General features: G+C 41.9%; 2 protein-coding genes and 2 long non-coding RNA genes across 12 annotated transcripts; 2 read left to right on the forward strand and 2 right to left on the reverse strand.

Moving 5' to 3' along the window:
- The first annotated feature begins 2763 nt into the window (after positions 1–2763).
- On the forward strand, positions 2764–8199 carry ZAR1L (zygote arrest 1 like). The gene is made up of 4 exons (XM_081198010.1): positions 2764–3584; positions 5335–5427; positions 6392–6466; positions 7314–8199. Exons 1-4 carry the CDS (start codon positions 2871–2873, stop codon positions 7455–7457), a joined length of 1026 nt encoding a protein of 341 aa, XP_081054136.1. The 5' UTR covers positions 2764–2870; the 3' UTR covers positions 7458–8199.
- A 1563-nt stretch (positions 8200–9762) lies between these two features.
- On the reverse strand, positions 9763–199665 carry FRY (FRY microtubule binding protein). 8 transcript variants are annotated; one of them, XM_081197845.1, is made up of 63 exons: positions 199252–199574; positions 181896–182084; positions 124921–125120; positions 112849–112902; positions 108226–108365; positions 106463–106553; positions 104466–104545; positions 103652–103732; positions 102217–102385; positions 101713–101805; positions 101523–101621; positions 99392–99493; positions 98040–98143; positions 95826–95934; positions 95154–95240; positions 93579–93750; positions 92760–92892; positions 91988–92095; positions 90252–90507; positions 89444–89626; positions 86468–86554; positions 84939–85198; positions 84019–84208; positions 81335–81459; positions 78991–79048; positions 77399–77490; positions 76960–77132; positions 74773–74933; positions 73547–73657; positions 71808–71962; positions 69238–69337; positions 67961–68132; positions 66128–66384; positions 65317–65463; positions 64003–64171; positions 63175–63265; positions 61874–61956; positions 60934–61084; positions 59371–59474; positions 56041–56226; positions 52328–52526; positions 50330–50451; positions 49079–49266; positions 47089–47183; positions 44278–44885; positions 43878–43975; positions 43609–43779; positions 39447–39587; positions 38044–38226; positions 36953–37114; positions 36311–36385; positions 34701–34871; positions 27368–27568; positions 26456–26617; positions 23920–24086; positions 23245–23434; positions 21714–21863; positions 20830–20928; positions 19093–19176; positions 14741–14758; positions 12774–12884; positions 11998–12200; positions 9763–11172 (listed from the first exon to the last, which is right to left on the reverse strand). In XM_081197845.1, exons 3-63 carry the CDS (start codon positions 125038–125040, stop codon positions 10914–10916), a joined length of 8910 nt encoding a protein of 2969 aa, XP_081053971.1. In that variant the 5' UTR covers positions 125041–125120; positions 181896–182084; positions 199252–199574; the 3' UTR covers positions 9763–10913. The 8 variants fall into 8 exon arrangements, with proteins under 8 accessions (XP_081053971.1, XP_081053972.1, XP_081053966.1 ...); XM_081197846.1 differs by lacking the exon at positions 181896–182084 and having other exon boundaries at positions 199252–199665; XM_081197840.1 differs by lacking the exons at positions 181896–182084; positions 199252–199574 and adding an exon at positions 172305–172644 and having other exon boundaries at positions 84019–84205.
- Positions 164919–185513, forward strand: LOC308589166. Its single transcript, XR_014009120.1, has 3 exons — positions 164919–165130; positions 185007–185173; positions 185275–185513. It is a non-coding gene; the product is annotated as an uncharacterized lncRNA (long non-coding RNA).
- A 21720-nt stretch (positions 199666–221385) lies between the features above and the next one.
- LOC308589149 lies at positions 221386–233442 on the reverse strand. Of its 2 annotated transcripts, XR_014009097.1 has the most exons (3): positions 233335–233434; positions 222026–222214; positions 221386–221673 (listed from the first exon to the last, which is right to left on the reverse strand). It is a non-coding gene; the product is annotated as an uncharacterized lncRNA (long non-coding RNA). The 2 variants fall into 2 exon arrangements; XR_014009096.1 differs by lacking the exon at positions 222026–222214 and having other exon boundaries at positions 233335–233442.
- Between the last annotated feature and the right edge of the window lie 2179 nt (positions 233443–235621).

A 235621-nucleotide genomic window follows, 5' to 3' on the forward strand; every position in this document is an offset into this window, starting at 1 on the left:
CTTTCGAGGAGTTGGACGGGGCGTTTATAAGTGGTTCATGTTTCACAAACATACAGTAAGACTGATAGTTGTAAACAAGCATTTTGGTTTCCCTTCGAATGTCCCGATCCTCAAACAATTTGTGCTTCAAACGGGAGAAAGCTGCACTGGCGGAGCTCAGGCGATGCTGGATACGATTGATCACCGAAGAATTATTTCTGGGGTTTTTTTACTTGTGAGCAGGCGGCAATGCACACCCACAGCCACAAGGTCCGCCAGCGTTTAAGTTCTAATCATTCAAGCAATGCATTCTTCATCTTCAGAGGCAAGGAGATAGGACCACTTACTTTTTCTCTAGAGTTATTAACACACTCCCTCCCACCCTAAATAAAGCTTGAAGTCTAACTACAGCTTTCCCATTTATAGTTCTATCACATGGGGAGAAGAGGCGTTCATAAGAACAGGTTACCACGTGTTGCACTTTAAAAAACAGGAAGCTATAATAAGTGGTCATTCCTGCAATGTATCCATTTTTTAAAACAATGGGATCCAAAAGTTATTATTGAAGTTTTTTTTTGGGGGGGGGACTCTGTTTATTGTAAATATCAAACGCTCATCAAGTATCAGCATTTACCAGTAATTTTTAACATGTTAGAACAGATGGCCATAGTAAATGGAAGAAAATGTTTTTCCAGGAATTTCATCTGTGATACACAACTTGAATTTTAATCCATAATCCATTTATTTGGAAATAACTCCCTTTGATTTCAGTGTAGCTACCGTAATCTCATGAACTCATGGAAGCTTCACATCTCCTTAGTTGTGCGGCCCAGTCCTTTCTGTGTTTACTTGAAAGTAACTTCCACTAAGTGCAATAGGCTTTACTCCTAAATTAGCTAAGGAGTTAACTAAACCTGAACCCCCAAAACAGTTTAGAAAGTACAGGTAAACCAGAACTGATCTCTTTGTTGCCTCAATGTTACTTTTAAACACAAAAACATGAAATTTTGAAGGAAAAGCAACACAATAATCAGATTTTTTTTAACAAAGATAAATGATTAATGATTAGCAAGCCTCCTCAACAAATGTGTCCACATACACCCACATTCCAAGAATTTTGCAAAACATCAGTGCATAAAAATAGCATCTTTAGATGGTGGCAATAGCACATATTGGCAGATTTATTTATTAATTTACAGGTATTGTAATGGGAATGTTTATCCAATACAATGAATCAAAATATTCAGCACTGTAACTGCCCAGTAAAGTGTGAGTGAGCTACAGGACAGATAGGTGTAAGGTTTGACGAAAGATATGCTCAATGCCCCTCTGAGGCAGTAACTGTAGGTATGAGTTTGTGGGTGCTAGATATCCCTAATTCCTGAGTCCAGTAGAGGTTAGAAGTTAAGCAAGACAAATATACAAGCCAAGTCAGTTCCCTGACTAGGAAATCGCCTATGGACCATTTGGAAGACAAAAGGAAGGCAATGAGCCATTAGGAAAACCAAAAGAGAAAGGCTTTGTGCAAGAAGTACAAACCATATATCATAAAAACACCAGTCTCTGTGTGCCTCCTTTCAAAAAGGAAACACACCCTGAATAAAAACCTGGATTCTCATACAACATGGATATTGGGGTGACCAGCTGCTACATTCAGCTGTGAGACATCAGGAGCTGAGAAATGTGAGATGACCCAGATTGGCTCAGCCTCAATGTTGGTATGCATTGTATGAACTGATTCAAAATCTGCAAAGAAGACTGTCAGAGCACACTTACTTTAATGTAAATTCCATTGTAAATTGGACTTACTTAAAAGTAACCCTGTTGTGGAACACTGTTTCTGTTTTCTTCCAGTGGTTGGGAAAGGTTATATATTTACATGCAAACTAATGGTGGGTTAAAAACATCCTCTTTGGCAGCTCAGCCCTGACTGGTACATCCCTACAAGGATGGAAACATCGTCTCTCCTAAGTCTGCTAAGTGAATATGTTTGCTTTCATTTTGCCAGTTGTCCCCAAACATCTACCCTCTATATGGAAGTGGGGTTTTGTCTCCCTGCCCACAGGCTTCTGTTCTGTTGGGCATCTATCTGTGACAATGTTTGAACAGAGCAAATGTGCATTTTATCTCAGACGACATTGTCATACCTATTTACATGGGAATAAGCCCAACTGAACTCAATGAGACTTACTATTGAGTTGTACTATAACTTATATATATCTGAACAGTGTTTATATCACACTTATTATCTGGGAATCAACAAGACAATTGGGATTTTGTATGCACTGGATTTTATACAAACTGTATTTGGATGTTAACCTATTATCTATGTGAGGCAGATGGGGGCGGGGAGTTGTGACCTTGCCTTCCATATGCAAGAGCCTATTTTAAACTAGCTAACTTCTTCCTACTCAAGGTAGCACAGTTCTGCAGAGCAGGCATAAGTTTGTATCAAGCAGCTGAAGCCAAATGGATTGCTTTAGCGTAAAACCGATATTTAGGCAAGTGCCTTTAATTCTCCACAAGGGAGCACCCATTGGTTTCAATGGATATACCACAGTCTGAGACCCAGTTAATCAGTCTGGCCGACTTTTTAATGGGCTTGATCCAGCAGGAATGGGGTTTAGTTTGCACAGGGACGCTGGTGTGTTTGTGTTTAACCTTTGCAAGCTTAGGAGTTTGCTTTGGATATTCACTACTTTGGCCTAAGTCCTGCCAACATCCTCCCCTAGCCATGGGAAGGAGGTCAAGAGTTTGCAGTTGGTAATAATCAATGGAGGGGCGATTATTACCGCAGGCCAGCAGTAACGAGCACCAATTAAGACGCCCTTCCCCTCGAGGGATAAAAGCCACGGGGAGAAGGCGAGCAAAGTTACCTGTCCCTCTAGGCTATGGAGCGCTTTGTTTACCCGTCCTATAGCATCTACCAAAGTTATGGGAACGCCTTCAGCCACAGCCACAACGTGGCCCCCAGGCCGCCATCTAAGCAAAAGCAGCCTGGCTGGAAGCAGAGCAAGAGCAGCAGGAGCAGCATCCCGAGCCCTTACCGGGGCCCCCTGTCTGCCCCTTCCTCGGCCCCGCTGCCCCCCTTGCCGCCGCCGCCGGCCTCGCCGGATTATTTAGACAGCTACAAGCGGGCCCAGCTGAAGGCGCTGCTCTCTCAAGTCAGCCCCGGCCTCGCCCCGAGGCTCCGCAAAGCCAGCACCAAGGAGGTGGGCACCCAGGTCAACCCGCGGGTGGACGCCGCCGTGCAGTGCTCGCTCGGGTCCCGCCAGCTCCAGAGCCTCCCCGGGCGGGAGCCTCCGCCGCAGCAGGGCCGCCAACTCTCCCCTTGCGCCGGGGAGGCGGCGGCGGAGAAGAAGCCGCCCACGGGGCGAGAAGGAGGGCCGCCATCCCAGCAGCAAGCCGAAGAGCCCGAGGGGAAGGAACCCCTGGAGCCGGAGAAGGGCGCCCAGGCTGAGGCGAAGGGGAAGCTTCCAGGCAGCGGGGAAGGAGAAGAACCCGCCCAGCAGCTGCGGGACGGGGAAGGTGACGCGGCCCAGAAAGGCGCCACTGACGCCGCCGCGGCCTCCACTGCCACTGAGGGCAAGAGAGCTGCTTTCCAGGTAAGTGGGCCTTTCGGTCTCCTCAGTTCATTCGCTAGGGGCGCTGTGGAGGCGCGAAAAAAGGCGCGAAGGCCGCCTCATCGGACTCCTGAAATTCTCACTGAGGGAATGAGGCGCCTCCTTCTACTCGAGACGTTTCAAGTCAGGCCCCTCTCCAGCTACTGTTCCTCCCAGTCCACTGTGGGATCCACCTCGGGGTTATATTTCGTGTTTAGCAGATGGACGACGGGCAGTTCTAACGGGTTTCAGTAAACAAGTGGGTTTAATAACCAAAATAGGGAGCTCCCCCATTTCCTTTTCAGCATCCTTAGCTGAAAGCAGGACCAAGACTCACTGAATGTTGAGTTATGGGAAACCTTTCCTGGCTTATGAAGTTGCTAAGTATACACTAGTGTTTCCAAACCTTGGGTCTCTAGCTGTTTTAAAACTACAACTCCCATCTTCCCTAGCTAGCAAAACCAGTGGTCAGGGATGATGGGAATTGTAGTTTTAAAACAGTTGGAGACCCAAGGCTAGGAAACACTGTGCCTATTCAGGACTGTTCTCCTTCTTAACTGCAGATATTGAGGGCTGAGTCTGCACCCTTTGGATTGCTAATCTGCCATGAACTTAATTTCTTAGAAGCTTAAGCGTTTTTGGTGAGGGATGCCAACACTTCAATACAAGCCTGGGCAAGTTTAAATCGAGTTGAGAAAGCCAGACTTGTTTATAGTAGTTCTTCCCAACTTCTAAGCATGCCTATAGGGAAGCAAGCTCCACTTAACTTGGAGAAACTAAGTACATTTAGGTATGGTCTGTGAAAAGTCACTGTCTTGTTAAGTGTGACTCCTTTGTGTGTGAGGGACCTGTGGCCCTTGGGATGCTGGGCTTGAAGCTCCCATCATGGCAATGATTAATGGGAGTTGCAGTCAACATCTGGAGGGCCACATAATGGTTTTATAACTGTTGTAGTAAGCAAAAGAGGAATGAGGGTGGTTGAGAACCTAGTGACAACTCTTATTTACTGTAACCTTTGAGGTTAATTTGGCATGTAACCCAATATGGAAAAGGAATGATTTTGCATTCATGTGAGGAACATTTAAGGCTGTGAGAAAGGAGGTTTTTCACAGCCACATCCTGCATGATTTTTTTATTTTTGCAGTGGAAGACCACTACACTCAAAGAGACCTGGCTTCTGAGTAAATGTACATAAGAGTGCAACCTGTGTGCAGTGGACTTAAGACTATAATTTTTGGGCTATGCCATAAGATTTCTGCTAGACTAATCTGTCAGCATTGTGGGGGTGGTATAAGGTGACAAAGTGAAGTGGGTATCTTTAGTCTTGTTCTTGCATGAGGATTAAGTTTTTTGGTGTTTGAATAAAAATTACTCTGCAGAAATCTTTGTAATACCCTTCTTGCATATGTCCATGAAGTATGAGCTAAATGACACAAAAAGGTATGTTTACAGTATCACTTCATATCTCATGCGCTCCCACTGCTAGTTTTCAAAGCCACATTCATGTTGGCCACAATCCATATAATTCCTGTAGTTTATTGACAAAGACTGCTGTTGGATACATTTTGTCTTAAAACTGCTTCAATTTGACTAGATGTAGAGTAAGCATTAACAATAACATATCTTGCATTTTCCATTGCCTGCCTTAAACAATAAGCCTGCAAATAGTAGGAGTTGGCATAATACTATAAAGATTTCTAAATGTGGTACACATTAATTTATTATGCTGCTAATCAGCTATTTTCTATTACAGTTCCTAGAACAGAAGTATGGCTATTTCCATTGCAACGACTGCAAGACCAGATGGGAAAGTGCTTACGTATGGTGCATTTCTGGAACCAATAAGGTATTTGGATAAAAAGACAAAATTTGCTTCTAGAGGGTTTGCTTTGGGGTACAAACAAAAGGGTTGCTGTACCTTACCAGAAAGTGGAGAATCGTTTATGAATTGAAGTGCTTCACAAACCTGCAAAGGGTTTTTTAACATTTTCCAGAAATAGCTGTGTTTGTCTTTAAGGTGTCAAAAGCTTGTTCCTGCTGCAGCTGACTGATTTATTGTAGCATAAGCTTTTGTAGACTAGCAGAATGCTCATGCTAGATTTTATTTATGATACCACAACTTTCATCTTCTTGATCAGAAGATAGGAAGGAAATACTGATGCTATTGTCATACTACCCACAACTCTCTTGAACTATTACCAGTCTCTGTTAATCAGGTTTCTTGTTCATTAATGCCTGACAAAATGCTAGTACTGGAACCTTTTCAGTGGAATATTTGGAGACACTGAATGGAAGCTGTTCCTGCTAGCTAAAAGATAGCTCACTTATGATGCCTGAGTGAGAGATGTTTTTGTTAACATAGAACCTGTGGGTTAACATGCAGCTGCAAAGGTCTTCCTAATGACCTGAGACTTCTGTCTGTCCTGTTGAAATTAGGCCTGAAAGAAGCCTTCCATTGGAGCCCATACTTTTTTCAAGCCTAATTGCAATGGCCGGAGGAGAATTTGGGGGGCTGCAATCAGGGAGGGGGTTAACCCTGTCCTCCCTACCTGTGAATCTCCCTGAAGCAACTATGTTTGGAAGAAAATTTTATATTGGCTTAAATATAATGCCACCCCCGTGTCCTGACAAAGCCCGTCAAGGATGCAAGATAATCCTGAAATTTTAATATAGTGTTGTGAATCAGTGAAACCTAACTGCCTGTAAACCTAATTTTGCTCTGGATGTGTTAACTTTTTAAAGAATTGACAAATCTAGACGTTTGATCTGAGAAGGCTCTCTTCTAATGGCAATCACCTTCCTTTGCATAGGTTTACTTTAAACAGCTTTGTCGCAAATGTCAGAAGAGCTTTAATCCTTACAAAGTGGAAGCAATTCAGTGCCATGTAAGTAACACGTTTCCTAAGATGTGTTAAACAGTGAGAAATACTTGCCTCCTTTAAACGGCAGTGTTCAAGGAATAGAAAAAAGTATATGGAGAAGTCACGTTTAGCTTCCTTTACTGTTAGCACCAAGACTAGCTGTGGGGGTAATTTCTAGGAGGCTTGGTATCAGTCATATGAGTTGGAAAGGACCACGAGGATCATCTAGCCCAACCCCCTGCAATGCAGGAATATTTTGCCCAGCATAAAACCTATGGCCCTTTATTAGGCCAATAGAAAACTGTATAGCAGGAGAAGGCAAACTTTTCTGTCAACAGGCAAAGTTCTCTTGGGAAGTAATCCTCTGGGAGCTACATGTTTGCATTGGTCACAGCTACTCTCTACACTAAAGACAATGGCTTTCCACACATTTTTTAATGTGGGGTGGTGAACTTATCTCGCCCCACCCTCCTTGAAATTAGGCCCTGGAGCTGCAGGTTTCTCATTCATAGGAACAGGCCACTTTTGAGCTGCTTTCAAAACAAGTAGAACAACCTTTCTCAACCTGCGGGTCCCCAAATGTTGTTGTACTACAACTCCCATCACCCCTGGCTAGCAAGGCCAGAGCTCAGGGATGATGGGAGTTGTAGTCCAACAACATCTGGGGACCCACAGGTTGAGAACCGCTGAAGTAGAACATGCAACTATGGCAGGAGCCCTGAGCCAAGGTGGCACAGTGGACACAGTGTTGAATTAGAGAAATAACAATAGAATTATGGAACTAGTATACTGTAAAATACATTGGTAGCAGGAAGCCAACTTTGGGAGGAGAAGTTTGATCTGTTCACTAATTTAAATATGTTATCCAAAGATCTGTGCAAAGACTCGTTGCTCCTGCCCCCAGAAGAAAAGGCACATTGACCTCAAGAGGCCTCACCGTCAAGAGCTTTGTGGCCGCTGCAAAGGCAAAAGACTCTCTTGTGACAATACTTACAGCTTCAAATACATTATCTAATTTGTGCTGTTCTTGCACATGGCACCATGCACTTTGTTACTTGTTTCATAACATGGCTTTGACCTTAGGTTTCTGACCCGGCATTGGATACTGGAGTAAAGATTTTTGTAAGGCTAGTAAATATTTGTAGTTTATTGGGGTAACTTGTAATGAATTTGAATTCCACTTCAATTGTAATAGTCGCTGATATGGAAGACTAGCTATAGTACATGAGAGCTATATTGAAGGATGGGAAATTGAGGAATTTCTATGTAGCAAACCTAAAATTTCTACAAGGGGCCAGGTTATCCCATTTGATGCTGTTTCATTTACACTTATGAATATTGTAATGACAAATTACTAATAACAAGGTGAGCTGTCTCTTTGCATACCTTTCTAAAACTAATAAAAATATTCTTAACCACTGAAGACTATAAACTATTTCATATATTGTCCTCTGGTACAATCTCTGCAGTGGAAAATATTTATTAAATGGAATAAACAGAGTAATTCTGATCTGGGCAGATGGCCTGCTTTTTCTTTTCTTTTTTCTCTAACTGAACAGATACCTCAGCATAAGTGTTAGATTTAAAAGTCATACATTGATCATGACTTGGAGTGTCTCTGTTCTTGTATGTTATATGAAAACAGTTGAGTTTCTTTCCTGAAGTAACTTATGAAGATGAATTTCCCCTGCCTTGTTTCATTTTACAAAGAAACCAACCTTGTAAACTAATATGATAATAAATGCAGTTGTCTTGCATCCAGTGTGCTCAGAGTGCCAAGAATAAGTAAATAGCACTGGTAGCAACTGTTAAAAAGGAAATATGGGTTGGTCTGTAGTGGCACTATTAGAAGCAGCATAGCTTGACATTAGTATAGATACCTGTACACACAAACATTCTCTGTATAAATTTGGTCGAGGACAGTGAGCAAGGTGTAAGACAAGATACCTATCAGTAGGGGAGATTAGGCCAGTTTGAGAAGGTAATCAGCTTTAGTTCTAGTGTCTCAAATAGCTTGGTTTTCTGACATTCACAAGCATTTTCTTATTTACAGAGCATTCTTCCAAACAGAATGGTGGCAAGGGTGTCTTTGTAGAGACAGCATTCAAGTCATGCCATGTAAGAAAGCACGTCTTCCTTGCTATTTAAGAGGACTGCAACAGGCAGGCACAAAGTTGAGAACAGGCTTGTCACAGATGCCAGGACAGGATACCACTAAGAACCAGTGAAATCCAGCAAAAGGCAGAAATATTCTCCATACTTAAGGATTATGGAGGTATGCTATTGGCTGCTAAGCATAAAACTACCCTTTGTTTCAACAGTATTGGAGCAGCAACATAGTGCATATAAAATCTACCGTATTTCTCGCCCTATAGGATGCACTTTTTCCCCTCCAAAAATGAAGGGGAAATGTGTGTGCGTCCTATGGGGCGAATGCAGGCTTTCGCTGAAGCTTGGAGAGCGAGAGGGGTCGGTGCGCACCGACCCCCCTCTCTCTCCAGGCTTCAGGAAGCTATCCGCAGCCTAGGAAGCCCTGCGGAAGTTCCCGCAGGGCTCCCTAGGCTGCGGATAGCAGCCTGCTTGCCCGGAGCGCGGGGCGCACTGAAGCAGAGCGCCCCGTGCTTCAGGAAGCTATCCGTAAGCCTGGGGAGCCTGCAGGAGTTCCCGCGGCTGGGGGGTTTCTTTATTTCCCCCAAAAAAAACGGTGCGCCCTTTGGGTCGGTGTGTCCTATAGGGCGAAAAATACGGTAAGTTGCAAGCACTTAATGGGGAAATGTGTAAAACCCTGCTTTACTTTCTTATGCACTCAGAACTATAGCTGGATCACTTTCCAGGTAGAGTTAAAACTAGGACTTATTTTCCAGAGCTGCTTGAGGAGCAAGAATTACATTTTCACTTCAAAGGGTACACTTCCAGCATCTTTGCTTAGTCATAATGATTAAGTGTACTTCTTCTGTAAGTTTGCATAAAATAGTGTATGAACTCATTCTTGCAATCTCCACTTTCCCTTTACAATTTAAATGTGAGTACCTTACTCCAATTTTGTTTGAAGGGCTAACCCCCTTAAGAGCGGAGAAATATACACCATTTTTCATTCAGCTAGGGCTATGCATTTGAAGCAAACTTCAGAATAAACAGCCTATTTTTCAAAGCTGCTTCTGGTCAAATGAGAGATTACATTTGTCTCCCTTATGGTTATTTAGAAAGCAGCTATTTGAGTGTTGTGAAGGCTGCATGTTAGTTCAAAACCAATTGAAAGCAATAGCCTTTGTACCGTATCATACTCTCATTCCATATTAATCAGTACACACAGAGGCATGTTTGTATATATGCATATGTATATATATTATAATGACCTTGATATTTTAGTTAGGTGATCCTATTCTGATCAAAATATCAACCAAAAGGTACTTCACAAAAACCTTTAAGTGTATTTACAGAGTGAATAAGTGAGACTATGCTGCAATAAAAGTGTCTTAAATGTGCAAAAAGATTTGCATGCACCCATTTAACACATTACAGCAGTTAAGTGCAAGAAAAACTTACATATTACCAAAAAAAATATTCTTAAGTACAACTCAAAATTCACTTTCCATTTCTTAACTGTTAAAACAATGTATGTTAAATTAAAATATCCATGCGGGACAGGTCAAAAGAATTAAAATCAGCAATGTGATGTTTTCCTACAAAATAGCAAGGTATACCAGACCAACCATCCTTATGTAATATAAATATATTCATAAAAGCAACCCTCTAGTAAAAAGCAGCCAAAATCTTTTTTTAAAAAAATCTTCCTTGTCCATTCATAGGTACTTTGGCCTTAATAACAGACCTTTTACAACAGGATCTAGTACCTTCCAAGACAGTAGCCTAGCAACATCAGGAAATGTACTTCATAGCAGCTTGGTTTTCCCCCAAAAGATACAGTAATCATATCTAAGTTACAGTGTACATTTAAAACTGTAGTCCTTTACAACCTCTTTCATACACACAGGCTCTCAGCTTTCAAAAAGACAGTCTCGCAGTGTCCTGTCGCTAGCTTCATTCTGCCCATTTTTTAAACTTGGTCAAAAGGAAAAAAATGTACAAGATTAAAAAACAAAACCATCCTCAAGTGAAGGAAAGATTGCACTTTTGCCAACCTAAAAATAAATTTCTAGAAAGGAAGTCTTGTTCAGTGTAGTAGTCTTTGGTATGTATGGAAGTCACTTCTTCAGTAGTGAACTGCGGTTGTCCAGTGAAATGCATTTTGTTTGTGCAGCTCAAAACAAAGGCTTCTATGCTACCTTTGTCCTTGCAGTATTGCTACACGTTGAAAACACTGCCCAGCTCCTCTTGGAAAATGTTGTAAAGGTAACAAGACTGACTACAACTTGACCAAGTCTTTCTAAGGCTGAGAAGGCATTGAACCACCTCAGCCCAGCATGGAAGCAATCCCAGCTTGAATGAAAAGGGGGGCACAAGACTTTTGTCAGAGACTTGTGCCGGAAACACTGGAGTCTGGAAGAAAAGTATTGATGACTCGGTAGCTTTGAGCCCTGCGGATCATGTCCCGGATCTCTATGTTCAGCTCCATCAGTTTAGTACAGATTTCTGTCAGGCTTTGATTGGAGCCCACTAGAGCGTAAGTGCCAGACTGCCCCAGTGTTTGGTGCCGGAAGTAAATATTCAGTAGGGTCTGGACCTCATCATCAGAACTGCTTCCAAAAATGTCATTGGGCCATAAACTCCTGCAGGAAATGAGTATAAAAAAGCCAGAGTTAATTTAAGGATCTCTCTGAACTAGATTCCCTCTTTTGTACAAGTTAAATCCCTTCCCAATTCCTCTGCAGCTACATATGCATATTTTGGGCAACTCATATACAAATTCCATGCCACTGAAAAATAAACCTTGCGGGGAACTGCATGAGATAACAATATAGACACATGGGATTCAATATTAGTAGGGGGAAAAATTCGGTATAAGTATTTCCTTCAGGAATGAAGGTGGATGCCCATGCTTCTCTACCATGCCAAACTACAGAGAGGCACCTCTAGATGGGAAACAGAGGAGGTAGCAAGGTGTTTCTGTAACACATTACTATGGGGATTTGATGAACTAAAACAACATTTTACAATTAAAAAAAAAAAGTTCTGGCCTGGGTAAAGATTTGACTAAATGATCAACTATAAGGATTGGTACATCTCTGGCCCAAACTATGCATGTGGAAGAAACCATTCATGGGAGCTGCATGCACTTCCCATCACAGCTTGACAATCACTGCTTTGTGCAATGGTTTAAAAGAGGGAACCAAGTATAAGGAACTTCTCCCATAAAAGACACACAGAAATTAATGTATGATGCACTGCTTCACAACGTTTTCATTTAAATGAGGCTTGCACAATAAAAGTGTTTAGTAAATTGTGCCTTAAAATGATTACAAATACCTTCTGACTGAATCTGAATACACTTGTTAGCGTAAATGAAGATGTGTGTGTAAAGTTACACAGCTGTAGTCTTCTGAGAGGAAGAAAGGAAAAATAAGATGTCATGATCAGCCACTTGATCAAGTTACCTGCATTCCCTTATTTGGTGTAGAGCTTTTCCAAGCTCATTGTTTTTCAGACACTCCAGCATGGACTGAATGGCTACTTCTGTAGAGGTGAACATGGGTTCAGAGGTACCACATTCTATAATCAGAGGTTCCATTGCAATGGCAGCACTAGCTTCCTTAAGGTTCTTCTTTAACTCACTCAGCTCTCGTGACATATTCAGTAGCTGTTAAGGAAAAGAGAATTACATTCATCAATGTACAAGTTTTCTCTATTGGGCATCAAAAATATAAAATCTGCACCATTCAAGGACAAAGTGATAGCTTCATTTCTTGCAACTGGGTGTTTGAATAAAATTTAAATACACATGTGCAAGATGCATATGGAACTCCATTTGTGAATGTATACTGAAATACTGCTAGAAGAGTGAATGTATAAAAACATTACTGAACTTTATATCTGAGTTGTGAAGCTCAGTGGTGATCTTCGGATATCCACTATCTCTCATGCCAACCCACCTACCCAGAATTTTGAGGATAAAAGGGAGTTGGGGAGAACCATGTATTTGAACTCCACACAGGAAGAGCAGCTTATAAATGTAAGAAAATAAGTACCCAGTTTGAAATCCATCCACATTTTCTCTAAACTAATAGAATGCGCTACACCTCTCTATAGTTATCATTCATGATCTTGAACAAGCAGTCCTCATTTAAGATACATTAGATTGCTGTACGAAATAAACACCACACAGGAACGCATAGCAATTATTTCAGCAAAAGGCTTGATTGTAGCAACATACCTCTGGCATTGTACTAACTTCGTGCACTTGTCCAATGAGTTTACAGTACGACTGAAAAAGCAACAACAACTGGAAGTGCAGCTTATATAATCTCTGGCACAGTTCCAATTGCTAAAGAAATAAAATTGTAAAAGGGATAAGTTATTAAGAAGCAACAGGTTGGACATTATTTTTCCATAAGCAATAAACTGCGAATCAGGGATTACAAAACAAGGCTGAAATAAGACCAAATACTGCTGTAAATAGGGAATATATGGAGAATATGGGAATCATGTGCCATCTCTACATCACCAAAGTGAACTTCAGTGGCATTTTTTACCTCATTATAATGTGCATCACCGTTTTAATCTGATGGTGGCACCAAGTGCTTGTTCCAAATGATCACAATAACTGTATTCAATTGTACAATAAACCATGGTTTCTTGTTATGGGAGCAAACAGTGAAGTTTCAGTTCATGTCCTTGGTCTCCCTCTGGCATGGCTTTTGGTTCTGGGTTGTTTTTTAAATTAAATATAACTTACTGTTACACTTGAAGACGATAGACTGCAGTTATCTTAAGTATGATTCATTTGAAACAAGCCAATTTTAAGCCAACTTTAAAACATGCATTATAAAGCTGGCTTCTATGGTTATAAAGTTTACAATGCAGATGTAATGCTAAACAGGTTAATCAAAACTGAAAGTAAGAGGTTTTTATCTCCTCATAGCCATACTGGAGGGGAGTGTAGAAGCCTGAAGCTCACTGTGGCCTGCTGCCATCGCAATCAATAATCGTCTACTGTAACATCCAAACACAACTTTTGTTTAAATACCATTATATAAACACTGCACTTTTGAGGTCTTAGCTGGTAGTTGCTTAATTAGAATGCCTGCCTGCATTTATACAATCTACTGTACATTTTTTCATAAAAGAAATGTTATGGACTTGGCTCATTAAAGTTTGTTGTATTAGTCAAGGAAATAAAAATAAATGTGCTTTATTGGGTTGATGCAGGAGTTTCCCACTTCTTCAAAAGTGAAATTGCAATTTCTTTCAAACTGCATTTGTAGCTTAGTTTAGACACACAATGGTTGGCTAAATTGAAAACCTTAAAAATATACGACTTCCGTGAATGGGTGCTTATGACCATAGTATTGAACCACAATAGTTCTGTGCCATGACAGTGCCTTGTTATGCAGAGAGAAAGGGGAGGTGGACACAGACACAATCCATTCTGTGTGGTCACTTGAAAGCAGTAGAAATCCTCATATTTAGATCTCATATCCATGTATCGAATTTGTAACTGGTGCATGTGCATCTGGCCTTAGGAAGGAAAAGGCAAGTTGGAGCTTCATATAGGAGTCATGTATAGTCCTTTAACACCAGGTAATTGCTGGTTCACTGCAGTGTATGAGCTCGCAGCTAAAGGCTGATGAGGGACAAGGAAGGAGGAGAGAAATTGGCTCCACTAAACTGAGGAATCCCTGAGATGAGAAAAGGGATTCCCTCAGTTGTACATGTGGGGAGAATGGATTTATCATATTCCAGGGGTATCATACTCTAAAATTGATTAGATTCCTTTATTCTGTATTACATAATGAAATTTTCAGTTTAGCCTCGAATGAAAAACTCTCTCATTTTGGAGAAAGGCAGTACAGAAATTACTTGTTTTAGTAGAGCCATTACTTCTGTTCTCTTCCTTCACACGTTAAACAAGTGAGGGCTTTGATTATTGTCCAAATATAATTTATATAACAATTTCAAATTGCATGTGACAAAGCGAGAATTTATAAATACGGTAAACTATATTCGAACTGCCCAGGAAACTGAAATAAAACATAGTACAAACATTTCTTGTAATAATAAACGGAATTAATAAGAACAAAAAGAAAAAGGGGGAAACGTGCTAAGAGTTAAAACAGGGAAATAGGAGAGTGCATTAGTCCATATTTTAATGGACAAAGAATATGAAAACTTTTAACTTACTGCAAGAGATTCCATTTGCTACACAGCAAGCATGGCACAGGAAAAAGGAAAGGAAAGAAAGTATAGTGTCAGTGTAATGCATGCAACTGGAAAAGCACAGGCTTCCTAGTCTGCCAGCAGTATTAGCACTTCTCTTTACTTGCTAAGTGATTCAGAATGTATCAACTGCACAACATGCACGGCAACAGCTGTTTAAACAAAATTTTGAATAATCACAGTTCTAATGCAGTCACTGTAATTATCTAAGTTTGAGCATAACTTTTTCTGAAAGCCAGTCTGGATTACTCTAAAAATAAGTTATTACACCTTAGAAATGAAACAGTTCAGTGCTCTTAAAATTCACCTATAGAATTCTTTGCACCTGAGGCATCCATTATAGTTCAGTGATAGACTGGCTCTGTATCCAATCTCGTTGCTGACCAGGATTTAGAGTTACAAGCTGCCCCCATGGAGTAAGAATGCACACTTTTAATATGCAGAGTTCCATTGAAACGGGCATGAACACAAAATAACTGCAGTCTTAATTATTTTGTGGCGGCTGATTATAAAAGCGTGTAAGGTTATTTGCACAGGAAGTTGGTTGCGCTAGCAGTTGCACATGGAGGTTCATAGTGTCAAATGCCATGCAGCTGATACAGTCCAGCACCATGCTAGTAAATATGAAGTCAAACAAAGAGATGAGACAAGCTATTAACAACTGTAGAATTGCACTGGCAGCTGTTTGCCAAAGCATGTTTGCATTTTGGGCATACATCTCAACATTTTTCATACCCTGGGATACTATCTGAATATAGTATATTATCTGAATAATACAATTATTAACTACTGAATTTATTTTCCCTTCAGATTACCATAAGAATGTAAACCTATTGCCATTTGGCATAGGAAAAAGTAGGGAAATGTTCAGTTTTAAGCCAGGAATATGGGGTGGGTTGAATGTCTCCACAGGAATACTGATTTGTTTCAACCAGCCATGTTCAATGGCAAAGAATGTAAAAGGCTTAAGCCATTCCAGGACAAAGTAATAGATCGCTAACAGTGCAATTCTATACATGCCTACTCAGGAGTATGTTCCATTGAGCTCAATGGGGCTTACTCTCACAAAACTGGATACAAGATTGTAGTTTATATAATTTTGTTTTAAAGAACATATACTGGAAAAATCTGGCATGAAAATAATGTAGCACCTTCTGTATTCATTGAACTGCAATGAGCTGTTATTGTGCTGGTATTTATATATTGTAAGCCACCCTGGAATTTTTAATGAAGGATGGTATAAAATGTTTTTAGACAGATAGGTTTGTATAAATGCTGATAGGCAGCCATGTACTCTCGTCTAGCAAGAGTGACCTGTGTAAGGAAGCTTCCACACATGAATATCCTTCTTCAATTTGTTTCCATTACTGCCAAAGATTGCTCCATGTGGGTGAAAATGTGTTGGTGCACTATCAAACAAATGCTTGCAAGATCACCTTAAACAGAACCAATATCTTGTATGGAGGTGTATGAATCCAGGTCCCACAAACACAGTATCTGATGATCAAGGCAGCTAAACCAACCATCTGTTTGGCAGGTAAATACCCACAGGTTCATGAAATGGGAGGAACTTTGGATTGGGGCTGCTGCTATTTATAAAAAAAAGTCCTCAAAGCATTTAAAGAAGACTTAGCATTTAGCTAAATCAAGATAATGCTGTAATCAGCTGATTTCCCCCTAAGCATTGTTGTAACACAGAAATATCAGTTTTAATTCATTATTATCCTCCTTTGTAGACTCAACATAGTCACCTCAATAATTTTCACTTATTCAAAAGTGAACCTAGCTATCAATATTGCTGAATAAGCATTTGGAAGCACAGTACAGAATCAAAATGCAGAATGAAAATCCTAAGGTTTGGGACAATGACCTTTAAAACTTCTCATACTAACTTTCCCTTGTTCCTGCATATCACCAAACCCAAAGGGGAGCAGAACCAGCGTACAAAGAAAGAACAACAGGTGACACAAGCAAGCAAGATAAATGAGTAAAATGAAAAAGATTTTTTAGAAGTGCAAAGAAACCAAGAACAGTAAAATTAATAAGTTATGAGGTACAACATTGCCAAAACCAACAAACAACTCAAATCATTATGGAGTAGGAAGCGGGGAGACAATGGTCATCTTTCAGATAGACATTTCCTCAGGCACTTTTTAATAAAATAAAATAAAATAAAATAATTATTTACAGCTGCCTTCCCCGGCCAGGGTCGGGTTCAGGGCGGCTAACACCAAATTACAATAAAATGTAATAGAAAAACACAGCAGCAACAACAAACAGTTAATTTAAATACGGCTTCAAATACAGCTTAAAATGCAGCTTCATTTTAGTAGTAGCCCGTAAATCAAGACTATAAAGGGAGGAAACATCAGATATTCACCCGAGCCAGCTATCCATGCTGGTCCTACATGGGCCAGCAAAAAAGCCAAGAGAAAATTTATATACCCAATCGCATATAAGGGGTCAGAGTGAATCTAAGCCGAAGGCCAGGCAGAACAGCTTCGTCTTGCAGGCCCTGCGGAAAGATGTCAAATCCCGCAGGGCCCTAGTCTCTTGTGACAGAGCGTTCCACCAAGCCGGGGCCAGTGCTGAAAAGGCCCTGGCCCTAGTTGAAACCAATCTAACCTCCTTGAGACTTGGGACCTCCAAATTGTTGTTATTTATGGACCTTAAGGTCCTCCGCAGGGCATACAAGGAGGTATCCAGACCCTGTCACTTTTCTTAATTATTGTTGGCCACACATGGTGCTATAGTTGTTTATATTTCTGCCTGCTTCTATCCTTTCAAAGGCACTACTGTGGGATGCAGCCCCAGGCTATTCTGGGGGGGGGGGGGGGGAGCTGTTTGGCTTTGCCCCCACGCACAGTAAATGCCATTAAAAAAGAAAGAAAGGCAACATGGTGTCTTCAGGTGCTCCAGTTTCCTTCCTGTCTTAAAATAAGCCATGGTGGTCTGGAAAACGTTTGACCAAGCATGGATGGCAAATCACTGTACAAAGATGTACAGAAATGAATTGCTTTCCTTGGGCTGAACAGAAAAATTTGAATGATACAAAGTGTTCTCTAGTAGCCTAAAATAATAGCTTCACTTTACAAAGGTCAATTAAAAATAAATCACTTGACTGGAAATATCTTGCCAGCCACTACACTAGTCTGTACTAGATTCACACAAACTGTCCAGAACTGCTACATGAACACCAGGGTTTACTTTGTGCCAGGGTTGTTTTCAGTATCAGTTTAATCATAGAATATGTGATACAGTAAAACAAACTTTAGCTGGGCAAGTGAAAAGCGTTTCTTCACATACCGAGAGCTTAAGAAGAAGAGGCTCCCAGACTGACAGGACCCCATCACCTGCCTTGCCCCCAGAAATGAAAACCTGGCCTGGTTTGAATAGTACAGTACACTAGACTAAGGATTACTGGTACCATGTGAATGTGTTGGTTCCCACAGAGCAGTTTACATCCTTTTTAGCTCAGCATAAGGCATGGCAGCCAAGCTAAGGTTTAAGCTAAGCATGTCATCTGAACATGGAGTTGTGCTTTGTTCTTGGATGCGGATCATAGTTAAGGATACTTCACCATGATATTGGGTTCAGATGACATGCGGATAAGTTTGCTGTGGAAGAGAGCTGATGTTAAGGACCCTAGAAGCATTAGGATTAGAAATTCTCCATGGGGTGGGGTGGGTGGGTGATGGGTCCCAGAGGTGAGGCCTAACTTCTGCCACCACTCCTTCATATTTGGATATTTCCTTAAAGTTGCAGGCTAGCACAACAGCTATTAAGATGGAAGGAGTATTAGAGGAAAAGCACATGGCTAGCTGGTTAGTACATATGTGCCAATTTGCTTCCATATTAATTCCTGGCCATCCAGAATTGGTAAAAGAAAAATTTAGAGAGTTCTTAGGCAATCCTTCCCATGCTCTCTCTTTTTTTTGTGCTTCCCTGGAAACTTGGCGGTGAAACTGGAAATGAACTAGGGATGATGGTGTTGAGTTTCCCCATGAAAGATAAGAACCTTTGGATTCTGGTTGGGGGGTATGAGCATGAAGGAGTAAGGGAGTAGTACCTTTATCCAGAGCCTCACAAGACCTATGCAGCACAAACATCTCAAGAATGCTCTGTTGGATATGCTGGAGTAGGACAGGAATATATATAGTACCTACTTATATTATGTTCTATGGCTGCAATATATTAGATTGCGCCTATGGTCTGAAACAAACATAGAAGGTACAAAAGCTTTTACCGTGGTCAAGATGTAATATGGAATTGTAACTTACTGCAGAAACAACATAACAGATCAAATCCTTGATTACCTTCTCCTCCGAGTCTCCTGGCTGACAGGTGATAACACCATCTCTTGAGCCCCCAGCGAATGTTGCCTTGCAGTTTGCCAGCCACTGTAATTTGGAAAGAAAAACAGACGTATAAAGTTATTTGAAGCCAGTGTGGTGTAATGGTTTGAGTGCTGGACTAGGACCTGGGAGATCAGGGTTCAAATCCCCACTCAGCCACGAAGCTCACTTGGGTGACCTTGGGCCAGTTACCATCCCTTAGCCGAACCTACCTCACCGGGTTGTTGTGAGGATGAAACAGGGAGGAGGAGAACCTTGAGGTCCTTGGAAGATAAAGGTGGGATAAGGTAAAGGGACCCCTGACCGTTAAGTCCAGTCACAATGACTCTGGGGTTGCGGCACTCATCTCACTTTACAGGCCGAGGGAGCCGGCGTTTGTCCACAGATTCCAGGTCACGTGGTCAGCATGACTAAGCCGCTTCTGGCGAACCAGAGCAGCGCACGGAAACGCCATTTACCTTCCCACCGGAGCGGTACCTATTTATCTACTTGCACTTTGACGTACTTTCAAACTGCTAGGTTGGCAGGAGCTGGGACTAAGCAACAGGAGCTCACCCTGTTGCGGGGATTCGAACCACCCACCTTCTGATCAGCAAGCCCTAGGCTCTGTGGTTTAGACCAGAGCGCCACCCACGTCCCTTAAAGGTGGGATATAAATGTAATAAATAATAACCCGATGGCCAGTGAATATGTTTGTGTATTAGGGTACATTTAGATACAGTGCTACACCTTTTATAATGAATACAATAAACATTTCCTGCATTTCCTACTTGTCCCATATTGAGAAATATCTTGGGTGCATGTAATCTGCCATCATTGTGGATTGGCGCTCCACCTGGTGGTTGAAGGGAAAAATCGCTGCTCAGACAACAAGTTCAGGCTTGGGGTTCTCCCATGAGCCCTCAGTTTTTATTTTACCTTTGCAGATGTGGTTGATTCTCAGAAGCTTTCTCCTTCTTACAGACTTGTTTCCCCTTGTCTGCATCTGACTTTTTGTGTGCTTGTTAGCCCTATTCACAGTCCTCTGTCTTCTTTCTTTATTAAAGTTAAAAAGAGTTCCTCCTTTCATTGTTGTCTGTCTGTGTTAAGGAGATGTCATGGCGCTCACTGGATGTGGGTAGGGTGTTAAAACAGTATGTTTCTAGAACTAAGTCACTCTGCTTCTCTATGTGTGTCCTTCCACCCCTCTTCCCTTGGGAAGAAGGTGCCTATGCTTATATTAGCTTGTTGGCTTGAAGCCTGCATTTTTCTGGTGTGAACTCATCTCCATCGTCCAGCCCTACCACCAGGTGCTGTTCCAGTCCCACAATGGCGGCAGATTTACATAGACACAGATACTGTATCCCCTTCACAGATAAGGCCAATACTGAAGTCTTGAATGAAAACAGATTAAAATGTATCTAATGACCATTTCAGATTCAAGCACATTTACTCAGATGCAAGTTCAACGACGCCTGTTCCCTAGTAAATGTGTTTAGAATTGCAGGCCAGATTTATTTTGAGTTTTGTCCAATCAGATATATAGTCTAAAAAGAGAAATAGAAGATATAGAGATGTAGTACTGTAAATAATCCAGTATTTTTCTCTAAAGGTAAAGTCACTGAATGAGCCTCTTGCAGATTTGAAATGAATTAGTAACTTTTTGCATTAAGGAATACAGAAATAGATAAAGCCATTACACCCAAAAATGATGCTTACCGAAAGTGTTGCCTCTTTCCTGTTGTTATATGTGTCCAAATATTCTTGTAGTTCTAAGACACTGAACTTTAATTTCTCAAGAAGTCCACAAGAGAGAAGCTAGAAACATTAAAATAACGATCCTATAGTCAACATTACTTCATTCAGTGAGATCAGTATAACTGTTTTGCTATATACCAAAATCAATGGGGAAGATCCCACATGGCAGTCCCTGGATAGTTGCTAGACATTTGCAAGGCCTGGGTTGTACACCTTCATGACTGAACTTGTGGGAGATGATTGCTGAAGCTACTGTATTATTATACATTAGAGATCATATTATGCTATCATAAAAAGGCATAATTGCTTGGATAAACCAACAATGGAGGCAAGGAAAGCATAATTTAGTGTACAAATTATTCAAATTACCGTAAATATATTTTAATGTATTTGCTTATTTTGAAGAATTGTGCTTCTGCTGATCATGGAGAGGCATAAATAGCTATTTACAGCAATGGCAACCCTTTCATAAACAGTTACCAAACACCAGCTTTCGACATTTTACTAAATGTTGCCCAAATGCTTTCAAGCCTGTCTTCAAAATTATGAGGTATAGAAACCTGCTTTGGTTTAATTTTGGTTAATGAAAGAATTCTGCACTCATAACTCAGTTATTAGCACTGTCTATTTACAGACTCTCCTAATCTATAACCGCCCAGCGTGATGAAGAAGAGCTGCAGCAGTTGGTTAGAATGTAACAAATACCTAATGTCTCCTATTATGTCTCAATACTTGTTTCCAGACAGGTCTATCAAGAAAAGATACAATCAGCTTCCGAGTCTTCACTACTCTGGTAGTTTTATGAATGGCACTTCAACGTGGTTAGTCATGCAAAAAATACTCACTGTTTCAGCATCTACAAAAAGGGTAGGACATTCTGAACATGATGTCAGCATCTGTGATGAGCTCACAAACTTCGAGCCTATTCCTCGCAAATTGTCACCAAGGTAGCTGGCAGCATCGCAAGTTAGAAAGCAGAATCTTTTCTGAATATTCTATAAGGCAAAAGTATGCATAACACATTTTCTACTGAACTTAATGATAGAACTTAATGTACATTTTAATTTGGTATACACAACTACTGCATTCATTCTTCATGTATACTGCAGAGGGGGAAACACACACACACACACACACACACACACACACACACACACAATCTGTAGCTCTCTGACCTGCTTTCTTGCTTTCTTGTTTTGTAATCCCCCTTCACTCCCTTCTTGTTAGACCGAACCTGTGTACAGCATTGGCTCATTCTGTTTTGTCACTAGTAACAACCAAAATGAGACTTCTCTGCCCATTCTGGGCATTGTTTTGTTAATACTCAATGTCAAGTGGTCTATCAAACAATGTAATGAGTGTTCTGATGCCAGGTTTACAGGAGGGGAAATCATGAGAGAGGCTTCTTTGTGTTTGTTTTCCCCTCTGGCCAGAACTGCTTGGCAAGGGTGCCTGGGCCGCTTGAGAGTGTTCCAACATACTGAACTGCATCTGGAAACTATTGCACACCAAGACTCTCTTCCTGCTTCCCTAGCTGATAGAGAGATTTCTGTAAATAGCTTTCTAAATGGTTTCTAAACAGTTTTCTGCTGTAAACTACAGAGTTACTTTTAAGGACTGCTCAAGCCATGTAGGAACCAAAACATTCTATGGTTTTATTTAGAGCGTCTGAGAAACTGGAAACATTTGATAACATCCTCACTCTTATCTTGAAAACTGTTGTGGGAACATGGGTATTAAAGCAGTAGCATCATGGCGTGCCAGTACCACCCAGAAAGCAGCTTACATCACACAGCAGAAGAGCTAAAAGGAAAAAGTGATTGCCTTATCACTAAACCTTTCTAATGCCTCTCCTACTTAACAAAGCAATTAAAAAAACCCTACACTGGAATCTGTGAGTGCAATGGCAAAGTTGCACTTATATCTACAACCCTACACCAGAAACATCCAGGCATAGATTCCTTGGGACAAGTACCTTGGTGGCTCAGTAAAGAAAGAAGGGCACATATTGAGGGTTAAGAGGGGAAGAGATAACTCAGGGAGGGCGATTTTAATCTTCCTTAATCCAAAACAAAGTACCAGCAACCCAGCATAATGGGCCACCTTCCCTCTTTGACCTTACCAAGTGTGCCTCTTTGGACCAATGTCTACCTACCATCAAACCCACTGCAATAATAAATAACACTCATTATACTTTTGCTTGATGGCACACAGCAAGATCTGGAAAATTAAAACCTCCTGCCCCCCAATAAATGTTGATGGGCTGTGGAAAATAATCAGGGTCTGGATTGATCAACACCTGCAAAGTCTAAGAAACATATTGTGGGTTTCAGCAAAATGTCAGTCATGTGGGATTCTAGAACACTTTTTCTTTACCTTAAACAGGGAGGAGAACACATGAAATGTATATACTGCACAGGAGCCATCCGAGTCACACATGAGCTGGTTCATATGGCTACGCCAAGCTTCTTCTGCATCATCACATGCAGCTGGTTGAAATGCAGCCAGGATAGCAGAAAAGAAGGGAGACGGAGGAGGCGAGACATTCCTGTCGCCTTCTCCAAAACTGAAACAAAACCACAAATTCTAGGTTAAGAGCCGATAGCGAGGCTACGCTACTGTTGTTGTAGTTCCAAATAAGAAACTCAAAAGTAAATAAGTAAAAAGAACAGTTAAGTGAGGCTACATGCCATTTTGTGCCCATGCCTACGCCCTATTAATGAGGACAGAGTGTAAAGGATCTGATGACCTGATTTGACCCTATCCTCAAATTCAGGACTGCCATGTAACTACATGTATTCTGTGCTGAGAATTTCCTGTTCAATGTCACATAGTAGGCATACCTTTATAGGTTAAAGCACTGACTCCATATATTTAACAATAATTGTTTTATCTTGCAGCTCTTGGTTCTATTGTTAAGAAACTGATTTTAGTCAACTGAACTGCCTCACTGTGTTTTATGGAATTTATTATTATTTTTATTTAACCACTTCATTTTATTTTTTAAAAAAGCAGGATATAAAAAGTTAAAATAAAAAAATACATACATACCTGGTAAGTGCATATTGATCCATCAACCGGTCACCTTTTTCTTCAGTCTCTGTCATATCTAGGCTAAAGCTGTCGCTGTATTCAAAAGCTGCAGGGAGTTCATTTGTAGAGCCGGAAAGATCATCTTCCTGTACAGAGGTATCTTCCTCTTCTTGGGCACCTTCAGTCTGGGGGGGATTGAATTGGTTACTATTTATTGTTATCCTGCCCTTCATCACTTTCATGATCCAATAATGGGTAACAATAATTTAAAAACTATAATAAAATTTTAAACAAGCTATCTGCAGTAAAACACACCATAAACAACAAAGAACTACCATTATCAGAACCTACCAAAACAAAAAGTACAGGAAATACCAAATGTATTACAACAGGTACATGCAGTAAAATATATCTCATCACTTTCTGCTGAAAGCTTAAGAGAAGTTCCATTTGCTTGTTTTATACACCTTGTGCACAAGATGAGGGTTTTGTTACTTAGTTCTTTGCTACTCCAGAGACCCTGTTCAGATTATATTTCCTCCTCATATAGTATTCAGAAAGAGTTTGAGAACAGATCGCAGGTAAAAATATCCTACCCACCCAGAGAAGTGAATAAATGGATCAGAAGATTAAGCTAAGAATACTCTAATTTAGAGACCAATGTAGGTTTATTATGGGTGGTTCTTTTTGTGGTCTCTAAGACTACAGAATTATTGATCCCTGTTGGTGTGGTTTAGGGTCAATCTGCATAGCAGTTGGCTGGACCTTCAGGAGGACACACACTTTGTTTGCATTCTCAAGAACACTAGCCTTTATTTGCATCTGGTATCATGGTAACTCCCGAGGAATGAACTGAAAATCTAAGGTAGATATCTGAATTTTTGATGTTCATTAATATCTACAGGAAGTTTTGGGTCAGCAGGACCATTTATCAATTCCTCTTTATGGCCACTTCCTGATTGTTATCAGCAACATTACTGGGCCCAGGAATCGGCTCTCTAAGGAGAATCCTAAGCCTGGCCCTAGCAAGGGTTGCATAGTGGCAGCTAGATAGTTATCAATTGGGTCCCAAACCAGGGCACATGTTTCCCCAAGTCTTGAGTAAAACTACAGGAAGGGAGACTAAGGTAAGTCAGGTGCTTTGCCACCAGATCTGGACTTCTAGCCTGGTCCATTGCTGCCTTTGCTCATGGGGATGTGTGTGCGTGTGAGAGAGGGAGAGACAACAGGATAGGGACCTGGGCCAGGGTGGAAGTCATGTGGTTTCCTGGTTCCTTGGGTGAGTATGTTGATGGAGTGTGAGGACTGTGGGTTCCCTGCACTCCCCCTCTGTACTAGAGACCACTACAGAGTCCAGCACTTCCTAGATGCAGGTCCCATTTAAAGCACATGGCTTCCCGCAAAGACTCATGGGAACTGTAGTTTGTTAACAGTGCTCTGAACTGCAGCTCTGTGTAGGGGGTGGGTATAGTTCCCAGGATTCTCAGGGGACGATGACCATGTGCTTCAAACGTATGGCATGGATGTGGCCAGTTTCCACAGAGGTTCATTGGGTTCTGCTCCCCAACCACACCCCAAGTTTCCTTTGAGTTTCAGATTCCAGAAACTCCACTATACATATACATATGGAACTCACCACATGGCCGTTGGATCCTGTCTGAACAACCCCGATGCAACACAAAACTTAAAGAGTGAAATGCTTTTTGCATACAGTGAAAATGAAACTTAGCGGAAAGTGGCAAAACCTAACTACCTACTTCTCTGAGATGATTTCTACTGCCATTACTGATAGGTTACACTTCATGTGCAGCGACAAGTGCTTTCTCCCATAGAGCGACCCATTTTTTGTTCCTGCTTTTTCCCCCTAACCCTGCGGCATCATAACATGCCTGCAGCATAAAGCAATAGTGTTGACACTTCACTGGCGCAGCGGTCAAAATGTCCCATACAAAGCACTTATTTAACGCGGCAGGGGTCTGCCTGCCTCTAGTTTGACTTACCAGCTCTGTCAATATTTCTCAAATAGAAGCATTTCCCAAAAAAGTAAGCTACAGAAACAAATACATGGTATTTCTATTAAACTTTTACCAACCTTTGATAACTGTGTCCCCGGCATGCTTCGTTTCAGGCAGCTACACAGAGCAGCATTTACATTCTTTTATTTACCAAACTCAGTGCATTACTGTAATCAGCATTCTGAAAGTAGACCAAACAGGCAAGAATGGAGCCCAAGGCAGGCAGCTGCACAATACAGCGCCCACATTTTTTGCAGGGAGGGGGGAGAATGGAATTCATGCTTCCACCCACAGGACTATTTTTTATTTTTATTTTTTTGGTACTGCTGTATAAAGTTGGTGGAAGGGTGATGCTGGCAATTCTGAAGGCTGAGAAACTCGTACATTTTAACTGACACTAATTATAGCTGGACATGCCGAATCAAAGTGTACAATCTAATGTAAAGCAATAGAATTGGATATTTGAACCGACAAACACCATATCCCGAACCACCGCTCCCCCTCTATTTAATAAAATTGCTTAGATAAAATTCATTCACCTTTGAGCCTTCAGACACCTGGAGATTATTCATTTCAGGCAAAGAAGCATTAAAACTGGACGTTCTTGAACTGAAAGGAGGCGGAGCTGTTGAAGATGCTTCACATGGTGTGGAAAGAGAGTCAATGTGGTTTGTGTCCTCAGAAGGGGAAAGTGTCATGATCTGTTAAAAGAAGGAACAAGGCTAAGGCTAAAGGCAGGATGGAATTCCTCCTGAGGAAGCGACACTGAAATGAAATGGGAGCTTCACAAACCCTTGCATTGCTCATTTTCAGTGGAGTGTGCGCAAAGCAAATTGGTGTGGATTGTTGCCCAGCAAATGACACCATTTTTCTATGAAGAGCCTCTAAATAATAATACTGAAAATAATGTAATATTCTCCACTAGTAATCACTATACAGTTTAAGCTTGTGATTATATTAATTCCATTAAGCTTTCTGTGTATATTAAAATCTGTTTTAAAAAGCCTATTCCAGGAAGGTTGCTTTCCTTCCTTTTTGATGTTTTACGGAAAACAGAAGTTACATTATCAAATGGGGGGGGGGAGAGTTCAAGGGGGCCATTTAATTGAATGTGACATATAGTAACAAATGGAATAAAGACCCACTTATCCTATTTGATATTTTCTGTACGCAGAACTTGCCTCTAACAGTGCAATCCTATATATGTCTACTGAGAAGTAGGCTCAACTGGATCCAGCGGAGCTTACTCCTGAATTGCTGCCCGAATCTTTTTATGTTTGCCAACTATGAGAAGAAAATTAAGAAGAACGTACTTACCTATGTAGGGTCTAACCCTTTCTGTGTTGCTAGCAATCAGTTTAAGTGTAAGAATCATGGATTTCTTTTCATACATTATATATATATATATATATATATATAATCTTCGAGCAACCTATAATTTAACTACTTACTAGTTGCGACTGTTCTAGAATTTGACTTGTTGTTAGGTCTTCCTCCTCCGATGACTCATCCGAATCTTCATGGTTTATTTTGTTTAGGCTGGGTGTACTTCCTGAAAGCTGGCTTTCTTCCAGAAGCTGCATATCACACTTGTCCAGACTATCAAGAGAACGCCTGCGTACTCCCCAGTTGAAATTGTCCATGCTTTCACCCTGCAATCACAGCATTGGTTTGTTTTCTCTGCCACAACAATTCTCCACCCCCCCCAAGCTTTATTTAGCAACATTTCATAAGGTCAGTAAGGATTTAAAGAAAGTTAGACTTTTAGCTGCAAAATTATTTTTCATATAAATTAGCAATATATGAATAATAATAATAATAATAATAATAATAATAATAATCCATAAATATGAATGATCCAGAAAGATGAAGCTACAGCAATTCCTAAAGGGAGCTGACAACATTGTGGTCAACAGATTCCTTCTTCAACACCCAAAAAGTCGCCTGCATGTCAACTTGTGATCTTCAATGGGGAGGTGCACTTTGAGGACCATGGGGTAGCTACACCCCCATTTAAAAGTAAACGGCACCATCCGCTGGACAGCATTTCTATCCACTGAAATTATCGCAAACGGTTGGAACAGCAGCAAAATTGTTTTCATCGATTGCTATTTTATGCATTATGTGTTTATGAAAAGAGCACAATAGCAAACCTCAGGCAAAATATTCCAGGTTTTCTGTACGACACACATGAACACAATACTCAAGTGCAGAGTGAAGGCAGAGCTAACACTTTCAGTTTAGCATGCACAATGCAAGGTGTCAAATCAGCAGAGCCTTCGGTTTTAATCCCACTTTTGCTTTACAGATTAAACATTAATTTCATAGGTACAATTTTTTTTAAAAAAATTAAAACCATTTTATTTTTGACATTTTTTTAAAAAAAAGGAAAACAAAGACATGCTCTGTTTTATTCCTAGTTTAGGTTTTACAGCACAATCCTATACTTGTTTACTCAGAAGTCAGTTCCCCTATGTTCAGTTGAACTTACTCTTTAATAAGCATGCTTAGGATTGCAGCCTCAGCCACTGAGACATGTCTGATTCTGGAAATGAAGCCTGAGTATTTGTGGGACATTTTTGCCAGTCATATGCTTACTAATAAAGCAACATTTAAGATATTGGCAGGTAGCACTGAAACAAATGTAGAAACCCAAATTTTAATGTTTCAGTAAAGATAGGGGCTGGTAAGAGGATCTAACTATGACTTTCGCCACAAACTCCAATTCCTCAGGCATGTTTGGAAAGGAAAAATCTGGATTTTACCATAAAAAACTGACAGTTGTCATTATTGCATTTGCTTAAATGTAAACCTTTTACTTATTTGAGCATTTTAACATTGGAGTAATGGAATGCAGGAAGCCCACAACTTATCTGGGGGGTTGCGTTCCAGAGATTGCACCTAACACCAAAATCACATATGGTCAAAACCCGTTAGGTGGGATTGCCAAAGTTATTTGCCCTGGACGCTCACCCCCTTTCTACTTATTATTTTTTACATTTGCCATGTGTGTAAAGCTGAACGTGCACATGTTAAACGTGTGTAAGTGAGGGGGACGCTCTCATCACTACCTGGAAATTTTGGGGACTGGACCTGGGAACCTTCTGTGTGCAAAGTGGAATTGCAGCCTTTCCCTATTCCTGTTAAATGTCTGGAATTGGCACAGAAATTTAAACTGGCAGGATCTCTTGAGCATTACCATTAAAGACTTCAGTTTTATTCAGCAAGAATCAAGCTATGCAATTTTATGATTCTATATATAATTTGAACTCTTTTTTTTTTTGCACAAATAGCTGGAATAAATACTTGTACATATATCCATATATACAGTATGTTTTTTAAAAAATTTAAAAACCTAGCCACAATGATATGTCACTTAGAACCTAGTCAAGGTTCAAAGATTGCAAAGAATGGGAAAAGCAGATGAACAGGTGACTCCCATTCACCCTAGGCTTCTATGGGAGGCAAGGCAGAATATAAATTGAATAAAATAATAAATTTTCTTATAATGCAATATTATGGGCTTTCACCAATGATTTTTTTATTTCATGGCTCTCACTGTGAGCGAGATCTGTGAACCCCACCTTGAGATTTTATAGTAAACTTAACACTTGAATCAGTTCCTCGTTCTTTAGAACTATAAAACATTTCTAAAGCATAGCAAGAAGTGGAACCTTCGTTAAACACATAACACACACACACACACACACACACACACACACACGCTGAAAAAGCAGAATATATCACAAGATACAAACAAGGCATTACATCTACTAGCACATGTGAGTTCAAATAGCATTATCTTACCTGAAGTTCCTGAATAGCAGATATAACAAATAGGAAACAAATAAAGAAAAGTATTTGTAAACATACTTAATTTAAACACACTCTTTATAGACATTAGCCCTACAATCTAAATGAATGCTACTAAACTGATAAACTTATCCCTTCTTGTAACTTTACAGAAGCTTAAAAATACCATGATACTGATTTCACAACCTAATTAAAAAATACTGAATCGTGGCATCTGGCGACTCTATGAACAATCTAATCAGCATTTATCTGTGCATGATATGAGCAACTGGAAAACAAGGTACGAAAAAACGGTATAGCAGTTCCGAACACTGTTTAATTCCCATATATGTACAGGAAGTTCAGATCTACCACGTCTAAATTATTGGTCTATGAAGTCGCTGAAGCATGGAGGATTGCACGGTGAAACAAATAGTCACCACTTCTGTCAAGCCGAAAGTTGCTTCTATGTTTTTAATTGTTTTAAAAGCTATTTGTTAAGGCATTTCAGGGCAAAGACGTTAAGATTCAATAACAGGAAACACGTTACAGCACTGCCTAATAATACTGCTATTGTTAAGAATGAATGTGTTTTTCCATTATATACTCCACTTTTGAAGGCTTTGTATCTTCAAAGCAATCATTCCAGCCTGGAGCTAGCCTGTTCCCTACATGTAAACTCTGAATATGGGTCACAAGAGTCAAACTTCCCATGTGAAACCTGGAGCGGTTGAGAGATCTTGCGGTATTTCAGACACCGTACAGTTAACTTAAGTCCCCAGTTTGAACTATCTAAGTAAAGGGGAAAGACCCTCTGCTATTTCCGTTCAGATTCCTGACAGACTAATTGCTATTCCTCCTGAAACTAGTGGGTAAACAGCATTATATTTTTGAGAGAAAATGGGTGCTTTTTTTAAAAAAAACACCCACCTTTATCTGTTTGCATAGCTTTATGGCAAAATAAAATAAAATAATAATAATAATAAAAAAATGCATGAAATGCATTCACAGAAATGGGATGGCCTGTTTATAACCCAGAGAACTGCACCAAAATGGGCAGACATGGTAGGTATAATGGCTCCTTTTGTCCACGTCACTCCTTTGTCTACAGCAGCAAGCAAGGCTGTGTGTCTGAATACTGCAGATAATAGCCGAAGTGCATGTGCAAACACTGGCTGAAAAGCAACTGCAGCTCACTCAATTTCTTAACTATGGTTAAGAAATCAGTAGTATTCCAAACCCATATTAGGAGGCACAGTGGCTATGCCTGCAAGTAACAATGTTTATTATTTATTAAATTTCTACACCATCCTTCATCTGAGGATCACAGGACCGTTTACAATATATATTAAAAAAACACACACAAAAATGTACAACATAGTAACAAACAGAAGCAATACCCCCCCTTTAAAAGGCCATAGATTATCTAATTAGTCAAAGGCCTCAGAGGAGAGGAATGTTATCGCCTGGCAAGCCTTCCTGGAAAAAGCATTGCATAAAGGGCATGTAAAACAATAAACCATGGTTTGGTGCTACATGGATGAGTCTCAGCAAACCCAAGCAAATTGCCAGACTCACACATTTCCTCCCCCCTTTCCTTTGGCCTAGTAGCTGGGCCGGGGGCCCGGGGTGAGATTTCTGCCAAATTTAGTTTCACTTTTAAGGATTCTCAGATTAGCATTACTTGCAAATCTGCCAAAGCAACCTCTCCTGCGTTTCGTAATATACCCAAACGAGGGGTTACAAAGCTGGCGTACTAAACTACCGAAAAGGTAAAGGTAAAGGACCCCTGACAGTTAAGTCCAGTCGCTAACGACTCTGGGGTTGCGGCACTCATCTCGCTTTACAGGCCAAGGGAGCCAGTGTTTGTCCACAGTTTTTCTGGGTCATGTAGCCAGCACGACTAAGCCGCTTCTGGCAAAACAGAGTAGCACACAGAAACGCCCTTTACCTTCCTGCCGGAGCGGTACCTATTTAGCTACTTGCACTTTTGGGTGTGCTTTCGAACTGCTAGGTTGGCAGGAGCTGGGACAGAGCAATGGGAGCTCACCCCATCGCGGGGATTCGAACCACCAACCTTCTGATTGGCAAGCCCAAGAGGCTCAGTGGTTTAGACCACAGTGCCACCCGCGTCCCAAACTACCGAAGGTTTGCTTTAAACCAAGATGCCTGGTTCAAATGCAACACTAAGTGGAAATTCTTTAAAAGCAGAGAACAAACTCAGATGCTCTCTTACCATATGCGCAGAGAAGGAAGAGAAAAGAGGGGCAAATGCGTGGAGATGTTACATGGCTGAATGATGTAACATACATGGAAAACTCAAGCACTGTGCAATGTGGTACAATGGATTCTATCAATACATTACCGTAGTAAGTTAATGCATTGCATTGAGTACCACTTAGCAGCTTGTTTTTGACCCCTTAGAAATTAATAAATAATTTAGGATTCCTATAGCATGAGGTTCTACTTGCGCAATGGGCTCCCCAGAACCCCGGAGCAGATTTTGAGGGTGTGTGGGAAGCTGAAGGGAAGAGGAGGGGGAAGCCCTGTTGCATGAGCCAAACAGCAGCTCCATAATTTCTCCATTTGTACAACTCATTTGTGGCAACCAGTGTTTGCCTGTAGTACGACAAACCAATCCATAATTCCTCTTTAAAAGCTGTTTCATAAAGTTTATTAAAAACTGGCTTCTGAAAAAAAGACAAAGCAGGACTTTGGATTCTCTTCAGGTGAAAGCAAGGGAAGTCTTACTCATAGCAAACCCCTTTGTCCACAGTGGAACATACTGCTGAGTCAACATGCACAGGATTTCACTACAAATGGATTGAATACCAGTCTGAGCACAGATTTTAAATCATGCAAACCAAAGAGCTATTCTCACGCACTAAACTGAGTTAGTCACACAGGTTTTAAAGAGAATATATTAAAGAAAGCTAGGATAGCATTAGCTAGGTGGCAATTCTTTCTGACCCCCCCCCCCCGGAAAGAAACAATACTTACTTTATTTCTCAATTATATTTATATATTTTATTGCTGTCCTACTTGCAACCTCTTCAATCAAGTACCATGAAAACCAGTGCTCCTCGACTGGAGCTATTAAAGGGCTAATATAGAACAGCCTTATGGAGTTATCACGACACCTTCCCCAGCAGCTTGCTATTCTTCAGTCCCCAAAGGAATTTGCTTCTGGAGTGACTGGCTACTTACTTGAATTCTTTCCCCTACACTAGTTTAATTGCTGCTTATCCAGCTGTTGCCCCATTGTATCAATTTTGTATCGCAGCTGAGGCACCTAATTGACTTTACTCATTAAGGTGCACTAAGGAGTTTCATCCTTCAGTCAGCCCCAGCCCCACACCTCCAACTCATCTGAATGCAGCCCACAAGGCAGGCTGGCCCTCCAGCTGTTGCCCAACTACAGCACCTATCATCCCTGGCCGTTGGCTATTTCCTGGAGTTGATGGGTGTTCTTGTTCAGTAGTATCTGGAAGGTCAAAGGGGATCTATACACACTTGCTGTTCTACTCCAAGCTGCAGGTGAGGATTGCATTTTGAAAAGTTAAAATAAACAAATGCCTGTGTATAGAAAGCTAGCCGTGTGAATTATTGTTGACCTGCCCCTGACACCACAGTGACCTCCATGTCAAGAAGCCAGATAAGCAACTCTGCCAGCTGCAACTGCCCAGCAGATCACAGATTGGCCTGGGACACACTCTAGGGCAGGGGTCAGCAAGGTTTATCTTGCCTGGGCCAGATTGCGCCCGTGATTTCTGGCATCTGCACAGATGTGATTTCCGCCTCTGCAGACGCAATTTCTGGTGCTGCAGAAGGGAGTCCCTGTGCTGTGCTAGTTTAGAGCAGTTGCGAGTGGGCGGCTTGGTTCAGGGGTGGTTTGTGGGCTGGTCAAACGACCTCCGCAGGCTGCTTCTGGCCCATGCGCCTTAGGTTGGTGACCCCTGCTCTAGGGGAATTTATCTTTTGGGTGTAAGGAAAAGAGGGAGGATGGCATGCGAATGCCCTCGTGGATGAGAACGCCTGTCCAAAATTGCCCCTCTTTGCTTTCTGGCCCTGTTTCCCCTCCTCCTCACTTAACCGCCCTTTTCCCCACAGCGCAACGGATGTGGCAGTGCCTTGCCTCCTCCAGCCCCTAACGCTGACGTTTTCTCCAGTCAAACAGATATAATTATTCCCAGAGGGAGCAGATCTGCATTACCAGTAAAACGCCTTACCAAAAAAAAGAAACAAAATGAAGCAAAAGCAAGGCGTTCCAATACCCTTCAAGTATATGATGTAAGCTGGATAATATGCCCTCGCAGCAACTCCGGTCAAAGACAAACTGACAGGCTTTTACCTGCCAAGACCTGATTGCAGGCCCTCGGGCTTCTGTTTTTTTCCTACGAGAGCTGATGAGAATTGCTAACACCATAGAGTGGAGCAAAAAAGGCACAGGGGCTTTTAAGTGCTGGGGATTTCATCGCGTTTGTGCTGCATAAACATCACATATGCACATACACACATGCACGGGCCTATGCTTAGGTTTTGGGAGAGCACTGATGAAAGCATCTGATTATAAGGCTTGTGCAGTGTGTTCATTAAATTCAAAGCATGCATCCTGTTAATGATTGGGCATGTCAGACATTTGGCTGTACTGAATCTTTAAAATTTTAATGCACGGAAACCTTAGTATCACTACAAATCACTAAAATGTTCAGCCCTAGTCTTCTGTAGCATGCATTAAAGTGTGTATTGAGGGTTTGTTTTTGTTTTTTAAAAAATGAAGCATATAAAGAGAGAAAAAGGTGTATGTTTAAGGAAGGGGATAGTAACCTGTCGAAAGTTAGGCTACCGCACTAACACTCTATAAACACTTATCGTTGCTCAGCTAAGTCTTTGCTAGAATATAAAGAGGACATTATTTACTGTTGGGGAAGTGCTAAAATGTGGCTTAATCTGCAGTAAGAGCAAAGTTTGTTGAGAGAGAATGTACCATACCTCCCCATCCTCCAGCTCCACATCGAGGAAATCGAAATCCCTAAAGACTCTGAACTGCTGCTCGCTGTTTGAATCGTCCATGTTCTCTTGCTCGCGGGCTCCGTCCTCGGAAGCCACCAGGCTCGTCTGGTGCTCAATCAGATCCAAATCTCCACATGAAGAAAAAATCACCTAAAAGTCAAGAGGGATTTTTCTATTAAAAACAAAACAAACTCTTCCTCTACGACGCTCTTTTGTTAGTCTAATGGGCTTTTCAGAAAGCTGTACACACCTAATTCCTTCAGTGGGTATTTTTAGAAGGCTCCTTTTTATTATTTATGTTGGACAGGTGCCTTCAGATTAAACTCATACTAAGACGCAACTATGAGCTGCAGGAACACGTCCAAGCTACCTCCTAATGGGTGCAGATTGATGCTTCCTTAGTATTTATATGCATTTATGGGAACAGAATGCAACTGCGGGAAGGGCACGGAAAAGGGGTAAGCCAGCCCTTTTGCTTCTCAGTTGTTACAAGGGAAAGCATGCAGATGAATTAGAATGTGTTACATTTCAGCTGTTATTATTTACAAATATGTTTGAACTTCATCATTCCACAACCATGGCGCTAACTGTGCTTTTCCATCAACGGGGGAAGCTTATTTGTGGACTGTGTCTACACACTCTTAGATGCAAGAGAGGGTAGGGGGGTTGGGGGAGAAAGTGGGAGAGAGAGAAGTCTGTCTGCAGCAGCTGTTTTTCCAACTGCCTCTTACAGCTGATTTTCTACAGTTACTGATTGGCATCAGTTTTAGCAGAGGAAATGGCAAAAACAAAAACTGGAGGGTAAGGGCATTCCCCCCCCCCAAACGAACAAATAAATGCAGCATGTACATTTTTGAACTTGGGGTGGGGGAGTGGGCAGACTGAGAAATGTTAGGCAGATTATACAGATGTACTACTAGCCATTTCTTGTCACCTATGGAAGACCTGACTCATATCAGAGACCCGTATGTTTAGCCGAAAAGGAATTCCAACAACCACAGTTTCATTTCTACCCTATCCTTTTATCTCCTATTTTGTTTCCGTATGTATAAGCCAGAATGGACTTTGAATTCTTAAATTTCTAAAATGTTCAGGAAGTATAACGGTCAGAGGCAGATAGTCACAATGCCTAAATGAACAGTTAAGTAATTCTGAAATGAGTTAGCCAGCAAGCCGTATCTTAACAAAGCCATCGAGAGATAATTGCTTGATAAGGGGAGTGGGTAGACACATTATTTTATTTTAGTTACTTAACAAAATTTATATACCACTTGATTCTGGTAAAACCTCTACGGGCTAGCAAGAAGTATCATGGTCAGTAAAGAGCAGTTAAAAACAATTAAAACATGTAAAAATAATTAAAGCTTAAGAGTAAAAGAGATTAAAACACAGCAGCATCTACATGTATGGATAGGCTTGCCTAAACTAACAACAATGTTTTAACAGGCACATCTATTGCTTGCGTTTGGCTGAGAAACAGCATTCATTATGGAAGGGTCACATCATGCCAGCAAACTGAAGATAAAATTTAGAGCTGTACCTTTGAACTGTTTATGAATAAGCCCTAGAAGGAGAAATATGAGACTTACCGAAGGGTTTTTGCTGAGGCCGACTTCTTGACCACAAAGCGTAAGAACGTGCACTAACTTTTCTTTTGTCCTTTTCTTTTTTAAAAAAGGGGGAAGACAGAGAAAGAGAGAGAGAAATGAGTTTAAGCAATGCCACACATTTCAGAGCTCAAATCATAGAAGAAAAAATAGGGAGCATTTAACAAACATCGAAAGCTCCACTCCTGATGTCTCCTAATTTTAGCCAAACCTTGTCTCTTATAATTTCATATGGATAAAGTTTTTGTAGGTGTTTTAGGATTTTTTTCAAAAGCTCAATTCCTGAAACTGGGTAGGCATTTTGTTTACTTATAAAAGTATTTATATATCACCCTCCCATAAAATATCAGGGCGGTGGTTCAGCAACATTTTAAAAAATTTAAAGCAATACAAAACAATTTTTAAAATGATGGGCTACTCAAGAAAAAGTTAAACCACTACCTAGGCCTGTTAGCACAAAAAAGGTCTTCAAGAGACGCCTGAAAGTCAAAAGTGAGGATTGTCTGCCGAATGTCTGCTGAAAGTGTTCCACAGCATAGGGCTGAGTTCCGCTTGAAGTAAGACATGTCTCTGTAACACGGGGGACAACTGAAAGCACTTCTCCAGATGATCCCTAGATTTTACCTGAGAATACTGAGGCCTCTTCCAGCTAACAGGAACAAGGACATTGGAGTTAGATCCAGAAGATGTTGAAGAAGTGCTACGGGTGACAGGCATTATTCTAGGCTTTCCATCCCTGCCTGAAGAACTCTGTAGCTCATCATATCGCCTCCCAATAATTGGAGTCTTAAAAGAAAACAATGAACAGTATTTAGCATTTTGAAGGGCTTTACAGTAAGAGTTTTTTGACGCTGGACCCACGAGAGGCGGTGGACTTTCCTTCCTTGGAGGTTTTTAAGCAGATGTCGGATGTCTATCTGTCATATATGGTTTAGTTGAGATCCCTGCATTTCAGAGGGTTAGACTAGATGACCCTTGGAGTTCTTTCCAACTGTACAATTCTATGATTCTACAATTCCATAAGGCAGGGCTGAAGAGCACTCCCTAAGCATCGCCCTCTGGAACCACCATCCAAGTAGGACCAGAACCACCACAAAATGGTGCCACCCACCCCTAACTCAGTCATTCCAGAAGGATACCATGGTCGATGGTATTGAAAGCCACTGAGAGGTTGAGGACAATTAAGAGGACACATTTCCCCCCCTCTCAACAGAGGTCATCATACAGGGATCTGTTTCTGTGTCAAAGCTGGGCCTAAACCCCGATTGAAGTTGATCTAGAAATTAAGTCTCCTCCAAGAGAACCTGGATCTGATCTGTGGCAACCCTGGATCTGGTTTGTCCAAGAAAGGGAGATTAGCAACTGGCTGGAAGTTACTTAGATTTTCCAAATCCAGGGAGGGTTTCTTGAGGAATGGTTTTTACCATTGTTTCCTTTAATCAGGCAGGGACCACCCCTCTCTCACAAGGTGGCGTTAATCCCCGCCCCCCGGCCCAGCCAGCTGTCCCCTCCCTGCTAGTTTTTATCAGGCAGGAGGGGCAACAGTCCAAAGTGCAAGTAGTCAACCACACAATTCCAAGCACCTTGTCCACATGCCTCAATGAAACCCATGTTTAAGATTATGTGCTTTAAAATGATACAGTATTTCTATTTGCTTCAGCTTTCAAAGGGATATGCACTGTACACGCAGATTTATCGCAACAAGAATATAGTACCTCCGAAATATCAAAATGGAAGTCTAACGTTTTCCCAGGTAGTTCTTTGGAAGCGTTGTTCCATACACGATGTATTTCCATTTTTGAAAGATCGCTGTGCTGCTGGTAGGAGGGCAAAACCAGGCTTGCTGAGCGCGAAACTACCAACTTCAATATATTTAGGGCTTCTCGCCAGTGAATGCTCTGGAAACAATTTTTCACAAATATATAGCATATTATATATTAAGTGGGAACAAAATCTACAAGAAGAGGAAGAACATCACACACAATAAAATTACTTACTATTAATTAATTACAACATAACAATTTGGGTGCTCAGTAATAATACTAGTTTCAAATGCAATACAGGTTTGACAATATATACACAGAATGTATATATACCGCACAGAGTTAAATGAGAATATTATTATAGTATATTATCATCCTTTTCAGACCATGAATTAATTCTCCAACTGAGAATAAAGAGGACTGAATCAGCTTTGAATATTTTTTCCTGTAACGCTGGAATTAGGCACAGAATTTTACATTCTTACATTCTTGCCTCTTGTTGAAATCATTTATAACTTTTGTGTTTCCAGCAAAAATCAAAGAATACTTGGGTAGTGTTTGGACAGGAGTCTGATTTTATTTCAAGTATAATTTAATTGCACAAACATTTCCCTGAACCAGGACCCTTCCTCTGAGTGACAGGTTAAGGATGGAGGGGGGGAAAGGGGATATGGAGTGCAGTGATAACTGCAGTACTTTTGCCTTTTGTTTGTGCTCTCCTTTTCCTTTGCCTTACTCCTTGCAGAAAAATGCCAAATTGTCTGGAAATATGTATCTCAGAAGCAGAATGAATCAGAGTAAATGCATGCTATTCTGGGTGTGAATTCTGCAACTGATTCTGAATGCAGAATTTGGATTTAATGTCTACAGAAGTTGGGGCTGACTGAAGCAGCAGTGGTGGACTTGGGAGTTTCAAATTTCAGCAGCACCCTGTGCAATGCTAAGATTCGGTGCCCCCCGCCTCTGACGCTCCTTTCTACAGCATTGTTGTGGCTCCCCCTGCAGCACGGCACCCAATGAGGTCAATCTGGTCATGCTACCCCAAAACCACCTCTGGCCACAGCATATGTGCAGCAAATCAGACACAATGCCAAAGCATAGCTTGCCACTATGTGAACAAGCCTGGTCTGTGTTTTCTCTTCCACTTCCCCAAAATTCCCCCTTCTCATTTCTCATGTGATAGTCTGCCATATTTCAGAGGAAAGGTTTGACTTGCTACTAACTTAGGAGTGAAAGGGAAAGCTAGGTTACATGAGGCCTTTATATTTTATATGAGTCCATATAAATCCTTTTCTAAATGAGTGAATAAGCACTGGTTTTTTATACAAGCTCTATGAGGTGCATGCAATACCTACCTGCACATATTTTTCAATGGTCTTTAACACCTCCATGTTAAACTGTTTTACGGGAATGCCTGATAGGTCCATATAACTAAGAAGACTATAGATTATCTGCAGAAGGGACTGTTGCATGCTGGGAAGCCCCTTTTCCAGAAGCTGTGAGAAAACATAAACAAAATCATAATCCTTACATTAAAAACACACCAATTTTGCTGTTAAAGAGGTAAAATGGTGAGAGTTGTGGGAGGAACGCAACGTTTCACTTTTCTAATCATTCCATCAGTGCTAGCATTTCAGTTTATCTGGTGGAATAACCTCCCATCTCCTCCCGCCTTGCACTGTTATGGGGGTTCTCCAACCCCCAGAGAAGATTTGGGGGGTGTAGCAGGCACATGGTGTATGTGTGGAAGAGTCCCATTGCACTAGTGGGACTTATTGAACTGGCTCCCGCTAGTACACCTATTTAGTTGAATCCAGCTCCTAGATAATAACACTGAAGATCATAGGTTAGAATCTTACATATTAGTGCACTCGGCTACATACAGATATTCTATTTTGTTATGGAACTCAGATGCAACGTTCTGAAGGAAGTCACTTTGCGCCAACTTTTACAATAAAAAATTAATCTATGGAACCTAAACATCCCCATAGTTCATTATCTAAGCCAGCCTATCCACAACGTCCTTGTTTAGCCTTCTTCCACCATTGCTAACCTCTGGCCATGTTGGTGCTTCAAAAGCAAATGTGCTAACTTTCAAAAGCTGGTGCCATTACTGCTTTTTAAATTTCCAAGGAGATTTTCAGGTGTTTTCTTGCATCTATTTTATATGTCCTTCAAACAAACTTGAGTGCACAGAACCAAGTTGTGGAAAGGAATACCAAGAGCTCAATATTTATATAAATCAAAATAATGTAACACTTGGTAATGCTATTCTGGTTCTCAGTGAACAGTCACAGGAACTATCATAACAATTCTAATACATGGAAAAAGAACTCACTTGTGTATACATTCCTTGTACAGTCCAGGATGATAAATCAGCATAGTCAAAACAATGCTGTAGGAGAGGCAAGATAACAGTTTTTCTTGCACTCCAATGATAGAAGCAAGGAAACTCCGGTTTGTTCAAAAGAGGCTGACATTTTATCAAAAACTGCACATCACAAGGCTATGCCAGGCGTAGGCAAACTCGGCCCTCCAGATGTTTTGAGATTACAATTCCCATCATCCCTGACCACTGGTCCTGTTAGCTAGAGATGATGGGAGTTGTAGTCCCAAAACATCTGGAGAGCCGAGTTTGCCTACGCCTGGGCTAGGCTTACACTGAAGTACATTCCAAAAAGAATGCAAGTTTATGCAGAAGTCAGTTCCATTTATTTCAATGGAACTTATCTCTAAGTACGTTTCACAAACCCATAGACTTGATTAGTCACAATGCTTTGTTTCGTAAACTTTCATTGCACACTGTGACAACATCCCTGGCAACCTTTAGAGCAGGGATGGTGAACCTACAGTCCGAAGGCGGCCTGCCAAGTCATTTCAACTGGTCCTTCAAGCCGCAGTCAAATCAATGCATTCCAAAGGCACCTGTTCCCCTCCTCGCAAAAACTTCGCTTTGTCCTCTTGTGTGTGTCTACCGCCAGGTTGGAGGTTCTCAGGAAATAGGAGGGAGAACTCCTTTCTTTTCCCTGAACACCTCTGACCTGACAGTACGCAAGTTGAAGAGGCATCTTTGTGACGTCAGAAGCAGGCACCCTATCACATCACTGTAATGGGGAGGGCTAGAAACAGTCATTTATGCTGCAGAGAACGATCTGTGAACAGCAAAATAGAGTGTTTCCTATCCTCCCTGTCACAGTGCTGTAATGAGGGAGCTGTCTCTCTCAAACAGTTCAGAGAAAGAGAGCGTTTCTGCTGTTTATGTGTGTGTACGAGAGAAGGTGCCTCTGGAAAAGAGGTTTATTGAGCATTCATCCTGATTTGCTTGCACAGAGGTTATACAATGTCTGCTGTTTATTATGCATTTGTTCTAATTTATTCATTTTTAATGGTTAATATCTGTTCTCAGAGTCTCCTGGGGGAGGCATTCCTTTTTTTTTTATAAAATTTTTATTGGGTTTTCACATTTTTTATAGACAAAAACAAAACACATAACACCAAAACAAACATAACAAACAACAAACATGAATAGTTCCCGAAAATCTTATTTTCTAACCCTGGTCCTTGACTTCCCCCCACCCCCTCCCTTGCATCCCTATTCCCAAGTTTGTGTCAGCAAGTTAGTATTTCTTCCGTCTTAATATTAGTCCTTTTATAAAAACAAAAATAAGTTTTCCCTAAGTTGGACCCCAATTCTCTTCCCTCGATTTCTCATTTTTTCCTGAATAGTTTCCTTATTACTAAACCCCCTGGTCTTGAGTGTTGTTTAAATTTAGATACTTCCCTCCCTCCCATCCCCGCTTGGCGTCCTTTCCCAAGACATGTCCAAAATAACAGTTTTTAGCCTGGATTCCGCACATCCGAGGCTCTCAAATCTTTGCCAGTCCCTCTCCGCCGGTTTTGTTGGTAGTCCTTTTTGTCTGTCATCGAGTCTCGAAAGATTTCCTTAACAATCAATCCAGTCAGTCCATAGTCTCTTCCCATATTTAAAGGCAGCTGCTGAGGAGTTTCCACTAGGCCCGAGTCTTGATGATAGTCAAAATCAAAATCAAAGTCTATGTGGAGGCCCCAATTATACTTCTTTATTTCCAGTTCCTGAATTCCATAAACTCCCAGGGCCTCCACTTTCATCTTCTGTGTCTTTCGTAGGTTTACACTGGATTTAATCCAATAGTCTCCTTGCTTGTATTCTCCAGATGCCGGATTCTGGTTAGTATTTTCCCACATAACTTGTTCTCTTTCTTGTTTTGTCTTCTCCTCTTCTTTGTTTATTATTTCAAATTCAGCTGTGGGTTCTTTCTCACTCAGATCGTCATTACATTCAGCAGAGCTACTTGTTTCCAAATCCAAGGTCGTCAATTGTTTACTCATAGCTGTAGTCTGCTCCTGTAAAGCTCCCACCAGTGAAAACATCCTTTCAATTTCTCTCAGTATCTTTCCACCCACAGCCATTGTAATTCCACAGAATTCCCCCTAGAGGGAATCTGGTTGCTGAATGATCTTTTCTCCAACAATCCTCTGTCCTGTTATTGTTTCTTTGTTTCCCACAATTTTAGTTCAATTGTAACTCCTTTTAATCCGGAGAGATCTTAAGTAGCAATTTTTTCACTGTTAACAGTCCATTTGACAGCTTTGACAGCTGTCAAATTCTGCTCCTCTACACAGGCTCCAAGGCAGATCGCTCCCGGGCCCGGGAGGGAGGGTTGTTTACCACAAAACAAAGTCTCTTTCAACACTCCACTCTCCTGTTCAAATTTGCCTTTCTAAATCTTGGAAGTTGCTGTCTTTTTAAAACTCACCCTTTACAGGGTAGGCGCTCCAGCTTAGCTCTTGTATCGTTGCTCTGGATCGTCTGCAAGGGGGGGGGGTGGGGACTTCCTTTTGGCTCACCCCCCGGTCGTCTCAAATTCAAAGGATAAAAATTTTTAGAGTTCAGTTCCAGATTACTCACGGGTTCTTTTTTCAGTCCGAATTTCAAGGAAGGAAGTCAGCGCTCTCCAGTTATGGCTCGCGGCTTTGCTCAGCGGCGGTAGCGATCGACTCTCAGTGTCGCGCCGTCCCCCGTATCCCCTCCGTAGCCTTTAAAAAGGCTCATTGCGAATCAGGGGAGGCACTTGAGACACCCGCCGAGTCCTCAGTCCGCAGGCTTCCGCGCCTGCGGTTTTTAAGGGTCCCCGTGTCGCCGGCACGGCAAAGACCCATCCACCGCTGAGCCGATTCCCTCCGGAGCTCGGAGGGAATCCGCCATTCCTGGATCGCGCCAACCCGGAAGTCCCTGGGGGAGGCATTCCTAGCCTTTGGGCCAATTATATTATTATTATATACACACCTACACAAGTACACACACAAATACACAGGAATTCCTTCGCTGAATCTTTGGGAACATAATGTGCAACCCCTAACCAGAACTAAACCCAGTTCACTTCAATGGGGCTTACTCCCAGATAAATGGGTTAAGATTACAGCCTTAGTAAAGCTGCCAGTAGAAGACAGAAACAAGACCGAGTAGTAGAAACATACCTCAGCTAAATACGTAACCATGTTCAGAGTAGTATCAGCAAACGTTTCATGAAGGTAACGGCAAACGACGTTGACCCAGGTTGCGCAGTCTCTCGTGTAGCTGTGAGTTTTATAAAGAGTCATGACATGGGCTAGGTTTGACAGCTTGGGGTTCTTTTCTTCTAGACAGACCTGATGACATATAAGGAACATGAAAGTTATGTTAACAGCGATCCAAAAACAACCCTGGGATTTAATTAGACCTACGACGAATTGAAGACGGATGGTACCTGAGCAATCCTTTCTGCGATATCCTTGCAGAACTGATTGGGGCCATCAAAGTGCTGAATTAAATGAGGCAGGAGGCAAAGAACATTCAATGGAAATCCTGGCGCATACAAAAAAGTAGAAATTTGAGAAGGCATGAATAATACAGATTTCAAACTACTTTATGCTGTCATAATAAAGGCATATATACCTCCACTTTAAAACATCCTGTATTTACATAAAAATGTGTCAAGCGCATGCAGTGTGATATTATATTTGGAGGATTAGTTTCTTATATGCAAAACATAATGATTATTATCAATTGCTGAGGGACATATTCCTTATAATAGATACTTGACCTTTTAGCTAAAAATGCAGAAGAAATGCAATCAATCAATGAAACAAAACATCTATCGTCTGTACCTATGGCTTGGGAGGAATCCACCATGGACACGCGGGAAACCGGGGTCAACAAACTGAAGAGCTGCAGCGTAAGGTCCGTGGTGGTAAGGGAAGTGAAACCTTTCAGCAGCAGCTGCTGGAGCCCTGAGAAATCTGTCCATTTCAACTGCCCTTGCAGCTTTTCTAGCTTTTCCCTGTTTTCCACTTTATCCAGTGGCAAATGAACAAGCAGCTTATTCAGCAACCTCAGCGCCATTAGATATTCAAACTCAAAATCGGATTCCATCAAAGCTACAGCAACCCAGAAGATGGTGGCTAACAGGTTCGTAGGGTTGTTAATATTGTTCGGGTCTGTGAGGCTGTCTTTTAAAGAGGACGAGCTCCTGGTTTTGGGGGAGAGGCCCTGCTGAGTGCAAGCCTGTATCCTGTCGAGGGTGGCACTGCGAGGAGGGTCGGAGGATCGGTCCACATCCCCAAACTTTTTTGGCACTGAAAAGCTCCTCTGGTGCCTGCTGCGCTCAGCGGTTGCCGTGTTGCCACCTGCAGTTCCTGCATTGACATTCAGCTGCCCTGTACTCTTCCGATTTGCGGTCAGCTTTGAACTTGACGTTAAATCCGGTGATGATGAACTAAGCAAAGCAAAACAAAACAAATGTTACTGGGCCCAGTACCTGGAGATCCATGTGAACAGGAGCTGCCCAATTCACGTCAACAGTAAAGAAGGCCTCACTCATGCAATCCCACTCCAAATACAAAACACTTCTCAGCAGTTAAATCAATTCCTCTTCCTTTTTTGCTCTGCATGCAAATAAGAGAACTCATATGAACGCTTTGGAGTCACTGGATCCAGAAGACGGCATTAAGAGCAATTTCGGAAGGCCCAGTTCTAGACTTAGGGTCTCAGTGTACTTTGTATTATGGAGATAAAGTTTTGCTGCCTTTACACGATTTGCAGAAACACAAAACACTGAGGGAAAGGAGCAAAAATGTGCAAGTATGTTAACGAACGTAATTTTTATAGATTTGAGAATTTTGAATAGAGGATATGGTTTACCTGGGTGCAGAATTTGGTTATTTATTTATTTTTTAGGGCAGAATATACACAGCCTATACCTCAAGAAGATATAAACCAAAAGGAAAATATGGGTAAATTAGATGCAAATAGAAACTGATGCAATCATTGGCAAACCCAGCCATAAGGTAAGGTGAAGACTAGCGTCTAGTGGGCAGGTTTTGGGTTGTGGTCTGCAGTGTAGCTACATGAGGCATATACGTAGGATTTTTTTTGCTGAGAAAGCTGGCTTGGCCCAGGAATGAGCTCCATTCCTAGCTGTTGGGTAAGTCTTCAATTAGACTAGAAGGGAGGTGCCTGTATATTAACTGGACCCTCATTCTGAGGACGTTTGCTTCCTGCCCAGCTGCCAAATAAGGTTAGGCTTTTAGGTAAGATAATATACTGGGCAAGTTTCACACAGAAGGGGCAGGTTAGCAGCAACCTCTCCATGACTGCGTATATGGAATGAATGCATGCAATCTAACTTTTCAGTTCTCCACTTTTCTCTAACAGGTGATAGGAAATGACATCCCTCCAAGGCAAAGTCTGCCTTGATTAGATTGGGAGGACTTGGCCAATGCCTCTGAAAAAGCAAATCAAACAAGGACAACACAGACAAACTGGGTTCTGTATCCCATCATCCTCCACATTCTAGGAACCATCATCGCAAATTTATTAAAGGGGGTAGAGGAATGCTCATGAAAGAGTTGTGTCAGAGATCTGTCAACGCAGAGGCACATGAAACCCAGCCTTGACAATATGACACCGAGTCAAAGTCAAACACAACCATTCATGTGGCACCCAGCAGAATAGTTTCCTCTGTGGGCCATTTAAATAAAATGCCCATCATTCCGCTGTTTGAAAGAATTAGTAAAACTGCTGTGATTGGTGACACAATGGGAACAGAGGTCACCATTGCTGGGAAGGAAGAAAGGAGGGTGTTTTTCCCCCCTTCCCACTAGTCACAGTTCCGTTCTGTATCCCCAAAGTCAGTGCTTCCAATCTCCTGAAGTTAAGCGGCACAACTGAGATGGGAGAGGGAAGAAATATGGGAAGAAATATGCTCAAAGATAAATAGAATACTTTACTGATAACCCTGAAGAATGGCAACTACTGATATCACAGAATGGACTTTGGTAAACTTAACTAGCTTGATCCACTGGGGGGGTGAGTTGGGATATTGCTTTTGTATATTTTTCTCTTTTTTGTAATTGGTTTGTTTAAAAAAGATGAGGTAAATAACACTCATACATCATTGACTTCTGGTCCCACTTACCCTTAAACATTGTCTATAACCCTGAGATGGAAATGGACAATAATTCAAACTTTATTGTGCCAAATTCTTTTGCTGAACTACGGTACACCTGCAACTTACGCTGGGGTTACATTACAGGAATGGCGCCTAAAGCCAAAATCGTGTATAGTCAAAACACAATGGGTTCAATGGTGAGCGGGATTGCCAAAGTCTTTTTCCTCAGGCTCCCTCCCCCTTCCTACCCCCTTATTGATTTTTAAAAAAACTTTTTGTAATGTGCACAAGTTACCATACTTTCCCGTGTATAAGACAAGGCTTTATTCTTAGAAAATTATATTCATAATCGGGGGTAGTGAACTGGGGGGGGGACATGGGATTGGTTGATGCCACGAGCTGGAGATTGTCAGTGGCTACTGGTCATGTTATTGGTGGCTGCCTCAAGGGCTGTTCAGAGAGTGTTCTGCCTTAATAACCTGGGAGTTTTACTGAAAGGGCCCTTATAACTAAGAGGCAAAACTCCTACCGAGACAAAACTGTCAAAAGATCACTGTTCTTCAGGCAGTCGTACAGATTATCCACAGTAGCCTCTAACGTCAGCAGCGCTTCCATAACGTAGCCCTGCCAAAAAATGCAGAAAGATAGTTACTTAAGTATAAATGCCCAGCCTTCCTCAGCAGTATTCAATATGCCTGCCGCCTAACGTTTAGCGTTTCTCATATAATGCTGTTAATCACAGTTATTCGACCTCTGGAACTAAACTCTGAAAAAGACGGACCATTTATGATGAATGGCTAGTTCTGGATACTTTGATAAACATAAATATTAGCTAATTATTTAATCATTAAGTAAGCATGACTTCAGGTTCATTAATTCAGTTTCATTAATGTGTGAACAAAAGAAACTAAAAGTCGGTGAACGTGATTATATCCCTGCTATCACTCCTTTGGTAAAAACCTCATAGTGAGCACCTTCTCAGACCTGGAGCAACACTGGATAGATTCCACAGTGCATGAGATGTCAGGAAAGATATAAGACCTGCAGTCTGTCCTACTTTGTTGTACAAGAGTGTTTTTCATTCTCTGTACTTTCCAAAAATAACCGAAGACATTTTTGCTTCAACAAATATTTCCACCTGGATAAAAAGGTCTCATGTTCATTTTTAAGCAGTGATTTAAAAATAATAATAATTAAAAAACTATTTTTAGCTGTTTTTGGATAGATGTGTAAATTACGTTGGCACCCATGTAAAAGGTGATTCATATTTTAGTAAATAATAATAATTCTCTCTCAATTTCTCTCTGAAGATTCTCATTTGTTGCTCCCAAATACTCAGCTCTGTGTTGCTGAAGAGAACCAAGAATGCAATGTTGCCTGGGAAATTTTATCCTTGTATGCTCTCAAGAGTTATAGATGTTAGCAACTGCTGTCAGATCATATGCGGGAAACCATTATTTATCTCTTTTGTTTTAAGTAGAGGGCATTCCAAGGCAAGTCTTTTCCAACTGCTCCTGCCCATGAATCCCATGTCTAGTCTTGCTCCAGTTCTGAGAAACTGAACTCTGTGCACTGTGATGAAATGGGTTTGCTACACGCCGCCATTGTGAAATCATGAATAAACTCTGTACTGCCAATTTCTTTTTTAAACTCTCTGTGCAATGCCACCATCTAAACAAATCAAAATCCAAACATTTTCTTCTCCACACATCACAACGATGTTTAATCAGGACTCGTACAAAATTTATTCAAGAAACAAATATGCGAGCAATAGGAATCACTTTTAATGTCTCCAGTAGCTTTGCAACGTGTTAGCAAATTAAGTTCCAGTCGTTTCAAGCAAACACGGGTGATAGCTCTATAGCACATGATACCATAAAAAAGGCTCTCTCCCCAGCGGCCATCCACCTCACTGTATTTTTCATCCAATTCAGGAGAGGCAGTGGATGTGCTGGATTAGTGCCTGGGCATGGTAATAGATTAGATGAGAAATAATAAACTGAAACCCAACTCAGAAAAAAATTGAGGTAGTGGTGAGGGGGTGGTTTGTTTGTTCTGGTGAATGGTGTTCAACCCATTCTGAAGGCAGCTGCGCTTTCTCTAAAGGACTAGTTTTTAAGTGTGTGTGTGTGTGTGTGTGTGTTTTAGATGATGCACCATTGTCCTTAGAGGCCAAAATGGCTGTTGCGGCTATACTTGGATGGAGATAGCCTGGGCACAATTACCCACGCTATGTTAACCTCAGGTGGAGATTCCTGCAGGGTGTTGTGCATGAGGCCTTTGAAATTGGCCTGGAAACTGCAATTGGTCCAAAATAGGACTGCCAGACTGTTAACTGGGACTCTGCGATCTGATCATGTTTCTCCAGTGCTTTGTCAGCTGTGCAAACCCCTGGCATCGCTAGGTAGGAACAGGGAATACTCCTGTTCAAAATTCTGGAGAACCACCTGTAGGTCAGTTCAGACTAGACTGATTGTTTCACTTCCTCTGTTCTTATGAATGCTGAAGCATATTTGTACCTGAATCTCCTCTCCATGTTCTCCTATAACTTCCACTAATCTTGAAAGAAGATCTGACAGTGCATGTGCAGATAGAGGTTGCTTTAGAGCTCGAAATATCTGGAAAGAACGGCCAGCATAATGTCTCGAAGAACTGGAAAGGGCTGTTTGCAACGCAATTTCGCTAAGATGCTGCTCCAAATGAAAACCTAAAGTGGGGGAAGAAAAAAATTCATACTGTCAAATGGCAATTGATAAATAATGTGGGAGCTCACAAATTTTAATTTACAATCATTAAAAATTATGGTCAGGCTAATTATAATATTGACTGGCTGCAGATGTAAGCAGCAATAGCTTTAGGAAAAGAACTTGTGGTGATGGTAATTAGGGCAAAGGGCTGAGGTCAGAAGCCCAGGCCAGGAGTTATTCCCTCCTGCAAATCCTGGTAAAATTCTTCCACCCAAACAGTATACAGTGGTACCTCGGGTTAAGTACTTAATTTGTTCCGGAGGTCCGTTCTTAACCTGAAACTGTTCTTAACCTGAAGCACCACTTCAGCTAATGGGGCCTCCCGCTGCTGCCACGCCGCCGGAGCATGATTTCTGTTCTCATCCTGAAGCAAAGTTCTTAACCCGAGGCACTATTTCTGGGTTAGCGGAGTCTGTAACCTGAAGCGTATGTAACCTGACGCATATGTAACCCGAGGTACCACTGCAATTATGAGCATAGGCACTCTTCAATTACTGCTCATGGGGAGCAAAGATAGGGTTCTTGACATCCAGAGTGAAATGGCTAATATGAAAATATTTGCACCATCTAAAAATTCTAAAGATAAAGCAGACTGCATGAGGAAGTTCTTAAGGCATCTCCAGGTTGGGCTGGGAAAATTCCCTTTCTGAAATCCTGGGGAGTCACTGCCAGTCCTCTAGTGATCCTCCAAGTGTTGCTGGTCTGGGAGGATGGAAATCGTAATCCAACAATACCTGGAGAGCACGGGTTCCCCATCCTTGGTATAGGCAATACTGAACTACACAACAGACTTGACTTGGTATAAGGCAGCCTATGCCCCTATTTTATGTGAATAATCACCTAAAATCAGACCATAACAATTAATATAGGTACAGAAATTCTCCCCTGCTCCCCTTTTTGTTAACACTACAAAATGACAATTGCTTGCAGGGATGGTATGAGAGAAAACGGTAGGAATTATTCAGCAAAACAGCACCAGTTGAGGGGCACCATAAAAACAACCAGCACAAGTTGATTCAATACCTGATTTGGAATCTTTAAAGACAGAGACAACATGACGCAAGAAGTTGGTAAGCTGCTCTGCACTCTTTGTATTCTGGTTTTTGGGAGTGATGTCTTCGTGGCACCAAAGAGGACCAAACGCCCTGAAAAGAAGAAAAAACACTTGCATTTTTCTTTAGTATCCAGTTTTTAAAAAAGGTATAATGAAGCTGCAATGTCGCCTCCTCTTTCTCCTAAAGTGATAAAAAAGTGGACTCCATCCCATTCGTTCTGATACACATTTCAGAAATGCAATTTATCCCATCCTTACAAAGCAACTCATCTTTTTCTTTTTACTACAATCTATTTGAGATAATAGCAGAGCTTTAGTTTTCCATGGCAAGCGAAGTGCAAAGCAAAAGGAAATTTATGAAATGCGAATGTCAGGTACGGCGGAGAGGAACCTTCTGCCATTTCAACTTTCGGCACAAAAGCAGTACTTTGGAGCAGTGGGGGCCATGCTCTGTGACTTCTCCCACTCACTTTGTCTGTGTCAGCCCAGCGAGCAGCTAGTTCTGCACGTTTTGTTTCTCTTAAACTGGGCCATCTTCTTCCAAGGAATACAGATCCCAGTCAATCAGGGATCAGATGCCTAGTATGATGACATCACTAAGGACAATGAGCCAAATGGAAGTAGGGGCCATGTTTTCCTGCATTACTAAAGGGTTGCAGGGTCAGGGGTGGGCATACACACCTGCTACCTGTGTCACTTTAGAAATCATCATACAAGAGGGGAAGGTGAAGTGCAACTCTGCAGCTGATACGGTCTTACCGTACTGTAGCCATTTCATTGCCTGCTCTGGCTAGTGTTAGTTCCACCAGGTAAGTGCTTTTCTAACCTGCTGAGCTGCAGCTGTTCCTCATGTAGCACCCTGTTGAGCTGTAGTTGTCTGGGTAAATCCCACCACCACCCCCTCCATTCCTGGCAGGGTAGTTGCTGACCCAACACAGTGTGTGAATACTTCCACTCGTGGCACTAAGAGCACCCAGAAAAATCACCAGAAGTGAGATCACCGCTGGCAAAACAGCATAAACAAGCGCTTCCCATTTTGTCTCAAGTCATAGCACAAGGCAACTATAGATTAGTTCCTCTACCGCTGGAGGTTCTCGCTCCTCCCACCAAACCCTCAAGTTATTAAAGGATGTGGGTACATCTGGATGTGAAAGAGAAGACCGAATTTGGAACTGAATACAATTGTCGGTAGAAGCAAGTGGCCGAGAATTGCAGAAGTATTTCATTTTACTTTGCTTCTCCGCAGGATTTAAAATAGTCCTCAGGCCTCAAGTCATTCTTCCTTCCCACCATATTAGCCCCCAGTCCTTTTCCTCTTGACTTCATTCTATCAGCTTCTGGTGTTCCAACATCACCCCAAACCCCAACCTTTTGTAACGAATCGTAGCATATATAATACATAAATAATGCCACCCATTTGCCTCAGATTCACAAGTGGCTATAAGCACCAAGCAGGAGGTGTTCAGAGAATTTGCTGTAACTTTTATGCAATAGTGGCAACCGCTTACATTTGCACCTATGTTAATTTTACACATGGTCGAGTTAGAAATCCCATTCATGCTATTTTCATTGTTTTGGGGTTTTCTGTGATTTTGACTGTTGGTTTCTCATGTTAAGACTGAAACGGCAATTGGTTTTAGCTCCAAAAGCAGAACAAAGCACCACAGACTTGGCAGCTTTGGTAATTAATTGGAACGTGACTCATCAGCCAAACAGGCTACATATTTTATTATTATGGGAGCTGGTTCTTTCACAGGTTCTGTCTGTGTGAAATTTGCAACCGTTTTAAATATTATTATTTTTACAGAGTTATCTACAAAGGTCAGGAAACGACTGGGAATGTGTTATGACTGCGTGTTTGCCAGAGACTTGTGCTGGAACGTACTCTATCTGATTAGGATATAGACGCATTCCTCCAAAGGTATGCTACAGCGGAACGCACGGTATCTTTGCTCTGATGTGATTACCTGGTAGTCAGGAACTCAATTAGCTTGTTTGCCTTTTCATCTGTCTCTACGGCTGGGTCCATGTCTTCTATCTCCTGGGTGATCTGAGGGAGGTTCCCACTGCTCCCTCCAAGGCTGATGCTGGAAGAGGTGGAGCTGGAGCTGAGTCCAGAGTCTGGCACGGGAGAAGACTGATACTCCCTCAGAAAGTCAAAGCCACCTAGCAGCAATGGAGAAAAAAAGATAAGCATGGAATGTGCAGCCGAGGTCAGAACTCCCCTCAAGAGTCATCGCAGGGCAATAATGTCTTTGGTAATAGTTTTAGCTGCCCTGAACCCTCACAGAACCGGGAGTAAATAACAGAAGAGACAGCTCGATCAAATCTGTGATCAGGAGCTACAAAACAGCTACACGTTACGTATCTTGTGGTTTTGAAACGATGCATGTTCCTTTCTAGAAGCTTGTCTAAATATACAATTTTCTAATAATAATAATAATAATAATAATAATAATAATAATAATAATAATAATAATAATAATAATAATATATTTATACCCGACCCATCTGACTGGGTTTCTACAACCACTTGGGGCGGCTCCCAACAGAATATTAAAAAGACGATAAAACACCAAACATTAAAAACTTCCCTAAACAGGGCTGCCTTCAGATGTCTTCTAAAAGTCAGATAGTTGTTTATTTCCTTGACATCTGATGGGAGGGCGTTCCACAGGGCAGGCACCACTACCGAGAAGACCCTCACCTCAAGCAGTGAGGGAACCGCCAGAAGGCCCTCGGAGCTGGACCTCAGTGTCTGGGCTGAACGATGGGGGTGGAGACACTCCTTCAGGTATACTGGGCTGAGGCCGTTTAGACCTTTAAAGGTCAGCACCAACACTTTGAATTGTGCTCGGAAACGTACTGGGAGCCAAGGTAGGTCTTTCAAGACTGGTGTTATAAGGTCTCGGCAGCTGCTCCCAGTCACCAGTCTAGCTGCTGCATTCTGGATTAGTTGTAGTTTCTGGGTCACCTTCAAAGGTAGTCCCACGTAGAGCACATTGCAGTAGTCCAAGCAGGAGATACAGGAGCATGCACCACTCTGGCAAGACAGTCCGCGGGCAGGTAGAGTCTCAGCCTGCGTACCAGATGGATCTGGTAGACAGCTGTCCTGGACACAGAATTGACCTGCGCCTCCATGCACAGCTGTGAGTCCATTTATATAAGTTTTGTGTGAAATTCTTCCTCAAGCCACAATGGCTCGGGTGTACAAGTAAGCCAAACCCAAATTGTAACCACTGTGCTCTTCTCTTGCTGCTGCACTATGAAGACCCAAGCCATGGTTCAGTTTGGCATTAAGTCTGACCCTGGGCTCACGGCTTGTCTTGCTCCAGACAAATCATGAGCTGTAGCCAAGGTTTGTTCTTGGCTTCCTACTCATCATTGTTTGTCTAGGGAAGGCAAACTACAACCCTGGGTTGGGATGTACGCTTAGCCAGACCGTATCTTAGGTCTGGGTAGCCGAGCAGCAGGACTGTGGAAGGAGTTAACTGAGCACAATTTCTGCTGCTAAGTACCCACATAGTCCACACTTAAAATGTGCTTGGCTGAAGGTTAAATGCACTGAGGCATCACTTGATGGAATTGTCCCCTTATCTGGACATTTCTTCCTCTCATTACACAAGTGTCAAAGCCCCAAGCCCTGGTTCTGAAAAGGTTGAGCAAAAAATGCAAGCTTCGGTCTCATAATCCAAGCATGTCTATGAATTTGATCCTGTTTACAATGAGAAAAGAGTCATAGGAAGAGTCTTCCTTAGCCATGTGTTACAGGCCACAGTGGAGAAAGGAAGGATATTCAGAGTAGGAGGAATTTGTGGGTGGAAACATCACACATTATGAGGAGAAGCTGGAAGGACACAGCCTGCTCCTCCAGTGTCAATGCTAGATTTGGACCTTTCCTTCAAAAGGATTTCTAGCTGCTGACTACTGCTGACATATGCCACCCTTGGTCTGTAGTTCTTCAAAATTATACCTGAGCTATAGGTACAGTCTCTGTCATATCAGGATGCAAGGATTGATGTGGAATACATAAACAGCAGGAGGGACGAGGGAATATGTCCCTGCCTGCCCTTGGCAGGGTGTTAACCCATAGTTGCCCAGGGTCCTCCTGCATGCCAGCCAGGGAACCCTGGAAGCTGCATAGCAGAGAGAAGGGGGATGGACACACCTGCCCCTTCCCTATGTACAGATTCACTGAGCCAATCAGAGCAGGTATGGGGAACCTTCGCCCCTCCAGACGTTGCCAAAATACAACTACTATCAGCCCCAGTAAGCATGGCCAATGGCCCAAAGGAACTGCCCCTCCCCCCAAGGAAAAGGAATGGTAAAATATAAAAATGTCTTATTTGTGCACAACAGTGCTTGACAAACTGCTTTGAATGCTGCAAGTCGGAATCTTAGGTAGTGTTTGCCTACATTCTGTCTGAGAGGTATTTGATAAAAAACCCACGAAGGCTACCAGTCTTCATTTGCTCTAGCTATGCACCGAAGCAACTGATTAGCAAAGGTGAGGAGATAAACATGTCAAATTACAATTCCTCCTCTTTTCAGAGTTCACAAAGTTCAGTTCTTCTTGCATTCAACGAGCAGAGTTCACATGCCATTGATTTTCCCCCCCAGAAACATTTTTAAAATAACCGTTTGCAGATTAAAAACTATCCTGTGTGCTCCTTTCTCAATCCAAGCTCTCTTTCCCTTCCACTGCCCCAAGGTAGCTGAACTGATTTTGTCTGTATCGTTTGACTGCATCTGTTTCCTTTTTGAAAGTCCAATAAAAAACTATTAATTAAAAAAAGTAGATACATTTATATTCATGCTCTCAGAGACAGTGAAGCATTGCACTTGTTTGTTATTCCACACTGCATGTTGAGATACTTATCTGCCTGTTCTCTTCAGCGTGACTTTATCTATTTTAGTTAAAAGAGCCTCTGCTACGACTAGTGACAGGACAGTAATAAGGTCACAGATAAGCACCCAGCAAATGTATGTGTAGTCATTTTACCTTGTTATTCCTTCTAAAGGTAAGGGGCACATTAGGACACAGAAGCAATCCTTGGTCTCCTGTGCTTTCTGAATTGTCCACCATAAAAAGAGACAGTTTGAGTCATGCAATTAGGTCCTACTTGTGAGACGTTGCTTAGAGGTTGCATGCCTTACGGAGTTTGGCACCTGAACTTGAGGCTCACTCTTGAGCTCCACTTCTTGTTCAGAGGTTACACACGTAGCGGAGGAAAGCATGAAGGCTCAAGCCTGCCTTTCTTTCTTTCTTTCTTTCTTTCTTTCTTTCTTTCTTTCTTTCTTTCTTTCTTACATTTTATGCACATGTGTGGAATTGCCCTTAGATGTGCAGAATCAAACAATCTAAAAGTCCCTTGAGTGCAGTCTGGAGGAAACAAAAGTCTCTCATAAGCTCTATTTATTTTAAGGCATTTAGACAGGACACTTACTCAGCAGATTACAACCAGAAAAGAATATTCCATTATTTGTTCAACACCCAGTTTGGGATACATTGGTACAGTAATGCCCTATACAGTATATAGGGCATTGTACCAGTGTAACCAAACTGAGTGTTGAACAAATGTATAGCTAGCACAGAAAGAGCGTAGAGCACTCCAGAGGAGTAAACTAGGGACAAGTCAAAACAAAGCAGATATATACTCTATCAATTGCTTGTTGTTACCTGTATAGAAATATTCAGGCAGGTATGCTGATTGTACTGTGAGAGTCTTCGTTTCGTTCATCTCTCTGGTCTGGAGAAGCACTGAGGCAATGGCTTGAAAATTGCTGTTGCATGACAGAGCAATCAAAAGATGGAGAAGCAGCTTTTTACTATGCTCAAAGACTTCAGGGCGGTAATGGTCAAGGCCTAAGGGAAAGCAGTTAATGGCAATCACTGAATATAAAGTATAAACAAGTTAACAAGTTCCAGATATAGCAAACGATCCACATGCCTTTAGTACAAAAACAGACAAAATACAGGGTGTGCTTCCTCTTCAAATATCTTGTTTGAATTTAGTACCAGTGAAAGCTAGGCTTGCACCATTTAATCTGTTAGATAATCAATTAAAAAAACTTTCTGACTGACTATAAAGCTGCCCTTGATTTCTCAAACAGAAGGTTTTAAATATGCACATACATTATTTTTAACAGAAGTACTAATACAGCATGAACTATTGGGAGCCTTGGTTATTGAAGCCAGGTTATAGCAAGGCACTTCAAAATCCTGGATGAGCCCACTCAAGAGGTTTCATGTAGATCAGGGCTGGGGAATCTCAGGCTCAAGGACCAAATGCAACTTTCCAGGTCTCTGCCTGGCCCACATCCTCCTCCCTAACCTCGCCCCTAAGCAGACCTGCTTTGTAGTCTCTTTATGTGTTTTTGGCTGGCTGGAATGTGCCCTTGAACTTAGATGCTGCTTCTGGCTTGCCTGGATGGGAGACAGAGGTTGCGTGCCAGTGTGTATAAAGCGAGGATTCACATTTGTTGCTCTGTTTGCTGTTGCCCCACCCACCACTGGCATGTGGCCCCCTGAAGATTGCCCAGAAGAGAATGTGGCCCTTGGGCTGAAAAAGGTTTCCCGCACCTGTTGTTAAAGAGCATGGGGTATATAAGGTTGAACTCTCTAGAACACAAGGAAGCCAAGGGCTACCTTCTAGAGCCATCCAAGTAGGACTAGAACCACGGCAAAGCATCACCGCCCACTCATGAGCCAAATAGTTGTTCTAGAACAGGTGTGGGGAACCTTTGGCCCTCCAGATGTTGCTGAATTGCGACTTCCACTCTTCCTGGCCATTGGTCATGGTTGCTGGGGCTGATGGGAGTTGTGGTTCAGCAGCATCTGGATGGCCACAGGTTCCCCCACACCTGTTCTAGAGTGATATGCTGTACTTTTGCATGTACCTTTTTTCAATTCTTTTCCTAAATTATTTCTGAGATGATTTGCATCATTCCTGACTGTTTGGAGCCATGGTAGGACAAAGATTCCAGCATAAAGTAGCAGTCTGCTACTGTTTGATGCTGCTACTTCCCTGGCACTCTGATTGCTTCTTCTTCATATAGTATATTTTTCAGTTTGCCTTGCTCTACAGTTGCAATTGCTCTTGGGACTGGACTCTAAACACTACTTGTTTCAACAGTACTCCGGCCATTTTTCTAAGTGACGTGATATCATTAAGTATGTATCATTAGGCCAAATTCAGACACACGCCCCTCAAATTGGGTACTCTTTCTATTTCCCCTTACCCTTCTAAGTCTCCTATAAGCCTTATTAATTTCTGGATTCTGTCCCTGCCCATCTCCATGGTTTGTGCCAACCAGAGGTAAGGGTTGTACAACCTGGCTCAAAGAGGTTTTTGAGGGGAACGAAAGAAAGGTATGGAACAGGAACAAGAAGGGAGAAGACAGATGGAATTTGCAGGTTCTGTGGCTCAGCTGAGAACTTGGGAGAGGGCCTTTCCATTCAATTTATCCTAGAAATGCATCATCTGTGCAAGTTGCTGGGGTGGGTGGGAAGAGAGAATAATTTTTCAGCATTGTCAGATTGCTTCCTATTGAAGGATGACATGGGGTAACCCAGTCAGATGGGCAGGGTATAAATAATAAAATGTTGATGATGTCCTGGAATGTGTATATTGGGGCATGTGACCTAAAGAAAGTGTGTTTTTTTAGAGACAGGTTGTACTTGTGAATTAGTCTCTCTCTCTCTCTCTCTATTGGGTGGTCCAGTTGGTGATTTAATCCTGTCAATATGTTTCAAAAATATCCAGTACGTACTTATAGCCAGGGGTTCCTTTACCACAGAGATCATAAAAGTATTCAGAGTAGGTTAATTCCCTAGCAGGTTGTTTTTTTTTAAAAAAAACATCCTCAGACAAAGATAAAACGAAAGAATCTGGTGCTGATCAGAAAATGTCAGGCTGTCTGCTCCTGGCAATAAATTCAATTTCACTTTGAAGAACTATGAGTTGAGAAGTTCTGTTTCCTAACCTCCTGTGAGCATAGGCCAAATGGTTTATGAAAGATAATATTTACTGTTACAACAAGAAAAGGTCTGGCTAACGAATTTGCATTTAGTGCTTGCAATTCCTTCTTTCAAACATTTATTTGTATGGTGTTTTTTCTGAGGCTCATTATCAGTGACAGGAATTGTCTGGGAGCAGGGTGGGGCTAATCTGTTGATAACCATCACTCCATTTCTCTCACTCCTTTCATGCAATACTGGAATGGGGGGGGAGGGCAAAACAAGGTGTTTGCAGGCTTTTTCAAAGGTGTTTCAAATATACGCGATTTCACTCAAGCGTGTGTCTTAGAACGTAACCCCCGCGTAAATGGGGAGTTGCCTGTATTAATAACTAAACAAAGGGAAGGATTCAATGTCACATTCCTCTTATCGTTCTGTCAGAGCAAACATTTCAGCTTGCTGGATGGTCTTCCTTCTCCTCCCTCTGTGTGCTGTTTCTGGAAGTTTCTTCTCCTACAGAGCCACCGGGGGTGGGGGGTGGCGAGCAGGGAGAAGGGGGGGGCAAGCCCCACTGCACAAGGCCTTGTGTGGGGCTTGTTTTATTTGTTTATTTGTTTGTTTGTTTGATTCATTCATTCATATACCACCCTTCCTCATAAGATCTCAGTACAGTTCACAGTCCACCACTAGGACTCATCGGTTGAACTTCCTTCAGAGTCAGTTCAAAAATTTACATTCGTACATTTTGTACTTCTATGACGAATAAACTATCAAATCAGCTTCAGGGGCAGGGAAGAAACAATACTTCTCTCGAGTTTACCGTGTAAACTGCTGTTTTTCATAACGTTATAGAGCAAAAGGTCGGAGGGAATAGAGTAGCTTGAGTAGAGCTTACAAAACCCCAAACAAGCATTTCTGGGATCAGCCTCTGGTAAAAATGAGAATACTGAAACAAAAGCCTGCAAATGAATGAAGGTGAAGAGAGACCACATAATATGGAGCGTCATCTGCATTAGGAACTCAAATTCAACTTCAGTTCTTGCTTCTTACCTAAGAAGAGAGCGTGCAATAATAACGGGAGGTGGAGGGCCCAATCTTCTCTTACACTGTGATCTACGACCATCTCGGTCATGAAGATGACAGCAATATTGCACCTGAGAGGAAAAAGAACATGAACCAGTTCAAAACCTGCAAAGGCAAATGAGGGGGAAATGGCAACAATCACACAATAGCTGATCAGAGAGTACCAGGAGTTATTTGAGGCGCAATACGGTTACCTAAGCAATGGTGGATAAAATAAACACAATGCGCTTGATTGCATGGAGGCACTGAACATTAACACACACTGTACTAATGAGGTGAAATAGTAGAGGCATATAGAAGAATGTTCTATAGACCCAGTATATAGAAGCGTTCACGGTCATGGTAATTATGCAGCCTGCTGCATTGATCTGGTTTGATTAGTGGTATTATTTTAAATGTGATGGTTATGTAGTTTAATAATATTTTTATTGCTTTAACCAGGTATTGTAAACCATCATGGTCTCTTCAGCGAGGGGTGGTTTTAAAGATGAAGCAAATGGATATATTTATTCTGAAACTTAACGCACTGACAACAATCCAAAACTTGGCTAGGGAGCAGTGGTTCCATCACCATGTCTGAAGCCCTGTCACTCAAGCCAACCAGGATAGAAAGGGGGAGGGTTTCATTCATTCTTTTGCTACCTTTGAATCTGTAGGGCCTTGTCAGGGGCCTGCAGGGCTTTGGATCCAGCAAGGCCAAAGCTGTTTAAGGCTTTAAAGGTCAGCACCAACAATTTGAATTATGCTCGGAAATGTACCGGGAGCCAGTGTGGATCTTTTAGGACCAGTGTTATATGGTTCCAGCGGCCACTCCCAGTCACCTGTCTGGCAGCAGCATTCTGGATTAGTTTAATCTTCCAACATTCAGCTTTACTGCATGTTCACGAGTTCTAGTGTTGTGTTATTCATGCTACCTTGGCATGTGAACTTTTGGGAGCATGTATTTCTTATAGGTTCACCCTGATAACTAGCACGTGAAACCTTGCTGAGAAATGCCAGGGCTGCAGTCCTCTGCCCTGCCATGACCTCGACCCACATCAGCTCTGGCGTGGGGGAGGCAAACAAGTTTCTGACACAATGTCAGAAGCTTTCTGCTTTAAAAAATGTAATTAATGTGATAACAAGTCACGATGTCTACATTTAGCCTCGAAATCAAAATGAAATTATGCCTGTCAGTGTAGATTATATAAGAAGGTAATTTCGATATAAGAAAAGCACACAGAATGTGACAGGAATGCATTAGGCTGGAGGGTGGGGGTGCAGGGAGTACAGATCCTGCTTTTTAAATTGGGTTCTACATCATCTGTCTGAATCTTAAAGCAGAATCACAAATTAATTCTCCCAACACAGTATTCATGCGCCTATTTCACTTTTGTTGGGAAAAGTGTCACGCTACATGTCTCTTACAGCAAGATAAAGATGGTTTCTAATGCAGAACATGTCAGAAATGTTTTTAGGACTGTTCAGATGTAATAATGTAGTTAGGAGACAACTGTTTTGTAAGACGGGTAATGTTAACATCCACCTTACCTGTGAAGTGGCCCTCGTGGTGTAATGGTTTCTGGGAGGTAGTCGACAAGAGGTGCCCAGCACCCTCCATTAAATGGCATCGGCAAGGGCTGTGGCTGTTTGGTCTCCACGATATTCAGTAGCCAACTTGTGTACGGAGACACAGGATCATCTGCAGAGTAACGTATTATGATAACTTATTATGTACGGAACCTGGTGTTGTTCCGACTTTGGATATTTCAGTGCAGACAATGCAAACCAAACACATGCCTTTGGCCTTTTATACTGAGATACAGTCATACCTTGGTTTTCAAACAGAATGCGTTCCGGAAGTCAATCCGACTTCCGAAACATTCGGAAACCAAGGCGCATCCTCTGATTGGCTGCAGGTGCATCCTGCAGCCAATCGGAAGCCACGCCAGATGTTCGGCTTCCGAGGCAAAGTTTACAAACTGGAACACCTACTTCCGGGTTTGCCACGTTTAAGTTCCGAGTTGTTCGTGAACTAAGTTGTTCAAAAACCAAGGTATGGACTGCTCTGTATTGCTGGAACATTTCAATTTTTGTTTGTTTATTTGTCTTGCTTCCTTGTGGTCATAATGTTTTCTGAAAACTGGTACACAGAAAGTGTTTATGGCTATGCCAAATCAATGGTGATGTTTAACAAACCTTAACGCAGGTATGGCACAAGTAGTAAGAATGCAAATTACATTATACCACTTGAAGTACAATTCTTTTTGGGCTTTCTTTTTAAGCAATGAAGGATCCTGATCACAGAGCTTCAACTACCCAAAGAACTAGAAACTGCACAATCCTGCCAAATTTCAAAAAAATTAGTCCCCTTGATTTCAATGGGAGATGCTTAATTATTCTGTTGAAACCAGGGGGACTTGAAGACAGCCTTGACTGGATCATGCCACATCACTCACAAAATGCAATGTAAACAAATGTCAAGTCATACTTTTGTCATCATCGTAAGATCCTCCAGAGCTATTGCTGTATCTTGACTCCAGTCGATTATGTGCTCTGATCACATTGCTGAACCTTGGAAAGAATGAAAGAAAATGTCAAAATCATAATCTGGGCTCAAGAGGGATTATTCTGAAGGTTCTCAAAAGATCAAACTGACAATCAACCTTCTCTGAATAACTGGCTTTCTTTGAGGAAACTTGGGTGGTAGCATTCTAGCAAAACCAGATTGTAAAACTGACAAAGTAATGCAACAGAAAATTCTAAACCCCTAGGTGTGTTAAAAGATCTTTGAAGAACTGTACCACTAAGACATTTTGCTGATACAGGACACGTTACCAAAGAATTATGACAAATGTTTCTCTAATCTTCTGACTGGACTTCAGTAGTGGGATCAAAAAGAGAAACAGTCTAACATGTCACCCTGCTTTTGCACTCTTAAATAATTTCAAGCAAGGTTTTGTGCAGAGCGCTTGGTAGGTCTGTAATACACAATTTATTTATTCACACTTGAAGAAACGGGCAGGCAAATGCTGGATCAAAGAGAAAAAAATGTTGTTCTGAATGTTTATGCCATGCTTTTGAAATTTCCAATTTAAACAATACTGCTACACATGTTTTTGTAAGGAAAAGGAAGTGTGTGTTGTCCAGAAGCAAAATGATTTATTCGGCAGTTCTTTATGCTGTCTCTTCTGTTGATAACTCAATCTAGGTCAATCTATACATACTGTCTAAATTACACTGTTCTAATCACTGTGGTATCTATTTGTTACCAGGTGTACGTAATGGAAAAAAATATTTTAGTCAATGAGCTGAAATCTTGTATTCAGAAGTAACACAGAGCTGAAGTTACCAAAAGCCAATTTTTATTTTTTCCCCACTTAATATGATTTCTGTCTTATGTGTGGCCAATTTCATTGCCAAACAGATAGGCATCAGACCACCCAAATTTGGTATTAGAAGGAATTATATTTTAAATTTATGAATATGCAGTTTGCATCAGTTGCCTGATTGACCTCAACAGATGTACTGTGAAATACTCCAGCTGGATAATCTAGTTCAGGGAATTCATGTTTGAGAAAGAGACAGACAGACAAACAGGTTTTGATTCAGTTACAGGTAGGTAGCTGTGTTGGTCTGCCATGGTCAAAATAAAAAAATTCCTTCCAGTAGCACCTTAAAGACCAACTAAGTTAGTTCTTGGTATGAGCTTTCGTGTGCATGCACACTTCTTCAGATACACAGGCAGACAGACAGACAAACAAACAGGTTTTGATTCAGCAGACTACAAACCTCTCATCTGCTTCTTTCACCATTCTGTTATCTTCAATGTCAGGAAAACTATCTTGGCCAGCTACTACTGTATTACTGCTTGAAGTGGTTCCTGTACATGTAAAACAAACATATATTTACATATATATATAAACCCACACGAAGTACTTAAGTTTGAAAGATTCAAACAACCAAGCATTGGACAGCCTGGTGTAATACAGAAATAATAGACTATGAATGCACAGCATTAAGTCAGTGCCACACCACAATCATCAGCCTCTCAGATATTACTTTGGTATTTGTGTTACAAGAAAACAGGTATAATGAAGTGTTTCCCCTTTGTACTCCCCCACTTCCATCCATTCCCTGTAATGAATGGGTTATTAGAATGGGAGGTTAGGCTTAGCATGCCTCCTGAGCCATTGGAATGGCAAGGTCATATGGGGGGGCGCTTAGTTCCTTGAGCCCTGGGGGAAGCAATTCTTGAACATCCTGGCTCTGTTTCTACTGGCTCTGGTGTTGTGGCATCAGCTTCAGTGGGCTCCAATCTCCTAGCCTCAGGGTTCGTGGCCCCCCTATCACCAGCATCAAGCTCAAGAGTCAGGGACGTGGTATGGCTCCTTAGTTGGTGACACTTTAGCCTCCAACTCAATGTCCTGATCACTGGTGGATTCTGGAATTATGGCAAATTTACTTGCAGGTATTATACATTTCTTTGTTGATGAGATAAGGGAGTCTGAGAAGCAACAAGGGAGGAGTTGGGCTGAAATTTATTGTAATACTCTGTTCCTGCTTCCTTCATTCACAATATCGCGTTGCAAGTTATTAGACGGGGTGTTCAATTCTTACCAGAAGCGGCTGCTGAGGCCTTGTTGCTGGCAGTGAAGCGATAGAACGGCGGATTGTCACAATGCTGAACTATGGGGTTCACTGGATCTGTTTGCTGAAGCTCAAACAGAAGTTCTTCCATTGTTTGAATAGTGTTGTTCCGACATAAATAGATGGCAACTTTTTTGATCTGAAGAAAAAGTAGTATTTAGCAGCCTCTACAAACTGTAACTTAGAAATGCACATTTTAAGTATAATAGGCACATATGCATCATTTTAGCTTTGAAAGGATCTAAGATACACCCATCAGAACTATGCTGATCTACATATCTAATGGGCCATAAAATCTGTCTACAATTAGGGGGTGACCCAATTAAAGGGAGGTATGCAGAAGATCATGGATGCAGAAATTTTTACCTATGGAAGATACATACTTGGAAATGCATTATGGCTGAAAAGACAGCAGTTGTTTCATACTTTAGCTGATGACATCCCTACAGTATTAGGGCTTGGAGTTCCACAATTATATTTGGCATTATGCTCCTACTTTCCTGCAGTATAGCATCTGAATTACTCTACAAACTGAGATAATTTAATTTATTAAATGCATAAGATTGATGCTAGTAGAAGCACATCTTTCTACAGATAGCTGTTTTGCTTAATAGGAACAATGGCTTCAATGCTAAAATAAGTTAAGGGAGTTTAAGAAAGCAGTCACTGATCAGGTGACCCTGTCTGTCCTTGGGACACTTACAGGGATACAACCCATCTTTGGATGTCTCCCTCTCACTCAGAGAAGTAAAGTTTCTCATCCCCTCCATTATTTCAGCTGCAAATACCCACTCTGGAGGGTCAGAGGTCACTCCTGAAGAATGCAGGATGGAGCATGGAGGGGAAGGAATGAGGCTAGGGGATGGAGATTCAAACAACATCAGACAGAAGTCCACCCAGTTTAGTGTGATTTTTTCCCTACCCTCCAGCAGTTCTCTGCATCTCATCACACATTGCCCCCACCTCCACAGAGGGTTTTCAGAGGGACAGGAGGGACAAAGAATAGGAAATTTCCCTTCCCTGAACTTCTTTGAGTTAACTCTTCTTAGAATCCAAGGCAATACAAGCTTTTTAACTACCGTATTTTCCCGTCTATAAGACGCCTCCCCCCATGTATAAGACGGGACTTCAAATTAAGAATCTGGGGGACTCCAAATTAAGGAAACACCCCTCAGCGCTACCCGTGTATAAGATGAGCCCCAATTTTAAACCTAATTTTGGGGTAAAAAAACCCTAGTCTTATACATGGAAAAATATTGTGTTATTTTTTTAAAAATCACTTACGTAAGGTAAAAGGATGGTATCGCTGCTGACCCCACACAAGCTTATGAGAAACTGCAATGTTATTCTCAGGTTGTTGCTCCATTTTTCATTGTTGGCTAAAGCATTCCAGACATTCTCCATTTCAGGTCCAGGGACTTCATCTCCGTACTGCATTGCAGGGGCAAGGGGACAAAAGGGCAAACTTGATAAAAGTGCAACAAAATGGCCAAAATACAAGAAAACTAAGAGATGCAACGTAATCAAAAATAACTGTTGGGTTGTATTCAGTGCAAGCCAAGTTCGACTTGTGTAGCAGCACTTCTGTTTCTTCTCCACCCCCCTCCGCCATCCCAAATCTTGTCCAGAAGCTCCCCCAACACTCTGAAGTTGATTTTGAGGGTGCATGGGGGCACTGGTAGGAAGAGGAGAAATTTGGAAAGTTTCATCCGGCTACTGCAATTACTTTGCTCTTGTCTAGTGGAATAGGAGCACTGGATGCCCAGCAACTGTATCAAGCTGAACCATCACAGGTCGAACAACAAAGCAATATATCTTAAACCCATATCTATAGCACCAGAGGTAGAAAATCTAACCAATCAGGTCAAACACTGGCTTGTCTAAAACTACAGAAAAATACTAAGAAAGCCAGCGTGTTGAAGCAGATTGGACTTATGGCTGGAGAGACCCAGGTTCAAATTCCTGGGTGGCCCTCACAAGGCTGTTGTGCCTACAACCTTCAACTTGAAATATGGGGGAAAGCATGCAAAAATGAACCGTTGCTCAAAAGCAGCACTGGATTTCCTATTTAAAAGCATGTCGTTTATTTGCTTACCTTAGCAGTCATGTACATCAGGTTATTAAGCACCAGCGATGTAGCCTCTGGAGAGCCCCAGCCATTTCCCTTCAGTCCGCAGGTGACAGCTATTTCCCCATCTTTCTCCCTTATTTCATCCTCTGGGGTGCTTGGGCTTGACCCTGGGAGAAGAAGCCTGCTGTCTACAAGTTCAATGTTGTGAAGCCACGGCAGCAGGTAGGTGAGCATGATTTGGCGCCCATTTGGATGTGTTGTTGGGAACCTCTGACTCACTTCTATAAACAATGGGAAACAAGAGCTCATTTTAGTTTCACCAGCTAGACTGCAGCATTATTCAAATGCAACTTGTGTGTAGGCACTTCCAGGTTGAAGCATGGAAGTGGGGCTGGTCTCTTAACCCTACCCCCAATGCTGCGTCACCTTCCTCCAAGATCCATTCACGGAGAGCTTTTCGTCTGCAAAGAGACCTTAATGTAAGAAGAAGCCGATAGATCAGGCCAATGCCCCACTTAGTTCCGTGTCCTGTTCTCACAGTGGCTGACCAGAAGAATGCAGGAAACCAAACAAGAAGGACCCAAGTACAAGAAACCCTTCAGCAGCTGGTATTCAGATGCATGAGGGCCACTAATTGTGGTGGTAGAGCATGGCCATCGTGGACTAACAGCCATTGATAGCTGGATCCTCCATGGATTTGTCTATTCCTTTTAAAGCCACCAAAGTTGGTGGCCCTCACTGCCTCCTGTGGGAGAGAGTTCCATGGTTTAACTATGCACTGTGTGAACAAGAAATTTCTTTTGGCTATCCTGAATCTTCACATGTAGGGCTTCCTTGCAAATGATATACTGTAATTCTACACCTGGATGTCAGAGGAAGGGGACACAATCCTGGGGCTAAAGGCATGGACCTCATCCTGTCTCAATGCCCTACACAACATGCAAGAACAGGTTTTGTGGCATTCAGTTAAACCACCTGTCCTTAAAAGGATTTAAAAAAATGATTTCAGGAGCTTTTCGTTCTGTGTCTAAGTCATATGTGTAGGAATATATTGTTATGTGCTGCATTTTCAGCAAGTGATAACTATTCAACTTCTGCTTCTCTATGTATCTGATGACCTTAATCCTGTGAAGGAAGAGAACATTTATGAAGCACAAAAGCATAGATGAACTGATTTCATGTTAACATCACCACCTGAAAAGCAATGAGACTAACCACCAAGTAAAACAAAGGAATTAATATTGAGTTTAGAGACTGAATTTTAAAATTCTGTTCAACAATCAGAAAGGGTCCCTGACTGCATCACTTTGTGTTTTAATTGTTTGTGTGATATGGATTGTTTATTTGTGGGAGGTTTTCTGTTGCCCACATGTTTTGCTCTTATGCTTGCTATAACCAAATACACAGCTGCATATGCTCCAACTTTTTAGTTTTTCTATGCTTGTTTTGCTTTCATATGGAAAGTCTTCATAAACTGTTTTTAAAGGAAAAAGGAAAAAAGAAAGGGTCTTCCTAACGTATCGCACAGTGAAATGACACTTACAGATAACAGATAAGTAAAAGCAATAAAAAAAATTGCTAAAAGTATCAAAGCAGGGGGAGGATGAGATGCTTATTAAAATTTACCCTCAAAGTATCAAATTTGTTGAATATGTCAAGTTATGTAAAACAAGAATGTCAAAAATGCTTCACAAAGAGTTATTATGCAACAATGTGGGATCACAGAAGTGGGAGTTCCATCCTATTCAGGAGCACTAAGAGGGTCGTGGGGAAAAGAAGGCAAACCTAATCTGCCTCCCCAAGAACAGGGAGTTTACTAATTCACATTTATTTAAAAAAATCACTAGGAACGCTTACCTGAAAAGAGTGGAAGTGTGAGCTCAGGGTACATTCTTGCCAGTTCATAGGACAGATGCGCTAGTGAGACGCTGTACAGTGGCGGCAATGGGCCGTGAGTCCCATAAAGTATACTGCCAGGTCTTTGCTCAGCTACTTTCTTTGAATAAACAAAAAGCTTGGTCTCCAAAATCTGCGGGCGAAGATAAATGACAAAAGCGACATTACAGGTTTTCAACAGCATCTTAAAAGAATCCAATCGCCAGGGTATTAATCTGTACACACAGCCTTCCATTTAGGCACCAGCCTGGTAGCCGTATGCAACCAGGAATTATGCACAGGCAAGTTTCTTGGCTCCACCTGTCCTGCCAGTTCATCTGGCTTCCTTTTTAGTGTCAAAAAGGGAAGCTTCTTCTTCCACAACCAGAAAACACAGTGGGCTGGTGGAGAGGAGATGGACTGCGCCATTCCTCTCCCACTCTGCCAGTCCACTTGGTAGAAGGCTACCCCTCTTCCACAGCCAACATGGAAACACTGGCTATCAACCACTTGGAAGGCTAATAAAAAAACAATCTGTAGGCTAGAAACCTTTGTGGGCTTATTCACAAGGCTGATTGACTATACTTTTCTTTTTTCAGCTGGTAGGGGTTAATTGGCCCGCTTCCCAAGACCTTGGCAGGGGGTTGGTGTTTCCTGCTTGGCAGGGGGTTGGACTTGATGGCCCTTGTGGTCTCTTCCAACTCTATGATTCTATGATTCTAACTTATAGGGGTTGCTTCTCTCACCTGTTTCCCTTCCCAATCCTATTATGACACTGAAAGCCATCAGCCAGATCAGTCAAGGCTTTGTCCTCAGCCAATGGCCCATCCTGGCTTCTCCTCCCTCTTTGATCTCTTGCCCCACCTTTTCCTGTCATTCTGCCTTATCCATCCCAGACTGCTTTGTACAAACCAGCACTCCCATGCACACCACACCAGGCTACATGTCCAGGAACTCTGTGTTCTTAAGAGACTGCCCAGCGCAGTCCAACACCTGGTGTTGCTGTCCAAAGAATATTGTTGAAAATGAATGGTCAGGCCCCTTGTACAGTACCCTCCCTCTCCAAGGCTGTTTCGTGTGCCCCAGTGTCACTGCATTATACCTTTATATAAAGGATTCTTGTCATATTTCCATTGTAGATTGTTAAAGAACAAAACAAGCATGTAATACATTGATAAGTGTACGGGAGGCTAAACAGGAGTTTGCTTTTCCATATATGGTTTTAGAAGATTTTTTTTAAAAAAATATTTCATACATGCCTGCATGAGTTGCATGGAAATTTCATAAATCTCTCTATTTGTGTCAGATGCTTTAAACAGGACTAGATTTAAAAGGGTCACAATATCAAAATGGTAGTTCCTGGAAAAAATAAACAAAAGTTTTGTAATCATTTCTTTTTTTTTGCAAAAATATGCTCAAGGCAACATATACAGTACTAAGAATAGAACAATGAACTATATCAAACACCATTAGAACAAATGAAGCACAAAATATGTAAAATTACTTTTCTTAAAGGCAGATCTGAAGAACAGTGAATTCCTAGTAATATACAAAGTAGTTTATTTACAAATGCAAATAATTTGCATTCTGAGCTGGGCACAGCAATCCTAATGAAAGGCTGGGGGAGATAGAGAGCAGCAAATCTCCCAGCACAAACAGGATGGAAGGTGGGATGGGTTTATTGGGGTTGATTACTGTATTTTAATATTTTGTTGGAAGCTGAGTGGCTGGGGAAGCCCAGCCAGATGGGCGGGGTATGTATGTATGTATGTATGTATGTATGTATGTATGTATGTATGTATGTATGTATAAATAAATAAATAAATAAATAAATAAATATTATTATTATTATTATTATTATTATTATTATTATTATTATTATTATTCCAAGCTGGCCTATCTTAGGGGTCTTGGTCTTTGGCTCCTTAGGTGATCCATGGTGCTTAGGATCCAGTGGATTACAATTCTCCAACACCCAGCCCAACAGGAGACCTGTTGGTAGCAGCTAACTGCAGTAGAGCTGAGGCACATGCCATAGCCACTGAGCTAGCAGCTCCCCTCTCCACTGCTGAAGGCTGGCAAAGAGGGAAATACACAGCATTCTAACCTCCTACCCAAGCCATCAACTATAGGGTGGGTAGGACTGCAGCCCGAATTTCTATACACCTGATACCCAATACTGCTTTTTTCTTTTCCACCCTCTACCTCGCACTGCATTTCACAATACACAGAGCCACCTGCCTGCTACCACCATTAACTCAAAGCACTCATAAAGTAAATGATGAATCAGGTGCCCAGAATCAGCTTTCAGCTTTGCTCCATCTAAGCAAGCTGATTCAAAACAGGCAGAAATGCAAGGAATGTCAATACATGGAGGAGGACAGCCCTGAGGATATTGCTGGGGGAAGAAATGTACGGAGGTGAGCTCCTATTTCATTTGCTGCAATGCTACAGTATGTCGATTTAGCCATTTCTTGTGATTAGTGAAATTCCAAAATACTTTTTTTTTAATATAAAGCATTTAATATCACAACAGAAATGTTGCGCCTCAAGCCTAGGAGCCAGGAAGCTTATATTAAGGTTTAGTGGAACAAAAGAAATCATGATTAAATGACAGCTACTGCTATAGCTTAGATCCAGGGGGAATCTAACTTGCTTAAAGAGATCTTTCATATGAAGGGTTCACATGCTGCAACGAAAAGTCTGAAGAGGATGGGAGAAAAATAATCTTGTTAGTCAACCCTCAAGTTATTATTTGGTTGATCACAGCTCACTGGCTCTTTGCACCTCAGGCAACTATCCCAAAATAGATCGTGAACTGCAACTGAAGTTTTGGTGGTGTAATCAATGTGAAATTCCACTCGTGATGCCTCTTTGATCATCTGCTTTGTCGTATTTTATTTATTATGTATTTATCCCACCATTCCCCCAATAAGCTGAGTATAATGTACATGGCTCGCCACCCCCTTTCTTTTCCAACCACCTTGTGTGGTGGGTTTGACACATCCCATCCTTCCTTTAGTTATCTTTTTCATCTTCCGGACCATTCTTCACTGTCCTCTCCATCCATCCATCCTCCTGTTAGAAACTATTCTTGAGCTCAACGCCTATAACTGTCTGACTTCCTTCTGCTATGCAGCCACCCTGTCCTTTTCTCAGTCCTGCTACTTTAGCCTCCCAATCTATTCCACAAGCTCTGCGCTCAATTTTCACTAAAGTTCTTTGTCTCCTTGCCTGCGTCTATCTCATACCCAACCAAACCTCCCCTCATGGAAAATCAACGTTTGCCAATATCTGAGTCCTCATCCTTAGTCAAAACAGTTGTGACCATTCTTTGACACTCCTGGGTAGAAATGAACAATTTTTATCCAGTAAAATCTCTGAATTTGCTCACAGCTTTGCACTCCTGTTTTGATCTACACTGATCTTCATTATATAAATGAACAGTGTAGCTGGTACTCTGTATATAGGTTTGTTTTGTACTTGACACACCTGGTCCTAGTTCTCTTCTGCAGCATTGCACCAAATTACAAAGGTATGAATTTTCAAGGGAAAGCAGAAAAAGCATATTGCTTAGCTGTAGGCTTTCTGCCTAAGAAAATGTTTGTTCATTTCCACTTGCTCACTGGCATTTTTGTCCTACCTTCTGCACAGTATGAATATCCAGTTGCTACACTAAGAAATAGCAAATAGGCCTGAGATTGTAACCGTTCCTTTCAATGTTTACGTAAGACAGAATTCAAGCATATTCCGATTCAATAGTTGCAGGGTTTAAATATAAATCACACTGCAAACTTCTGGCGCTTCCTACGTGAAGGATTACTGATACCTGCTGCCACACACAGTTGCAATGGCTTTGAAGCATCCAGAAGCAAGCTGGTATGACCCAGTATAACACCGGTCTATAGCCCAGTTGAAGAGGTTTATTTGGTCAGGATTTAATTCCAGCAATAAGACAACAACTTCACAGCCAAGTTGATGAACCTGAGTACACAGAAAATGGCATAGTGTTTTTCAATTACCCATAATATTTGCATCAATAATTAAGCACACAAAGGAAGCAAGACCTCCTGCTGAATCAGACCAAAGTCTATAAAGAAAGACCAACATTCAGTTTCAAATGGCACAGCTTGCCAGATGCCTCCTCAGATTTGATCTCAACATCTGACCCCTCAAATACAGGTAATAGTAACAATGGTGGGGTACAATCAATGGTCTTTTTCAGAATGACTGAAATCTCCTCTTGAATTTGTTCCCCCAATTCTGCCACCCTCAGACAGTCCCACCACAGAGTACAATAGGTACTCTTCTGCCAGCCATTGAGTGAGATCCCTGATGTTATGTGTGTCTAATCCCTTTGTGAAACTATCTAAGTTACTGGCCATCACAATCATTGTGGTTAATATATTCCATAAGGAAAAACCACTCTATTCCAATTCCACTATCTACCGTATTTTTTGCTCTATAAGACTCACTTTTTCCCTCCTAAAAAATAAGGGGAAATGTGTGTGCGTCTTATGGAGCCAAAGCAGGCTGCACAGCTATCCCAGAAGCCAGAACAGCAAGAGGGATTGCTGCTTTCACTGTGCAGCGATCCCTCTTGCTGTTCTGGCTTCTGAGATTCAGAATATTTTTTTTCTTGTTTTCCTCCTCCAAAAACTAGGTGCGTCTTGTGGTCTGGTGTGTCTTATAGAGCAAAAAATACGGTATCTTCACTTTCATGCCTTCCTTCTCCCTATTCATTCTTGCCTTCTGACAGCACAATCCTAACCATGCTTACTTGGAGTACATCCTACTGAATTCAGTGAGGTTTACTCCCAGGTAAATGAGACGAGGACTGCAGCCTTATTGTTCATCAGACTATTCCAAGGATTACTCTGAGCCTAAACCTTTGGGGCAGAATAGGTTGTGAAAATGGGAGTAAATTTGTGGAAGTGCACCTAATTCGCACATTTTATTCAGAGCACATAAAAACAGCTGCATCTATACGCAGGAAACACTGATAAATAGTTACTGTGTGGGCATTTTAAAGCAGGTTTAGGCACATTTAATGTGGCAGAGATCCAGCATGCAAGGAAAGCATTGATCTTCCATAGCAGTGGCCTTATTTTCTCCTAAAGCTAATACTCATTTTGGCCTTCATCAGAAGATCTGCCCACTCACATTGATCTGATTCACCAGCAGCTATTTCAAGTAAGCAGGAGGTCATTTCACATTTGCATTTCATACAGCCTAGAATCAGGTGGGTGCTCTATCGGGTGGGAAAACTTCAAAGCGAAAGGTAAACACACACATTGAGATCATTCTGCCCCATGCCTTTTTTAATTTGCAGAGCGTTGAAAGGCCTTGAGTATTTTTCAGCAGAAATTTAGATTAATAAACTATGCTAAGGTATGTGTAACAAAAAAAGTAACAAATATACTTTCATTTAACAGTGTGGTGATAACAACTCTTTATTGCATATTCACTAGATACCAGCGTCTGCAGAAGCCACCCCCTCCTGCAACGACATTCTTTTGTAACACATTGAAAATCATTTCAGAAGTGCATCATTGCTGAGTTACTCACCCGTAAATCTTGACAAGCTAAAATATTATCAAGCCATTTGTAGAGATAGCCGTCTGGGGAAAGGCCCACGTTGTCAAATACAGGGCCACAGCATAGCACAGCTGACATTGCCTAAGAACAGAAGGAAGGAGGTTGGTTGTGCAAACCCAACTATAATCAGCATACTTCTGTTTATTTGTTATTTTCGGTGTATTGGCTACCACACCTTGTAAGATCACTGCAGATTCTAAACATGGTGCAGCGCATCAAGCAATGTAGTAATGGGAGATTTTAAAGGGGCTTCAGTGAGGCCACTGAAGTGTGGAGGTTGTTGCTCTTTGGCATTGTAAAAAATATTATGCAACGATATCCCATCAATAACCCCAGTCAATACCTCTTGGTTAGATGGGCACATGTCCAGTCTATCCTTACCTTCCCTGAACTCCATTCTCTTCCTCCATATCCTCACTACATATTAATCCAACCTTCCCCAAACTGGTGCCTTCTTTAAGAATGCAAGAGCAGCCCTGCTGGAACAGACCCAAACCCAATCTAGTCCAGCATTTAGAAGTATTCCAAAGGTTTGGCACTACAACTCTTATCAGCCCCAGGCTGAATGGCATGGCCATTCATGGTTGTAGTCCGCATCATCCAGATGTCAACATGTTCAGAAAGGCTGGATTAATCAAACTGACTCCTACTTTCATCTGTCTTACCCATTTCATTTTGATGAAGAACTGGCATCTAGTATACAGTGTGAGAATGAAACATTCAGTAGGCACTGCAGCAGAAGTAATCTCCTATTTGGAAGATAGGCTTACTGCCTCGTATCGGTTTTCAATAAAAAAAAAGGGGGCGGGTTGTAGTTGACTGATTTTGACTCATGAGTAGACCCATTGAAATCAATGGCAATGAATAACCTGGGTCCATTAATTTCACGAGTCTCCTCCGAGTAAACATTAGTTGAAAACAACCCTCAGTAACCAGTTTCCAAAATAAGCACCTAGAATTTAGCAATATATATTTGCTGCATTAAAGCAAAATATTGTGTTTATAAAGTTGCTGTTAATACCAATCTCCTGCTCCCTCAGATGAATCAAATGAATCAATCTTACACAAAAACTGACAGAGCCAAAAGAAAAAAAAATGTACAGAGTTGTTGTTTTTTGTAAAAGAAAGACATTTTATTTATTTAACGAGCATCATTGGATGCGGAATTTTATTCAGTAAAAGGAATGATCACACACCTTCAAAGCACAATACTGGTATCTTGTAATCTGGTGATTTCTATCACTGTAGCGATCAAGTGGTGTAAACATGATACTGAACGGTCCAGCCCATTGACTAAACAAAATGAAAAGGTGGTGCCTCAGGCTTTGCTGAGGGAAAAGAAATCTCCTATGGTGCACTGAGAAAAGAAACATAAAATTACCTTTGTTAATTTGTTTTTTAAAAGGAAAACATGAACATTATTCTTATGCAACATTTTGTAGCCCGGCAACAAGTCCTGGAATAATTTTCCTGGTTGCATGCACTGAAAACATTTGGGGAGAATGTACCATCTATGAAATGAGCTCTTAGGTGCTCAAAATAAATATGCAATTCCCAGAACCATCAAAAAGGAAGTTGAAGTAGCCATTTGCACCAAGCTTTATTCTAGATATAGAAACACACACACACACACACACACACACACACACACACAATCAAAATGTTCTCTCATGGCTGCAAATTGATTCCCAAGGTAAAGCAACAATCCTATTGCATTATGTTTTATGCACATAATCCAAATCTATGCATGGTAGGAGATTCTGATTGTCCCCTCTTGACATTCATGAATTGGATTTTATATTTACATAGGTGTGTGTGCGTTTATAGAACCACTGCAAATCAGAGTTGTGAATCAGGAAGCCCTCCGCTCAAATTTAGCCTCTTGCCAGGAACTCACTAGGTAGTTAAGAGGCAAACCATACACCCTCTCAAACTCAGTCCCACCCCCATCTGTAATATAAGGGATAATACTAGTAATTAATAGTGATGTACAAATTTTAAGTATGACGATGAAGATGTATGTCCTATCTATACACTCTGTATATTTTGATTTTGAGATGCAGAGATTGTGTTGACGGGGGCATACATGCACTGCAGATGACACAAGAACACCCCTATCACAATGTGGAATGCAAATGTGTGAACATCAGGTGGGAGCAGACAGCTGCATTATGGGGGATTGGCCTAAACTGATCCCAATCTCCCATCATGTACAGGTCTGTGAGCATTATGTTCTGAGCATCTGAATAACTGGAAACACATCTTTAAAAATTTATACTGAATCTAAAAATAATCTCCTTACAAAAATAGCAAAAGCTGTGTTGGCAACTATAAAAACCTTTATTTACCTGGAGCAAGAGTGAGTGAAAAGGCAATTTTTAAAAATGTTACTGTTGAGAGAATTCCCTGTAAAAAAAGAGGGCTGCCTCCTTGTTGCAGATGTTCTAGATGCAGCAGAGCCCAAGCTGTACTAAACATGGCTGGGCTTAATGCACTGAATGTAGTGAGATGGATCTAATGATGAACACAGAAGGAGCCTTCAGATTGCCAGCACTTAGGCTAGAGGCCTTTTATGCTGTCTCAATAAATGGAACACGATCAATTTGCAAAGCAATCCTTTAGCACAAAGAGCACGTAGCAATAGCTAAATTAAGCCCCTTGCTGCAAGAAAAATCAATGATCACTTTACTTGACGGAAGCTAGTTTTCTCCAGATGAAAGCCAACTGTTCCTTTGCAGTTTCTACAATTACCAATTGGCAGCCAGAAACCAGTAAACACTGAGCTAGTAGGATATAAGTCAATTTCCGGTCACTTCGCACCACAAAATTCCTGCAGAGGCTAAGAATGAATAGGAATTGTGTGTGCAGACCAGCCAAAATGCACGCGTATATGTTAGTCACATGCATACATGACTATTTACATCCAAGTTCCATTTTAATTTCTACATGAAAATGTCTCCTTTGTGGCCATTTTAGAGTTCATATGCTGAAACAAGATGGATCAATTTAAATGTCAAATATTCTGGTTTATATGGACTACAGATTATCTAAATTACATGGGCTTCTAAAGTCCCTAGTCCACAATACATGTAGCAAGGACAGTGCAAAGAGCAATGTGACAGATAAAATGAAATATGTACAACTGCAGGCTTTCCATCTATTCTTCACTGATTACTTGTCCCCCGTTCTCCCAACTTCCTCCCTTACTCTTACTGTTCCATGCAGATTAACCTGTAAGAATTTGTCCCTGCCTTTATATTTCACTGACTACATTAAAGCTTCCTTCTCTTTATCCATCAAGCTCTACAATGCTTTTGACAAACACTGTCTTGTACTTTCGCCTTCACCGTCCTGCAATTTACACGATTATTGAATCTCCATACCTGGCACACACTGAATCAAATTGGCAATCATTGCACTGAAATGGGCTCTCATGTCCTTAAGAATCTCCACCTCTTTATCATTTTCAGCTTCTAGTAACATACGAGTCAGGTCAACGTATTCTAAGAATAAGGCTCCAAGTGCTAATGTATCCCGCTCCAAGGCTCCGTTTGTGCTACGGCAAAGAAAAGTGGGATGTTTTAAGGAACAGTTCAGATATAAAACAAGAACGTGTGCTTGGCAGACTGCAACATTTAAAATATCAATTTCAAGAATGTAAAAAGAAAGAATATAGTGGATAGATATGGAAAAGCCCCAACTTTATTTTACAAATGCTCTAAGGAATAATAATAATAATAATAATAATAATAATAATAATAATAATAATAAATAATCAGCACTGTCACAAGACCCTGTTCCACTCGAAAAGCAATATCCTACCTATCACTTATCACACCAGCATCAGCAAGTAATTCAAAAATGCGTAGTAGCTGTAACCGTAGCAGATCTCGGCGTTCACGACGCTTCTTATTCTGTATCGCAGGAAAAGAGGCCAGTATTAATCACATCTATTACACAAATGCAGATCTTAAAAAAACCCAAGATCTAATCGAGCCTGGGCTCAGAACCAATATTTAAAGAGATGCTGATGACTGTTGAATAATATGAACTTTCTGATTAGCACATACACATGACCATATAGATTAGAAACATTTTCCTGCAAGAAGTAGTTCTAGGAAAGATACTATACAGTGGTACCTCGGTTTAAGAATAGTCCGGTTTAAGAACGATTTGGTTTAAAAACTCTGCAAAACCGGAAATAGTGTCCCGGTTTGAGAACTTTACCTCGGTCTAAGAACGGAATCCGAATGGTGGAAGGGCACAGGCAGCGGGAGGCCTCAATAGGGAAAGCACGACTCAGTTTAAGAACAGTTTCGGTTTAAGAACAGACTTCCAGAACGGATTAAGCTCGTAAACTGAGGTACCACTGTACTGACCCTTGAAAGGAGTGGGGGGGGGGGGAGATGGGTAAATTACTTTGCATATGTGTTTCCAGCTCTGTATTCCAAAACCCTTTACTACAAGAGATACCAGCATCATTACTAACAATGGATTTATTACACAGGGTCTTTTAAACCACATTTTAAATCTTTCGCTCAATCGGTGCATCTGAAAAAAATGTTGTTATTGTGACATCCCACCAGGAACCATTCACTGCCTTGTACTTAAGTGTCTAGAACTCAGTGAACTAACATCTTTGGAATTCACTCTGTCTTATCGCTTTTAGTAAATTTGTTCAGGGGGAGCAGTAGCAGTGCTCCATTTGGAGAAAAAAATGCAATAGGAATGAGATCCCTCCTTCACTTCTTCATCCTCTTTGCCTCTTCCCAGTGAGCCACACCTCCTTGCATGTAAGGGAGAGGGTTTCTGGTAGCAGGACTTTGGAGTATTTCAGTTTACAGTGAAGCAGAGGCAATACTACCTATCAGGAGCACATTACATGCAACAATCCAGAATATCTTAAATCTGGGACAGGGAACTTGTGGCCCTCCATCAGCCCCAGGTCAAGGATTTATTTATACATATTTAAAGACCACTTCTCAAAGTAGTATATATAATAAAACTTTCAACACAGATATCAGGAGATCTGCTTAAAATAGTATACATACAGTAATTACCAATGAAACAGGTAGCAAAACTTTTAAACAAATGTACATGTCTGCACAGATGTGCTGAATTTTTTTTTAAGTGTTAAGCAGTCACCTAAAACATTAGAGAGCATCATGCGAGTTGTAGTCCCACATCTGGAGGGTCACATATTCTGCACCCTTGCCTTAAAGCATAATGAATGGTTGTTTCCTCTTGAAATAAAATAATTTTATGTACAATTATACAAATTTATTAGGATGAACGCTTGCCAAATCTGAAATTAGTAACACTTTTAATTGATAGCATTTCTTCCTCCTTTTTAATGTCTGCTGTTATATTTGTGCTGCCTCTTAAATGTGTTCATCTTAATTAAATCAACCAACCTCCGGTCTTCTCTCCAATGCTTCTTTCATTAGTGGGTGAAGTTCTTCCACTAATTCCCTACATTAAAAAAGGGAGTATGTTATGAAACAAAGTTCTTCATAAATGAAATAGCAGAATGACTAAGCTTTGACTCTTAACAACAGAAATTTTATATATTGGTCTGTCACACACACCCCCACTGTATTACCTGGGTTATGAAGGCGCCCTAAAGACGTTAAAGCAAAGATTATGGGATAATGCACACAGAGACTTGCGATCTCGATCACACAAAGTCTGTAGTCCGCTGGCAGTAGGAGTACAATACGGGCATGTCTTTAAGTTAACATCTTACATTAAAAACCTGAAAGTACCAAATTATCGAAGGTTTTTCACCAAAGCCAGACTAAACATCTTTCCTTCTGCAGTGTTGGATGGCAGGTTGAGAGGAGTTCCCTACCAGGACAGACTTTGCTCGTGTGCTCAAGACATCGATTCCATAAAACATATTTTGCTGCACTGTGAGAAATATGAGCAAGCCAGGGCTATTACCCTTGCTGGTACCTTTCCCGGGAAAATCAGAGGCTCACTATGTCAGGTTCCTATTGGAAGACCGGATAAATGCTAGAACATTAGCAGTGGCAAAGTTTTTATTGGTGGTTGCAAGAACCAATAATCCCTATGTTTAAGTTTGAACAAAATGCTTGTTTAACCTGGAGGTAGGCTGTCTGAATTGTGCATTGCTTTGTAACGATTTGTTGGGTCTCTGGACCGTAATAAAGATTGATTGATTGATAGATAGATAGATATATAATTTACAAATCACCCAGTTCCGGTGTTTATGCAACAGAGGCCTGCCCAGAGTATGCCCAATTCTCTTCCTCATTGTGAAACGTGCTGTGCTTACAATAGGGTTGCACTGACAAAGCACCATGCAGCAGTGAAGCAAATGGCAGTCCCTGTTCATGTGGTCTTTTGCCTGTCTGTTAAAGCCCTGTATCACAGCTGTAATGTGTATACGTTGCCATATGCAATGTCATGGGTCTCCAGCTTCCATCATCAACTTCCATCATCACTGGCTACACTGGATGGAGCTGATAGGAGCTGGAGTTCAACAACACCCAGAGGCTCCTATTCCTGCTGCAATGCACCCTCAAATACAGAGGACCACCCGCCCTCTAGGAGTTTATGTAACTGACTTATATTGCTAGGAAAGGAACCATGAAACCAGGGGGAACTACCTCATCTCCATTTGTCACTTCTGAGATATATTTCCCCAGATTAGGAGAATAAGCTTAAACCTCAGTCCAGAGACGAGGCCACTAACAAATCCCAATGGGCCTTTGGCATCTCAGGGAGTATGTCCTCCAGAATCGTCTCCAGACACAGAGAGTGGTGCCCCCAAGAGAACTGGGACAGAGAGTGAACACACAAGGTATAGCATTTGGGATTGCTGCCTAGACACCAGCAATATTTTTGGTAATCAGAAGACTCTTATAGAGTAATCCTTCCAAATTTAAGATCAGTTACATCAAGGGTAGGCAAACTAAGGCCCTGGGGCCAGATCCAGCCCAATTGCCTTCTAAATCCAGCCCGCAGACAATCTGGGAATCAGCGTGTTTTAAAATGAGTAGAATGTGTCCTTTTATTTAAAATGCATCTCTGGGTTATTTGTGGGACATAGGAATTTGTTCATTTTTTTAAAAAAAAAAAGGTCTGAGGGACAGTGGACTGGCCCCCTGCTGAAAAAGTTTGCTGACCCCTGAGCTATATTTTAAATCTTTGTCCATGCTGCTTGGGAGTGTATTCCACTTCATCATGTGTCTCCCAAGATAAAACACTTGTCTTTGTTTGCAGGTCATTTTAAACCATATTAAAAATAAACTATGGTTTAACATGAAACACTTTGCTGTCCCTTGCTGCTGTGAAACAAATCAAGAGTCTGGCTTGTTGTAATGTGTAAATTTAGCCTCGTGGTTTGTTTAGCTTGTTACCTGACATGCAGCTGGAGCAGGGGACGAGTGAAGCAAGAACCTTTCTGTAGTATACACCAGCATGCTGCATGTTCACATTAAACCAGTTTGTTTCTAACTATGGTTTAATATGAGATGTAAGCTGGGCCACTGCTAACCATTTATTATACTAAGGGTGCTTCCAGACAGGTGTTTATTGTGTTATTGGCACGGCTCACACCTTCAGGTTTTACACAGCATCCGCATAATGACTTCAGAATCAAAATGCCGATCTGAATTCCGCCCCCAATTTAATGCCCTTCCTGTTGAAAATTTTATACTTTTGGTGATATTAAGCCTCCGTTTGTAAGCATCCCAAAGTAATTTGAACAAGAAATTCATGGCACATCAATACCTGAAAACGAGAGAATTTGTTCTTCCAAAGCCCAGCACAAGTGACTCAGTAATTTCTATGCTCTCAAGTCTCATCAAAGGCACTAGTTGTTTTAACAACACACCAACAGATGGAGTTCCTATAGCCTAAAAATACAATAAATTTAAACGGATATAATCATTAAAGCAATTAGAAAAGAATAACAAAAAACGTACTGCTTTAATAGGTTTTGCTGGCAAATTTGAAAAGCATGTATTACAAAACAGAATTAAGTGGCTCAACAGTCATGAATAAGAGAGCGAGGATAAAACTCCCCCTTTGATTCTGTGGGGTCTGAGGAAAAAAGGCTGCTGTGGTGTCTATCTGGTCACAGGTCAAATGGCCAAGAAGAGACTCTTCTTCATTCCTTTCTCTCTCCTGCTCCTGGGATGACCCAGAGGTGCAATAGTAGGAAAACTTTCTATAAAGTCAGATGGGTGGCCACCCGAGAGCCTTTTCTATAGTGGCTCCTGACCTTTCAAATGCTCTCTCCAAGGAGGCCTATCTGGAGACCTTGTTATTATCATTTAAGTGCCATGCGAAAACATTTGCTTTCCCAGGCTTTTAAGAACTGCTAACACAAGCATTCTTGGAATGCTTTCGTTTGCTGCTTCAATTTGCTATATTAGTTCGCATGCTTCATATTATTATCATTGCTGCTGTTGTTCTTTTTATGTCTTACCATCCTGGGAACAGAAATTATTCTGAAGGTGTGGAAGAAATGTTATGTAAATAAAGAAGCAAAATGTGGCTGCAGTGTGCCTCAGAAGCAAATCTAAATGCCGGTTTTTTGCTTGCTTGTTTTGTGGGGTGGGGTGCGGTTCTACTCTGGCCTATAAAGATGACAGCGAAGGGTTAGGTCAAACCAAGTGAAGGAACCAGCCAGTTATTCTTCAGAGTGCCCAAGAGGACAAGAACTATGAACTCAACAAAGCAGTTTAGAAGCATGTTGGATCAAAAAAACTGCCCGATGCAGGAATTGTCTGCCAGTTTCTGCCAAGGCAGAAAATGACTGTGAGTTTACAGAAGAGAGTATCGTTTTCCCTTTGCTTTGTTACACATCTGCCTTCTATCCCGAGTTGCAGAGCGCTGCCCAAATGTTTTAGAGGTGCACCAGAAATAATTGGGGCAGGGGATCTGCAACTGTCACACAAATGGTATGCGTGCATAAAAAGGTTAACATACTTCCCATATCTGCTCTACGCCATGAAAGGCATTTTGGCAGAAAGTCTGTGTGACCTTAATACTGGAACAAAAGAGCAACTGACACAAGTCAGTTGGCAACACCACTGAATAATTACCACAAGGTAAACGTGGCATATAATAAAAATTAGAACAGCCTTTCGTCAGACTCAAGCAAAACAGACAAAATATAGGTACCACTGCCAATGTGGGATTAAAAATCACTTTATCATGACTCCGGCCATTGAATGGTTCATCTAGGTATGGTAATAGTTCTTCAGTTAAGTCCTATGGGGCCTACCAAGTCTGTTTCCAGTTCCAAAGAATCCCAACTTATTTATGGGTTAGTACTTCTGGGGCAAAAAGCAGGCCACGCCAGCAATATGTAGTTTTTTTTAGTCTTACATCCTAAAAAAAAAAAAAAGGTATGCAGGTGGCGCTGTGGGTTAAACCACAGAGCCTAGGACTTGCCGATCAAAAGGTTGGCTGTTCGAATCCCCGCAACGGGGTGAGCTCCTGTTGCTCGGTCCCTGCTCCTGCCCACCTAGCAGTTTGAAAGCACGTCAAAGTGCAAGTAGATAAATAGGTACTGCTCTGGCAGGAAGGTAAACGGCGTTTCCGTGCGCTGCTCTGGTTCGCCAGAAGCGGCTTAGTCATGCTGGCCACATGACCCGGAAGCTGTATGCCGGCTCCCTCGGCCAGTAAAGCGAGATGAGCACCGCAACCCCAGAGTCGGCCACGACTGGACCTAATGGTCAGGGGTCCCCTTTACCCTTAACATACTAAAATATCTAAAAGAATGTAGTATAAGCACTGATAACTGGGAAACACCGGCCTGCAAGTGCTCCAGTAGGAGAATGACCTTTACCAAAGGCGTCATGGACTTTGAAGAAGCATGAACTTGGGGCGAAAGGGAGAAATGAGCTAAGAGGAAGGCATGTTTGACAAATCCTCACCGTGATCAACTCCCACCTGGAAACCTATGTCTCCACTGTAGAAGGATGTGTGGATCCAGAATTGGACTCCACAGTCACTTACGGACACACCATTAAGACCGTGTTCATCTTACTCAGCTATGAGTGATCGCCAAAGAAGAAGACGCTTGATTCAACGCTGACAACTATGAGTGGTGAAGGATCTCAAATCCAGCTCTGCAATGGTTCTAGCAAGGTCTTTCCTAAGGATGCTACAGCTCGGTAGTGATGTATGCACTTTGCCTTATAAGCAGTTATGGAGAACCTGTGGCTCTTCCAATGATGCTGGACTTCAATTCTCATCATCCCCAACCCCTGGGCCATGCTGGTGGGGAGGTGTGATGGAAGCTGCAGTCCCACAACATCTGGAAAGCCACAGGTTCCTCACTCCTGGCTTACAGATGGCAATGTATAGAAGGACTAGGCTTGAGTCTTGTGTGAAAAATACACATCATATATAAACATATTTCTCATTTGATGGCCAAGTCATTTTAACGAAATACCACTTACCTTGTTATCGTAACTAACAGTACCATCAGGTGTGGTAGCCATGATCTCAGGAGTCGAAACACGCAGATGGCCGGGGCTCATAATACTGGGTTTTGCTGCTCCAAAGCAGAGAATAAGGTAATTTCTCCATAAAGTGACATAATGGTCTCCACTGCTCGCTGTACTGGTTTTCTTTGCATTCACAGGGCTGCTGGATACGTTGTTTTAAAATAAAATTAAAAAATCAGTTTGGGATATTACTTTGTTTTATTATTTTTCAAAGAGGAGACATTATAGCAATATAAAGGGGCTGATTCAGTTCAGCATAAAATGAAATTCATCTAGAAGGGAAGGATCATAACTCAGTGGTAGAGAATATCCTTTGCATGAATACAGTATTGGGTTCAATTCCTAGCAACACCAGGTAGAGTTGGTACAAACTCCTGTCTAATACCCTGAAAAGCCACTGGGAGTCAGGTGTTGACAATACTGATGGACCAAAGGTAGCTCCTGAAGTTCTAAACTATGGCTACAGCAACAACATAAAAAAATCACTCAGTGCTATTTTTGTTGTTGAAAAACATGCAGAACTGCTTTACATCTTTTATACTTCTCACTGCAAGCATGTGAAGGCATTCACAGCAATTATTTTTTGGAGGTGAAGAGCTAAAGTTTAGGGGCAAATGCTTTCTCAATACCACCTATAAGAAGCCACAGTTGTACAAAGATTTTAAAACCAGGTACCCCAATTCTAAGCGCAACTCTGCACACTGGACTACGCAGGCTCACAAAAACATAACCCTCCTATCAAATATATGCCATTCTGGTAGTTCCCTGATCTGTAGAATTTATTATTTAAAAACAGTGAATACAGACCAGATCTATCAGTGCAATATGAAATACTGAAAACCAAATAGTAGTAAAATAATGGTAGAACTTACTTTGGATCAACCAAAGGCATGACCAGCTGCAGCCTTGTAAATGCGTAAGGCCAAGCATAGCTGAGAGCAGTGGGACAATGCTTTGGTAAATTCTCTTGTCTAAGGAAACTGAAAAGGCAGAGGACCCAGGGATCTTTGACGGACTGTGCAAATATCCAGACATGGGAAGGACTTTTTACATCATAATGGCTATTAACAAGGACCGCGTTCCATTCTACCAGCCACTGCAAATCCACATTATGGGTTAATGGTAACGTTGTCTGTGGGGGGAATTTTTTTTTAAAAAAAAAAAGAAGAAAGAAAATCGCTGTCAGCGTATTATTTCAGAGGTTGGCCTGACCCATTTTTTATTTTCCTGATAAGCTGCCCTTTCAGTAGGCTGCCCATGTGTCCTACGTAATAAAGGAGTTTTCTTCTTGAAAGGCTGTCAGAGGACAGCTCTATGTGAAGGGCTGTCTCGTTCAAATCTGTTTTAAATATTTTTAAAAAAACATTAAGAAGGAAAAGCAGGGGACTTGAAGTTATCCAACAGCAGTTAGCACCTGCACTGCAGACTGAGCAGGCACAGAGGTCCCTTGGTCATTCTTCCCACTATAAAATGCACCATGTGGTATTCAGACTAGATCTGTTGACATTAACGGACTTAACTTAGTCATGTTCCTTCATTACAACTTAGCTAAATACCAGCCATTCTGTTTAAATGATAGCATTTATTTCCAAATTTGCATCAATCCAAAAAGCTCGCCATGTACATATATGTGCCCTCTCTTTTTGGGGATGCATTTCCGCTTTTGGGGGCACGTGTAAGTAGCAAATCTGCATTTGGACCTGGATACTGGCTGCCAAACCCTTGTTTGAAGAGATGGAAACACTACACAACCTGCAGTGTATTTCATTGATCCATCATTCATTCTGCTCAGGGTTTATCTACATTGGCAGAAGTTAACAGTGCCTCTGTGTTCCTGCTCCTTCTGCACCTGTATGCAGTCAGAATCAGTCCATGGCTTATTCTCTGTTCCTTAGTCAATTTGTGACATTGCCCCACTGACTATACTAAAGGTACCTTGCTGCATTCTAGTGATGCACACTGATCCAATAACTGTTTAGGCAGGAGATCTGTTTGAGTGGAAGATTCAATCCATGCAAGGATTGGGGCTATTAAATTAATTATTAAATTAATGGGGTAGTCTGACTGTACAATAGATCTGAATCTGGATACATGCAAATCTCTGGATACGGCTGGCAATTAAATTATGAAACCAGTTATTACCTAATATTCTGCTAAGACGTTGAAAATATCAATACAGCTACAATTACAGGCTGATGTGATGGAACTGCAACAGCGGATCAAGGAGATTACCTGTGCTCTACTGAGTAATAAAATCTAATGCCTGAAGCAACTCTAAGAGTTTCTTAACATACCTATAATCTTTGTATCTGCATTCCAGTCTTTTTTGGAACGTTGCAGTTTCTGTTTATTTAGCACATATGCATTGTGAACAGTTAGAGGATAACAAGAAGGTACTTACTGAATCTGAAACGGCCACATGAATGAAACTTTCCAGAATAGAAGAACTGAGTTGGTCCATGACATCAATCATAGGCCTATCATCATCCTGTACATGTGAAGGTGACAGAAATTAAGTCATTTTTTAAAAAGAGTGTTTGAAGAGTAAGATATTTACTGTGACATAAGCTTTTGTGGGCTAGAGTCTACCTCATCATATGTATGAAATAGACAGTGTGACGGGAGAAGCATTAAAAGAGGAACAATCTCATATTGAAAGCAGTGATACCACGTATGAATCAACCAACTGAAGTCAACAAGCTCATGTATGAGTCCAGGCACACCCAACCGTTGCAGGTAAACACTCAGTTTACGTGACATCCAGGTAAGTGAGCAATTTACTGTTTTTGGCAACTTAGCCACCTTATGTCCTGGTTCAAGTCAAAATAAATTTGGTCAAAATGGTCAGTGTACTCCAGTTCAGCAGCCACTCCAATTTCTGAATGAGAACTGGTTCTAACTCATTTATATCCTTTGCACGAAACAGAATTATTCTGAGTGAGTCAAAGTGAGCCATTACTGCAGCAGCATTACTTGAAATTTTGTGAGACTGCAGTTATTCACTCCCTCTAGTGCAGTTGTTTAAACAGCCAAAGCAGAATCATCCACTTACAAGAAGGAAGTTTCAGGAGGCTTGAGGAAACCGCAAGGTTTGCTGAAGTACAAAAATAATTGGGGGTGGGGTGGGGGCTAAAGAGAGAGGACCCTTTAAAAAAACCCCAATGAGGAGTGAGCATGCTCAGTGGCCACTGCAAAACAACAGAAGGAGATGGAATAGCTGACTGGAACACTGAAGAGCTGTAACATTCTGCTGAAGGTCCCACTAGCACGTTCACTGTTTTCGATTCCTAGCTCCCTCACAATTCCCAGAGGCACTCCTGACAACTGTAGCCATCCGGATTCATTTTGTGGACCAACCTTCTCCAAGGATGATGTCCTCTAGATGTTCCTGACCATTCGACCATGCGGGCCGAGAATGGTGGGAATTGTAGTCTAAGGCATCTGGAAGACACCAGACTTGGGAAGGCTGCTGAAGAAACTCCACTCCCACACACTTCCCACCTTTGAACATTCTTCTTGCAAGAATTGACTGCTCTTCTACTTTGAGTGAGGAGGAATGCTAAACAGTGCACGAGCATACTCTTCCCATGGAAGCACAGCCCAATACTTATGCCATGACAACATCCTGATTCATGCTCTATAATACACTTAGCACAACCAGTAATTTCTATTTTTTTAATGTTTCAAATTCTTTGCAAATAAGAATCCAATTCCATTGGATTGTAGGACTCTTTCAAATATTAGAGCTGTGATAAATTAACAACTGGCAAAGCGGGTCAGAATAAGTATCTAGTTTAGTGTGTGTGTGTTGTACCAGAACTTCTGTTTCATTTTTTGTGCTTACAAAGTTAATGCACTGACAGAAGCTCAACATGAGGTTAATTGTTGGATTTAGTTCAGTGTTTGCAGAACAGAAGTGCCCATCATAAAATGCCATACGACTTAAGACATCATGTATTGAAGGGATGAAAAACTAGCCTGCTGTTTACTGAAGCATTCCAATGGCATGAACACAAAATATTTTGTTCTCCACTTAGCAACTTACTAACTGGGAACAAGGCGCTCCATGCTTTTGTATTTGACAAACAAGAATTAGTATTCTCTATGGTGCAAAGAAAAATGCAGTGCATGAAATCGTTTTATTACACGTAGCTGCCAGCTGGACGGACACAATGTATCGGCCAATTCCATATTAATAAACATAACACTTTCTAGTAACAATGCTTTTTTTATTATTAAAGGAAGAAATAACCTCCATCCAAGAACCATTTGTGTATCTGAAGGAATGTTAGAACAGGGGTCTGAAAGACTGAGAAACAAGAAATATGGGTTGTGTCCAGCTGAGTTCTGCTCAGAGTAGACTCCCTGAAATTAACGGACCTAAGTTAGTAAAGTGCATTAATGTCAATGGATCTACTCTGAGTAGGACTAACACTGGATGCAACCTCTAATTTCTTTAAGTGAGCACCCAAGATTTCTAGGTAAGGCGGGAACCATTTTGCACAGGGGTTCCATTTCCAGCCCCCGTGCGTGTTGGCAGAGAGCGTATGAGTGTCCCCCACCCTGTTCCACCCTGCCTCAGCCCCACCCTGTTACTTCCCCACATTCTGACCTCTTACGGGTCCAAAAGGACCCATATGTCGGCAACAGGATGCACCTAAAATGGCCACCGCCTGTACATATTTTGCCTGTCATGAATCCTGCCACATTTCATGTTGCTATCAAATCTAGTAAGAGGCCTCATTCTTGCCTATCTTGAATGCAACTCAGCAAATAACCATTAGAATGAATGGAAACAATGCAGCATGGTGGATTGCACTATTATCATGTACTGGATAAAGGCAAGTGAAGAAATCAGATGACAAATCAAAGGAGTCCCATATCCAACTAAGAATATTCAGTTAGTGTGTTAGATTTCGGGAACAACCGTGGGGCAAATAGCAGCTTTTGGAGTGAAGGAAATTAGCATCATGAAAAGGAAACCTACATGAAATGGTTAACTCTCTCTCAGTGTTGTGGTCCCTGCTCTCCACGGCTTTTATTCAAGTTTAAAATAAACAAACTACAGGAGATCTGATCACAGATCTGCCTGCTGCCATGCCTAGCTTGGCCCTCTGTCTATTCATTCCCACAGTTCCAGTGGTTATGCAAATAAAAACTAAAGGAACATAAAAACTTAAATCTATGATCCGTTTACTCAGAAGCAAGTCCCACCATTTCCAGCGAGGTCTTGTTGGTGCATAAAAGCACGCACAAGACTGTAAGCAAAAGTCCATTTTAAAAGCAAAAGGTAATACAGCAAAACAAATTTTCATTCAAAACCCCCCCAAATTACTTGGGGAAATTGTATTTGTGATGCAGGAATGAGAAGTCGTACCTCTGCTTGTCCCAGTGCAAGAAATAGAGCGCGGATCTCTCTGAGAATCAATACTGCCAGTTTACGTGTAGCGACCTGGAAACTGCAGAGTAACACTAGTGCAAAACCTTCAACAGCATGTAGAACGTTGGAATATGAACTTCTCTCTGTCTGTGTCCTGTGAGCGGATCCGTTCGGTATCAGCTGCAAAATGATGTGTTTGTATATTAAAACATATGTCATTAAGCTTCAAGAGTTCATAATGTTAAAATAATGAAACAATAGTACGCAATGTGAAATTTAAGAAAAACGAAATGAAAATAAGATCCATGGCCATTGTGATAGAATCCATTTCTTATAAGTTAAAAGATGGTTAGCTTTAGATATGCTTTATGATAACAGCGCTAAATACTTATGCCATAATCTTTATATGCAATGTGTCATTGCACCTGGAACTGCAACATTTCTGTACTTACAGAACAGGGAGGTAGACACATGCCTTGCTGGATTGGGCTGTTTTGTTGGTTTTTACAAATAGGACTCTCCTCTTAGAAAATTTGCGTTTTGTTGCCCAATTTGGTCTGCTAAATTTGACCTCTATATGTTTGTTTACACAATTATTCCGGAATAACACCCCACCCCCCTGAAGTCCCACCCGTTTAAGCATTAATTAATAGTGGTCCAACTGTGAGGGCTGAACTGATATAAAAATATTGCCATGCCCAATGTGCAAATTAAACAAATGTGGCTCTAATTTAAGACACATCAATGTATACAAAAATTTAGCCAAATTGTTCTGAAATGTGATGCGCTACTTTTGAAGTCTTACCTCTGTAGACCTGCCTTTTGCCTGTTCGCTGGCTTTTCCGGGAGTGTGCATTACCAGTTTCCATTGCGTAAGCAACTGTAACAGTAATTTTAAGGACGTGTCCAGGAGGCTATGATGCATATCGTTAACTTCACGCAACAGGAAGTTTGTGAAGCCGAAAAGCACATCCTCTCTCCAATCAACAAAATCAACTAGCAGGCCCTGAAGTGAATTTTGAGCGATGTGCCGAAGTTCATCATCCATGTGAATAGAAAGCCTATGTAAAAATAAAGCAACTTTCGTGTCAGAAATTACCCAAGTACCAATTTGTGATCAGCACACACCCAGGCTAGCTAATCATTAATCTGAGGTAAAAAAATTAATAAACCTATTCTCAGTCATCATCTACAGCACCACTTGTAAGAATAGAGTGCAACTTTAGAATTTATTTTATGAATTACCAAGGCTGCAATTCTATACCCATTTCCCTTGGAGTAAACTCCAGTCAATTCATTGGGATGCACCTCAGTAAGGAGGGAGTTCCCCATGAGAGGAACTATCACTGAAAAGCAGTGGCACAGTTCTTCACAATCAAGGCAAATGTGGCCCACCAGACAACTACTGTGGCCCAGGGCGGGCCTACCTATGAAGTGGAGTGAAACAGCTGCCTTAGGCAGTGGAAGCTCCCCAAAGATGCCCCACCACCGGCGGAGAAGTGGTGCTGGCATTGGTGTTGATTTCTAGTGAGATCTTGTGAGATTTCCAAAGACATCTTGTGAGATCCCACCAGCAATTGGCAGTACTTCCAGCAGAGGCGGGTGGTGCTGGCAGAGGCAAGTGGCTCAGTGGCAAGAGCAGCAGAGCGGCAGAGTGGAGTGCACTTCCTGTTTCACCTCAAGAGGTGAAATGGGATGCACCACCCTTGCTGTGGCCTGACAGGTGATTGACTCCTCTTTGACTGTTCTGTGTGTTCAGCCAGGCAGCAAATACAAGGGGTTTATCCAAGCCCTAGTGGGTAGACATCTATGACTAGCAAGCTATACTTGGCTTGGTGAGCTACAAGTCTAGAGTTTTAGGACTGAAGGAGAATCAAGCAACAAAAATGGTAGTTCTCTTAACATCAGAACTGCATTTCTTCACACAATGACAGAGTTGAAAGGCTCCACCCAACCAAGTTCAGAGGTTTCATTTCTTGCTATCCTCACTGCTCTCTCCTTCTTCGCCCTCTATTATTTCCCTCCTTCAAATTTTAATTTACATTTTAAGCACTATATAGATCAATATGGCCAAGGGCCCAAATAACTGTGAAACTAGTTATGTAAGCTCAAGGGGGCTTTAGACTTGTTTTTTCGTCTACGTCAATGCCCCCATGACAAATGGCAAACTGGTTCTGAAATGGAGGAGAGTGCGATGATATGGCTTTAAAGAAAAACAAGTCAATAATTGTGCCGGGCTACTTGCAAGACCCCTGTCAGGCTAAGTAGCTCTTTGAATCCCAGCCTAAACAAGCAATCTATATGTAGCTTTATGCGGGCATGTATCAGCACAGATGAACAAACACTGAATGGACAACACAGTAATCAATTCCATTCTCTCCACGCAAACAATAACCTGAAAAGACTGATTCATGTTGCATTATGGAAAGGTGATAATTCACCACACCTATAATAGTTCCATCCAGCTACCTCCGTCACAAACCCAATAGCCTTTACACCTTAGTTCCAATTATCAGTCTTTTAACATTTCATGTAATTTACCTTGAAAGCAAATCAATCAGCTCCAGTTTAGACATTCCGTCAGGAAGGAGTCGTGGAATAGCAGCAACACATGTCCTGAAAAGGTCGATTTTTGGTTTTCTTTCACCTCTGAATATAAGAAAAAGAATTTATGCATTACTAGTCAATGCCTAAACATGAGGAGAAAACAACAACAGGTGGTATTCAATTAAATACCTGCACTAGAGCAACAGGATTTTCCCCTTCTGCTGCTTGCTTGTACACTGTTCCCCAATTTGCTCTGAAGGATTGGTGGGAAAACCCAGAAGAGATTTATTTTGGGGGGTGGCAGGGGGAGAACAGTCTGCTAACCAAACGCTCACTTTAGTGGGGAGTGCTTAACACTTCCCTTCTTGTCGTCTCCCCATTGAAAATCCCCTCCCATAAAGCCCATGCTTTTCCATCTACAAAAGAAATATAACTGAGTCCCCCCTTTTTTGTGGATGGTGATGTTTAGCAGAAAAAAAGACATGACATGGAAATGGAAAAGCAACTCCCTGCCTGCCCTGCCCATGTCTCCCTCAATTCCTCCAGAAAAACTTGCAGCCAGCCAGTTGAGAGACTGTTACATGGCCCTGTGTTGTATCATCTAGTTCTTGCCCAGAAAGGGATAGGCATTCATTCTATTCATTAGCAAACTCTTTTTATAAGACCTGTTTTTTTCAGGGGGGGATGGGGAGAAAACCCACAGAACAGCTATGCGCTAATCAAGTTGTACAAATTCACTTAAAGTAATCCATAACCAAACACGCACGTGATCATATCTTCAGGTTCTTTGTTCAACATCTGTATGTTAGTGAGCATCATACACCGCCCAACTTCTTTATCAAGATGTCTCAGTATGTTGTCTACAGCTTTTCTTACTTGAGAATAATATATTGACATGCCTGGAAAAATATACAGTGGGTTGATATTGGTTCATTGAATAAAAACTTAATAGAAAATCTAGAATTTTATATTTTTACATATATTAACATAAAATCCAGTATTGTATAAATATTCATCTCATGTGTAAGGTTCAATGGCATATATGCAGCATGAAGTGTTTCTTTGATACCCTGAATATGAGTGATCTCTAGCCCTCACAACTTCACATAATATGGAATGTTCAGAAGAGAGTTACTAGGAAAATATTCAGATTTTAATGCTTAAGTATCTCATAGTTTCCAACCATAACACAAAACAGGTAGCATGACCAATCACAATAGATGACCAGAGTTGTAGTCTGTAAACGACCCAAGATTCTTTTTGAAGATGGGCAATTTAACAACCAAATAAATAAATAAATAGTCCACATCATTGGAGGCCATCATGCTGACAACCCCTGCACAAAGCCACAGCAAATACATTATAAATTCAGTAAAAAGCACTTCCTGGTTGCCACTGACAACTAGAAATTATTTGCAGGTGACCAGATGGTGACTCAGGTCTCCCTGACTTGCAGTACAATCTCCAGTATGAATCCAGGCCTCAGACATACCCGGTTCAGCTCATTATGCTAGCAACTTCTGCGAACTTTGCAAGACTGCTGTGCAAGTTCATAAACTGTTAAGAAACATGGCCTGATACTTGCCTATCATCTTTGCTTCCTCCTCTGTGAGGGTTTTGCTCAAGTATGTTTTCTTCACTCGTAACGTGTTCCCAGAAGGAAGCACAGCGCCAGTAACAGGCATCGGAGGCTCTCCATCTTTTTGTTGCAAGCTATCCGCAATAACCAAAAAGGCTCTCAGACCAATATTCATTCTCTGCAAATTCGGTGGGAAGCAAAGAAAGAAGCAGTATTAACATAACCTTCTAAAGACAACAACATCAAACTGCAATATTACAAATAATTTTGTTCACCCAACAAATCAGGGTAGTGAGAACCTCCAGCCCATGGGTCGGACTTGACCTGCAAGGGGTGCAAATTTGCCTTGTGGGGCTGTTTCCCAGCCTGTCTGATGCCTGATGTCCTATATGTGAAGCACGCAGCAGGAAGAGACACTGATGTCAACAAACCATTGGGAGCCTTAAAGTGCATTGGCAAGAGAAAGCAGGCTTCAGCTCTACTGCTCATCAGCTGATGGGCAGCAGAAATGAAGCCAGTTGCACCAGCTGAGATAGCAAGTTCATCAGAGGCAGAAATCAGGCTTTGGGCTCTACCACACACCAGCTGATTGGCTTTTAAAGCTGAAGCCTCAGATATTTTAAAGCCCTGCACATGGCTCTTTGCACACCGGGTGACTGACAGGTGAGCTGCCCAATCAACGTGTCAAATTTGGGCCACAAGGCTAAGAGCTGCCCTGCAGTGAGGAAAGGGTTTCTCAATCTGACCCAATATGTGCTAGATGGACAGAGCTGTCTGAGGGACTTTAATTTCAGGAGCACTGATCAATGTCGAACTGATTTAACTAGCACTTGACTTGCAGAGTCTATACTGAAAATACCTGGAGATCAGTGTGGAGCGATCAGAAGTTTACATGGGGTTCCATGTTGCATAAGCAGACTGGGGTTCCAATAAGAATTTAAAGACTGACAGAAGCACATTCATGTGGAAAACGGTCCTGTGAACATGTGGGGTGATGAAGGACTGTATCTCAGCCTTTTTCAAACCAGAACATGACTTCACTCAGGCAGCTTAGGAGAGCAAAGAACTCTGGGATGCAGGGAACTGTGCCTGCCTCCCAGAGTTCTTTGCTCTCCTGTCTCCTTCACATGACAAGGGTCATAACTCAACCCATTTGGGTCCCCAGTAGCTGTATCAAATTTATGTTTTCCACTATACTCAAACCAAAAGTAATCTGTTACAGAATGTAGGGTACACTCGTACAGTTTTTCAAGAATGGTGCAGCTAGCCATTAAGTCTAGTTCTTGCTCTCTCCCTCTTTTTGTCTTTGTATTCTGTGTTGTTGCCATCTTGTATGTGACCCCCCCCCCCGTGTGTGGAACAGCTGGAGGACAGATGTATTAAGGGAAACTGTGAAAATGGAAATCAAGAACTGAAGAGATAAGCTGAGGAATGACAAGTTGGGAATGAGTAAAATATAAAGGCAACAGATGACTGACACTTTTTTTTCTCTCTCTCTTTCTCTCTGACACACACACACACACACACACACACACACACACACACTGCATTATAAACTATAAAAGCATAATGATATCATACCTCTGGGTTGAGACTAAATGCTTTTGCTGGTTTTCCAACACAAAGAAAATCATAAATTATTTCTTTCATTGCAAAATCCAAACGCTCCTACAGTGAAAAGTTAGAAAAAAGAAAGAAAATTATTGCATGCCAAACATGAGCCTGGTAAAATTATAGGAACTGAACATCAACCATGTACAAGCACAGCTCATTTTCGCAAGTCTTCCTCTATGTAGAAGATTGTTCTCTTAATGAATAACCACTACCTATCAGTCTTGCAGACGTCATTTGTTTTCTTTCACAGAAGTGTGATTCCCACTTCCAAGTGTGGTTTCCATTCCCACTGAAGCCTTCTTACTTATCCATAGAAATAAGTGGCTCCTATTGAGTGCCTGGGAAATTAACAACTTATGATGTAGAAGCAGAGTAGGTTTCGTACGCTTTGCACCAGGCTTATTCCCATTTTGCTAAACAATTTAGCACAAGAATGGGGAACCTGTGGCCCTCCAGATTTGGACTATAACTCCCATCAGCCCTAGCCAATGGTCACGGATAATGGAAGTCGCAGTCCAACAATTTCTAGAGGGCCACATGTTCTCTGCCCTTGGGATTAGTGTGACGTCTGAATGATGCAAATGTAAAACGTCAAGATAAAAATGACCCACTGCTTAAAATTTGCAAGTGTTTTCATACCTGTGCAATAAACTGTATAATTTTCACAAATATATTTAGAGGCATGTCTCGTGGTACAACGCCACGGGAACCTTTCGGGAAAAGAGTTGTGATGATTGTTATAAGCCGGCTGTAAAACAAAAGAAGAATGTTAGCACAAGTTCATTCCTAGCAAGGCATCCCTGTGTCATCTTGTTTAAATATTTGGAAGCAGAGTGAAGAAATCTTGACGAAGGACAGAGACTTTTTCTCCTTTTTTCCAGATTAAAAGCCACAGAGGCATTCTGCCTATAGCACATACTAAAGGTTGCAGAAATGACCCCTCTCTAGGTCAAGAAAACAATATGGATGTTTCCCTGATTGTAAGTATGTAAGGCAGGTTTGGGAAACCTCAGACCTGGGGGCCAAATGTAGCTTTCCAGGCCTTGACATCCCCAGGCTTCCCCAGGCTGCATCTTCTCTCTGCAGTCCACACCACTCACCAGCCCTGCTCTGAATACTCACCAAGTGATTTTGCTTTCCTTGAACTGTGATAATGCCTCTTGCTTGCATGGGTGTAGGATGGGTTTATGGGTGTGGCTGGAATGTGGACTAGTGTACAAAGATGAGTGTCACACCCATTGCTCCACCCACTTTTACTGCTGGCTCTGCCCACTTTTGCCTATGGCCACACCCAATCCTTGGCATGCGACTCTGAAAGGCTCCCCATGAGAGAATAAGAAATTAAGAAGAGCTTGCTGGACAGACTATTGGCCAGGGATGTGCGGTCAATAGAGTAGGGGGACTAGGCTAGTCCCCTAAATGTTCCTGCTAAATTAAGAGTATTAAATTCTGGCGCTTCCTTCTCAAAACGCTTCTGCCTGGCTTAGGGAGGGGGGTGCAATGCTCCAAGGGGGTCCAAGAACCTTTCTCCCACCTTCCCATCTAGTCCAGCATCCTAGTCTCATGGCTGCCAGCCAGATGCCTGTGAGAAACCTACAAGCTGGACCCAAGAAAAAGAGCGCACTCTCCTCCTATGGATTCCAACAACTGGTACCCACAAACCTTAACTGCTTATAATCATGGCTATTAACCACTGATAGCTTTTATCTTCCATATAAGCCATGGGTAGGCAAACTAAAGATCCGGCCCCATCGCCTTCTAAATCCGGCCCGGGAATCAGCATGTTTTTACATGAGTTAGAATGTGCCCTTTTATTTAAAATGCATCTCTGGGTTGTTGTTTTTTGTGGGACATAGGAATTTGTTCATCCCCCCCCCAAAAAAAATAGTTCACCCTCCCCACAAGGTCTGAGGGACAGTGGACCGCCCCCCTGCTGAAAAAGTTTGCTGACCCCTGATATAAGCTATAGAAGGTTCTCCACCCCCATAAAGGGCATTTTTTTTAAGGGGTCAGAAGTGCATTGTGTACTTATCAAATCACTCCATACATATGTGCTCAAGCCTGGATTGCAGAATACAACATAGGAATTCATATTTATCAATTCCGCCCCATTCACATTTTGTTGCTAATAAATTGTGCTCAATTTTGGAGCAGGTTGGTGTTTCAGAACTTGCATTCATCTCAGACACCTTTTTGTATGTGGATAAAGAAAAAGGTAAAGGACCCCTGAAAGTTAAGTCCAGTCGTGAACGACTCTGGGGTTGCGGTGCTCATCTTGCTTTACTAGCTGAGGGAGCCGATGTTTGTCCAGAGACAATTTTTCTGGCCAGCATGACTAAACCGCTTCTGGCGAAACTAGAGCAGCGCATGGAAACGCCATTTACCTTCCCGCAGGAGCAGTGCCTATTTAACTACTTGCACTTTAACGTGCTTTCGAACTGCTAGGTTGGCAGGAGCAGGGCCCGAACAACGGGAGCTCACCCCATCACGGGGATTCGAACCGCCAACCTTCCGATTGGCAAGCCCAAGGCTCAGTGGTTTAGACCACAGCGCCACCCGCGTCCCTTTTGTATGTGGATACAAAGCACAAATTCAACTTTAAATAAAAGACAAAGGTCTGAGAAAGGAGAGAAATCTGAAAAAGAGATATTCAGATGAGGCTGTCCTCTTCCTTTCTATGTGCTAGGGTGTGATACATGTTTACAGATAGGAAATGATGTGAACATGGATATAGCTTGAGAATTATAAATACAAGACTCCTTCAGTGCAAGGGAGGGGGCCAGGAAGGTCTTTTGATTAAACCTGTTTAACCAAACATTCCAACAGTAACAAAACCTGGAAACACATTTTTACCTTTGAGTAGTTGTATTGCTTTCACATTTAATTCTAATCATGTAAACCCACAGTAGTCTGTAGAGAGATTCCAGTGCAACACGAGCCATTTTGGGATCTTTGTTCTAAAAGCAACAAATACATATAGGAGTTTTCACACACATAATTTCCCATCTCTTCAAGTCTTCACTTTATTTACTAAATAAACAATGAATGATTGCAAATGAGCTGGCTAGAGTATTTCACCACTGGATTCTTATAGGAATTTAAAAATACGATTAGAAGAACTGAATTTTAAGTGTTTCTCTACTAGACATTAGACACTGTGGCTAGAAGCTACGGATAGATTTGTCTTCCATGAATTCCACTGTGACACAACTGTAGGTATAGACGCGACAGGCTGCATCTGCCACCCAAACCCTATTGATTTAGTTTTAATAATAATAATAATAATAATAATAATAATAATAATAATAATAATAATAATAATAATAATAATATATTTGTACCCTGCCCATCTGGCTGGGTTTCCCCAGCCACTCTGGGCGGCTCCCAACAGGATATTGAAAACACGATAAAACATCAAATATTAAAAACTTCCCTAAACAAGGTTGCCTTCAGATATCTTCTAAAAGTCAGACAGTTGTTTATTTCCTTGACATCTGATGGGAGGGCATTCCACAGAACAGGAACCACCACCGAGAAGGCCCTCTGCCTGGTTCCCTGTAACCTCACTTCTCACAGTGAGGCAACCGCCACAAGGCCCTCAGAGCTGGACCTCAGTGTCTGGGCTGAACAATGGGGGTGGAGTTGCTCCTTCAGGTATATAAATTTCAGTGGTGCAAGGAAGAGCGGTTTGTGAGGGTGTGCAGAATTGCAGCAATAGCCTCCAGTCATCCGGCTCACTGCTGCTTACCAGGAGGAGGACAGGTGAGGCAGCAGCAAGGTTGGCCTTCAGGCCTGCACTGATGGAGCCATTTTAACACTGTTACACAACCCTGACCTTGCCACCTCTTTTCCCCCTCACCCACCTGCCATATGACAGCAACGCCACTGCTGGGAGGCTATTGCTCTGGCTCTGCCCCATCAGGTGAACCACTCCTGGAGGCAAGTGCATCTTATGCCCCTGCAGATGATATTGAATCCTAGTCAACAGGGACAAAACCACCTGACTCTGCCCTGCTTCCCAGAGATCCTTACCCTTTCCATCATACTTAACTTACAGCCAACACTAGCAGGGAAAAAATTGGTCAGATTAAGATATGGCATATATGACCCTCCAAAGCTGTTAAAAGGGTATGTGGCAGATTCATTATACTATACACTGTGAACTAATAAATTACAAAAGAGGAAAGATATATATATATACTAACTTTGAGATTGGACAGGCAGTTGTTGAGGAAAATATGCCATCTGTTTAAAAAGAACTGCTTCTGACTGACACAAAGCAGGCAGGTTACCAGAGGATACAAAGCCTAAATAGGAGACAAAGAGGATACAGAATTATTTGAATGACAAAAAAGGAGGAAACTACTTTAGCACCCGATCTGCAGTAAATACCAGAGGCCAATCTCTCTTCAGTGCTACATTAGATGCGCCAGCCAACATAAACACTTCGCTCAATACAGTATCATAATTAAAAAGAACGCTGTTATGAATTTTGATGACGACTCTGTATAGATGTAGAATTACTTTCTCATTAGAACAATAAAACATATCTGTCTTGCACTACCCAGAGAGCCCAGAATGCTGGCCAATGTTATGTAGCAGCATAGCACTGGTTTGTGTAACATTCATGTGAAAAATTATAATGTGAAGAATAAATGTATATATTTGACGTGTTCAAGAATACCTTGTCATGGAGGACTCAGTATTCCCCTACAAAGGAGCAACAGTACAGACAAACACAGTCCTTGGCTTTAATGGACAAATTAACAAACAAATTCAGCTACCATGGGCACACCTCAATTATCCAAAGTGCACATTTGGACAGCTTTCCTTTTTTCCAGATTTTGTGCTAATTCAGAAGTTCCTGCCCACGCTCTGTTAACCAGATTAGTCTTTTAGTTAGGCTTGCAGTGGAAGAAATGGCATGAAGCATTTTAGTGCTGCTCGGTTGTCTCTCAAGTACTCAGAATAAGATCACCAAAGCTGTAAAAGTGATTTGTCAATTGCTCAGGAGGAATCAAGTGTCTGCTAGAAGTACAATCCTATGCAAAAATAAGTTCTGTTCAGTTCTGTAGGTCTTACTCCCAGGTAAATGCAACTTCAATGTATAAAAATGTACCTAAATCCTCATGGCTACTATTTTATGTTATTCTGAACACCTATTGTGAATATTCCTACTTTGCTTGCATCTTTTACTTCAGTCCTCACAAAAATCCCCAAAAAAGATTGAATCCTCCAAATGTTTTCAAAACATTTTGCATTTTATTTATGTTTCTATGCCCATTCTACTTCCTTCAACCTGAAATTTTACTAATCAGAGTTGCAATCTGGGAAAAATTATGCTGTATTTTTCTTATTCAAATTCATTATCTTTGGCTGACCTTGCAATCAACAGAGGTGAACTAGGCCAAGATACCCACTTTTTAGAGAGGTGTCCCTGAAATCAATGGGACTAAAAATTAATTACTTCTTGTTGGATCAAACCCAATATTATTAATTGTTTCTGGAAGGATTATGCATTGTGTTACAAAACTAGACCTTTAACTTTCTCACAGTTAAAAGCTTCATTGCATTATGTTAGCCACTACTTGGCTGAATGAAGAGATAATGATCACATTAACTAAAGCAAAGCTGTCATGAAGATATGTGTAAGAACTACTGCCCAACTCTCTCCTACTCCTTTTTTACTTACGATAGGTAATGTTTTTTAAAGGTCCAAGGCTTCAGAATGTTTTAGCAGAGTCCGAATTACTCTGATCCACTTGGAGAGGCGAAATGCTTAAGGCACCCTGTGTCAAACTGATTCACATCTTCATTTAATTCATCCCTACTACAGCTTCCCAAAAATAAATGCCTATGCCACTGTTCATCTCAAAAGAAGAAGTAGAATTCTACTTAGCAGAACACAGAGGGGAAAGGGCACTGCTGCTTGCCATAAATTGGTCCGATTGCGGGGTGGGGAGGAAACCGCCTGAGAAACACCTTATTAATGTGTATTGACAAGTAACACACATTCCTTTCACTTTCCCATTCCTCATGATAATCTTTAGAACAGAGAGTAGCAGATGATGGAAGTGAAATTATGAACATGTTTAAAAGCTACAAAGCAGCGATATGACTAGATCTGACAGAGACATGCAGAGCCAGATCACGCAGAGGCTAAAACAGATGTAGGGTTTCTTGTTTAAATATATAAAGTCTCACAGTAAAGCAGTAAATTGTTGTGTACAGAGTCAGACACAGGGAGATAATTTTGGAATCATTTCCGAGAGTCTTGTGAGAGAAACTTGCCTAAAGAGATTTCTGACAAAGGGTTTTAGCTTCAGCATTACTAACCAGCGAGTGCTTCTTTCGCGAAGAGAGTTCAAGCGTTGTGTCATACAGACTTTCAACGAAGTTCCTCAGACAGGGGACATTGACTTCATTTTTAACAGCCTGGAAAGAGACCAGAGTCAGCATAAAGTTCTATCTCAAGATAGCTTTTTCTAATCCATCTTGAAAAGTCATGTAAACAAGAGTAACTTACAGCAGCTACTGGGACGAGAATTTCAACAAACAGCCCCGCTAATGCGTGTTTGATATCTTTGTCTTTAACTTCAAGGAAATAATGTGCACATTCCTGGAACAGAAGAGGGAAAAGTTGCACAGGGTACTTACATTATACTTGACAAAATATTTGTCTTTGTTTTACTGAACAATATTAATAAACGAAATAGTCCCCACTATTCAATGCGGCATGCACCAAGGTAAAAATGCCTAATTTCAGCCTATTAATAAGAATTATCTGTCAAATACACAAATATGAAAGACTGATGAGCAAACCTGTCTGTGTTAGCAACAATTATACAACGGAAATTTCCCCAGTCATCTTGATGCGGCAAAAATTTCCTGTATTCTACCTTTCTTTACAATGGAATCCATTTGAGAGTAAAAGCCACATTCCAATGAAATCAGTTACTAGAATCCCATTGACTGTAAAGTATCCTGATTGCCTCATCTAAAAATGTACAGTGATAAGGAGCCACATTACCTGCATAAACTGAAGAGAGGCTTCAAAATCCTCTACTGGATACATCTTGATGCGAAAAAATTTCATTCCCATTATCAGACTGATAATGCTTTGTACAATATAAGGGCTCTGCTCTTTATGTCGCAGCTCTTTTAATTCTGCCATGAATTTCTTCTTCACAGCTGGAAATCTTTAGGCAACAACAACAACAACAAAAGCTACAATGACGCTTCTTTCAAAGCAGAAGTTTGAGAGCAAAATGAAGTTCCAATGGAAAATGGAAACTTGCCATTACAGAACATTTTTCTCCTAGAAATACTATTGATATTTGTGAGTGATAGGACTGAAAGGGTCTAGTAAGAGATGAAACCCCCACCCCACCCCCATCAAATAGGAGACAACCTGAATAAAGGGATGCCAGACTTTTGAGAGACGACCTACAATAGCAGGAAATCTCAGGACCAGGGGCCAAATGTGGCTTACTAGGCCTCCCTTATTGTCCCTCAAAATTCTCCACAGGCCATATCCCTCATTTTCTCTGTTTTGAACCCCAAATGTTTTTTTCCTGGCTGTAATGTGTCCTTGAACTCTGATAATAGAGATGGAGGATAGAAAGGGGGTGTGTAGCAACTAGCCTATTGTACATAAGACAGAATCTGTATTCATTGCTGCATCCATTCGCCTCAGGGCTTGCCTACCACTATCAGAAAATCCTCAGAAGGGTTACCCAGAAGGGAGTGTGTGGCCCTTGGGCTGAAAAAATTCCCAACTCCTCCACTCGCACATAAATATTATTAAGTGAAAAAAGCAAAACAAAAACAGGAGAGTGGCAGAAAGCAACAGTAAGAATGAAGGGCAATGTGCTTCAGGATCTCAAATTATCCGTGAAAGATCAGTGTTATCTCAAAAGATAACATGGACTTATCCAATCAAAGATAATCAGATGGAAAGAAAATGCTGTCACAAAAAAAAATGTGCCTTCAAATTCCCTCCCGTAAATATGAATAAGGTTGTTTGCAGGGGGAAAGAAAAACAACACTGTATATAATACACCGAGCTAAATGAAATAATCACATTTTTATTTTATTTTTGGCAGGCGGATCTTCACCTCTGCGAATTACCCTGATTACAAAAAGTCTTTCCATTCCTATAGGCGTTCCATGTTTGGCATTAATGGGCTGAAGAAAATGAGGTTTCTGCAAGCCTGTGCCAAATTGGCTTAGGACTGCTTGACTAGATGTTGAAGCCACCTTCTGTGATTCTACAGGTCTCCATGCCAAGCCACAACTTGATAAACAAAGTGTTCATGAGTAGAATGATTTATTCCTTTAATTTCTCTACCAGGGGGAAACAAATACACCTCTAACCGAATATCCTCATGGTGTTTTTTCTTTAAAACAGAAAAACCTGCAAAATATTTCAGGCTTTGACTAGATCTCTTATTAAAGGCACTTACTTTGCTTGTGCTAGCACCCCTATTACTTCAGCATACAGATCTGCAACAATGTGCATATTTCCAGTGTTAGGACCAAGGTACCTACCAAAGAACAAGTCAGAAGTTTAAGAATATGCATTTTATTTTTATATAACTAGATCGATAATGATATAGATAGATATAGATAAAGATATAGATATATATAATATAGTACAGTAAAGCTAAGGTTTGACTGATCAAAGATCACAAGGTATTCTTATCACACAATGATGCTTGCAAATTTTTATGTACAGGGTACATTCTTCACCATATTCCCACAAAGAACATCTAATTCTGCTAAAATCTCACAAATCTTGTGAAGTTATCCTACAATTCTCCTCTGTAGTGCTTTCTCAAGAGAAAGCCTTCCTTGTTGCAAAGGTAGGCAGACTGGAAAAGGGGGACATGGTGGCATGTCTACAATAAAGACTTAAATAGATTTTAACATTAATTCTTTAACTGCACGAGACCTCTAGGAGTAGCAATTCTGCAACTAATATTCAATATTCTCATCTAAGTATGACTCCCAAGATTATCTGGGAGAAACCACCAACAGTTAACCCGGCACAAAACACGTTTAAGTTTGCTGAGTAGATCGTTCTGAAAAGAGGTTTTTGCTCCACTAATTTACTGGCACTCACATTTCAGAAGCACTGCTATGAGTTCTTATCTCATGCTTCTATCTGATCCTAGCTTTGGCTTCTTTCACAGTAAGCAAGCGATACTACAGTGTGTTAAGTGTTAAACTGACAGAACTATTCATGCAAATGTGGCCAAATATTTGAATGAACCTTACCCTTCTTTGTATTTAAAGTGCTTGAAAGCCAAATTGATAACATCGTGTACTAAACCATCTATTACCGGATGAAGCTGAATCTGAAAAAGAAACAACTGACTTGTCAAAAGACTCAGCAGGAGAGATGACAAAGCCAATGGTATCCACTATTAACAAGAAAACACAAAACAAAACGTAAACAAAAGCCCCTGTCTTTTGAATTTATATAATGCCCTTCCTCCATGAAAGGTCCCTAGGTGTGGGTAACAACATAAAACCAGATAAAACTATATATAAGAATTATTAATATTTACTGGTGTAATGTAATCTGCAAGGTGAGATGTTGTTGTTGCTGGCATCTGTCTCAGGAGACAATGGAAGAGTGTGCCACAGACAAGACAGCACAATCCTTGTCACTATATCATTACTATTCATTGCAGATTGCATTTAGGAACCACAGGTGCTAAGGAGATCGCTCCCTCGCTTCTCCATTCTGCCTCATGTGTGGTTTACACTACTGGAAACTAAACACAACCCCTATCCAATGTATGACAGCAAGATTCTCGCTTGTTTGCTTAAGTCTGCAATCTTAAACTGTTAGCAAATTTTTTTGAAACTACCGAGGCTTAAGTCCTAGACAATGCATTTCAAACTGAGCTGTCTGTTCCATTTTCAAGCAATTATAGAAAGATGTTTCTTCAAATGATTAGACATTTTTATTTAGAAAGTGTGGAGCGGAAACTGTTACTGAGCTGGTGGGGAAGAGATGGGGAAGTTGGCGTTGCACCACAAAAAGCTACCTTCCGCTTGAGAAGGAAAGTACCAGTAGTTAAGGTGGAACATAGGAAGCTGCCTTACACAGAGCCAGACCACTGGTCCAATGCTAGCTCAATACTGACTGGCAGCAGCCCTCCATTTGCAGATGCCAGACACTGAAACTGGGACCTTCTGGGACCCACTGAGCTAATGTCCTTCCCCTTAGTTGAGGTCTGACAAGCCCCCTTCCTTATTAAACTTCCAGTACCTACTGAAGACCTTTTTCATTCCACAGCAGGTATTTTAATTGATGTTTGAGCTTATGGTTCTAACAGATCTTAATTTTTTGTGCTGTGGCTTTGTAAACTATTTAAGAGACTGTTCCAATTAAGCAGTATATAAATTGTTCACATAAATAAGTAAACAAGCAAACAAACAATCAGGAATATGGGGCCAAAGCACACCCTGGACACCTAGTTCACTCCTTGGTGCACACATGACAGGTCTTACATCATATAAAACTTTTAACTGTAGTCATAGAATCACAGAATTGTAGAGTTGGAAAGGACCCTAAGGGTCATCTAGTCTAACCCACTGCAATGCAGGAATCTTTTGCTGAACATGGAGCTTGAACCCATGGCCATGAGATTAAGTGTATCATGTTCTACCAACTTAGCTATCCAGCTACTGTTTCAGTATTGCCCTGTTTACCACCCTGGGCTCCTTTTGAGAGAGGATGGGATATAAAATTAATAAAAATAATAATAAAAGCTATCTACTTGCTGATAGATCTATCCATCCATCCATCCATCCATCCATCCACCCACAAACACGTTATAAAAGTGTGATTCCCTTCTCCCTATAGCCCAAGGCTCCTTTTGTACTGTACTATTTATTACATTACATTGTATTTTATTATATTTTGAATTTATATCCTGCCCTTCCTCCTGAAAGGGCCCAGGGTGACAAACTCCCATACAATTTAAAAACAAAAAGCAGTTAAAACATTCTAAAAACAATTTAAATTAAAAAAGTCTAAAAGCAGCGTCAATTCAAAACATCATTTCATCCCGCAGTCTCGGGGTTGCCAGGAACAACATTTTGCAGTCACCAAATGTCTTGGTAAACAGGACCTTTTACTATTTAACCACCAGTTAGTTCTGCTTGCTCAAAATCAATCCTTGTAGAAGTAAATCCTTTTGTTTCCCAAGCCAGGCTTAAACTGGGTGCAACATTTCATTAAATATTTATAAATGACTTACCTGTTTCAAAACCTCTATTAATACTAAAGAAAAAATAAAATCAATAGCAAGATCTCTTCTTTCCATTAAATAGTCTCGTTGCTGTTCATCACTATAAGAACCAGACAAAAATGATTAAAAGCATTATATAGTCAGCTAGCTAAAATTAAGCAAACACTTTTCACCTCAGACTTTGGAAAAGCAAAGCATAAAATAAGGAAAAGGGGGGGGGGAAAGGCCGCAGCATGTTGTAAGCGTGGGGTAACAAGATCAAGAACATGTCTGATGTAACAATCTAGTTCGAATGTTAAACACCCCCCTCTGTCTCTCATTTTCTATTTCTTTCTAAAAATTCCCTCAAAATTGGGTGGTATTCAAATAACTTTTTGTGCTAGCATAAGGAGATTCCCTCCTCTCCTCTCCCCATACACCCCCTACACCATGCTCAAATCTTTTCCAAAGTGTTGGAGGAACCACCAGAAGAGATTTAAGGAGATGTTGGGACAGGGGATGAGACATTCCATTGCACAAGAAAGAAAACACAATTGCACTGACAGAATGTCCACCTCTACTCTATGCTGAATGCATTGCTTTTTTTAACACGTCAGATTTAAAAACAAAACAAAACAGAAAAGCAAACACCTTTGACATACAAGGTACCAGCCCAAGACATTTTGCCGCCTGAGGCAGAGCCCAAAGGGTCCTTGCTCCCAGTAGGGACAACGGTTCTAAAAGCCTTGCTGCACTTATTCAGACACTAGGTTCTTGCCATCATCTATCTCCGCTGCAATAGTGACTTTACCAAACTTCATGCAGGGCCCCGCTGACATGTAAGGTGTGGACCTCTCTTACTTCCGTAGCAACAGCAAAAGCTGTTTTTTGGACTGGTGCCTTAATGGACTGGGTAATGGCCAATAAACTGAATTTGGGGAAATGGAGGCTTTGTTGGTGGGTGGGTGGTTCCCATGTCTAGATTTTGGCCAGCTGCCTGTTGTGGACACTCCCTCTAAAGACGCTGGTACGTAGCTGCTGAATACATCTTTGTCATTAGAGGTCCAAGTGTCCTCTATGGCTAGGAGTGCCTTTTACTATCTCTGTCTGGTATGCTAGCTACGGCCATATATGAATCAGCTTTACTTGGTCACCGCAGTCCACGCATTGTGACCTCAAATTGGATTACTGCAATGCGCTCCACGTGGGGCTGCCCATGAAACTGGTCTGGAAACAGTGGCTAGACTGTTGATGAAGGAAGATGGTCACCGGCATGTGATACCTCTTTGTTAAACATCTGCACTGGCTGCCCACATGCTACTGGGCCAAGTGCAAAGCTCACGTGTTGAGGTTTGGTCCCAGGATACTTTAAGGACCATCTGAGCTCTTACATCTCAGCTCAGTCGCTGAAATCATCCGGAAGAGAACTGTTAGTTGTCCCCTGTTTTACAGAGGACTGGCTGGCCTAACTAGAAGCCAGGCATTTAGTGCTACTGGCCCCATGCTGCGCAAAACTGAAAGTCACCTTTGACTTTCAGGCATCTCTTCAACACATTTTTGTGCCTTTGCAGCCATTTAGTTTTCAATCTGTGAGTCATCTGAATAATTATCTGTCTTTTTTATGTATTTATGATGTTTTATGTCTTATAGTACACACCACCTTGATATATTTTATGACACGGCAGTATAAAATTAATTTTATAAGCAAGCATGCAAACAAACAAACAAACAAACAAACAAACAGGCACCAAGAAGACTTGGCTGCCAGTGTTAGAAAGTGCTCAGGAGTGTACCTTTTTGATTTAGTGCTTGTTCTTGGTCTGTATTCATGAGATTCATCTTCTATGCCATTTTGCCTTTTATACCAGTCAAACAAAGTGCGTAGAATGGAAGGTAGACAATACTCTGAAAGCGAGCTCATTGAGCTTATTACCTGTACGGCAGAGGAACAAAAAAAAAGCAAAATGTGTTTAGTACTGCCTCCTAAAACCTTTAGTCAGTAGTTCAATTTGTTTTTAATTCAGGCACACAGGCGTTCTTCTCTGCTGTTTTCCTTGAAAGTGGCAAAGGGCTGGGAGAAAGGGCTACCGTGATGTCTTCTAGCAACAGCACACACCTATTATTATAACTATCATCGTCATTGCCATCATCAGTGATTAAAACTGGTGGGGTCTGAGTGAACTTGTTTGCTGGCTCCACCAGGTTTAACTGAGCTCAATTAAAGCTTGCAGCTTCCTTAAGTCAGCAGATACAATGGAGATATTGAGGGCTTCACCTGGTTCCTGTGACGGCTCTGAGCCCCCCACTGCCCACATCATGAGGATGTGGCAAGGATGGTTACCTTGGTTCCCCCCCTGAAAAGCCCATAGGGCTGAAGAAGTGATGCTCTCTCCCACTTCCTCTTTCAGATCTATCTGCTTCTAAAGCAGGCATAGGCAAACTCCGGCCCTCTAGATGTTTGGGACTACAATTCCCATCATCCCTGACCACTGGTGCTGTTAGCTAGGGATGATGGGAATTGTGGCCCCAAGCATCTGGAGGGCCGGAGTTTGCCTATGCCTGTTCTAAAGATTCCAACCAGCAGCTGAACTGAAAGCAAAGTGACAGATTGCAGAAGGGGGAAAAGGGAGGAGAAAAACTGAGCAGCCAGGAGGAGAAAGTGGGAGAGTCAGGGAAGGAAGAGAAATGGATTGCCAGAGAAAGATGGGTCACATATGCAAGTGCATGCATAAATTTCCCATGGGTTTTCACCCAGTCATGATCAAATCACAGATCACATTTGTCTCTATTGACTGAACCATGAAAATAGTGGATCAGGTGCTTTCCAGGGCTGCCATGGCACAAAAACTTGGAACCAAGTCATGGATCCAAGTATGTATATATGTGCATATATCAAAACCAGTATCAGATCATAGGTCACCTGTGTCTCCACAGAACTGCGGCAGTATTGTGGTCATACTGTTGTAAATATCATAAGGATTCGTGAGGATTGGGCTTTTGGTATTTCTGTGGCTAGAACTAGGTTTGGTGTTCTCTGTCTCTCTCGTTTTTAAAGTTGCAATTCAGTTCTGTCACCTATGGCTTAAATCAAGATTATGGTTCATTAGTTTACCAGTGTTAAGATGTATGTTATCACCAACGCTGCTTTGTTCATTGGTCACTGTGACTATCATGTTTTTAAGCAATTGTTATTCTCTGTTCATTTCCTCAACTCCTATCTTTTACATTCCCCTCTCCTGTCATGTGTATGCAATCACCAATTTATGCAATCACCAATTTAGAATTACACATCATGCACCAGATGAAGTAGACTGCGGTCCATGAAAGCATAGTAATAATAATAGTTATTCATATTTAAGTTGCTGCAAAATTCCTTGTTGTTCTTTCAAAAGCAGACTGTGATGCCACAGCACAAATTGCCTTTCAAAATCTTCTCACACTTTCAAAAACAGTTTGCTAAGTAATGTGGTGGGGGTCTTAGAGACAGGCAAGTCTAGAAGTTGTCCCTAGATACATAGATTTTATATTTTATAAAAAATAAAAAACCAAATGCATAGCGGAGTGAATACAAAAACAACCAAACATCTAAAAATAAAACACAAAACAGGCTTTCTTATGTATACATCAAAGGCTAGAAAAAAACATCTTTGGAAACCAGATTTTATCAAGCAGACTATCTTATTCTAATTTCATCATCTCAGTAAATAATTCCAAAGAGGCATTTGGAATTAATTTTGCACTGGATCAATGGCACTGTGACCCCAAATACCTCATCTGGTTTTGCCAGCTTCCAGATACCACTATGCAAATGGGTTGGCGGTCATTTCATGTATATATCTTCTTCCACAGTTCTTTGCTACCTGAGTGTGATGTGGGATGCTAGGTGCATGTTTGTTCTGAAGTCATGGCGACAATGTAACTAGGAAGTGTGTTCCTAACCTTGCCAACTAATGATGAGGCACCGGAAGGTATTCTACTTGTAATATGCTGCAATGGGTTCTCCAGTTCTTGACTTTGTGCAGTGCCCTTCATCCAGGCAGCTACATACCTTTCCATATGTATAGCTGACTAGTAAGAGCCCAGCACATGCGGCTCCAACCTACTGAATCCAAAATTACTGAACAGTGTGCCAAAAGTAATGCAAACTAAACACACAGATGCTGTATGTCCTCTGCTATACAGTATTTGCACAGGGTGTCTTTAGCTTTTTTTAATCCTTCTGTCATTCGTTGGTCTTATAAGGCAGGAAGGAAGGGTGGAATTTGCAGAGACTGGCTCTCGGAATACAGGAAGGGAGGAAAGTCTAGTCAGCAAGCTGGTTACTCAACTCCTCCATTTATTGGAATCAAAGCCAGTGGTGAGATGAATTCTAGCTCTGTGCTGCTGTTGAAGGGGAGTGTGCAGATGTACAAATGTGTCCTTGTTGGACAAAAATGATCATGTTCTTCCATCCTAAGTGAACTGCATAGTGTACAGCCTGAAGATACCAGGTCTACACAAACACTGAGCTGTTTAAACACTCTGTTCATAGGGCATTAAAAGTAGTCTATATAAATGCATTCTTTATATGAATTTTGGCAGAATATGCAAAAAAAATAAATCAATGACAGCATGCCGGTAGCCTCCCTCCAATATTAAAAACTGAGTAATTAAATAGTCAAAGTACAAATTAAATTACATGGCAATATAATCAATAAATCCTTCTTCATATGCCTAAAGAGCAAAAATTAGACATGACAACATTAACAACAACATTCAATGTGAAATTAGACTTTTGTTACTTCAAAAGTTCTTGCCTTGCCTAGAAAACTTGAACTCCGTACATCACACTTTTTTAATAAAAAAAACTATGGTTTTCTAGACTGTCAAATACATTTTAGGTTCAGTTCTGGCTCTGCTTTCCTTTCTGGCTTGACACTATTTTACACTGAAACCTGCATCCATACATTGCTTTAATGATAGCTAGCTGTCTAAATGCCATTGTGCCTTTGAGGTGAATGGAAGCGAACTAAATATAAACCACCCCATAAGATAGGAAATAGAAGGAGGGGAGTCAAGGGAATTTAATAAATGTCAGTTTGACTCAGGCACTAAACTGCTATCTGTGCACCTGAAAAAATCCCCCCGAAAATGTAAAGCGGTTTTGCGATTTTCTTTTTTAAGGGAGATACACAGCCATTGTCACTGCTGCCATCCTGTTATACTGGAATGACATTTCTGTTATGAAGACTATAAAGGCTACTGACATGAAAGTTGAATTTTATTCAGCTCAGGAATAGGCTTCAGAGAGAAAATTAAATCTACACATTTAAACCTAACGATGCCTGTTTGCAGAGCTCGCGTTTTAATGTCCTGCTAAGCTCAATCAAATTCTTAGCACAGGGCTACTACACGTTTTGCAGGGTCACAGCAGGGGCCAGATTCCATGAGGGTGGAGTTCCAGAATAACAGGGAGAGGCTTTGCCAAAAGTGCACTCTCTCAGAAAGAACCCTGCAGAAGGATAGGCTAATCTGTCAAGTCCAGCTTCTCCGCTTCTCATTTTGCCAACATTAAGTTCTAGTCTCCATATCCATTTTCTTAACAGTCCTAATGAAAATGTACCAGCATTTCAGTGTCAATTTCTCTTAATATAAACATCTCGATATACACATTTTCGCAGAGCGACCCCCCCCCCCCCGAACATAATGCTTTTGTATGCTGTTTTTATGTTTTGATGCACCCTTTAGCCAGTATGCAAACATCTTTATATTCATGACTCGGCTGGAGAACTTCATTGCACAATTCTGAGAAGTTTGCATTTTGAAGGACAGGTATATTTCAGTTAACGTATTGCTTTTGAAAGCGTTGAGTTAGGTAGGTTTGCCTTTAAATGCAGCAACCCTCTATCATCACCACCATCGTAATTCCTGCAACACAAGTGTGTGAAGATGGGAAGAAAAACTCACGAAGGGGCCACAGACCACCTTAGCTGTGAGTTCCACAGGACCTGAGGCTCAGGATATCTAGAGACTACTGGGTTGGGCTACTGTTTAGGAGTTTCAATTGGATCTTGGAGATGCTTAATTTCTGTATCTTCATTGCTATACCTCACTATGGATTGTGCAGGGATTGTTTAACTTTATTGTGCATATTGAGATGTTATCATTTATACCTTATGACTACTTACATTTCGTTATATTTTTGTAATTATTAAAACTACTGACGTTGTAAGTGACCCTGAGCATGGCTTAACTATGGAAAAACGGTAAGACTCAAGACACATCTATCTACTTGAAGGGAAGGACGGGAGCGCCAAGTCATTGAGAAGAGATCTAGAACAAGGGTGTGGAAGGATGCAGCCTTCCAGATGCTGGTGGACTGCAACTCCTAGGATACGAATTGCGGGGCTACAAAGTGCTGTCTGGAAATAACTTACTTGATCAAACTGGGGGTCTTCTCCACGCTGCAGAGATTTGCTCAGTGGCTTTTCCTACAATAAAGCAAAATGCATCTATCATTTTAGGAGCAGCATTATGACATTTTCTTACGCTTTAGTAATTTGATCACATTTTAAATTCAGGCAATTGAAAAGCCCATACTTACTATGCTTGTACAGTAGTGTGAGAGGCAATTTTAAACAATTATTACAGTTTTAATTTATTTACAGCACAAGTATTTTAGGTACGGCAATATTTTGGCAGGAAAAAAAAAAGATTTGCAGTGAGGAAAGCTCAACAGAATTGGTTTCTTCTTTTTTGACAAAAAAACATTTCCTTTATTTTCACAAGAGAAAATGTGGAGTGTATCATTTAGATTATATTTTTCCTCATTAAGGGAAAACACCATCAAAAGAAGCCATGTTGTTCATAGGTAAGCATTTACAGTGGTACCTCAGGTTAAGTACTTAATTCGTTCCGGAGGTCTGTACTTAACCTGAAACTGTTCTTAACCAGAAGCACCACTTTAGCTAATGGGGGCCTCCTGCTGCTGCCGCGCCGCCGGAGCACGATTTCTGTTCTCATCCTGAAGCAAAGTTCTTAACCTGAAGCACTACTTCTGGGTTAGCGGAGTCTGTAACCTGAAGCGTATGTAACCTGAAGTGTATGTAACCCAAGGTACCACTGTATAAGTTCATCATAAAAACTAAAATATATGCCCCATAATATTAGAAAACGAAAGCAGAAGTTTTCAGCTTTTCAGTGTATCTCCAAAGCCAAAAGGTGTGTTCAATTCTATCAAAGTGAGAATATAGTTGCACAGAAATATGATCTGGAAAGGAAGGATAGGATCTCCTGAAAGCTTAGAATAGACGGAAACCAGTATTTACTGAGAAATATCCACAGAAACATACCCTTGCTTTACCCCTATTGAAATAAATGAGAGTTCAACCAAAGCAGTTTTTCTTCTGATATATTTCAAAGGAGCTAGCACAGGAAACATCCCCCTACAGATTTGTCTTCCTTTGTCTATTAGATGCTATTTCACCTGTAAGAAGCTAAATATTTCTCCTTAGATTCATTCTGGCATTATTCTAATGTGGAGGTGCAATGATGATTGCACTGGTGTTTTTTTTATGAATGTACAAAATAAAAACAACCTGGTTTCATAAAAGAAATCATCAGTGCCGCTCCTTTTAAATATCGCTTTGAGCATGGCGGTTCTCAAGTGCCAACCAGATCTGTGTGCACACACACGGAACTCTAATCACAGTTTGGTATTATGTCCATACAAAACTTGAGTATTCTGTGTATAACAGGAAACTGTGGTAAGCTGAAAACAGAAGCAAACACTTCTGACCTCTTTGTCATGGTCAGGACAGAGGAGGAAAAGGGAGAAAACATGGTACCCAGTTAGAGATGGGAAGGCCTGGAAAAAAACCCCGGAAAAACTGGGGGGGGGGGGACAGGTTTTTTCCCTGTTTTTTTCCAGGCCTTCCCATCTCTAGACCCAATACTCATGCACATGACACTAAACTATCGTTCACTGTTACATGTGAACCAGGTAAGTGGGTCCTATCTCATCTTGAAAGGTCCACCGCGGGATGCAAGGTTGCGGGTGGGATTACTGAGGTGTATGTTCCTCTGACTAATCCCCAGGTGAGAACTCATGTGGAAGAATCTACTTATTGTCTGGACTCTCCTCTCTTTATTTGCTGGAACCCTGTCTCTTCCGTGTCGACGCATGATTGTCATTTCAGCATATATGTCACACAAGCAAAGATTTAGCTTTATCTCAAAGTTTCTAGCAGGTTGGTCAATGCCATTAAAATTACAAGGGTTCTATTTGGCAAGGACAATCAACTGCTTCGTTAACATAATCGTATTGAGCAACTGGTGTTTTTACAATGATGAAGATGATGATTTTAAGATATCCTACATAAGAATAGAGGAAATAACCTATGAATTGTTCCAAGGTGTGTCTCAAACTCCTCCCTCCCCTTTCCTATTGGATTTCATCTCAGACCACCCTTCTCTACGTCTTAGTTCCCAGGGCTGTTACAAAAAACCCTTTTTCCTTTGAAGGTTCTATTATCTAGGGCAGGTTTCCTGTTTTAGCTCGCTTCTGTGACTCTATATCTTTCCAAACCTATTCTAATTATACTTTGTTCTTTCTTTCCCGTTAGCTTCAGCCCTCTCACCTTGTACCATTTTAATTATTTAATTTTTGATCACTCCTTGGCTCAGCTCTGCTTGCCTGCTACGAACGATAAAGCTACATATCTATTTACTTCCGCAAGCCCTTTTGAGAATGTAACGTTGCTCACAACCGTCAAAAGGCAAGGCCAAGGTGCCCATGCAATGGTAGGTTAGAAAGGTTTGTTGGAATTCTTTTGCAGGGTTGGGTCCAGGCAAGCCACTGAGAACAGACAAGAAAACGAATCAGTACTTGCATCGAAGACCACCAGAATCTCATCCACGGGAAGATTTAACTAGTAGCACTGAAGTCGGAATAAAATGTTAAAATTTAAGAGTTTTACATAAAAGAGAAACAGGGAAGAGCCATTAGCCAAGTCTAGAAGGGTATAAACATCTAAGCAAACACACAGGATGAGAGATCTAAAATGACAAACACACCCTTGGCCTTTATTTTCAATGGTTTTCCTAGGTATCAATCCTTACTGCAGTTGCCACGTATTGAGACATGCTGAGCTGTGCAGTGTGGATCAGCTTTTTGAACACCACTGCACCATCCTTTTCAGCACTTGTGGAAACACACAGAAAGTTAAGCAATGCTGAATTTCTACGGATGGTTTAGGCAAGCACAAAGCTGCCCCTAGCATGCGGCTGATGGAAAAACCACAGCTGCCACATGCTGGGAGAGTCATGAGAAAAGGACCGCAAACAAATGCAGGTAAACAAGGTTTGTCACCGTGCAGGTGCAGAACTGAGCCAAAGCTGGTCTAAGGGAAGGGAGGCAGGCAGGCATGTCAGCACAGGTGACTATATAAGCTCTCACCTCCTAATAGTGTATTGCAGAATACAGAAATTAATCAGAGCAGGGCACAAAAGGGAACAATTACTGAACTGAAGCAGAGCCAAGGTGCAGGTGGGCAGAACTAAAGATAGCTTCCAGGTTTTGAAGATGCCTGAAAATGCAGACTGACTACAAATGCAGACATTGACGGAAGACATTATGGCAGCTCAGGCCGTTTCGGGTCTCTGATGTGAAACCTTGAAGTGCTTGCTGACTTGCTACAGCGTGGTGCTGATAACACCAAGGCTGCAGGTTCGATTCCCCATGAGGGACACCTGCGTATTCCTGCACTGAAGGGGGTTAGACTAGATGATCCGCGGGGTCCCTTCCAACTCTATGATCCCAGCTGAGCACCAGCTTCAGAGAAACAAGTGGTAACACAGCAAGCAAATTGTTTCAAAAGAATGGAACACAAATCCCAGAAACCTGAAAACCACAGTGCAGCTGCCATACCCCACTGCCCCTTGTAGGGTTTCTCAGTATCCAACATCTACTAAATTATCTCTATTAATTTCTCCTCCAGTCATTGCATTCCAGAGTTAAGCAAAACTGCATTCAATTCACACCAGAGCAACATTCTTACCAGCATTTAACAGCGCAAAAAGCTATGCCCTTGTTATCATTTCTTGGTGATGATTTTATAAACGTTAACCGAGGAAATAAATCCTATAAAGTCATCTATGATGTAGGCAATTCGCCTTTGCTTTCTAGTAAGTGTATAAGATGTAAAGCAAGAAGAAAGAATTCAAATATGAGCCTGACAACAGAGATCAAGGATTCCTTCTATCACAAGTTTCACATGTTTGGTCTAGGAAACTGGCATGAGTACAGCACTGTAAATCAAAAGCAGCTATTTCGACAAGAATGTTAACATTCAAAACTGTCAAAGCTTGGGGAAGTTTATTTAGCACAATCTTGTGAATTCTGTGCAACATTTTGTTGTTGTTGTTTAGTCGTGTCCGACTCTTCGTGACCCCATGGACCACACTTAAATGTGTAGGCACTGCTGGAACGAAGATTTTAGAAACAGAATGGTAAAGAAAAACAAATTATGGTGAGCATTCAAGTTGATGATTGCCTGCTTTTAATATAAATAACTGTACCGCACAGATGGATTGCTTGTATTCAGATGTCACAGTCTACCACAATTAATTGTCGTCACTCGTGATTACCATTGAATAAACTTTTACTAGCCAAGTGGCAGGTTGTTCACAATGTTAAAAAGAAATGGATGTGGTCTAAAATCAATTACCGGAACAGTCATCTGTTAATAGGTGTCAGCTAATATTCACCACTGAAAGGGTCTCCTGGAAATATGAGATTCCTCCTCCCCTCCCATTCTTCTAGAAATGATGAAACAAATGAGTGATTGCTCACAACTGAGCCAGATAACAGTCTACCTGCTTGCCTATTCATGTTTTCGTTTGTTGCGGGGATGAAGTATTATTTTATTCATAACTGCACTTAAAGTACCCAGCAACTCCCTGGATCCCCTCCATTTGCTCTCCTCCCTAAATTTAGATATGGATATTCTATTCTTTCATATCAATGAAACAAAAATTTTACAAAGTACGGGGAGGTTCATCTGCTCTCTTTTTGGGGGGATAGCTAGCCCCAGTTACCTTGTTCTACTTCATCTGAATCTCTCTGTTGCTCACTTACAGTCTATTGGGGCTTTTTTTCCAGCTGGAACTCACCTCTCAGGTGGGGGCCATTGCCATTCTAAGAGAACGAGGGAGGCTTTTATGTTGAGTTCCAGCACCTCTTTTTCTAGAAAAATAGCTCTGCACTCTATACAATATCAGCTTGAACAAAACAGCAGGCTGAATCCAGAGTCAAGAGCTACAGTCGCAGAACTCTGAATAAAGAGGGGGTTTATTCATTTCAAGCAATTCATCAGCCTTTGGGTCAAAGGAACTATTACATAAGAACCCAAGAATATCAAATATTCATGTTCCTATTTTAATTACCAATGTATTTGCATACTCTGAACTCATTTTCTATATGAAACTCTCAGTACCAACAAAATATCTAAATATGATAAAAAGAAATTAAAACCCATCTACTCCTTTGCCAAGGCATATTTCTGTTTAAAAACAACAACAGTACCATCAGAACACAATAGTTTTAGGGCTGAAAAGAAATATATCAGAAATAACTAAGGATAAAAATAATTCATGCTAGATATTTCCCCCCTAAGGCTGCAATCCCATGAACACTTACCTAGGACTAAGTCCCACTGAATAAATAAGAAGTACAGGGTCAATCTTATCTGAAAATCATACTTGGGCCCTCTTCCACTGACGTGCTTTCCCTGTTCACAGATGTGCAGAAAATTATTGATTTATTTATTTTTAGCAAAGTAGAGACAATGGCACTCTGCACATGTGTAATGACACACTTTCCTATTGTGATAAAAACAGCAAGGTTAAAACTGCAGCCCTACCAAGTCAAAATCTGAGCAGCTGCTACTGCTGATAGAGCACACTCCTCTTTTGGACAGCTTCTTGTGCATAACTGATATTTACAAAATGCATGTCTAAAAGTATACAAAGCGACATGCCAAAGTTGCAAAAAATAAATTAAAAATAAAATTCAGGTGCGATGTGGATGCCTAGATTCACACTTTTTGTATTGCAAGTATGGAGATATCGTTGATATGTTTATTGCATTGTTTTGCTTGTTCGATTTTATGCTTCATTATAGAGGTTTGTTAAAGATAAATAAATATATATATTAAAATACAAATAAACAAAAAAACGGGGCGGGGGGGCACACACCGAAAAGAAAAATGAGAATTGCAAAATACAGTAAAACAGCTATGCGAATGTAAATCGTTTCCGTGAATTAAAAAAAAGAAGGGTTTCTTCCATCTGGCAAAAGGAATCTAGTGAGGCAAACAGGAGGGCGGCTGTGGGCAGGCTATTTCATAAGGCCCAGGAAAACGAGCAGATTTTAAAAGGAAGGCTTGCTGAGGAGAGCAATATTAACAGAATAACTGGGCGTAATAAACTCAATCGTGATTCGCCCCCCCCCCCAGTCTAAACACTTTCTTGCCATTTCTCTTCATATATTTTATGGTCCGATTACATAATCACTGGACAGATTTCAACCTATGCTGACTTAAAGGCTGCATAGTAAGGCATGTCCTGGTAGCATGTGCCGCTGAATCTATTTTTTGCCATTTCTATGTGAATGAGGCAATCACAAAAATGTGCTTTTAAAATGATGATTTAGAACGGCCTGAACATGCATGAAACATGCATGCATATAACCAAACACTTTCTTATACTCAGTCTGGAGTTTGTTTTTGCTTTGCTTTTTTTTACATTTCTAAAAAGAACCCCATGAAGCACGAACATATGCTTGAACGCATTAAAAAAAAAAAGATAACTGAGACAAGATGGCAAATGTGAGTTTTAAGGCTGTTTGTCTCTGGCCAGAGCCTTATGAGCTTTAATTACTGTTGTGCAAAGCCTAGCAACTAACTCCAGGTACTAAAAAAAGAAGACAAATGGCTATTAACTTGTGGGTTAATATCCCATCATAATCCTGAAAATACATGCAGTAGCTACACGCTGAATTGTTTGTTGTAGTCACAATCAAAGTAGCTAATTGACAAGGTAAGCAGAAAATGAAAGATTACGTGAAAATGAAAAGTTATGCTCTTTCCCCCTTCTATGAGTAGCTCAGCAAAACAGTGGTAAAGTAATATTAGTAAACATTTTCTTTCTTTGTCTTCTCCATGAATAATACTTCTTAACGCAGAACATCTGAGCACTTGGCTTTATACAGCACCAGCGTTAGATTTAGAAACTGCGCTTTAAAAGTACAGAATCACTAAATAAAGGGAAACTCATGACTTTTCAGGGTGGCATTGTGCTTGGAATTATATAATTTGGGCATGATCCAAGTTAAGATAAGCACAAGGCGTTTCAGTGTGTTGGATTTAAGGATCTGCTTTTGAAATCCTATTTTTGGGTGGACTGTTCTCCTTATTTGTCTCCAGCTGGAATAGAGATCACAGTGAAAAATACCGGAAGAGGTCTGGTTGCTTCTATTTAATAAAGGATCTCTTTTTTTTCAGTTGCAATAAATTATAAAGAAACTTGTCTTAAGAAGGCTGTGTGGCATCACTGGATGCCATTTAAGAGCAGTAAAATCAATAACAACGGCTAGAAGATTTTTGGATTTGTAAAGCAGTTGCTGGTGATTCTTCTGGATGATACGTTTTGCGACTGAATATTTGTGCTGCTGTTTTAGTGGGTCTATTCCATAGATTAAAAAAAACACAAATGTTATTATAATGTATTTTTTGGTACTTCTTTTCTGATTTTATATTATGACTCATGTTTTTCAAGTTTTGTAAGTCGGCTAGAGACTCTTTATATAGTAAGAGTCCAGACAATGGGTGGTATTCAACTAAGCTTTACTCAAAGCAGGCCCACTGAAATTAATGCACATGACTAAGTTAGGCCCCTTAATTTCAGTGGATCTACAATGAATAAAACTTAGTGGAATACCATCCAATTGCTGTTTCCCTTTAGCCGTCTCTTTGTCTGATTGGCTAGATCTTCTTTTCTAAATGTCAATCATGACTACGACTTCATTCATGGGCTAAACACACTGAAAGGCGGGAATAGGCTAGCTTTTCACAAAACAAATGAGGATAATTGTGCCTCGTGGCTTGGATTCTTCAAATGCTATAAACTTACTTATAAAAAAATATGAGACAGGGTTATGGCTGCACCAACACTAAGGCTATGTCTGCACCAGCTGCATGTATGAGTATTTTACAAGACACTTTCTGGAATTAATCTTGTTGAACATAACTGTAATGGTAATTCGTTACAATTATGCAAATAAGATGCCAAGAACAAATAATCTTCACCACATAAGAAAGTAAACGCCGTAACTCAAAAGCCAGCAGTGTAAAATAAATTGTTCCAGCTAGGCTTTTACCAATTGTAAGGAGGAGATACTAGGTAACTACTGCAAAGAAATAAGACAAAAAAATAAGGAAAGTAGCAATTACATGAGAATGAGTCGTCCATCACAATTCCTTTCAGCAAAAATATTCCATTGCATGGCCAGTTATTCAATTTCATTTAAATTAGCCAGGGTGAATAGGAATGACTCTGAAGAATAAGTATTTTATTCAAGAGAATTCCACCTCACCCCACCCTCCAAAGCTTCAAGAATATTCAGAACAGCTTGCTATCCTCAATCTCAATAAGTGATGCCTACCCAACAGTTGAACGTGTGATATATTGTATTATGGTCTGTGTAGCAATATAGGCCCAAAGCAGCTCTAAACATCCTGCTCTTCAAATTATGGCCCAGATCTAAAAAACTATACTGCTACTTGTGTGTTCAATGAAGATTTGAATTTCTGTTTATTACGCCAAATCAAACCAATGACCTATCTAGCTCAGAACTGTCTACACATGGATTGGCAGTGCCTTTTCAGAATTTCCTGTAGGAGACATTCTCAGTCCTACCTTGAGACACCATAGCTGGGAGAAGAAAATGAGAAGAAGAAAAACAATCAGCTTATGGAAAAACATTTTTTTGTTGGGGAGATGAGCAGCAACAAGAGGGGAAAGGATCAAATATTGATGAGTTCATACCAGCTTTAAGCTGTGTTATCTCCATCTATTCCTTGGTCACCGGCATTTATGATAGCTGGACCACAGGAATTAAAGTGATGTCAAGGAACTACACTGGTAAGTAGATGGCAACTCCTGCTCTGTGAATAAATAAAGAAACCTAGTTAGTCAGGCATCCTGGTCTGGGAATATTTGCACTACAGCAATATTCAGAAGCATTTTTGGCAGCTTCTCCCAAACCACAGGAATTTGCCAGCACTGATTAAAAAAATAAAGATATTGAAACAACCAGATATCCTTATCCCCTAGGAGTCATAACGGCCAGGCATTCTCACATGGGACAGGTCCAATGAGAAATTCTCTAAAGATTAACAGAAGCAGAAACATCCTTATCACAATCCCAGTTAGCCAGTGTAACCACAGCTCACTCAAAGTCCAGCTGGCATCTACAGGAAATAATCTGGGCATCAATTCATACAAAACACCTGGTACAAGGTGAAACAAAGCAATTTCTATGTTTCTAGAAGAGGTCTATAATCTGTGTACTTAGTGTTTAATTTGTGGTGGGGCCAGAATAATTGTTGAGTCAACTCAGAGGTTTGAAATATACAAATGAGAGAAATAATTGGCATGAACACTCAATTTCAATATATATGATGATGAATTCAGACAGTGGGAAGAGCTTCTTGTTCTACCCCAGAAGCCAGAACAGCTAGAGGGTGCGCTGCGCAGTGCTCCCTCTAGCTGTTCTAGCTTCTGCCTTAGTGGCGCGAAGCCTCTGCAGGGCAGCGGGGAGCCTTCATCCCACTGCCCTGCGGAGGCTTCACGCAGCTATCCCTGGCTTTTGCGGGAGGTGCGTCCTATGGTCCGGTGCGTCTAATAGAGCAAAAAATATGGTACTAATAGTCATTCAGTGCAAAATAACCCCAATCCCAGTCTCATGTTTTTCTTCTCTTATGATCAAGTGCCTGAGAAGTAATGAAGTTGTTCAAGAGGACTTTGTAAGACTCTCAACTTAGACAAATGGAAAACTTTCACATACTTCCAATGGTTCTGAATCAACACTGCTGGAATATAAATGAATACAGACCAATAGCAAAATACACACACCGCATGCCTATGCAGACGCACTTCCAAAGTTACCACATCATATACAGTCATTCTAAATATGCATCATTCTATACATCAAATATACAACTATACATCATTCTAAATCTACACAAAGCAGCCATGCTGCATTATGCAAAATTCACCTGTATAAACATATTACAAAGGGCAACAAATAGCAAAGAAATGACCACAATAGTTTTGATGCAAGGGCTAATGAAGGTGACATATAGTTAGCCACATCAATGGGCTATTTGACTCTCTTATCTCTCTTGAGTCTCAATTCACAATTCCATCAAAGTTTCAGTGGCAAAATACATATGAATAAAAGCTCTTTAGGAGCTATGGGATCTGGGAATACCAGATGATGACATGTTCAGGGTTGAGAAATGCCTTCCTCTGTGTGCACATGGCAATCAGGGTCTATTTTGCTATTTTGAATAAAGAGCAGGATGTATGAAAGGAATGCCTGCAGGTTAGGGCCAGCTTTACCAACATTATTATTTGCTCTTTTATCTAAGGCTACATGCTCCTATGTCTATCATGTAGCCTCTGGGCACTCTACACGATCACCCCATGGCCACAGGCAACGAGAACGACATCATGGAAAGCTCTGTCATCACAAACTTTGTGTCTGGCCCATGTTGGACAGAGCTCAAGGACTCTTTCTGGAAGATGTCACAAGGGAAATGGTCTTCCACTATACAGTGGTACCTTGGGTTACATACGCTTCAGGTTACATACGCTTCAGGTTAAGAACAGACCTCCGGAACAAATTAAGTACGTAATCCGAGGTATCAAGGTACCACTGTACTGGATGGATCCTGTCCTTGTTGCTGTGGCACAAACCCATCAATAGAATTGAAGGAATTCAGCATTTGAAAGTGTATAAAAATACAATGTACAAAAGAGCAGGAGATGAAGAAACCTATCTAAGGCTGTGTCCACATCAGACATTTTACTCGAGATAATGGGCTGACAACCAGCATCCTTGTCCTAGATGCTTATCAGACAGACGGCCAAACCAGATGCAGTGTTAAATCAGAGAGTGCCTGGGAGGGAAGTTTCCATTGCCAGCATTGGAAACTTGCTCCCTGCCTCAAGTAGCAACTTTGGGACTGTAGGGAGGGTAAATGGTAAAAACTTTGATATTGCATGCTGTAAGCTGGGAATTCTTGTTGTGGGAAGTGATTCAGAAATTCAATAAACTTAAACCTATAAACCTAATATTGATTTATCTTCATTGGTGGTGATGGAGAATGTGAAATAGGCACATATATATTTAACATCAAGCCTAGCTAGGCTCTGGGCTACTGGAAATTGTTTGACTCACTAAAATGGGCACCCGTGATCCTCCTGGAGATAAAAGATCCCAGATCTTATTTAGCCATTGATGTGAGCAAAGATTAATCCAGCAAAGATTTATCCCTTACTACTAAAGACCCTCTTTCCGTTTAAATATATATTTTAATTATTAAAAAGTGAAATTATATTTTGCAGATCCCAGGGAACATGCAAAAATGCACATACTCAAACCCACCCCCTGGAACTGCCAAACTTACTATCTGAAGTCAGCGCACCAAATGGGTCTTATCCCTACCCCCCCAAAAAAGCAAGACAGAGAGCTTTAAAGCTCCCCAACTTGCTTTCAGGGCTCTTATGAGATCTTGAGGTCTCATGAGAGCCTACAGAGTCCCATAAGCAAGTCTGAGAGCTTAAAAGCTCTTTCTGCACTGGGAAAACCCCGAGCAAAAAGAGCTTTTACGCTATCTGCCTTCCATTTTGCTAGGTTTTACTATTTATTGTTTTAAAAATTGTTTTTAACAATTGCCTTAACCACCATGAGGACCACGGTCAAAAGGCAGGGTTAAATAAATTTATGTAGACACACACATTTTTACGGTGTCAAGAAGCAATACCAATGCACTTCAATTCCCAAATAGCTAAGCAACAAATCAATTCCTGGTAAATTCAGCTTGACTCATTGTAAATAATTAAACACAGAGCCAATAAGCTCTTAATAAGCAACATAGACTGACAAATATATTAGATTTATATTCTGCCTGTCTTTTGCAGACCTCAAGGCAACACATGCAAGTTTCTGATGCAGTTCCTTATCTAGATAGTGACTGGATCCTGCTAAACTCCAGCAAGACAACTGCATCACATGCCTCCAGACCATAACCTGGATCACACTCTTTCAGTATGATAAGATGACACTATTCTCTTGGGTCAAGTGAAATAAAACCTGCAAAAACATTATAAAGCAATTGCACTAGCACAGGCAGAAGTGTTCAGCTAATTTCTCCTTGACTCACCAGGGGCTCTGCCATGATGATGCGGATCTTGCGCTCAGCCTGGGTGGTAAAGTTGACAAATAAGCTTTTCAGGACATATTCCCCAGGTTTACTGTCTGGATCGACATTGATAGGAAGCATGGTTGGAGGTCCCTTTTCCCTTTGTGTGCCAGAAACAGATGGGACGGGTGGCTTGATGTATCCGTTACCCACCGGAGAAGCTGAAAAGTAAAGAAATATATCTTTAATAAGACTTAATTATAAAATGTTCTCCCTTCCCTCCCTAATAATAATAATAATAATAATAATAATAATAATAATAATTTTTTATAACCCGCCCTCCCCGGGCTCAGGGCGGCTAACACCAATAAAATCACAGTAAAAACATAATAGGGGGAAAAGAGAAAAGGGAAAAAAAAACCCATTTAAAATACAATTTAAAATGCAGCCTCATTTTAAAATAGCTGATAAATCAAGACCATAAGGGGAGGGAAACACAAGGGTCAGACTGAGTCCAAACCAAAGGCCAGGCAGAACACCCAAGGAGCCTGGGCTATTTAGTGCTGAACCTTTTGGAAAAACGCCAGCGCTGTTTATGGGAAACTTCACTAGTGAACAGGGAAACAACATCAGACATACCGACCTGGGCGTAAGCCCCACAGAACTCAGTAGGGCTTACCAAGCGTAAATGTGCACACCATTGGGGTGGAAATACGTAACTAGAGTTGACATAACGAGTTGTTCAGTTGTACTGGAAGGACAGTATAAGAACCTTTTAAAGAAGTGACTTCCTTGTCAAGCGGGCTTACATAATGCTTTTTTTATTTGCAGCGATCTATAGCGCTGCACTAGCAAGGCTGCCCATCAGAAGATGATGTGCCTGATATACATAGAAGGGATACTTCCATAGATAATACCAGGAAGCGCAGAGAAGCAAACCAGGGGGATTTGCATTGTTAGAACACACACACACACAAGCCCTAAAAAGAGGGTATAGATACTGCTGCAGAAGTCCAGAAAACCTTGCACTGGGCCTATATACACCCTTGCATTTGTGGGTAGGGTGATTCTCTTCCTCTCTCTGATTCCTCAGTATGCAATCTAAGCAGGAAATACATTGGTACATTGGACGCAGAAGTCTCATAACAGTGCCCCTGTTTTCTCTTTCACAGGGCTGATACTGAAATATGTTTACTGGATTTTGAAAGCAGCTGACGTTAATCAGGAGTTGATTGGGTTAGGTTCCTAAATTCTTTCCCTGAACCAAATGCAAACTGCACAGGAGAATTTTTTTCTCTTGCTCTCATACATTAGTTCTTCAGAAATCGTTCCTATTGTTTACGTAGTAGACAAAAGGTAATTTAATCTATCATGCCAGACAGAAAGCCCATGACCCTTTATCAGATGTTATATTTAATTCCCTAATATCAAGCAAGGTTCTGATTTACTTTTTTAACTTTCATATTCCTAAACCAGCTGATATAATTTGACCTACTTTTTTCCTCTTGCCATTTGAGACCGGTGCAATATCTAACATCAATTAAAGATGGAACATTTATGGCTGATACTTCTCCAAATATAGTTGGAAGGGGGAACACAAGCTATCTCACACTAGTGGAAAAAATAATTGCTCTTCAAAACTGAAAGGCAAAGCATGACATGCACACACCCTGCAAATGTGAGAATGGGTAGGTGTCTCAAAAATACCAAGTCTATGTTAAGGGTTGCCTATACTAAGAGAGTATCCCATATGTTTTTCAGCATCAAACAGGACATTAGTTCTCTTACAGAAAGAAAGAAAGAAAGAAAGAAAGAAAGAAAGAAAGAAAGAAAGAAAGAAAGAAAGAAAGAAAGAAAGAAAGCTCTGTATTGGGTCCATGCACCAGTGACTTAAAGGATGTACATCAATATTAAATGTTCACATCTGGAAAAAAAGATTGCACAGAGTTTTTATTTATATGGATGAGTATAGCAGAAGGATAAACAGGCCAGTTGGAACTCAATGACCCTAGAATCAAACCCTGTCTCCAGGAAATATTTGCACACACAGAGAGCACCTCAGACTAAGCAAGCTGAGGAAACTATTGAAACATAAAGCCAACATGTCCACCTATCTCAAAAAGTTAAAGACAAATCAATCAGATCTCTCTCATATAGACATATTCCTATGCTTCCAACACTATATGAGCAACCTACGATATCACGTGGATGAGACAGGTGTGACAGAACTACTATATTATCAACAACCACAACTGCTGGAGGTGGCAAAGCTATGAAATGGCAGAAAGACTGTGACAGGGCAAGGTGGAGATGAGATATAATTAGCAAGAAGAAAAATCTGAAAATTTTATAATTACTTCTAAGAAATTATTCAATCTCTTGAATTCACATGCTTGAATCTTACAGATTTTTTTAAAGCCTATATATACACAATAAAGTTACTTGTTGAAAATTCCACTGGTGTGCCACAAAAAAGCATTTTGTTCTCCTACAATATCATTCCAAAAGGGTAGACTAAAAAAATACAAGATTTCTAGCATTACTAAATTGCAGAATATTCTCACCATTTAAATTTATTTATATCCTAGACACACATTCCTCGAATACGTTGTTTTCTATATTAATTTCTTCACCCAAACACTTGACTTAAACTATGTCACAGTGTTGTAATCTAAAAATGTTAAAAGGAGCACAAATGCCCTATTCATGGACATTACTATTACTGGGGGGAGAAACAAACAACTATAGGTTTCATTAAACTCTATGTCATTTAATGAAACCATTCTAATTTAATATACTCTTGAGCCAGTGCTGCGTTGTCTAGGATAATGTAAAAAAGTACAGTTGTTTATGTGCCACACATACATTACAAAGAGAGAAAGTAGAAATTATGTCACTTCCGCAGTATTCCAGATATGTAGTAAACTAAAATTGAAGCCAAAAACCAAACCAACAAAAAGGAAAAAAACCACACACACCAAACCCTTGCACCCAGTTAGTAAAGCTTTGTAAAAATACGACTAGTATTTGATATATTTATATGTGGCTCGTAAAAGTTTTGAAATGCATTCAACACCAATACGACAATTCAGAATGTTGACTCATGGTGAATCTTCTTTTTACCTACCAAGTCCTTTTATTAAGCTGATCACACTGGATCTTCTCCAGCAGGCTAGTGAAATCTCCATGAGACTGGAAATACCTGAAAAGTCCCAATCCTTAGAATTCTTTGGTTTCTAAAACTGAGGGAAAAATGGCTTGCTTCATGATCCCAGTTTGGTCCTTTCACTATAAGCATGTAGGTTTTCCCTCACCCCCCAAATTCAAGGGAGGGCGAGTGTTGACTTTTAAGTGCTGAAGATCTGCAGCAATCGAACTGGAGGAGGTTTCCTGATCAGAACACGCTTTCCATAACCAAAGGGGCAATTTTTAGCTTCAGCGTACGATGATGACCTACAAGTTGCAGAGTGTAGGCTGCCAGTCTATATTTATCCGCAAGCACATAGTATACCGACAGATTAGCAAAATACTTCAAGCACTCCAAGAACATGAGACTTGCTTGTATAGTTCAGCATAAACAACCCTTCCATACCAGTAACATGCGTTATCACACAGGCTGAGCTGAAGGCAGAGTTTCTCTCCTGAATTCTAAGTCAGAGATAACACGGGGGCAAGCGATAAAGCCTTTGTTTTGTAACTACAGACTCTTGGCCGCAAGTAGAAAACAGTGCAAATTCCTGAGGACAAGAACTGAGACGGTGTCCTTTTCCCATGTCAAGAGAAGTGCAAACCACTCATCCTCAAGGCAAATGACACAGGGTACATTTACACGGTGTACAGCCAGGGTGATGCAGTGGTTAGCGCTGAGTCTGGGAACTGGGTTCAAATCCTCGCTCAGCCGTGAAGCTTATTAGGGTGACCTTGGGTCAGCCACTGTGTCTCAACCTAGCACAAGGTTGTTGTGATGAAAAAAAATGTACGGTGTCTTTAGTTCCTTGGAGAAAAAGCTGGGGTGCGAATCAAATAATTTAATAAATAATAAATAAATTAACCCCAAAGATGCCAGCTTGCTGGAGAGTAAGCATCACTGAACTCTGTTGAACTTCTGTGTAAGCATGTGTGCAATCGGACTGCACAAACATATTTAACATTAAAATCATCAATATTTCAAAAAGCATGATGATGTTATGCCACCTTCATCAAAAAATTTAAAAACACCTGTCAGTGGAATTTTCAGTATACAGTGGTACCTCAGGTTACATACGCTTCAGGTTACAGACTCCGCTAACCCAGAAATAGTGCTTCAGGTTAAGAACTTTGCTTCAGGATAAGAACAGAAATCGTGCTCCGGCGGCACGGCAGAAGTGGGAGGCCCCATTAGCTAAAGTGGTGCTTCAGGTTAAGAACGGACCTCCGGAACGAATTAAGTACTTAACCCGAGGTACCACTGTACAAACCAATCTAAGCCTGAATGATCAAGCTACTATAAAAAAAAAAAGCAGGGAAGGGAAAGTGGGCAGGGAATCTTCAAAATGGTTAAGAGATCTCTTGGTCACATTGATTTTGCAAATGAAAAAATGAAGAATTGGCTTACACTGACAAACCCAATGCTTTCAGCGAATGGGCAAAATGTTAAAGCAGATGCAAAGGAATGAGCAAGCCTCTCTGTGGAGTTTATAGTGTAGCCATACTTCTTCCTCTAGGCTGATGGGAGTTGCAGTCCAAAACACCTGGAGGGCACCAGATTGGCAAAGACTGGTCCAGATTGATGTCCTACGGAGCATTTCCCCAAAACCAGTCTCCTGCTTGAACTAGCAGGCTCAAACGTTGTTGTTTTTTTGCTGTCTTTATGGTACACCATATTGAAATGACTGTGTGGAAGGTGATTAATAAGATGATGATGATGATGATGATAAATGAGAGACCACCACTCGTCATTTACAGGTTCCCATTAAAACTGCTCACACATATCAATGATCTACAGCAAACAATGACACAGTCCTCTGACAGGCTTTGGGTGGCAGGCCTGCATTTGCTTACAAACTGAAACAGCCAGTAACTAGCAAAAAGAGGCCACATAAGAGAGATACAGACCAGACTCTGCTGCAGATACAGATCTGTCCCCATTTCTAATCTGGCAACACTATCACAAGACCTAATAATCTCACCCACATCAGGGGGTTCATTCACCTGCTCATCTTTCAACGTGACACTTGACAGCATTTGCTGACACATAGGACAAACAGGTCAGTCTCAATTAAAAAAGGAATATAAACCTGACATCGGAAATCGCAATAAAAAAACAACAACAGGGTGACATTTCAACCTCCCAGTGTTGTTTTCTGTGCATGTATGGTGACATAAGGATCACTGTCTTCTGCATTTTATTTCCTTCTGTAGTCACTGTTTACAATTCTACTCACCCCACAACCATTAACTCAGAATAGCACGTCACATTAAGTGGACTACAGTCCATGCAAGCTTATTCCTTAATAAATTTCTCAAGTCTTTCTTAGATTCTATTGTTTTTGCTGAAACAGACTAACACAGCTATTCCTCTGGATATTACGATTAAATGCCTGACTGGAGAATATAGAAATTGACTACAGTGGTACCTCGGGTTACAGATGCTTCAGGTTACAGATGCTTCAGGTTACAGACTCCGCTAACCTGGAAGTAGTACCTCGGGTTAAGAACTTAGCTTCAGGATGAGAACAGAAATCATGTTCCAGCGGTGTGGCGGCAGCAGGAGGCCCCATTAGCTAAAGTGGTACCTCAGGTTAAGAGCACTTTCAGGTTAAGAACGGACCTCTGGAACGAATTAAGTTCTTAACCAGAGGTACCACTGTACTGAAAATACATGCCAGTCATCATAGTACAGTATACGCTAGGTTCTCCAACATAGTGCCTTCTAGGTGTTTTGGTCTACAACTCCTACCAGGCAGCAAGGCCAATGGTGACAAGATGATGGGAGTTGTAGTCCAACTGCATATGGAGGGCATGATGTTAGGTAAGGATGCCTAGTGCATATGCATACAGGATATGCAAGTGTTGGTTTGTTTTTTTTAATGGTCAGGTACAGAGCCCAGATGCTGTTGGCTGAATCCACAGAAGGATTGTTTTAGCTCTTGTGCTAGATTGTTAACTAAATCCAGAGATATTCTTGCACTAGCGTAAAAGGCTGTGCAAGAGGCTGAAAAGAACAAGAACCTACCTATGACAGGAGAGTGAAATCTTGTGCAATTCTTGTGCAAGCATTTGCAGAACTGTATTTGCTACTATTTTCCTTCCACTCATGGTCCAAACCACATCAGCTATGCACAGCAGCACTTTTTCCTGGCTTTCTTCCTCCTGGTATTCTTTATAGATGTATAACTTTGAGAAGCATATTTATCTACTTAGATATTTGTAGACCACTAGCTACCATCCTGGAACAACTAGCACAAAAGCTTAATAACCCAAAACAGCAAAGATTTTGGCAACAATCCAGTGCATAGTTGAATGCACCGAACTCCCAAATCAATGAAATTTAAGCATGCCCAGCTCTCCACCTAAAGGAGTGAAATCCTGTAATCAGCTGTGACATTCTCTATAAACAAGCACCATCAGTGTATAAACATGTAGAATTCCTGACATTGCAATATAAACACTCGATATACCTTGCATAAGACCTGATCAACAGGGAATTCTGAACAAAGTTTGGAAGACAATTCAAAAACTCCCTCTAGCATGCGGTATCCCAAAGACCACCAACTGATAATTCACCTATCTGGGAAGGCACTTCAGGAATTGTTACGGAATTTTTTAGGTTTATTCAATAATAATTTAATATACCTAAAAAATAACTCAATAAGCTCCAAACAGAAGCTTATGAGACATCTGAAGTCCATGGAATATTGCCAACAATATTTAAGAACCTGGTTCTATTTTCAGTAGCAGATGATGCAACCATATATGAAGAATGCTTAAATTGATAATGCAAATGTGCTTCATATCCCAGAAGGAAAGTAGTAGTCTTCTCAGTAATAAGATACATGTAAAGTCAATCTCTATAGCTGTATTCTGACAGTTTAATTTAGAGGAATATTGGACTTCCGGGGGCGGCGCGAAACTGTAATGGCGGTCCTCTTCGGGCTCTGAAGAGGGGCTCCGCGGAAAAGGGTCGTTCGCTGCGGCATAGCGACGACCCATTAAGATAAACCACGGGTAGAGTGAGCCCGTGGCCGTGGGACTCGGCGGGCACCAGAAGCTGCTCCGAAAGCACAGAAGGGACCCCGTAAGGAGACCCGGAGTGAAGGAGGGGTAGCGGTGCTGTGAGTTCATCGCTCTTTCCGCGGAAGCGAAGCCGCGCGGCTGTTACAGATGAGCGCTGATCCTTCTTCCTAAAATCAACGCTAAACTGCAAGCAACATACCCGTGAGTAAAGGGGTTTAAAATTTGGCAAAAGAAATTCGGCTAATTTGGCTGAAAGCGGGAGACGAGAAAAGGGAAGTCCGTCTTCCGACATTGCTGACAAGATCAAAGCAAAGCTTTTAGAAACGGAAGCATTTGAAACGGGACTTTGGGAAGTTTAAACTTTTTCGTGCTATAAAATCTGCCTATTTTATTGAGCTGAAGGTGGAAATGGACATTGACTAAAAGAAGCAGCAGATGGTGACTTTCCTCCTATCTTTTTTCTTCTTTGGGCTGTATTTTTAAAGAGCCAGATTGTCGGGCTGCCAGAGAGAGAGACTGTGTCAAACTGCGGAAACAGTTGCAAACTGTGCTAGAAAGTAATTGTTACATTTGAGCAGAAAAGTCTGATTGGGATACTGTTACAAGCACCTTTTGTGGAACTCTGTCGATTTATAAAAGGTGCTTTGGGAGATCTTGAATTTAAATTCCATCAAGCACAATATTCGAAATTGATTAATCAAGAGATTGAGTGGAAAATCAAACAAATGAAGCAGAGATCGTTTGAATCAGCAAATAAATGTGGAAAGTTGCTAGCTTGGCAATTGAAAAAAAGACAAAAGCTAAACACGGTCACAAACTTGGAGATTCAAGGAAAAATAGTTCAGAAACCAGAAGAAATAAGAAAGTGCTTCCACAGATATTTCAAAGAACTATATGCACAGGGGCCTCAGAAAGAATCGGAAATAGACCAATTTTTGAGGACAAATGGACTATCCAAAATAAGTCAAGATAAAAGATCAACTCTCAACAGTAAAATAACTCAACAGGAAATTGAAGGTGCCATACAAAATATGCAACTTGGCAAATCTCCAGGCCCAGATGGTCTCACCTCCAAATATTATAAGACTTTGAAGGATTGTTTGATACAACCGTTGCTGGAGGTTTGCAACCAGATTATGGAGGGGAGAAGGGCACCGGAAACGTGGAAAGAAGCATTCATCACATTGATTCCTAAGTCAGAGAAGGAAAAGACTCAGCTTAAGAACTACCGTCCCATCTCACTCCTGAATGTGGATTACAAAATATTTGCAGACATTTTAGCAAGTAGACTTAAAAACGTTTTAAACGAAGTAATTCACAAGGACCAAGCAGGCTTTCTCCCTGGTAGACACATGTCTGATAACACCAGGAACATCATTGATATATTGGAGTTGTTGAGAATTAGAAACACAAGGGCTGCTTTAATCTTTATTGATGCGGAGAAAGCATTTGACAACATTTCTTGGATGTTTATGAAGAAAAACTTGAAGGGGATGGGAGTGGGACGGGGGTTTGAAAATGGACTAGAAGCAATTTATTCAGAGCAAAAAGCCAAGTTGATAGTGAACAATGTGGTGTCGGATGAACTTCTAATTGAAAAAGGGACACGACAGGGGTGCCCTTTATCCCCTCTGCTATTTATCTCTGTTCTGGAGGTATTGCTGAATATGATTAGGGAGGACCAGTTGGTGCAAGGTATAGAGGTCGGAGCGAAACAATACAAACTGAAAGCCTTTGCAGATGACCTAGTCTTGACAGTACAGGAGCCAGTATCTAGCACAAAAAGAGTTTTGGAACTTATCCTGGAGTTTGGTCGGGTGGCGGGATTCAAGTTAAATAAACAAAAAACTAAGGTTTTGGTCAAAAATTTGACATCTACAGAGATAGAGGGGTATCAGAAAGAGACAGAGCTAAGTGTGGTTAAGAAAGTGAAATACCTGGGGGTATATTTGTCCACCAAAAATTTAAATCTTTTTAAAGATAACTATGAAAAATGTTGGTTGGAAATTAAAAAGGATCTGGATATTTGGTCAAGATTGAAACTTACCTTGTCTGGCCGAATCGCAGCTATAAAGATGTGTGTTTTGCCAAAAATGCTGTTCTTATTTCAAACCCTTCAGGTCGTGGACAGAATGGAATGTTTTGGAAAATGGCAGAAGGATATTTCTAAGTTTGTCTGGCAGGGCAAAAAGCCCCGAATAAAATTCAAAATACTAACCGACTCAAAAGAAAGAGGGGGGTTTGCCCTGCCAGACCTAAGGTTGTACTATGAAGCTGCAGCCTTCTGCTGGTTGAAGGATTGGTTCCTGTTGGAAAACACCGATGTCCTAGATCTGGAAGGGTTTGACAACGTGTATGGTTGGCATGCATACTTGTGGTATGACAAGGCGAAGGTGCATAAATTGTTCAAAAACCATATTGTCAGAAAATCAATTTTTGCCGTCTGGACGAAGTACAAGGACTTATTAGAAAGCAAGACCCCGAGGTGGCTATCACCTGTGGAAGCCAAGATTTCAAAAAAAAAACCCAATATGGAGGCCTACTGGCCAAAGTATTGGGAACTGATTGAAAGAGTTGGAGATAATTGGAAGCTCCAAAGCCAGGACAAATTAAAAGGTAAGGTGCGAGACTGGCTACATTATGCTCAAATTCAAGAGGTATTCAAAATGGACAGAAAAGTGGGTTTCCAGTTGGAAAAATCGAAACTGGAGACGGAGTTGCTAGAACCAAAGATTAAGGTACTTTCGAGAATGTATGACTTGCTGCTTAAATGGAACACACAGGATGAGACAGTTAAATCTGCTATGATAAAATGGGCACAGGATGTGGGACACAACATTATGTCTGAAGACTGGGAAAGGTTATGGAACACCGGTATGAAATTCACGGCATGTAGTGCCTTGAAAGAGAACATTATGAAAATGGTATACCGGTGGTACATGACCCCAGTCAAGTTGGCTAAAATATATCATCTTTCTGATAATAAGTGTTGGAAATGCAAGGAGGCAGAAGGGACATTCTTTCACCTCTGGTGGACCTGCCCGAAAGTAAAGGCCTTTTGGGAAATGATACATAATGAGCTGAAAAAGGTATTTAAATATACCTTTTCTAAGAAACCAGAGGCCTTTCTCCTGGGCATGGTGGATCGGAAGGTGCCAAAGAAGGACAGAACCTTGTTTATGTATGCAACCACAGCAGCTAGGATTCTCATCGCTAAGTTCTGGAAAACACCAGATTTACCCACACTGGAGGACTGGCAGACGCAGTTGATGGACTACATGGAGTTGGCAGAAATGACTGGCAGAATCCGAGATCTGAGCGAAGAAACAATCGAGGAGGACTGGAAAAAATTTAAGGACTATTTGCAAAAACATTATAAGTTGTTTGAATGTTAAGATAGCGCACGATTAAGAAATACTACGCTTCTGCATTTTATTTTAAGCAAATGATAAAGTAAGCATTGATGGAAAAAACGAGACATATTTGAAACAAAATATTATGTTTATTAAGAGTCTTAAAATTAAATTACAAATTTTTGAAATTGGTAACATAATATATTTAAAGGTACAATAAGATGGGAAACAAGATAACAAATTGCTGAACTGGTTAGAATAATGAACGCAATGCTGAGAGGATGTGAGGAGGTCCAAAAGTGAAATGCTGAAGGATGTTAAGGAAAGTTTCATAACATTTTTTCTTGTTTTTATTCTTTCTTATACATATATACAAAAAATGTTTCTTGTATCTTGCCATGTAAACAATTTTGTAAATCTATGAAAAGAAACGCAATAAAAAATTTTTAAAAAAAAAAAAAAAAAAAATAATTTAGAGGAATATTAACTTTTCGGTAACTACATTGCTTTTGTTCTGCGGAGTGGCAATGTTGTATTCTTGTTATAGCAAACAGTGTTGATAATTCCATACACAACAAGATAAAACAAAGGGATAGGAAGGGTACACCAGGGCAGGTTAACGACCAACAGATACAACTGCCTAGGGCGGGGGTCGGCAACCTGCGGCTCCAGAGCCGCATGCGGCTCTTTAAAGCCTTTGCTGCGGCTCCGGGGCGGTGGCGAGGGGAGGAGGCGAGGGGCGGAGGCGAGGGGCGGAGGTGACCAGCCTGCCGCCCGGCGGGCGGGGCGCCGTAAAGCAGAGCGCCCCCCTCGCCAGGCAGACATCCGCTGCGTGGGGATAGCAGCCTGCCGCCCGGTGGGCGGGGCGCCCTAAATCAGAGCGCCCCCCTCGCCAGGCAGACATCCGCTGCGTGGGGAGCCTTGCCGGAGGTCCCGGCAAGGCTTCCCACGCTGCGGATAGCAGCCTGCTGCCCGGTGGGCGGGGCGCCCTAAATCAGAGCACCCCCCTCGCCAGGCAGACATCCGCAGCGTGGGGAGCCTTGCCGGAGGTCCCGGCAAGGCTTCCCATGCTGCGGATAGCAGCCTGCTGCCCGGCGGGCGGGGCGCCCTAAAGCAGAGCGCCCCCCTTGCCAGGCAGACATCCACAGCGTGGGGAGCCTTGCCGGACTTCCCGGCAAGGCTCCCCACGCTGCGGATAGCAGCCTGCTGCCCGGTGGGCGGGGCGCCCTAAATCAGAGCGCCCCCCTCGCCAGGCAGACATCCGCTGCGTGGGGAGCCTTGCCGGAGGTCCCGGCAAGGCTTCCCACGCTGCGGATAGCAGCCTGCTGCCCGGTGGGCGGGGCGCCCTAAATCAGAGCACCCCCCTCGCCAGGCAGACATCCGCTGCGTGGGGAGCCTTGCCGGAGGTCCCGGCAAGGCTTCCCACGCTGCGGATAGCAGCCTGCTGCCCGGTGGGCGGGGCGCCCTAAATCAGAGCACCCCCCTCACCAGGCAGACATCCGCAGCGTGGGGAGCCTTGCCGGAGGTCCCGGCAAGGCTTCCCACGCTGCGGATAGCAGCCTGCTGCCCGGCGGGCGGGGCGCCATAAAGCAGAGCGCCCCCCTTGCCAGGCAGACATCCACAGCGTGGGGAGCCTTGCCGGACTTCCCGGCAAGGCTCCCCACGCTGCGGATAGCAGCCTGCCGCCCCGCAGGCATCGGCCAGCCCCACAAGCTCGGGGGACAGCAGGGAGGCGCAGCGCCGCCATCCCGCTGTTCCTCGACCTGGTTCGGTTTCCCCGACCTGCTTTTGGGGGGGAAATAAAGGGAAATTTTTTTTCCTTTATTTCCCCCCCAAAAAACTAGGTGCGTCCTATGGGACGGAGCGTCCTATGGGGCGAAAAATACGGTATTTTTATAATGACGAATGCCTCATTATTAATTATTATTTACATCAGGCACTTATTATGATTTATGGTACACTGGGGCCCTGATTAATTTTCTATGGCATTTTGGGGCATTGATTATTGGGCATAGCAAGTCGCGGTCGCGTGGAATTTGTGCTTTGTGACCGTTTGAAGTGGGGTTTTTTTCTTGAGAGGCTGGGCGGCACGAAGAGAGGGATTATTTTTATAATGATGAGGATGACATTGGGCCCTCATTATTAATTATTATTTACATCAGGCACTGATTATGATTTATGGTTCACTGGGGCCCTGGTTAATTTTCTTTGGCATTTTGTGGCATTGATTATGCAGTCGCGGTCGCGTGGAATTCCACGTGGAGTTAGTTGCCTGAAGCCCCTTTTTAGTTGCTTGAAGCCCCTTTTTAAACTTAAGCAGGTGAAAGTTTGGTGAATTGCTGCCAAGGAGTGTGGTGGAGTCTCCTTCTTTGGAGGTCTTTAAGCAGAGGCTTGACAACCATATGTCAGGAGTGCTCGGATGGTGTTTCCTGCTTGGCAGGGGGTTGGACTCGATGGCCCTTGTGGTCTCTTCCACATATGTATGTGAGCAGGTCTTCTCCAACATGAACTATATTAAAAACAAGCACCGATCACGCCTCACAGATGACAGCTTGCAAGCCTGTGTGAAAATGAAGGTGACGTCTTACAGCCCTGATGTGCAGACACTGAGCACTGAGGTTCAGGAGCAAAAGTCCCATTAACCTGGTTACCTGGTTGTAAATTAAATATTTTAATTAGCTATTAATTTGTCCTTTTTTCTTGAGATTGACAGCTGACTGCACGATCCTGTATATATAGCATTAAGGCCAGAAACAATAAATGTAGTGTTATATTTGTTTTAAATGTTGCAATGTTTTTGCGGCTCCCAGTTGTTGTTGTTTTTTCGGAAACGGGTCCAAGTGGCTCTTTTTGTCTTAAAGGTTGCAGACCCCTGGCCTAGGGCATCACCCAGACACTGGCCAGAGCCTGACCAGCTTAGCACCAGCAAAGGTTGCTGCATTATGTACATGGGAAAGGCAATGTCTGATAGTACATAGCTGTGTATTTAGCATAAAGTAAGATTACATATAATTTGATTGATGTCTAAAAATATGTCAGGTTCAAAAATGGTGTACTGCTTCACTCATATGATTGATCTACTTGCAGAGCTGGCATCAGTGCTAAGCATCCCACCTTTTCCCCAGTCTGGGAAAGGAAGACACATGTTGCATAACGCTCAACAATCCCAATTTAAGTGGGACAGACCAGAATTACAGAAACCAATCCCAGTTTCTGATTGGATCCTGAAATGTCCCAGTTTTTGGATCTTACATTCTTGCTAGCATGCACTTAAGTTTTTAAGGTTTAGAAAGTTTAGAATTTGGCAGAAGCTTTAGTATTTTTATTCTGAGAGGCTGAGTGCCGCTAAAAATGTGTAAATAACATCTAACACACAAAATGGGATTTGTATACAGTGGTACCTTGGGTTAAGAACTTAATTCATTCTGGAGGTCCATTCTTAACCTGAAACTGTTCTTAACCTGAGGTACCACTTTAGCTAATGGGGCCTCCCGCTGCTGCCGCACCACCGCCACACGATTTCTGTTCTCATCCTGAAGCAAAGTTCTTAACCTGAGGTACTATTTCTGGGTTAGCGGAGTCTGTAACCTGAAGCGTCTGTAACCCAAGGTACCACTGTAATTTGATTTCCAAAAGTTATCTTGGCCGTAAGTCCCAAAAACCGCTCATAAGTGGATGACCTTTACAGCTCTACTGTACTGTGCCCACATTCAGAAGAAGTACCCCTTGTTTCCCCTTCATCAAATTTTGGAAGCTATGCAAGTATGAAAACACTTCACCATCTAATTGCAATCACACAAAGATTGCCACAGTTCTCCTGTTTTCCTAATCCTATACCTCAAAATCCATCACAGCTACCAACATTTAAAAATTCAACAGAATTTTACCACTGCTTTTCTTTCATGTGGAAAGAGAAACATGCAGGGATTTTAAAGGACTCTACAGTTGAGTAGTATGAGGCCATTCTTCACACAGAGACACTTTCAGATAACTACACTAAAGCAGAGGTCTTAAGCTAGCTAGAAGGAGGAACCCACTCTTTAGTCAGCAATTTATTCAGCCCTGTTGAGGTGGGATTATAGAATACAAGCCTGTTTCACAGATTCATTGCTCTACTGGTGTTAACTAGCAAACCAAGTCTCATCTGCTATTTGTAAAAACATGGTATTTTTAACACTTAAGAGATTATTGGAAAACCTTTTATGAAATAGTAGGTTTATTTTTGCTGTAAAGTTTACATGCTAAATTCTCGCACAAGTACTGCTTTAAGACAGCAGATCCGTCTGCTATTTATAGCTGATTGTAGGAGCTCGTCACATTTAGAGTATGACATCACTATGGGAATATTTCCTTTCACTTATGGAAACGCCCTTATGACGGGAACTAAACATAGGCATTTTCCACTTCTGGTTTTTAAAATAATAAAGTCATGTTTTCGCTTTCAATACTGACTGTTAGTAATGCAATTATTTCTAGCAAATTCTCTCTACCTAGCCAACAACTCCTGAATTGTCTCAAACCGCAAACAAAACGCATCTTATAAAACGCATTAAGATCATATGTAAAAAAATTAACATTTCGTATCAAGAGATGGTAAAATGCCCACTTTTTCTAATTTGAGAAAATCACAACAACATCTTGTACCTGAATAAAGTTTTTTTTATGCCATGTTATACTTAATGTAAGAACTGTCTCACAAGACCTAGTCCATTTTTTTGTTTCCAACTGCTGCCATCCCTGATGGCTCTGAGACATTCACAAGAACACAAAGACAACATGCCTCCATGCCAGAACAAGAAGTCCTTATAGCTCAGTGGGACTTTTACGCCTTTCCTCCCCAAATCTGTTCAGGAGGGTCAGGAGATGAAAGAAAAGATCATTCTGTCTGGCACTGATGAAACCATCTTCTTAGCATGACATTGTATTCCACCCTATATATCTGACCATGTTAATACCTCCCTCCAAAAAGATCCGTGAGAATCTCATGGATGCATGGATGCATGTCCCCCTCCCATTTACAATGAATACTGTACCAGTTCTCTTTAAACCCGTCCACTTTGCCCATGCCACTGATGAATCATGTACCCTGCCAGCATGACCACCTCCTTATAAAGCAACCGAGGTCCATCATACATAGAAAGCAATGGATTTGGGGCTAACATTTGCTGAACAATAGCACATCTAATTTTGAACATCTTCAATTTTGAGTTCTGGTATACTGAGAGAGCAGAGTAAATTTATCTCCCTGCACCATTTCTAATGTTGTAAATCCATTTTATGTCCCCCTTTACCTTTCCCCAAACAAATCTAAAAATCCCCATTGCTTTATCCTTTTCACATATGAAAAATACACCAACCCCTTGACCATTCTAGTTGCTTTTCTCTGGATGTTAGCCTGTTCTAAAACCAGGAAATCCCAAGACACAAAGAGATAATATTTCTAGTTTCCTGGTGATTCAGGGCACTGTTTAAATACTTTTTAAACAGAATACCCAAAACCTCTGACCAAAGCTACCAGAATTATTTATTTATTGAGCAACTGTAATTTTCATAACTTGTACCCATTTGTTCTTGCCTCACTCACCTCTGCCTTTCCATGCTGTTGTTGTTTATTTCATTTCTAGACCACCCATTGGGCCAAGGTCTTCTGGGTGGTTTACAAAACGTAACAAATGCAATGCAGTATTAACTTCATTCCAGCAGCGGGAAGGCGTTCAAAGGCGTGTCACTCAACAATCAGTAATATTACTAAAGAGCCATATATTTTAAATAATGTGTAGCCAAACACGCACATGAAAATAAAATGGGAGAAAACAATGCTAAGCACTGTGTGGGTAAAACAACAAACTGATATAATTCATTAGCAATAAACATCACGTGTCACTTGAGAACACTTGTAGTGGGACAACACTTTCCAGCAGGCACAATGACAAGCTATATTGGCATAATGGATTATTATGCCTGGTGTCATGAGATCAGCTCTATGGCACATCCAAAACATAATAATCAATTCTGCAGATACTTCAGAGTGGGGGAAACCCAAAGAAACAAAACTATGTGAGGCAGGAATGTGAAGTAACTGAATGCTTATTTTTATGTCAAGCATATACTGGCTTTGTATCCCACCCTTCAAGAGGCTCAAAGCAACATACATTGTGCTTTTGGGCGGCTGGTGCAATTTTTGGTCTCTCTCAACCACAGTACTGTAGCTCTTCAAAAATATATTCCAACCCTGTAACCTAACCTAATGGAGGTTGGATCCTCGTAATTCATTTAAAGCACATTTTATGCACATTTAAGGCTTCCGCCAAAGAATCCTCGGAATGGTAGCTAAGGGTGCTGGGAATTTTAACTCTGTGAGGGATAAACTACAGTTCCCATAATTCTTTCTTGGAAGTCAAGTGCTTTAAATGCCTGCCGAACCTGCTTTAAATGTGGTATGGATGCAACAGGAGTCAGTTTGTAAGTCTAGTAGATACATGGCTTTGAAACACCCAACCCTATATTTGGCTTTAGTTCTCTAGCACTAACAGAATGTCCTGTCCATGGATACGCAAATTAAGGCCCAGGGGCCCGTTCCGGCCCAGTCGCCTTCTCAATCAGCGTGTTTTTACATGAGTAGAATGTGTGCTTTTATTTAAAATGCATCTCTGGGTTATTTGTGGGGCATAGGAATTCATCCTCCCCTCCCCTAAAATATAGTCCGCCCCCCCCCACAAGGTCTGAGGGACAGTGGAGCGGCCCCCTGCTGAAAAGGTTTGCTGACCCCTGTGGCCTGTCCTTCGAAAACTTGCTTTCAACCAATCATTTACCTAAGTACTGAAATCCTACACACAATTTCCTTCTGGTAATGATAAATTAAGCAAAAAGTAAATCACCGTTGTTTCCAGGGCCTTCTGAATGAAAGGTAGCAAAAGGGTGCCGTGGGATTATTTGTTCTAACTATATTGTTCAAAGATCATGCGTTACAGTTAAGTAATTTTCTCATCTTCAAAAGGTATTAGTTACAACAGGATTCCTACTTTGTGGAAATTATGATGCTCCGGGGTTCTCGGGGGCGGGGTATGTTATCTGATGCCAGTTAAAAATCTCATTACAAATAATAGCCAGTTGAAGAAAGATTAACCAAGTGTTGGATGGTGACAGTGGGAAAAATAAGTTATTTCTTGAAAGCTGTTTCCTGTGGATGTTCTCTTGAAAGAAAGAAAAAAGACAAAAGAACTGTTATAAGATGGAATTCTACCCAGCAGAAACACTTTTCGCATTGACTCTCGACTTTATTTATTTATCTAATAGAATGCATATACCATTTGATTGTAAAAACAGACAAAACCCTCCCAGTGGTTTCCCAAAATATAAAATAAAACATAAAAATTATCAATAGAAATGTCTCAACATTTTGAATATTCAAAAGTATTGAATATTCAAAAATATTCAAAAGGTGATTAAAATCAAGAATTGTACTAATGAATCAGCACAAAAATGTTATATGTGTTAATGATGGTCACTGAACCATATAATTAAGAGTAACTTACAACTACTGATTCAAATGGCCCTAAATCAGGCTTCCTCAACCTCGGCCCTCCAAATGTTGAGACTACAGTTCCCACCATCCCTGACCACTGGTCCTGCTAGCTAGGGATCATGGGAGTTGTAAACCAAAAACATCTGGAGGGCCAAGGTTGAGGAAGCCTGCCCTAAATGGAATGCCTTGATTGGAAACCACTCAGTGCTACAGACCATGTGTAAATCCAGCAGTGCCAATTGTGATGCAGCAATGCCCTACATAACAACACATACTATCTGTGGGCCATGGATAGCTCAGTCAGTAGAGCAGGAGACTCTTGATCTCAGGGTTGTGAGTTCAAGGCCCATGGTGGGCAAAAGATTCCTCATTGCAGGGGGTTGGACTAAATGACCCTCATGGTCCCTTCCAACTCTACAATTCTAAAGCAAGTGATGAATCTAAAACATACTACCTGGAAACAGAGAGTTGCAAAGTGTAGGTGCTGCCACACTAAAAGTATTTTCTCACAAGGATGGAACTAGTATTAAGTGGCACTTGTGACAGTTCCGCAGATTGAAGTGGTCAAATGGGCATATATGGGGTAAAAAAGGAAACCAGTCCCAAAATTTTAAGGGCTTTATATACTAGTAGTAACACCTTGAACTTGCCCTGGTAGCAAATGGGCAACCAGTTCAGATCTTTAAGTGGAGGTGTTATATGCTGACAGGGAGAGGAGGAAAACAGAGACAATGATAAACAAAGATTTTTATTATTATTACAGGTGCTTAGACTTAGTTTCAACAGAGGAGGAGGGCTTTGTCGACTGTGGCAAAAGTTTCACAGAAAAGGTAGGCATTGAGGCTGGCCTTGGAGGAAAGGAGAGAGCTACGTTCACATAGGGATTCTGCAAGGGTAAATGACAGCAAGAAAGAAAAAGTAGAATCACTTAAGGGGAAAAACCTTCAGAGAGTTGAGGGTGGCAGCCTGGTTTTTAAAATTTATTTTATTCCTACAATTTAACAGGAATTGTACGAAGAAAGAAACTATCCATCTTTTAAGAAAGGCACTATTACATCAAATTCTAAGTCAGGATCTGTAGTCAACTGATCCAGAGAAATCAGTTTTTTTCCCACTCAAAGGAGGGGATACTGCTGCATCAGTCCTGCAACATCAGGTTAAGTATCCCCTAGTCATTGCACGAGAGAGTAAACAAGGAAGTAAAGCAACTGTGGTTCAGTCCTACTCAATGTTTATATATCACTCGACTGTAAAAAAAAGAAGCAAGCAAGCAAGCAAGCAAGCCTTGAAGCAGTTTTATGCAGGTCTAATAATGTTCATGAATAATGTTCATAATAATGTTCTTGAAGCTACCAGCATGAGTTTGACCAAACTGCGGGAGGCAGTGGAAGACAGGAGTGCCTGGTGTGCTCTGATCCACGGGGTCACGAAGAGTCGGACACGACTAAACAACAACACAACTAAACGATTAAACAACAACAATAATGTTCAATGGAACTTAGTCCATTCCAGGTTATGTGTCCATAGAATTGCAGCCCCAGATGTTAATTTTTCAAAGAAAAAACAGCAAACTACAGACCAAACCAGTATGTAGGGAAGCTACCCACAAAACTATGAGCTCCAATGAGAAACTTTCAAACATGGTGTGCAAAGAAAGAGATTTTGTTAAGAAATGTGTTATATCTATCGAGTGGAAGATTTCACAGCTGAAAACGTGTCCAAATACCAACCTGATTCACATTACAGAACAGCAGAGGTAACTTGCATTAACAGCACACTAGATAAATATACCTTTTTTAAAGGCACAGAGGTCTATTTAGAATCATGCAACAGTACTGCCACTTCAGTCAAAGAATTTCTAAACAATCCATTAAAATTATAAACGTAAATCAAGAGCACTTCATTTCATAAAATACACACACCATGAATAAGCTGCATTTGAAGTAGGTTTTTAAAAATAATAATAATAACAATTATAAGTGACACAGATCACTAATCTATGAGCAAGTTAACATAAAAAAGTCCTACTCTCTCAGACCACAGGTTCATCTGGTCCAGCATCTTGTAAGCAGCCCAGAGGCTTCCAGGAAACCCACAAGCAAGGCAAGGAGGCAGCAAATCTCTGTGATATTCAGAGGCATAATGTGACCTCTGAACCTGGTGGTCCCATTTTGCCACCATGGGATAGTCAAGATAGGCTCTCCTGTGCAAGTCCCACCGGGATGACTGGGAGGTGCACAACACCACTTCCCTATAAACTGTGGCCACATCAGCATACATTTACCGTAAATTACAGTGGTGCCTCGCAAGACGAAATTAATTCGTTCCGCAAGTCTCTTCGTCTTGCGGTTTTTTCGTCTTGCGATGCACGGTTTCCCATAGGAATGCATTGAAAATCAATTAATGCGTTCCTAGGGAAACCGCCTTCAGACCAGGTCCGGGGACAGTCTGTCCCCGGACCTCTTCTGAAGGCTGGGGGGGGGGGGACAAGGGCTTTTCTTCCCACCCCCAGCATTTTAAAAAACCCTGGGACAGCGGAGGACTTCTCCGCTGTCCGGGGCGATCTTAAAATGCTGGCGGGCGGCATTTTAAAATCGCCCCGGACAGCGGAGGACTTCTCCGCTGTCCGGGGCGATTTAAAAGCCCCTGGGAAGGCAGGCAGGGGGGACAAAGACTTTCGCCCCCTGCCCGCCTTCAGAAGGTGTTCCCGCCCCCCGCCCCACTTCGGAACAGCTTTCCGAAGTGGGGCGGCTGGGGCAGGTGTCCCCGCCCCCCTCCCCACTTCGGAACAGCTTTCCGAAGTGGGGCGGCTGGGGCAGGTGTCCCCGCCCCCCCTCCCCACTTCGGAACAGCTTTCCGAAGTGGGGCGGCTGGGACAGGTGTCCCCGCCCCCCCTTCGGAACAGCGTTTTAAAATGCTGGGGGTCGGCAGCGCTTCGCTCCCGACCCCCAGCATTTTAAAACCTTCCCGGGACACGGGGAGATTTTAAAATGCTGGGGGTCGGCAGCGCTTCGCTCCCGACCCCCAGCATTTTAAAACCTCCCCGGGACACGGGGAGATTTTAAAATGCTGGGGGTCGGCAGCGCTTCGCTCCCGACCCCTAGCATTTTAAAACCTTCCCGGGACAGGGGGAGATTTTAAAATGCTGGGGGTCGGCAGCTAACGCTTCGCTCCCGACCCCCAGCATTTTAAAATCTCCCCGGAACAGAGACTTCTCTGCTGTCCCTTGGAGATTTTAAAATGCTGGGGGTCGGCAGCGAACGCTTCGCTCCCGCCCGCCAGCATTTTAAGATCGCCCGGGGCAGGTGGGGGGGAAGGCAGGCGGGGGGAGCAAAGACTTTTGCCCCCCGCCGGCCTTCAGAAGAGGTCCTCTTCTGAAGGCCGGCTGTGGGCGAAAGTCTTTGCTCCCAACCGCCAGCATTTCCCTATGGGCTTTCGTCTTGCGATGCAAGCCCATAGGGAAATTCGTCTTGCGAAGCGCCTCCAAAACAGAAAACCCTTTCGTCTTGCGGGTTTTCCATCTTGCGAGGCATTCGTCTTGCGGGGTACCACTGTACCTTTAAACTAAGTATACAACTTCCACCTCAAAGAATCCTGAAAATGGTTGTTTACCCCTCACAGAGCTACAATTCCTAGCACCCTTAGCAAACTGCAGCTCCCCAAATCCTTTTGGGAAAGCCCACATCCTTTAAATGTGCTTTAAGTATACGTGACCTGTGACCCTGTGTTTAAAGAGCAGCACTTACAATCCATTCAAATCCATCAAGGCTTTCAAAGTATTTATAGCCTTGTATCATCTTTGGGAATATTTTTACTCTAGCACCAGCACCAGCACAACTTCTTAACATCCCCCCCTCCCCCTCTTTCACCTTGTGATATGCTTTGCTGGACTGAAATCCAACAGCGCAGCCCTTAGCAAGTTGAATCTGAAGTAATCCCAAGGTGTCCCAACGGAGCCTGCTCACAAGGAAGTGTGCCTCGCTAGGATTGTAGCCTGTATAAAAACACACTTCTGCTAGCATCTGTTGAACAGTCTTGCATTGAGTCTGAGTGTGTTTGGAAGTTCCAAATGGGCACACAAAATGCTATGCACTCATATCGTAAAAAAAGAGAGAGGATATTCCTGTGGTGTTGCAAAATAGATAGGGAACAGTTCTGCTTAAGTGTTGTGCACGGTTGGTTAAAAAAGCAGCACAAACCAGTGGGTGTGAGAATGTGGGCATCCACTTAATCTGTGTTTATAAACGTGAAGGGGGAAACAGACAGAAGTAGAGGAGCAGAGGAAAAATGATGGACCGGTACCTGTGAGGGAAGCATTGGTCCACATGATCGTTCATAGGGATATGGAACATAATGGGAAAGCCAACATCTGCTTCACAAGGTCCTATTTACAGAGTGAAATATACTGGAAATATTACACTAAACATATAGAGGGTATGGTCACATAGGGGTTTAGGATTTAATGCAGACTTGTGGCGTTTACAGATCATCATCATCAACAACAACAAAAAGTTAGTGAGAACATGATACAGTGGTACCTCGGGTTAAGTACTTAATTTGTTCCGGAGGTCCGTTCTTAACCTGAAACTGTTCTTAACCTGAGGTACCACTTTAGCTTATGGGCCTCCCGCTGCCGCCGCGCCGCTGGAGCACGATTTCTGTTCTCATCCTGAAGCAAAGTTCTTAACCCGAGGTAATGTTTCTGGGTTAGTGGAGTCTGTAACCTGAAATGTATGTAACCTGAAGTGTAGGTAACCCAAGGTACCACAGTACAAGCACTTAAAATGCTGAGTAAAGTTTAAAGGCAATACCACTTGTCTTTCCTCAAAATAACTCTAACAAGTTCTCCTCAGTCCACGTTGTACTTTGCATCCTGCCTATCATAAACTCTTATGTTCAACAAGCATATTACCTCATGAAGGTGAAATGTCAAAAGAAAGGAAGAATCGGCATTACCCAGCAGGACCAATGGCTGCGACTCTGTATAAGGCAGCTTCTCATATTCCTATTAGCCCCTTGGGGGCTAATGCAAATAACAAGTCTGCTGTGAAAGGACTCTCTTCACAGACACCTAGAAAAGCCAGGTCCCTGGGACCAGCATTCCCATCCCAGTACGGCAGCATTGCACTGCTTCCAGTAGCTAAGTTAGTGACAAGAGGATCTGGATAGCCATTTTGGCATATGAAACGTTAATAAGGCGTGCCTGTGATTTTCAATGCCATTATTCATTTACAGGGCTGAGAGCAGCAACTGTGAAAGGCATCAGGGAAGTCAGGGAGGTGCCGCCAAAATTACCCACCTGGCTCTTATGCCAACCAATGAACAGTCGTTGTGCAATGTTTACTTCAGAACTGATGAGTAAGATATATGCAGATGTACAAAAGGTGTGGCAGTAAGAGCTGTAGAGAAACATGAATTGCCACTTGCATATGCTGCAGTTTTTGAATTCTGGAAATGTTTGGAGCAAAAGGCTTTTGGGGGAACAACCCATCTTAAAGCAGGGTGGGCCCAAAGCTCTTTCTTCGTTGGTGCCAAGATGGTGGAACACCCTGCCCATTCCTGTTGGTCTTCTGAAAGACAGCCAAGGCCTACTTTTTTCCCCAGCAAGCAATTTTTTGGCACTGCTATTAAAAATGGCCAGAGCCTGATGCTTTTATACTAAATCTGTTTTTTTAAAAAAACAACCCTGAAATGTTAGTTTACTTTTTCGAATCAATACATTTTATGTATTTTAATATATGCACTTGTTTGCAGCCTTAAAAATTCATTTAAAAAGATGGGATAGAACTCCCAATATGAAAGAAAATAAAGTCACCATGGGTCTTTTGTAATAATAATAATAATAATAATTTATTATTTATACCCCGCCCATCTGGCTGGGCCTCCCCAGCCACTCTGGGCGGCTTCCATCAAAACCAAAAATACAATAAAATATCACACGTTAAAAACTTCCCTGAACAGGGCTGCCTTAAGATGTCTCCTGAATGTCAGGTAGTTGTTTATCGCTTTGACATCTGCTGGAAGGGCGTTCCACAGGGCGGGCGCCACTACCGAGAAGGCCCTCTGCCTGGTTCCCTGTAGCTTTGCTTCTCGCAATGAGGGAACCGCCAGAAGGCCCTCGGCACTGGACCTCAGCGTCCGGGCAGGATGGGGGTGGAGACGCTCCTTCAGGTATACTGGACCGAGGCCGTACACATGTATAATTTGTTTGATTTGCTGCTTCCAAACCATGTTCTGGATTCTAATATGGAATGGCTGCCCCCCTCCCCCCACTCACCCAATATGGTCCTCTGTTTGGGTCCATGATGCTATTATGAGAATGTTTCTCATTTCTAATGATTAATGTGCCAACAATCACTTATCAGTGAATCCTGCAAGCTCTGTGCCTTCCTCAATGTCCCTCAGATCTCATATAAATATATGTATATAAGAATACTTACGTTCATTGATTTCAGTAGTCTACTCTGAGTATGACTAATGCCTGAAATTGCCCCATAATAATAAAAGTATAATTTAAAATCAAAGCACTCAATGCACCCAGCAAGGTGGTCTTGGGCAGTATCCAATGAACACATTCTATTAGCACAACAATTTCCATCTGTGCACCCCCCCCCCACCCAAATAACAGATTTTGGGGGCTGCAGTGGAAGGAGAGAAGGGAGTGCCACTGTTCAAGAAAGGAACCTTGCACTGACAGGAGGCTTACTTACTACATTAGATGCTCCCAGGTAAATGCATATGACTCAAGACTCAGAATGCAATCCTAAACAAATTCATTACTGAGTAAGCCCCACTGAATTCATTGAGGACAACTTCTGAGTAAACCTGCACAGGTGTGTGCTGTTACATCATTTTAAAAAGTCGCCATGTTGTCTTTGTCTACATTTTAAAGTAGTGAATTGAATTTTTATGGATGGATGTATTTATATTCTTCTTTTCAAGGCCCACATCTTCACTTGAGGACTCACATGACAAAACAAACAAATTCAAATACTAAACAAGCACACACAGTATGAATGGATGCCGTTGTGACTGAACAGATGGGGGGTTGGTGCATGAAGATTTCCTTTGGGTTCAAGGCTTCAGGTATGCATGAGTAGGTTAAGTGAAGAGAAGGCTGATATCCTGGTAAAGTATTGATATAAATTAAATAGAAATTGTAATGTTTATATTAAGCATGGATTTATCGGATTCTTTTTGAATTACTGCATTGGTATTGACCCGTGTTTATTGCTTACTAATTTATTATTACTAATTTGGAAAATGTTCACCCACCTTTCCTCCAAAGACCTCAGGGCAGGTTACAACAATAAAATGTACACAAAAGCAAGTTACAGTATTGTTTTTACTTTCATTTAACTGATGAGTTATTGTGTTTTATTATTATGCTGATGTAGATATAGCAAATTGACTGAAATGTTATGGATATGTTTTGGTTCTTTTTGAAGGTTTGTTATTCTCATGACTCACTTTGAGCTAAATTTTGTTCCCTTTAAAACAAGGCAGTGGTTCTAAAACATGTGGCTGCTATAAAATAGGGTTGTCATATTTCAAACAGTCAAAATCCGGAAATTGAGCTTTTTGGGGGCAAAGTCAATGAAAATTGAAGTTTTTGAGCTATTTTTAAGGAAATTCACAAAAATCTACATTTGCCATACATCCAGATGGCAACCCTACTATGAAAACAAACTAAAAATGTAAGAAGAGTATTATAAACCATAAAACTGGTTATAAAGCCATGTTTTAGAAATGGAAGTCAACACAAACTGAATGTTGAGAGTACATGTTGGATATATATTAGGGGTGCACATCAGGTTTGCCTGTGGACTGAATACCAACATGAATTAACAAAATTTGTGGTTCCTGAAAAGGGCCCTGAAAAGGGGCCATCTTGCACCACATTTTGGCTGCAAAACATTCAACACTCGACTCAGTTGGTCTGTCCTATCCACATAATTTCAGAGTGGTTTTTTTGTTGTTGTTGTTTTTTAAAGGTAATTCAGAATGCCATGAATGTGATTTCCTGTAACCAGTCCCCAACCCGCCCAAGTCCTCTACAGGCTTCTCCCGTCCCTCCAAAAGGGACCAGTTGTTTGTCTTCACAAAACATCTGGTCCAACCTGTGTGCATTAGGCTAAATTAGTTGCCACGTGTATATTATTAGCTGAAGCCAAAATGGACTCTTGCTTTGAGGAGTGATTCCTTTACATGATTATGAGTCTGAAATACTTTTCCATTTCACAGTGGTGCTTTGAAGTTTCTACTGCAATTATTTGTATGTTTTAATAGATTTAATATAGATAAAAAGTTTACATTCTATTACTGTTTATTTTTTTAACCACCCCCTTATGCTTTTAGCTCTTTCTGTTCAACAACAACAGCAACAACGCAAATAATAATTTTATTATTTATACCCCACCCATCTGGCTGGGTTTCCCTAGCCATTCTGGGCGGCTTACAGTACATATAAAACATATTAAAACATCAAACGTTAAAACCTGCCTTGAGTCCCTGCTGTCAGGGGAAAAGATGGGATATAAAAAATACAATAATAATCATACTGGGATGGAGAGCCTGTAGCCCTGTGGCTATATTGTTGTACAGTGGTACCTCGCAAGACGAAAGAGTTTTCCGTTTTTTGAGTCATTCCGCAAGACAAATTTCCCTATGGGCTTGCTTCGCAAGACAAAATGTCTTGCGAGTTCTTGCGAGTTTGTTTCCTTTTTCTTAAAGCCGCTAAGCCGTTAATAGCCGCTAAGCCGCTAATAGCCGCTAAGCTGCTAATAGCCGTGCTTCGCAAGACGAAAAAACCGCAAGACGAAGAGACTCGCGGAATGGATTAATTTCGTCTTGCGAGGCACCACTGTACTACAACTCCCATTGTTCCTGAGCACTGGCCATGATGGGAGTTGGGAGTCCAATAGCACCTGCATGGCTGCAGGCTTCACATTCTGAGAACAGGCAGAGTACAGTGGTACTTTGGGTTAAGAACTTACTTCATTCTGGAGGTCCGTTCTTAACCTGAAACTGTTCTTAACCTGAAGCCCCACTTTAGCTAATGGGGCCTCCTGCTGCCGCACAATTTCTGTTCTCATCCTGAAGCAAAGTTCTTAACCCGGGGTACTACTGTATTTCTGGGTTAGCGGAGTCTGTAACCTGAAGCGTCTGTAACCCGAGGTACCACTGTATGTTGAAAGTTAATTCACGTAGACTGCAATCATATAAGCACACTTACTGACTTCAGTGGGGCTTACTCACTAGTAAGACTTGCTTCTGAGTAAACCTGCTTAGGCATGTCCTCCCAGTCACTTAGAAACGCTGTGTGCTTTGAAATATTTAAGCAATGGTTTCAAAAAGCTAACTATTTTAAAATGTTGTTAAAATCTTATAATTGTTACTTACTGTAAATAATTAATTACCGATACAGTACTAGAATGATTTTTGTTTATTAATATTACATTATATTATATTACATCAGGAATCCATTTGGGATGGATGAATGTATGCTTTGATGCTGATACGTACCAATGCGTCAGCACAAAAATGTTGTACTTGTTAATAAGGGCACTGAACCATATTATTAAGAGAAACGTACGACTACTGATTCAATGGTATGCCTTGACTGATGCTACAGACCGTGTTTAAATCCAGCAATGCCAATTCTTATGCAGCAATGACCTGCATAACAACACTTACCTACTCATTCAGTACAGCTGTACTGAGTTCAGTTTCACATTGTTTTGTCCGTATTCTTCCTGCAGAAGACCTTCAGGGTTTTCCATAATCTCCCCCATGGTCTCTTAGATCTCTTAGATCATCATATGCAAATATAACAGAATGGGCTAGTTCAGACAATGGTGACCACAGGGCAAAACTGGAAACTTCCACTTCAGTTTTTGTTTAGCTGCAGCTTGCCGTTTCATAGAAACCCAACCAACTTATTAATCTTAACTATTGTTTGATTGAACCAAGCCAATTTCAAAATATGGTTTGTTTCAGACCTTAGTTAAGATGGCCCACAGTGTAGGCTGAGATGCAACACTAAACCACAGTTAATCCAAAATGGACATGAAAGCTTCTAACCTCCTCCTTGCAGCCATGCTGGAGGTGAGGGGAGAGTTTACTGTGATGTCTGAACAGGCCCACTGTGTCTCAGGTGAGTGATCAGTTGGCTCCTAGCCATGCTGAGACACTGAGAATGACAGCCGAGTAGCAGTATCACATTTTGAGAGGCTCTTGGGTCACAACTTGGAAACCAAAGTTTCCTTTACACCTTTTTCCAAGAACCTATGCTATGACTGCAGCTGTGGAGGCCACAGACCAAGCATACAGAGCCACTGTTCTTCTGTACTCTGCCCTTCCCATGCCCTTGAGTCTCTACAGTATTTAATGGAGAGCACTTTGTAGCAGGACAGAAACAAGAAAACACAGCAAGCATGTAAAGGAAGTGCAAGGAAGGTGAAAAGAAAGCAAGAAACCTGCTCCAAGTCAGAGTTTCAACTTCCCACCTTGACCTGGTTCCTCTCACCTTGCAATCAACATAATAATGGCTGTTCTCCAAACTCAGGTAGACGTTACTTTAAAAACAGGCTGCTGCTCAAGCATGAGCAAGCTCACTTGCAATTTCAAACAAGTGGCATTTAAGCCTCACCCCAACAGTCACCACAGGAAACCCTTAAACAAATGTATGGCCCTATCTATGCAAATATGCAGCAACTTCTTATCCATTTCTTTTTTAAAACTACTTGATAGATTGGCGTTTTTTTGCCTTTTAGACTTATGACAAAACAAGCTTAAATAAATAAAACAGACTGTATTGTCTATTTCTGATAAGCCTAAATGCACCGAAGAAATTTTTGTCTTGAGAGAATGGCAAAAAAAGACAGGCAGACCATGAATCAATTTCATCGTTATAGAAAAGAATTATGTTGAGAAATAAGTGTTCCTGATAATCTCACCTTGTGACATTTGTGTACAGTATAGAGAAGCTGTTCAACTTCTAAGCATCTTTCCAATGAAAGGCTACAGAACTTGATGAAGTGAATGCTGATACATGGCAATAAAATATTCAGCTAATTTTCATTAAGCCTATACCACTTACAGTACAAGTTGAAGAACTGCATTGACTTCACATTACGTGTTTTTCAAAGGAACACGATGTTCCATGACAAAATCCTACCACATTTTATTTTCCCTCTTCTGTAATTCTGGATCTAATATCCATTTAAAATCAGTTAATGGTAGCTGAAAAACCCAAAGTGCATTAATGCTGTAATATATTCTAGAAGTATGGAACATGAGAATGATTTTGGAACAGGGCAATTTTTAAAAATGTTGTTGAGGTAACAATATTATCCATGGTGATTTCACAGTTCTCTTATGAAGAAAATTAAGACTAATCTTATAGACTATACTGAGCTATAAAATAGTGCTTATAGGTATCATTCACAGATGGTGCCCTTGATATATCAATTACAAACTGTAATATCCTGATGTATCTAAATTAGGTTTTTTAGACTTATAATCAGGTACTGTAATTAGTACCACACTAAAAGTACAAATCTTAAATCCATCGTATGTCAGAGTTGCTTAATAGCAAATATAGCCTAGCTGTATTTTTCTAGAGAGAATGTGCATTTCTGAAGTCGGTGGAATCTGATGCTGTTCGTGTTTGCTGACGTAACAGAGGCATGAGCTGGACACATTTTTAAAATGAAATTTCACAGTACTTAAAATCATGAGTTGACAGCCTAGAGGCCTGATTGACTTTGCACTTTTTGTGAGCATTCTTGACATTTGCTGATCTTTATTATGTAACATTCCCACCATATCAAAAACTAGAATAAGATGCCATAGAGGACAATGGTGCGTCAGCAATACCAAGCCCTGCAATAGTGGATAGCTCCAAACTCATTTGTTTACATTCTGCAGCTCTCTCATTTGGTTCAAGAAGAAAAGCAGGCTCCTTCAATGCAAATATAAAACAAACAATAAAACCACAAAAAAGGGAACTGACAATCTTTTACTGCCTGGATTTATTAAAGAAAACACTCGTAAGAAAACCTGGAACATTATTTGTCCTATTTTTCCTACATATGCAGCACCGGATCAGACAAACACAAAACATGCCAATCCGCATCTAGGAAAACAGTCCTCAGCAAACATTATAAATGAAGTGAGGCTGAACAAAACAAGTCAAAAGCATTTAAGGAGGAGAGGCGGGAATTACCCTGCCCTGTCCTCATCCAGACAGAGAGAGGCAGATCCAGGAAGGAGCCTAATTTGAGAATTAAATCAAGTAAAATCAAGCATAATCCCATTACCCTCCTTCCACTTAAAGGAAGGCTATTTAACCCTCTTGATACGTCCATGGACTGAAACAGCAGTGCTTCCCCCTCACACAAACGCCCCTGAAAAGAGTGTTGTTGGGGTGGGGGAGCGCCTTGGTTCAAACTGACCCTCACAAAGCTGCCAGCATTTGCTCTTCTTCCCTTGCCCACAATATTGCCTTGGAGACAAGATACTGGGAAGAGGAAGGGAGCTCGGGGTGGAGGCAAAAGCTAGCTGTACTCACTATTGCTCCAGGATTTCAGCAGATATTTGATGCTGATTTCAAAGAAGCCGGAATCCTGCTGGCTGGCCATGTCTGCGGCATACAAAGAGCCTCCCCTCCCGGAGCAGCTCGAGTGGCAGGTACTTTTTGCCGGCGAGATGGGACTGTCACCAGCTAGTGATGTAAACGGAGGGGGTCAGGGGAGGAAATGAAGTCTCTGCAGAGCCTCTCTCCTTCCGCTCCTGAGAGCTGCTGCTGCTGGTGCTGGTGGTAGCTGCTTGCTGCTGTTGCTGCTGCCTCTGCTCTCCCAATCGGCGCCAGCAAGCGACACCCCCCCCCGCGCCCCGGAGGAGATGCCTGCCCCCCTGGTCATCCTTTAGGGGGGGTTGCTTCTGCCCGTCGCCATCGCGCCCTGCTCGCGCGCCCAGGCTCTCCTCTCCCCTCGGAGCTGCGGCAGAAGCGCAGGGTGTCGCGGGGAGGGAGAGAAACGCACGCAGACGCAGCACCCGAGCAGCGATCGGAAGGAAAAACACCTCTTCCTGCCAAACGCCCAGCGAGCAGATCCGCCACTGCGGGCAGGTTCGCGCTCCTGCTGCGCACAGCCTCGCTCTCTCCTCCGATCCCAGCCTTGGTGAGCCGGGGTGGCGCGCTTTTGCTTTCTCTCCTCGCCGGCTGGTCAGCTGCTTCCCTCTCGCCAAGAGCGGCGGCGGCGGCGGCGGCGGCGACAACAACAACAACGCCTTCCTCGGTCCAACTGCATCACGCTGCGGTAAAGGCAACGCTGCACCCATCCGCTGGATGTGCAGCGGAGGAACCTCTCCCTCTCTCTCTCCCCACCCCTCCCTCCACTTTTATTATTATTTTTCCCCCTGCTAGGGTCGCAGCTGTCTCACTTGTTTGGGTGCCTCTCTCCCCGCGCCAGACAAGACGCGGCGGAGGTTGTTGTTACCATTTTGTCTCGAATCGAGGTTTTAAAGAGACAGCAGCCAGGCAGGAGGAAGAGGAGGCAGTTTCTGCTAAAAGCAGCTTCCTCGCGCGTTGCCCGCTAAGCCGGAACATCCCGGGTCGAAACCTGATCCCTGATTCAGCCCCAAATGACTCGCAGCCCTGCTGGGGACCAAAGCCCCCCTGGACCCTGCCTTTGGACAAAGTAATCATTTGTTGACACAAGGCTCTGAGCATGGAAGGGGCGAAGGGAAAGGCTTGCTTGGGTCCTTCATTGCTCCTGCAAGTCATCCTGGGCACCATGTACAGGCAGTGTACGTTTTTGGCACGCTGCTGCTAAGCAATTTTTTTATTTTTATTTTTAGGTAGGTCGCAGTGGTGTGCAAAAATGGCTGGTATTGCACAGGCAGGCCTGCATGCAACCGGCTCACTACACAGAGAGGGAAGAAATCCTACAGTATGTTTCCACAGTTTCTGAAAGGTTTCCAGCTGCCCCTGCAAGCTTGTCAGCTACGCGCTAAGGACATCACGTCTGATTTCAACAGAGCATCCATCCCAGGGCCCAGGATTAGGATATAGCACCGTCAACATATGTGGTGCTTTGCAGGAGTAAGCAAATAAAATCAGGCCTCTAGGCTGTCATTCAGCACAGTGAGACTTACATAAAAATGGCCCTAGTCTCAAAAAGATTACAACCTGCATTACAGCAGTAAGCAGACATCAGAGGGAGAGAAGGGGGAAAACCAGGGGAGGGATAGGAGAGGACAACTTTTTTGCCAGAATAATTCACCCCTCTCTTAACTCATAGTCTCTAGATGTTGCTGGCCTGCAACCCCCGTCATCTCCAGCCAGCACAGCCAGTAGGAGTTGTAGAATAACAGAAACTAGAGAAACTAATAAGAGTTGTAGAGTCTCAGAATTACTGTATAGAGTTGGAAGGAACCACAAGGGTCTAGTCCAACGCCCTGCAGTGCATGAGCCTTTTGCCCAACATGGGGCTCAAACACATGACCCCAAGATTAAGAGCCTCATGTTCTGCTATCTTTGTACAATAGGCTCATTTCTACACACGTTCATACACGCCTTTCTATCCACCACTCAGGCAAATAATCATCATCAGAGCTCGAGGACAAATTCCAGCCAGGCAAAAACACCCAAACCAGGCCAAGTGAAAGGTCTGACTGGGGAGGGAGTGTAGCCTGGGGAAAGTCCCGAGGGCCAGATAGAGAGGCCTTAATATTAAAATGATAACACCCTGCTTTGGATAGGACTCACCTCTCTCTCATACACACACCCTAATTTTAAGCATACTTGTTGTTCTTGTTGTTTAGTTGTTTAGTCGTGTCCGACTCTTCGTGACCCTATGGACCAGAGCACGCCAGGCACTCCTGTCTTCCACTGCCTCCCGCAGTTTGGTCAAAAGCATACTTACTTGGAAGTAAATCCCATTTACTTCAATGCAATTTAAAGTGCAATCCTGCCGTAACATTGGCTGTCCCATTATTGTAAATGGGTTTATCATTGTGGTTTAATAAAAGGGATGTTGGATAAGGTTCAAGAACTTGGCAACGCAACCTTATTTCCCTAAATGCTGGAGTGGATGCTTCTAATTAGCCAATTCACCTGCGTGGGTGGAGACTCGGACCAATGCTTTGGAAGAAGTTGTGTACCAGTGGAAGAAAAATGTGATTTGCTGTTAGAAGTTGCCGAGAGTTTGTAGCTTGTAGGTGAAACGGTAAATGCAGCCTTCCCAGGCAGGGGGAGGAATGGGCTACACAAGGTGCTCTCTGTGGATTTGTTGCTTGCCTGTATATCATAAATAAAACAAAATACTACCAAGAGACTGCACAGTTCCAGTGTTCTCTCAGTCGAAGGAAACTAAACCTGCTGTCTCACTCCTTGAAGAAAGGGATTAACAAGTAACACTGTTCTCAGCATGAGAGGGTCAGGGTGCAGAGGACCCCATTATGTTGTGCCTACAGCAACCCACTAGGCCACATGACGCATGCTACAGCTGCCAGGAGTTGGCACCACTTGGTGGAGCTGCCCTGCTTGCTGCCCAAGAGGAAATGCAGGGGCTGGGAATCTGATGAGCTGGATGGAGGAGAGGAAATGGGAGTATGATGGCCTGGCCTAACTCCACCCTCTCCAAGTCGCAGGCAAGCAGAGGAGAGAATTCACTCACACATATTTGGACACTTCAATTTAGGGGTAATAGTGGTCCTCCCAATTTTTGCTGAGCTCCATCTCCCATGAGCTCCAGCCAGCATGGTTAATGGTCAAAAATAAGGAGAAGGGTAGTCCAACATGTTCTGGAGGACCACAGATTAGTCCCCAAGCAGGACTGCACTCTCAGGCAAATGTACTTAGGAAGAGAGCCTTCATGTCATAGTAAGTCCCTTCAAACCAGTTGTTAACACCAGAACCACTGATCATTTATAAAATAGCCCCAAAGTATACCAAACACTTAAAATATGGTCTGTAAACATAATGCCATGTAGTGTGCAAGTGCTATGAAACCAGGAAGACAGAGAGCCAAACTGCGTATCACATGAAAATACATGTGCACAAACCCCAGCTGCTGCTTCTACACCAAAGCATCCCTGGAAGAAATGGAGAATGGTCCACTAGGGTAAGTGGGGCACTGCACCATCAGCCTGTCTGTCCTCATCTGGCCACACCAGCCTGCCTACTTACAGCTGATCAGGGAGTGCCCCTACATTTCACTCGCTCAGGCTCCACCCACTGCTGGTCTCCCCTGCCTTATGGGGTACCAGCAGCCCCCACTGCTTGGGAGGGAGCAAAACTCAGAAGTCAATCAGCAGGACATATGCTTAACCCTTTTCTCTTCCAGCTGTATTTCCCCCCTGGAGGAGGAGGAGTTGAAGCAGTCCTAGGGCTTTCATTTCCCTGGTTCCATCCAGGCCTCAGCACTGAATATTAAAAGCAGAGACATTTCCAGTTTTAGGCTAGTCAAGAGTCAGGGTTTACAGCAGCAATTCTAGTAGGGATCTTTATGCACAGAGGGGTTGATAGTTAACGAAAAGCAGCTGTTAATTGCGACAAAACTTACAGACTTCTAAAGCATTTTATCATGCTTCATAGAGGAACGATAGCGATCAACAATGCAAACTATGTTTACATGTTTAATAATTACAATATTTATTATGCCGTTCTCATACCTCAAGGAATTGTTTCAGGGAAATGTTACTGAACAGCACAGGTTTCACAGAGCTGCAAGTCCAGTTCATATCCAAGAACAATCTTGCAAATGACTAAGAGATTTTGATCACCAAGTTGACCATGAAGTAATAAGTATCTTAGAGAGAAAACCTCGGAATTTAATTAGAGATTAGAAATAAAACAAATTACCAGCAGAATTCAATGGGGCTTACTTCAGTTACTCGGAACAAGTACTTACTTGAGGTAGGAAGCACTGATTATAGAGCAAGTCATGTCCAAAGCAAGTTCCAAACAACAGAATCTTATGTGTTTGCTTTAGCTGATATGGCAGAAACAATATACTGCACCACAGCAACTACAGTGGTACTTCGGGTTACATACGCTTCAGGTTACATATGCTTCAGGTTACAGACTCCGCTAACCCAGAAATAGTGCTTCAGGTTAAGAACTTTGCTTCAGGATGAGAACAGAAATCGTGCTCTGACGGCACGGCAGCAGCAGGAGGCCCCATTAGCTAAAGTGGTGCTTCAGGTTAAGAACAGTTTCAGGTTAAGTACGGACCTCCGGAACGAATTAAGTTCTTAACCTGAGGGACCACAGTAATAGCACATCAAATACAACTAAGCCAGGCATCATAGAGGCACACAAACTGAAGCCATTGCCCATTCTTAGGGTGTCAGGCTGTGTGACTAGGCCCGTTCCCTAAAGTCACACAAAATACTTATATATTGTTGCTATCTGTGCAGCAGCAACTATGGCAACCTTTGTATCATCACTTCAGTCTTGAAACCTGATGCTATGAGCTACAGCAATGGTAGGGCCAGCCGAAGATATTTTGCTGCCTGCGGCAAACAGCAAAATGACACCTGCCAGCATGATCTGAAAAACTTACAATGAGTATTCACAATAGTCCTAACGGTAGGACTGGCTCTGAGCATTGGCTCAGCACTTTAGCTGTGGGCTAGAGTTTTAAGAGTGACCATATATAATAGGTAAACATAGGTTAAATACAAAGGACATTCTTTGAGGTCATGTGTCAAGGGGTGCACAGAGCCTAAACAAGTGCAAACCATCCATTTGAATGTTACGTATACAGTGGTACCTCGGGTTACATACGCTTCAGGTTACAGACGCTTCAGGTTACAGACTCCGCTAACCCAGAAATAGTACCTCGGGTTAAGAACTTTGCTTCAGGATGGGAACAGAAATTGTGCTCCGACAGCGCAGTGGGAAGCCCCATTAGCTAAAGTGGTGCTTCAGGTTAAGAACAGTTTCAGGTTAAGAATGGACCTCCGGAACAAATTAAGTACTTAACCCGAGATACCACTGTATGCTTGAAATGTGTGAGAATACACAACTCCCTCTTGTGGTCAGAACTGGCAGCTGAACAGTCCTGTCCTTTTTAATTGCTCAAATGCATGCCTGATTCACTCTCTGTTCTCTGTCTTGGTGTTTTTTCATTTTCTGTTTGTACACTGGTGTAACATCCTGCTGTTACCCAAGTTACAGCCTTGCTACCTTGTCAAGTATCTTGCAAGATGCTTTTCACTAGCTAAGTGAACAGTGCTGGGTTACCTGACAGGCAGGCTAAGCCCATGTTTGGGGCACTAGCAAAGCAAGGGCACATACACAAAATTAGAATTTTTTGGTTTAAAAAAGAATTTGAAGAATAAGCTTTTCGAATGCTTTTAGAATGGAAGAAGCTTTTAGAACAGAACATATTCATGCCATGTACACACTCCAAATCTGGTTGGCCACAGTGCTGTTGACTGTTGGCCAGTTTTTCTCAACAGTGATTTTATACTGGAAAGCTGAAGACCAATTACAAAGGGGAGAAACTATAGGAGAGGCAGAAAACATTGCAAACAAGATGCAAGAACTAGAGTTTGTGTTCATGTTGACTATGTGAAATGAAATTTTACAACAGAGCAGTGCATTTCAACCCTGAAATGTAATCCATTGGGTTATTTGCTTTTTGGAGAGGGGAGGGAGATGCAGTGAGCAATGCAATTAACTAAGGCTGGAGGGAGTGAAAGGAGCTGGCGAAAGAATTTAGGGTTTCAGCAGAGAATGTGAAAAACATTGTCCGAATGCAGATAGACAGCAGGTCTATCTACTGAGAAACAACCGAAGGACAAACAGGAGAAGAAGTTTATTGGAGCTGGGTTTACTCAAGCCCACCATCACACAGTCACTAGGTCAACCAGTAAAGGTAGGCCTGTTCTCTGATGCTAGTTATATATGCATATTCATTCATTCATTCATTTCAAGCCTTCACTTTGCCCCTCTTGGAAAAATTCCCGTGGACAGTAGTGCATAACACCCCAAACACTAACAAGGCAAGCTAAGCTAAGCTAAGCATGAACCACGTGGCCTGAATTTTCAGTATTCAAGCATTGCCACTTGAAATGCAAATGTGCAGTGTTACCTAAATTAAGTAGTTACTTACCCAGGCGCAGATAACTTTCCACCCATAAGCACAGTGAAAAGAAACTCAACCACTTTTACAACCCTGAATCAAATTATGGATACTTGCTATGGCCACAGGAGAAACAGAAACACTGTGTAAAAATCTATGTACTTGCAATAACTGTTATTTTTAATGTTTAAATGCAGACCCTGTAGAGTTCTGTATATTATTATTATTACTATTATTACTATTATTACTATTATTATTAATAATAATAATAATAATAATAATATTGTACCATTTGTTTGTAAGAAATATGCCACTTGGAGGCAGCACAGTGGCATTAAAAGCTAATCAAATCAACAGCAGGAAAATAGGGGTGAATGATTTACAGTAGTCTAGGCTGCGAACTGTGTCAACATCAAGGCATGGAACTGAAGTGGCTGCTTTTATTTTGCTTTCTCTTTATACATACATAATTTTATTTGTATGCTACCTTTCCATAGTTAAAACGATGCTCAAGGCAGCATACAACATGGAAAAATACATAATCACAAACATAGCAAAAGCAGTCATAAACAATAAATAAGCACCAAAAAGTACACAACCAAATTATTATTTATTAAATTTTGAATACCACCCTCATTATAATTCCACATAAATAATAAGATCCAAAATAAGGATCAAAAAAAAAAATACTATCAATAACAGCAACAACTCTCCCCCAACATAAACTTCTCTAAACAATACCCAGGCCAACAGTCTGTTCAGCAGCCTCAGTTCTTGTAGGGGGAGTCAGGCATACCAGTGATGTTCAGTGTGAAAAGCAATAGGTAGCAGCTAGGAAGGCACTTCCTTCCGTTCATTGCCCAAGCTGACTCAAAACATGAACGTTTATGAAAAAAGAAACACGTACCAGAGTTTGGCTCACACACCTTGAATTTTGCATCTTCAAAATGCAGGAAGGGAGGGCAAAACAGCTGCCTGCATAGTGGGTCCTACACTAGTTTCAGGATCCCATGTCCCTTTACTCCATATCTGCCCCCTTGACCACTTCAGTCTGTGGAACTGACATTTTTGCATGTACCTCATAATGTCTATTTCACATTTGCAAGGAATCAAGACTTGCAGTATAGCAGAAGCTCCGCTCTGCAACTCTCTGCCCATTAATATTAGGCCAGGATTTTTGCTGAACTGTTTTCCAAGCCTGCTAAATACTTGTTTGTATAGGCAATCTTCCCCAGACATGCAGCTGGAACATGGAATTTTTATTACATAGGTTGTTTTAAAACTGTTGAGATTATATATATATATATACACACACACACACACATATGAGATAAATGTCATCTAGATTTTTAACATTTGATCTTTTTAGTAGTATCTTTAATGAACCCAGCCAGATGGACAGGGTATAAATAATAAAATTTATTATTACCATTATTATTATTATGCTTTTATGTGAATGGCTTAGAAGTTTCTGTTGATTGAGTAGTGTATAAATATTATTGCCAAATATGAACTAACTAAATAAATAATGTCCACTGTTCCCAAATGAAAATGTAAAGCTTAAGCTGAAACAGCCACATGCTCAGTACAATGTATTATCTCAAACATTTATATCTGATTTCGTCACTCTGAAAACAAGGAAACAGGAGGTTCTGTTTCTATTTTCTAGATTTCTAAATCTGTCATACAGGGCAGGGCTGAACCTCTTTTTCCTTTTACGATTAGCAAACATGACCAGGCATGATGTACAAATTCAGAGAGTGCGAGGAGGCAGATTTCTAGATCCGATTCAAAGCAACCCTATGTGCACTGAGGGCTCCTTGCAAATTAATTTAAAATGCCACCTCCACATATTTAAATCCTTCTCTAATGTTTTACAAACCTTTTGGCTGGCTACAAAAGCCAACAGCAGGCCAGTAAATTATTAGGGCTGCATTGTTTAAAATCAACTGGCTTAACTAACACCTTTTTATTTTAAAGAAGAAAAAAACCAGAAGTACAAAATGTGTAATGAAAAACTAAAGTGCAGTTCTGAGAGCTGAGGAGTCGGCTTGTTCTGGGCAAGGTTTGTACTACTCTGGAAGGAACAGGTCCACAGATTGTGGTAACTCATGGATCCATTAGAGGCTCAGATGGCATGAGAAGCTAGGAGTGCCTTTTTCCAGCTACCGCTGGTTCGCTATCTACAGCTTCTTTTTGACAGAGAAAACCTTGGCATTGCACTCTATGCTCTGGTGTGTTGCAGAATGGATAGCTTCAATGCACTATGGTGCTGCCCTTGAAGACAACTCCTAACTTTACCAAGTCCAAAATGCACCAGCCAGATTAGTAACTGGTTCCATTTAGAATTGACATGACCCCTGTTTTAAAACAGCTGGCAGGTCATTTGCAGACCAAATTAATGGTGCTCACATTAATGTTTAAAGCCTTAAACAAGATAGTCTCAAAATTTCTGAAAAGCTGTCTCCTTCCCCATAACCCCTCATTGATGTTAATTTCAGCAGACGAGGTGGTAGTTCCACGGCCTTCAAAAGTTTGGCAGATGGCAGCCTAGGAGAGGGCATTTTTCTGTGGCACCCAAAGCTGCACAATTGCCTCCCCAAATATGAACATCTGGTACCTAATTACCTAAAGACACATCTCTTTTACCCTGGCCTTCGACATGAGACCTATATAGTTTAGGGTCTTAATAATGAAGAGCAGGTAAGAAATCTAAAATTAAACAAACAAGACTGAACATATAATCCTTCTATTAGCGATATATTTTGTTTCTTCCTTCCTTTTTGCCAAAGGCTAACTTGACAATGCAGATTGGTCACTATTACATAATATGGCTGTTACTTAACATTACATAAAAACATCACTGAGCACTTGCTAAACCGGAAGTGAGACTGTTAACAAGAGAGCCTGCTGACATTACACATCATCACCTGTCCTGTTCTGCAATTCTATTTGTAATCTTTAAAATTACACTGAACGAAAAAGAAGAAAGGAATATTTTAAACAAACATGTTTCCTCCTCCTCCCTTATAATTTGGGTGAGTAGCAGCATATATAGCAGTGTGTGAACAATTATTTTACCAAAGTGCTTCTCGGCCACTTTGGCTAGAAGACTGCACCTCAGTTAAACTGACAGACTTTGTGTGGTTTTAATTCAGTTCAGCTGAAGTCTGGGGATAAAAAACTTCAATTGAACTGAATGAATGACTTTTCTCTTTGATGTTTGCAGGTTTCCATGTTACTTTCTCCATAGAACAAAACTTCAAACTCCTAGAGCATTGTGGGTTTAAAGGGGAAGTATGGAGAGACTCGGAAAGCCAAACAGGTGTTTTTTTTGACACAGGCTGGAGGAAACCCACCAATCCATCATGTGATTGACAGGAGGGCAACCACACCCACCTGTGAAATTTGGCTTTAAAGGGCTATCCTGCCACATGGAGCCCTGAGAGTTCACACCCCTATCTTATGTGGGAAGACTTGAGTCTCAAGGTTAGGGAAATAAAAAAATTCCTTCCAGTAGCACCTTAAAGACCAACTAAGTTAGTTCTTGGTATGAGCTTTCGTGTGCATGCACACTTCTTCAGATACACAGGTTAGGGAAGTTAGGCGCATGGATAAATTAGCCAACCAGCTTCTATTATCCTTGTTCAGAACTCGCACTAATCTGTATTGGGTAGGGCTGGAAATAGGGCAAGTTTTTAATGTTTAATGTTTTATTATATTTTTGTATATGCTGGAAGCTGCCCAGGGTGGCTGGGGCACCCCAGTCAGATGGGTGGGGAACTAAAAAAAAATTATTATTAATTATTTTTATTAGGGCAGGGCTGATGCCCTCATTGAGCTTCTCTGGATTATTTGAATGGCTGTTTCCAGAAACAGGATGCTGGACTAAATACCCTAAATTTAATGCAGGAGGATTCTTCTGATGTTAAATTGCCTGGCAAGTAAAATGACCTTCAAGTCACCCAGAGGGTACCTGTTTTCCTTTCTAGTCTCGAGGGGTTCTTACTCTCCCTAAATTTAGGACAGTAGAAATATCATGTGGTACTGTACTATTTCAGGATGTGTGTGGAAAGAAACCACATAATTCAATGCTCTCCTGTGTCAATAACGTTCTGCCCACAGAAAGATGCCATGTCAGTAGTAAGAATTCTAATCTAGCCATCTAAGTCCAAGACTTCCATGTGCCAAGAGTTATTAAATCAGAGGGAACATTCAAATATTTAATCCTTCACCTGTTTACTGAAGTAGGGTAATACCATGAGGATTATAATCAAGATTTTCCTAGGCATATAGATTGTATCTTAAGGCCATCATAACTTCTGTGGCTTGGAATCACACCACAGCATCATTGGTTGCTGCCTATCCAAGCTCCCTTGGTATACAGTGGTACCTCGGGTTACATACGCTTCAGGTTACATACGCTTCAGGTTACATACGCTTCAGGTTCTGCTAACCCAGAAATAGTGCTTCAGGTTAAGAACTTTGCTTCAGGATGAGAACAGAAATCGTGCTCCGGCAGCGCGGCAGCAGCAGGAGGCCCCATTAGCTAAAGTGGTGCTTCAGGTTAAGAACAGTTTCAGGTTAAGAACGGACATCCGGAACGAATTAAGTACTTAACCTGAGGTACCACTGTATTTTAGGAGTGTAGGACGGGAGAGATGTTAGGATTGGTGCAGATGCCCAGGCAAATGGGTGACCATATCCTGGGCTTTTATTAGTAAAGATGGCATACGTTGTATTTGGAAAAGCTGAAAACCTTCAGATCTTTTTAATCTCTATAGTTTTAGATATGCATTTCTGATAATCGCGTCCTTCTGATATTTAGCATGCGTTAACAATGCAGCTTTCCAAATTCTCAGTCCGATGCTTACATGCTAAAGTGGGGATGCTTTCAAAATGCAGGCTCTCTCTTCTTCTTCTTTTTTTTGAGGGCCCTATTTACTGCAGGAACTGCCCACAGTTGAGGCTACCTACAGATAAGATAAGATAGGCAGATAAGATAAGATAGGTAGGGCCAGGTGGGGGACCAGAGTAAGATAGTCACCAGCATATGGCGATTAGAGAGGAATGCATGTGTGTAGGATGAGCATCTGTCCCCTTAAAAACAGCTGCCTGGACAAGCCTGTGGAATAGCTAGAGGTGTTTCATGTTCTGTAAATGATACAGAATGGCAGTATTGAAAATAAATAAATAAAGCCCTTAATCATTCCCATCAAAGCCTGTAGATTTTAAAGGCCTCTACAGTGGTACCTCGGTTTACGAACTTAATCCGTTCCGGAAGTCCGTTCTTAAACTGAAACCATTCTTAAACCAAGGCGCGCTTTCCCTAATGAGGCCTCCCGCCGCTGGTGCCCTTCCACCATTCAGATTCAATTGCTAGACCAAGGTAAAGTTCTCAAACCGGGACACTAGTTCTGGTTTTGCGGAGTTCATAAATCCAATAGTTCATAAACAGGGCTGTTCTTAAACCGAGGTACCACTGTAGAGGCCTTTAAAATCTACAGGCTTTGTCAAAGGTTCAGCAAAGGGGTCAGAAGTTTCATTCTAGCAGGAACTGCTCCATTGTAGGGCAAGGAGCGGACTGTAAACTGCCCTGTGATTCTCAGATGAATGGTGGTATATACATTGTAATAAAATAATAATAATAATAATAATAATAATAATAATAATAATAATAATAATAATAATATCATACCCCTCAATTGCCCTGATAAATCTGAGCCATTCCATATTTCCCACAAGAGCCCACAAGAGCACAGTGGCCATTTTGGCTGCCTCAATTTTGTATCACGATCTTGAACCCCAAAGTACTTTTTCCGGGGCTACAATTTCGTGCAGGTTGTGAGACTCATGCGAGCCTGGAAGATGGCATCCCTGGTTTTCATCGAGACATGTTGGAAGGCATGTGATATGTAAAATCTAAAACGTAAATTGAATTTTGGAAACTTAAATACTAAAACCTCAGAGTTGGAGATATGGGGGAGAATGAAACTCTCCCTGTTAGGGAGAATTTCAGCCATTAAAATGAACTTACTCCCTAGGTTACTGTTTTCATTCCAATCAATTCCAATTGTAAATAATTCAAGATGCTTCAAAGAATGGAAAAAAAGATATCTCTAAGTTTATCAGGCAGGGAGAAAAGCCAATAATTAAATACAAAATTATGATAGGTGCAAAAGAAAAAGGAGGCTTTGCCCTGCCATATCTGCAATTGTTTTATGAAGCAGCTTGTTTGTTTTGGTTAAAAGAATGGATCATCCCCACTAATCCCCTTGGCTCACTATCCACTATTCCACCATACAGCACAAAATCTCCAGATAAAAACCTGGCAAGCCAAAGGCCTATATCGCCTAGCAGAATTCTACAAAAACAACAAACCTATATCAACACAAGAAATACAAAACAAACTAGGGGACAACCAAATACCCTTGCGACCACACCATCAGCTACATGCCTTCTTAAATAATCCAGTAGTAAAAGCAACAGCCACTAGGCCCTTGACCACCTCTCAAAACCTTCTCCTAACAACAACGGGACATAGTAAGGGGATGGTATCCACAATATACAAAACACTGCTCCAAAGCCCCACAAATCCCCTTGAGGCAATCAAAAAACAATGGGAGGATAACATAGGCTATGAAATTAACCCCACCCAGTGGACTAGAACATGGTCTAAACCTCCCTTTAAATCCATATCAGCAAAAAGAAAATAACTCACTCTGAAACTCACCTACAGATGGTATCTAACACCACAGAAACTGGTGCTGATACCTCCAGGAACCTTACCAAAATGCTGGAGAGGCTGCACCTCCACAGGCACATACCTCCAGATATGGTGGGAATGCCCCAAAACCCAACTCTTCTGGACAACAGTCAAACAAGAAATAAGCAACCGTCATACAAGAAATAAGCAAAATAACTAAACAGGTACTGGAAGTCACCCCAGAACTGGCCCTACTGAACATCTTCCAAGATAACAATGCCCCCCCCACACTATAAAGAGCTCATAATCCAAGGCTTGATTTAAAATTTGGCTGGCATGCATGTCTTTGATATGGGAAGATTCTTAGGAACAATGTGTATAGAGTCTGGGAGAAATATAAAAATCCACTGGAAAGAAGCGGCAAGCCAAAGGCCTATACAGTGGTGCCCCACAAGACGAATGCCTTGCAAGACGGAAAACCCGCAAGACGATTTTCCCTATGGGCTTGCTTTGCAACACGAAAACGTCTTGCGAGTGTTCCGATTTTGCCCCCGCTTCCCCCCCTTTTTCTAAGCCGCTAAACCGCTAATAGCCTTTTAGCCTCTAATCCGCTAAGCCTTTAATAGCCGCTAAACCGCTAATAGCGCTAATCCGCTAAGCCGCTAATAGGGTTGCTTCGCAAGACGAAAAAACTGCTAGACAAAGAGACTCGCGGAACGGATTAATTTCGTCTTGCGAGGCACCACTGTATTGCTTAGCAGAATTCTACAAAAACAACAAACCCATATCAACACAAGAAATACAAAACAAACTAGGGGACAACCAAATATCCTGGCGACCACACCATCAGCTACATTTTATGGCTATCTTCTTTTATGGCTATCTTCTATTGAAGCAATTACAATTAAGAGAGTTAATACAGATAGACAATGGGCAGCTTACAGGGAACTGCTGGAATTTACAGGAGGAGACCAAAACTGAAACCAATGGAAAACTTAAGGAGCCAAGTTACGGATTGGCTACAATACCAGCAGATACATAATATGTTTAAATTAGATAAAACTAATGGGTTTTTTTGGACCAAAGCTCACAATTCGACAAAGAACTTTTACAAAATAAGAATAAACTTCTGTCTAAAATGTATAATTTTTAATTAGAAAGGGAAACAAAATATGAGCTTGTTAAAGTTTCAATGACACACTGGGCAATAGATATAGGATTTCAACCTCTCGGAAAAAACTTTGGAAAAGTTATTTTACTTCCATTTTGAGCAATTCCCACTTCTCCAAGAGCCCCCTCCACCCCACCTCACATTGTTCAGGACAGCCCCCATCCCTCCAGTGAGGCTTTTCAGGAGGCTGCATAAGGGAGGAATGGAACAGGAAAAATTCCTTCTGGAAACTTTCCTAAGTTAACGTCCCTTAGGAACTAAGTCCTTGTATCTGACAGAGGGCAAAGCGTCTTCCTGCCATTTCCAAAAACATATTCAAGAGTGGGCATAATATTATGGTGGAATTTTATTGGGGACCATGAAGAGATAATAATAAAAAATGATATAAAAGGTAAAGGGTAAAGGGACCCCTGACCATTAGGTCCAGTTGCGGACGACTCTGGGGTTGTGGCGCTCATCTCGCTTTATTGGCCGAGGGAGCCGGCATACAGCTTCTGGGTCATGTGGCCAGCATGACTAAGCCGCTTCTGGCGAACTAGAGCAGCGCACAGAAACGCGTTTACCTTCCCGCCAGAGCGGTACCTATTTATCTACTTGCACTTTGACATGCTTTTGAACTGCTAGGTTGGCAAAAGCTGGGAATGAGCAACGGGAACTCACCCCGTCGCGGGGATTCGAACCGCCGACCTTCTGATCGGCAAGCCCTAGGTTCTGTGGTTTAACCCACAGCGCTACCCTTTTAAATTCAGCTATCAAATGAAACACAACTTATAGCACAATCCTATGAATGTCTACTGGGAAGTATGGCCTACCCTGTTCAATGGGGCGTACTGCCAAGGATTGTGGCCTTAACTGGGTTTTGGCGGAAGATAAACTGCAGTGGCACAGAAACAGTGCTGTGTGTGATGAACGCAGGGGAGAATGGGAAACGATGCCTTCTTACATTCCTAGATGCAACAAGAGGAAGTGAGGATAGGCCCTGAGTCAGGAGGCACAACCCCAGTTCCACCACCCTTCCATGTACCGGTATGTTCATTTCTACCCAGAATGGAAGACTGGGCAGGACAATACGGTTGAAGTAACAGGCATAGAGGAGAAGGTGAAGCTGGGGCGGGAGAGGGGAAGAAAGCAAACAGACATATATTTTACAAGAAAGGAAGAAAAATGCATTTAGAAACAGAACTGTACTTAGAATGTGGCAGATTGTCAGCACTGCCCTTAAGACAAGCTGATTCAGGGGTTAGGAAGTTTTAGAGAAATGGGGCACACCCAAATCAGCTCACCTGAAGTACTGTAAGAGTAAGGGTGAGGACTGTTTGTCATACTTAAGTTTAGCCCAGTATTTAAAGGAGTCTCTGTGTTAGGAAACATAGGAAATGAGATCTCTGTATATCTCAGTAATTTAAGCCAGAAGTGTCAAATTGCTAGAAATGTTAGAGTTTCTTATCAGGCCTTTTTGCGGTTTTCAAAATATTATTTGTCCCTTATTCAGTGTCTTCTAAAGATCACACTGGCATCAGCTTAAAACACCAGGGGGTGGCTTTATTTTAATAAGCCTGACAGAGATGTCATAGCTTGCCACTTAAACACATAATTTTGTGAAATAAATTAATTTTGTTTCCGTTTTAATAGAGGAAACGTATTTCATTAATTGACCGGGGCAGGGGGGGAGATCCACAAAAAAATAAATAAATCTTAACAGTGTTTTGGAGCCTCCTGATTAAAAATCCCAGCTTTCTTTCTACACAATGCATTGCATACTTCAACTAGTCAAAAATCACTTATGTCTTAAGTCCCTTATTATTTTAAACTAATATTATTACTCACGTTGCCTTTGTTAATTTAAACCCACTGTTGGCATGCTTAGATACTTCATCCACTTGAAGGTTAAACTAAATCATTTACTGCAAACATTTTTTAGCTTCACTGCAGAGCAGGAATTTAAAGCATGCATTTGTGTTAATTTGTGAATAAGTAAGAAGTCCAGACTTGATAGAAGAAGAACTTACACTTCAAAAAAGACACTGCAACAATTAAAAAACTAGAATCTGGATGTTCTTGCTCAGCCACAAACAACAGAGCACCCTGAACTCTTTTTTAAGCTTTACATGCGAAAGACATAGTATATGAAGCCAAAATTCTATTTTTCATTTTCAAAATAATGAGGGGAACCTACTTATGCTATTATAGTGTGTTATCATATTTGCTAATGTTACACATTTTTGGACCTGCAGCAGACTAGTATTTTGTTTAAAGGTTCTTTAACTTCATAATTTCCTCAAACACAAAGAAACATATTAGGAATGAGCAGCAGTAATTTGCTGACATGTCCTACCTGGAAAGATAGAAGGTCTTTTCTTAGGGCGTCTTGGATGGATCGGTTCTAAGTTCCTAATATTTCTTTGATGCCTTCCTTTATTGTTATTTCCTAGGAGGAGTTCTGTTGGTAGACTACTCCGTCTTGCCTTATAATCATTTCGGTATGAATTCAGTTTACACTCAGTCCTAGAGTGCAGGTTATTGTCATCAATTGCCATTATAGTACAGATGTTTCTGAAGCTGCCCCAAGTGTAAAAGCAAAAGAGTGCAAACAGATAAGAGAGCTGAGCTTCAAATGGGTGAGATCTGTTTTACTAATAGAAAACAGTCACCAACCATTTTTGATGTTCTCATGCTTAGCCCAGCACTTGTTTGGTAAGTTTAACAAGTGGATAGGCGTGGGCAAAAACAGGTGTAGAATTACTACAAAGTCCCTCCTTTCAAAAGTCAAACAGCCCAGGGGAGGAGGTATAGCAAAATCATTAAAGCTAACAAAGGCTTATAGACAACTGGAAAGTTTTACTAAAGGTGAACTCATCAAGTCCTCTGCACAGAGTGAAAACATGGTTTAAACAGACTACTACTGTAATTCCTGTTTCAGACAGTGTTTCTCACTTCACTTCACTAATAGTCCACAAACAGACAGAGCAAAGAAAATGTTACATTCTGAAATTAAATAACATTTCAATAATCTGTAGAAGAAAACTATGTGAGTAAATACAGACACTATAAAGTTTGTTTATAATGTGCTGTTGCTTATTTCGAGATGAGGCTTGTGCAAAAAGTATCGACACTTTTAACTGTTACAACATAACTGAGCAAGTGCATTTGTAGATGCAGAAATAAGAGAACTGTAACAGAAAGCAACTATGCGACACTGAGACAGGAGTGCATTTTAACAATCTTGTTAAACACAAAACTTAGGCTGCCATCCTATACAGTATATACTTACTTGGGAAAAAGCCCCCAGAACTCATTGAGATTACACTGTTAGTTGCTTAAAAATATCTAGGGGCTGCAAAGATACAAGGTTATGCTATTTAAATCCTAACTATGAACAGTATTGCATCCCCTTTATGTATCAGACTTTCGTGCCCAACAACTGGTGTCATGTGGGTTTTATTTTCACATCCACATTAACACACTTTATTCAGATGTAAAAATTAAGGTTGGAATGATCTTACAATTTATCTCCTAAGCAAAATTAAACCACATAAGCCTTATTAATATGAAGAACAGTTAGATGTTGTAGACTGTAGTTTAAATTAAATACATGCATAGAAAAATATACTACATTTTAAAATGCAAGGTATTTATTGAAAGCATAAGCTTCTCATTTCTGTTACTGGATCAGTCTCCAACATCAGGTTCTTTATCTGCAAAGGCATTGTGGCGAACAGAATCAAGATCTTATATTTGCATATAAAAGCTTGCCTGCAATGCTACAGTGCTTTAAGCCCAATTTCAAGTAAATTTAATATTCATTTTATATGCATGTACTGCAGTAGGCAGGGAATTCATGTAGCCCCTACATTACAGAACTTAAAATAACACAGTTAACAGGCTGCATTGTTCAAAAGCTCATTAAAATGTACGGGTTCTGTTTCCCCATTTTGTTAGTCATTTCTTCATCTGCCTTCCTGCATAGTCAACAAACTCTCAAGATGCCCTTAGGCAAGATCTTGTGTCAGTTAACCGAAGCACAGATGGTAAGTTTCAACAAGCTTTATCGGCACAGCTAAAACTTGTATGACAACTACTGCAGAGCTCTGTAACCCTGCCTATGCCTGGGCAATTTTCCTTTCTTCCCACTTCCTGTCCTTCCTGTCCAGCTTCTGCCTATCAAACTACACCTTCCAGCAGGCAATGCTTCAAAGCCAAGGGTCGCCTACCTTTTTTGGACTAGTACAGTGGTACCTTGGGTTACATATGCTTCAGGTTACAGACTCCGGTAACCCAAAAATAGTGCTTCAGGTTAAGAACTTTGCTTCAGGATGAGAACAGAAATCGTGCTCTGGCGGCACGGCAGCAGCGGGAGGCCCCATTAGCTAAAGTGGTGCTTCAGGTTAAGAAGTTTCAGGTTAAGAACAGACCTCCGGAACGAATTAAGTACTTAACCCGAGGTACCACTGTATATAGATTTCAGTCAGTTGTCGGCCAGTATAGACTCTACCCAACCAAAAAGCTACTAATTACACTTAAACACACACACAATGAAATTCCACTTGTCTTTAGGACACAAAGGTATTCAAGACTTTGGGTTTGCTTTTAAATCTGGCATTTCTCATTTGGGCTTCATTGGAGCTGTTTGTAAGTGAAAACTGGTATTTCAACCTATGCTTTGAGATATGTTTCCACATGACTGCAGATTATTTTTCATCACAAGCATTGCTACAGTATGCCCATAGAACAGAAAGTAGATTTCCAAAATAATAATTGTTTTTTATTTTATTTATTAAATTTATATCCCAGCCTTCCTCCCAAAGGAGCCCATAAACATAACTGCACCTTCAACCTCTCTAGAATTTTTTTTCCAAAATCAAAAACTAGCACTAAAATTGATAATTTACACTACATCCCTTTACTCCCCCCATATATTTGAACTGGGGCTGGTGGCTTTTAGAACCCCTCTAGACATCCTTTATATGGTGCATTAATGATGGCTGATGCTTACAGTGCTTTTGGGTCAATCTTACAATCCCGATGATTTATGCTAATGACATTTAATTTCACCCAGTATGTCTAAATCTCTGCCCAACACATACTTATAAATAATTCAGAATATCTTGAAGAGGGTCCTCTGGGATCTTATGTCCTATATACAATAGAAATACATAACAAGAGTGTGAGTATGTGCAAGGACTGGTTTCTCTGTTATTATATAATTTATTTATTTATTTATTGCATTTATATCCCAACCTTGCATTCCTCATATTGGAATTGTATCAAGCAAAATCCAAAACAAAACATTATTATAAGTATGAATGTTCTCTATACAGTACTCTGAGATCTAATATCACACAGCTTGTGTCTATCTTTTGTTTCTTTATTATTTTTCAAAAAATTAAATGAAGAGTGCAGCAGAATTTCCTGATTTTATTATGCAAATAGTCAGCATGTAGTTTCCCATGATTCTAACAAATGTACTGTGCAAGATTATATAAATCTTATATTGTATGGCCTGAACTAACACTGATGAAGCATCTTTTTTAAAAAATAAAATCATTTCGCTTCATCACCATCAGTTTATTATCAACATTATTACTGATTCATTGCCATACTTCATTTGGCATTTCCATACTAGGGCCTCTTTCCTCATTTTTTTTTCTCCTGTGAAGAGATTAGACCATCTGTCCTACTGCTAAGAAGAAAAATGCCAATTAATCATTTACAGGTTGGGAAATGGAAAATCCAGTTGTTTCATTAATGGATTCTTAGATACTAATTAGTGTGACAATAGAATACCTAATGCTACAACAACAACAACAACAACAACAACAACAACAACAACAACAACAACAATAATAATTAAGGGGCATGTGGTCTCATCTTAGCAGTATCTGATCACAATATAATAAAGTATTACCCTCCATAAAATCTTTAATAACATTCAGACTTGGTTTTCTGAGATTGAAATAGCACCTAGTGTCTTCATTCTATTACTTTGTTCATTATACCTGTAGGCAGTGGACAGATATAAGCTTGGATTTAGTTTTCACTTACATATTTGAACCACACATGATACTGACCGGCTAACATAATTCTACTGATGCTCTTACAACTCTGCCAAAAGAAAAAGAAAAAAGAAGTAAGCCACCAGTTCAAGTTTTGCAGATTTTTATCCCCCCCCCCCCGCACGTGCAATACTAACTAAAAAGTTTTACAGCAATCCTGATGAGTTGGATCCACACTCAGCATTGACTACAGTAGATCCAGTGGCTGAAATCCAATGTCACAGCCATGGACACAACAGGACTTCCCCTTTCTCTCCTGTCCCCCACAGCCCACCTGGCTGTCTGCTCTTAAAGATCCTCCATCCCTACAGAGCAGATTTTAGGATCTGTAGGATTTTGCAGGGGAAAGCAAAGGATGGTAACTCCTGTTTGTCTAAGCAGAAGTCCACTGTGTAGATCAAACACTGTAACTGAATGGCGCCTATTGAAATCAATGACACTTAATTCAGTCATGATTAACTTAAGTTCCAATGACTCAAATAGACCTGCTCTAAGCACAATGAAGTATTGACCCAATGCTACGTTTAAATTTCACCTTATCTTCACAATAGGTCTGTGAGTTTTGAGTTATTTATTTCCATCTAGTCTAGCACCCTGTTCTCACAGTCGCCAACTCAATGCTTGTGGGAATGTAGCTTCCCTCCTGCCCCTTCCAGCAACTGGTATTCAGAAGCATAGTGCTTCTGCCAGTGGAGGCTGAACATGGGCTTCAGGGTTAGTAGTCATGGACTGTCTTTTCCTTTATGAATTTTCCCTGTCATCCTTCAAAGCCATCCAAGTTGGTGGCCATTACTACTTGTGGAAGTGAATTCCATGTGTGCTTTCTTTTGCCGGTCCTGAATCTTTCAACATTCAGTTTCATTGGATTCAAACAAGTTCCAGTATTATGAGACAGAGATAAATCCTTTTCTCTCTTCCAGTCCCTCCAACGCCATGCATGACCCTTCTGTCATGCCACCTTTTACTTGCCCTTTCTTTAAGCTAAAAACCCAAGACTGTAACCTTTCCTAATTAGGGGAGCTTCTCCATCCCCTCAATCATTTTCGCTGCCCGTTCCTGAACCTTTCCCAACTCTACAATATCTTTTTTGAGGCGAGGTGACTAAAACTGTACACAATATTCCAGATGTGGCCCCACCATACATTCTATAATGGTGGCTTTCTTTTCAATCCCTTTATTAATGGTCCCCAAGACAGAATAATAATAATAATAATTTTTTATTATTTATACCTCGCCCATCTGGCTGAGTTTCCCCAGCCACTCTGGGCAGCTCCCAATCGAGTGTTAAAAACAATACAGCATTAAATATTAAAAACTTCCCTAAACAGGGCTGCCTTCAGATGACTTTTAAAAGTAAGATAGCTGCTTATTTCCTTGACATCTGATGGGAGGGTGTTCCACAGGGCGGGTGCCACTACCAAGAAGGCCCTCTGTCCGGTTCCCTGTAACCTCACTTCTCACAATGAGGGAACCGCCAGAAGGCCCTCGGTGCTGGATCTCAGTGTCCGGGCTGAACGATGGAATTCATCTCTTTAACAGCTGCTGTACACTGCATCAACTTCTTCACCAAATTAGCCAAGGTCTCATTGCTGGTCAGTTAGCACCAGTTCAGATCTGATAATAAATAATAGTAATAGTAATAATATATATTATTTATACCCCGCCCATCTGACTGGGTTTCCCCTGCTGCTCTGGGTGGCTCCCAACAGAATGTTAAAAACACAATAAAACACCAAACATTAAAAACTTCCCTAAACAGGGCTGCCTTTAATGTCTTCTAAAAGTCAGATAGTTGTTTATTTCCTTGACATCTGATGGGAGGGCATTCCACAGGGTGGGCACCACTACTGAGAAGGCCCTCTGCCTGGTTCCCCGTAACTTCACTTCCCGCAGATATGAAATAAAAAATTTTAAAAATATATTTCCCCCCAGCTTACATAACTTTACTGGCAACTCACTCAGTGGGAAAGGTCTTTTTGGAGCTCTTCACAGTCCCTTTTACTTTTAACCACCCTGAACAATTTAGCATCATCAATAAACTTGCCTACCTCCGTGCTCACCCCTCTTACTCTAGATCAGGATTTCCCAAACTTGGGTCTCTAGCTGTTTTTGGACTACAGTTCCCATCACTGGTCCTGCTAGCTAGGGATGGTGGGAGTTGTAGACCAAAAACAGCTGGTGATCCAAGTTTGGAGAAACCCTGCTCTAGATTGTTTATGAGAAAGTTTAAAAAAGCACAGCTCCCAATGCTGATCACTGAGAGTCTCCACTTACTAAATCCCTTCATTGGAAGAACTGTCCAATGTATCATTGCATAATGTAGTACTGTACATATGTGCTGATCTGATCAGTTGGTTGTGACAGCAACAGAAACACAATGGAAACTCTGGAGTCAGGGGTTCTTGTATATACAACAGAATAAGCGTAAACAAATTAAACACTAAACTTGCTGGAACTGCTCCTTGCTTAGTTCCTTGAAGCTGTCAGCACATGTAGCGTCCTCATTTAGCAAGCATTCCATGATTTGACAGGCAGTTTCCAAATAGGCTATGTTCCAACTAGCAGAGGAGTGCAGTTCACTTCCAGATCTACTCCCTCACTGAACAAAAGATATACCATTCTTTTTAAAGTTGTGTTTTGCATTGTTTCACAAGCTGTTGTTAATAATCATATTCATTTAGGGAAACCATGGATTTAATTAAGGGGAGGGGGAGACCTTTATAACTTGTTATGTTGTTTGTCAGGCTTCACTAGTTGCTGACAGGTCTACCCAGAAACATAGCATGCAACTGTAAAAGCTAATGTAGTGTGAAGCATTTAGTGAAATGCCATATTTTAAACAATACGAATGAATTATATATACTGTAATACAAGGTACAGATATTATCTATCATTGCAATGAGTAGTTTAGTCCTATATAAATCCCAGAATAGGCTTTATGTAGATTGCTCTACGGTAACTTCATAATCGAGTGACTGGCCACAGTTGCATGTAACGATAAACTATGGCTAGTTTAAAGAAACCATGGTCTGACATTGTCTTGAGATCGCCCCACGGGAAGGGAGATTGTTACATGAGATTACAATTTTTGACTTGCTAATGAGTGCACCCCGTTCAAATAAAGTGAACTATGATGCTTCAAAACCCTCACAGCTGATAAAAACTTCACAAATGAAGAAGATCTATAAATGAAACAAATGTTTATAAGTGCACTGATACCTGCCTTGAAAAACTCCTCAGTCATGAGTCACTTAAACATCGCAGTGTTGAGGTGCCAAAAGCATGGCCATTAATACAAAGTTCCTAGTTAAAGTATGTCCAAAATGTCATTTAACTTACATGGTCTACACATTAAGGAATACTAAGTATTCACTTCATATTCATACAGCGTATTATACAGACCAAAGAAACAAGATGTGATCCAATAATGAACATAGCAGGAAAGTCAAACCTAGCTCTTGTTCACTTCAAATCTTGATGAACGTGTTTTTTTCCCTTCTCATCTTGAACAAATGAAGCTTGGTGTGACGTTACATGGTCTGACCAGGTTTATTTTCCTATTTTATTTACATTGCAGAGCCTTTTATTATGTTGCCAATCCAGTTTGGAGAATTATACTACAGGTTTAGGAATTTATAACCCATTACTAATCAGTAAGAAATCTATTCCTATTTTTCACATTATCTTTCCATATCACAGGACCTTGCATCTAAATTACTCTGAAAATATAACGTAAAAGCAGTTAATATTTGCTTAAGAATATGTAGATATTCAGAGGCTCTGTGTGTGGCTTCCTGGAATCTGCCCCTTCCCCCGCATAATGTGTTTTAAGAACATGTTAGGCAAAGGAGTGAAAAATAGGAAATACTGTAGGCATCTCTGGCACAAAGCAAAACAGAAAGCCATAGAATGGAACCATGAAACCCAATAATTCTGGAAGAGATCAAAATGAGCAAAAAGTCATGGAATTCATTTTTAGGGGGGTTGTTCAGTTCTACTGGTACCATTCAAGAAACCTGTGGCACCACCCATTCGCTTGCCAAATATTTTAAGCTCAGAAGCAGTAAATTGATTCCAGTGGAATGCTTGATGAACAAAAAGTGACTTGTACTTCATAGCTGTCAAGTCCCTTATTTGAAGGGACAGTCCCTTATTCCAGCGCCATGTCCCGCTGCTGTCCCTTATTGATGGATGTCCCTTAAATGTCCCTTAAACGATGTCCCTTAAATTTCAAAGGAAGCAGCTCCTCTCCCTCCCTCCCTGCCGGCCAGGGAGGAGGGAGGCTCCAACTGTGTTGCTTGGCTGTGTTGCTCACCCAATAAGAAATCTTAGAACGACTGGGGGGTGGAGCTTGCATGCCTTGTGCTGATCAAATTGGCTGCGTTCCCTGGGGACTCGCCTTTGCTCAGCGCTTCCCAGCGGAGAGGTGATGGTGGTTTTCCTTGAGGCTTCGTTTGGCTGCTGGCTGGGCTTTCTGCCTTTGGCTCAGAGGGGCTCAGAAGTTGAATATACCTGTGCTGAGTGCTCAGATCGGAATCAGATAGATACGTTATCAACGGCCCACTCACCCTTGCCGGCGAAAAGGTCTGTCTGGAGCGGGAGCACATGGTGGGGGAAAAGAAAAGGAGATCTCGTGGGAGGGGGGAGGCTGCGTGTGTGTGTCTAGTTAATGCAAGCTGAGGGGGATTTTGAATGCTGGATGCCATTTTGTTGCACGTGCTGCTGCAAACTTTGCAGTGCAAAGCCAGGCCGGGGAGCCATCTTAAGTTGAGGCTGCATAGGCCTTGTGGTACATGTGATTCAGACTCTATTCAGTTGAACCTCTGGTTACAAAGTTGGTTGGACAGTGTTCTCGAAGCTACCAGCATGAGTTTGACCAGACTGCAGGAGGACAGGAAGACTGGAGTGCTTGGAACAGGTGAGGCTGCAGGTCCCTTATTTTGGCTGCTGGTCCCTTATTTTCAAGGCTGCTGGTCCCTTATTTTCAAATCTGTAAGTTGACAGCTATGGTACTTATCTCAGTGCATTTACATACATACAGAGGGAATTAGCAGTATCTGCAAAGCCTGGTGTTTCTGGAAGCACCATGCATCATGGCAGCTCTTGCAAAGCCTTTGCAAGCACAGCGATCAGCTGGTTATCAGCATCTGCAAAGCCGTGTGGGCTTTGCAGCTTGATTTCAAACTGTGTGAGAAAGGGGAAATGTCACACGCGACATCAGGCAGTTGTTAAGTCTACAATCCTGCCCACCCATTAATGTTGTTTGGCCTACCTAAATAAATAAATGCCTACCTAAATAAATCAATAAAATCTGTTTTGGATATTAGCTAGTTCAGGCTTCACCAACCTGCTGCCATCCAAATGTTATAGACTACAACTCCCATGAGCCCCAGTCAGGAAGGCCCAATGGTCAGGATTGATGTGAGTTGTGGTCCAAAACATCTGGAGGGCACCAGGCTAGTGAAAGCTGTCAAAAGAACACATAATGGAAATCAGGGGGTACACCCCCAGCCCACAACAGACAAGATACTGGTAAATCCAAACATAATTTGCTTTAGAACAAATGTTTTTTTCTATAGACTGTAACACTAGAATGACAACTACTTAGGCGTAGTACCACACACACTCCTCTCTCCATAAACACCTGATGGTTATTTCAGGCTCCTGTGTAAATTTTCAGATCACCAAAAAATGCACTTGGATAGAAATCTTAGGACAGTACCAAGTAAGAATGCATGTCTGTTTAAACCAGAAAGCTTATTATGTGTCAGATGTGAAAAAATATGGCAATGCAAATTATACAATAAGCCAGTTGTATGTTTAAATTGCAAAAACAAACATCATAAATCCACAACAAGGAGTTTAAGTCTTACCTCACCTTGATCAGCACATTCAGTGTCTCTTTAATCAGATTAATGGTGGGATATGCTTGTCATAAACACGGGTGAGATAGTTTTGTAGAAGAGGCAGAGCCAAGTTAATTGCCTGTGATATGGATGTTGCCTTGCTTGCTTCCTAGAGACGAAAGGTATTGTTTTGCATTTGTGAACCATCTGTATCACCTAGGGAAAATAACAGTATGCATGAACTTAGGTCATCCACACTACTGTATAATATATTACTGCCACTTCTCAAAGCTAGTCATCATTTAGCTTTAACCAACACACACACTTTACCAATAAATCCCTATAATTGTCTGTGAGTATTCTAAACACAGATTATGGTTTACAACAAAACCACTGCATACAAAGTAACCAACGTTATACTAGTTGCTTAGTTCTATAGCACTTCATAGTTTGTAAACAATGGTTACCTTTTCTTGTGGAGCAAAAACATTGTCCATAAATTTCATCACCATCTTTCTAAATGGCACTGCAGCACTATTTTTTTTATTAGACCGCACGGAGGCATTTCACAGGGTCCATTGCCATTAGCAATAGCAAACGTCACTCTCTTCCATTTGATGTAAATAATAGATAAGGTACTTGACTGCCTGTGTTCAGTTTGATCAGATATCAAAATTATATCCCAAGGGTCAAAAAGTATCCGTTCCTCCCAGAACACAAATAGATGGCATGAGAACGAGTAGCCAGCTGTCCAACAATTCCTTTTAGCTCCTTCCTTTCTACCTCCTTTCCTAGACCCCATCACACTTTAAGGGCAGGGAGAAAATTTTAACACCTAGTGCAAAGCCTACATGCCACAGTTAGTGTAAGAATGCTAGGAAAAGAAAAGGGCGTTGTGGCAACTCCTCCCCACTTACACACATATAACACTTCATAAAGATGGCTTCCCACTTGTCTTTATTATGCTACAAGAAACTAGTGCTCCCCCCCCCCCAGCTGAAGCACACAGGAGTCCAGCATTCCTCCACCCACTTCTTGACTTTACATACTTCCAAGAAACCCAAAACAAACATTTTCAAGTCAATATGGAAGCTGGCCAGCATATGTGATTCTACACTTTTTTCAGATCTATGACTCCACCTAGCTGCTCTTGGTCAAGCTACGGGGCAGGAACAATTCATATTTCCTCTTCTTCAATCCACCTCCCGTGTAGCAGCAGCGGAGGGCTTTAAGCTCTACCGTTGCAAGCACATGAGTTTGTGCAAAGGCCCTTCCAAAATGCCCTAGCCATCCTGTTGAATCTAAGAGAATGAGGGCAGCAGGGGCGCATTTATTTGCACCAGAACCAGGGGCAACCTCCAAACCAGCTAGGGAGACAGCTTGCTGCTGTTTTTAGCACCTCCATGGATGGTGAATGCGACTGTTGTCAAACCGGCATCTGTTCATTCAGGGCTGTCCCGAGTCACCCGGCAACTTACTGTAACAACTTCATGTTGAGTTCCAGCACCTACTTTTCTTGGGAAAAAAGTACTGCAATAAACTAATGGACAACAAAAGACAAGAGAAAAGGAAAAGGAAAACAAAAAAGGCCCTAGCCAGGTCCTGGGGCTTAAGACTTGCATAGAATTTGTATTTAATGCCCTTATTTATTTCCAACTAATCTCAATGTGTGTGTTGATTATGCTGTTTGGTGATGAGGAAGGGCTACTCTGTTTATTCTCAGAGGCACCTCCTATAATGTTAATGGCATGAAATAGGCTTAAAAAATTATGCATAGTATAAAGTGAATTTTTATTATAAGAGTGGCTGGGGAAACCCAGCCAGATGGGTGGGGTATAAATAATAAAATTATGAATAATACTAGCACTTAAATTGATTCAGGACAGATAAAAGAAGACTTCTTGCCACAATGCAAACTATGTATGGAATTTACTGCATGGAAAAGTGGTAACTAATGACCAGAAACTGCCCATTTACTCCATCACAAAGTAAAAGCTATGGTAGATATATATAAAAAAATTTATGTATCAGAAGGAAATGTGTTTGAGTTGAAGGTCAGGTTAAAAAGTATTATGGATATATTCTCTTTTGCATTTAATTTAATGTATCTGAGATTCTAATGTTATAGTTATAGTTATCCATCAAGTCTCTGTCTGCCTTTCTCTCTCACACACACACCCCAAAAATTAACTTAAGTAAAATAAGTCCCTTCCCTTTAAAACATCTGTAAAGGAAAGGGTAGATTTTATCAAGAAAGAAAATGGCATGGGTGATCAGGGTTACTCCCAATGCAGTATTCACAATTAAAAGAATTAAATAAATATGTGATTTTCAATAGCTTGGCTATGTTAAGTTTGATAGCATTACTCTGGCACCATCTTCTGGCCCTTTGCAGTAGAGTTTTGACTGGTTTGCATAAAGCTAAAATTTTAGGCAGAGTTTAGTGCCTATTGAAATAAATGATCTTAGGAGGCTCTACTGCTGCTTGGTGCCAATGATGGCTGGTGCCACTAAAAGATCACAGGGGTTTGGCCAATGAGAGATCACGGGGACGTGGGCACGTTCTGCTTTTCTCCATATTCTCCTCTCTTGGAAAGATACTGTGGGCACTCAAGCATTGCTATTTTACAGATACTTAACTAAACTGCAAAAGTCTTACTGCCGTTCAGAAGAGGTTCCTGCTCCCACAACCGCTTCTCTGCTGGGACAAAAGTTTTCCACCTGTTCTGGCTCTCATCCATATCCTCCTCCTTTGCAGAGAAACAGTGAATACTTAACCACAGTTTTACTAATACTTAGCACCCAAGTGTCTATTTTGGTTCTGAAGGGATTCTTGCTGTCGCAACGTGTACTGTAGATTCATGCCACTATAACTATACATCACTCGTAGTTAAACCTCACTATTGCCAGTTGTCTAGTATTTTCATTCAAACTTTTAGGAGATATGAATGTTGACCTTATAGCAGAAATGAGACAGTTCCACCATACACAATGATTGAATGTCTAAGAGTGAAAGATACCAGTGTATCCAGAACCTTGCCCTTCGGTGTCTTTTGTCTGTAATGAGATACCGTGCTCATAGTTTTATTTTTCACATTTATCAAGTGCTCTCGACATTAGCCTGGGCTCTTTTTACAGTTTAATTCAGAAACAACAGAAACTGGTATGTGAATGGAACAATGGACTAGAAGCTACATGTTTGCCAAACAGCTCTTGACATGCACTATCTAAAAGAAATACACAATCCAGTTTACAATGCCTATTCAGAATGAAGCCCCTGCAAGATCAATGGGGCCTACTCCCAGGTAAGTGTGCACACTTAACATCGTATTTTGCCTCCTCTATCAGTTAGAACTCAGCATTTTCACTCACTTCCACTTCACTGTCTCCCTTTATTCTCTCTCAGCATCAAGACAATGCACCAGATGGCTGTTTTCACAAGACTCCTGCTACCTTCTCCCATTGCCCATTGCTAAATACAGCTCGTACCACCTTCCAAAAGCCAGACTACATTCATCAGCTTCAGCCTCAAACTACCATCTGGCGCAATCACACAGAGACTGCTGGAGCCTATTCAGTTTTAATATGTCAGAACATTCTCTTGAAGAATGCGCAATAATAAATCATGAACCCCTCAGATCATCACCAGGGGCCTCCATTTTTTTATCCATGTTAATCATCCATGTTGAAGTAATTTCTGTTCCCAGAGGACATTGAGCAGCATTCACAAGCTAACACACAGCCCGCGATACCATCTCACCCTTCTTCCAGGGACCTCAGGGCAGTGTACATGCTGCAGGACCATTTTATCCTAAAAATGAACTATTCTACACCTGGGATAGCTCAGTCGGTAAAGCATGAGACTCTTAATCTCTAGGTCATGGGTGAAAGATTCCTGTACTGAGGGGTTTGGACTAGATGACTCTTGTGGTCCCTTGTGAACCACTTTCCTGAAATTTCTCTTCATGACAACCCAACCAAGTAGAGTTGAGAAGAAGAAGAAGAAGAAGAAGAAGAAGAAGAAGAAGAAGAGGAGGAGGAGGAGTTTGGATTTGATATCCCGCCTTTCACTCCCTTTAAGGAGTCTCAAAGCGGCTAATATTCTCCTTTCCCTTCCTCCCCCACAACAAACACTCTGTGAGGTGAGTGAGGCTGAGAGACTTCAAAGAAGTGTGACTGGCCCAAGGTCACCCAGCAGCTGCATGTGGAGGAGCGGAGACACGAACCCGGTTCCCCAGATTACGTGACTACCGCTCTTAACCACTACACCACACTGGCTCCACCACACTGAGAACTAGTGACTTGCCAAGGCCATTCAATGAGCTTCAGTAGCTGAGTGGGAATTTGAACTTGGGTTTTCCTGGTTCAAGACCAGTGGAGGCAGGTCTGTTAGGACAAATGAGGTACCACCCCACCAACATCAGTCTGACTACAGTCAGCCCTCATCCGCTGGCCTTCTTATAGGCAGTTCAGGAGCATCACTAGCTGTCATATCATCACCACCACCACCCCAACTTTAGTCTTAGTGCTGCCCTTGTAGAATTCTGCAGCGAGGAGGATGGAGGCGGAACTAGAATTGGCGGAACTAGAACTAGCTCAGGCTACACCTGCTGTTGGTCACCCTGTATTCAGCCCTACTGGTCCTAATAGGCACCAGATTAGGGTTGCTATACGTCCGGAATTTCCCGGACATAGCTGGCAATTGGCCATCGGAAACAGTGACCGGGCAGAAATCGCTGAAATGTCGGGGGAAATCCAGACGTATGGCAATGCATGAAGTTAGTGTCATTTTTGGTGATTTCCCTTAAAAATAGCTCAAAAATTTCATTCCCCTCCCCCCAGAAAAAACTCAACAACTTTGCCAAAAAAAGCTAAACAACCTTTCTGTCCATATTTTCGCTTTTTGAAATAGGGCAACCCTACACCATGATCCAAGTCCCCCCAGTCAAGATTTTTTTTTAAAAAAATCCATAATAAGTATAAGCAAATTTTTAAAACACAGTGAATTAGCAGGGCACATTCTCTTATGAGGAAAACACACATACTGTATCTAAACAGAATAGTAAATGCATATTCTGCAATAGATACTCGGAAAGATCTACTGTACATACTAGACAGCAGCCTCAGGGACAAAACTAGACACGAAGTGTGGCCGAAGTTCCCGGCATTCTTTTTCTTTAGTTACAACCATCTGTGGGAAGTTGCTAACTTGATTAGGGAAGTGGCACTGGTGGGATGAGGTTAAACCTTTTCACCCTATGGCATTTCCCAACTGGCTCAATGGAGGCGGAGGAAGGTAAGGTCCTCCGTGGAGCGCAAAGCAGCTTCAGAGAGAAAGAGGTATTAACCTGGAAAATGGAAAGGGGTTAAAAACTCATACGTGCCTCTGTATCATTGCTTTCTCAGTGACGTTAGAATCCCCACACAACTGCTTTGAAGTAAACAACAAAGGAGATCCTTATTGTGCATCTCCTGCATCCACATAAATACTCTCCTCATCAGTTGTGCTAGAAATAATTTCCTGCGCTGTTTAGCTGGTTAATGTATTGGTCACAGCTGTGGCAGCCTGTGAACCTAACAACTCAAGCAGCACCACTCAACTGCTTAGTAACAGAAAGGATGGAGAATAAACCAGAGAAGCCGCAATGTTTTTCCACTACAAAATGAATATAAGAAGCAGAAGCGGGGGGGGGGGGGGCGGGCATAGATTTTGTGTGTGTGATTGTGTGTGTTTCTCACATTCTCCCAGCCAGATGGGTTATTTTTAAAACACAAATGTTCGTGCTTTATGTACATAAACTAGTGTATACATATTAATTCTAGAGCTCTGTTTAAGGGCTTGTCCACCCCAGAGAACTGTGCAAGTTGTTCGCATTCCCATTTAATCTGTGTCATCCACATGACATTATGCTCAAACGGCACCAATATTGATGCTTTCCCCATGTAGATTCAGGTTTTCCTGACATGGTTAGAATCAAATTAATTGGAGAAAATTTTTGTTCCAAACTGCTTCACTCGGACTTGCAGGCAATTTGTTTCAGTGTTTTTTTGAGTGGGTGGATCAATAGTCACCTTTTTGCTATTCCCCTGTCCACTCCCACTCTTTCCTTAATGCTTTCATTTCTTTTCCGGCTGTGCTTGTAACTATTTCCAGCATACACACATTCTTTTGATCCCTCAGATTTGCACAAATCTAGAAAGCCACACAAGGAAAACATATTAGAAATTTCTACACCACATACTGCTCAGCAATCTGAAAAGTGTGTGTGCTGAGAATTTACTATTGCTTTCCATTCTTTTCTGTCCATGCTCATAGCTATTTCTGATGAGCTCTTGAACAGAGGAACATGGCCTTATACATATACAGTGGTACCTTGGTTTTCGAACGTAGGTAATCCGTTCCGGAAGATCGTTCGATTTCCAAAACGTTTGAAAACCAAGGTACCACTGTATTTGCTCTGTACATTTAGAGCAATATCATACCAGTTTAAACAGTCACAGCTTCCTCCAAAGAATCCTGGGAACTGTGGTTTGGTTAAGAGCACTGAGAGTTGTTAGGAGACCCTTATTCCCCATCAGAGAGCTACAATTCCAGAGTTCCCAGGAAGAGGGATAGAATTGTAGCTCTATGAGGGGAATAGGGAGTCTACTAACATTTCTCAGCACCTTTCACATACTACAGTTCCCAGGATTCTTTGCAGGAAGCCATGTCTCTTTAAAATAGTATAATATGATTTAAATGTATAGTGCAGATGGGGCCTATATCGTTTGAGCCCTCAGATTTGCACAAAACCAGATAATTGCAAATGTTTATGCTCAGAACTTGTTGCCTGGCTGTGTGCTCTTGCACACTTCTTGGGTGGTTAAAAAACAAGGTATCTGTCCGCACACTTGGTTGGTATTTAATCGGCAGTGACAAACACAAATGGGAACATGTGCTGGTATGAACAGTAAAGACCAAAGTTGCTCCTCATATTCAGATTCAAATATGCACAGGTGTGAACTACTCTGGTCCAATGTGAATGGTGCGTAAAGTGGATTAACAGCTAATTAATGCTTGACTGTGGACAAGGCCTATGGAAATACAAACTAACATTAACCATAGTGAGATGTGGGCTGACTTGCTTCACATTGCAGTTCAGCCTGCAATGAATGGATTGCAGTGAATAGCACTCGGCAGTCTCCAGATTATGAAATCATTTATGTATTTTCTATTGTTTATATCATTTCACTGGTGCATTCTGAATATAGGAAACTTTTTTTAAAAAAACCTGGAATACTAATTCACCAAAATATTATGCTTGGCATTCCCAGTAGCTTTACAGCACTTTCTTCCATAGATATCAAGGTGGTCCAAGCCTGGTAAATATCATCACACCCTTTTGCAGTTGCAGTGCCTACAAATGGCTTTTGTGTGAGCTTATAAAGTACATTATTTCTTTTGGGTACATTTTGTTTCAAGCCTTTTTTTAGCAAGGTATGTTCTAAAATAACAGAGAGCAACATAAAACAAGTCAGGCTTTCAAAAATAAAGATCATTATATTTTCCACAGAAAATCTGCTAAAAATAGTGATCTCTTGAGAATATGAAAAGCAGAGAGAGTACTATATTGGTCCTGTGACATTATTCATATTCAAATACAAAACCCATTAGACAATCACCCCTGCTCACATTGTTTCAATAGTAGCTATTCAAGCTGAATGCGTGTTTAAACAGATTTTAATGAAACCTAGCATGGCTTTTCAAAGAAATCTAGTTGTCACTTTTTCTTTCTTTTATTATTGTTTTATTTTAAAAGACAATAAAATCATAGAATTCAGAAAGATGGCAAACATACATTCAAGAGAGTGTCCGAAAACAACAACCTCATAACGAATTCCTCCCAATACATCTAATAATACTGACAGAATCCACTGAAGCAACAGACAAAGGTCAAAGGGACAATGAGCAGAAGGTTACAAATTCTACCAAATACAGTGGATGCTCAGGTTGCAAATGTGATCCGTGTGGGAAGCACGTTCGCAACCCGCAGTGGCGCGTCTGCTCACGCGCAGGTTGCAATTCAGTGCTTCTGCACGAGCGCCAAAACCTGGAAGTAACCCATTCCGGTACTTCCAGGTTCAGTGTGGTGCACAACCGAAATTGCGCAACCTGAAGCGTCTGTAACCCGAGGTATGACTGTAAACTCATACTTAGATGGAATGAAAGTCCAAAACAATCAGGGCCGGCCCATGAGATGTGGTGAGGCAGTTGTCTCAGGGCAGCAAGGCTCCCAAGCGTGGTGTTGCTGCCACTTCACACCCCCTAAGCACAACCCCTGGGCACCTCCTGGGTGCTCACCGCCATTGAGTTCTCTGTCACAGGGCTGTCAGGCAAGGACTGTCCAGAGTGAGGAATTAACTCTTTATTGTCAAAGGCACGCCCCTCTATGGGCATAGCCAGGGAGGGCAGCTGTCCCCTGCCCAGATCAAGTAAAACAATGGAAATACTTAACTAACCAATCACATCAGTTCTGAGCCTCCCAACAAAAATCCTGCCCCCCCAAAAAAATTCTGGCTGTCCATCAGTCCTACACCTTTCAACTTCCCCTAGGCATGCACCCAATGAGGCAGTTGCAGCAACAGAGAGGCCCCGACCCCGACCTCAGCATATATATCTTTCCTACCCTGTTGCTGCAGCTTCTGCTCACCCCTTTTTGTTCCTCTCCTGGTCCTGGGAGACAGTGGTGCAGGAGAGGGCAGGAAGAGGAGGTGTAGAAGCCCTTGACTCTACACCAGCCTGACGGATCTCTCTCTCCTCCTGCACCTGTTTCTTCACTCTCTGCAGCTTCTCTTGCCTCTGAGTCTCAACTCCTTGCTCTTACAGGTTGCCCCAGTTCACTGATCCCTTCTTCCAAGTCAGTCTCCAACCCACCTTATTCCGGTGCCTACTCCCTCCTCAGTATCCAGCCACCACTCTTCAGTGTTTAGCCATTCCCTGACACACTCGCTGCTGGGTGCTTGCCAGTGCCAGGTGCTCGCTGCCTCCTCCCACTCCTCTGCCACTGCAGTCATACCCACCACGGCAGCCACAAACCCCACTGTTGTGCCCAGCATTCGAAACTCCCATTGTTCTAGGCACGTTTTGCGACAGGGAATTTCATTAGCGTGAGCCGTTTCTGAGCTCTGGGCACAGTACTGCACAGATTAAAACTGCAGATTGGAAGGGAAGGGGGACCTTTTTCTGCCTCCCCACTTCCAGCATGGCTTTGTTTTTGTTTTTTGCAGTCTTCAGATGAGGACTAGACCATGTGAAAAATGAATATAAGATTTTAGCTGAAGTTCATTCATCTTCAGCTTTGTATTCTTCTTATAAAAAAGTGTGCCTAGACATTCCATTGTTGTGCCCATAACCTAGGTTTAAGGTGCCATTTAGCTCCCAGCTTTCATATCTCAGTTTCTAACAATGGGTACGCCTCCTTCTCCATCATCACAAGAAGCAGCTCTGATACACTGGTGCCAGCAGGTGGGCAGTGGCACACCCACCGCAGTGGTGGAGCATAAGGAGACTGTAAGCACCTGGAAACATGTGGTGAGCTGCAGGCATTAGGTAGCTGGTGGCAGCAAGTGGGAAGCGCCTGGTGGTGAGGAGTAGGAGGTGGCCGTGGGCGCAGCAAGGCTATGCTGGGGTTTTTGCCTCAAGCAGGAAAATGTCCTGAGCAGGCCCTGAAAACAAAGCCGTTTGTTCATGTGTGAAATAAACTTCCACCAAATTGCAGCAAAATCCTCTGGGTCTGCCTGGCCTCTGAAAGCCTTTAAATGATGGGTTAGCTTCTCCAAAATGGCAATATGCAATGCCTTTGAATACTACCTATCCAAAGGAACACATAAGAAATCCAGCCCTATGAAACAACCCATCAAGCTACAACCGTTAAATAAATTACTAGCTCCGGGTCCTGAGTGACCCACCTGATACCAGACCAGTGAGGAAGCCATTTAGAAGGAATACAATTTTGAACCCTTTTAGAAATACCTTTACACTAGAAAATTTACTCCAGAACAAGAAGTACGACCATATGGGATTGCAGTGAAGTTATGTATAAAATAATTATGTGCAAATCTATAGCTTTAACATGATCACTCTAATCAATGTAAGGATAATGGGCAGCCATAGCTGCATGGGCAATAGAGCCCATAAACTGCTGCTATTTGTGCAAAATTACCTGATTCACCAAAAAAATGTGCATCCCCGCTTGATTAGACACTCCGATCAGCTGCTCAGGACATGGCAAGAACAGAAGGCTGCTGAGAAGATAGCGTAATGACATAGTTCAGTCACTATGTAGTCCTGTACTTAGCTGTATCCGGGTGGAGTTTCTTGTTAAGAAAGATGAAAAAGTTCTTGCCTAGCTTCCTCCAAGCTTTCCGTGGTAGAGGCATTTAGGCTGCCCGCTTCCTTGCTACCCGAAAACCTAATCCAATCCCCTGGCTGCTACATACACAGAGTTGGGTTGGGGCAACTGTGTTGCTTTGTAATCTATACGTACGTTTAAGAATGCAGTATACACTGATCAGCCATTGTAGCTTTGGTGAGCTAGTTGCAAGAACTGCTTGCTTGCTTACTTGCCTGATTATGTCTGAAGTATGCATGAACATCAAAAGAGAACTGCATGTAAATCATTCCTAATCTTACGAACCTATCAATTATTCAGAAGCTTAGTTCTTCTTGTGCTCCCTTATAGGCAGGTCACCATGACAACATCACATTTCACTTCCTTATCTTAAGTAAGTGAACTCTGAAAACTAACATTAGCTTCAACTGTTGCATTACTTGATGTGGCACCATATCACCACATAATCACTAGGCAAATGCCAGTATTTGAATGCAGCTTAATTTGCTTAGGTCCTCTCAAGAATACAGGCATACTGTTGTTTAAATGTACATGGGGATAAGCCCTTTAACCAACTAGATTTCAGTTAACTAGAGTGAGGTCTTTCTTTCTTCACACTTAGGCAAGCAGGAGTTGTTGGCAATACCAAAAAATGAGAGAAAACAATATTTTGAAAAACAACTTCAGGCACATCAAAATTAACATACTTTGGCATGCTAGGAATATATTACTCCAATACCCAAGACAATAAACAAGAATTAAAGATTACAGAATCATAACTACCTAAATTATATTGGGTGGGGGGAGGGGGATCAGAAACAGACTTATCTTCCAGTATGACAGAAGCTGCCGCAAACATGGTGCATTTATCAGCAAAAGACTCCCAAAACCTGAAAGACAGAGTAGGTTCTATTTTTAATAAATAAAAAAGATGAGAACATGGGGCAAAGCTATCTCCAGACCACAAAAGCATCTACTGCAGATGTATTGTCCTAGACATTTTAACGCGTTAAAAAATACTGGATCAAACCATTTCTTTTATTATGATCAGTGCTCACAGGGCCTAATCTGAAACCAGTTCAGCTCTGAAATATTAAGTCTATTTTACTCGTTTTAACTATGCCTTGGTGTTATGTGCAAACACAGACACTTCCTTAACTATCTTTTAAGTGTGGTGGCATGAAAACGACCATTTCCTCCAAAAAATTGTCCAGTTCTCTTCTAAAACTACCCAGGTTGGTGGCCAACACTGCCTACTGTGGAAGTGAGTTCCATAGTTTAACTATGTGCTGCGTGAAGAAGCACTTTACTTTATCTGTCCTGAATCTTCCAACACTCAGCTTCACTGGCTGTCCATGGATTCTGGTGTTATGTCGTGCAGAATTTTATAAACTTCTATCATGTCACCACTTCTTCCTTGTCTTTTCCCTAAAGTCCCAAACTGCAACGTTTCTTCACAGGGGAGTCACTTCATCCCCTTGGTTGCCATTTTTTTGTTTTTAACCATTCCAAACCCTACAATTAGGGCTGGGAGATATCTCAATATGGCGACATATCAACAGCTAAACATTGTGATATATCAGTATATCACGATGTCTGAAATAAGAATGGAACTATGTAGGGACACGGGTGGCGCTGTGGGTTAAACCACAGAGCCTAGGACTTGCCAATCATAAGGTCGGCGGTTCGAATCCCTGTGACGGGGTGAGCTCCCGTTGCTCAGTCCCTGCTCCTGCCAACCTAGCAGTTCGAAAGCATGTCAAAGTGCAAGTAGATAAATAGGTACTGCTCCAGTGGGAAGGTAAAAAGCGTTTCCGTGCGCTGCTCTGGTTTGCCAGAAGCGGCTTAGTCATGCTGGCCATGTGACCCGGAAGCTGTACGCCGGCTCCCTCGGCCAATAAAGCGAGATGAGCGCCGCAACCCCAGAGTCGGCCACGACTGGACCTAATGGTCAGGGGTCCCTTTACCTTTACCTATGTAGGGATAAACACTACAACGGCTGTTTTGAGGTGAACTGACCAGAACTGAATGCAGTATTCTGAATGCAGTCACATCATAGATTTGCATGAGGTAGCCCACCTACCTGACATAGGACACATGGGGAAGGAGAATGTGCATATGTGCAGTTCATGCTGAGATGCACTGCACACACCCCTTTATGGCTTCACCTACATGTTGCACAAAGTCATGGCTTTGCAGAAGCATGGAAGTGCACAAGCTCTAGGTAAAATTGCATGTCATCTGGACCTGTGCATATGGTTTAGCTCTCCCAAAGAAATCATGAGTCGGAAGAAGAAAAAGAAGAAGTCGCCGCCAGAGGACAAACCTTGGCTACAGATTGTGTTTAGGAGAGGGTGACATGACATACAGATTTTCAAGCTGACAGAAATGCCAAAAATGATGTCATTCTAGTGTCAGTTTTGTGTCATCTCGCTCAGTAACCATGCGCTAGTCCAGAGTTGTTGTTCACGTCTGTCTAACATAATTACAGTGGCAACAATCTAGAGAGGGGCAGCTAGATCGACACACACCCAGAATTGCTACAAGATTATTTTACATCTGAAATGGAAACTGATCCCATGGATGCCAATCCTTGACGGGGTGGGGGCAGTAGCATGTCAAAATGCCCCAAAAATATACAGTGGTACCTCAGGTTAAGTACTTAATTCGTTCCAGAGGTCTGTTCTTAACCTGAAACTGTTCTTAACCTGAAGCACCACTTTAGCTAATGGGGCGTCCTGGTGGCGCTGCGCCGCCGGAGCACGATTTCTGTTCTTATCCTGAAGCAAAGTTCTTAACCCGAGGTAATATTTCTGGGTTAGCGGAGTCTGTAACCTGAAGCGTATGTAACCTGAAGCATATGTAACCCAAGGTACCACTGTATATTTAAGAAGAGGAGTCTGAATGTCACCAGCTCTCAATATTTATTTTCTAATTTGTATTCCTTTTTCTAAGGGATTTAGGACTATTGTCAAGTTCTATTATTTATCTTTCATTGTATCAATTTCATTTCCTGTTTAATCTATATAAATATGAACCCTTCAACTGGAGAAAGATAGTCACCTTATACGTGATTTGAAGATTAATCTGCAGGTGGCATTGGATAGCAGGTGAAAAAGATTGTGTGTCTGATATAATTTTTTTACTGTCCCTACTACTGTTCACTTTATCAGTTCATCACAATCCCAGTATGGATTGTTTATGAATTATTTCATACAGAGATACCATCTGCGTGCAAAAGACCGCCTGGCCTGCAAGCCGTTAATATATTTTAAAGACACACAGTATATTTTCACAAACCAGTACACTATGTGACTGAAAAGATGGTTTTGACTGACTCCAAGTCTACATATTTTTCTTAATGCTGAATATTATCAACAACAACAGTATAGAGAAAGATTTGACCAATGGTCTGACTCAGTACAGGGAAGCATCCTATGTTCCAAACACTGTGTGAATTAGCTCATTTTCATTTATGAGTGGAAACAGTACGTAAAAAAGAAGTTTATCTTTGCCACTTGCACTTGCTCAGTCTGTGTCTTACCTCTAAAAGATGTGATTCTCAGGAATATTGAAACCGGAGGATATACAGTGGATTTACATGTCACATGAAACGAAGCCAACTTTAAACCGTATTGTTAGGAGTTTGTGGGTGCTAGACACCTGTAATCCCTGGACTCAGCATGTATTTACCGTATTTTTCGCTCTATAAGACGCACCAGACCACAAGACGCACCTAGTTTTTGAAGGAGGAAAACAAGGGGGGGAATTCTGAATCTCAGAAGCCAGAACAGCAGGAAGGATCGCTGCACATTGAAAGCAGCAATCCCTCTTGCTGTTCTGGCTTCTGGGATAGCTGCGCAGCCTGCATTCGCTCCATAAGACGCACACACATTTCCCCTTACTTTTTAGGAGGGAAAAAGTGAGTCTTATAGAGCAAAAAATACGGTAAATATAAGTCAGACCAGCTTCCTGAACCCCTGGACCCAGCAAGTGTTTAAATGTAAGACAGGCTAATTCCCTGTGTTGAGGTGATTGCCTGAGTCATTAAGAGAAGAAAGGGTCAAGGGCTTGGTACAAGATGATAAATTGGTGGGGGCACCTCCCTCAACAGGCAAAGCCAGAGTTTGAAGTAGTGTTTTGGAGCAGTAATACAACCTAGAAATAAAGCACCAAGGCTGTGACTACGGAAGAAACGAGACCCTTTTGTGCTGTTGACACTATGATTCCCTCCATCACAGACTTAGGTTGTAATACTGTATATGTGCAAATAAACCATATGTCCTAAAGACATCCCAGTCTCCATTGTGCCTCATTTCTAAAAGGAAGCACAAACCCTGAGTAAGTGCCTGGAACTCCTGGAAGCTGGCTTTTTAAAAATAACTGGAGTTTTTTTTATAAAAAAAACCCCTGGCGATAAAAAAGCACCATCCCTGGTAGAAACAGTGCAACAAGCAAAGATGCAGTGAAAGCTGCCAAAATAAACCTCCAAGCTATGCAAGGTGTGTGTGTGTGGCACTATATGAGAATGCAGCCAGGGACCTTTCATGTAACTTCCACTTCATCCAACCACTTGCATGTGACTTCTACTTCACAGTATTGTCATATTTCATAATACAACACTAGTAAAGTTTAGCCAAATCAGCTGTGACTTTGTACATCGCATTGTTAGACATAAGTGCCTTCTACCTATGATGATGGAGAAACACCATGCAAAGACTATTTGTGTAGTCTTGGCCATCATTGTAGGTAGAAGCTTGTACAGTGGTCAAAACATTGAGCTACAAAACAAGGAAGTCTTCCATTTGAACCTCACCTGTGCTCTGAATTTATATGGTCATCTTAGAAAAGCCACTTTTCTCCCTTGATCAGGTCATTCATCTCCATCAACTCTGTTCACAGTATGACCCACCTTACGAAGTTGCTATAAAGACACTAACCACATGCAGTGGGCTGACTGGGGAGGTAATGCCAAAACTATGCTGGGATGGGTACTCTTAATCTGCAAATGGAAGCTCCCACACGTTGTGGCTCTCAAATCACATCCTGTTTACTAAATAAATGTTCTGTAGGTATACCCACAATGCAATGAAAATCCTTCTGTGCTAACAGTGTGGTTGGCATAAATAGCCAGAGAGATCCTCCCCCCCCCCCTTTTGAAATGTAATATTGCTAACTTCATAGATACCCATGTTATGTGTTAAAAAAAAAATCTAAAGGCAAATGAAATGCTGATTTGTGGCATGGGTATTGAAAACCACGTGTAATAACAAACATTGAAATTTAGCAAAACCAAAGAAGGCACTTGTTTTCATGATGCAAAATGTAATTTAATAGTATTCCTCTTTACACTTTTCAAAAATATTGCAGTACAGTGTTATACTGATAAAATCCCTCCAGCCCTAATTGCACTGGAACTGGAAATATATTTTAGCCTAGGAGTATGTATATTTGTATCCTGAATATACAATATTAAAATAGGTTGATCCTGTCATGCAAATGTTACAAACTTCAGATGTCCTTCCTTAGTCTTCAAGAGGGCTTTCAGTGTACTTACTGATCCATAGATCAAGGTCTTAATTGGATCAAATATTCTGAAATGGTGACATCCATTGATGTTAAGTAGCATCCCCTTTTCCAAATTATTGGTTTTAATTAAGACCACTATCAGATCTTTAACTCCTTTAAAAACAACACATCTGATGTGCTACAAATATATTGCCAAAAACTCAAATAACATAATTTGGAAAAATTAGTACATGTCATAAAGGTACCACCCTGATCCAAAATATTCCAGTGTCAAAGTAATTGTCCCTGTGCAATTTTTTGTGCTATAAATACATTTCAAAACTTACAGTGACTTCAGTGTAACTTCCAAGCAAATATACTTTAGGACCACAGCCTACATCAGTCTAGACAGAAAGCATCAAAATGACCCTATTTAGTAATGGGCATTAAAATATCATTAGAAATAGCTGATGAAGTCACTTCCCTTTCTGTACTTAAATATGGATTAAACTATTTATAAAGGCACACAACTATAAAATGTGTCCAAAAATAAGTTATCTGGAACACAGAGCATATGGCAGGCAGGATATTTCTCAGGCCAGAGAGGGCAGCAACCCACAAATCTATTACCATCCAAGTGGTCATCATTTAGATACTGAGATGGACAAATAAACAAATTCCTGAAGAGAGGAGCAGCTCTAAGGCACCCCCAGTTTCCTTCAAAGGGGAGAAAAAAGGAAGAGGAAGGGGCATTACGCCTCCCACTGGATGCTGTTTTTATGGCAAATCCTGCTGTCACAGAAGGATGGGTACAATCCAAGGGGCAGAGAAAGGAGAGAGGGGACAGTGAGGAGAGGACAAGAGGGAGGCAAGTCCTTCAGTCAGTGAAGAGGTCTTAGTGGAGTGGGAGATTTAGCAGCTCTCTATGGCACTGGAGAGGGGAAGTCAGGAGTGCCAACTTGAATAAAATATTGAGGGGGGGCAGGTAAGCCCCGCCCCGCATAATCGACCACATGACACGGTGTACACACACCATTTGAATGGCAGTGCCCATCAACTGGGGGGGGGGGCTCAAATATTTTATGGGGGGAGCAAAGACCCCTCCGCCCCTAGGAGTTGGCCCCTATGGGGGAAGTCGTCGTGGCGGCACCTCCGAGGAAGCGGGAAGGGAGCAGAGAGTGGGTGATCCTTGGAAGGCACCTCGAGGGGGGATGCTGAGGGAAGAAGGGGATGTTAACCCCCCCCCAAAAAAAAACTCCACACCTGGAACCCCCGCCTGAATTTAGAGGAGGGAAGAGGATGGGGTGCAATGAGGATAACTCCTAACTCCCTTCCCTACTCGGAAAACTTTCTCCAGGGCTCCAAATGGCAAGGGAGACCAACCTCTGGGGAGGGGCTGGGGGACCCTCACCCCTTCCGAGGCGCGGCTCCCCATTAAAAAAAGAGAGAGGGAAGCCGTGGGCTCGAGCCTCCTCGTGTGGAGCCCATTCCTCCCCTGGACTCACCGTATCCTCGCCTCCGCCGGGGCTGCCGGAGGTGGCGGTGGAGGAGGCGGCGGCGGCGGCAGCAGCCGGTGGCTCTTCTTTTTCTTTTTCTTCTTCTTCTTCTGCTTCCCTCCCTTCTGTCAAGAGGAGCCCGCCCCTCACTCTCCCGACGCTGCGCCGGCAGGGCCCGCCCCCCACACCGCCTGGCGCCGCCTCGCCTCTCACCTGCTGCCCTTTCATGAAGAGGGGCTCCCAGAGGCAGCGGCGGGGAAAGGAGGGCAGGAGCCGCGCGGCGCGGCCTGCTGCTTTCGCTCGCTCTTTGCGCGCGGATTCGATGGGGAGCCTTGTGAGCCACGCGCGCCCGCCCGCCCGCGTGCGCGCTCCGAAGTTGAAAGGGAAAGAACAAAGGAGGAGGCTGGCTCCACCATTCCCGGTCGTTACTCTTGCGTCATCAATTTTTATAAGGGTAATCAGAAGGCGCCTCCTGCCCCGAGCAGCTTACAATCGGCATTTGCATTGGGTGCGGGGGGAGACGTCATTGCAATTTATTATTTGCAATTCCACCCTTCTCTATAATCTCGCTCACACAAGCACACATCACAACCTCATTTTATATTTGCAACAACCCAGCGAGGTATCTGAAAATTAGTGATAGGCCTGAATCCGACAAAGAGGGCAGCTGCTGCGGATTCTACCTAGTGTCACACTGGCCACCTGTATTTCTGGGGAGTACGCCCCTGTTTTTGCGCTTGTTTAAGCCTTGTTTCAGAGCAATTTTTGTTGTTGACCCCAGGACTGTAAGCTTTAGCATGAGGCAAGCAAGTATGTCCAAACTGTTCTGCAACCCACACACTGAGGTAGTTCAGTTTTGCTGATTTTTATTGATAATTTTATTATGCACACAGCTTACAGATTTATCTACAATCTTTTCTAAGTAAATAAAGAGTGTTTTCAGTCACTTGAAACATAACTTTAGAAACAGCCCCTTATACACTATGTATATTCTAATAGAACTGCAAAGATTTCAAGTGCTTGTAATCAGAAATATTTCAAGAAATGTCAGAAAACCCACTTTCATTGCCAGTAAAGTATAATAAGGTAACTTATAATTACTGAGCCTCAAACTGGCTGCCTGAGGTGAGCTGCCTCACCCTTCCTAGCGGTACACCAGACTTGCATGTACTTTCTCTCTCTCTCTCTCTCTCTATATATATATATATATATATGAGAGAAAATATACAACACACTATATGATACACACACACACTTAGGATCATTCCACCTTTTCATTCTGCCTTTCCACTGCATTGTGTGAAACTACAAAATCTGTAGACCAACCTAGGATAGTCCATTAAGATGCTATTTTGCATACATTATAACCCTTCTGGTTCCTCCAAGTTTTATATCTGTATTAATCTAACATATGAAGGATAAAAGATGAGAAACCAGAGGGAAACTAAAGTAAATGTATCTTTCGAACAAGCCACTGTTGGTCATGCCCCAGTGCTCAACATAATGAATGAATGCAGTTGTATGTATAGTGTCGATATTTTAGAGAAAGAGAAGAAGGTAAAAAGTTAAGAGAGGTTTTGTGCTTCAAAGACCAACACATTTCTAGGTAAGCACACAGTTTAATGAAGGCAGCTGCACACTAAAGATATGAGTCAAGGAAAAACAACAGGCTGTTCAGAAAACCGGACTGTATTTCCAGGACGTTATGAGATTTTGGAGAGTTTGCTACTGCAGGTCTTCAGAAACTGGTGTTCTGCTTGGCGCATATGTACAAGATTATCTCTGCTACTGAGTACAGATGGTTTTGTTTTCACATTCAAGTACATGTCACGAAGAACTAGCCTGCTACTCATTTACCAATCCAAACAAGAAAAAGAAACAGTCCTTTCCTTTATTGTGTAAATATAGACCTCACTGTATGCTGCATCCTCCCAACACAGAAAATGTACCCACCTGTGCTGCAATTAGACTTGAAAGTTCTGTTTCAATAGAAATAGTTTTTCTGTTGTTGTTGTTTCTATTATCATTGCAGAGGGAGGGACGATCTTCCTGGTGCATTTACCTGGGGAGGGGAGGGTTAAATTCCTCTGGAAACTTGGGTTGAAAAAAACTAGCATTCTTTTTGGAAGTCTAATTGCTATGGGTAGAGGGAAAGTGAGTATGCATGTGTGTATACACATGCACACACACATATGAGCATGCTTTGTGTGTTTGTAGTGTGCGCTTTATGTAGGCGTACATATTGTGACTCGTTCCATCCTCCCGCTGTGTCCACATCTGACCATAGCTGTCAACTTTTCCCTTTTCTTGCAAGGAATCCTATTTGGAATAAGGGAATTTCCCTTAAAAAAAGGGAAAAGTTGACAGCTATGCATCTGACCTGTGGCTCCCAGGCGGTTGGCTAAGGGGTTAATGCAGCCCTCAGACCCAAAAGAGGTTGCCTATTCCTGCTTAATTTGTCATCCTAATATGCTCATATAAGCCTTATGGTAATATTCCCTGTGCAAAAATGTGTGTCGTGGGTTCAGAACTGTTAATGTGTCGTGAGTGCAGAACTGTTAACATGTTCTTAACAGCAGAAGATACATTTCTCCCCCACTTCCTATATCTATAACTTGAATATGAAATTTCCATTGGCTTCCATTGCATTTTCAGTTTAAAATTGGCCACTTTACACTTCCTATCTCAGGTAGACAATGATCTGAATTGAAATGTTCTATATTACAAGGGCATTTTAAAGGGTGGGTTGTGAAAACACCCCTGCCCCTCATGTCACCCAAGCCCATTAATTGGCTTCAACACAAAGAGCAGCTCACATCGCAGCAGGTGTAGCAGAATCTGATGTCTGGCAAATGTCCTGTATTTCTATTGCGCTCTTGTGAGTAATAAAATTACCATTGCCACTGAGAAATGCTCCTTCCTAAAGCACATTTCTTTACATTTTGTATCATTATGGAAGTAGCTTTTAGTAGTGGGGCCAGAAGCCCTGACATGAACCCACTTGTTAATTTCTCTGTGATCTATTGCTTAGTGAACCCGCACAAATGACATTTTTTATTCTCCAGTTCCTTCATTGTTTCCCCATCATTCCATTCTGCGTCTGTTAGTAGTAGCACAATGGAAGCAGCTAATACATGGCTCAAGGATCAATGTTTCATTCAGTTCCACTGTGCCATGCTTAGCACATTCAAAGCAATGGTATAAAACATGGGAATTGAAGGAAAATGGACAGGAACAACAAGCATAAGGAAGAAAAGGGAAACAACTAACTTCAGTAGAAAGAATGGATTTGTTCCTTTGAATTCAGACAGATTCCTTGCCATTCAGAACAACAATAGAAAGAAATACCAGTGATGCCCCTATAACAGGTGCAGGCATGAGTAAAAGTGAAAAGGGATATTGGACACATTACTAAGATGCTCTGCCTTGCTGTCATCCTTTACACTTTGTGTTCCAAAGCTTTGCCCCATATGTGGTTGTGCCAGGCAACAGCTTGGACCCACACAACAGAGGAAGGAAACCCTGGCATATTCCAGCTATCCAGCAGGACTTAGACCTGCTCTACTAAGTGGTATAGAAATTAAATAATCAATCAATAATCAAATGTGCATTGGTGTTTCACATGATACTCACTGTTTTGAAAAACTCTTTCAGGCTGTGACCTTTAGCCTAAAGAAGACTAGATGACATGCCCCAATTGATAAAGTGCTTTTCCTCTGGTTGGTGTGTGTGTGTGTGTGTGTGTATTTGTGCACTTGGAATGGTGCAGGGAGTGTTTTTATTTCAGTGGTGAAGAGTGCCTGTTGGATGGTTGTTAATGGAATCGGAAACAGAATCCAAAGGTTTTGTTTTTTAAAAAAACAATAATATTCAGTTCAATGTGCAAAATCCATATGGGGAAAAGATTTGGGGAAGCAAATAGGCATGCAACAATGGAAAATTATATGCATTTCAAAATCATTATGCTATGTATCAGCATATAGTAGGGAAACATATTAAAACTATAAGTCATTAATAATTTTATCCATGTGCTCCTTTTCCACAAAAAAGAATCAAGCTCAGAGCAGCTTACAAGAAAGAAAACAGGAATGCCCCTCAAAATCAACCATTTCAAGAACCATTTCATAACACAAAGCAACATAACTGCAAATATGACATCATACCCCCCCAAAAAAACACATTCTGGTACTATAAATAGAACAAGATTACATTAGCATCACACCTCCTGGTAATAGCAAAAATAACAAGGGAGTTTGACAGTTTCACCTTGATCCTATAAACACCTCTCCCATGATGTTCACAGTCCCTCTCCTGCAGCAGCTTCGTATAAGGTGAGAGCTGTTTCCTAGTTCTGCTGGATCTCTCAGCGGCTTTGACACCATCGACCATAACATCCTTCTGGACCGTCTAGAGGGGCTGGGAGCTCGGGGCACTGTCATACAGTGGTTCCGCTCCTTCCTCCTGGGCCGTGTCCAGAAAGTGGTGGTGGGGGATGAGTGTTCAGACCCCTGGGCTCTCACTTGTGGGGTGCCTCAGGGTTCTGTCCTCTCCCCCATGCTTTTTAATATCTATATGAAGCCGCTGGGAGAGATCATCAGGGGTTTGGACTGGGTGTTCATCAGTATGCAGATGACACCCAGCTCTACCTCTCCTTTAAATCAGAACCAGTGAAGGCGGTGAAGGTCCTGTGTGAGTGTCTGGAGGCGGTTGGAGGATGGATGGCGGCTAACAGATTGAGGTTGAATCCTGACAAGACAGAAGTACTGTTTTTGGGGGACAGGGAGCGGGTTGGTGTGGGGGATTCCCTGGTCTTGAATGGGGTAACTGTGCCCCTGAAGGACCAGGTGCGCAGCCTGGGAGTCATTTTGGACTCACAGCTGTCCATGGAGGCACAGGTCAGTTCTGTGTCCAGGGCAGCTGTCTACCAGCTCCATCTGGTACGCAGGCTAAGACCCTACCTGCCCGCGAACTGTCTAGCCAGAGTGGTGCATGCTCTAGTTATCTCACGCTTGGACTACTGCAATGCGCTCTACGTGGGGCTACCTTTGAAGGTGACCCGGAAACTGCAATTAATCCAGAATGCGGCAGCTAGACTGGTGACTGGGAGTGGCCGCCGGGACCACATAACACCGGTCCTGAGAGATCTGCATTGGCTCCCAGTACGTTTCCGAGCACAATTCAAAGTGTTGGTGCTGACCTTTAAAGCCCTAAACGGCCTCGGTCCTGTATACCTGAAGGAGCGTCTCCACCCCCATCGTTCAGCCCGGACACTGAGATCCAGCGCCGAGGGCCTTCTGGCGGTTCCCTCATTGAGAGAAGTGAGGCTACAGGGAACCAGACAGAGGGCCTTCTCAGCAGTGGCGCCCGCCCTGTGGAACGCCCTCCCATCAGATGTCAAAGAGATAAATAATTACCTGAGATTCAGAAGACATCTTAAGGCAGCCCTGTTCAGGGAAGTTTTTAATATGTAACGCTGTACTGTTTTTAACACTGATTGTGAGCCGCCCAGAGTGGCTGGGGAAACTCAGCCAGATGGGCGGGGTATAAATAATAAATTATTATTATTATTATTATTATTATTATTATTATTATTATTATTAGGCTTCCAAAGGCAGAGAACAGGGTTGCTGGAAACATCTTTCCCATCATGTTGCTTGCCATGATATAAGTGGTTCCATAACCAAATGTTTCATATGGTGATTGAGGCCTCTCTCAACTTCTGGAGAGGTTGCATCAATAAGGGGTTGCGTATACACCTTTGATGAGCATGCCCAATTCTTTCTCACTTCTGAAAATCAGTTACAATGATCATAACTAAAGGAAAAATGTAACCCCACATCACAGTTTCTGTTGTTGACTTTTAAAGGACTGAAAAACAGACATTTATCAGAGGTCCTATTACGCATCATAACAATGTCTGCATGGATAGTCCCAGGCCAGCATTGGGAAACTCTAAGGGAATTTCATGTTGACCCGTGCTGCTGAAAGGTTCACACATCAAATTAGACTTTTAAAGGGATTCAAGATTCCAGATTGCTGTGGGGCGGGAGGAACAGTTTTATTCATTTCACAAGCAGTTGAGGATGTGGGTGTCAACCACTGGCTTTCTATTTGGAGATTGGATTAGGTGGCTTGTTTTTTGTTTTTTAAAGGCCTCTTGTTAAATAAGTGGTAAATAGGTGCTCTACCCTTTCCCCCATCAAGCAACTTGTTTAAAGGATTTTTTAAAAAACAATGCCTGACATCTAAGGAGCAGGAAAGGAGGCCAATGCCAAACAAATGCCAACAAAAGGAGCTGTCCAGCACTACAGCAACGGTCTCAATCTAGTGTTGATCATAGCCTAGTGCATATATATGTTATTCTTCAAATGAGTAGTTACTTAAGGTTCTTCATTATCTGTAACAACAAATAATGATAAACATTAGAAAGGCGGGGGTGGGGGTGGGTGGAAATCCACCTAAAGTTAGAAGTATAGTGGTAAGATCTATCTGCCTCCCTTCATCAGAAGTAGGGAACCAGCTAGGAAAGTGTTTATACAGTTGGATGACAAGGGAATAAAAGACTTGCTATAGGAGGGCAAGGACTTAGCAGAATGGTTGAATTAATTCTTCGCATCTGTCTTCACTGTGTTTGCAGAGCGGATAGCTAGATGACCTGAACTGAATTTTCCAGGAAAAACTGAGGCAAGAGGTGATATTCTAGATCTTACTGGCAAGTTTAAAATTAATAGCGGGGTCACCCAAGAAATCCTAAATAATTCTAATGAAATTTTTTTAACACAAACTATGTTTCTTATCCCTAAGACTGATATCTATATCAGGGGACTGGAAAAACAGTTTATGTAATACTAGTTTTTAGAAGGGGGTCCAGGGAGATCAATCTAAGTTCAGTCTAATGTCTATTTAGGGTGAATTGATGGAGAAAATCATCAAGCATAAAGAACTACAAGCCTTGCTGAAAAGAATCAACATAGATTCTGTAAATATAAATCCTCTTTCAGTAAGCAGCTTCCCATGAAATATCAAAGACAGTACAATTTGGCAAAACCAGTTATATGTCTTTCCTCTGGTTATTCTGCTAAAACAGGATTGGGGAACCTAGTGCTTCTCCAGATGTTTGTGGACTCAAACTCCAACATAGCCAGTGGTCAGGGATGATGGGAATTATAATCCATCAACACCCAGGAGGCCACAGATTTCCTACCAATGCACTAAAAGTTTAGCCACATGAGCAAGGACTGAAATATTTTCCAGTGTAAAAGTGTTGCCCTCCCCGTTTTCCAGCCCAGCCTGCTCTCTGAAGCACCTCCCACTTGAGACATTTATAAGCAAAAGGCACTTGTAAGTCTCTTTGTTAGAACCTTTGAACTTTGGAGCAGTGGAATGAATAATGGAAACATTCCATTGTCTTCAGCATGAGCATGGCATTGTAACTGTAACTTGAAACTGAAATGGTAATAGCAGCAGCTGTTGGCTTATCATTACAGGGAAAAGGAATAAGGATGTGTCAATACTGATGACAATTTTAGATTAGTCACAATTTCAAAAGAGATTATCATAATCATAAATGAGTTAGATCGAAATGAGTTAGATCGAATTCACAATCCCCCCCCCCCCACATATCACCATTAAAAACAAACAAACTGATTTAGCTCAGCGGATCCTAGTTAGCCGCTTTGAGACTCCTTAGGGTAGTGATAAAGTGGGATATCAAATCCAAACTCTTCTTCTAGTTGGTTTATAACTCCGCATTTTAAAGCCTTTTCTGTCTTTTTAAAAACCAACCTCCAGCGATGTCTGTGTAGTAATCATTTTAGCTTTTTCTTTAAAAGATCAATTGTGAATGCCTGGAGATAGGATTCAAGGCGCTGTTGATTGGCAGTATAAATATCAGTACACAGAACACCTAGGGTGAAAAACTGAAAGCATTTGAAACATAACCCTGTGTTTTTCATTTGCAAGATATACAAAGTGGCATAGATGTGTGTTATATTTTAAAAGCAGAGCCTCAAGGTAAACTGATTCCACATTCCCAGATCTACGGAACTTTAATAAGAAAGCAAAAATACAACAATGTTTTTCAAATCATGAAAGAAAGAAACAAAGACGTTTGCATCCAAGGGGGGGGGGGAAGATTCCAGTATATCCTATTGCTGAAACAATGAAGTTGGTTGTGAACATAAGAGTCCTTTCTGATCAAACTAAAGGAACATCTGGTTCAGTATTCTGTTCTCACAGTAGCCAATCAGATGCCTGTGGGAAGCCCTAAAGCAGGACACGCCCACAACTCTTCCCACTCATGTTCCCGAGAAACTGGTATTCAGAGGCATCCTGTATTTAGTACTGGAGGCTGCTGACATACATCTGTCTCAAAAGGCAATGGGGGCAAAGTCAAACTGCTGGAGAATCACAGCGCCTGCTGTGGCTGCAGAGACCAGTAACTTGTAAGTGCTGCCTCCCAGGTTTCTTACTGCATTAGCAGCGCCTAAGTGACCTCTCTGAGATGCAAGCCTGGGCAGTGTGTATGGAGGTCCTGGGATGCCCAGATGACAACACACACACACACACACACACACACACCTGGACTTGCTGATGTGGTCCAAAGGAAAGCAGAGCAAGACATTTGGTACCACCTTGGCTGCAGGAGATGCCAGAATTTGTGTAGGGTTTGTTGTTGTTGTTTAGTCATTTAGTCATGTCCGACTCTTTGTGACCCCGTGGACCAGAGCATGCCAGGCCCTCCTGTCTTCCACTGCCTCCCGCAGTTTGGTCAGACTCATGTTTGTAGCTTCGAGAACACTGTCCAACCATCTCGTCCTCTGTCGTCCCCTTCTCCTTGTGCCCTCCATCTTTCCCATCATCAGGGTCTTTTCCAGGGCGTCTTCTCTTCTCATGAGGTGGCCAAAGTATTGGAGCCTCAGCTTCACGATCTGTCCTTCCAGTGAGCACTCAGAGCTGATTTCCTTCAGAATGGATCGGTTTGTTCTTCTTGCAGTCCATGGGACTCTCAAGAGTCTCCTCCAGCACCATAATTCAAAAGCATCAATTCTTTGGCGCTCAGCCTTCTTTATGGTCCAGCTCTCACTTCCATACATCACTACTGGGAAAACCATGGCTTTAACTATACGGACCTTTGTTGGCGAGGTGATGTCTCTGCTTTTTTTTTTTTTTTTTGCCTTTTTTTTTATTTACTTCTTCCAAAGATGTCTCTCGAGGCAAAGGCTACAGGGTTTTTTTGGGGGGGGGCTACGCCCAAAGCCTTTGCACCCACTCTGTGATTCAGAACAGCCCCCCCCTCCCCACAGACTTTGATTCCCAATTCAGCCATTGGTAAGGTTGATTTGATTCCCCAATGTAGCTCTTCACTCACGCCTTCTTCCTTGGCAGGGAGGATGCCATTTGTAGCTTGCCTCAGGTGCCAAAATGTCTTGGACGGGCCCTGTCATCATGGCTAGTAGTCATTGGTAGCATTATCTTCCATTCATTTGTCTGTAAGATGCAGAATTCTCTACGCTGCATTGCAGAAAAATCCTAAGCAGATAGGTAGGGGTTGTATGCAATGTAAAGATTCATGGTAAAATGAGCTTCAGGATCTTGTGTGGGCATAACGTTAGACTGCATTTTAGCATTTAACAACTTGGCAGGAGAAAACAGTTGTAAAAATCCCAACAACTAATAAAATTATATTACACTAGAATAAACACTATCATTTCTTGGATAGGTATTCATCTTTTAGCAGTATCTTTATCTTCATCCCCCACCATTATAATTTTTAAGAGTATTCTAGGTCCTAACCCGCCATGGGGAAAATATAAAATGAATAATTTTTAGCTAACAGAGCCAGTGATTCATCCCCATCTTTCTGAAGGAATGCTTGGTGCTAACTTTCCCAGTTCACACAGAATTTAGAAATCATTTTTACAGCCAAGTCCTACACTTGTTTACTTGGAAACAAGAGCCACTATCCTGTATGTATTCCAAGCAAGCAGGCACAGGACTGTAGCCTCAGACACATTTATGAAAATACTTGTCATTCAGCGAAGCCCTTGAGACCCATGGATGAGCGAGGACTGTTAGACAAGACTGCTAGGGAATAGTGAGACAGCTTAGCCACAGAGGCCAAGGTCAAACGGGCCCCAAGTGTACAGGAGCAACAGCATCTTAAACAGCAGGCAAAAACTCACCCCATACAGAAAAGCACAAAACTTATGGGAAAGATTCATCAAGAGACAAGGTCTCCTTGAGATTGAAGTCCTCCTCATAAGGAAGCCTCTCTTTGACAAGAGCTGATGGAATACTGCAAACAACAAATATCTCCCATGTTTAAGAAAATGTTTCATTTCTATGCTATTCATGCTGTTTAAATGTGTATTCTATATTTGACCTTTAATAATGTCATTTTGAAATCTTTAAGGTACCGTATTTTTTGCTCTATAAGACTCACTTTTTCCCTCCTAAAAGGTAAGGGGAAATGTGTGTGTGTCTTATGGAGCGAATGCAGTCTGCGCAGCTATCCCAGAAGCCAGAACAGCAAGAGGGATTGCTGCTTTCACTGCACAGTGATCCCTCTTGCTGTTCTGGCTTCTGAGATTCAGAACATTTTTTTCCTTGTTTTCCTCCTCCAAAAACTAGGTGCGTCTTGTGGTCTGGTGCATCTTATAGAGCGAAAAATACGGTAATTTCTTTTGTTCACTTTGCTGCGTCAAATGTGCATTCTCAATGTGTATTTGTAATGCATTGTTTTGACATCTTTAAGATAGTATTTTAGTTTGCTTTGAATGTATATGTTTTTTCTTGAAATGTTTCATTCAATGTTTCGATGTAGGTTAACAGCTTTGAGATTTCTTTTCCTTAAAAATATAAAGTAGTATAGAAATGAAAATAATAATAATAATAATACAGAAAACAGAGGGGGGAAATTGGGCAGCAGTTTCATTTTACTTAGGTTTTCCTTTTGGAACAGATAGAATCTTTTTTTTACGACAAAGGCAGGAATCCAGCAGATGGCACCAGTGAATGCTATAAAGAGAAACTTATTCGCAAATGCAAAATCTTTGCAAATGTGGCTCCTTGCATTTTATGTCTGGAAGGTAGTCTTTTGACGCAAAATGTACACACGTTGGTTTCACTCCTGCTGACAAAGAGAGATCTGAGTCAGATTCTGTACCTCCCAAAAGGGTTGTTTGCCTTTTTCTTCACATACCCATTTTTAATATCACCTCATTGTTTCTAATATTATCCCTAGAAAGCACATTATCGGAAATAGCATGGAACAAATTCCCATAGGGACCGACTGGTAGGTCACATCCCTGATCTTTAACAATTTAACTCTATGAATGTCCGCTCAGAAGTAAGCTTTGATGAAGCTTACACCTTGATAAGTGGAAATAGGGTAAGGCAAAAAAAACACCACCCCAAACACAACTTCCTCCTTCTTCCTCATATGTCTGTCTATTAGATTGTAAGGTTGTGGGCTAAGTTTTGTATAGCGTTTTTGTGTTATTTTAGGTGCTTAAGAAATAACTATAGATATAAATGGCTAGTTAAATAAAATAGGTGATGGTTCACCTATGTTGAGAGTATACCACTCAAGAGAGCAGATTCCCTGAATGTGCTTTGTATGTGGATAATCTCTCTCTCTCTCTCTCTCTCTCTCTCTCTCTCTCTCTCTCTCTCTCTCTCTCTCTCTCTCTCTCTCAGAACAGTCTGGTTCTGCTAGACCCCTCAGTTTGGTTGTGACTTTGCAGTGAACTGTAAAATTTGAATTTGTATTGTAAGGAGTGCTTAAACCAATTTTCCATTTTGAGCATAATCAGAAACTATGATTTAACTAAGCACAGCATTTTTCTTGACGCTAAGGTTGGAGAGAGGGATAAGGAGGAAATGTTCAGGCACAAGACTTGTTCTAAGCCTGATAAGCCATGGTTTATTGGATCACGATTATCATAGCTGAACCTAAAGGCCTAAAACCAAAGAAGATCTGGTATGAAAATCAAACACTGCTGCCATGGGCTTAGCCAGGATTTTTGTTGTGGGGTGGGGTAAGGCTTTGTTGGCTGGGCCGGACTTTTGTTAGGGGGGACAGAACCAATGTGATTGGTCAATTAAGTACTTCTATTGTTTTACTTGATGGGGGGGACTGCCCTCCCTGCCCCCCCCCGGCTACACCCATGACTGCTGCATTCTATCTGTAATAGTATTTTCTTTCTTAATGTTTTCTTCTTGTGATGTTGGCTAACCAAAGAAGAGGAATGAAACCGTCTGGCTGTCAACTGCAAATTTAAACGACTTTGAAGATTTGATGGATGCCAGGAGGATGAAAAGCGGAATGCGACGGAGACTGAACAATCAAAACCGTTGTCAAAATCAAGAAGTCAAGGTATCAAGAGACAAGGATGAGCTGATCATGTGTTTTGCTTTGTTCTTTTAGGACTTCTGAAGTGAGTATGATTAAATATGTAGGCTACAGAAGGGGAACATTTGGCCCTCAAGTTGTTGGACTCCAACCTGTAACATCACGGTTAATAGTCAGGAATGAAGGGAGTCATATTAAGCACAACAACATTTGAAGGACCACAGGTTCTTCATCCTTGATATAGATCTTGAAGCTGTGATGACAAGACAGTGGTCATATTATGTGTTTAGGTTCTGCCATGCTGTTAAATAGGGCTGCCATATATCTGGACATTACTGGGATCCCAAAGGCAGAATTGATGCCCAGGGGAAATTTCTGAAATGTGGCACTTTGTCTCCTGGATCTTAGGCAAGTCAATTGAAAAATCAAACTTTTTCAGGCTTTTTTGTAAAAAAAAAAAAAAAGTTCAACAACTTCCTTTTGGGTTTTCCTCAACAACTTTCAAGGTGTCCTGGTTTTTTACTTTAATCCTATGCTAAAACACAGCATCTGAAGAAAAGAAGTGCTTAAGAAACATTCTGGAAAGCGAAAGAGTTTTCATTAAGGTAATTGACCTGCTATTCAAAGATGAAATGAATGTCACCGATAACATTAAGATGAAATGATAGGTGCAGTACTCTGAGGTTGTGAGACCAGCATGAAGACATCATGGAAAATCAGCACTGTGGCCTTGAGGGGGAAATGGCTTCAAACCAGTTTTATCTGAGGAATAAAACAGAGAGCACTTTTCTCTGCCCATCATTATAGATTTATGGATTTTAAGGCCAGAGGGGATTACTATGATTGTCTAGTCTAGCCTTCTACCCATAACACAAAGAGCTGAATGCATCTGCCCTGCACTTATTTATAGCTCAAGCGAGTCTCACTGAAGATAGAAATGCAAATAGAATTATGTCGTGCAGGGAGGGGGGCGCCTCTAAAAGTATGATCGATCTCTGTGTTTTTCTACTTAAAATTTCTATATAGCTTCTGTTCCTTTTTAATCTTAATGTACTCTAATTCACTTTCGGTAGTTATCTTGTATGAATCTTTTTTAAAGAGTCCCCCCCCAAAAAAATTACATTTAACCTGACTGCTCTCTTATAATGGCTTTCTTCAATGTGGGTTGTTAAGCAGTTCAAGCAGACCACTTTGACATCTATTAACACAGCATTAGTGCGTACCTTGAAGGGGAAAACACTTCCCTGCAGATGACCACACACAACACACTCCACTCCAGGAAAACCAACAGCAACACAGTCCTCATTGTCCTAGAGGAGACCAGCGGCTTAATGGAATGCTGGGGAATAGAGTTCTCCAAAGATGCTTCGTTAGGTCAGTGGGCTATAAAATTTTAGATAATACGTAGTATTAGGTAAGACTTGGAAAATATAAACACTTTTAGGGGAAAGTCACATACCAGGAGCCACAGCAATACAATATATTTTACAAAACTCTCATTGCTGTTATTAATTTATAATGGGTGTAAAATTTTCTGAACACTGTACAGAGATTTAAAATAAAGGCAGTCCCTGCCTATAGGATTACAATCAAATATGCATGATGCAAAAGGAACAGGAGGTGGGGAGGGAAGAGGGAAAACAAAAACATTAAAGTGCCTGTTCTTAAATTATATGCAATTACACACCTTAAAAAGAATTGATTCTACAAGAAACAAAAATACAGGTCTCATGTGTGTTAACTCACAAACAATGCAGAAGCAGGTAGACAAAGGGTTGAGGAACTGCAGTCCAAGCAGTTAAGTTCCTTTTAACAAAGAAAACTTCTCCAGAAAGAGCCAGGGTTTTTTTTAACCCTCTATAGATTCATTTATATAGGTTGAAAAGGGAAATCCATCTCCCCCCACCCAACCTTTTTTTTTAAAAAAATACCCATACAAGTAGGCCATTTTAAGCCAATCTCCATCTACTGTGGGAAAGGAGGCAGTCTGTCCAGGGTGAGAGACACATCCACTGCAAATAAATATCCAAATTGCTTCCTACCCATTCCTTCCCATCCTTTATGTATAGTATTCCATTCTAGTGAAATCAGAGGGGTCTGAGACCAGACTGATAGGGGAAAGAGGTGGTTATAATTAACATAATTGATCTTATAATGACCAACTGGAATGACCCCAGAGAAGACAGTTCTGGGAGAAGAGGAGCCAAAATTGTAGTTTTGTCCTAGCAAACCCTATGAAGTTTTTTGTGTGTGTGTTTTATGACATTTTTATTTTATATTGTTGCAAGTCACTCCGAGTAGTGCTCATAGGTTCCAGAACAGGCGTCACCAATCTAAGGCCCAAGGGCCAGATGTAGCCCAATTGCCTTCTCAATCTGGCCTGCGGATGGTCTGGGAATCAGCAAGTTTTTACATGAGTAGAATATGTCCTTTTATTTAAAATGTATCTCTGGGTTATTTGTGGGGCATAGGAATTTGTTCACCCCCCCAAAAAAAATAGTCCGGCCCACCACATGGTCTGAGGGACAGTGGAGCAGCCTATGGCTGAAAAAGGTTGCTGACCCCTGCTCTAGAAGCATGAAAGGGACTTATGTGATCCAGATGTATATCTACCTTCTATCCGAACAGGGTTCCTAATCAAGTGTGAAAATCCATGGATGGAAGCTGCTTCAATTCACAAATGTTTCCTGGTTGGTTTGTTCATTTAAACTTAGCTAAAATAACTCTTCATTTCCAGGCTGAAAACTTATACATGCTTAATTGGGACAGTCGCCTTGAACATAGTGGGATTAACTTCTGAGTAAATTTGCACAGGATTTGGCTGCAATATACAGTGGCGTAGCGTGGGGGGTGCAGGGGGGGCCGGCTGCACCGGGCGCAACATCTGGGGGTTAGGGTTAGGGGGCGCAAATCCACGGGTTAGGGGGTGCAAATTACTTGCCTTGCCCCGGGTGCTGACAACCCACGCTACGCCACTGGCAATATAATATTGATTATATACTTGGGTTCCCATCTTTGAATGAATATTTTTGTTCTCTAATCATGTTTGATGTATCACAGTATTTAAATATTCTTTTGGAAGCCGCCCAGAGTGGCTGGGGAAACCCAGCCAGATGGGCGGGGTATAAATAATAAATTATTATTATTATTATTATTATTATTATTATTATTATTATTATTATTATTTTACTCATTTGAATGCTAATCTAAAATGGCACATTGGTTAACAACATTAACAGTGAGCTGCTGAAATGCCATAGAAACCTTATCAACTGCAGTTAAGCATTCAGAATTGTTGTCGTTTTGGAGAAAAGGTGTATTTTTCTGCAATAATTGTAGCTGAGCTCCAAGTATTACACATAAAGATAGTGGAGAGATCTATTTAGAAAGTCTCATCATAACAGCCCGACACAGAACATTCATATAATAGTGAATGGATTTCATTACTCGAATAGTTGAACAACCTCTTTTAATTTCCCTTCTCTCCCCATGCCAAAGCATGTGATGTGAGTAGTTTTTGTTCCTTTTCTGAAAATTTCAGTGCACTGTCAATTGTGTGGATTTCAAGGATATTTTGGGTTATAGTCAACATGAGTCATAGAATAGATTCATTGAAATCAAGTTGACTATCTACCCTTTATCTTTAATAACTACATGTTCACCTTGTCGTAACTTTTCTCTCCCCTTTCCTCAAATTCATCTTTTTGCTCATCTTCTCTGAGGGTAGGTCTGCCTTCCTAGACTGCTACTACATCCGTCTTTCTCCAGAACTATTTGTCAGGGACTTCAACAACTTTGCCTCTGTTTTGCCGAACCAGAGCAATGAGTTTACTGCCCAGAAACTCCATCACAAATATGTTTTCAAAGCTGTCGCTAACACATTTGCCATAGCGGACCTAGTTGTTTGGAGTAAGTGGACCCATTTGCAAAAGCAATGTTGGGATTCTTCTCAGCCTCCAATCCCAAGCAAATTCCTCAGGAGGAGTAGGTCTTCTGAATAAGTCCTGTTCTAAGATTGGGACAGGAGAAAGTTGAAGAAACCAGGATTACTGCTAGAGAGTGCCTTCATAGACTTAGCAAAGTTCCCATATACTTCTTTTGCTAGGGAAATTGCAGGTCAGTGGCTGACAGTGACTAGGAAATAAGTGTCCCTGGAAGACAGGACCAAAGAGCAGGCTGCAGTTTGAGAAAGACACAGAGAGCCGAGTTTAGTTTCTATAAGCAACTTAAAATGTAAAGGTACCCCTGACCGTTAGGTCCAGTCATGGACGACTCTGGGATTGCGGTGCTTATCTCGCTCTATAGGCCGAGGGAGCCGGTGTTTGTCCGCTGACAGCTTCTGGGTCATGTGGCCAGCATGACTAAGCCACTTCTGGTGAACCAGAGCAGCGCACGGAAACGCTGTTTACCTTCCCGCCAGAGCAGTACCTATTTATCTACTTGCACTTTGACGTGCTTTCAAACTGCTAGGTTGGCAGGAGCTGGGACCAAACAACAGGAGCTCACCCCGTCGCAGGGATTTGAACCGCTGACCTTCTGATCGGCAAGCCCTAGGCTCTGTGGTTTAATCCACAGCGCCACCCACGTCCCTATAAGCAACTTAGGATGCCATCAATGTCCCTGAAGTTCTGATATGGGGAGCAGTGCACTTTGGCTGGCTGGTTCATTTATTTATCTTCCAGCTTTCCTCCAGGAAGCTCATGCATGGTTCTTCCCCTCCTCGTTTTATCCTCACACAACAACCCTACAAGGTAGGTTAGGCTGAGAGACAGTACCTGGCCCGAAGTGACTCAGGTGAGCTTGGCAGAGGGGATATCTGAACCATGATCTCTAATTTAGCTGCCTCACTGGCAATGATACATCCAGTTATCCAGGAGTAAGCCCCACCGAATTCTTTTGAGTTTTGTGCTGTTAAGCCTGGGTAGCAAAAAGGCAGCCTATAATTGACTGTGTTTTAACATATTGTTAGCCTATTAATACTTGAGGAAGATGCAAACATCCTCCACAGGATGGCAGTGTTCCACATGGTTAAGGTACAACGTTTTCCCTGTGTAAATGTATTAATTCCTATTATTCTCTCTGTGTGTGTTTCATTCAAGAGGTCCAGATAGAAAATAGAGGATTATATGTATCTCTTATCTACGCACACATATTTAACCAAGTGAGGATTTATTTGCAAATGACATGCTCCTGAAAGGGTAGCAACTATATCTGAAGAACATTTCCCCTTTTGTGCTTGAGAATAAAGTGTGTTTAGCAGGATCACTGTTTTTGCATGCAAACTGGTCAACAATTTGTTCTTAGATATACTGACTTCTCTACTAACACTGATGAATTCTTGCTTAAAGGATGCTGGATTCTCCTATGTTGTCCTCATTTATTTTTAAAGTGTGTTTTTCTATTGCCATCCCCTGCCATGTACTGTATTACTGTATAATAAAACACTAACTGTGATGAAATATGTGCCTCGGCAACCTTCCAAGCAATGAAATAACAAGTAAATTTCGGAAAAACAAGCTGATACCTGAAAATCCATATTGCTGTGTGAGTAGCGCCATCCTATTTATTGCACTTAAGCATTTCAAATACGAGAGACAACCTGTAGTCTATGGTGTCCAATCACACTACACTATTTGGCCACAATTCAGTACAGAGTTTTAGTTTCAATGTGTTTGTCCAATGATTTTAATAAGGAAGTGTGCCTATATGGTGGATTGAAATTTCCATGTACATATTGTTGTTTAGTCGTGTCCGACTCTTCGTGACCCTATGGACCAGAGCATGCCAGGCACTCCTGTCTTCCACTGCCTCCTGCAGTTTGGTCAAACTCATGTTAGTAGCTTCCAGAACACTGTCCAACCATCTCGTCCTCCGTCGTCCCCTTCTTGTGCCCTCCATCTTTCCCAACATCAGGGTCTTTTCCAGGGAGTCTTCTCTTCTCATGAGGTGGCCAAAGTATTGAAGCCTCAGCTTCATGATCTGTCCTTCCAGTGAGCACTCAGGGCTGATTTCCTTCAGAATGGATAGGTTTGATCTTCTTGCAGTCCATGGGACTCTCAAGAGTCTCCTCCAGCACCATAATTCAAAAGCATCAATCTTTCAGCCTTCTTTATGGTCCAGCTCTCACTTCCATACATCGCTAGTAATGTACATATTACAGGGTGCAAATCACTTAGGCCCGATTACTGCAATTCCTTCCTATGGTACTTCCCTGGGACTCTGCAACTTTAATAAATCTGAAAGGGAGCTGTGCATTTCCCTGATTGTGGTTATTCTCTCGGCATCTCTCAGTCTCTTTGTCCCATTTCCTACGTTTCAGAAGATCTGCACTCAAGGTCAGGTCACAGAATCCCAGTGGCTCAAATAGTAGAATTTCCAGGGATCAACATGGCTGGGCAAGTAAATAACACTTGAAATGATCCCTGGAGCGTGGCATATCTCCAGCAATGATCTGTGCTAGACAACATACACATGCTGAGCCTAAAATGAAGGTCTGTTTGTGAGTGTTCATAATATGAGCAGGAAAATTAAACAACCATAAATGCACCAGCTTGCATAATTCTTCTTCTGTCTCCCAACTCAAGTGCTGTTACATTTTTGAACACATCACTGCTATAAAATGCTTATTTTACATGCTGTTTTTTCCCCAGTCTTTACTGTGTCACCATTAATCACATGCTTAAATTGCTCCCATTTATAGAAATGGGATGAAAAAGTGCTTAACCTTGGCTAGATTTTGTCCACAATATTCAGATAAAACTGTGTTTCAGAGCTTTTATACACTATTTTAAAAATAAGGTACTTACTGATTCTTTTAATGCTGCGTATCTGCTAAAAGCTCCAACTGTAATAAGGTAAATCTTGTTTTATTAAGAGACCCAAACTAATTTGTAGTTCATTACGAAGCTCTCCCCACAACCCCAATAAGGAACAAGAGCGGGGGGAGGGGAAAAAGAAAGCTATACATTGGGATCTGCTTCCCCTATGGATCCTGCTGCCTGAGGTGGTCACCTCATCTAGCCTCATGGGTGGGGCAGCCCTATGTGTCTATCACAGTTACACACCAAGAGGTCAATCATACCTTTACAAGAGGAAGTGGTAGTGTTTTGTAGCTTCTGCCTGCCATTCCCTCCCCCCTTAAACATCTGCATTGTGATTAGAAAGAGATTCAGTTCCAAAGCCTGGTTTGCATCAACTCAGGAACCAGTGAAGAGAAAATTTTCTAGGTCTAAGCCCTTCTGGCTGGGACGAAGGTGAATTTCATGAAGCTCAAACAATAGGATGGTACTAGAGACATAGGAATGAAATGCTGGGGATCCAGAGAACTGCAGAGAAGTGGGAAGCCCTGGAAAAACAACAGGGTAAAGAACTTGAAAAAAGTCAACAGGGAAAGAACAAGAAGGATCCACAGTTGGAGGCATGCAAGATTGAGGGGTGAGAAGAAGAGGAGGAGGAGGAGGAGGAGTTTGGATTTGATATCCCTCTTTATCACTACCTGAAGGAGTCTCAAAGCGGCTAACAATCTCCTTTCCCTTCCTGCCCAACAACAAACACTCTGTGAGGTGAGTGAGGCTGAGAGACTTCAGAGAAGTGTGACTAGCCCAAGGTCACCCAGCAGCTGCATGTGGAGGAGTGGGGAAGCGAACCCAGTTCACCAGATTACGAGTCTACAGCTCCTAACCACTACACCACACTTAGGAAGAATAACCATTCCTAAGAGGACTAAGCAGTGTGGTCATGTGAAAATGTAAAGGAAAGCCAAACAGGTGCCAGGTGCTGGGAAATGCCTTCTGAGCTTCACTTAAGAAAGAAGCCATTTTTCTTGGATTATTCTGCTGCTCACAGCGAATTATCCCCCCCCCCCATGGAAAAGAAAATAAAGCAGCCTGTACAAACCCTTTTAGCCATGATTGCCCTTGCCAACTTTTTTTCTGCATGTGGTCATTCACAACTTTGCAAGAAGGGGAAGAGAGGGTGAGGGATAGGATTCAATCTGTTGCTGTGTTAAATGGTCCAGTCTCTCCCTCCCCCCCCCACAGTGGCGTAGTGTGGGTTGTCAGCACCCGGGGCAAGGCAAGTAATTTGCGCCCCCTAACCCGTGGATTTGCGCCCCCTAACCCCCAGATGTTGCGCCCGGTGCGGACGGCCCCCCCTGCACCCCCCACGCTACGCCACTGCCCCCCATCCCCCCTATAGGACATATGCCTTGCTGATGATCTTTGTCATTCACGAACAGACAACGGTTTGAAATCTTTCATTTTGTTTCCCACCCCAATTAAAGAAGGCTCATAGTAAAAACTGCCTGAGGGCAATAGCTACCTCATGGTGGGGAATCGGTAACAAGAGCAAAGAATATAGGAATGCAATGATATCCGTTATGCAGGAGTTGATCCCGCCACCGTCAGGAGAATTGGAAAAGGCAACATTATTTTCACACATCGCCTTACAAACTTAACAAAATAGCAACTGCTTAAGATGGAGCACGAACCCCCATCCCAAGTCTAGAGGTCAAAGAACCTCAATTCAGTGTCTAGTCGAGAGGGGAAAAGGCAGCTCTGAGCTTGCATAGGTGATGAAAGAAAGCACTGTGAAAGTTTGCCTATTTATTTATTACATCTATATCCCACCTTCCCCCCCCCCAAGGAACTTGAGGTGGTGCACATGGTTCTCCTCATTTAATCCCCACAATAATTCTATGAAGCAGGTTAGGCTCCCAGTGAGCTTCGTGGCCAGTTAGGGATTTGAACCCTGATCTCCCACCACACCACTCTAGTGCTCAAGTTCAAACTCTTATGAGCCTAGCTCAGCAGTAGCGCCTGCCCAACTGCACATGTCTAACTATGCGCTAGGTTGCAGCCAAAAATGTTGTTTTCCTTCCCTTCCTGCTATAGCTGCAAGGCAGACTCAACTGAGCTGGGGTGAATCTGTAGGTTTGATTTAGGATTATAGCTACACGTACCAAGGCTGGCTAGGACAACTCCTGATGGCTTCTGAAAAGTTTCCCAACACCAGTTGGACGCATAGAAATATCCCCATTAATGTGAATGGACAATTTGCTGAAAGGATTGCTGGGGACATAGAACATACCCATCCATGTGTGTGTTTTAACTGGAAGGAGAATACAGAGCAGAATTTCACAGATGGCTCACTTCTTTAACAAGCCATATCCAAGCCCCAGGCTCCAAAACATCTGACCTTTGAAAAGTCTGATTTAAATTTGTGTGTTTACATTCGAGTCAATCTCAAGCGAAAGCAATGAATTAGGCAGATACCAGATGACATCTGCCTAGGATTAACTCGTGTTTTTTTCTACAGCTGTGAAACTCAGCGTTGGTTTGACAACTTGTTGTATTGTATCTGCTACTACTGTAAATATTTTGCAAAGTGGATTGTCTGTCAGTCTGTCTGTTCTCTATGCATTTGGATACTTCTTGAGATGTTGCTGCCATATCTGGCATGGCCGTTCCCAAGATGGAGGAGCCATTTTTTGTCTACATAGGAAGACAATAAAAACCTATTGGTGCCACACCTCCAGCCAGACTAGATCAGTAAGAACTAAGTGTTCTCAGTGACCAAAGAACGTTGAGTGTTTGTCAGGGTTAAAAACAAAAACAAATATTGGAGAGAGGAAAGAAATGGAGTATTCTGGAAGGATATTTTACTGGCAGGCAGGCACATTGAAAAGGAGCTCTCTGCTGCTACCACTTGCCCTGCCATGTATAACAGTAAGAAAACTGATGCCTCAGTATGACTTTTGCTTAAGTTTGCATAAAGTATGCTGAGATCGATTTGGTCAAATGGCTTTAGTACCATTAAACAATGTGAATTGTCCTAGCTAATGTACAAAAATTAATGTGAATATTTAACATCAACTGTTCATTTTAGGTCACAGTGACAATAACATTATTACACTTTGCACTTCAAGGATTTCTTATTCCTTGCCAGCATCTCTGCAGAAAGTCTGGGTAGGTTTTGCCTTCTTATGGAACTTGTCGAAGACATTTGCATGTCTATTGTTATCACCCAGGAAAAACCATGTTTGACATTTCAGCTTTTAGAATAGCACGTCAGATTATCTAAGAAAGTGAAAAAGCATAAGAAATTCATGTAAACATCTTGGTGTCTCTTACATTTTATATTACTTTGACATTATGTACAAGTAGCAAGCAATTAACTGTGAACTGGTAGCTTCGGTTGTTATATATATCAGTGCATATTCCTGCCAAATTATTCATAGTTAGAAGTCTCTAGGCTCTTTCATAGGAGATGCTTAGATCACAATTTAAATCTACAGCATCTGCAACAATCTCACATTATGCATGCTCAGACATTAACATTTTTTTCCACTTGCATTTTCTGTGTAGCTCCCGCAATTTTCTAGTGAGGGAAGTGATGCTTGCAGCATTTTTGATGAAGTTATGAAACTACCTTCTGCCAAGTCAGGTCTTTGATCCATCTTGCCCAGCAATGTCTACTCGGACTAACAGCAGCTCTCCAGAGTCTCAGACAGAGAGCTTCATATCGTCTGCTACCCGGTGCAATTTACTGGAGGACCAAACCAAGGGACATCTGCTTTCAAAGTATGCCTTCTGCTGCTGAGCTCTGCCCACCTAAGACCTGAAGCAGAGAGGTGCAAGCTCAAATTCATACTTAGCCATCAAGTATCCAGCTGTTCTTGGGGCAGTCGCTCTGTCTAACATATCTGACATGGTTGCTGTGAGCAGCGATGATGCTGCACTCTCTGGGACTGGTTCATAAGAGGGCAGGGAGGCTGACAGCAGGTGGAGCCAGAGACAATGGCAGGTGGAGCTGACTGAGTCTACTTTTGTCCCCATCCTCCTCCCTGCCGAGTTCTACAAGGGCAAAACTGAGACTCAGGAGGAAACAGCCAGGGGAACCCTCTGGACTAGCTGTAAAGCAAGAAGGTACGTGAATTTGGGAGGAATCAAGATTGAGTTTGGTGGGGCAGTGACCCATTTACCTTAACGGACCAGTGCCCATTGGTTGTAAGGATGAAGTGTGTGAGTTTGTGATCTTAAGCACTTGGAGGAAGGTGCTGTAGACATGTAATGCATGACGGATTGCCATGCTCCTTCAGAAGCTGCTCAGCCTTTGAAAGCTATTTTAGAGCCACTCCTTTGGGGGATCCGGTGTCACAGGTTAAGAAGCTGGTAACCAGGGAGCAGACCTTTGCAGTGGTGTTGCCCTGATTGCAGAAAGGTCTTCCCAGACAGGCTTGTGAGGCATCAACACCGGTGTGCCCTTATGCACCTTCTAAATTCTCCAGATCCTTTAACAGAGTGCTGCATTCTTTTCCCTCTTTTATCTGCTGTTTCTATTTGACTTAACCTTTTCGGTTGATTGCTTCAGCTGGACTTAACCTTTCCGGGTGATTCCTTCAGCTGGACTGTCGTATGGGACAGTCTGCACCCCCATCGTTCAGCCCGGACACTGAGGTCCAGCTCCAAGGGCCTTCTGGCAGTTCCCTTATGGCAAGAAGTGAGGTTAACAGAGAACCAGTCAGAGGGCCTTCTCGGTAGCGGCACAAGTCTTGTAGAACACGCTCCTGCCAGATGTCATAGAATGTTGTACTATTTTATTGTTGTTAGCCGCCCTGAGCCTGGCTTTGGCTGGGGAGGGGGGGATATAAAATTTATTATTATTATTATTATAGAGATAAATAATTATACGACCTTCCATGGACATCTGAAGGCAGCCCTGTATCGAGACGCCTTTAATGTGTGATGTTTTGTTGTGATGTTGCTGTGTTTCTGCATATCATAGAATCATAGAATCATAGAGTTGGAAGAGACCACAAGGGCCATTGAGTCCAACCCCCTGCCAAGCAGGAAACACCATCAGAGCACTCCTGACATATGGTTGTCAAGCCTCTGCTTAAAGACCTCCAAAGGAGGAGACTCCACCACACTCCTTGGCAGCAAATTCCACTGTCGAACAGCTCTTACTGTCAGGAAGTTCTTCCTAATGTTTAGGTGGAATCTTCTTTCTTGTAGTTTGGATCCATTGCTCCGTGTCCGCTTCTCTGGAGCAGCAGAAAACAACCTTTCTCCCTCCTCTATGTGACATCCTTTTATATATTTGAACATGGCTATCATATCACCCCTTAACCTCCTCTTCTCCAGGCTAAACATGCCCAGCTCCCTTAGCCGTTCCTCATAAGGCATCGTTTCCAGGCCTTTGACCATATGTTGGAAGCTGTCCCAAGTTGCTGGAACAATCCAGTCAGATGGGTGAGGTACATTATTATTATTATTATTATTATTATTATTATTATTATTATTATTATTATTAATATACTGTACTTTTCTGTGTATAAGGCTAGGGTTTTTTTTTACTAAAAATAATGTTAAAAAGGGGGGTTTAGTCTTATACATGGGGGCCATCTCCCCCCATTTTCTTAATTTTGAGTTCCCAAAAATAGGGGGCGTCTTATACATGGGGGCATGTTATACACGGAAAAATATGGTAAATGTTTTAAATAAAATAAAATAAAATGGTTGCCTGCCATCTGATGATCTCTGTCATTTTAGGAATTTGCAACAATCTAACACAGCAGAATTGCCCTTGTGAATTTATTTTTTACTCAGTACTGCTTTGAACACTTCCTTTCAGTTTCCCAGCATGCTCAGCTTCCTATATAATTACTTGTCACCATTTTCTGAATCCAGGGGCTAATTGCGTGAACATCTGTCTTTTTCCTTTGTCCCCTTGGTGCAATGACCATTTATAGACCTTTAAAGAAAAGACACTTAGAGCCACGGCCACTAGGGGGCAGTGACATCTCATATCTTTTGTTGCAGTCTCATCGCCACTCTAATATAATCTTCAGAAAGTTAACCAGTCATGCAGGTATCGACAGCTGTTTTATCCAAGTGCTATTAGTAACATTGTTCAGTACAGTTATTATTTGCCTAGTGCTTCCACGCCACATTAGCACAGCATGCTCACTGAAGGGGTGCTCATAAATTCCATAAATATTTTCTAACTGTGCCCTAACCTAATGACACCAAACGAGAGGGAAAAAGGAAAAAGGAAAAAAACACATAATGAGATCCTTACTAACGAGGTATTTCGGTGCGTGAAGAATGACAAGAAAAGCACATTCCAAAAAGAGTCCAGACATGCTCTCTATTAAGATTTGCCCATTTATCTTCATTAAGAGCTAGTGCAGCAGAGAGGCTAACAGTGTGAAACAGACAGGAAATCCTCAATTCAGATCTCACCTCAAACGCCACAAATTCACCAGGCTGCCATGCACAAGGTACTATCCCCTTGGCCTCAGTCCCTCTGTGCAACATGAGGGCAACAACCCCAGCCTACCTCACAGGGTCTATTTTAAAGTTTAAAGGTAAAGGTAAAGGGATCCCTGACCATTAGGTCCAGTCGTGACCGACTCTGGGATTGCGGCGCTCATCTCGCTTTATTGGTCAAGGGAGCCGGCGTACAGCTTCCGGGTCATGTGGCCAGCATGACCAAGCCGCTTCTGGCGAACCAGAGCAGCGCACGGAAACGCCGTTTACCTTCCCGCTGGAGTGGTACCTATTTATCTACTTGCACTTTGGCGTGTTTTCGAACTGCTAGGTGGGCAGGAGCAGGGACCGAGCAACAGGAGCTCACCCCTCACGGGGATTCGAACCGCCAACCTTCTGATCGGCAAGTCCTAGGCTCTGTGGTTTAACCCACAGCGCCACCCGCGTCCCATTGTAAAGTTTACTCGGATAAAATACATGAAACACTTAGATCACTTGGAAATGCGCTGTATAAATAGTACAAATGAGAGCTCTGTGGATCACTTGAGCCATTGTTGCCTGCAATACCCGCATTATTTTTGTTCTCCTGTGATCTCTGGCCATCAAAGGGGTTTAAAGGTTTTTGAAGTGCATCAAAATCCTGCAAAACTTGTTTAATCATAGGAAATAAAGGAAGATGGGGGAATGAACATATGCGCTGCACAACAATGGCTCTTTCAGTAATTTGCCTAAAACCAAGCATCCTTGGGCGGGAAAACCTCTGGCTCAAAGGCCAGTCCTGGCCCCACAAGGGGATCCAGTTTGGCCCACAAAACCCATTTCATACAAACCATGCACACCTGTCAATCACCCAGTGCCCTTGGGCAGGGGTCAGTCCTGCTGGCTGCTGCATTGGCAGCGTAGTCTCCAAAGGGAACACATTGGCGAAGCAGACTCCTGATGTGTAAAATATAAAGTGGTAGAAGAAGAAGAAGTGTAAAATATAAAGTGGTAGAAGAAGAGGAGGAGGAGGAGGAGGAGGAGGAGGAGGAGTTTGGATTTGATATCCCACTTTATCACTACCCTAAAGAGTCTCAAAGCGGCTAACAATCTCCTTTCCCTTCCTGCCCAACAACAAACACTCTGTGAGGTGAGTGAGGCTGAGGACTTCAGAGAAGTGTGACTAGCCCAAGGTCACCCAGCAGCTGCATGTGGAGGAGCGGGGAAGCGAACCCGGTTCGCCAGATTACGAGTCCACCGCTCTTAACTACTACACCACACTGGCTCTCGGGTTAAGAACTTAATTCATTCTGGAGGTCCGTTCTTAACCTGAAACTGTTCTTAACCTGAGGTACCACTTTAGCTAATGGGGCCTCTTGCTGCTGCCACGCTTCCGCCACCCGATTTCTATTCTCATCCTGAAGAAAAGTTCTTAACCTGAGGTACTATTTCTGGGTTAGCGGAGTCTGTAACCTGAAGTGTATGTAACCTGAGGTACCACTGTACTGTAATGAAGTGGGGTTTCCCCCCCTACTCCCACCTCAGGTTTGTTTCGTAGAATCATAGAGTTGGAATAGACCACAAGGGCCATCAAGTCCAACCCCCTGCCAAGCAGGAAACACCATCAGAGCATTCCTGACATATGGTTGTCAAGCCTCTGCTTGGTTGATGGGGACCAGTCTATGATCCCACATTGCCAAAGAATGTAAGGAAGCAGATGGTAGTAAAATTTCCCTTAATTTAATTTCTTTTCTTTTTTTTAAAATCATATTTATTAGAGTTTCAAAAAAAAATACAGAAAAAAAGAAAGAAAATACAATACACTTAAAACCTTACTTTCATTGCCAACTTTCTGGGACTCCCCCATCCCCCTCCCAGCTGTATTCCCCTTTCATTAATTTAGTTCTACAAGCTCTCACTCCCAATTTAAAAACTTAATTTGTTTAACCCAATATTCAATTTAATTTAAACAATCCCTCATTATTAACAGAAAGAAAAAAAACAAAAAGATTTTTCCCCAAGGTCCGCCCCAGTTTCCTTCCACGAATTCCCTTTTTTAATAAACACGTCCAGTCAAAATAAAATGATATACAAAAAGTTATATAAAGATATAAAAGATATAAAATATAAAAAGATTCAAAAGATAGTTACACAGCCTTTGGATTCCAGATCTCCCCCCCCTTCCCCGGTTTGAATTCCCCATATCCCTCAGTCAATCTATTGTCAGCCTGGAAATCTCAAGTCCATGGCCAGATTTTTCCCCAGTTCCACCTTGCCGGTTTTTTTTAAAAAAAATTATTTATTTTAGATATTTAACTTCAAACATCCAGTCTAAAAGAGGCCCCAGAGGGCTTTTAATTTCCTTGGTCTTTAATGCTCCCCCCATTTGTACTTTCCATGTCGTAATCAGTCCTTTGTTCTTTTTTCTCACTTTCTCAGGTTTCTTGTCCTGTTCCGCTGCCAAAACGTTCTAATTCAGAAATTTGGTGCCTCTACAGAGGTTATTGTTGTTCAGGAACAAAAACTTACGTCCAGTCCCTTCCTTTCTTCAATAGAAAATTCTATTGTCTCCTTTAATATAAACACCTCTGTAGACGAAATACTGTTTCAGTTTTGCAGCTTTCCCAGGAGATCATAGAATCATAGAATCATAGAATCATAGAGTTGGAAGAGACCACAAGGGCCATCGAGTCCAACCCCCTGCCAAGCAGGAAACACCATCAGAGCACTCCTGACATATGGTTGTCAAGCCTCTGCTTAAAGACCTCCAAAGGAGGAGACTCCACCACACTCCTTGGCAGCAAATTCCACTGTCGAACAGCTCTTACTGTCAGGAAGTTCTTCCTAATGTTTAGGTGGAATCTTCTTTCTTGTAGTTTGGATCCATTGCTCCGTGTCCGCTTCTCTGGAGCAGCAGAAAACAACCTTTTTCCCTCCTCTATGTGACATCCTTTTATATATTTGAACATGGCTATCATATCACCCCTTAACCTCCTCTTCTCCAGGCTAAACATGCCCAGCTCCCTTAGCCGTTCCTCATAAGGCATCGTTTCCAGGCCTTTGACCATTTTGGTTGCCCTCCTCTGGACACGTTCCAGTTTGTCAGTGTCCTTCTTGAATTGTGGTGCCCAGAACTGGACACAGTACTCCAGGTGTGGTCTGACCAGAGCAGAATACAGTGGAACTATTACTTCCCTTGATCTAGATGCTATACTCCTATTGATGCAGCCCAGAATTGCATTGGCTTTTTTAGCTGCCGCGTCACACTGTTGGCTCATGTCAAGTTTGTGGTCAACCAAGACTCCTAGATCCTTTCCACATGTACTGCTCTCAAGCCAGGTGTCACCCATCTTGTATTTGTGCCTCTCATTTTTTTTGCCCAAGTGCAATACTTTACATTTCTCCCTGTTAAAATTCATTTTGTTTGTTTTTGCCCAGTTCTCTAATCTGTCAAGGTCGTTTTGAAGTGTGATCGTGTCCTCTGGGGTGTTAGCCACCCCTCCCAGTTTGGTGTCATCTGCAAATTTGATCAGGATGCCCTTGAGTCCATCATCCAAGTCGTTGATAAAGATGTTAAATAAGACCGGGCCCAAGACAGAACCCTGTGGCACCCCACTAGTCACTCTTCTCCAGGATGAAGAGGAACCATTGATGAGCACCCTTTGGGTTCGGTCAGTCAGCCAGTTACAAATCCACTGAGTGGTAGCAGAGTCAAGACCGCATTTTACCAGCTTCTTTACAAGAATATCATGGGGCACCTTGTCAAATGCCTTACTGAAATCAAGGTAGGCTATATCCACTGAGTTCCCTTCATCTACCAGGCTTGTAATTCTGTCAAAAAATGAGATCAGGTTAGTCTGACATGACTTATTTTTCAGAAATCCATGCTGACTATTGGTGATCACAGCATTCCTTTCTAGGTGCTCACAGACTGTTTGCTTAATGATCTGCTCCAGAATCTTCCCTGCTATTGATGTCAGACTGACTGGGCGGTAATTATTTGGGTCCTCTCTTTTCCCCTTTTTGAAAATAGGGACAACATTTGCCCTCCTCCAGTCTGCCGGGACTTCGCCTGTTCTCCAGGATTTCTCGAAGATGACTGCCAGTGGTTCTGAGATCACATCTGCCAGTTCTTTTAATACTCTTGGATGCAGTTCATCTGGCCCTGGAGACTTGCATACATCTAAACTAGCCAAATATTCTTGTACTGTCTCCTTAGTTATTCTGGGCTGTGTTTCCTTTGCTGAATCATTTGCTCCAAATTCTTCAGGTCGGGCATTGTTTTCTTTATCGGAGAAGACTGAGGCAAAGAAGGCATTGAGGAGTTCAGCCCTTTCTGTGTCCCCTGTTTGCATTTCACCATCTTCTCCTCTGAGTGACCCCACTGTTTCTTTGTTCTTCCTTTTGCTACGAACATACCCATAAAAGCCTTTTTTGTTGCTTTTAACCTCTCTAGCAAGCCTGAGTTCATTCTGTGCTTTAGCTTTTCTGACTTTGTGTCTACACGTGCTGGCTATTTGTTTGAATTCCTCTTTGGCGGTTTCCCCCCTTTTCCATTTTTTGTACACATCCTTTTTAAATCTTAATTCAGTTAAAAGTTCTTTAGATAGCCACCCTGGCTTCTTTAGGCACCTTCCATGTTTCCGTCTCATTGGTATTGCCTGACGTTGTGCTTTTACTATCTCCCTCTTAACAAACTCCCAGCCATCATGAACTCCCTTTCCTTTTAGTATTGCTGTCCATGGGATCTCACCCAGCACTTCCCTAAGTTTTATGAAGTCGGCTTTCTTAAAGTCAAGAAATTGAGTCCTAGTATGCTTGGCTGCTCCTTTCCGCTGTATAGTAAACTTCAGAAGAGCATGATCACTCGCGCCTAATGATCCTTCCACTTCTACCCCACTAACCAGGTCATCAACATTGGTTAGGACCAGATCTAAAATGGCTGTTCCTCTTGTTGCTTCTCCCACTTTCTGGACAATGAAGTTGTCTGCAAGGCCAGTGAGGAATCTGTTTGACCTTATGCTCTTGGCTGAGTTTGACGTCCAACAAATATCCGGGTAATTGAAGTCCCCCATTACTACTATCTCCCTTCCTTTTGCATGCTTGGCCATCTGTTCCAGGAAGGCATCATCTATGTCCTCCGTTTGGCTTGGGGATCTATAGTAAACTCCCACAATGAGGTCTCTGTTATTCTTCTCTCCCTTAATTTTGACCCAAATGCTCTCACATTGGCTTTGAGGTTCTAAATCTTGGATCTCTTCACAGGTATACACATCCCTGACATATAACGCCACTCCTCCTCCTTTCTTGTCTGGTCTGTTTCTCTGAAATAGATTGTATCCCCCCATTATTACATTCCAATCGTGGGACTTATCCCACCAGGTTTCAGTGATGCCTATTATGTCATATTTAGTTTGCTGTACCAAGAGCTCAAGCTCATCTTGTTTATTTCCCATGCTTTGCGCATTAGTGTACAGACATTGAAGTCCATTAATCATTCCCCCGTGTCTCTTATTTAAGGATTTTTTCCTCCCACCACTAGGTCCGCGTGCTGTTTGCTCCATTTGGTCTATGACATTTGGATGATCATCTTCATTAATTGATAGACTCCTACCTTCAGGAGCACTGTCTCCCTCCCCCACATTAGTCAGTTTAAAGCCCTCCTGATGAGGTTTCTGAGATTTTTGGCAAAAACATTCCTCCCAACCGTTGTGAGGTGCAGCCCATCACTTGCCAGAAGTCCATCTTCAAGAAACTGCAGTCCGTGATCTAAGAATCCAAACCGTTCCTGTTTACACCATTTGCGAAGCCAGCTGTTCACTTCCACTATTTTCCCCTCTCTCCCTGGGCCACGTCGTTCAACTGGGAGGACAGACGAGATGACAATTTGTGCATTTAGTTGCTTCAATTTCCTGCCGAGATAACAGGTCCTGTGCAATTCCAGGAGTATTTTTCCACTTACGACCATTCTTGTAATGTCCCGAAACCCCTCTAGGGGGATTGTAGTAACTTTGTTTCCTCTGATCCAAAAGTCAAATTGTTGTTCCTTATTTTCAACAGTTTATATCCAAATTGTAACAAATTATAACAAAATTAACCAGCAAAGTCCTCATGACAAAGTCCTCTTTATATTCTCCAACTTTGACAGCTACTTTGACAGCTGTCAAAGTCTCCGTCTCTCTCTCCACCAGGCTCTCTCCCGAATCACCCCGGTTCCCGGGGGGGGGGGTTACATTTTCCTTCTCACCTTCCGCTCTTCTCCTCCAGCGCAATTCTTGTAATTTCCCATCGTGGAATTAATAATTTTTATCAAAAATACGATTCCCTCTCGACCTTGGTTGCCCAGTCCTTGTTTTAGAATGTATACAATAGGGGGGGGATTGACTTCCTTTTTGGATCACCCCCGCTCATGCCGAATCCGAAAAAAAATTCTTTTTTTCTCCTTTTAAACCCGGTTTCCGAATTACTCACGGGTTGTTGTTAATAGTCCGAATTTTCAATAGAAGAAGTCAGCGCTCTCCGTCGAATGGCATGCGGCTTCGCTCGGCAGGGAAAGCAGAGGACTCACAGCACCACGCCGCTCCCCGGCACCCGATCCGTAGCCTTTAAAAAGGCTACTTCACGAGTCGGGAGGGCGCTAACGGTGCCAGCCGAGTCACCCATGTCCACGGACTCCGTGTCCGTGGTTTTTAAGGGTCCCCACGTCGCCGGCGCGGTAGGACCCAGCCCCTGCCGAGCAGACTCCCTCCGGACCTCAGAGGGAGTCCGCCATTCGGCGATGGCGCCAACCCGGAAGTCAGAAGTCCAATTTCCCTTAATTTAATTTCACCTCTGCCAGGTTGTAAGAAAGGAGGTGCCCCCCTGCTCTGCCCAGGGCCATTTCCCCAATGCTGCATCCCTACCAAAAGGGAGGGGCACAAGGTTTGCCCTGTAACCACATGATGCCCAAGGAAAACCATCCTGCCAGGGAGTTCTGCCACCACCCCTGGAAAAGTCCCCCAAATCTGAGTCAGAGACACTCCTTTAACTTGGGACATCCTTGGGATTTGCCATGAGCCAAAAGCCTTACCCTACAAGTGTCCCATTTAGAGAGGGACATCCTGGACCAAAGAAGCCAAATCCCAGTTTTGTTTGGATCCCAGAATGTCCCATTTTTTGGTCTGGCACTCTGGCGTGAGTCCTTGCACCAGAGCACTGGACCAAAAGACACTCACTCTGGTGTGAGTCAGCAGGGTCGCACTAGTGTTCTGCCACAACCCTGCCACAACCCAGAAGGCATGTTGTTGTTGTTTAGTCGTTTAGTCGTGTCCGACTCTTTGTGACCCCATGGACCAGAGAACGCCAGGCCCTCCTGTCTTCCACTGCTTCCCGCAGTTTGGTCAAACTCATGTTCGTAGCTTCAAAAACACTGTCCAACCACCTCGCCCTCTGTCTTCCCCTTCTCCTTGTGCCCTCCATCTTTCCCAACTTCAGGGTCTTTTCCAGGGAGTCTTCTCTTCTCATGAGGTGGCCAAAGTATTGGAGCCTCAACTTCACGATCTGTCCTTCCAGTGAGCACTCAGGGCTGATTTCCTTAAGAATGGATACGTTTGATCTTCTTGCAGTCCATGGGACTCTCAAGAGTCTCCTCCAGCACCATAATTCAAAAGCATCAATTCTTCGGCGATCAGCCTTCTTGATGGTCCAGCTCTCACTTCCCTCTATCACTACTGGGAAAACCATGGCTTTAACTATATGGACCTTTGTTGGCAAGGTGATGTCTCTGCTTTTTAAGATGCTGTCTAGGTTTGCCATCGCTTTTCTCCCAAGGAGCAGGCGTCTTTTAATTTCGTGACTGCTGTCACCATCTGCAGTGATCATGGAGCCCAAGAAAGTAAAATCTCTCACTGCCTCCATTTCTTCTTCTATTTGCTAGGAGGTGATGGGACCAGTGGCCATGATCTTAGTTTTTTTGATGTTGAGCTTCAGACCATATTTTGCGCTCTCCTCTTTCACCCTCATTAAAAGGTTCTTTAATTCCTCCTCACCAGAAGGCACAGCCCTCCTGAAATCCCAATTTTGGGTACGAAAATGTTGGAAGTTATGAAAGGTTCAGTGCTTGACCTTTGAGTCCACAAGTTACTCAGTACCAATAACCAAGTGTCTGGTTACTAGATTCAGAGCCGGATTCAAGGAACAATTACAAATAATTTATTTAGAGCAAGGGTTGGCAATTTTTTTTAGCCGCGGGCTGCTTCACTATCCCTCAGACCTTGTGGCAGGCTGGAGAAGTGGCACTGGGGGGGGGGGCGGAGATGGAAGAAGAGGTGAGGGGGGCAAGTAGTCCTCCTCCCCAGCCCCAGCCACTGCGCTTACCTTCTGCGCTGCCAAATACAGCAGTTCTTTCCAAGGATATCAGGACAAAAGGAAAGAGGAGGTGGAAGGGGAACCAAAACAGTTTTATTAACAAATAAACAGCTGGCATACAAAGCATAACATAAAACATACCCAACAGGGGCTACCCAATCTCCCCTTCAGCTGCCCGGAACCCCAGGTAGAGCAGCAAGAGAAAGACCCCGACCATTGGTTTCCCAGCTTCAGGTCCTTTGAACTGGGCAAAAGCTCACCGGGCCCCTCCCACCTATGGCTTTTATAACCTGCCTTGATGTAATCAAGTGCACCTTGCATTACTCATGATTAATGCAGAGTGGCTGAGAGTCTTCCACTACCTGCAGCACTTGCAACACAGAAGAACCGAATAAACTCCCGACAGGTGTGTGAAACACAAGAATCCAGCAGACCTCAAACTGGGGATGTTAAAGGGAAAGGGACATGCCACCTAACTCTTCGAAGTACAATTGTCTTCCGCATTTCCACTACACCTTCCCAGGGGTTGCCGCGGCCACAGGAGCACCAGGGTGGCGGTGGCAGGGGGAAGATGAGCGACGCGAAAGGGCTGGCTCCGGAGACGGGCTGCTTAAAATGGTGCCCAGCCAGCTCAGCCCAGCCCTCTTCCTCCTCTAGGCAGGGCAGGGGAAGCCAGGAGGAGGCGCCACCGCAGTGTGTGTGGGGGGGGGGATGGAATGGCGCCGAAAAAAAATGGCGCAGCCCGAATGAACAGAATCCCCACGCCAATCCACAGACAGTCTCCGGGCCAGATCCTGAAGGCAATTGGGCCTGATCCAGCCTGCAAACCTTAGTTTGTCGACCCCTGATTTAGAGATTATAAACCAAACAAAACCCTTTGCCTTGGAATTGCCATTTGGAATTCAGGTACAGACCAAAAATAACAAAGTCAACTTGCCTCACCTTCACATGAGCCATTGGATTCATGGACCTCACCACAAGGTGCATATAGGGACATGTGATTACAAAACAATCCTTCATCCAAATGGGAGTCATTAGACCTAGGCCAAAGACCAGTTTTTCTACAGGAAGACCTGTATCCAGGAGGACAGATTTCTCCTTTAGCCAATCAAGGCCCAGCACCTATTTTCCCCAGCGCCAGAGGGTGTATGTGCTGGAAGACCTTGCAGCAGCTAAATGGATTTCTGGTGTCACTGTGGCCTCAATGCAATCTTGCATCAGATTCTCCATGCAGAGGGTACAATTGACAAATTAAATGGAACTATTTTGCTCAGGAAGCCTGCACGCACAACCCTACGCAAAAAAGGAATTAAAGCCAACCAAAGAAACTGGAATTACTTTAACTATTTGGGGTGGGGCAGAACTGTGATTTCCCTGAAATGGTCAAGCAGGGGTTGACAGAAGGCATGCACAAGAAACCAAAGGCACAAACTTCTGGACTGGGATACAAAGGAAACTGTATGAGAGCTGTGCTGATGATGCCCAAGCTGGTCTCTGCTGGTCTCTGGGAGACTGAGGGCTTCTTGAGAATGAGAACAAGAGACACTCACTGCTCCCTTTGCAAACATTCCCATTTGCACTGAGTTAAATGTGTTGCCTAGTTTGCCATTCAGAATGTAATGGTAGTACCTTCTCAGTCTGTAATCTACTTTTCCAGAAATGGGGAACCTGTGGCCCTCCAATGTTGTGCTCCAGCTGACTACCATATGTCCCAGTGAGCACGGCCAATGGTCAGGGAAGATGGGAGTTGTAATCCAGCAACATCCATTGGAACGCAAGTTCCCACCCCTATATTACGGTGCGTGGCAATCATTGTTCCCTGTGTCTGGACAGAATGTGTGTGTTTGTGTGTAGTTTTCATTGACTCCAATATTTGAATCCTTGGGGGAGTTTATTTTTAACCTAGTTGCCAGATGGAGATGAAGGATTTACAACATATTTTAGACAGCAGTTTGAAAACATCAGTGCTTACGAGAAAGAGAGAGAGAGAGAGAGAGAGAGAGAGAGAGAGAGAGAGAGAGAGAGTGTTATGTGCGCACTATTTTGCCAGATATACAGTAAATAAAATAATAGTGAAAACTCTTTCCAGATCCTGGAAAGAGACACCATTGTCTGCTTCCTGTTTCATCAGGTACATCATCTTAGATTATTCTAAATGATGGGGTTTAGGATTTCATGGAATCCAGCCCAGAGCTTGAACCCCTCTGTCACTCCATCTAATAGCAAAATCAGCCAAGTGCTTCCCTGACATGATTCCAGCCACTGGAAATAGAGAGGGAGATATTAGCATTCCTTCCTTGCTTTTAAGTGCCCAAAGGCTTGCTCCACAGGTAGACTACTATACTCTACTATGATAACAGCTGAAATTCCTGTTGATGTTGAACCTTGGAGACTTGTAGAGAGCCATCAGTCAGGGTTGCATGGCAAA

The sequence above is a fragment of the Podarcis bocagei genome (genome assembly GCF_964188305.1).
Source record: "Podarcis bocagei genome assembly, chromosome: 6".
NCBI classification, from domain to species: domain Eukaryota; kingdom Metazoa; phylum Chordata; class Lepidosauria; order Squamata; family Lacertidae; genus Podarcis; species Podarcis bocagei.

Excerpts from the sequence above, each read along its gene's own strand:
- ZAR1L (XM_081198010.1), top strand. The coding sequence starts at position 2,871 with ATGGAGCGCTTTGTTTACCCGTCCTATAGCATCTACCAAAGTTATGGG. Across the intron at positions 5,428-6,391 it reads GCATTTCTGGAACCAATAAG|GTTTACTTTAAACAGCTTTG; the intron begins GTATTTGGATAA and ends TCCTTTGCATAG. Across the intron at positions 6,467-7,313 it reads TGGAAGCAATTCAGTGCCAT|ATCTGTGCAAAGACTCGTTG; the intron begins GTAAGTAACACG and ends TGTTATCCAAAG.
- FRY (XM_081197839.1), bottom strand. The coding sequence starts at position 172,506 with ATGGCAATTGATGACAATAACCTGCACTCTAGGACTGAGTGTAAACTG. Across the intron at positions 103,733-104,465 it reads CACTTTAAATACAAAGAAGG|GTACCTTGGTCCTAACACTG; the intron begins GTAAGGTTCATT and ends GTTCTTTGGTAG. Across the intron at positions 39,588-43,608 it reads TGGTTACGTATTTAGCTGAG|CTTCTGGAAAAGGGGCTTCC; the intron begins GTATGTTTCTAC and ends GTTTTCTCACAG.